This window comes from Coloeus monedula, assembly GCF_965178545.1.
Source record: "Coloeus monedula genome assembly, chromosome: 6".
NCBI lineage: Eukaryota > Metazoa > Chordata > Aves > Passeriformes > Corvidae > Coloeus > Coloeus monedula.
The window spans coordinates 53,213,722-53,502,079 of NC_138786.1; the positions used below are offsets into that span (position 1 = coordinate 53,213,722).

The 288,358-nt window shown below is 39.1% G+C and overlaps 1 protein-coding gene across 2 annotated transcripts; it reads right to left on the minus strand.

Moving 5' to 3' along the window:
• Positions 1 to 19,438: 19,438 nt before the first annotated feature.
• BEGAIN (brain enriched guanylate kinase associated) lies at positions 19,439 to 173,045 on the minus strand. 2 transcript variants are annotated; one of them, XM_082283168.1, is made up of 8 exons: positions 172,287 to 173,045; positions 137,626 to 137,654; positions 97,641 to 97,730; positions 83,972 to 84,133; positions 77,736 to 77,802; positions 33,457 to 33,564; positions 24,739 to 24,822; positions 19,439 to 21,515 (listed from the first exon to the last, which is right to left on the minus strand). In XM_082283168.1, exons 1-8 carry the CDS (start codon positions 173,022 to 173,024, stop codon positions 20,142 to 20,144), a joined length of 2,652 nt encoding a protein of 883 aa, XP_082139294.1. In that variant the 5' UTR covers positions 173,025 to 173,045; the 3' UTR covers positions 19,439 to 20,141. The 2 variants fall into 2 exon arrangements, with proteins under 2 accessions (XP_082139294.1, XP_082139295.1); XM_082283169.1 differs by lacking the exons at positions 97,641 to 97,730; positions 172,287 to 173,045 and adding an exon at positions 82,342 to 82,398 and having other exon boundaries at positions 137,626 to 138,016.
• Positions 173,046 to 288,358: the final 115,313 nt, after the last annotated feature.

Below are 288,358 nucleotides of genomic sequence, written 5' to 3' on the forward strand. Positions count from 1 at the left end.
TATGCACTTCTCCATATTTCTTGTTGTCACTTGGGCACAGAAGACTATCATCATGCTCTTTAGTGCAGGGGAGGTTCTTTGGCACTCAGACAGGAGCTGGGTTATTCTTCACTAAATATAAAGTTCATTAGGCCATTACTGTGTATTTACAGATACAAAGATTGTTTGTAAGTGTATTTTAAATTTGTACTCCCTGTACTTGTATTGCTTGATTCTAGAAAATATTTTATATGCATATGTGTGTATATGTATGAAAAATAATATGTCTATGCATCACATAAACCATATGTATTCCTAATCTTGACTCTATATAAACATGTCTTACCTTGTAGTGAGTGCTGTAAGGTTGTCTTGTCTTTCATCTGGTGAGTCTGTAAAGGCGTTTTAACATACACAGGATAATAGTGCTGAGTAAATTGTCTCTGTTGTGGGTTCCAGAAACCATTTTTCCTCTGTAGCATCTTTTTATTCTTCTGATTTTTCTTACTGGCGCAAACACAAGGGGTTTCTATCCATTTTTCACATGCTCAGTAAAAAAAACTTTCTGAGAGAAAAATTTTCAGAACACCCTTGTGAACAGCAGATTTTAATTAATTAATGAGCAAAATGAGCTCCCTTGGTTTGTTGTTTATGTTCCTTATTGCTTGTAGTAAGAAACAAGCCTATACCAAGACTCTGGATCCAGTCGCATTGTATGAAGTCTGGACCAAGGTACTGTGCCTGCATGATTTTAATCAGCAGCAATGACAGGTTTTAACCTAGGGCATTAAATTTAAGTGAGCCTTGCAATATAGCAAAAGCATCTTTTTTCTTTGTTTCCCTTAATTTCCCTAATTTCTTGCTTCCTTGTTCAGCCATGAGTTGTTCAGCAGTAGCCTGAGTTTTACACTTCTCTTGACTGTGCCTCTAGTATACAAGGAAGATGCACCTTTAAACAGAAACTGGTTCAGTGGTTTTGAGTTACTCCTAATTCAAGCTGTGGACTCCTCATAAAAGTCAGAATGAGGTCAGGTGGAAGTGAAGTAGCCCTTGCTTGTTGGTTGGCAGGCTGGATCCTAACTGCACAGTGTTTTTCGTGGGGGTGGCTCTGTGTTCTTCCCTCCTGGTGTTTTAATTCAAAATGTACTGTTACCATGTTAAAACTTTAGGCAGCCAGGTGTGTCTTATATGAAGGATGGGCAGTACTGTAATTGTTCCTGTTACAACGTGGTATCTCTGTCGGAGATTATCTGTTACTTTGTTAAGTACTGCCTTGAGAAAGGCCTCTGAAATAAATGTGAGCTTGTGGTAGAAATGCCTTCTTGGATGAGGCCTCAGCTTATGTGAGCACTTCTGTCTATCTGAATGAGCTCTCAGCACACTCAGCCTCAGTAAGAGCACATCTGGACAGAGGGAAGGTCCTGAGAGAGCAGTCTTTGAGAATCACTGTAGAGAAAAGTAACTGCATTTTGTAAGATTACCCATGTTGTTGCTTAAGTTTAACTCATGTGCTGAGGCATGGTTCTGGTGACTTAGCATCTATCCCTCCTGAAATTATCTCGCAGGTATAAATAGACTATTTGAGGGGTGGAGAGGAAGGGAAAAGCTTAAATTTGATTAAAGGTAGTAGAGAAAATAAAAGAAACCTGAAACTGTATAATCTTAAAGAATATTAAAGTTAGAATTGCATTTGTGTCAGATTTCCAAGATGTCTGGAGTTTAATTAGTTAGAAGATCCAGTCAAAGGTTTTATAATGCAATGAAATTATTTTCAGAGCATTATGTTGTTAAAATACCTTTCTAATATAAAACTGATTAAGACACAGACTGAAATTTAGTCATTGAAAGTATTTTAGAAGAGTGATGTCAATTAAGTTTTCATTATGATTCAAACACAAATTCTTCCTTGTTATCTTATGTAATGAACTGTAATCAAAAAATATCCACATTATTTCATCACTCTGCAATTACCAAATACTGTTTGGGCTGCAAACAAGGATTATTATGGTCAGATGAAGCTTTTAGAATGTAATGAATTGTTGGTTAATTAATTTTATTCATAAAATTGTAATCTATAAATTTTTGCATCTTGCTTTAGGAGAAATTCTTTTAGCTTTATATAGAGCTCTCTAGGGCATCATATGTTGGAGCCAAGGCAGAGTTTTCCAGCATTTTGAAGTGGTCTAGACTGTGTAGATAAACAAGCCAGATTAATTTTAATCTATTTTGTACTGTACCAGAAAGTAATAATGCCAGTCTCTACTACTTTATTATTTGCTACTGGAGCATTAGTAATTTGGGGTGTCAGAGGATGCAAGCTATTCAGCTGTCTTTATCTCAAAAACCTGCTAATTAGCAGACAGTTATTAGAATCATTGTGTTCACTCGGCTGAAATACTGTTGGTGAGTCACTATATTTCAGCTATTGCTTCATCATGAAAATAAGGTATGGCATTACAATGGGATTACTCTTTCTGTAGGTGACAGGCAAATGTAAAGATACAATACTATGGCAGAACAGAACAAAACAGGAAGATCAAAAAATTATGGGATCTCAAATTTCCCATCATCCTTACATAAGAGTTTAGCCTGCATTCGACTGAAAATATTTGCTCTGCTTTCTTCAGCAAGCCTTGATCTTGGTCTCTTAAACCCAGCTCTTCCTAGTCACTGCTCACATCCTCACCATTTAATTTTCATTTGTTCTGTCCTTGTTTCAGCACCTTGTCTTCTGCACTTAAAGGTATAGCAGTCTATGTGCTTACACTACATTCATCTTCTCTTTTTCTTTTTTACTGTGCTCTGACTTGAGACTTTCAGGCTTTCATTCCAGCTGTCATTAGAAAGGCAGGCAGAAATCTCAGAGCACTTTGCACTCCATTCTTGCCTGTTTTCCAGTTTTAATGAGGCTTATTACTTTTGGAGAGTCTCCCGTTTTCTTAGCCTCTCCTCTGTCTGCTTCTCTTTCTACCTTTGATTACTGCTTTGCTGTCTTGCAGATCCTTTCATATCAGCTCCTACAAGGTTTACCTTGTCAGGAGTGCACTTTTGTGGAGAAAAAATAAAGAAACCTCACCCACGAACGCTCAGAGTCATTGCAACTTACAGTGCTTTAGCTCACAGAGTGCGAAAACTGCGTTGCCCTCAAATGAATTTAAATGAGGAGATGTGCTCTAGGACCATATTTAATATGTCCCAGCTGGTGGGAGTAGATTGGGAATAGTTCAGAGTACCCCTACTCCCTCAAATGCTTGTAGGTTAGATACTGTGATTTCAGAAGTGAGACAAACTGCACATTTACTCCTGTTGGGCCATACTACTTGCAAACATGAATGTAGCCTCAGGAGTTTCAAAGAGCCTTTGGTGTTTTTCCCTTTCTTTGATAAATTTCTCACTGCTCTCTTCATGACTCACCTCTCTGTGCAGAGTGGTCATAGTCTGATGTTTTCACACTTCAAAGAATGGAAATGCAGGGAGTTAACGAAGGGAAAAGAAAGTAATTTTAGAGGTGCTTGATCTCCAGTGGCAGTAAGATGAGCTGGCCCCTGTCCCAGAGCTTGATGAATCCTGCCACGTGTGCAGAATGACTCCCAGCTGGGACAGAACAGCCCAGCATAGGATGGGAATGATGGGTCTCTGGAAGGGGGTAGGACTCCCTGTACTGGATTTAGGTGGAGGTTTAATGGAACTCAGCTTATTCATCTCCCTTTCCCAGTCCCTGGGTATCCTACACAAGCTTATTTAGAAGCCAACCAGAAAGCAGCCAGGTACTGCACAGAAATGATAAGGCTTCACCCAAACATAATCCTCACTACATTTTCACGATTTTGCATAAGTGCCTCTTAAAAATCAATCTAGAAACTTCTGTAGGAAGACTTTGGAGAAGGCTGAAGTTCACCAAGGTTGAAAGTGCCTGAAGTTATAGGTCCAGACAGTTTCAGCTAGATCCATTTTTCTCCAATTTCCATCAGCAGGGCAGCAAAACTCAGGTATCATTCTGAGGAAGATTTCTACTGAGAAATTGTTTGAAGTGTGTCCTTAGAAGAGCAACTTATGTAACAAATTGTGCTTAAGTGTACCTTGTCTGGTCCAAACCTGCTTAGATTGCGAAAGCAATTTCCTTATGTTCAGATTGTTACCAGTTGTTCATCAGCAAGTAGCAAAGAATTGCCTCAGAATATCAATTAGGTATATCTTCACCATGAACTATGTTATTTTTCATGTTTTATTGCATAACCACCTCCTTTGTTGGCTTGCAACCCTTGACTTACAAGAGTTATAAGTAAATTCCAGAGCTCTTCCACCTCATGGTTCATAGGAAATTATTTGAGTATGAGGTAAAGAATGTCATAACTTACATGTATGTTATAATTTATATATATATTATAAAGCAAATGAACTATTTTGGTTCATTCCCTTTCCTTGCTTTTTAAATCCTTGCTAAGGCAAGTTCTTGCTTTTAAAAAGAATTTCTTATAAAACAAGATAGAAGATGTATTAACCCCAGCCAGTCTGGATAGTTAGTTTGCACATCTTTGCTATTTCTTTTAATGTGTGCAGCTACTTGAAATGCAGACATCAGTTCAAATCACGTACTGCTTTTAGTACAAAAAAGAAGATACTTATTATGCTATTAATTTGAAACATGCAATCTGTGAACTATGAACTGTAGGCATGTCACGGACTAATTTTTCTTTGTTGCAACATCAAACAGGTAATGTTTTGGCCAGATACATAACCTCAGGATCTGGGCAAAAGCCGTGAAATGAAATTGTAATCATATCCAAAACCTCATCTTTACTCTTCTCAAATATCAAACATGAGAGATTTTAAAAAATAAAAAAATTCCTGGGAGATTATAATACTGGTGAGGGATAGAGACATGGATTTCCTTCTACAAGTACAAAGGAAGTAACCTCTCTGTTCAGTTCACTGGTTCTAATCTCAAACGCTTTTCACTTTGGGCTCTTCCCTAATTTTTAATGTCTCAAAAATGAAATGGCTGTTGGTGAGTACTCAGGTGAACCACACCCCAGTGTATAAAGATTCCCGAGTCCTTGCATACTCTTTGTAAGGATGTGTGATATTCCCAGATCTGAATATATACAGAAATTCCAATTATTTTTTTAATCAGGGGGCATTTGCTTATCAAAGATCATAAACCAAAGCCTAATAGCAAGCCCCCCACATCCCATAGTCCAAGACTCAGTTCCGCAGTACTTTTATGTAGCACTTGCATGCAGCTCGTGTGACTTTCTTTCCTGGACTGGGAGGAAGGCTGAAAGCTTTGTACCAGTAGGAGCTTAGGAGGAAAAGGGAGAATGTGCTTGGATAATGAGTGTCAATTTCAGGTGAAAAAATATGTAAGAGAAGGGAAGCAAAGAAAGGTGAGATGAGAGCAGGGAGGAATGGATGCTGCTGATCACGGAGCTTGAGGAGATGTGAAGGGTTTAGCACCACTCACAGAGGTGTACAGAGCACAGCTGTGTCAGGGAAAGAAACCTGGCCCTAAAAGTGAGGGAAAATATGAGACATGAATAAAAGCAGCAGGAGGATCTAGTTCTGGGAAGATGTGGTGATTTCGTGAGCAGTATTTGCTGTGAAGGAGCAGTTGTGCCCTTGGCCATGAGGGTGGCTGTTCACACGGGCTGGGGCTGTGCCAGCTGAAGTTGGTGAAGCTGGGAAAGGTCCTGCCAGCTGAGCACTGCTCTGGGCAGCAACCTGGCTGGGCTGTGGAGTGACCTGAGCCTCCATGCATCAAAGCCTCCAGTTACCATCTAGGGGTAACTTCATGGTCCTTTTCAGATGGGCAAACCTTGCTGCACTGTGATCTTGCCAGAGCTGTGAAGCTGCAAGGTGGGACTGGGACAGCCTCTAGCTGATAAACTTGCCTTTCGGCTGTGTAACTTGCTGAGGCTGCATTGCCATGCTAGCCACAGCCAAGAGCTTTTCTTTGGCCTGTATGGCACCTATTTATGAAAACCAACATAAATTTGCTGTAATTTGTGGCTGTGCTTGCAGGCCAACTTCTCAGCACTTTAGTGTTCAATTAGTAACTCTGGCACTGCTGTAGCAGTCTGGTCACGGCTGCTTCAGCGACAGGTGAATTGCAAAATTCACCCGAGAAGCTGTGTACTTCCTTGGATAATTGGCATTTTGAGAGTTTTACAGAGAAGGCAGTGGAGACAACATGTCATTATTAAAATAAAGACAATGCTTTGGGGACTCCAGAATCTGATATAATTTACATTTGGACCTCTGGTCTCTACTTCAGAAGTGCAATTTTGAATAATCTTTTTATTAATGATGTATACAATGTTTTCCTTGTTTTTCAACATACTAGCTGAACTACCACATTAATTATGCATCTTTGGGGATTTTTGTTATTTGGTGCAGTTTGAATGCCCTTCAGAGAGAGGGAGGTTTGCAAGTCTGACAAGGTTTCTCTGAGGGAATAAGAATTTTCTCCTCTTACTTTTCCAATTACTTATAATAAGTTGAATGCTGTTTTTGGTACAATTGAACTAAATCCATTGGAGTAACAGAGAATGTGTCCTTTTTTTACAAAAGAAAAACGTTGCATGGACTTGGGCTTAAATTCTTGCATTTTGGCCAATACTTACGAGTCTTTCATACAAAATCCTGCGTTCAAATTTGGATGTGCTCATAGAAATGAGTCGGGAGAAGCTTAGTTTAGATATCAGGAAAAGGTTTTTCATCCAGAGGGTGGTCGAGCACTGGAACAGACTCCCTAGGGAAGCGGTCACAGCCCCGAGCCTGACAAAGTTCAAGGAGTGTCTGGAAAATGCTCTCAGGCACATGGTGTGACTCTTGTGTCCTGCCGGGAGCTGGACTTGACGATCATGATGGGTCCCTTCCAACTCAGACTATTCTGTGACTCAGTGATTCTATGAAATACTTGACATGTGAAGTGGCCCCTGGACTTGATGTTCCACGAAATGAAAACTCCTCCTTCCCTGGTTCAATGTGTCTGTTTGGTGGGTCTGGGCCTTGGCACTACAGAGATTGGTTTGCTCTTCACGTTATGTTGCTGCAGGAACACGTAACAGGGAGCCCTGAGCCTCCTTTCCTCCCCCTATTCTCTACCCTCCCGTTTTCCATATATTTTAAAGGATGCCTAAGCATTCCCTTGGGTACTGCAGTCCTAAAATATGAGGATAATGACCTTTTCATTGTGTTTTAAATTGCCTTTTACTTAGGTGTCTGTCAAGGGAGTAATTTCAGAGAAATTGTATTCATAATCTGCACTGAGATCTGATGGTACCACTTCAATTTGAGGTAGGAAGCCTAGCTGTACTTAGCTTTTCACCAAACTCCTCTGGTTTAATAAACTCACGTCTAGTTTTGCATTAATTATTCCTGAACCTGAGGTCTTCTTGAAAGGTGGCAAGTGCATGAGTGAATACAAAATAGTTTCATGAGAGTGTCAGAGGAAAATTTTGGCAGTAGTTTGAGTAAATTATAGAAAAAATATCAATGGACTCTTCAGAGATTTTCTAGAGGAATATTTTTCTTCATAACATAAGGGCTCATAATTTGCTTCTGAAATTAATAGCTCTGTTTTTATTTTTAGCATTCATAATTAGACATCAATTTGCTCTCTGAATCCTTACATTTCAAATTCTACAATCATTCCCTTTTGAGTGTGTACTACTCTGAATGTCTGGGAGAAAAATTCATGGCAAGTATATTTGAAGTGTTATGACATTATCTGGGAGATTTATTTTTATGTTCACACAGGACACAGTCCCGTCCATGAAGTCACTGTAAGTGTGCAGGAATTCCAATAAAGGCTTCCACAGAAAATCGTGTTGCAGGTCTAACCCTCGCAACATCCTATGCTCACCTCTTCTTTCTGCTTTTAAATATAACTTTTGCAACACATCTCAAGAATTGCTTTAAATTGCTTCATGTTTCCTTGGGGTTTTTTTCCCCTCTGCTGCTTCTATTATTTCTGTGTTTGTCATTCCTCAATTGCTCCTCAGGACATCTTTGAATGCCTGTGATGCACCTTTCCCTTCATGGGCACAACTACATAGAAACCTGAAGCTGGGAGACTTTCATCCATCAGTTTTTTCTGGCCTGTAGAGAACACGCTGAAGTGTGGTGGATGTATTTGTGGCTGGAATGCTGTTAAGTACATATTGACACAACAGAGGCACCACTGATCCCTCTGTTTGGAATGCCATCTCCCATCAGAGAAATAACATGAGGCTACTTTGTGAACAAGGCATACATGTAACACATTATTTTGTGTTCATATAGGTGTGGTGCCTAGTTTTCCAGAAAATAGCCTGTCATCCAGGCAGCTTTTTAGGAACATTTTCTAGTGTTATGTGCAACCAGTAAGATGATAAAGCTTGGTTTCTCTTTAATACCTCTATTAACTACTGGTGCATCTAGGATGCAGATGGTAGGCTTGAACCTCTTCTGCTTTATCCCTGTAAAACACTGCAAAGGTAAAATAATGTATTATTTTATTGGATTGATTTTAGAATAAGAGGTCCTGAAGTCTTGCCACAGAACTCCACAGGAGAAGCCATTAGGGTGAGAAAAGCATAATGCATTTGCCTCTTGTCTCTGTAGCTTCCCAGAGGGTTGGGGTTCATTTCAGGTCCCATGTGCTGGAAGGCTGTGTGGCAGAGCAGTGTCCTCTCAACAGCAGAGCCAGCTCTGTCTGAGAATGTGTTGTGCCTGGACAGCCCTCACAGGGCTCTTCACCATTGTGCAGAGGGAAGGGGGAACCAGAAGAGGCTGGAAGGCCTTTTCCTAGTCTTAAAATCAAAAGTCAAACATAGTTAGAAGGGAAAAAGGGATTTTACCTTGGTATTTATTTTAAGGATCCTTAGGTGCACTATGTCCAGGTGGAATGCACCTCAATGCACACCCCCACAAAAGATCTGGTATAACATTATAGGTCTTACTAATTAGCATATCTATCAAAGATTCCCCAGTGAGAGGCTTGAATGAGCCCCCCCCCTCCCCAAGGAACCTTCCCCTGGATGGTTCTATCTTAGTTTACAGAATGTGTTTTGGAGAGGATCTTGGGGTCTAGGGCACACTGATCCCTAAGTACAAAACTTTTAAAATGTTTAGTCTCTCAGCTTGACAAACAAGTCCAAGAATGTAGGCAAAAAGCACTAAGAATACAGAAGTTGTAAAAAGGTACAACAGGGGTGTAAAAGAAAAGGCAAAATTCATCATGGCATCAGAAGGTGAAGGTTGAGTGCTCAGCCCTCCTCTGCATCATCAAGCAGCTGAAATACCCTTGTGATGGCTACAGGAGAGACCCTCCATTGGGCTAGCCACAGGTGTTTGTAATTTGAAAGTCTCTCTGCTGCATTTGCATGGTGTTTCTCAAGCTTACTTTGGAAATTGTTCTTACAAGGTTTTGGAGAATCATATCAAGGCTTGGGTTGGAAGGGACCTTAAAGCCCATCCAGTTCCAACCCCCTACCATGTGCAGGGACACCTTCCACTAGACCAGGTTGCTCAAGGCCCCATCCAGCCTGGTCTTGAACGCTTCCAGGGATGGAGCATCCACAGCTTCTCTGGGCAACCTGTGCCAGTGCCTCACCACCCTCACAGTAAAGAATTTCTTCCTAACATCTAATCGAAATTTCTTTTCTTTTAGTTTAAAACCCTTGTTCCTTCTTGTCCTATCACTGTGTAAAGAGTTGTTCTCCCTCTCTTTTATAAGACCCCTGTAAGTACTGGAGAGTCACACAGATCTCCACGGAGCCTTCTCTCCTCCAATCTGAACAACTCCTGCTTTCTCAACCTTTCCTCAGGGGCTCCAGCCCTTGGATACTGGTCATGGCTGTCCTCTGGGTCCAATTCAACAGGTCCGTGTCTTTCTTCTGCTGAAACCAGGACATCATCACCACTAGTTGTGTAGTCTACGTGGTCCCAAGGCACAGGCACACGGTGAGGTGTTTATTTACACACCTTTAACCAAGAAGCATCTAAGCCTGTGACAAAACTGTCCCTCTGCAGAAATGCTGGGAAGCAGAAACAAAGGGTACCATTTGGAGAAGGAAAGCAAGCTGCTATCCACTTTTGCATTGCAGTAGTGTTTTCAGGAAGTGTTTTGAACACTTTAGTGCAATAAATAAAGGAAATTGAGCTAATAGGTTGCCTTGAACCTCTGTTGTGAAAAGAAAAATAGTAAGCAGATCTCATATTGCAGGAGGCTGAACACATCAGATTTCAGCCTAACATAATGACATCTCTGCTGTGGGCTGCAACCATCTGAGGCAGTAGTACTTCCTGCAAGGAAAGCAACATCCAGGGGAACCAGTTCCTCATCTTTTAAGGAATTACACTGCTTAACAGACACATTTGTTTCCCACTGTAATGTTATTGTACAGTTTTCTGTACTGATTATTTTCTCTCTTTAAATTAGGCTTTTATTTGTGTTAGCAATCTGAATTTAATGTCTGTTGTGTGGCTGGGGTAAGAAGTGTATACCTTGTTTTATAGTGCAGCCTATTCACTTTTCAAGTTTCAGACCAAATGCCAAATGCTCTTGTTGCAGGATTGAAACTCATCTAAATTATTAATAAAATAATTTCAGTGGAAATGAAATTGTCACAATGTAATTATATAATAATATATGTATATAAGTATAGGAAATAATACATATACCTTTGCAAGCTATATGGTGGAAAATATCTTCCTCCTATTAAAGTTATGGGCACACATGCAAAGATAAGTGACTGGCCCAGCAAAAATCTCTGCTATTTTTCTAGGCAAACAATCCCAACATAACAGTCCAATGGAAAATCATTTGTTAAATAGAACTCAGGTCGCTCTAGCTGCTGGGAGGCTTATGCTGACAAGGATCAAGATCAGTAGTTTATCTACAGTTTGTATTCTAATTTGTATAAATTCCTGAATAATTTTAATGTGATTCAAATGTGTAAGGCAATTAAATGTGACGTTCCACAGCCAGAGAGCACAGTCTGTGCATCTTCAGTGGGTTTAAAACAAGCCCTAAAGCCTTTATGAGACTTGGTGTGTGGGAAGTCTCTAGAATGGCTAGAGGCATGAATTGAATGTACTGTAAATAAACTGTGGCATGAAAACTTTCACTAGTGCCCAGAGAGGACAGAAAATGCTGATGAATGTCGAAATGATAACATTTGAATGCAGTGGGTAGCTCCTGCCTGACACACGTAGGGCTGGAGCAGAGAAAAATTGATTGATTCAGCCAGCACAATGAGGGAGAAGCCTGACTCTGACACCACCATTAAATAGGAAAAATTTTGACAGGCAAGTCAAGCTATGCCATATGTTTTTTTCATCATTGTTATACGCTTCTGAGGAGCTGCTGCCCTGGTGCCTGCTCTGCAGATGTGGTTCTGCAACATCAGGGGGCACCATGATTTTCTCAGGTCTGCCCTGTGAGCCTGCAGGAAAACAGAATCCTCTCTTGATTTCCTGTCTCTATTTCTTGGACAACAGGCAGCAGACTCAGCAATAATAGTGGCAAAGACATCTGTAGTCTGGATCCTGAGGGTCGAGGGTCTGGGAGGTTCCCAGGCTTGGTTGCTGTTTCTCCCGTATTTTCTGATGGATCTCACTTCATTCTGTTGTCTGTTTTGTGTCACTGTGCAGTCCTAGGCTAGGATTGTGTACCCCAAGATATGAAATGGAGACATGCCTCTCTCTTGTGTTCTTGCCTTACATTTTACCTCCTCCCACTCTCACCAAGTATTCACAGCTGTCCAGTCCCTTTCACTATTCATGCCACAGATTTCAAAACCTGCCTGGACAGCCCATGGAATCTCCATCACTGATGTAATGAGGAAATGTTGCTGTGTGGATACAGCTATTACTACAGCATCTGTAGAGCAACTGAGAGCCTTAAAGGCATCATCTGAGACTTGTGCTGGTTCAAATGTGATCAAAATCTGACTGTCACCAGCCTCTGAAAGAGTAGCTGAGAGACTGCTAGTTGCTGTCTGCCAGCCATGTTACAGTCATGAGGCTTCTCCCAGGCTCTTGCCAGCTGTGCAGCTTCTGCAGAGAGTGAGTGTGCTCTCCAATGAAGTGGAAAGCCCTTTTTTAGATGGGGGGGTACTTCCTTATCACCTCTTTAGCAGCCGCACCAGTCCAGTCCAATGCGCTCTCTGAGCAGTCTTGCTTCTCTGAAGTCTTCCCTGCTTTGTTTGTTTGGGTTATTTTTCTCCAGGAAGAGCTATTTCTTTCAACAGCTGTGTGAAACTTTATCCACTCAGCAGAATATCTAGAGCAATTCCTAAGTATCAATGTCCAGCTAGTGTGGATGGCACTAATGGAAGAATGTAGGTGTGGCCAGGATGGTGCCTTTTTTTGAATAGATTTTTTTTTGTGTGTGGATTGATAAATAGCTTTGGCTTGTGAGTATAAAGATAAACTGCAGAGTGTTGAGAAATATGATACATGCAGTGTTAGTGCCTGTGGAAAAATGAGGTGGAGCCCAGCTGTTCTGTAGTAGTTTCCAAATACTGTATGCTGAGGCTTCTGCTCTTTCAGTTTAAGAAGCTTTGCAAGGAGAAAGGCCTAGCAAGGGAAAGGGAGAGCCCAGGGTAATGGACTTTGTTCAAATACTGGTAGTTCAAATAGTCCCCTTCATTTCTCTGTATGAGGCATGCATAGGTGTGAGGTGTTGAAGCCCAGGGACTGACCTGTGAATAGGAAATGCTAGATTTCACATTAAAAGGGAAAAAAATACTAAGGATAAGAAACCATAGTATTTGGTAATGGCAGGCAGGTAATGGAATATGCATGGCATATGCAATTATAATCAAGAGACTATTATGTCAAGTACTGTATAATCAAGTAATGAGAGACAATCCATCCTTCATAAGCTTAAAGGATAAAAAGATAGAAGAATTACCCTAACTTTTTATAAGGATAAAATACAAACATTGGACAAATTACCTATTTGGTAGGGCTTGGGACTTGTGTGTGCATTTTCATGAGTTGAAAGTTAGGGTGTTTGAGTCGGAGCAACACTTTCTCTCTAAACAAAGCAGAAATCTAAAGCTCAAAACAAACTAGTCTTAGAAGTCAGAGACAAGTAGAGTTACGATCTGAAGCAAGAAATCAAGTTTAATTGGTGTCATCTGGAGTGCCAAAAAGTGCATTTCATCTTCATCATCAATAGAGAATGAAAGAAAAGTAAAAGGCAGTCCAAACCTATTTTAAATAAAATACTTGTTCAGGGTCTTTGCAAAGTGTGACTTCACTGGATGTCTTGTGTTCCCACACCTTGGCTTTCTGGGGTCTGAAATCTCAGTACTGAGCTGTTTACTGGCATTCTTTTCAATTAGACCATTTCTCCTTGAGTAGCAAATGTTATTCTGTTAAACTGATTTAGTTTCAGGATTGTTTTTCCCTACTGACACAAGTCAGGTCTTTATAGGCAGGACTGACAGCTCTAGCAAAAAACCCCATATCACTGCAGCTTGCAAAACAAGATTTTTTTTTTTTTCCTTTAAAAAGAGGTGGGGGAAAAAGCCAAAATAAGATTGAAAGAAAATGGTATGTGTTTCTGAAAATCTTTTCCTGGGACTTTTCATAATGCTCCCTAAAAATCAGTGGAATACAGTAAATGTTGTGACTGGAATGTTTTACTGCATTTTGTGCTGACAGAGCAATCATCCTTGCTCTGCCTCCATTCCCTTATCTACCCTTGCAGCTTGTCAGGAAAATCCAAGTTGGTTCAAAACAGAAAGATGCAAGTTCTCAGCTCAGTTACATATTTTCTCTGGCATTCTATGTATTCTCTGGGCAAAATAGGGAAAAAAACCCAGTTTTATTGTAGACAAGCATGACTGTCTTAGAAATAATTTGGCCTTTTAACAGTTTGGATGCACAGATTAATTTCTGAATTTTCTTTTTTCCAGTGTCAGGTCTTTCCTTCCTCACCTTCAGGCTATTGTGGACTCTGTAAGCACAGGTAAGTGGGGATGAATCAGAAAATGATGATTCAGTTCCTGTGCTGAGGCTGAGCTTGAGAACTTGAGCTTTCGTTCTTTATCTGTTTCTTAAGTTATAACATAGGCAAAAGGCCAAGAGCCTTAAAATCTGCTAACACTAAAATAGATAACTCCTTACTATCTCTCTGGGATTAGACATGTCATCTTAGTGTAACTCCCAGGGCTTTGGGGATAAGAGCATTTCCCTCATTTGTGGAGGATAAAGATCGTGAAGTGCTGAAGGCCCATTGAAATAAATTGTCAAATTTGAGTCAAGTGAACATAAGCCTGGATTTATCTCCCTGACAAAAATAATCCCACCAGATTCGACACTAGTAATTTATCAGTTAGAAGTGCTGTTGCTGTTGTCCCCATTTCCTCAGGTCGGTGGCACAGTGGTTTCTTGAGGTGAGGGGTTCTATGCTGTCTGGACTTTCAGTGTAGGTCTTCCTCCTCATGTCACCCTATGCAACTGGTCTCCAGACCAAGAGGAATTCTACTGTAACAATAAAAGCACTACTTTAACAAAAAACCTCTTGAGTGGGACCCCACTGAAATTTATAACCCTTATGTGCTGACAATGCTTTTATTCCTTGTGATCTGTTTTGCAGTGTCACATGTGAAGACCTGGAATGGGAAAGGACTCTGGCTGACATTGACATTACAAATTTAATGATTCTGGGACTTGCTGCTGTTTCTCTTCTAAATCATAGCGCTGTCATAGCTCATCTGGGTGTAGTAAATACTGCTGAGGCTCTGCAGCTCGTGCATGTCTGCTCTGACTCATAAATTGCAAAGGAAAAATTGAGACGGGTGAATATATTTAAATATTTATTCATTAGAGCTGACTTCAAAGATTAGAATTTTTCTGAATTATTCTGGTTAGAGTATTAGTGTATATATATCATGATGGGTGTGTTGTTGAGAAGGCATTTAACTCCCATCAAGGATATTTTCCAACAGTTGCATCTTGTATCCATGCATCTTGTTTTGGCCCTTGCAGATGAAGATGTTCTCCCTACTCTGGGATAGAGTAACATTCTGCAGGGATGACCCTTGCCTCAGCAAGCAGGGGTGGGAGGGGCTTTACCACTCCCCACAGGTGTGGGATATGGGGCTGACAGCATCCTTAAGGAGCTCCCATCTGGCAGAAAGCAAAGTGCCCTTTGCAGCACTGGGGCTGCAGGAGCCTGGGGAAGAGAGACCTCAGGGGCTCTTGGAACAACAGCCTTCCAAAACTTTGCTGCACTGGACATTAAGCTGCTGTCTAAGGTCTTGTGGGGTACGAAAGCAGCAAAACCTTTCATTGCATGAATGAATTTTTTTTCATTGCATGAATTCAAATTATTATTTTTAACTGCAGCTGAACAAACCCTCTCAGTTACTAAAATACAGCAAAAAGAAAATACCGAAGAGAAAATAATGTGAGAGGAGCTGGAATGAATGACAGTCTGGTAAAGAATGACTGAATAGCCAGAGTTGTTTTATAACAATGAAGTTTGTTTTCAAAGACATGGAGGGAAGATTGGGAAAACAATGAAAAGCTTCTGGTAGTGTTGATACAAGACCATGTAGACAACATGTCATGACTTAATGCATACAGATCAGCATGTACAGTCATTAGAAGCCACTCCAATCTGTGTGGTCCTCTCCTTTCCTTGAACTGCACTTTTGTATAGGGGGTTTGAACAGCTCATTGTTCATATTAAAATGTTATGGTATTCAGCATTAGAAAGGTGAGGAGGGTGTTCCTTAAAGAGAATAAGAAGCAGTTAGTGTCCTGAGAGGAGTGTCTTCCAAGAAAAAATTGGAGAGGACTACATTTACATAATTTAAGCAATATTTAAGGAGACATATAGTAATGGTCTGTAAAGATTACAAGGTTGCAAACATGAATGGGGGGATAAGAATTTTATATGAAAATCCAAAGGATGCCAATTAGTACTTTAAAATTAAACAAGGGGAAATTACTCTAAGTAGCTGCATAATCATGCTATGTGATAGATTATAAAGTGAAAATTCTTTTAAATTAAAAGTGCTGGAAGGGGAAAGGTTCAGTTTGATTAATTTTCTAGTTTGGGTGAAGAAGTTAGAAACTGTTGAGTTGAAAATGACCTATGTTATGGCTTGCCATGGTTTAAACTTAAAAATTTTAGACTTCTAAAAAGCTTAACGAAAGGGACCTGCATTATTCATAATTATTGAGATTATGTACCTTTTTTAAAGCTTAATTTGGAGTGAGAAAACATCTCAAAAATGCATCTACTTTCCATTTCATAATAGCTTTGGTCTGTTATTCCTGGTGCATTGTACCCCATATCCCTAGTAGTATTTTGGTAGTCTTGTCTGCTTTGATATGTGATTCAATATGCCTCACTCTGATTTCTTTCAGCGCCTTTTGTTTTCCCCCGATCAGTGTTCTGTGTCATCTACATTCTGCTTTCGGTTTTCATTCATTAAAATGACATTTTTCATCTTCTGCTTCACTGCACTGTTGGGGACTTGCCACTTCTTTTACTCACTCTTTCTGTTCTTACTTACAGCAAATGAAATAATTAATCAAATCAAATTTCCTGCCATAGTTACCTACAAACCCTGCATACAGAATTTGATGTCGTTTTTGTGTCAGCATGCAGACACCTCGGCATTCTAATAATGCTTAAGAGAAAATTGGACATTTATGTCCTTGGGAAAAGGTATTTCATAGCAAATTCTCAGCCACTGGAGTGGAGGGGTCTGTGGCACTTTGGCTGAAGATCTGTTGCTTTGCATTTCTGGAGACTCTTGTCATTAAATGAACATAAGAGTAAAGTTTATCAAATCACCTCTACTTGAATGACAAAGGGAAGCCAGCTGTTCTCTGTCAGAAAAGTCCTAGAGAAGGTAAGTGCTCTGAGAAACGTGGTGCCAGACATATCTATTACCCCTTTCATCTGGGTTAAAACTTATTCTCTGCCTTTGTCTCTTTTTAACAAGTTTCAATCTCTTAAAATCTCGGTGACTTTAAGTCTGTACAAACAGACTGATGGCACAACAGAGTTCTGTAGGCTGCTTTAAATATCTCCAATGACATACTCTAAAACTCATCATGATTTTTTTGGGTTACTTTCTCCTCGTGTGAAAACTGAAGGCAAGCAAAAAATTAAGACATTAGTACAAATAAAAATTTATTGTGAAAACACCTATCATCATTCTGGCCTTATGCCTCAGATCTCTCTCTGTGGATGTCTCAATAAATCTAAACTGAATGTGACAAAATTAACCCCAAAATTCCGGGACTAAATCCTTTATTATAATCTTTCAAAGTTATTTTTGTTTGGAAAAATTAAACCAAACCATGGTATACCTGTAAATCTGAGAAAATGTTGATGAATTATTAAAAGTGTTTCTCATGCTCATAGGAAATTAGCAAACATATTGTCAGTTTTTCTAATTAAGGAGAAATTTAAATCAACACATTAAAGCTAATAAATTTTATAGTCATTTTGATTGATTCAGTTGAAATACAGGGTAATATATTGTTCTGTAACAGAATTCATTACAGAAAAATGTTACAAGGTTATAGGCTATTTTACAAAAACACCCAGTACTAATTGACTGAAAAGGCTGGTTTTAATCTATGTATTAGCTCACATAAACTGAGAAAAAGAGTCAAGTGAAGCATAGAAGCAGACTTTGAAACTGCAATAGTATGAAAGAATATAATAGAACAGGATATTAAATAATCAGAGATACAGTATCTAGCAGAAATGTAATTCTGTGTAATTGCCAAAATAGCACTTTAAGTCAAATAATGAACAATATTATAAAAGGATTATTCTGACACTGTGTTCCAGTTCATAAATGAGAAAATTTACTGTTCTGTAGCTTACATATTTTCTTAGGTGAGATAACAGTTAATTTTCACTTCTCCCATACAAATCCTTGTATTCATTGACCAGAGAAATGAATGCCTTGCCTTAGGAATTGTCTAAATTTTACATACCTGGATGAGTCAACAGTGAGGATTTTTTTTATATCTGTTTTCTATCTTGGTGTTTCGAAGGGGAAATAACAGCTCTTCTGGATCTCCAAGTCAATTTACTGCAGGTCACATCCTGCCATAAGAAGCCCTTGGCCTTTGGAAAGCTCGTTGTATGTATTTATTGTCTACTTCATGGAATTATTTGCAGCTTGCCCTACCTCTCACACTCACTGTGAGCAAGTTTGGGAATGTAAAACCACAAGGTCTGTGACAGCTTTTGTACTGAAATGAGCACCACTTTGGAGCTATCTCACGCCTTACCTGCGTGATATTATTTGCTACTGTTGTTCTCCATGGTGCTGCAATAGACCCTGGAGGAACTGCAGGGACTTGATGCCTGATCAGACAGCACAGCAAGTACTTGCACACATCAATAATGGTCAAATTTTTATATTATCCATGAAGAAAATGGAGAGCAATGGAAGATATTCATACCAAATGCATTGAATCTGTGGCCTCATGATTGAAGGTGCTTATGTGGGAAATGAACAGTTCTGTAGTCCTGGTTCATAGTTAGTTGCCAGGTAACTGCTTTCAGAGAATCAGCAGAAAAAGTATATTTTCTTAATAGCTACTGAATAGATCATTATTTTAGCTTTACAAGGAGCTAGTTTATATTTCCACAGTGATCTCACTGATTACTACCACATATTGCACTAAGCAAGGGCTTCCCCCATACATGAGCTGTCGAGATTCAGTATTTTAAGTATAGGATATATGAACATGACATAAAGTAATTATTAAATATTTATTGCTGTGTTCTACCTCTTACCAAGCAGGAATACTGAAGCCAGGAAGAAAATCCACAGGATTTCATCTCTCTACTTTTTGTTTTTCTCCTCCTCTCCTTTTGCTCTCTTCCTTTTCCTCCTGTCCCAGTTGTACACTCCATTATAGTGAAATGGTGAGAAACAGAAAAGTCAGTGGAGGAAATGCCAAAAGTACCGGTAAAAATACATCTTCTCAGACTCAGGGGTAAAGGCTACAGACAGCCAGACTTTCCTTAGGCTTTAGAAAAATCACTGTTAGAAATACCAAGTACATATGAAGAAAGGGCAACTGTGGAATGTATCAGCCCTAAAGACATAAAAGATTGTGTCAAGTAAGTAAGTAATAGAGGAGGAACTTACATCACTGGTTTTTGAGTAATTTTCCAGAAAATACAGAACCCTCTAGTGAACTCAAGACTGTGGATAAACATTTCTTTCCTTTCTTACTTTCAACAGGCTGATGAGAAGTCACCCTCCCACACCCAGAGGCCATGCGCTGTGAACCAGATTTCTCTGGAACTTACAAAGAAAGAGACACTCCTTTAGAAAGCAATCCAGTTCACGAGCTTTAGTCAACTTTTGCTGGACTGATGCCCCTCAGAGCAATTCTGTGTTCTATTGAATTAAGGGAAAAACAACCCCAAAATATATCCACTGGTGTCTTTTATTAAGTTATGCAAAATACAGTATTAATTATGACACTGCATGCATTTTAGACAATATAAATGCAAGCCTACAGAAAATGTGACAAAGAAACCCTCAATTACTTTTGAGGTAGTATACAAGGAAAAATAGGAAAGCAGAAACACAGTGGATTAAAAGAACAAAATATTAGTATCACTTTGTGCATACATTAGTCACTCATAAATACATTTGTATGAAATAACTTAAGATACAATTCCATTCTTGTTAAAAAATATACTTCTTCAAATTCACTATTCTTGTTTTGATTTCACATGACATTTTATGGTATTTTATCAGGTGGGTTTATTTTTTTTTTGTCACCGCCATCATGATTTTACCCTTTTCCTCCAAGAATTTAGGCACAGATGGCCTCATGCACAAAAATAAATAAGAAACCTGCTCGAAGGGAAAAGAATTCTGCTCAAATAGCTTAGGATAGTCTAATAAATACATTTTTGTTTATAAAAATATTTCAGGTTTATAAAAGAGGGGAGGGGATGGTCTCCCATGTGGAAAGGATGTCAAGTGAAAAGTGCTGTATAACGTTTTTGAAGAGATTTTGTTTTAAACATATAGTACCATTATGAATATATATTTTATAATAATCCTGTTTCTTAGAACCTTATTGTTCACTAGAAGTATCAAATGCTCTTTCCTTCCTGTTGCTTGCTGTCTTATTGCCAGCTGGGGAGATGCCTAGTTCAGAAGGGTTCCATATAACTGTGCTTTTGTAAGGCTGTCCTTCCGACTCAGACCAGTGCTCCCAGTCCGCTGAAACTGCTGCTGTTTGCTGTGAATACCCGAATGACTTCCTTGATCCATGGAAGACTGGTGGATTTCTGAAGCCTCCACTGAACTCTGATTGAGGGACTCTGCTGAGCTGTTGGGGCTCACATCCACGTATTCTCTTTTCAATACTGGGCTATTTTCGATGTTTTTGCTACTGCATAACTGGACAGTGATCCTTTCGTTTTTTTGGTCTCTTGATTCCTTTGTTTTGTAAGTGGGCAACTTTTCCTGTTTACAGCTTGTGCTGATGTCAATGTTCAGGCCACTGTCTGTTCTCAGGAAGCAAGAATCCACAAGTCTGCTTTGGCAGATGTCATCTCCCTCTGAGCAGCTGTCTGCTTTGTAACTAGCATAGATGGGGCTTGTTCGACTGTCCCCCTTCTTGATGGGGCTGCTGTAGTACTGCTCTGAGAAACTGCAGGGTGACAGCCTGCCAGTGTTCCTGTAGGAGTACGCTCCAATGTCCTCCACACTCAGCTGCCTCCATCGCCCTGGCAAGTCTTCTTCTGAAAGGTGGGTGCTCCTGCACTCGTTCCTCATTTTCTGGTTTGCTAAAGCCTGCTGTGGTGTTATGGCTGAGAAATGAAAAGGTTCATTTGCATATGGAGGCAGAGTCCTGGTAAAAGTGGGTGAGTTCTCGTTGTCGTCAGCGAGCTCCATGTGCTGTGCGGGTTTGGGCTTGGCAAACCTGGGGCTCCCCTGATGCTCGTAACCCGCGGGTGACTTCCTCTCAAACAGTTCATCTCGGTTGCTCATGTAGATCGCTTGCTGGGAGGCTGTCAGAGTGTTGGCTTGGGCATTCTCCTTCTCCTCAGATGTGACGCTGAAGCTGGAGTAGGAGCTGGAGGTTGGCAGAGAGGTAATGTACTCTGGGAAGGCTTCGTGGGAGAAGCTGGAATGGAAACCGTCTTCTTCGACAGTGCTGTCCGTGGAGTTTTGGGACCGCAGGAAGCCCACGTCTTTCACCTGCGTGTCTGCACTTGGCCGCCTCTCCCTCCTCCTCTCCTCGGGGCAGTAAAGGGCTGTGTCACTGCAGTAGATGTCGGACTTGTACTGGGGTCTTTGTCCGACTTTTCCAGCGGAGTCCTGAAAATTGAGATCCCTTGTAGATGGGCTTGACAAGTGTGAGGACAAGCTGTTGGGGTCTGGTTTTTCCAGTACTTTGGCAATGACGCAAGTGGGAATGGTGTCAGTGTAAGAAGTGTGGCACAAGGGGACAGAAAGGCTGCAGCCGTGTTTTTCCAGGTGGATGCTGACTCTTTCCTGAAAGTCGGTTGGCAACTGCAACATAAAGAGATGGCAAGGAGAAAGGAGAAAAGGGCACACGTTAATAGAGCTGTCAGATGAGTGCTGCTTATGACATTACATAGCTCACTATGCGTGGTTCTTTTGCTAATGTGATGGCCACAATCTTTGTGCCTTTCTGGAAATAAATATAATCAAATGACCTTTGTTTGTTTACTTAATATTTGTACATCTTCATCTGCTTTCCCTCATGGATAGCATGTGAAACTGAAATGTTTCCTTCCAAATTAATTCAGGTTGGGTAGGAATGATCATAGAATCGCTCACGTCAGGAAAGGCCTCTACGCTCATTGAGTCCAGCCGTTAACCCAGCACTTCCAGGTTTACTTTACTGATGTAAATAAAGTATGTAGTAAACAACAATCTTAAAAAGGCAGGTAGGGAATTACAGCCTACAGCAACACTTTCCAGACTGTGTGCTTGGGTGTGATTTACAGTTGGAGTGTGGGTGTGCAGAGGTCTCTCCGGGGGTGAGGAAGGAGGAGGAAGAGATCAGATCTATTCTGTTCTTCTTTTGCCTTTCCTTGAGCTCATCTTGCCTGCAACCCCATGCCAAACTGGCTCCTGCCCTCCAGCATCACATTTGATAAACAGTGCTCTTTGAAGATGCAGTAAAGCTGGCTGACACTTATAGAAGTGGTACTGGCTGCTGTGACAGGATTATACCTGTGCTGGGAAGAAGCAAATCAAGCTGGCTTCCTTGCCCCTTCGGTCAGACGCTGCTTGTCAAATCAACCATCCACATAAGCCTCAACATGTCCTTCCATGCTGACAGAAATAAGCACTAAGACCTGAACTCACATTGTGATTCCTGTGACAGAGTTAATCAACAAGTCTCTTATGCATCAGAAATCATATATGGTTTTTTTAGAAAGTCAGGATCAGGGCTGTGGATGGTGGTTTCACCTGCAATTCTGTCATGTGGACCACAGGAGAGAGAACGATGACACTCCTTGGATGCCTACTCAGGTATCACCAAACATGCTTTCCTGTCAAATTTTATCTGCCTTGCTCACTTCAGATCTCTATCAATGATCTGACAGCAATATGAGAGAGGTTGCTTCTCGGTATTTCTTGCTGGAAATCAGAAGAATTCATGTTTGAAATAAGTTTTGAGTTTGTGATTGTGATAGCTCCTTTAATGTCTGTGTTGATTTATGCCACTTGGGAATTTATCCCTTCAGTGCTTGGCTCAACTCTGATTTACTCAGCACTTTCTTTTTATAACTAGAAATCAAATTCCTCTTCACAAAATCATCAGTGGTTAACCTTATGACCTTAGCAATCTCACTTCCTCCTTAAATTTGTTCCTCTAGAGGAGAGAACACTACAAATAACTGTAATTGTCCCCCTCCTCTTTATTTTTGGCAATTTAAGGTGCCTGCACCTTGTCATGGTCTCACATTGTATAAGATATGGATCTCCTCTTTTAGCTTCATTGGGAAATTTTTAAAGCTAGTTTAATCCTCAAACCTCAGTGTGTTGAAAATAAGGCATGTAGTGAAATGGCACTCTTGTTATTTGTAGTAGTATGAGTGTTTTTTCAATCAACAGACCTTCCAGGATATTTTGGATTAATCATTATGTTGCTAATTAACTCATATGTCTTCCATTGGAAATAAATGACATTGCCAGTCTGCTGGCAGACAGCAACATTAGTCATAGTAAGTACAGATGCAACAAAGATTGAATAAACAGGTTGTAAAATAGGCCTGGTGTAAATTGCCATAGAAATGAAGAAAAAAAAAATACAGTTAACTGAATGTGAAAATGCTGTATGGGGCAGCTCTTATTTCAGTATCCTGTAGCACCACTGTTTGATCTATTTTATGTACGTTATTAGTATTATGAAATGTGTTAAAAAGAACATTGTTTTCTGGGCATTGCACTGGAAACTGGAATTACTAAAATGATACTGCTGTCACATTACTATATTGTACTAGAGTTTAGGTTTCTGGGTAACATACAATAGTTTATCAGGCAATATTTGCATTTGTAAGGAATTTATTGGCTGTGACAGCACATTCACACTTGCTAAATTAATAAATACTTGGACTTATGAGTGGAGACTGCCTATTGAACGGAGTATATGACAGTCTGGGAAATTGTGGGGAGAGCTCACATCTGTGATACTTCTCTGTAAATGAACAACTAAGTGCTTTTAAAGTCCTAATTGTAACAGGTAGGGTGCTTTCAAGTGTGAGTAATGTAATGATAATTCCTGGATACAATTTGCTAAGCGAAGTCAGTTAACAGGAAAAAATAACAGGACCAAGATAATGGTTAATTTGGAAATTCTGTCTCTGTTCAGAAAATCATTGCCTGTTTGACAGAAGAATCTTGCTCCATCTTTATTTAACAGGGTTGTTTAGTGCTCTGAAACCATCTACTGACTTATAAACGGTTTGTACATTCCAAATTTAATTTTGCAATATTCCACTGCAGAATTGCCTGAGAGGCTATTTGGGGGAATGTTGACCTGATGGGATTGATGAAGGAAAAGCTATTCTCTGTAAACTTCACTGAAGCAATACATGTGAGGAAGGTGCTATTGCTTTGTGAAGGGCCTGGATCCCTAAAGACTGTCTTGTTCACTAAAATAATATTTACCTCCCCTTTAAGGAGCCTATCTCTCAAGCCTCGTTTCCTTGGAAGCGAGGATTATTAATTAAAGTTTACACCTTGGAAATCAATCATTCGGTGCTCTGGTTTCTTTACAAAAAGATATTTGTTCTGTCAGTCCATTTTAAAATTAAGGTTTGGAAACTAGCTGGACTGGAAAATAGCTTCAGGAGGAAAATTGATTATATCAGGATCTCTGACGCCTGTAGCTTGTCGTTTCCCTGCTCTCACCCCACTGCTCCTGCCCAGCATTTTGCATTCTAGAGTTCACAGCACTTCAGTGTTGCTAAAACCTTTGTTTTACAGGCAATCAGTGCAGGCCCATTCTACAGGATAGGAGAGGTTTTGGGGAAGAGAGTACCTTTAAGTTCCACCATGGGCTGTGATTTTGTCAGCAGCTCCCTTGACTGCACAGAACACCAGCAGGTGCACAAGGCCTCCTGCAGCTTAAAGGAAGGTGTGTGCAGGAATAAAAGCCTTAAGGGCAAAAAAAAAGCTGGAATTTATACGTGCAAAATAACCTGCTTTCCATACAATATTTATATCCTTGAATGTTCAAGAGGCTTGGTCACGTTACCTCTGAAAGTTTATGTGCCCTGTCGTAGTTCTTGCTGCACTGGAGCAGCTGAGCAGCTAAATTGCAGTCCTTCCTGTAGAGCTCCTGGAAAAAACAAAAAATAGCCTCTTTAAAGTTTGCAAAGTGCTTATGGATTTCAGCCTTTTCCCCATGCCTGACCAATCTTTTGAAAATTCACTTTGGGGAGATTTGGAGCATACTTTAACTTCTAAACAAAGATGCTTGTTTCTTGCACATCCCAGAGATATTTCCCCCTTTGCTCTGGGAAGGCTGATAAAATTACTAAGAACAAACTTTTGAAACCTGTTACAACAGAACAGTAATCTGCATTTCAGAAGATGGATACTTGTTGGGTGGAGTCGCGGGAGACAAGCACTCAAGGCATGATGTTCAGCAAGTCTCGATTTATTTTTCAAAACTACACTTACTTATAGTACCTTTAATTAGCTCATACATATTGCAAAAGTTGAGCTCCTCATTGGTGGGAGCTATTCCGTGGGATCTGCAAACACGGTGGTCTTATCTTTCTCTTCCATATGGTTTCTGTCTTCTTTCTTATCTGAATGCACATTCTGTTATCTATGCAACTTCTTGCTCAAGGACTCAGTGTCTGCATCTTTTCTAAGCCTCCTGTGTTATCATGACCTTTGCTCTTTAGCCATTCTTCAGAAAGACTCTCAACACTTCCCCTGTTTTCTTTTTGCATGATCATAGTCATATTGACTGGCTTCGAAATTAAATTTTTTACACATGACAATATACAGCTAAGCATAAGTAAACCAAGCAAAACAATTATTAGCAACAGCATTAAGGATTTAATCACACTTTTCATCCATCCTTCTAAGCCCATCCACTCTGTAAGTCCTTCTAATCCGAAAAATCCGGAGTCTTTTTTTATTTTTTGGGAGTGTTCAATCAAATTCTTAATTTCGGCGTGGATGGACTTAGAATGATCCTCAAGATCCATACAGCACATTCCTTCAAAGTCTTCACAGCCATGGCCGTGGGCTAAGAGTAGAAAATCTATAGCTGCTCTATTCTGAAGCAGGGCGTGTTGGACTGAACTCAGATCTTCTGCAAGTTCAGACAACACTCGGCTGGTACCGTTTGCCTGTTTAACTACCCAACATGCCAGTTTTTCTAAGTGACGATGGGCTCGTGCCGCAGCTGCACCAGGAACAAAAAGGGAGGTAAAAAGCACTTCTGATTTGCTCCATAGCGTGAGGTCATCCTGACATTCAGGTGTTATAGTTTCTGTTAAAGACCTCTGCCATTGTGTTCGGTGTGTAGCATTAGGATGGTGCTGTGGAAGTGCAAGACTCAGTTGGCCAAAGGTACAGGGCCCACCTACAGGCCTGGATGGAATACCTGACCAGGCACGATTCCCACAAATTAGGAAAAACCCTCTGGGTAACTTTCGAGGGAAAAACGTTCCAGGGGCTGCAAGAGATCGATTTCTCACGGTAATGTTGCACCATTCTAAATCCCACTGTGAAGCATTGCCAATAGGATAAATCAAGGTGGGGTTGGATTCATTCAGTCGACAGCCATTAAGGCTGCCCTCTTGGCATAAATTACGTGAACTATTAATATAAATACAGGCTGTAGCGTTAAGAGAATCAACTAGTTCTATCTCTTGTGGCTCAGGGCCCACCGGGAGTTTATCATCCCAGCTATCATACTCTTGTAGGCCAGCGGTAATATTCATTGTGGATTTTAATGGTCTAATAATTTTGAACTGGTTCTGGGTCTCGATTACGAAGTTACGCCATGTATTATCTGTTAGTGGTACTCCAACTAAGCATGTCAAAAATGGGGTACTGGGTGTGGCTAAGGAGGCACAGAATGTTGTGGTGTTCAATTCACGTGCCAAGGAGACCCAGATATTATCTCTAGGGTCAAACACTTTAGGAGGATAGGAAAGGGGGTGACCCATTACTGAGCTTGCGATTAGCAGCACGATGCTTAAACCGCCGGCAAACATGATCCCACTTTCTAGGGTCAACTTGCCACTGAATGGGGACCCTGATATTTGGTTGGCACGAGGATTGCAAAATTACAGAGTAGCTATCGGCTAAGATCTTTTTTGCTAAATGCTGTACTGACCACGCTAATTCTCTTAGCCGCAGATCTTCAAGATTTTCAACTAATTGCAAACTGTCAATGATATTTTTGCCTGTGAGTTGTACTAATGCTCCTTGAGCCGTCTCACGGTGCCAGTGAAAACTGCAAGACTGACACCAAAACCCTTCTGATAGATGTTGCTGGTGGACCCACCACTGTAAATTACAGCCTCCGCAAAGCAATCTTACCCACGCCTTATGATTGTTACAATTACATGCAAAGCAAGCAGATTGGCAAAAGCGCAAAAAGTGTCTCTGCAAGTGTGGGAGGAGATAACCCTCTATCTCCTGTTCAGAGTCCACAAGGAAGGTAATGCAAAACCGCTGCTCAACTTCCTGCAGGATCTGTGAGATCTTCCTCTGTACCCTTCTTTTCTTCCTCTGTTGTGGGTTGCTCATCAGTGACAACAGGCTTAGTCCATTTGGCCGGAACCCATAGGGGACCTGTCGGAGTGGACACACATAAGTAACCTCTTCCCCAGTACAAGGTTTTTACAGGATCTTGCCAAGGTCCCGTCTTGGGGTCTTTGTAGCGCACCCAAGGCATGGGCGTCGGGGGTTGAGGATAGGTTCCAAGGTGATGGACTCTGCCTGATGCAGCAGGAGACAACGCTTCCGTGGGTGGGAGGTGAGATCAATAGTGAGTAAGGTCAGAGATCCAGTAGAGCCAGGACTTGGCTGACACCTAGGTGCATCACAAACAGGCGGAATGCTTGAAGCCAGATGTGGTAATGGTACTAGTTGTGCTAACTTTTGTCCTGCCGGGATCTTAACGGGAGGATAATCGGTATGTGCTAAAATAAAAATTTCTTTAGCGGAGTCAGCATCAACAAGACCAGTCTCTACTAGGAGTCCCATTGTAATTGCAGATGAACGACCTACAATAAGTTCTCCCATAGCTTGGCCATTAATATACACAGGTCCGATGACACCAGTGGGAATGCGATGGATTTCTGATGTTAGCAACTCGGTATCTACTGAGGCTGCCAGGTCCAGGCCGAGACTTCCGCTTGTCGCTGGGCGGGGACAGGTAGAGGTGCTGGAGCGGTTACTTGTGTCGTCGCGCGGCCGCTGTTCGCACTGGGTCGCTAAATTCTTGCGGCTGTACATTCGCGACGAATATGACTGGGTGTCCCACAGCGATAACACTTCATGCGGCCACCTGGAGCTGGGCGGGGACGTGCTGCTGCCGCTTGGAGAGGAGCAAGGGCTGCCATAACCTGATTTTGAGAGCTAATAGCCTGTTCTTTAAGCCCTTCACCTAATTTTGCTAAGGCTTGTGCTAAGAACAGCTGAGAGCCAGTGGGCATGGTAGCAGCCTTTTCTAGGAGCTGCTGGACAGTCCAATCCCCTGGGGTGGAAGTAATGAGGGCACGGGTGGCTTGATTGCCATTTTGTAAAAGGCATTGCTTAAGTAACGGGTCATGCATATGCTCTTGAACCCCAGCTTTTGAGATGGCTTCCATAACTTTGTCAACAAAAGAGCCTAAAGATTCCTCTCTGCCTTGCTTAATGTTCATATACATAGGGATCCCACCCGGGGCTCGGACTTTATCCATAGCTTTCTTAGCAACTGCTATAGCTTCCCGCAATTTAGCAGGGCCTAGTGCAGCCTGAGCCTCAACCCTCATATGTTGACCCTGTCCTAGTAGTTCATCTACAGTGATATCTGCTAACGGATCTCCCTGGGGTCTAGCGAGATCTGCACTAACAGCTGCCTCCTCCCTCCAGCGAGCCTCAAAAAGCAGTCGCTGATGCGGGGTATACATGAGCTTAGTAATGCCTTTAATGTCAGCAGGAAGAAGGGTAAAAGCGTTACAAATATAATCAAGCATCTGTTTAACTGGTTCACTGGTGACACCGTAATTCCCCACCGTTGCTCGTAGCTGAGCTAACAGCTTCCAGTCGAGGTTAGTAACTTGCGCAATATTGCTTCCCTGTGGATTAGGAACAAACAGAACAGGGAAAGCCAAGCTTTCCTGGGCAGCCGCTAGCATCTCTGCATCGCCTTTATGCAAACCGTCACGAGCGAGAGCTGCCCACAGCTCTCTATGACCCTTGGCCATGGCCTCCGCGAGGTCAGAATCTGCCCCAGGGACAGGCTCATGGCTTAGGAAAGGGTTTTGCGAACGAGAGCGATCCGGAGGAACAGACGGCTGCGGCGGCGGCGGCTGCTGCGGCTGCCGCGGCTGCTGCGAGGGGGACGGGGGCGGGGACTGCAGGGGAGGATCAGGGGGCGCAGAGGGTGAGTGTGAAGCCGGGCCGGAGGCAAATGCCTCAGGCGGAACCTCGACTGTAGCAAAGGTGGGGGGGTTAGGGGCAGCGGAGTAAAGGGAAGCAGCAGAATCATAATTACGGTTTTTATCATGGACTGCCTTAATTTTTTTCTGCTGCCCTTTACTCTGCTTGTACCATTAAAAGTTCATTATAAACAACTCTCCATAGTTTAGCTATCTTTTTAGTTGGCTTATCGTCATCTAAGACAAGATCCCAAAGTTTGTCACTATACGCGCGCCACTGACTTAATTCATGAATGGAGTGGGGGTCAGCGAAAAAACCGTAAGAGCGCGCATGCGTTAAAAGAGCGGGGAGGTCTTTATCAAGATCAATCCCTTTAAAATTACGCTTAAGCAAAAAAGCCTTGAAAAGTTCCTGTGCTGCTTGCCTTTCCATACTTACGTCGGTACCGTTGCTAGCCCCTCCAGGCTTCGGCAGCACGTATCGGCGAGCCCGCCTGTGCGGTCGCTCGGGCGCGGAGGAAATCGTTGCAGTATACGAGACCTCTTTCGCCGTCCGTCTAGCTGCGGGACCCGACCCCAACGCAACTCCCCCATCGCATAAGGCTAGGGCAACTTCTCCTGTTCGGGTGCCAGATGTTGGGTGGAGTCGCGGGAGACAAGCACTCAAGGCATGATGTTCAGCAAGTCTCGATTTATTTTTCAAAACTACACTTACTTATAGTACCTTTAATTAGCTCATACATATTGCAAAAGTTGAGCTCCTCATTGGTGGGAGCTATTCCGTGGGATCTGCAAACACGGTGGTCTTATCTTTCTCTTCCATATGGTTTCTGTCTTCTTTCTTATCTGAATGCACATTCTGTTATCTATGCAACTTCTTGCTCAAGGACTCAGTGTCTGCATCTTTTCTAAGCCTCCTGTGTTATCATGACCTTTGCTCTTTAGCCATTCTTCAGAAAGACTCTCAACAGATACTTACCATTAAGAACAGAATTTTATACTGTTAACATGCATGGTACTGTGAAGGTTAAAAACCATGATCTTTTAAGCAAAAAAGAAAATTTTTACTGATTATTATCCAGACTAGCATTAAAATACTGCTTTAGAAAGTGCTAAAATAATCTTATGAGATTGTGGAGAAATTCACTGCAGAAATATACAATGTGTCTTTTTTTAAAAAGGGAGACTCTCTCCTTTTGATTTTTCTTGCTTGTTCCTGGCCCCTTTAATGTCTTGCAGAATGCAGCTATAGAAATATATTAAATCTCACTGCAAATATTTGATGCTGCAGAGCAGAATATTTTCACTGAGCAAGAAGTTACCATGAGAATTCCACACAGGAAAGGAGAGAATTTAAGCAAGCTTCTTATACTATCTTCATAGTGAATGGCTCCCACAGCCTATTTAATGGGAAAATTCGGCACACAGATTTGCCCTTCACCTAAATTTAATTTAGCACACATGACTGCATAACTGTATCCTTCAACCAGTATCTCTGGGTCCCTGAAGGTAAGAGTTGTATGTTGTTTTTCCTTTTCCTTATCTAGTTGCCCTAGCCACAGCTGGCTACAGAAGCTGACTTTATAGGTGGGCAGAAACAAAATATACAAAGCATAAAAGTGCTATTGGCACTGGCATGTGTTAATCTGTAAAAATTAGTATATGTTTATAGACAAATGTTGTAGAATATTGATATGATTTTGATTTTCTCTGGTGTTAATAATTTTATTGCATGCCGATTTTTATAGCTCCATTTATTCTCTTAAAAACTGATAGAGAAATTTTCTGAGAAAAAGAAAATTTCCTCTCTTTTAAAATACCATTTTAAGGTATTTTGTAATAACATACAGCAAGATGTTCTTGTAAGTCTATGAGGGATGGGGATAATTTTCCTATGAACATTAGTTCATATATCTTCATATTCAACGACCTTTAGATAATTTTATTTTGTGATTTTTTTCTGTGTCTTTGTGAGATTTTATACATGCCACTTCTGCCTCAAATGTATTGGGGAGGCATACTCATTTATGTGGGTCTTAAATTTCATATCAGGACACACTATTTTCATCTGTGAAAATGTAAGAACCCAAGAATTCAATTTAGAAGTAAAATCTGTTGCACGTGCATGTGATTCTGACATGTTGCATGCACATTAAACCCATAATATATTGCTGCACAGAGTATAGCACAGACAGGTACCCTGAGTCCCATATGGCATTTCCAGGCACACAAAAATGATATCTCTCCAGAATCTAATCCTTTCTTCTAAAGCTGTGTGCCTCTCTTTCTGCGCAGCGGTTGTCATGGAGAGTACAAAAAGCATTTCTGACACTTTATTTTTAGCAGCTTTAAAAATTACTACAGAAAAATTACATGTGAGCTACATGTGCCACATGCACTTTGTTCTCAACCTTCTGGGCCGAGCCATGTGACTGGACTGACTTTCTCTCCTTTAATATCTGCCTAAATGGAAACCAACCATATCTGTGGCAACTAGAACAATAACTGGCAACTAATGCCAGAAGTGTTTCCCACAGTTTGAAATACGTTTTTGTATCAAAAGCATCATTTTACATTTCTGTCAGAAGAGTGAGAGGAAATAGATTTGAAGGAAGAGATCTTGCCAATACAAAAACTTTCTCCCCATGTAGGATTCTTCAGTTTATCGCTTCTCTACTTAGGTATAATACTAGTGGTTTGCTTCATAGTCCTTTATTTTAAAATTTGGAATGTAACCTTTACTTTTATCGGTAATACTACACAAAATCACAGGTTATCCTGAGTTGGAAGGGACTCACAAGGATCATCAATGGCCCTGCACAGGACAATCCCCAAGACCAAGATATCAAGAGTCACACCATGTGCCTGTGAGCATTGTTCAGATGCTTCTTGAACTCTGTCAGGCTCGGGGCTGTGACCACTTCCTGGGGAGCCTGTTCCAGTGCCCAACCACCCTCTGGGGAATGAACCTTCTCCTGATATCCGACCTAAACCTCCCCTGACTCAATTTCATGCAATTTTCTTGAATCCTGCAAGGGCAGAACTTTGTCTGTGACCCAACTTCAAGTCCGATGCAGTGGTACTGTTATTTGAGGTCTCTGGACCATATTCTAATGCTCAGAGTACCACTATGATTATTGAAAACACTTCAAATGTGGGTTCAAACCTGACTCCGTGAAGGAGTGTAAATGCATGCACACTTAAAGGGAGAGTTCTGCAATTTTTTTCCACCTGTATTTTAAAGCAGAAATAACTCCACTGATTTCAGCTGAATTAGTCTGGAGGTATGCCTGTGCTTCCAAAACCTGAATGTAGCCCATTACATTTACCACACTCCATTACTTACAGCTGGTAGAGTTGTGAAGTAACTGTTCTTCCAACTCAACTTCTATAAAAGTAAGGGGTCAGATTGGGAACTTTTTGTTTCTGTTGGAAAGCTGTTAATTGCACAGACAGAGTTCACATCAGCAGGCATTTTAATGGGATCAAATGCTCCCAGCTATGATTAGGAGTTCATGTGAAATTCGGGAAGATTGAATATAAGATGCTGAAAAATAAGTACTAACAGAAACATGTCCTCTGTAGATTAATTTTTTATTAAGTGTGGAAGGAATGGCACAATAATGAACTAAATGCCTGCGATATTCCTCTCTTTGCTGTCTTTGTAGGTTTGTCTCAGGAAGAATTTAATGAGCTTGTTGCCAGCTGCAGTACTCATGCCATTTTGCAGCAGTGTTTAATGAGATGCAGGGTGACAATCACCAGAGATGTTCCCTGTTTTGTCCCACACAGAGACAGGTAAATTGTTACACATGAACAACTGCTGGAGAAAGGCCGTCTCCTGCTCCCTGCAGGAGTGATCTGAGTGACCAGGCTGGGCCAATCCTACCTTCTGCTAGCAGAGCTCCCTTGTGCTGGGCCTTTTGGTGAGCAAAGACTGAAAGAACAAAGAATTGCAGGAAATGTTGGTGTCTACATTGTGCCTAAAATCCTTCTGATGAGTCCTCACTCCACACGTGACCCTGCAAAAGCTCTGACCATGTGCTTGCACCAGTTTGCTGTACTGATGGCAAAATCAATGTGGGAATATTGCCATCTCTTAGAATATTTTTTCATCAGTTTCAGGCTAGACATAAAGAAAAAAATATCAATGAAAAGTCTCACCTCATAGGATAAGGAGAGCCAGATTTACGAAATGATGGGAACAAACATACATAAATTTTACCTGTTGAGGTGACAAGTTATATTTTATACAAACATAAAAAATTATTCTATAATTTCATGGGAAGTGCAAGACCTAATTTTTTTCTGAATATAATATCAAAAATAATACAGTTGCACATTTAAATACTTACATTGTCTTCTGACAACTTATCTATCGTCACCTTGGCTTCTATTAAGTGATTATTGAGTGCAATTATTTCATGGCTCAAAGCCCGTTTTTCCTCTTCATAGTGCTGACCCTGTGTAGACAATGGAGTAGTCAGTGTTTTTTCTACTGTAAAAATATTTCAGATAAAGGCCCACAGACTGATGTCATTCTCAAATCCAGAGAAAAGCACAACAGACCAATATTTCTTTTTTCTTTCTCCTCCACCCCCCCTATTGGTTTTCTCCATTATTTTGCTATTTGTACTCAGCAGATGAGGCAAAGTCCTTTAGAAATATGGAGGTCAGATTGAGCTGCCATTAGGAACCTTCACAAAAGACTTTAAGTTAGCCAGTGCAAAAACGTTGTATTGAGCCTCAATCAATACATCCCTTCTTAGTCACAGGACAGGGTTTCTAACACGGAAGGGACTGGAGCTGCTCTTTTGCTACAAGAATGTTCCACTTATGCTATTATTTCCCATTCTCATAAGGAAGGAAGAACAATATTTAAAAAGAAAAGCAGTTGTGTTTGAGCCAATATCATTTTGGCTGTTGACTGTTCTGGCTGATTTAAAAGCTCTGATTAAGGCTGTTCATTTCTCAAGGTGAATGTTTACCTGATTGCAGTGTTAACACTCATTAGCAGAACACAACCCACTGTGGCATATCAGGAAAACAGTCTGATTCAAGTTTCTTTCTCCCCCTAATTTAAACTTGTTACCAGTGTGCTGTAACTCTTTATTATAAATGCAAAGAAATCAGCGGAAAGAATGAAATGTCACTGGCCCTTCCCATATTTTGTCTCATTTTGATATGCAGTGTTTATTTTATTGCCTCTTATATCAAAAATCATTGTGTGCCAGTCATTTATAACCCTGCCTCCAGCCTTACATTGGCATTAAAAAGTATGGAACCTTCTGAATGCCCTGAGATCAAGGCATCTTCTGTGCACTCAGAGCTGCAACAAGAAGGTTGAAAATTATCTTGAGGGTCTTTTAGAAAGTTACGATGCCATAAGAGCAGAAAGTAGGGTGAACCCTAATGTACATCTGTTTTGTTCAGTGAACTCAATCCAAAATTCATAATTCATAAATCTCAGTGGGGCTGAGCAGCAGGACAAGAGGCAACAGGTGGAAACTGGAACATGGGAAGTTCATGTGAATATGAGGAAGGAATTCTGTACTGTGAGGGTGGCCGAGCACTGCAGCAGGGTGCCCATAGAAGCTGAGGAGTCTCCTTCCCTGGAGATACTGAAAATCTCCCTGAACACAATTCTGGGTAAAGTGCTTCAGAGGACCCTATCTGAGGAGGGAGATTGGACTAGATGACCTCCAGTGGTCCCTTCCAACCTCAACCATTCTGTGATTCTGTGAATGTCACTTCCCATTCTAAACTAGTTGTGAAGGACTGAGATTTCCCAAATGCCATATTGCCAGGGTCACAAAAAATCTTCTATCAACACATACTTGACATCGCCAGCTAATTGACAGCAATGGGAGTTGGGTGTTTTGAAGTCCCAACGAATATCAAGGTTAATTATCCAGCTGCAAAGCACTGGCCTGTATTAAAGAAGGGTGATTAAATTGGAAGCGGCAGCTCTCCTCCTAAGCTGCTATTTAAAGAAAAACACCTTCTCGAATGGTCTAAACAAACCCACAGCTTGCTTTAAACTGTGCAGATATGATTGAAATGTCTCTGTGAAGGTCTGGACTGGCCTATTTTAATGTCAGTTTTTCTATGGACTGTCTATTCCCTGCTATTGCCAGCCCTCTGTCCTGACAGCTCAGCTCTGTCTGGAGGCTGGTTCAGGCTTGATACCTCTCCCCTCCTTGTTCCCATTGATCAGGCACTCCTGCCTCGGGACTAACTCAAGAAAGGCCAAAGTGCAGCTTTGAGAGCTTGCAAGGCTCCAACCTTACTGATTTTAACCAGACACAGGGATGTTTTTTTAATTAGGCAGATCGACATGGTTTTATATGAGACCCTTAACTCTCATTGATTTTATAGTGAACTAAACAACTAGGCACTTTGTAAACCTCCTGGCCATCTGTGCACCTCTAAAAATCTGTCTCCTTTGAGACTGTGACTGAAGATTACATTTCCAGAGGTATTTAGCTGTGTAATGGGGTAGAAAAGGGACTACCTAAGTACCCACAAAAAAAGTGTCCCCTCAATTTTCTAAGTAATTTCATGCTTTTGAAGGATCCATGTCCACAGACTTAATCTTCCAAATAACCATTCATATGGAAGATTTTATCAGTCCTTTTATGACAAGTTGTCATGCCAGGACAGCTGATTTGTAGAACTCTGCTGCTCTAAATCTCTCTGATCTGTTACTGTTGCTCTTGCCTAGCCAAATTGAACTTCAGTCATTCTATTTTGCAGTTCAGGAGAGAATATCTGATCAAGGATTTACAGTTTTCAGGAGAGAAACTAATAAAAGGGCAGCAGATTCAGGCATTGGAAGCACTACTTTCCACTGCATTTGAGTAAGGCTGAATCTTGCTGAATTATGGTTTCACTTTATTTCATTTATGATAACATTTGGATGATGTTTCCCAGACTTTGTACCTGCTCAAGAGTGACTTTAAAAGATATTCTGTATTTTTTGAACTGTAAAACACGCCTCAATTCAAATTTATAGTATACAGGTTAGCAGGTAGACACCAAAGTAATAAACATCTCGGTAGTGCTGCAGAAGAGTAAGAAGGAAAGGCCAGTCCCAGTCTTCTCCACCATTATTATTTCACATCTTTCTCTTGAAATCAGTGTTGTTGACATGAGCAAGGAGTCTGTTTCAATGCAGCAAAATGAGGTAGCCTAAGGGCGGGCAGGACACTGAAATCCTTTGGCGTGTTGGCCACACACTGTGTGTCCATCCCTGGAAGTTCAGAGCTTCAGACAGACACTATTGTGGTGCAGTGGTGGCAACAAGAGGACAAAGGCTTAATCCTGACACCAGCTGTGGGAGTATAGCACAGCTGGAAGAGACAGTGTGGTAGTGCTGGATCACTGCATTAGAAGGATTGTTGGTCACAGGGGACTGCAACTTTGAGCTCTCTAGTTGCAGTCAAACAATCATATATTCAGCATCAAATTGTCAGAGAGGTATGAAAGGAGGATGGGAATAATAATATCAATGCTGTGATCACGAGTTACAAATATAAGTGTTTATTTTACTTGTAACCTCTTTTGGCAGATCCCTCTATTTTTGGTGGCTTATAGAAGGTTGGTCCTCCTACTCTTCCATAAGGCTGGTGACCCCCTCCTCCCTCCTTTTGGCACTGCTTTCTGCTCTGCAGGTGCTAATACCCTGTCTCTCAAAACCCAGTAGTGAATTAAATCAATGGTGTTATTGATATGCCAATAGCTTGCAGCTGGGCTGAGGGCTCCTGAAGTCCACTCCAAAATGCCAGAGCTATAGACGGCAGCGGGCTGAGCGCCTGGTGGGTCCTTGTCCAGAAATCTTTGTTGAGTCAGCTCTGCGCATCTTCTGCCTCCCTCATCCCTTGCCACAGAGTCAGCACACAAGAATACAGCTCTGTAGTGTCTGACTAACACAAGAGAACTACAATCATGTGCCCACATCTGAGTCAGATCAAATTGGTACTGCTGGGTGACTCCAGCAATCACAGCACCGATGTTGAGGGCACCTTGCTCCTATCCTGGATTTAGCATGAGCTCAGTGCTTCCTCATCAGATCTGAGGAAGGAATTGCATATCTGTTCTTCACAAAGGAACCAAATGATATAATAAAATATACATTCTCTGTCTGGAACCTTGGGGCTATTTTTATAATTTATATCTATCATGGTGAAAACATCGCTCAGATATTTACAAATCCATAAAAGTATAAGTTGATGCTTTCAGAAGTGTTTGGTGCCATCGTGTCCCTACATTTGAAATCTGTGATGTAAGTGGGGTGAAAAGCATTTTGGCAGGTTGATTCAGCATGAAATAATTAATAGATAAGTGCATTTTTAAAAGTAACAAAAGCTGGATGAAAAGATCTGCTTATCTTGCATATTAGTGGATCCACAAAGGTTCCTACTCTAGTCCTCCAGCAGAAATGGGCAGGCTAAAAGTTCTCTCTCTCTCTCTCTCGTAATGTTTCAGTCTCCCTTCATTGCTTTCCAGCAGCTGGAGGGTGTCCTACCATAGAGCAGTGTCAGCCTATTAGTCAAGGCTTGGCTGGTTCCCGTCGTCTCTGCTGTCCTGTGGGAGCTCTGATGTGTACAGACCTTTGGAAAGCAGCCTCAAATTTTCAAACGGGAAGTACTGGTCTGTGGAAATGTCAGACTTTTCAAACATGGCAAAGTAAATCTGTTCTTGATGTTCCTGTAAGGAACATTTCTGTGGATGCAATTTCGATGCTACAGTGACAATAATGTAATGGTAGTACTGACCAGCAAGGTATTAGTGGCCAGCAGTATTCCTTTGGAAATACTTCTTAATAAGTAATGCTCAAATGACTAACAGAAAGAGAGAGGGAGAGACTTTTTCTGTTACAAATACCACCAGAATGATACTGGTATCCCATCCTGAACGCCTTGCCGGAGGTGTACTACAATGTTTTTGGATGAGGAATACAGGCAGAACTTTGTTCCCTTTTTTCTTTATTTCTCTTCTTGTCCAGGAGGAACATAACACTGACAGGAGAAATTCCCCAAATTTGTGGGCCAGTGTAACACTGTTAACTCAGTACTTTTCTCCTAGAACAGTAGTCACAATCTTTCACTGCTTATGCTTTAAGGTATCTGCTAAGAAAATGCAGGGGGTTTACTGTTCCATGGATTGTAGTCAGCAAACAAGTGCTGCGGTGATATAGTTTCTAACCAAAGTCTATGTATTTTATGGTGATATTTTATAACCTCATTGAAATCATGAAGGACAAAACTGAGCAGTTGATGATGACAAACTGGGAGGAGTGGTTGGTACAGCAGAGTGTGGTGCTGCACTCCCCAGAGACCACATAGGCTGGAGAAATGGGCTGAGAGGAACTTCATGGATTTCAAGAAGGATAGGTGCAAGATCCTGCACCTGGGGAGGAACAACCCCTTGCACCAATGTATGCTTGGGGCCACCCAGCACACATTGAAGCTTTTCAGAAAAGGATCAGGAGGTCCTGCTGGGATCCAAGTTGAACACAAGCCACCAGTGTGTCTCCTCTCTGCAAAGAAGGCCAAAGGTAACCCTGGGCTGCATTAGGCAAAGTGCTGCCAGCACGATTCTTCCCTTCAGCACTGCTGTGGCCACACCCAGAGTACTGTGTCCTGTTCAGGCTCAGTACAGGTGGATATGGACATGCTGGAGAGAGTCTAAGAAACGGCCAGGAAGATGATTAAGGGATCGGAGCATCTCTGTTCTGAGGAAAGACTGAGAGAGCAGGGACTGTTTAGCCTGGAGAAAATACAGCTTGAGCGGGATCTCATCAAATGTGGAAAAATATCTGAAGGGAGGGTGCAAAGAGGACAGATCCAGGCTCCCTTCAGAGGTGCCCAGTGACAGGACAAGAAGCAACAGGCACAATACCAGTGGTACAACACATGAAACTCAAGCAGTGCCATCTGAACATAGAAAACTCTTCAACTGTTGAGGGTGACTGAGCACTGAAAAAGGTTGCCCAGCAATACTGTGCAGTTTCCATCCCTGAAGATATTAAAAAACTGCCTGGACATGGTCCTTGATGACCTGCTTGTAGGTGCTTGATCAGGGAGTTTGAAGAAGATAATGCCGAGATGTCCCTTCCAACCTCAACCATGCTGTCCTCTTGTGAGTACTGTAGCAATGTATGGCTGCCACATCTCACTGGACTGCTGTGATAAGTGGCGTTGTTTTGATATGACAATTTAAATTTCTGTTATTAGCAAATCCCGATATTTGCATATAAGCAAATGTTTTTATTGTTATGCAGAGATGATTTAATATATAATTAAGACATCTTTAGGTCCTAATAAAATCGAGAACAAGGATGCATGGAATATGGTACAAGTTCACTTATGTTTTTCCCTGGTATTCCATCAAGACTGCAAACAGACTCCCTATTTGACTTGGTGCATGAGAATGTACGCCTTCTGGAGTCAGTGATGCCACATCTAGTTATTACTGATAATTACAGCAATCATGGAGGATGTGAGTGTGTTATCTGTCACAAAGAAAGGGCCCCCAGATGCCCTGTGCATTCTCAGTGATAGTTCAATGACAGCACTTCAGTGATGAGTGAGGATGAATTTGTTTTATAGCATCTGTCAGTACATATCTTGTGTCCTGGTGAGCAATTAATAAAAACAGCCATTCTTTGTGAAATTGAAGATTGGGAGATTATGCAATGGTCTCTCCCACCAGGTGTGGATACTTCTCGCTGTTGCAGAGGGTACTACTGTGGATTAGCTCAAGCTAATGTGCACTTTTCTTCTCATCCAAGTGTGTCATGGTCTCAGCTGAGCAAGGCACAGTGTTCACAATAAGGGACATCTTAGATTGCAAGCAGAGTCTTAAATAGAAACATATGTGATGGTGGGCATGGCTAGGCCAGGGTTATAGCCAACAAGGTAAAGAAAACAAGAATGAGAAATGTGGTGGAAATAAAACCTTTTTTCCACCTGTAACTCTGAAAGTTAACAGCTGCTCTATTTGCAGATCATATGCATAATTTGTTTTATCAATTGGCTCATAAAGAAGCAAAGGATAGATTTGCAGGAATTACTGGATATTCTCTGCAGTAATCCCTGATTTTAAGCATGTTAACTTCTGCTCTGCAGATCTTCATGTTTTCATGACAGATGACTTGTTTGTCTTTGTGGGTGTTTATGGATGCTCTGTGTGAGTTTACCTGCCAGTGAAGAGCAGTGGATATCCCCTACTCACACTCACTTGCACCCACAGGCAGAAACTGTAATAAAAACAGTGAACTGACAAGATCAGAAGAGCAAATAATAATGAAAGACTTTTCAATGAATAATGAAACTGTATCAACTGATACCAGTTCACAACATGATCCTTGGGGTGCAGGATTTGGGGCTGATCATTGGGGCATGAAAGCAACATTTAATACACATTAAATTTTTAGTTTCACTTCTGTGCATAACAATCTTATTTTGGTTTAAGAGCAAAATGAGTATCCAAAGGAGATGTTCACTTACAGATTCACTGAACCCACAAGTCTATTTAAGAATGTGCATCTTTACAAGCAAAAGAGGAAAAGAGCCAAATGTTTAGCAGATTTATGAGGTAATTCTTTATCAAGTTACAAACAAAACTGCAGGAATGTGTAGGGATGTATGCAGAGGCTGTGGCAGCATCCTGATTGCACTTCATCATCTACCACTGTCTCATCTTTGTTTCCCATTGCAGTAATCCCCAGGACACCCATCCTTGTCTCAATACTTCTTCAAAATGCTAATAGAGCCTGGCTTTCAGGAGTGCTCCTACTTTATGGTAAGGAGCAATGACTAATTCATTATATTTATCCTACGGAATATTAGATGTTTATTTAAAGTGATTTTATGTTGCCAAGCTGCCAAGGTTGCAGGCAAGGCTGCATTCTTCAGAGACAAACGTATGGCACTAAGGATTTGAAAATACCCATTTTTCTGGGCAGGTCAGAGTAAATATGTTGTTGATGTGTCTTTTGCCTAAGGCTTTACCTACTGCAAAAATCTAAGTCATGTTGGAGTTCTTCCACATAAAGAAGATAGTGGCAAGAACATTATTCCAATGTGACAGGACTTTCTTATGATGAACACATGGGATAAAAGGAAGTGACAGATGTATGACCCTTGGGTTGGCTCAGGAAGAGACTGGATTTTCTGTCCTTGCCCATAGCTTAATTATTTTCTTTTATTTTTATCTTTTCACTCCTCCTAGGAGCTCAGGAAAATAATTTAAAATAATTACATGGTCATAGTGAAATGAAAGGAGTGGAGTCTTCCGCTGAGCTAGTGGTAAGGAGCAAAACATCTTGCAAAAAGAAAAAGAAATTGTGTGAATGGGTAGAAAAGGAGACGTTCCACTGCTGCAGGCCACATAAGGTAGGCTCACCAGCCTTGTAGCTTGAAGCTGTCACTCTAAGGACTGATTGCCTGACACTCAAACTTTCCAGCCACAAAGGCTCCTCTGTGGAAATGGAGAAATTACTGGAGACTGGATATTGCTTAAATTAACTACTTAGATAGTCTAGAAAGAGGAGGTAGCATTAATTTCTCTGAGTAAAGAAGTAAAATGGTCTAGGAAGAAAAATGTGGCATTCTGAACTTTGGAATATTAAATTCATTCATATACATTGCAGATTACTTCAATATGCAAGTGAATTCTAATTAGACCTGACTACCTAAACAAGGACAATTTCCCAACCAAATAAAAAAAGTAAAGGCTAGATTATTTACAGTACTTTACCCTTTAATAATTTGTTCAGCTCTAGGAATTTTGAAATTCACATTTCCTGTCACCTTTTGACCCTTTCTTTTAATAATTAGTTGTGCAGAAGAAAACTTAAAGTCTCTTCTTTCCCCCCTGTGACTAAAAGAATGGTTTATCTAAATGGTCTCTCGGGAGCTAAAGTACTTCCCTCTCACAAAAGTTTCTCTTATATATCACAGTCCTGTGGCAAGGCTGACTTTTCATCTCTGGGTTCAGCCTTGCACGAGTGCACAGAAGCCGTTCTTGCACTGAAAACCTGTGATGAGCAGGATTTGTGCCCAAGCCCTGCTTGGTGGACCCTGAACAGCCCAGAGCCAGCCCAGCAGCTCTGGCCTGCCCACAGAGCTTGTCACAATGGCAAATCTGCTATTAGGATTATTGCTGCATTATTGTTTTACCTTAGGCTTCTGTCTCCTCACTTTTCCACATCTTGGGCTCTTCCTCTTGTGGAATTTGATTTTCTAAACATGTCCATGTCCAATGTGTGCATGTCTCTATATTCTGCTCCCCTGATCTCTCATATCTGTTTAATATACATTGAAACATCAGCTGGGGTATTGATTGGGAAGATTTGGTGAGCTGGCTGAAAAATTGTAAGTGTAGTACAGGGAATAAACATAATTTACTTGTGTCTTTTCTGTGTGAATTAGCCTCTCCATTTTTTATTAAAATATATCTCTGATATTTACTTTGTAAAACCTCATGTTGGGTAAAGATATTTAAGGTTTGGTGTTTAACCCACACCCCAATCAGCACCAGATCCTTGAGAACATTTTGAGAAAATCCGTATAAGCTCTTTTCAAGGCAAAGCAGCGGAAATTCATTAAAACAAAATACTCTGTTCAAATATCCAGCCCCTCATACCCTGCTAAATAGTGTCTTTTTGGTAGCATCCCAATTCAAACTGCCATAACCAAGTATAATGACTACATTAAATAACAACTGCCAAAAAAAAAAAAAAAAAAAAAAAGTATAAAAAAGGAAAGAGCCATTATGCAAATTGCTTGAAAAAGGACAGAATTTTGCTTCCAACCCTGCTAGTAGGTTACTCAAGTCTTTGTCTTCTAATGTAGTTTGGGGGGGTTGTTGTTGTAGTTCTTTTTCATATGAATTTACTTGTGACTCTTTGGAATTGCTGAGGAACCCTGCAGGGAGGGACAGGTGGGACTGTGCTGGAGAGCTGGAGTGGTGTTTGCTGCTGGTTGTGGTCACGGGAGGCTTTGCTGGATAGAGCCACATTTGATCCCCACAATAAGGACACTGTTTCTGCTCCCCAGTGCTTGAGGAGTAAACTCTCCTGGCATAAGGAAAAGCTGCAATGGTTTGCTTGGTGTAACCGACTGAGTTTTACTGTAAGGGAAGTGCAACACTTCCTTGCCATTTGACTGCTGGGATCAAATCCAAGGAAAATTAAAGATGGATGTATTTTTATGGACAAGCAGATAGGGAACTCACTGCTGTGTGTTTCTTGTGTTGCTATTCAGGATGGTCATTTTAGCTGATGCCTCCAAAGTTTGTGTAGATGGAAGAGACTCTACCTTTTGATCAAGAGAAATGTCACAACCTTTGTCCCATGTCATAAGATCAACTGTCTTGAATCAGCACTGCTCTCCTCTGTGCCATTTCAGAGCTTTGCTGTAACTTCGTTTGCCTCCTTAACTATCCTGAGTTATACTGTAACTCCACAATCCTTTTTTTTTCAGTCGTGAATTTGGTTTAAAGGCCCTTTGCTGCCCCACAACAGTTCATGACCCCATCAGCTGTGCTGGCACAACTCTGTGGCCATCCTGAAAGCCAGGCTGATCAAAAATAACCCTTCAAAACTGAAAAGCCCTTTTTTTGGGAAAGAGATATTTTTTAACCATTTTTGCCATTAAGGAAAGTGTTCATGGATTCAATAGCCTCAGTATTTCTCCATGGCATTCAGAAAATCTGGCTCACAGTTTAAATATTTTCCAATGCTACCCCAAGATGCAGTTTTCTTTTGCCCTGGAGCCTGGCAAAAATTTGAACACTGTGATTTCTTAATTCCATTTATTATAGCTATTCATATACTTCCTAATAATGTTAAGTCTCTAAGGTATTATTTTCACTGCAGCTTAGAAATATTAATATCCTCTTGAGAAGAGGCTAAAGCAAACCCTCCCTTATTTATATGTCAGGGGTGTCATTGTCCACTTTTAAGCCAGCCACCTTCCTGCCTTCCTTCAATCAGCATAGAGATTTCTTCAAAGCATGAAATTCCTCATTGTATGGTGATTTATTTTTGGAGAAGTAGCTCTCCAATGGTGCCTGCTTCTCTCCACTGACTGATAATGAAGCTGAGTAAAAACACTTCAAACATACACATGCTAAATAGACATCTAGCATGTAGATATCTAAAAGTAGGTAAAACGAAGCTTACTTTGAGTAACTAGCTCAATGACTCATAAATGATGTTTGGCAGAGGCAAGGACTGAATCCATATCTCCCAAGACATAAATCTTGTAATTCATGGGAAGCTTGCTTTTCTGGGTCTGTAAGTGTCCCCAGGGAAGAGCAGCATGAAGAGATTTTGCAACTAATGTGAATCTAGCTGAGACAGATTTTCAGTAAGTTGATTGTAATGACCTGTTCGATGGGAAAACCTCAAGAAATGAAGAATATGCTATTTCCCTGGATACCAGGAGCTCAGTGCCTCTGAATGTGCAAACAGCTTTCCCCCTTTGAACAGGTGTGGATCCTGAGTGTAGCTCTTGTTTTGCCTGGTTATAAACCGTCTGATATTTAGCATTTTCTCTCTGTGAAGACATTTGTATGAGTAAGTTGTCTTTCTTCTCTGCACTAAACTTGTGAGCTGCCTGAGTCTCTTGCTGAGGCAGCTTCTTCACTTTTCAGTCTTTCCAATTCTCAGGCAACTTGAATGATTTTACAAACCCTCTAAAATATTTTCAATATCAGAAAACTTGAGCCACTGTCTTCAAACTGGATTTTCTTTTGTCTGAAACTGTGGCAAAATTGTCATTCTGCTCTATTCACTTTTCTCATGGTTATACAAATACTGCTTTTGTCATTTTTGTCATGACTTGATGCTGGGGGCTCATGTGGGGTTGTTCAACCAGTCTGACTTTCGGAGTCAGTTATGTCTCCTGAGTCCCTCCTTTCCAGAGCATAACCCATTCCGCTTACTTCTTCCTTCCCATTTGTTGCAATAGGGTCTGCAAAGGACACTCATAGATTTTATGCTTTTAAATCTCTGTGGAAAAACATATTTTGACTGAATGGGAACATCTTATGAAAGGCACTGGTCATTTGAATTAATTTGCTTATCAACTTTTAACAACATTGCTAATCCTTTTTATCTCATTTTATCAGCAACAATTTTGTGTTTACTTCTGGGACACTGTTGAAGACATTGGTTTGTGCTGAGACCTGTACCAATCACTGAGCTGTCCTGATCCAGCCCTCTGAACAGACTCTTTTAAATGGAAATACCACAGTACCTGGTATTTTTGAAGTGACTTTTACTGCAGCCCTTCTGCTAACTGCTTTTGATACTGTATCATGTTTATTTACTAATCACAATCATATGAAGTGGTACTTTTCAAGTCTTACTATCCAGATATATCTACTCAATTGCCTTTGCAAAAGAAATTGTGGTTTATGTAATTTTTCATAAAAATGTGTTGGTTTCCATTATTTATACTCTTCTGATTTAATTTTCCAGTAGCTGAACAACATAAAAAATGACTTTGTGTTTTGCACAACCTCTATTTGCCCCGTGCTATCCTTGACCTCTCAGATGTTGGTACAGCTGGTTCAGAATTATCTCTACATTCAGAGTCTTATTTAAAATGAATAACAGCTTAACACATTAGAATGTATTTCTAATTTAGCTTGGAGTAGGAAGCTGGGAATCTGTTCAGCTGGTTCTTTTAGGAACCTTAGGTGGAAATTTATGTAGGCTCCTGTTTTTTATAAGAAGGATTTTGCAAGTGTTTGCTAAGACACATTGCTCAACATTGTCTGTAGTTTCCATTGAATTTGGATGTTGGGTTGCAATCAGTAGTTAAAAAAACTGCTTGGCCTTAAAGCAAAGAGTGGCACAAGAACTCTACCTGCTGCTAAGGGGAGCCAAGTGAAGAGGTAAAGGTGCTCATCTGTTTTCTGGCTCATGTGGCAAGGCAAGGACTGGGAAGTGCTGCAAAATGGCCCAGTTAGGTCAGAATGAGACATTTCTTTGCAAAGCTGGTGCAAAAAGCACATTAATGATATTGTGTAGTCAGGAGGGAGCTACTGGACATTTGGAGTACACAGAGCTATAGGGACAACATGGGGGAACTTTGCCCAGCGCCATGTCCCTGAGGTTTGAGGTACCCCAACTGCAGAAGATTTAGTAAATCCCTGGGCGCTACACAGAGAAATTTTGGAAATTTCTTCTGGAAAACATCAGAGATTAACACTGTCCATAATAAACTTTCTACTCTAACTTTGGCACCCTTCATTTCTTTTTTAAATGTGGTGTCTGTCAACAGCCATTGATTTGAAAGTTATTTACTGCTTAATAACGAATTCATTTAGTTTCAGAGGCAGCTCTCTGGAAACAGAAAAAAGCAAAACTCAAACCCCAAAACCAAATGAAAAAAATCCCAAAACTTCTTGGTAAGCACACAATACTAAAATTAATAATTTGGATTTATTTTCCACTTCTTTAAGGGATGGTCCTTCAATCATGGGCACTGAAGTCATTTGACAGCTGTTTCCTTCCTGCCAAGGGAATACCAAAAGCCCTGGGAGCCTGGTAGGTAAACTGTTCTCTACCATTAAGAGAATGAGATTTAGATACCATAACCAAGCCCTCTCTCACTGTGAAGAGTAAAACTTTACTGGTTTATGGAAAACGTGAGCGTTGGGCAGGATGTTAGGCCCCTGAACCTGCCAGAAGAGGAAGGAAAAAGAACAGACTCACACTTGAGAACAGACTGATTAATCCTTAGGGCTTTGATCCTAGGAAGAAACTTTAGAGAGACTTTTTAATCATAGTTGAGGATGAAATGAGAAATATTTGACAGAGAATAGACGCCAGAAAACTGAAGGTTAGAAGCCAGACCCAAATGCACCACTCTACAAAAGTCCATATCCTCTTGTCCTGTTGATTGCCTTCTGGTTCCTTCCATCTCACTGTTCAAAAGTATTTCTAGGAATATAGTTTTAAATTCAGTGAAACTTTAAATCTAATTAGTCTGATTTTTGTACCCAGCCTTTGGTTTACGACTTTTTTTTTTATGACTTGATTTACTGGCTTTTGTTTTCCTTGTATTTCCACATTGTTCTGTTTGAATTTATCCTCCACACAATGTAGTACATTGCAGGTGCTTGTTGTCTTCAGAATTGACATCTAATTTACTAGTCCTTTTTTAATGCTTCCTGTCACAACATCTTATGCTTGAGGAGTGCAGAGATAATTTGTTTTTCAGCTACTGAGGTTTATTTATTGAGAGAAATGTGCTAATGTGGATGGACACTGAAGAGCTGTGTTGATTCTCATTAGTGATAAGAAATTTCTGTCAAGGCTTTAGAAAAAATCTCTGATTGCTAAAAGGGTTCTTTTATCCCAATTTTTACTTCTAGCTTTGAGTCTTAACAAACATCCTTTCTGTTCTGCCACTCCAAAATAAGAGACTGAATACTGTCCCCATCCATGAGTATATTTTGGGTGAGTGAGAGGCCAAATTTCAGGCAACTTGACAGCTAGAAAATAATGTTGAATGTCTCTGCACTAGTCTCAAATTTCATCAGAAGTCATAAGAGTTGTTCTAAGAGATAACGAGATCCAGTGCATTCTGAATAAAAACTTTAAAAAATCTTCTGTAACTTGCTGTGGTAAGGAAAATTCCTGGTGTCCTCCAGAATCTAGCTCCAGTAAATGCATAAAGTCATCAGCAAAACTACTGTTTGGCTCTGTCTCAGTTTATATTTTACCATTGTAGAAAAATATAACTTAATATAGATATTTTAAATTTCCTGAGGTATAATTTAATCCACATAGATAGGAGGGAAAAAATGCTTTCATTGAAGGCAATGGTAGAACTATACTATTTAAACCTCATCACAGCCTGTGCTAAATGCTTTTGGTGATAAAACTAGGCACTATTGGAAGGTACAGAAACACTTCCTACTGCTCTGGCATGGTTTCAGAATCCATATTTTCCAGCAGATTAGATACAGAAGGCTGATTCTAAGCAATGTCTTAATTGCTATTTGATAGTTAACAAAGATGCAGCTTAAGAGCTGGCAGGAGATGCCATGGCAGATTTTAGGGTTCTCTAGATATGTCTGTGAAAAACCAGGCATGCATAAATAATTTAGCCAACTAAGTCAAAACAACTTGTTTTTTGAATAGTTTTTCTATACCAGCAAGAAGACCACTGTGATCACTCATCTGATCCATCTAGCTAGATGAAATTCTAGAAATCTAGAATTTCAGTCAGCAATTCCTGAGATTAAAGAGTACAAATTTTGTTTTCTATTGGTAAATAAGCGCCAGAAGAACCTGCAGAAAGCTGGCTGGCACTTCATGAGGTAATTGTTGCCTATCTGGAGAAGGCTGAGTCTGACACATCCTCTGCATGTCCTGGCTCAGTAAGAACCACCCAGGAGGCATCTCAGTGCTCCACGTGGCTGAAGGTCATTACCAGAGCAGCTTGTCTAGTCCTTGGGCTTGGCATCTTGTGAAATCTTTGAGCTGTGGCAGTCTGCCTTGAATGGATATATGAATCTGTCCAGTCTTCCCTGGGAAGTCCTGGTCAGGGTTTGCCCTGTGCCAGCCTCAGAGAGAAGAAAGGCTGCCCTTGAATGGGACTTAGGTCATTGTCATAAGGGTGGATGGGAGTGTGAGGGCTACAGGAGAAATGAAAATGAAAAATGCAAGTCAAAGAGTGAGATCTTTAAACTGTACAACATATCAGTTCTCAGTGTTTGTCACTGTCAGGAGACCATGGGCTTGTTAGAAGCTTAGAATTGAAAACCTTAATGTATTCTTTACAGAAACAAAAGCTCCTGAATTATGCAGCAACCTCAAATGTTCCTACTACAGGTGACTCAGCTTCTAGATGCATTATTTAAAGAGGCTTATGATATCAGTCTGCAGCTATGGAACTGCAATTTATACCTCCCTTTTTCACTGGTGTGTCTTTACAAATCCTAATTCTCATTGCAATCATTGAAAACGGTCATACTAAGAGAATTCTGCAGTTTACACTCATCTTCATCCACCTTTGCAGCTGCCTCCAGCAGTGTTTTAAATATACAGTGGAACTGATGGTGACTCCTTTCTGATTTTGGAGAATGAAGGCTGTAATAATATTTGCATTTCTAGTCTATGAAAAGACATTTCAAGAACACCTAAACTCTGCTAAGAGATTGCCTGGAAGATGTGGACCAGCATCAGAACAGCAGTTTAAGATGCTCAAGCATTCTGTGAATAGGAAGGAACCCCGTACCTTGTCTCAGGTCAGGGTTTTAATGATTATGTGATGCAGGTGAAGGAAATAAAGCTTAAGTTATGGTTTATCTTCAAGCTTCAATCAGTAAACCACTGAACAGAAGCTACACATCTCATATCACTTGAACAACTTCTACACCTCTGGAAGATCACAGAAATGCATGGAAGGGGCCTCAAAGATCATCTAGTACTGATGTGCATTTCTTTTGTTGTTGTTGTAGTGTTGCTTAAAAAAAGTGGCCTGAACATTTTAAAATATTAAGGGATTATCTCTAGGCTCCTTTAACATTATTAATCAGTTACTATAGGATTTTCTTCAAATTAACACTATAAAAGCTCTGATCTGAACTTCAAAATACAATGGACAAATCTGTTTTAAGATAGAATTTGCTTTCCAGGCTTAAAACTGAAAAGCATTGCCCTGTGCTCATAACATGAATGAGATGCACCACATTTCTTTCAAGAGTGGATTACAAATCAACAATCTCATTGGGATGTATTACAGTGCCAGAACAGAGTCGATGAGAGAACCATTTTATCATACCACTTGTTTTGAGGATGAACAGAAATTTCCAAATTAAAGAATCAAGTGTGTGCATGAGAGTGTATGTGAATAAAATCCCTCCAGCCTGAACCTTTTTATAACACTGATGTTAATTTCTCTCCCCTCTTGAATTTCATTTTTAAAGGCACTTTTCATGGCAGTCCTGAAAGTGGGCAAAAATATGACTGGCTACTTCTATAGTGATTGCAGATGATGCCATCTCCTGACTACTCAGAAGAAGTGCTGGATAGGAGTCAAAACTGAGAAGTGAGTCAGAATAGAAAATGAGTTCATTTTTCATGCAACAAAACACCTTGATGATACTTACTACCAGGCCCCACTCTCAAAGTTACTCTAAGTTACTCTGTATATTAACCTGAGCAGGATCCTGAAAGCCATATAGTTGCTCTGGTATTTCTAACTACGGAAAACCAATGGTTAACAAGCACTGAATATATTTGGAAAATGAATGGTATGAGAGTGCAGAGGAGCTAATTAATGCTCCTACCTTTCCAAATGCCTGTTGAGATCAGGACAAGTAAAATGTATTTTGCCCTTTAAGGAAAGATTGAAAACAATGTCAATTATGACAGTAATATGGGAGAACAAAGGCAGGTGCCATATGGTGTTATGGCATACACAAAGATGATCACTAACTAAAATGAATAGAAATTTACTGATGGGATGTTACTGCATTCCCTAGTATTGTAGTAGTGCTTGGGAGTTTTATTCATGAATCAGGACCCCAGTAAAGAGAAAAATGCTATGCAGAGAAGAAAAATTAAGAGATCCCAGTGTCAGTGGGGATCAGCCTAAGCATACCTGAGCCAAATCCCATGTTCTAGTAGAAAGGGGCCTGGTTTTGTTTGTTAGGAGAGCCCTTTGGGCTTTGTGCTTCTACATCTGCATTATTCTCTTGAATTCTTCAAAACATGACTCTTGCAGAGGATTCTTTGGCCTCATCAGCTGCTGGAAAATCTGTCAGGTTTCTGATATGTCAGCTAATATATACACATTTTGTATGAACAAGGCTCAAGAGTGATAGGTGGGGAGTGCTGCCTTGCATAGGAGATCTGTGCTGTCTCAGAGATGCTGGTGCTTATCTAAAAGTGTGGTTACATGGTGGTTCTCAAAAGAGGAAAAATTACTTTTTGTGCTCTATTTTAGGCGCTATTTATTTCTTTGCATATAGTAATTCTGTATCAAAACCAAGTCTGTTGGTAACTCTTGGCATCTCCTCTTAGCCTTCCTATTTGCTTTGCTTTGCTCTCTCTCCCCCCACTACCTCCTCTTTCTGAACAACCAGTATCTGTCACTTTTGCCCTAGCCAGACTCAGCCTGCAGCCAGCTGGCTTTCAGCTGACTCCCTGACTTGTGTGAAATATTCTGTGAATTCCTCTAGCTTAGATTATTTTTGTTGTAAGCCCTCAGCACGCCTTTATTTTCACTTCTGCCACAGAACATGGTCCCTGAAAGAGAACATGACATGAAAGAAAAGCCATCATCTGCTGCCGAGTCAACACTCTCAAGTGTGTGAATCCAAGGACAGAAGCCCTATGACTAGAGAGCACTTCCCAAAATTTGGCCTTTGTCTCCATGAGGCAAGAAGGTCTTTGGAAGTCTGTCACTACACATATAAAGTCATTGAATACAGAGCAATGGTCAGAAAATGCTCAGCTCCAAAAGAGAAATGGGGGAGCACAAAGGTGCATTGGACTAGAGAGGACCCCATGAGTTAATGCCTCCCACTCCTTGCTGTTGCAGGAGCTGGCCTGGAAATCCTGATCCTAAATGGATCACACTTTGGCACCAATGTGACTAAGCAGTAGAACTGATCCTAATAAAAGTTGTTCTAGTCCTCTGGGGATTTGCAACCTTTTTCCAATAGTCAGGCTAAATTTATTAAAGGGTAATGAGTATCCATTTGTTTTTGCAGCAGAAGTGTCTTTTAGTTTAAATAGCTTTTAGCCTCTGCTAAGTTTACAGAAACTTAGACTGCTCAGTTTATAGAAACCAACCTTTATTCGCTTAGGCCACACAAGCCAGCATATTTTAATCTCATTTAAGAAGATAAATTCTTCATTTCCTTGATTATTGTAGTTTTGTTACAGACTAAATTAATCTTCCTTGCATCTGGATGCCCGAGACTGCATATTGTATTCCAGATGGCCTCATCATGCTCTTGTTCTCTAAAAATGCCTCACAAGGGACATCTGAAACCAAATTATTTTTCCAGCTATGATTGAATAATCAAGCCAGAATTTTATTGCTTTCTGGCACCTCCAGTGGGCAATCCCCAATTTCTAACATATTTTTTTCATTAGTTCGAGGGCACAGTTTTGTCTGGCCTGTGGGTGGGCACTTATCTGAGCAAACTGGGGAAGCAAAGTGCCTTTGCTCCTCAGTAAAACAGCTGTGGTCAGTGGAGTGACAGAGCCAGTTTCCCCAACAAATTGATTCATGTTCTGTCTGGTGCTGGAAGTGCTAATCTATCCCTATTGACCACAGAAGAAACATGGGAATTCCATGTTCCTAAATTTGGTTCCTAAACTTGGGTAGGTGGGCTGAATCTGGCCTATGTGCAGTACACACACACGCACACACACACACACACACACCCCTTGCAGTGTGCACTGCAAAATTTCATCCTGTTCCCATAAGCCAGGGGCATCCATTCTCTCCTGTGCTTCCCAGTTCCCACCACTGCAGCACAATTGATGGAAATGATGTAGGACTGATTGTAGGAAGGCCTTATTATATTCGCTTTCTCTGATAATAAAACTCAGTTCCCTAGAAGGACAATGGTTCAGCTGCCTTTTCACTTAGCATGATTATATCTTGCTTCCAAGTGGTAATGTTCTATTTTGTATCTTCTGTATGACTGTCTGATTCATTTCTTTTTGGGCTATGCTGAACATCAATTTCTTCACTCCTCTTTAAACAACTTCTTTTATTCTCATGCTACTATTTACACAGACAAAGTTTATTTTGCTACATGTTTTAGTTTCCCTTGTGTAGTCTAGCATACCTTGAGTTCTGGCAATTTTAAGTTTATTTGTATGATTTATGACATACAAGTTTCTCCTTCCAAGCCTCTCAGATACTCTGTTGCAAGGAAGTTTCTCATTCAGTGAACCTCAGAAATGTTCTAGCACTTTTTCCTTCTAACTTGCAGTGCATAATCCTGTATCCTTGATTTCAAAGGCTCTCAGACCTTTTTCACATTCCAGATTCTTGAATTCTTTAGTCCAGATAAACAGCCATTTTAATTCCCCTGAATTCTATCAGTCCAGATAAATATTCCTCTTTGATATCCACTGTAAAGTCCAAAGTCAGATCTGCACATACTAATCTGTTTACTCACTCTGTTTCTGAGGTACCTCTCAAAAGACAAAAGAGTGTTTTTCTATACATTATTTCCTTAATGGCAACCATTTGAGTGTTTCCACAAGCTAGTACTCGTTGAGATTCTCAAACTACCTTTCCTCGGGGTGGATCATATCCCTCTTACAATTGCATGGACCTTCCCTGTGCCATTGTAAGCAACTTCCTTTAACTGCACTCTGTGCTCTCTGTGGAAAGCATCTTTGATAGAAATTCTGATAAAAATTAGTAGCAAATAAGGAAGAAAAGAAATGAACTTGGATTCTGCTACATTTCTAACTGTGGCTGTAACTGTTCCCATCACAATCAGTGAATTAGTTTCAGTCTACCCAGTACCACACATTTCTATTTACTGGCTTTTAGTTACTTCTTCTATTTTATTGGGAGTATTGCAGAAAAAATATCTTATACTATGAGAACTTTTCTTTCAGGCCATTCACATCACTGTGAGATGAACAATTTCTCAGTTCTTCTTCAAAGTTTATAAATACAACTCAGACAAAGTTATATCTCTTGTGTTTGTGGGGAAAGAATGAAATAAAAGATAGGTATTTTTTACCCACAACTCAGTCATCTAACTGTGTGACTTGCACCCAGATTGAAGTAATTGCACTGTAACAAGTAATCATGTAACAGCAAATGGACTTAGAAAATTTAGGCATTCACTTTTTACGTTTACAGTGCTATCCACAGCAAGTGATTATCCCAGCTCTTTTTTTTTTCTTACAATTTCTTACACACTCCTTAGGCATATGTGTTGGTCCTAATAGACCAGAGACTGAGGGGAGGATCTTTAAAACTCAAGATTTGCGCTAAAAATGATCCTGCATGGTTAAGACTTGGAACAGACTTGTGCCTCCTGGTGACATAGAGCAGATATATATGCTCATTTAAAATAAACCATGGGCTATGGACTTTGGTTGACAGCTCATTTGGTTGGCAGTTTAATTTCTCTGGTGTGTGTTCTCTTGCGTGCTCTTTGTCTCTCTCTCCTCCTCTTCTCCCTCGTTCCCCTCCTCCTCTCCACTGAATTTAAAGGTAGGACCTTGGAGGTCTGTATTTGATCATTCAGTGAAACTTCAGTGAGATGCGATTTCCTTCTCAGTTTGTGTCTTGGGGTGTTTGGCTGGAGGTAATTTTATCTCCTTGAACCATGTTAAAGCAGGTTTGGGATTTCAGCTATGCTTGTAGGAACTAATTAATAGGTCATAAACACATCACTGGAAGCAAATGTTTACCCTTAATTTTGAAAATAAGGTAAATTTGGAGATTTTTTCATTCTCACAGGAGAAAAATAGTCTGCTAAAACACCACTTCTATGTACCTTTTAATTAGGTTATTTAATCAAGATGCTTTTGATTTGAACATTATTGTTTTGTATTGCAGTCCAGAGGGACTGATCAGCCTGAGATTCAACTTCCCATGGATACCCAGCAACACTTGGCTGCAAAATAGGATGGTCTTGTAAACTACCTGGAAAAGTCTCCTAAGGGCTGTCTCAGAACAGGGGCATTAATCTTGAATTTTTATTTCAGCTCAATTTCAATTATTTAACTCTTTGCTCACTGGAAAAGAAAACAAACCTTTGCTGCTATTCTATGCAGGCATCTATGTATTTCAAGCACACAGGAATTTATGTAGAATACAAGCTGGTGATTTAAATTGGGTTGTGGGAATAGCGCTGGGAAAGGCTGAATAAATAAAATGGAACTAGTTCATTCATCATTTAATAGCATTTAGCTTGGCTCATAAAGAGAGTGGCAGCTTCTATTGCTCATACAAGCACTTATGCCACTATTAAAGAATGATGCCTCAGCTACTTCTGCTCCAAACTGCAGAGTATGACAAACCCCAGTGGACTGAATTCTATTTAATACTTAGCACCTAAATGCTAACTAATAAGGCAAAGTGGAAGGGTAGTGCTTAGAAACAGCAACTGAAATATTTAAAACCTGATTTTAAGCAGAAGAATAATACTTAAGACAAAACTTTTGGCTCAGCATGTTAAATTGTTAGGTATTTCCAGATTAAAATCAGTTGACTATTATAAATTCATTTTGCATTAAAACAAGAAGATGTAATAGGACTAAAACTTCATTGAAACATGGCTTCTGCTCTAAAAACTTGGGTGATATCACTTAGTCACTGTGGAGAAATCTTGCTAGATACTCTCCTAAGTTTTCCTAAATTTGTCACTGACCAATCTCTGCATCCAAGGTTTCAAAGAATATCCTGTCAGCACTGACAAATCATTTAGGCTCCCACAGATTCAGGACTTCTGCTGCAAAAAGGAAAGATGAGTGAGAGATGAGCTCCCTGTCTTTGGTCAACAGTGCCTTTTCAGAAGTGTTCTCTCCAGAGAACTGCAGTGTAGACAGCTCCTGCATGTTTCTCCTTTGTGAAATAGGATCCCAGGGTTGCTGATGTGTCCTGTAGTCTATTTTTGCTCTGAATCACCGTTGTACCTCATGGGAACTGTTGTTCATTCAGGGCAGATGGTGCAGAGAAGTCATCCAGACAAGGACCCAAATGGCAAATCCCTCAGACACTTCGGTGCTGTTTCCAACAAGAATGTTCAGGTGAGTCTGCAGTTACAAACTGAACACCTCTCAACTACTTTCTAGATGAAAAGCTGAAGTTTGCCCTTTATAATCTGCCACTTTTTGAGAAAAAAATTCAACATCATCACTTTGGAGATCAAGCATCAGACTGGGTAATTTTTCACTGAAAAGTAGTTTAACCAAAGCCTTTCTACCAGTCTTATAAAAAGCCTTCTAGGCTTTTATTCTCTGTTGCCACTAAGTTAAAGTTACCCACTCCTGCAGAGATCAAGGTGTTCCTAAATCATATGCAAACTCTGATGAATCTTTACTGATACCTTTATTTATGTGTTTCCCCCTCGTGAGTATCTGGGGATAGCTCCTAATTGGTTGCTGAGCCCCTCAGTATAAATGGAGTTGCAATTTGCTAATGGGCTATGTAGAAAAGGCTGGGTCAGGAAAAGCTGTGGGAGGTGAATATAAAAATTTCTTAGCAATGTATCTAACCAGAAGTGAATTAAATACAAGCTGTTTATCTCTCACATTTGTTGCGTTTTCATGGTTCATCCTTCTGGCCTAAAGCTTATTTTTCCAAGTTATAGTAACGAAACCAATAAAAGGTCTAAACAAGAAAAGAACTGTATTACTCAAGGCAGGGGTACATCTACCCAGCTATCTGGTTGAGAGCAGAGGTGCCCAGAGTAGTGTACAAGAACAGACCAAGCACAGAGTCATAATTTCCCAGGTATCCCCAGCCTCTGTCAATTTTCAGTTCAAGTGCTTCCTTACTTATAGGTGATACTATAAAAAAGTAGTAATTTCTTATCACTTTCATAATCCAGAGGTGATTTTAATATTCATAGTACCTGTGGCAGAGAGATCTTTACCTAGGTGCTATGTGGATAAATGCCTCCCCTGTTTTGTTTTAAATCTATCACTTGCCCCTGCCATTTGATGGTCTTTGGTTCTTTTATTAGTTATAATGAGAAATAATTTCAGTTCACTTGTTCCTTGCTTTTCTAGGCATTTAATATATCTTTCCTGAGATCCTTCTCTCTCTGCCATTCCTTCAGCACGCGGGAGAGTCCTGTCTGTGTATTTGCATGGAACACGCTCCACAGTGTTCTCATGCTGTTGCTCTTCACTATGTTTTTTTCTATTTTATATGTTTTTTGAGATGGAGAACCTAAGTGGCATACAATCATCAGCTTATGGATGCACCACTGACTTTTACTAAGGGGGCTTAATGAGAAAGATGGGGACAGACAATTTAGGAGTGCCTGATGCCATAGGACAAGGGGTGATGGTTTTAAACTAAAGAGGGTAGATTCAGACTAGATATAAGGAAGAAATTTTTTACTATGACTGTGGTGAAACACTGTCACAGGTTGCACAGAGAGGTGGTGGATGCCCCCGTCCCTGGAATCAACCCTTCAGTCAAGGTCAGGTTGGATGGAGCCCTGAACAACCTGATCTGGTTGCAGATGTCCCAGTTCATTGCAGGGGGCTTGGTCTAGATGACTTTTAAAGGTCCCTTTCAACCCAAGCTATTCTGGAGTTCTATGATAGCAGACAGAATAGTTTTAAGGTGGTATTTTATTAGAATTATCTATTATAACTCAAACCCATGAGTGGTAATGGTGAGTTATGAATCTCTCAAGGCATGTGTGAGGTTAGTACTGGGTTTCTCACATGCCGTCAGTCTCTGCTTGGAAACCTTGTGTGGATTGTTGCCATCACCTTTTAGCCCCATGGCCCTGACTATCTCACTGCTGTCATTGCACTGATCTATTAATTTCTACAAGTCATATCTAAATCCACCCAGACCTGAGATCAAATCTCATTTTCCTTCATTGACAAAATAGACCACTTACACATTTCATTTCCAACCTTTCAACATCTCTTAACAAGAGAAAAATACAATTTATAACCAGCATTACCTATAATACCATAATTTAAATGTAACCACTCATGTCTCCTGTACCTTTTCTACATGGAACATTGTTTTCAGGTATAGCGATTTTATAACAGTAACAACTTCAATGCCTTTGTTCCGGTTACCAGTGAGCACTAAAAGTGACATCAGACATTTCTGGCGCGGACAATTAGAGATAACAAGTGTGAAGATATGGATCTGGAGTCAGCCAGTTTGCTGAGATGTATAATTGTGTCATGTCTGTCCATGTGTCATGTCTGTGTCATGCTGTGTCTACGCCCTTCTTTTATATTTTGGAGGAGTTTTGTCTTTAGCCATTGAAGACATTGCTCCTGGATCCAGCAGTCTGCTTGATATCCTGTTCTCGTTGAGTACATGCACTGCCAACTTAAGGGTTTAATTTCCCTCTTTTGCGTAGTGTTTGGTTGTAGAAGAAGGAGGAATAATTGGGTGCAATAATGGTCTGTTCATGCCTGCAAAGTAAAATGAACACATTCATGGGCTCAATTCCTTCTGCTGTTGCTGCAGACTGTTTTGCTCAGGCTGATTTGCAGTGGAAGCTTATCTCTAGGTTCTGGCTGTGAGAGGAAAAGTAAATAAGCCCAGGCAATTAGTGTAATGTTCATGCAGGTGCAAAGAGCCTGCATAAAACGCTATTTACTCTTGCCTTCAAACCCCTTTAATCATCACTGTGGAGCTTAAGTTGTACACGAGGCTTTTGTGTGGTGTATTTCCCAGACAGAGTATTTGAGTCCTTCTATTTCACTATAGAAATCCTCAGCCCTAGAGACATACCTGGTACCAAAATAACTCTGAACATCTCCTCAGTCCTTGATGGAATGAGCCAATTTAGTAATGAGTGGACAAGCTGTAGAGTCTCCAAGATCATTTGAAAGTTTATAGTACTGCTTAGTGGCATTGTAAAAAATAATTTTGATCCATGTAATTCTACAAACAATAAATAAGTGTGGCCCACATAAAGTGATAGGAATCGAAGGCTACTGAAAAACATCCACACCACCTTGGTAATTATCTGTACAGCTAATGAAATGTAAACCTCTGTGGAAATCAATATACCACTGGGATTGTCTTTTCTGTAATTTAATATTTCTTATAAATTTTTTTCCTGAGTAATGGAATTTCCTTTTGTTTGCTTGCTCTAATAGTACTTTAAAATTGAGCAGTTAAAACATTGTTGAGAGGATTTCCCAAAACAGCTTTATTCATGTTCCTGAAATTCACAATAACTGCTTATTTCTTTCTCATGTGGTGCATCCTAAAAGTGAGTGATTTATCTATTAGGTTTACATTAGTGGTGGCCTGGAGGGATAATTTCAGGCAAAAATTCTATAATATTTTCTGCAGCAAAGCTCTTCCTTTAAGGACAAAAAATCACAAGGCTATTGAACTGATGCTTATATTCTCTGGTAAACTACAACAACAAAAAAAGGGCAATTTTAGCCCATTTATTAAGAAAAGCTTTAGGTATAAGCAAATAGTTGAACAGTGTGAACACTGTGTACTTTATTTTTGGATGAAGGATTTGTAAAATTGACTGAGTCATAGATTTTAGGGTTCAAAGACAATGTTTAATCAGCTAATGTAATCTCATCTATAAATTAGTTCATTGAATTCCAGTCTTGCACTAAGACCAAAACATGTGTTGGCTTAGGAACATCTATAATACATGCCAGTTTATGTTCTTGTGCTTCTTTTTCTTTTTTTTTTTTCTTTTTTTTTTTTTTCTCCTAAAACAGGATGTATCTCAGGCACAGAACTTAAAGATAGCTGAAAATTTTGGGCACTTATCATCATCCCTAGTCAGTCATCAAACTTTGACTCCATCTGCTACCACATGTCTCATTAGTGTACATGTTTTCCTCTTGGTGTTGTCTCCTCCTGGGCTGACAGAATAACACATTTTTTTCTCCCAGACAGGGTATTTACAGAGAGGACAGAGAAAAATACTGTTAAAAGGGAGCTGGGGAAATAAGAGAGAAGAGCCCTCATCAAGTCAGTCTTCCATTCCCCCCTCTCCCTTTGGGAATTTAAGGCCAGCCTCATATCCGAGTGTCAAAACTGGCCCAGACATCTCATCGAGGTGGGTCATATTGGGATTTTGAAGGAGTTGTTGATGATGGAGTAGAAACAGGCAAGAAGGTGTTCCAGGAGGATCTACACAAGAGTCTCAGGCTTCTACCCTCTTACTCCCATTCCTTTGGAGTACAGGACTTAATCTCTCCTCACTGCCATGTAGTTGACAATCCATTCCATTTCCTACAAGAGCCCCCTTGGTCTCCCTCCTTCCTTTCCAAATTCCTGGGAGTGCATAAGGAAGAGGGAGGAGGTGAAGGCCAGGGACTCCTAAGAGGAAAAGAACAAAAAGGTCAGGGAGGGGAGGAGAAAGGAAGCTGTGGAGGGTGCTGGTGTGTAATGCTTCCTGATCCTGATACAACAGGTAGTAGCAAGGACTTCTTGAGAAGTGTATTGACTACTGTCCCACGTCCTCCATGGGCCACACCATAAATACATGCCCTGCACAGCATCTTCTGTTTCCCATGTTTGCACCCTGAGCCAGATACTGAGCCAGAAACCTTCAAATCTTTTCTAGACTGCAAGACTTCAGGTTTTGGTAATTTTGCTCTCAGTGGTATTATTTACCAGGAATGATGACTGAACCCTATGAAAATGGTAATTTTGATGATTTTTTGTTATGCCATGCAGTCATTTGTTTCCAATTACTTTTCATCTACCATTCCAAGTCTATCCAATTCCAAACATGCACTAATCTGTATTGTTCCAAATCTCCCCCCTGGTGCATTCTGTCCTTTTTCATGGGGAAGTGATACATCATGTGCCTGAAATCCACGTATATCTCAGATATGTTTCTGGTGTATAGCTGAATGTAACCAGATCCAAGTATAAGGAACACAAGCAAGAGCACCTCACTGGTAGCTGGCTCTGCATTCAGGCCATGAGTAATATTTGAATCACTGTATAATTGCTTGAAAGAGATGCAGAAGTCAGCTACTACAGAAAATGGAGGATAGTAACTACTGGTCTTCTTGGTAGTGTTTGTAGTTCTATACTCAATGTGTTTTCCCAGTTATGAGTTCATGTTAACTTGACAAGTGAAATGTAAGATTTACTTGCCCTTTATTTTGGCTTTTGTACAAATATATTCAAATTATCCTCTTTTATTGGTAGTGCAAATGTAAGGTGTGTTTTCAAATATCATAAAGAAATTAATCTTTTAGACACCTGATTGCTAAATCTTTTGAATTATTTGATTTGTACATTTGTTTCTAAAAAAATATTAAAAGAAATAAGGGAAGATGTAGTTGGAAAACAAATAGAAGAGTTGTGGGGCTGGCAAATGAAACTGTCCTTTTCCATCTTGGACATTTTTCATTCTTCATTATGGCAAAACAGATGTCTGAGTTTCAGCCCAAAAACTTGATGATTTCTGACAGTATACAGCCAATCACTCATGAGTAATCACTATTATGCTCAAGAAAAGGGTGGGGGTTTTGTCTATAACACGTTTGACAGAGGCTTAATACAGCACTGTTGAGTTGAAAAGCACAAAGTAAGTTGGAATTTTCTTTGTGAGTATACAGCAGCTGGAGAGATCTGTTCTGGGAAGGGAATTTGGTGGACATGGGGAAAGGTGGAAGATGCACAGGAGAAATCTGGACTCCATGCAGGTGATAGGACAACCACACATGGGAACTGGAGAGAAAGGCTGGGGTTCTTCAGATCTAGTTAAGCAGCTGGCAATTCAACACCCATGCTTTGAAATAACAGGAAGTGCTTTGCAAACTAGCCTCTCCAGAGGATAGATCCCTTATATGGAATGCATTTTTAGCCCTTTTTGTAGGAAAATTGCTGGTGATGTCACACAAGACAGCAGAAGTCTTAGGCTGGATTTAGGTGAAGTAAGGCTAAAACCCTCATGAAGTGCAAATTAATTGGAATGAGTTTAATTGGGACCACCAGTTTATTGGGATAGCTCCTGGGGAACTGATTTAGTCTAATGAGAATGGACAGCAGTATCTACTGATTAACTGAGAGAGAGTTAGCATGTGTTGAGCTTAATGGGAAGGGCTCTGGCAAGTTTCAAAGCGTGTTCAAGGTTTTTCCTAGCTCAGAAGGATAAGGTCTGGTTTTAGTTAGTCAGAAGAGATTTTATTTAGGAATGAATCCTATTCACACTGTTTTGCATACAAATTCTTCCTTCCACCAGCAGATTACCCAATTGTGATACAATAAGGGAAACATATATTTTTGAAAAGTCAGACCATCTGTCTTCCTGCAGTAAATATAATTAGAGATAGATATAAGGTACCTTAGCAGGGAAAGGACAAGCAATTCTGATGTCAATGGGCATAACAGGCAAGACAGGATTGACAGATGCTTGTGATATTTTAACAGCTATGTTCCTAGACTTTCTTCTCTGCTGTATCCATTGGGTGCTAAAAAGTTATTCCTGCTCTGATCACTTCAGGAAGTTATTATATGCTTAAATTTATAGAATTATTGAAACCACAGCTAGATCATGTATAAAATTTTGCCTTCGAAGTTCCTTTCAGTGCCATGTCCAAGATACATCTCCTGTCCTTGCTTGTACTGACTTTTCGTATCTTTTCCCTTTAAAACACTCTGATTGTCTAAAATTCTTGGCATCCCAATTTAATATAATTCAGAATTTTATATGCAGTGAATGATGTCATAAACTACACCTTAATATCTACTGATGTTGCCCTTTGGTTATCCTTAATTGCTTGTATAAATTCACTTAGGTTAAGAGTTTTACTTTGAGTTAAAAACTCTCTCCTGGTAGCAAAATGTCCTGCTGAGAAGGTTTTGATTTAAGCTCTCCCTCTGTTTAACTTGGCTCATGCTTAAATATTTGTACTGTTGAATTTTAATTCTTTGTACTGTTCCCAGGGATCCAGGCAAGAAAAGTTTGAGTGCAACAATAATATGAATGATTGATACAGCCTCTATCCAAGTTGCCAACTTGCTAATCTCAACATTTGCAATGTTAATGTTTTCTACAAAATTGTCAGTTATCTCATCTATTATGGTACTAAATAATCCTGGCTGCCAGAGCCAAGCTGTGCAGAAGTCAGCTACACAGTTATTAAATACTTTAAAGTAGAAGATATGAAAAAAGAGCCTTTCCCCTTCCTTCTGGCACCTTTCATTTGTTGCAGGTGTTCGATTGCATTTCAGGAGTTCTAGGAGAAAAACCATGTAAACAGGTTACTCTCCAAGGTCCCGTTTGACTGTAAAGACAGCAGTTTATACCACAATTCTGCTTCTTTTTCATTTCTACTGTCAATTCCTGCTACTTCCTTCCACTTCACAATCCAGTGCACTCTTCCAAGTGTGAGACCAGACCACCCACTGACCTGTGGTCATAGAGAAGTCATTCCTATTTTTTTTCTAGCTATCATTTTCCAGACACCAGGCTGCTTCCATTAAGACTGTCAATCATTTGAAGACTCCTTGGATTCAACCCCTCTATCTGGACTCAGAGCTTTTTCTTCCCTGTCAGTGAAATCCTGTGCTCTCCTCAGCCCACTGTAAGAATGATTTCTTTGCTTTTGTATCCACACTGTCCTCTGTAGGTCAAAAACTGGTCCTGTCTGTAACTAGGCACCTACTGAGGCCATTTTTATTGTGCAGCTCATGCTCTACTTTCGGCTTTCTTGCTCACAGGTGACTCTGTGTGTTACCAGGACAAACCAACAGCATAAATTTCTAATCTAGGGGGAATGTGAAAATACATCGTTTCCTACTCCATAAGAAGTGGCGTAACTTCACAAGGATTTTCAGGCTTTTTCAGCCTATACAAATGAAGTATATGCTGCAAAAGAAAAAAAAAAAGATAAAAGCAGCAACCCCCTGTAGTGAGCCATCCAACCTACTATTTCCTTCAACATCTTTATGCTGATAAAAGCATTTCATACTCCAGAAGGAGAAATGTGGGGTAGAGCTTGTGATTTGAATAGAAAGTAGGGACCTCATTAAAAGGAAGAATTAATCTGATTACTGAGTGATTTTCAACATGAAATAGTTGCATCTGAAAGCTGACTTATATGTCTATATCCATCCCCCAGAATTTTGCTATTGAATCCCATAGAATATATTTAAAAAAACCTATTGAATTTATAATACAGAACCTACATTGACACAATTAAACCTGATCATGTCACTCTTCTTCTTCAGGAAAATTGCTTGAAACTCACTTGATGGCACAGTAGGTAGTCAATCATTTAGAAGACATTGTCAAGAATCTTGGTCTTTTAACTGTGTTAGCAAATTTTGACATCATGAGCAAGAGCTTCCCATCCTGCAGTATCAGGGATCTCTGCAGGATTGCTTAGGGCATCTGTTGTTGATGCAGGAGGAGGTAATAGAGTCTGAGTAGGACGGGAAAAGATGTTTGGACACACTGCAAACTCATCACATACCACAGGATATAGCAGCTCCCTTCAAAACCCTAGCTTTTTGTAGCAAAATCTGCTACAAAGCTGAGCTGGCTTTACTGTATTTTGTAGGAGAATTGCAAGTCAAGATGGGAGAAAGTGGAGAGGCTCAGAAAATTTTTAAGAGTACCTTTGTAGAAATGACCTTCCTCTGAGACATTCTGCAACAGTTGAGACCTTAGGAGAGGATAATCAAAGCCCTTAGAGCTCATCAGATTTTGATTTAAAAACCCACAGGCTTTAGGATATTGGGACACACTTCTGTGGGTGTGTAAAACCTTTGTTCACTTCAGGTTAAATCTGATCTCTACTTCTTAATGAATCAAAGCTTTTTACTGTTGGAACTACAGGAACAGCTAAACCAGGAGTGAGCAAAATATAACTTTGTACCCTGCTAAATAAAATATGTTTAGGGATGCTGCTGGTACTGTAATCTATAAAAGACAATGTTGTCTCACCCCAGTGTGTAACCCAGCACTTACTGACATTAAACTTGGAGAATCATACCTGGAGTATGACTATATTGTTTAGATAATCTATGTAAAAAGAAAACTCTCTTCATAAATGCCCTAGCACTGGCTAGCTATCTGCTAATGCTGCAGTGCTTAATAGAGCACAGTAAATATGAAAGCTGTATTTAGAAAAGGAAGTATCTTCACACCCTTCGGAAAAGCTCTGCATACTCAAGTAATGATTCTTGACATGCCGTTGTGTGGCTGCTCTTCCCAGGTTGATGCCCTGTTTACAAGAAAATAAGATTTCATAGTATAACTTTTTAATGTCTTGGACTATCTGCTCTAGTTAAATTTTTGAAATCTTTGGTGTTTTGGGTTTTTTTTTGTTTTGTTTTGTTTTGTTTTTCTCTTTTTTTTTAAGGATTCTTTTAAGTATATTTCTACTGTAGGACAAAAAGAAGAAACACAGATATCCAGGGGGAACATAGGGATTCATAGGGAATTATGGAGTATCACCACATCTCAGGAGCTGGGTATTCATCTCCCATAACTTTAATTCATCTAACCATCTACAAGAAAGACACTGGATAAAACTGCTTGTCTAGTATCTAGTCAGTGGAAGAGATGTGCCCAAAGGTTGTTTCTGCCTATGTGCTTAGACACCTGTTTGAAGGTGGCAGTCACACAGTAGAGGTGTTTCTGCCTCTCATTGGAATAGAGCAGAGCCTGGGCACTAGCTGAGTCCTTATACCTTAACTAATAAGCTAGAAGTAGGAGACATGAAACACAAGTTTTGTCCTAAGTTCTGATTACTGCTTCCTTGTATTAATTTTCCCAAACCCAAAAACCTCATTGACTTCAGTTCCATTAGAGAGCAAACTCCATTAGAGTGCACACTCCTCCATGACTTGTAGGTAAAATATCAAAGTTATTGTTTAAATTCCTTCTAGTTATATGAACCTCATCATTATACCTACCTTGTATCTTACAGGTTATTTTCCGGTATATTTTTCCTTCCTTTACCTATTCTCAATGTTTCAGACCTTACAGCTGGTATTGACTGTTATCAGTTTTTCTTTCTACTTGCTACTTTTACAGCTTCCATTTTACACAGCAATTGTTTCCTTCTTCTTGTAAAGTTTTTTAATCATAGGTTTCTAGTCTTTTATTCCTAGATGTGAGATTTGATTTTAGCAAAACAATGTGAACAGTGATAAGTGTTTAAAATCTTTTCTCCCAGATGGCTTGGCTCAAAATAATTTGAAAGAGTCACTCCTTTGCATTGAAAACAGATATCATTGCTTTGGACTTTATTCTATGTACCAATATCAAATGTAACAAATTCATGATCTCTTTCCCTTAAGCTACAACTCATTTTAGTTCAAAGATGAGTCCCTGCATTTATCATAATGAAGGCAAGGAGAGATTCCTTCATGTTTAATGCAGAATTTTCATAATCAGAAAATTGTTTCTGTAATTTTTTTAACCAGGGGTAAGGAGCTCTGTAGTGGCTGTAAGAGACCATCAGCATAGGTCATTAAAGCTAAAGATGACAGATTTTTTCCTCCTCGCTGTTACAAACAGCTCTTTATAGAGATTCTGCACTACTCATCACAGGGTTATTATGGTCTGTGGCAGGCAGAGACCAGCATATGATCTACCTCTGCTATCTATTAATAATTGAGGAATATTCAGGACTACTATTTTAGAGTTGCCAGGCACAATAGAGAGTGCTGTTCCCAAGCTCTGCAATCCACTTAGCCTATCCCAAACAAGCTAAGTTAACCATTTTAGTTGCACAAGTCTTTCCCATGAGCTGAAGTCATTTTCCAGCACCAATACATATACATTGCTTCTAAATCTCCTAGTTTATTACTAGATTCTTAGTTCTGGCATGCAGACAGCTAAAGAGACTCTTTTCATACATCTTGGTGGCTGTGGGTTGATTGGTTTTATTGTGATTGGTTTTGTCCTTGACACCTTGATTGTATGGCAAAATCCTTCATCTTCTACCCCTTTTTTGTTATCTAGGTTGATACCTGGCTGGTACAGCTCGCCAGTTGCACAGGCAGGACTTTCCTAACTGCTTTAGATGAATACAGCTAAACCTAGCATCTTCTTTTCCTCACAGCAGATGGCTGAGGATTCCACAGAACCCAAATTCTGCACCTAAAGCCACATTACTTGCTATCAGCTCTCTTCCTGCTTTCTATTCTGTTTTCCATGTAGTATAAGAAGGCTCTTTGACCAGAACTTGTACGAATGGCTCCTGTCTTTCAGCAGTCTACTGGAAGTCTGTTAAAGACAATAAAGCAAGCTGGCATTAGCACCTGGGGGGGAATAATCATTCCAATTCCTCATTCTAATCTCTGAGCCTTTAGAACTGGTTAAATCGGCTTAAGGGAGAGCAAGTGTAGTTAAAATGTTGAAAGAAGCAGGCAGATTCATGCTTCTTTAGAGCTCTCTTCCTAAAGGGCTTCTGGCCTTATTTCTTCCTCCTCATGGAATATATTCTCACTCTTAATATTTATCTCTGGCTATTTAGCCAAAAGAAAAATTCCTGGAAGCTGAGCAATAGAAAGCTGAGCAAGACCATGTAGTGAGGGTTTATGAAAAATCTCATTGCAGCAGATAAAGCCAATTACATGTGTCATCAAGGAGTAAAATAAGTCTTGCTCTAATGAAATTTCTTCCCTTGATGTTATATTTATGGAGCTCTTGCGTCAATGTATCTGGGAACATTGAGATGAAGATACATTAAAATAACAGCATAAAAATTCTCACAGGAGCAGAGCAGGTACTGGGGAATCATCCAGTGGGGAGATAATTCTCCAGTCACCCTGAGAAGGGGAGACAGCTGCTTTCCCTGGTGTCGCACGGGACTGTCAGCATCTCTCCTGCCTACAGACTGCTTCCCTCCTCAGTGTGCTCTAGGAAGAAATATCTAACTGGAAAAAAAGAAACGAGTAAATAAGCAGAGACATTTAGACTGAGGAGCAAAAGTTTTGTGTTCTCCAGCCTCTGGCAGGGTCTCTCCTGGTTGCAGGGTTCTCAGGACTCCAGCCAAGGAGAGAGGGGAGCCACTGTCCCTGGTGTGTCTCCGGAGGAAAGTTTTTCTTGCTCATCTTCCTCCTCATGTCAACCCCATAAAGTCACATGGCTTGGGCTTTACATGTCAGAAACCTTAGTGCAGCAGGTTGGCACAACCATATTTTGAATTCTTTACATTTTCTTACTAGGCTTACTTGGAGATCTAACAAAACTGACTTCCCCATTGAGACAACCTTCACTAGCATCTTGAGTTGGGTATTGAATGGTTGCACCCTATTAGAAGAAACTAAATATATCTTAATAGAATAGATTCAATAATTGGTAACTTAAACTCTAATTTGCTTTCCTGGCGTCATGTATAAAAATCATAGTTTTACTTTACTAGGCATGTTTTGTCTATTTATTCACTGAAATCTTTGATATCTCCCTGTATCCACATTAGAAATTTGAAAAAAAAAATAGCTAAAATATTTAAACAGGAAAGTACCAGGAGTTTTGATAGAAACCTTATATGTTCAGCTAATTTGAGACAAAAACATGCTAATGTTGTACCATGTTCACTTCAATTAGCCTTTTCATACAAAAAACCTAGATTGTGGGACAAAACAGAATACTTTGCTACTTTAACATCACCCAATAGTGGAACAAATTTCATTGTAATTACTACAGCTGCTGTACAAAGATCCATTCAGTAAATTATGCTTTAAAAAATGCATTGAGAGACTTGGGCTAATTTTATTAGAGGGTTTAATTCAGATTCTCTGTCTAGTAGTTGGGCAACTGTGAAAGAACTATTTATTATTTTAAAGCTTATACTGCTGACTGATGCATGCTAATACATTTTAGATTTAATAATCACATCTTCCTTAATTGAATTGTATTTTCTCAGACAGAGCACATAATTAAATTAAGTCTTTTCTAATCCTTCTCATGCCAGATTATTCTATGGTACATTGGGGAAGAATAGTCAAAAGTGTGAATTTAGTTAATTTAAGCCTATTGGAAAAATCTGTAGTCATGTGGAAGTTTGATATATCAATCATTTCCCAAAATAAAGAGATTTATTCTTCCATACAAATGTTCTGCAATAATTACAAAGTGTATAGAGGCAACAAGCCTTAAAATACAACTAGGAAGGAACCAGTTTTAAGAAAATACAGCAAATTTCTACAGCAGGTAGTGAAATCCTTGTACCACATTACCAGCAAGTCACTTTAGACAATTGCTCTCAAATGCTGTTATGGAGAATGAAGATATAAGAGGGAAGACACAGAAAACAAAGCCAAGATGTGCCTAAAAAATCGAAGAAGAGAGGAATGAGAAAATGTTTTACTGGACACAATGTGCTTGTGTATACTTGTCAGCTCTTTCTAAGATGCAGGTCCAGAGCCTAGGAAGGGTTCTCCAAGACTAAAGGGTAAAAAACCTGGTTTCAATGCAGGGGAAAAATAATTTAGAGTTGGGGATGGATTTCAAGACATGCCAAGGGAAAGACAAAGCAATAAAAGTATTTTTCAGGGAAGAAATTTATCTGTCAGCTGAAATTTTTATAATCTACTTTGCCCCTTCACTGAAAGAGTTGTAAGAGGAGGAGAATAGAGTTTAGGCATACAGAGGTTTACTTATTGAATGCCTTTTTCTGATTGCTGTGGACCTTTTGATAGAATAAAACTACAGCAATATAATTCATAGTGTGGTCTTCAAGCTTGGCATTTTCTTCTTTTTATGATAGATCACAGGAACTGAATAAATGGATGTGCTATCAATGTATCTTCTGTGCCCATAACACTTTAGATGATCTATCCTGCAAAGTAGTGATATGGAAATAAGCAGCATCTTTTTCTCTGATAAATGAGGTGTTGTCTCAAGTCTGAATTACTGACCTGATCTAATCTGTCCATTTGTCCAAAATTATAGAATTTATCCTTTTTAGTAAACAGCACTTGTTTCTGACTAAATATGACTTGCAGCAGAATCTGATTTTTCTTCTTGATTTCCCAATACTATAATTTTGTTAAAGATAACATCATGGGGCTGTAGTGTTTTGTCTGAGGATTCTGATATGCTCTCTGGCATTTCACTTGAAGAATGATTTGCTCTTAATGTCATATTCAACGTGGTATTAGCAAAGGTCTTACAAAGATTTGTTTCCTTGACTACCCCATGTTACAGGCTTGAAAGGTAATTCCATAGCAGTAAAAGGGAAAAAAACTTTGACACTGGTGTATAATTAATAACGTATCACAGAAAGAAATCTGTTTAGCAAAGTGCTGTCAGGGTTCTGCTTGTGAAGTAAAAGCATGCTTTTCTTTCTGTGCAAGTGATTTGTAAAAGAAATGCGGGATGATTACTTTTCTTCCTGGTACAACAAGTGCTAGTGTTGATCTTTAATGTTTCTTTATGGGGGCAAGCCTGCCTCGACTGAGCAGGGTGTGTCACTTCACACAGCTCCTCAGCGCTGACAACTGCAGGAGTTTTGCTCCTAATTTGAAATAATGCCAAACTACATGGCATACACGTTGTAAAAGGACATTGCAATAAAATCCGTTTACACCTGCACCTCCTGCTAAAGGTCTTTTTGTCACAGTGTCATCTTGAAACTCCTGAGGTTTCAGTTCAGTGCATGTCCCGTGTCTAACATGAGCTCAGGATAAAGGCACTTGTCACTTCTTATTCAGCTTTTTTGGAATGGAAATCCAAGCAGCGAATTTAAATAATAAACAGGGATCCTTTACCTAAATTCAATGAATGCAAACAAACCTGGCCCTAGGCTGGGGAAGGGTCCTGCCATTTCTGGCCTGGGTTCTGCTTAGATGTGCTCTTTGATATAAAATATGGATGAACAGGGTATCTCTACACAGGCTGATTGCTCCTCTAAGCAGGAATTAGCTGGCTTCTCATCTTTTTCAAGTGTTCAGGACTTTGCTCCAGGCACTAGATATCTTTTGTGGCAAGAAGTTTTTTCCCAGTTTAGAACTGTTTTATTTTGCTGACTTAGGCCCTGTTCTTTGGGAAACCAGCAGTGCTGAGGATCTGTTGTTTATAAAGGAACGTAATCAGTTCATTATCTAACCCCACTGACAGCAGGATAAACTTGTTGGAAGCCAGAGGGTAGTTTTACTTGCCATCAACTTCCTTGGTCTCCTACGGCATTGCAATTATGCTTGAAAAAGATGTCTTTCCTATCAGTTCATTAGAAGCCTTTCTAAGATAGCTAGTCAGCTTCACAGCCTGTGCTCTTTCTTCTGGCACTATAGATGAAGTTGAAAAAATGTACTTATAGTCTTTCCTTGTACCTATCATCTCCCACATTTCACATCAGTGGTATGCCTTGCCAGGGTAGAGTCCTTCCTGATACGAAAATGCTAAATAAATTATAGCTGGAGGGAATAGATATGGTGTTGACTGATGCTAATTCCCTGAAGTCAATGTAATAGTGTCTTCTGAGGCTGTGTTAGTGACAGGAGGTTGAAAGAATAAATGTTTCTTTCTGGAGGAAAAAAGAAAAAGAATGAAGTACAGGATTAAATATTACACCTCTAGTGAGCAAGGAGGATTCTGCTGGAGATACATGCCACTTGTGATAATAAAGAAAAGGTCTTACAATGTTGATCATCCTTCATACCTTTAGTACTGTTCTGTGAGCACAAAGTATGCAGCCAGAAAATGTACTAATTCATCTTTCTCCATCCCTCTCTTGATTTTCAATTCACAAAAGTCATTGTCTTGATTAATTCTGTATTCTCTCCTGTACTGAATAAGTGAAATGGTTTTGGATTGTGCAGATGCAATACTATTTCCAAAAAGTACTTTTCTTTATTTAGGAAAAAATTAATAGATTATGAAACAGATGATCCATAATGACCTGTACTAAATACTCTAAGTACTGTATACTAACTGAGTACCAGTACTCTGCTTGTATTTCTTTCTTTCTTTCTTTCTTTCTTTCTTTCTTTCTTTCTTTCTTTCTTTCTTTCTTTCTTTCTTTCTTTCTTTCTTTCTTTCTTTCTTTCTTTCTTTCTTTCTTTCTTTCTTTCTTTCTTTCTTTCTTTCTTTCTTTCTTTCTTTCTTTCTTTCTTTCTTTCTTTCTTTCTTTCTTTCTTTCTTTCTTTCTTTCTTTCTTTCTTTCTTTCTTTCTTTCTTTCTTTCTTTCTTTCTTTCTTTCTTTCTTTCTTTCTTTCTTTCTTTCTTTCTTTCTTTCTTTCTTTCTTTCTTTCTTTTCCTTCCTTCCTTCCTTCCTTCCTTCCTTCCTTCCTTCCTTCCTTCCTTCCTTCCTTCCTTCCTTCCTTCCTTCCTTCCTTCCTTCCTTCCTTCCTTCCTCCCTTTCCTTTCTTTCTGATAAACCCTGTCTTTGCCATTTTCAATTTATTTTGAAATGGGAGATAAGCAGCTGGAATTGTAATTTGAATCTGGGGAAACCTAGGAAGTCCTCTGATGTTTTCTATAGGCAGTTAATTCAGGTAGAGAAGACCTAGAAGTTATTGGGAAATTTGCTCCTTGCTTCTTGATGACCTTGGCCAAGGTATGTCACTCTTCTATGGTTCGTTTTTTGCATTCACAGGTGACACCAGCTTTTGTGAAGGACTTTGAGATGTGAAATGCCTGCTACAGAACACCTTTTCAGGCTTATTCTTGTTCTTGCTTTCTCTGTCATTGTGGTGAATTGGGAGACAATTACAAAGGACCGAGGCACTTACAAGAAATACACAGGTCAAAAATACCCACATCCCACACATATTTCTGGTTTTTTCAGCTATTTTGAAAGCAATGGCTTTTTCTGTTCTCAGCTGTTCAATATGGTGTCCCTAGGGATTTTGCTAAGAGACAGAGACCAAACCATGGAGATCAGGATGAAGAAAATGATTGAAAACCTCAGGTATCAGAAATGCATATCAGTGGCCAAGAGATAAGACATATTAAGAAGGAGTTTTGTCATCATGCAACAGAGACAGTGTTGGAAGTGAGAAGGGTTCATTGTCACTTTACACCTTCCTTAGGCTTCTCACACCTGTGGAAGATGTCCTACTGAGAGGGAGAGACAGAGCAGAACAGTCTCATGCCTTTTGGAAAAATGGAAAGTAGTTTCCAGAACAGTCTCTCATGAGAGCAATTCATGTAGAGCAATCAGGGAGTGGCTGGGCTGCCTTAGGTGTCTCTTGGGAATAGGACTGGGCAACCATCACCAATCACATAACAATGGGGCAACAATGGGAAGTGAATCTCTGTTCAGAGAGAGTGAAAGGACTGAGAATGTCTGAAAGCCTGTGTGCTCATGCTCATGTTCCCGAATTATCCAGGAGAATTCATTTATTTGACTGCAAAACTCATGAACCTACTCAGTCTGAGCTTGTGTAGTTGCTGCAGGTGTTAGTGTGTGTAGGTCCTACTGTTTACTTGGCAATATTTTTAACCTGGAATATGATTGTGAAGAGTTAGGGAGAAATGGACATCTTTAGCACAAAGTGTCTGTAAGCATAAAACCATCCAGCCTTAAGTCCTCCTAGAAATGCATTTTTCAACTGCTATTTTTATAAATTACTTGTTTCTGTGGCATTTACGGTCATTTCCTTCCTTAGAAATGTTATTTTGCAGTTGTTTAGTCCACAAAGCACAAACCTTCTCTGGCTTCTGCCTTAACTAACCAACCAGTAAAAATTTCTCTTGAAATTCACAGCTGTCTTCACTGAATGTGAGTAAATGAGCCTGTCAGGTTGAGCTGACTCCAAACTTTCTTGTCTTTGGGATGCAAATCCTTTTAAGTATATTTAGGTCATCTCTATTTGATTTTCATGGGACATGGGGGAGGAGAAGAAACTTCTTCTTCCATAAAGGAAAGAAAATGAAAAAGATGGGCTTTAAATCACTCTATTCAAAGTCACTATCAAAGTCATGATGTTCCATTCAAGAACCTGAGGATGCTGGGCTTCTGTTTTCCTTATGTTTGTGTGAGAAAAAGGATTTCTCTCCATTGTTTTAATCTTTCACCTATGATTTAAACCATATTGGGGTTGTGACTGGTAGGTATCATAGGAGACTCAGGTGCAATCTAGTCACTGGTTCAAATTGCAAAGCCAAACTGCTGGTACTTAGATGTTTTTAATGTCTGACTGAAATTGTTCATCAAATTCCTCACTACTTTCCATATTCTTTACCTTCCTGGCCTGGATACCCAGCAATCTGCTTCTTTTAAAATAACATTTCCCTGACACAAGTTCTCAGAGCACCACTTAAAATTGCCCAGCTCATATTTAATTCCTGTTTGGATTTCCCCAGCTGGAGATACTTAAGTATATATTATGACCAGCAAACTGGAAAACCCCAGATATTCAAGAGCTGGATAAATAACTCTTAATAACGTAGAATATAAAGTATTTGCTGTACATCTTAGTCCTCCTCCAGCTCATAGGCAGAGGCAGAAACAGGATAAAAATCAGTGCAGTGCTCAGAAAGTGCAGCATTTCAGGCATGATCATCCTTAACACAAACCCCTCTTTACTGCTGGTTTATATAATAATTTCTTCCAACTTCATGGCAGAGTCGCACTCCCAGTCTGCCTTAATGTGAATGAAAAATCAGGCTGTGATGTGTAATATTGCAAAAGTTCTATGGTAATATTAGCTGCAAACTTTGTACATTTTTATTGAAAAAATGTAAGAGTTTTCATCTTGACGGATGATAAAATGTATGATGCACTTTGTGCAGAAGGCCGGTGCTGGCTTTGCAGAGGTGGGAACCAGAGCTGATACCATCCAGCAGTCTGTTCAAACTGTGTAAAAATGACATCTTTTGAGGTGTTTCTGGATAATAAGGTCTCCTGAGCTCTTTGCAGCTGGATTTCTGTGATCATGTTTTCAAGAACATTCAAAATGCAGATGGGGGAGGAGAAATGGGTGTAATTTTCATTAGCAGTTGGGTTTATTAAGCAGCTATTATTAGGCTTTAGTTCTTCCCAAAAGAGGATACCATTAAAAATCTGGCTTAAGGCATTAAAGGTAAATCTACAGAACTAACTGCAGCCAAAAGCCTTAAAACTTCAAAAGCTTTTTAAAATACGTTGCTTAATTCCAGACAGGATCATATGGAGAATACAACAGGATTGAGATCATATAAAGGATTTCTTACCATGTGGTTGGGGTGACTTGCATAATCTACTTGTAATTGCTGTTTGTGAGCAGCAGGACCATGGCAGAGCATGCTCCAGAAAATCAAACAAGTGTAAAGGTAAGTGAAGATAACTGATGACAACTGGAACTAAATATTATAAAAAGTTGTTTGATTAAACAGTGCTTTGATGGAATTGCAGTGCAAAATGTGAGGACTCTGCCTAGTCTTTTCACACATCTTAATGGAGAAAAGAGTTATAAAGATTAATTATTTAGGAAGACAGCCTGTATATTCCACCAGTGCTTACAAAACCAAAGAAACCTTCTCCAGCTGAAGACACTTACTGTGGTAAGAACAATAGTTTTATAAGGAGTGACAGCAGAGCTTTAACTCTGTGCCACATTCCTCTACTGTTCCATGTGTTGTCTTGCCCAGTTTATTACAGCAAGCTCTCCCCTGATTTCAGGATTGCATTTTTTAGCTCTTAGCCAAATCAGACACCATGGTTTATATTTTATATTTATACTTCCACTTCTGATGTGACAGAGGTTTCAGCTGGATACCATTTGCTGTGATCAGAAGTGTGCTTTCAAATATTTTTAAATATTTTATAGATTATCACCCAAAAGGAAGCAGAGCCTAGAAGAAAAGTAACTGCTACATCAACTTCTTTTCTGTGACTCCTGATGAATTAATGATTATTCTTTTGCATCTCTTATACCAATAGCAGGCATGAAAGGCTTTAACATTCAGGATACCAAGAAATGTTAGAAGAGGGAGCCACAATGAACTCCTAGATAAGTTGTGATGAGAAGGACCAGCCACTGGGAGAGGGGGAACTGTGGGTCACCTGTTAGGGCAGGGAGCAACTCATCTCCTGGGAGCATCCCATGTTGTCTACAAGGGGAGCAAGGGACTACTGCCTGGGTGTCTTTCTTCTCCTACTTGTTGAATTTGAACCCACTAAATAGTCAAAACCTGTGTAAGTGTGAGTGTATATATACATGTGTGTGTACAAAGGGATGGGGTAGGGGAGAGAAGGAGGAAGTAAACACATGGTTTATATATTTGGGTTTGTATAAGGGTAGAGAAATCAGAAGTGCTTGATTTTAGAATGACAAACTAAACAAAACAAAACAGTACACACAGCTGTTCCTCCTAAGCAGGAAAGGGAGAGAAAGGTATCCAAGAGCCCACCATAGCTGTTGAATAACCAGACCAGCTGTTCAATTCAACTGTCTCTGAAGTATTGAGGGCTTTTGGAGCACCCTGAAAATCAAAAGGTTTGACTTATCTAAATCAGATATGGTACTTTCTTCTTCATGTTTTTCCTTTTAATAGAGTTTCTAGTTCACATTTGTTTTGTTTCTTCAGTTTCACTATTTCAGAAAGTGAAGCAGTCTAGAGTTAAGTGGTGTGCAGAGCCTGACTGATCTTCTCCAAGCCTCTAAAGCTATCTTCAGTGACTGTCATATTAGTGGGATAAAGAAAGGCACGGTGCTCCAAGGGACTGGTTTTACATCTTTCTGTGCTGTGCTCTGAAATAATTTCTCAAGGATTTAACTGGATGCTGAAACAGCAGTTTAAAAATTCTTTGCTTTGATCTGAAATACCTGATAAAAACACATGGATTTTCTGGAGTCCCTTCTGTGTTTCTAATATTATTATTTCATTTACCAGCCCAAATGACTCTACTTTATTTATCTTTTGTGGCACATAGGTAATAAATGTTGGGCTACAGATGAAGTGATTTGGGCAAAATCCTCAAGTGGTTTGGACAAAAAGAAAAAGCGACAAAAGAAGAGTGGGTAAAAAAAGCAATAACCCGAGGCCAAACATTATTTACGCTTTTACAGTGTTTAAACATTTATTTATGAACAAATGTCAGCTACAACCCAGCTGTAACTTTGCTCTGTTGTTAGCCAGTTGCAAAAGCTCGGTCCCCTATTCATTGTTAGCTATTGAAATAGGATTCTGAGATAAGAACCATGGCATTTTCAAAAATTTGTTTATTAGTAAAGGCTGGTGCCTGTCCTGTATGTTACTATAGTCCGTACTCTCTCAAAATCCACAATAAATCATTCCCCCCATTTCAAGCTGCTCATCCATGCAATTGATACCTAAGATCTTTGGAAATTCAAAACTGTCTTTCTTTCCTCTCTAAACATTATCTTCACATTCCTTTGTAATTTTACTCCTACCAGTGAGCACAATGTCCCAGCAGCATTAGCAACAAGCCAGGGCACCAATGGCATTGCCATTTCTTTTTGACATCTTCAAGCTATTTTGAATCAGTGGTGCTGTGTCTTGCAATGTGGAGCCCACAAAGGCTGCAGTGTTTTCCTCTCTTGGTTATTAATTGGCCCATGACAGTGACATTGACATTGTGGTGGCAGACACATGCAGATTGTAAATTAATATGCTGAGATTGATAGTTACAAAAGAATTTAATTCAGACCATCCAAGCTCTATTAAATCACTTAAAAAAAAGGCTGAGTAGAAGCATGTAAGAAACATGAGAAAACCTTGGATTACCTTATTTAAATTTGATACTTAATGAAAACATAAATATTTAAAACCCATAAAGTTATTAACTAAATTTACCAGAATTATTTTAAAGGTACAATTTACTCAGCTAGATCATCAGTCAAGGCAATCTCTATTTAAATTGATGGAGTTATGTCATTGTACACAGCTTGAGCTCTTCACATGATATCTTTTCTAAGCGTCACTGCTTTTAGAGCTTGACCTTTTTTTTTGACAGCTACATACATGTTTTTCCAATGACTTAAGAACCATAAAACCACATTTAATATATATATTTTTTAAAAAAGCACTTATGATAACTTACCATTCTGTAAAGCTTATCCTCCAGATCCTGATTAATTCTTTGTAAGGCTAGGTAATTGTTTTGTATCCTAAAACAAAGATGATATCATGTAACTGAATGCATTGCTTTTCATGTTGTTTTTTACCTGTATTTTCACATCAGTACAAAACCTTGGCTTGCACTACTTGAATTCTATTTGCTTATCACTCCTGTTACCAGTCAGTGGTTGCCTTTGAAATTCAATTACCATCTGCTTCCTAAGCAAACTTCTTTGTCATATTTGCTTACTATATTTAGCAGCAAATTCCAGCAGGAAGTGAAGATATGTTGGTTGTTCTGCACTTGTGTGCAGACACACATTACAGCCTAGGAACTCGCACAAGGTAATTATAGTTTTACATCAGGCTCAAGAATAGTATGTCAGAGAGGAAGCTTGAGCTGTAGGCTTAGGCAGCACAAAAATAAAAGATTTATTGTGAAATTGCAGCAGAATCCTGATGACTGTAGCAACATGTGGGCATCAACATGTGACTTAGAAGAGAATATTTCTTCTTTCAACAGGAGTTCAAGGAGTTGCTTATTTTTTCAGGAAGTATATTTAGATACCTTAGCTGGGAAAAGATGGGTATTTATTTTTATCAGTACTTAGGGACTGAATGAACTCTCAAAATGAGGCTTCCCTGCTTATTCCAGAGCAACACACCAAAGAAAAGTTTCAGCCTGCATATCTTTAGGTTACTTAGATGGTAACCTTGGTATGGTAGTGAACAAGCCCGTGGGAAAATATTTTCCCACAGGCTGTGGGAAAAACATTGGCATTTTGGTAGTAGCTTTCTCTTCACAGAACCTAAGGAGGATAGCTCCTTGTTCATTACTACCCATCACCTCAGCAAGATGTATAACAAATGTAAAGCAAATATTAGAAACTCAGGGTTGAAAATTTTGTCTGAACAAATCTATATGTCTGTACTGATCAATAGGTCAAAGTATTTTCAGCAGTGAGGAGATTTTAGGTAATGTGCAAGTGTTTTCACTGTAAGAGTGAACTCAGATGTAATACACATTTATACAGCAGAACGCACTTCCTTTCAGAAGTCTGGATCCGGGTGTAGTTTCTGTGGTTATCAGGATGGGACTGGGATTAAAGAAGTCTCTTTGGTTTGTCATTTGGTTAGGAGTGGCTGTTGAAATTGGAATGAAGATCTGTTTTCCAAACATGCCACCCCTTCCTGGCAACGTGATGCTTCTCCCAGATTCTGTTGCCATGGAGATTTTCTTTCCAGTTAAATGATCAGAATTCTCCATCCAGGGCAGGCCAGTGGCTTGCAGTGCCCCTCTTGAGGGATGCAGAGCTCTGGCTGGGCCTCCCAGCAGTGAAATAACATCTGCTGCACGGACCTGAGAGGGGACGTCTGTGCCAAGGACATCTGCTCTGTGGATATAAATAATAACATCCCCATGGGTGAACCTCCTCGGGGTACCAAGGGTCAGCCCAGAATCATCAGCCATTTCCAATATGCATTGCAAGCCTGGGGGAAGTCTCAATGTTGCCTACATTTTACAGAGCTGCTGAGCAGAGACTTCCTTCCTGTGAGGAGGGTCTGTGGTAAACAGTGTTTGCTGAGGTGGTGACCCAAATGGGCTGAAAACCTCTGAGACTTGTACTGTGAGACTTGGTCAATACTCACCAATTCTCATAGTGCCATTATGCTTGTGTCCAGGTGACTTAAAGGATTGACTCAAGTTTACAATTCTCTGCATTGTCCATGCTCCTCACAGCATTTACCACTAAGCCTCTCTATAGACATTGACTTGTGCAGCTCTAGGTTTACTTGGGATTTTTCCAGCCATTTAGCTGACAACACAACGAAGACAAATCTCAGGGTACTCTGTACCCAGCTTTTTGTGGCACAGGAGAAAGCAGAGATGATCTTGATACAAGGAGGATTAAAATGGCTTTGCCTGCAGTTAGCACAAATATTTTTTTTTGCTGGTAAGGATGCATGCCATGGTGCAGGAAGAAAGGATTTTGGGAAATAAAATAGTGCCTTTTGGCTGAGCCCTAAAGTGCCCTGGCATCTTCTTTGTTGTGGTCTACATTTTTTGTCTAGTAAAGCAAAATAGAACAGATTAAACTTGCTTGGCACCCAGGAAGTTTGTGGTTCAAGTGGAGGTGGTGTAAAAACTGATTTAAACAGTTAGCACCTGCAATGCCCTGAAAGTTTGCATGTGTTCAAAAGCACTTGCATAACTTCCTGAAAGTAAAGGGAAGAAGAAATTTCCTTCAGGGCTTTTCTAGGTGTCCCTGTACCACAGGCTGTTCTGCAGTGGTTACTGATGTGGACAGCTCAAGGGAGACCCTGAAGGTTCCTTGTCCATAACATTGAGACCATGAATAAAACCAGCAGTGATTACTGCTTGGATAGACTCACTTATGGTAACAATGGGTTTGTTCCTCAGCTTCTGTTGTCACTTTTTCTCTTGATAAGAATGACCGAAAGGTTAACTATTATTAATTGTTTTTCAATGACAATACTTCCATGCCATAGATGGTGTTAGAAGGTTTTTCAAGTTTTTCACAATCTCCTTCTCTCTTTATAACTTCTTTTGCCTTTGCCCATCAAACTTTTGCCTGTTGTATGTTTAGGAGAAAGTAGACCACAAACTCTAGTTCTCTAGCACATTCATTTTGCACTGAGAAAATGACCACCTCCCAGTACAGTCAAATACAATCTAAAAAAAAAATCCACAGAAAGTAGGAAGCTGAGCTTCAAAAAGTGTTTCTATTGAGAACAGTATGCAAAGGTAGTCAAAATAAGCACAAACACATACACACATACACAAGCACATACACATGCACATATAGGCATAAACCCCAAATTGGAAATTCACTGTGCCAAAAGAAGTGTCAGCAAATGTAGGTGGCAAGGAGAGAAATGGACCCAGAAGTACATGGAAGAAAGTGTTAAAGGGATAAAAGAGGAACAGAGTCAGATCAGTCTTCGGGTAAAACTGTAAGATAAAGGGAAGGGGAAATAAAGAGTAGGGGAAGTTCAAATTTGAAAATGATCAGATGACCAAATGGTAACTTAATATTGTTTGCAGAAAAAAATACACCCAGATAGCCTGAACATTGTGAAGTATGAAATATTTTAACCTTGTAAATCTGGCTTCTTTGAAAAGAAAATGAAGGGTAGGCTTCAGTATCCTGCAAAACTGCTATAAGGATATAAGTCATGTGGCTTGATAACCTATTATCATTTGTTGATGTATTTTTGTCTTGTTCATGTCATTAGGAGATGCTCATGTAACTTCAGGTGCACATACATGCATCCATTAAACAAATATTTTGATTCTTGAACAAATTGGGGCCTAATTAAAAATATTCTGACCATATTGAATGTATCAGGTGTCTGTGCTCCAACACACCAGACAACACACTCCTCCCTAAGACTGCAGATCACTGAAGAGGAAGTCTGCAAAAAGCCTCTATTTCTCTGCTTCCACTCAATCTCAAGCCCTCTTAAGGCCATGAAATAAATCTAAAGTAAAACTTAGTCTTGGGCTGACTTTCTTTAAAGAAGAGAATTTCTCCTAGAGTGCAGTTAGCTTTGAAAAGTGACTCTCGAAAGAGTAGCTTCTTCAAAAAACTTTTCTCTCTCTGTTATCACAAGTTATACCAACATCCTTATGAAAACAATAGTTTTTCCTCCAGGATTCCTGTTCAGAACACCCCTTCAGTCTGTGAAATGCCTTGCTTTTGGTGAAACAATTATCTGTGTGGGCTAATCTCAGTCCTAAATATAGCCTTGTACGGGTTTACTTCTCATGTCTTAAAATAACTTTCTGTTAAAGGATAGGATGGTGACCTCGCCAAGTTGTTACTCAGGGTAGAGCCTCAAGGAAAAAACCCAGTGTGGACTTTGGAGTCCAGAAGTGGTTCCAAGCTTGGTTTTTGACGTTTTTTTAGATTTCAACTTATAAAAGCTATGCTGACCATGTCAGATAAGAGACCACTCTGAGGTATATGAAAACCCCTATCTCTTCAGTCACTTTTCAAAGCTGAACATATCCTTTACAGTCATTATTTTCAAATCTAGTCAGCACTGTTCTCCCACTGAGAAAAAAGAAAGAAGCCATCTCTAAATGTTTGTAGAGAGTTTGAAAACTTGACCCTTGAGACGCAAAAATGACTTCTTCTCTTGGGTAAAAATAGGGAGGCCTAGCAACAACACAGGCAATTCTGCGTAAATTAAGACAAATACTTTCAGAAAGGATTAGAAAAGGTATTAATTCAGCCTCTTGGAAAAAAATTTACACTTTACAGAAACAGAAATTTAATAACAGAAATGTTCTCCAGTGTACAAGTGGGATCTTGCTACACAGGGCCTATTTATTTATGAGGGGTTGAATTTCTCTCCCTGTGCAGTGAATAAAGGAAGAGGCACATAATTGAAACTAATTATACTTTGTTTTCCTCACATTGATTTTCCTCTGTGACATGTTGCTGACATGCTTTTGGATGACAGGTTTTTTTCAGACATTACCCTTCTCCAGGTTGACAAATCTAGATGTTCAACTTGCAGGATGCCTTGCTATTCTCAATAGAAACATTTTTAAAGCTCACCTCGTAAAACATTTTTGGCTTCCATTATGATATGTCTTCAGGGGAGTAATCACCTGCCTGAAACATAATTTTTAATATAAGTTTTCTTTGTAATATGGTACAATGTTCCATTAGAATATTGGAAAGTCAGTTCTGCTAATGTAATGTTCTAGTATGAGTTCTAGACTTGGCTGTGAGACCCTGGCCTGAGTTTCAAAGGGTGCTTGACTTGTTAATGCCCAGTGAAATTGATGAGAGGCTTTCTACTGACTAGGAAGCCCCTCTGTTTTAACAAGAGTGGGATGGTCAGCCCCTCTGCTGCTTTATGGCAGCTGCACAAATTCATGCTTCAAGAGAAAAGAGTACCAGTGTTCCCTGTCCTGGAATGTATTGAAGCGAAACTACATCAAGAATGAAGTTACTTTCAGTGACTCTGCTCTAAGTGAAAAGATAGGAAAAATATTGTTGACAAGAAAACTATATAGAGAACCTCCAGACTGCTCTTGATAGATGTGTGTAGATTTCAAAATCACCACAACACCTGCATATTTTAGTTTCGTTTTGAGAAACATCCCCAGTTAGAGAAGCATTTAAGTTATAAGACCACACTAGAATGTTTCCTAAATTGAGATCTTACAGACTCATTCTGTTTGAAATTTGCATAAAATGGTTTGGTTGACTCTGTTTATCAGTGGTTTTTGACATTGTTTTGGTTTGGCTTTTGCCTTCTGCAAGGAATGAAAAATATTTCCTTAGGTATTGCCCTGGAATGATTTATTCTGAATTTAGTTTTGAGTCATCCAATGAATTAACCAAATAGTTCCATTAAGATATCAGTTTAGGAAAGTCTCACAAGACATGCATTAGTGGATAATTCTAGTTTCAGAAGTTTTGAAAACAAATGAAAAAATGGATATTAAGAATCAATGATAAATTTTAGGCTAAGTCCACAGACCATTTTCATCAGTGCCATTAATGTCAGGACTGCTTGCTTAACATAATCTATCATTAGCACTACCTAGGTCCCTGGTTTGCAACAGCAAGGTACCACAGCTACACAGTTTTAAATAATAGCTTTTCACCGTCATCCCATTCTGCTTGAGGCTAAAAAGGAAATTATTTGCTATACCATAATGCAAAATGCCTTAATATTATTTGAATTGAACATAGTCTCAGCTTTGAGTGATGGAGACCCAAATTCTATTCTCTTGTATCAATGCAAAGAAGTCTAAACAAAGAAAATGAGCAAAGTCATTTAAAAAAGATGTATCTGTATATCTAGAGTATAAATAATATATATATATGTAGTGTGTTTTTAACCTTTGTATGTGTAATGCCATGCAGCACTACCCCACATGTGTGTTTATACACAAATAATGCCATATATGCACATATATAGGTGTATTTCTATTAACATATTTGCTTTTGGTACAGAGACATTTTACATATCACAGATAAATAACTGCATGTGGCATGTAATATATACTCAGGTAAATGAAATCTATATATTAAATATGAAACACGATGTGTAATCAATAAATAATAAATTACACGTTTGTGACTATATTTGTTTTTACTTAACATATGTCTTTAATACAGTCACTTTTAAAATTCTAATAATTCTGTTTATTTCAAAAAGTTCATTACTAACCTTCTCAGTTTTTCAGTTACTTTTTCAAGTTCCTCCTGAGCACGTCTCAATTCTATTTCAAGATACTGACGTGTAGAATCAAACTCCGTTTCAAGCATTTCCAGCTTATGGGTAGTGTACGATAGGCGCTTTCGTAATTCCCCCTTCTGTTCTTGCAAAGTACTAGAAAAACAAAGACCACAGCTGTAGAATTTAGCTGCTCCCAAAAAGCTTTTCATGATCCACCCTTTGACTAGTTCCCTAGAGTATAGCTTGGCCTCAAGCCAGAAAAGTGTGCTTAATAATCTGTTTACTGCACTTTGAAAATCTTCTGATTCAGACAGCTGACTATCTTCCATCTGTCCTTTCTGGTGCATTTATTGCTACTATCTCATTATCCAGAATGGACTATGTTGTGAAAAAATCTTCATTAAAATACAAAACACGGTCTAGTGTTTGGTTTCACATAGGACCTTCCATTTAGATTTATCTTGCCATACTATGACTGAAGTAGCAGGTCTCTATAGAGCAGCAACTCTAAATAAACCACCAAAAATATTTCCTTACCTAAAATCCAAATTAAAATTCTCTGGAGGAAGAAACTTTTGTCTTGTTTGATTCCATTTCCACTGCCACAGAGATGCTAGAGATCTTATTGTTCAGCATCTCGTTTGGAGAATGGTAATCAATTAATAATATCACAATTGTAAGGTTGTAGATCTTTCCCTTTTTCCCCCACTTATTTGGGAGCCAAGACTTTCCAGACCCAGGTGTAACCCCTAATTTTTCACAGTTTTTTTCACTAAAGAACTTATTGTAAAGCATCTTCACTTATGGTCTTAAACAAAACAAAGCAGGAGACTCAGGTGACCCACTCTGCATGCGCCTCTATTCTTATCTGCACAATGGAGACTTTTGTATCCTTGTCTATTTAGTTTGTAAGCTCCTCAGTCTTCTCACATTTTTGCCAGTTGAACAGCAGGATGGGATTCCTGCCAGAGCTGGATCTCTGGAGATGAATGTAACTTGGTTCAGATACAGCAACCTCAGTATGGACCTGATCACTTGGCTCCAGGTGGGACCCCTGAGGCACTATGGAACTGGGATCTGCCATCACCTAGACACAAAGTGCTACCACGGGATGCATTGTGAATTGTTTTGGGTTTTTTTAATCCTATGGTAAAAATAGTTCTTCATAAATGAATGGCAAATCTTGATTCCCTTTGATGTCAAGTGAGTACCGCCATCAGCTGCAGTAGAATAATATTTTGGGTCTTTAATTAGACAAGAGAGTTGGGAACAACATGTCGATCTTCAAGGAACACTTATCTGAGCTGTCTACAGCGTGACTGGCTTCTCCTCTTCAAGATATGATAGGAGCTCAGTAAGTTAATGCAAAAGCCTTACAATTGCTGCTTGCTTGATCCATGCAGCTTTGAGCTAGGAAACAGCCTCAGGTTTTGTCAACAGTGCTCTATTTCAATTGCATGTATGGCGTGGTTACAGTTATACTTAGATTACCACTTGTAGTTATATTCTCTTAAAATAATATATTCTAATTCAGATATTTAATGCAGCTCCACTTAATATAACCATTTAATTTTTATATTTCACTCGGTGAATTAAACTCTGAAGTTATCTAGGGAACTGAGAACCCATGCTGCTCATTTCGACATGTCCTCATTGATGATGTTACCACATCATACCGCCTTTCACTTGCTCTGCTTCTGGCCTGTTCTTGCTACTCATCTGCTTATCTTGGGAAAGAAGAGTGGTCAGTTTTCCTTCCTGTAGCATGGCAACTTGGATTTTCTTCTGTGAAGTGGCAGTTACAGTGTCAAAATTGTTTAGAGTGAAAAGAGATATGATCTCAAGTTTTCTGCTGCTCCAAAAATCTAATCACTAGGATTTGCATGAAAAGTAGACAGTAGGTCCTCCAGCTATGATTTTGAATAAAAATGCCCAGGCTGAGGCTGCTGGGCAAGTGCAGTTAATGCAAGATAAGCCAGATTAAGGAAGGCTAGAGCATCCTGCTTCACTGGGAAGTTTTGGACACAGGGAGCATAACCTTTGGGAGGAAGAGGAGCTATTGGGGTACAAATATAATGGTAATGCCAGGAGTGTTTAAGTTAATAACAGCTGGAGGCTGCTTAATAAAAGAAGAAAACGGGGAAAGTTAATCACCTCCAATAACTTTGTTTTCTGCTTCCTCATGTAGGTACTTCTTGCTTTGGGTCTCAGTTGTGAGAAGAATAAGCAGGAGCAAAACTCCTGACTCCTCAAATGAAGTTGCTTCTGCATAGACCTGTGTGCCTAGACATGTCTATGTGTGGAAACTTGGGGTTAAAAATCTGAGCTCTGTGTAAAGCTTGATCCTGAGGTGGAAGGCAGTGCTGGTCTGAGATGCTGAAATGTGTTTTTAGATTCAGATCTCGACAGTTTTGTAGGTTTTGGCAGGCTGAAGCTTGTACTAGAAGCATAAACTTCCAGCTCACTTTTTCCCTTCTAGTTCACTTTGAAGTATTTGTATTCTTGAATTCTTTGCTTTCAGAATGAGATTATTCAATCCATTAAAATAAAGACTATTCTAATGAGCTTTACTGAAAGTCTACACACATGGACTCTTCCATGTGATGTTTTGGGTAGTAAACCATAGCTGTAACTTTGTTCAAAAAAAGAAAAACTCCACTGATTAAGGCAAAACTCAGGCAGCTTCAAAGATCAAAGTTATTCCCAACCAGCAAACCATAATTCTGAAAAAGTTTTATTCATTTCCACCCAAGCTGGAAAGATGGGGTGACATTTTTAAACTCTCCCAACCCTAGGAGAACCCCTCCTCACTGTGTACTTTGATTCACCTGATACATGTTAAAACAGCTAATTGTTTTCAAGAGGATTTATAATTTTTAGATAGGAAATAATCCCTGATTTATGATGGGATTATTTAAAATACAATAGTAGATGCATAACAGTGAGTCCTTACTAAAACACAAGTTATTAGATGGAAAGGCAAAACTTTTAGAAGGAAAGAAATTATGTTCTGACAAGAATATGCTGAATGGCAAAATCTTACAGTCACTTTTATGGAAGAAGAAAAAAGAAAGAGAGAGAGAAAAGACCACAGCTGGGAAAGTGTTAAATCATCTGCTTTAATATCTGTCTTGAGTCAAGCAAGTCTGGAAAGACAGCTAACTTTAAGCAATGGCACAATGAAACTTACGCTCATGAATGGCACAATTGGGAAATTTTCCCAAATCTTAGACTGCAACCATTGAAAGGGTACTGATAGCTCTAACACTGAGAGCAGATTTCCCAGGATTCCCAAGATGGCTTTTATTTCTGCATGATTTGAGCCTTATCTAGATACATTATTGGTTGGAGGTAAACCCTGTTGTTTTCTCTTGATATTGGTTCTATATGAACAAGCATCTAAAAAGCAAAGGCAAAGCGAGTGACACAGCAGAAAGAAGAAGAGGATGCAATATATCAAATTCTGCATCTCTAATAACAGGATCAGAGCCTCAATTTTTGTTTTGTGCTAATCTAAGGTATTTAATGAGATTTTTGTTTGTTTGTTTTGTTGTTTGGGTTTTTTTTTTTTTCATATCTCAAGAAACAGATGTTCTTTTTCTGAAAACCTTCCCCTAACCATTATCTTCCCATGTCATCACATAATGACATGCTTGGATTCTCATTCCTTATGCTTTGCTGTGTTTTTTGTTCTACTAATCTGAGGCTTTCATGAGGAGGGATAAATTTTGCTCTTTATCACTGTAAATTTGATAGTGGTAATTTAACTAGAGTTGAAAAGAGGGAAAAGATAAAAAGTCAAAATATGGAGTCACAAAGTCAACCATTTAGCATGTTCCCTTTTCTACAAACCAACCAATTCCATAAATTAGCTGAATTTTTTTTCTGCTCATCACATACCAGTTAATTAGAATAGTTCATTGCACAGGTTTTTTTAATGCTGGTAAATCACTGTATTTTGATTTATAATTTATGTTCTATGGGTGTTGATCCTCATGGTTCTTTAGTTTTATATATACGTAAAACTAAGAAAATAAATACATGGGGAAAAGTACAGCCTGGAGAAATGAGAGGACTTATTTGCAAATAAAATTCTGATAGTGTTATGTTTTAGCAATCTGATAATGCTATGTCTTAGAAAATACAGATCCTATGGTCTTCCTAAAATTCTGACAGCTTCAAGGAGTATGGAATTACAGGGCAGGCTCAAAAATCCTATAGATTATTCCACCTTTAGCATAAGTGGTTGTCTATTTCTTTTAATGATCTCTAATGTACTGCTCCTGTGACAATCAGTGGTTTGCAAGTCATTACCCACTTTGCTTCATTAAAATATTTCTCTAACAACAAGGACAGTGAATACAATATTAAATATTTAGACTGGTGAAAGAAAACCTCTCAAGGGAAGCTACTTTAAAGGTTATTAAAAATTGGTCTTTAAACATTCCAAAGTAGTATTTTCACTGATTAGCTCTGTTTATATGCATAAAAAGTAAAAAATAGATGAAACATGTATTTGCACAGAAATTTGTGCCCACAAACATTATCTCAGCCTGCAGCTGTTGGTCAGGGTTAATCTGTAGTGCTGGCTGGAGAAGCTCCAGGTGAACACATTCCCACTGGATTTCAGACAAAGCTGAGATGCCACAAGATAAGGGCCTATTCTGGGGAAGGTGTGCTGGAAAACAAGCAGGTTTTCATTGTACCTGTCTGATCTTCTGCCAGCTCATCTGCCTGGCAGATGGGCTTATGACAAAGGAGTGCTGGCATGCAAAGCTGGGGATGTTCAGCAGCCTGGAGGCTAGAGGATTTCTAGGGCCTTCTACCCTCAGGTGGCCAACAAAAAGGGTAGGTTCAGGTGCTCCCTGAGCCTTTACTCCATGAGAGTTGATGTCTATGGGTCTGCCCCATCAGTGGAGTATTCCAGCAACTCCATATCTCCACCTCACTGGTCAAACTGCTTCAGCAGCACTTTCATGTCTGCCTGCCACCCCAGGGCTCTGGTTTTAGATGATTCTGCAATGTTGTCTAAAGCCAGAGCAAAACCATTTTTTTTGAACCAGGGAAATTCTCCCTGAAAGGACTGATTACATTCCTTCACACTGCTCCTGAAGTGAGTGGAAAAAAAAAAGATTAATGGTATTAGGAAGAAAATTAGCAGTGAAAGGAATGCAAAACAAAGGCAAGATAGATGCCCATGCCAAATATACTGAAAAATACCCATATCAAAGGTTCTTATATAGTGAACATTTTAATGTAGCTGTGAAATCCTAAGTACGACTAATAGCATTTTGGGGGAAGAAGCCTGTCTCAAAAGAAAGAACGTGTAAGAAGGAACTAATCTGGACTGGGGTTCGGTTCTCTGAGTTTTGAACCTGGCTGTATCACTCAAGAGAGTTAAGGCAAGACTGAGCTTGCTTACTGCTGGTCAGCTCTGGCTCCTGTTCTTAGTCAAGAGCAGGCACTATCAGGATGAAATTAATCTGACCTATTTTGCAAGCCTACTTTTAGATGAGTTGACGCAAATCTGGAAGTACCCATTTCCGTTAATTACAAAGGGAATCTAGACAAGTATCTCAGATGTAGACAATCACATCTCATCAGATAACTCCCCCTCTTCCTGACTCAGTTCTGTGTGTATGAGATGAGGTAATAGTATTGCCTTTCTTGTTTGCTTAGATGGCGTGGGGGTCCACAAAAATGAACCACTAAATGCTTTTAAAATGTTTATCAGATCTGCTTCATGTCTGCGATGTGTCACATTCTAAAATAAAACTTCATAGGATCAGGAATTTGGGAGTGCTGAGGAAAAGTTTAAAAATATATTCTGAACAGAATTAAAAAAAAAAAAGTTTTCTTCTTTTGCCCTGTGGGGTTTTATCTAGGGAAAGGTCAATAACAGTCAACCCTGTAGGTTGCTTTCTGTGAAAGAGTGTAAAGATCAGGAGAGGGTCTCCGGGAAAGGCCAAGGGAGAACATGTGCACCCAGTCATGGCAACCCAGCTTTAACCACTGATGACAGACATGGCAGGCAGCCATAGGGGCTGGGGCAGCTTTGTGCCCTTGCTTTCCTGGAAGCACTTTCCCAACACTGTAAGTCTGCTGTGGATCTCTGCAACAGATGGGTTCTTTAGCTCAAGGAATGCAGCCATCCACACCCCTGGTTTTGTTTCTGATTTTTGGATCACAGAGATGAAGATCATCAGCCAGGCAAGAGGCAAGACTCTGGGAGACACCTTCCTGACCTGTAGCTCACACCCCACGGAGCAGAAGTTGGGGACAGAAATCTCTGGGGATGTTCACAGCTGGCAGAGATGCCAGCAAGTCCTCAGTGCTTCTGTGCTACTACTCAGTGGAGCTGGACTGCATTGCCAACTTGATCTTGAGACTACCAAGGAATTTTGGCTCCAGCAGCTCTTGATGATCCACTTCTGGTGGTCTGGATTACATGAGACATTTTATTCCACTCTGGAATGGGTCTGGAGGCTGCCCAAGGTGGACATGTTGCAAGAAAGACACCCAAACCCCATCTTAGAAAGCATAGCTTTGAGATGACAGTTGTGACATTGAATCTGACCCCTCAACATTTTTTCCAAGCTGTAGTTGTTGAGAAATGAGGTCCAACACAAGTGCTTTCTAGATTAATGAAAGATTTTTAATGAATCCAATTTAATTGGGTTTCTATGTTAATCAAGTTTTGATTATGTGTTACGTGCTCAGGGTCACTGTTTCAAAAGGTTAATGCCAAATTTTCCTTGTCTGCAGTTTTTGTGTCTAACCTTGCTCTTGCTTTATCTGATTAGGAGGGGGATGGGATAAAAATACAAAGTCAAGATCCAGAGCCTGAGAATCCAACTACAGACTTGAAATTAAAATTTTATTGGGGAGAAGGATTACATGCTGCAGCTCAGACCCAGAATCAAGTCCACAAATCCCAATTCCCTTGCACTCTTTATTCAGCAGCTTCATTTGTACTTAAAGAAATTTGCTTCGGCAAATTTGTATCCATGTTCTACAATATTCATTCTCCTATAAATTCAGGCTCACACAGAGTTTGTTCAGTTTACCTATTTTTTATTTCAAATTTTTACCAAGGTCTGTCAGGACTTTTTTTTCCATTACAGCACATCCACCAAATTTCTCCATTACTTTTGAAGAAGTTTGTTAAATATTTGAAACTTTGGAGTATGAACAGTTTGCCTGTCAAATTGTATGCAGATCTCTCTTTCCTGTAGATATATATATACAAACATATTTAGACAGATAGCTTTTGGAGGAGTTTATTGCAAGTATTAAACCATTTGAATTTTCTTTGAAGTACTTCTTTTCAAAATAAACAACTTGAAGCTGGGTTTGGATTATGAGAAGGAAGGCCTATATATATGTTTCAGAACAAATGTGTGGGTGATCCAAATCTGGAGCTCAGATAGTTTCCAAATGACTGATGGACCCGTAACACAAGTAACAGAGTCCTTTTCTTAGGTTCCAGGCATTCTGGCAGAATTTAAACCAGAGAAGAGGGATCCTTTATCAGAAAAATTAGAGAGTCATTTGGAAGGGAGGTGGGGAAAAGAAAGAGATGTTTAGCAGCTGGAATGCCAAGTGCTGTGGGATAGATCCTTAGCATGAAAGTCTGCTTGAGGCACCTGTAGATTTGATATAGCTACTTTAAAACAGATATATCACTGGATTTTGAAAGGTAGCTTTTCTTTACTTTGGATGTGAGTACCTCAGTCTTTCATAATTCACACAATTAAAAATTCAGACCTGACAAGATATATCATATGGTAAATGTGTCTGAACTGTACTAGACTTGTTCATAAGAGGTAGAAAAGAGGTTTTTTTCTCTTAAAAATAAAACTGAATTATGTTTTGGTTATAATGACCTGGCAGTCTTTCATTGCAGAAGGGTGACTTCTATAACGAATATCAGAAGCCCACAGACACATCTATCCAACAAGAGCATTCAGTATTAACAATAATATGAGGTGATTAAGATATGAAAATTCAGTTACGTGTTGACATGCAAAAAACCCTTAAAGGACCATCTGTCAGCACTGAGTTGTCTTAAATGAATGCCATTATTTTCAGTGAAATGTGACATGGTTTTTAAAATAAGTTCATAATAAAGACATACAGGTTTTCCTTTATTTAAAGGTGCTATCCATAACCTAAGGCTCTGAATGGATTGAATATAAATACCATGAATAAAATTACAGCTTTCAAAAATAGACACTAGAGGTGTTTTGATTACTTTAAATGAAGTTTCTTCAGCAGACAATTTTGATTCCTCCAGTGTACTGAAAAATACAAAAGGGCAAATGAAAATGAACTGTGAGAATCCAGACCTGTGACCAGGGAGTGTGTTATTGTGCAGAGCACTAAGCAAGGCTACAGAGCAGCTCATGGAGAAGGAAGGACGTGGACTTACAAACCAGGATGTGCACTGTCACTGGGAGCCCCAGCCCGGTGCTTGGTGCAGGGCTGAGCAGAGACTGAAGGGCTGAGCCAGCTCTCTGAGGATTGATTTAATACTTCTGCTAACTTGATTTGGAACTGGAATCTTCCAAATGTGTTTCTGTCTCCTATTAATGAGATGACTATTTTTGCTTATGCGACCCTTCTGAGGTGAAATACATGAGTATGTGAGAAATGAATGCAGTGCACAGTGAAACAGCAGGAGTCTTGTGCCCAAATTCAAAGGTGACTAAAGCAGAGGGAAACATTGGAAGCAGCAGAAGTTGTTACTGCAATCTCTGCCTTCTTCCAAGCTGCCTCCTAGTGCCTCTTTTAGGCTCTCCTTAAAGTGGCAACTAATTGTTTTCAGTTCTGGCAGGTAGACTCTTGGTGGGTTAAATGCAAACCTTTAGGCTCAGTAAGTGATCCTACAGAAGTTTGAATAAGCACTGTTCCTGTTCAATTTGTTTCTCTTTATTGCTAGAAAATGAAGGGATGGAGAGCTGAAAAATATGGTTCCAAAAGAAGAAAACCAGCCTATGATTCCAGGAAGAACACATGCTTTCTGGCTCATTCTCTAGAGGTAGGAAGCACGTTTAATTTTTTTTCCATTATGAAGGACTCTGTTCGTGTTCATGCCCTACTTCATTTTATCTGCATTGTCTAAATGCTGCCAAGTGCTTGGAACATATCTGAAATGAATCAGCTGGTGAAACTGTGAGAGAAGGGAGGTAACTTCTGGCATGACAAACTTCAGACAGCATTCATCCAAGAGAGCAGAGTCATAATGACCCTGACCCTTCCTAGGGATTAAGGGATTTTCGCTGCTTGCTGCCCAGACTCTGCTCTTCACATGACTCTGGAAGAAGATTCACCTCTGTAAAAGACACTATTTCCTGGCTTCCCAGAGGCTGATAAGTTTTCATAAAATATTTGACTAGCAGAAATGGTGAGTTACAGTGTAAAGTTGCAGGGTTCGAAAGGATAGCAAAACCAGCAGCAAAGACTGCAACAAATATGTCTTGATGTAACACAGGCCATGGGGGGGGAGTGCCTCAGACAGAAACTTATTTGAAGTTGTTGGACAGTTGTTGTCTGCTTTTTAATGTCTGTCAGAATCCTACCGGTCTGCACTGCATCTCGCTAGGGAATCCAGACTATTGAGACGTGATAAGAAAGGGGAAAAAAATAGTAAGGTATTGAAAAATTGAGGAAGCAAAATTAGAAGCAGACTTCAATATGTGATTAGAAAGCTAAAGAGAGCTCTCCAGGTGATTAAACAGGCTGCCTTGAGTCGCAGTAGCTCTCCTTACAGCTTTGAGTGGCCAGCTCCTAGATTGCTTTGGTTTGTAGTCACGGATAAGCACTCCCTCTGGAAATTACTGAAAGCAGCCTGCCACATCAGCTCACAAGCTTATAAAGTTATATTTTAATTGTGTTATTAAACCTTTCTCACTTTTGTTTTTGTCTGTTTATTTCCCTGATTCATCTGGATCAAGCTGTGCTGGAACAGAAGTGTGGTTCCTCCTGAATTGTGCAGTTTATTTGTAATAGGAATGTAATGAGAATGGGTGAAGCCCACTTCCCAGAAGCAATCTGAAATTGATCTTATTCTTTCTATTAAAGGACTGAGGTTGGAAGTGTGGTAGGGGAATACTAGAGAAATGTGCTTTAGCAGTAGGGATAGAATTTTGTTCCTGTTTTATTTGGTATAAAACATCCAGACATAGGTTAACGGACAGAGGTTATAATCTCTGTTCTCACCTTAACTATTTCATTCCTTTCTATTTTCTTCCTTTCCCAATCCTTTTCTCTTTCCTCTGATTTGAAATTCATCTTTGTGTGGCTCAAGGGACTCATTTAGGTGGGTTGGCTTAACACTTTCCATCAGAAAGTTTATGCTAAACTGCTGAAAAAATTAAATATGCTCTTTTGGCTCTAGAACCAGTCAGACAGAATTACTATGGGACTGCTGGTAGGGGAGGAACTGCAGATGCTATTGTTTTTCTTCCATTACAAGCACTATATATTACATTATTTGAGGAAATTACTGAATTTTCCTTTTAACTATATCCATTACAGTTGCATCCTGATCCTCTTTTGTGACAGAAGTCATACAAGACAGAAGCTCCTGTTGTATCTCTAACTTGAATCCATAGGTGCTTGCCTTTAAAAAAGTGCCCATATTACTCCTAAAGAGCACAGGAGGTAATGCTGCTCTTTCTTGACCCTTCAGACACCTTCAGTGGTCATCAGTGCAATCAGTTCCACTGCAGTCTCTGTTCTTTAGCATTTGTTTCCCCTCACACACAGCTGTATGATATTGCTTAAGTGACATGCCAGAGAGGAGAGCTCCGGGCACTTTTGGGAAGGTTTTCTGGCAGTAGAGTAGATCACTGGTTTGTTAACACAAGCAAACAATTAAATAAATTAATAATTTGATTTAATAATTTGATTAAGTAATACTCCTAAGCCTGGACACACCCAAATTCTCAGCTGTGCACATGTAATTCAGATTCTGAGGTAAACTATTACTACACATAGACTCATGTATAAGCTGTTGAACAGGAACAATGAGAGCTACTGGCTCGTACCTGAATGAACTTATTTTGCCTGAATATTTCAAGATATTTTTAGTTTTCCTACAATAACAAACGATCCTCAGCTCTTTGATCAACTTGATATTACAGCAAAAGAAAGGAAGGAAAAAAAGAGAAAGGAGTTGCCATCTGTCATCTGTGGCTAATTATTTCAAGCCCTACCTTGTTTTATACACTGCAGCACACTATTTTGGGACTTGTTAACTGAGAAGTCTTCTACTCTGCAAGAGTATAAATGAGTTCACCTCTAGCAAGTTCCCCACTGCTCAGCATGTTGTGCCATCATCTCACACAGCCTTCCTCCCAGCTGAATGTCATAATTTATTAGTTCAGTATTTTATCCTGCTCCCCTGGCTGCACTGGCTTTTCAGTGTAAGATTCTGTTTTGTCACCTCTTTTGTGGCTGTATGGGAAAGGAGAGGGAACAGGACTGCATTCCTCCAGATGCTTGTTGCCAGTCCCGCACCTTGACACTGGCTTTTGGGTAATTTTTGGAGTGAGCCAGCAAATGAAGGAGCTCTCTGCAAATGTGGAGGAACCAAATCAGGCAGCAGGTGTTCATCTGAAAAGTTGCTCACGCTACTCATGTGAAAAGCAGTGCACAATGTGCTCCTTCAGACGAGACCCAGGAGCGCTCTGATTCCACCTCCCCTGTGGACGTAGCACCCCAGAGAACTGTACAGAGTGAGGAAGCAGATTCATTACTCCAGACTTTCCCAAAAATTCCTCTTGTGCCTTGAGATGTGGATTACATAAACACAGGCCATATATTTTGGGGTTTTTTTGGCATCTTATAACTAAACTACTTCCGCATTCTGGACGAATCAAAACTTAGGTTTTTACTTTAACTCTCTTGCTGATACTGTTACTGCTTTCTCATTAGATTTTAAAGGTTAAGGTGCATCAGGCTGGATAAAATAGAACCTATCCTCATTTTGCCATACTCACTATCTTTCATTTTACCAAACAAATGTTTGGGGTTTTTTATTAGTTCCTTCAGCGAGGTGGTATTTTTCAAAATAACTTGAAAGCAAGTTTCCAGATATATTTTTACAGCCTAGATAGGTTGAAACAGTGTGATCAAGATCAGAGTTAATCAACAGGAAAGAAACAAGCTGGCTTTCAGGAAATACAAAAATTCCTCTAAAAATTTAGATCCTTGAGAGCTTTCCAAAAAGCAGGCAGGAAAATGAAAATTATCTTTCAATGGCTGTTTATTTTATTTTTTTTTTATGAAATGGCTAAATAGCCTGAGCTAAAATCCTGGATTTGTGCATTTTAAGTTGTAGTATACATGGCGATAAACTGTGGTATTGTCCTCTACAAGAGCAATCTTTTTTTTTATTTTGTAAATAACAACTACAAGTAGACAGTGGTGGTAGGAAAAAAAGATATTTTTTTAGTGAGCTCTACAAAAAGATGACGAAGTATCACCCCAAGACTCAGAACTTCCATGTGGACATCCATTTAAAAACAGAATGCAAGACCAAACTCAGTGATTACACTGTGGATGTATGAATTTGTTCTGATTTTAAAGGATTTCCAAATATCTAACCAAGTTGGAAGTTTCACTTCACTGATCATCTCTTGATTTTAGCAAGAACAAGCAGTAGAGAAAAGCTATTTTTGCATCAAGCTCCAGGTAAGAGTAGAATGTATCTGCAGAATCCCAGGGGATTGAAAAGCAGGAATTCAAACCACTTTTCCAAGATTGCTAAGTTTTTTACTCCACACAGTGTAGACCATGGGAAAAATTACCAAAAAGAATCTCACTTATGTCTTCCTTACACTAGCAGCACACTTAAGATGAAAATTCTCACGCATTATTCAGAGAAAATCAATATACTGCAAGAACCAATCTGAAGCTCAGTCTGTCTTTATTTTTTAACCTAATTACTTTCTTAGTTTGAAATATATTACAATATTTCATATGTCACTGTAAGGATAGGATTAGTGAATGACATTTCTTCTACATACCTGCCACTTGGAATAAAGTCAAGCAAAAAAGAACAAACAGTGCATTCAGGAGAAAAGTAGAAGAGAATTTAAGAAAAATATGGAAAACTGAGTCATTACTTAAACTTATACTACATGCTGCATAGAAATATAAACCAGGATCAGTCATAACTCCCCCATCCTTTCAGTATTCTGTACCTATAGCATTGAAAAAATCCTTAGTTCAGGAGACCCAAAATTAATGTAAACCTGATAAAGGAAAGAGAATATATATACATACCAGCAATTAAGGAAGGGGGTGAACTGCCCAAATAACTGTGGTATCAACAGTGAAATGCAATGTGCCTGTATTGTAAAACTACTTCATCAGAAAAGGGATTAATTGGTAGTAGGCAGCTGTGGATTTTGCAGCTTCTAAAACAACTTTCAGTTTTTATGCATGTTACTAACAATTATTACAGGCTTGGCTGAGGCAAGCATCTAGAGTAGTATAACAAACAGATCTGCTGTTACTCCCCTAGTCCAGAAAACACAGTGGCACTGAACAATGAGAGACCACAGACTGACACGAAGAAATGAAACATTTTTAAGGACATCAGAAAGTTAGAAAGAAAGCATAACTTCACAAAACATCACTTATTAGTTACCTGTCCCAGAGAGTAGGTGAAGATTTTGCGAGCCTGCCCTGGAGAATTCTAGGTTGCCATAGGCATGTTGGCACCCAGGAATTTCGTACCCTGTAGCATGAATAGAGGATAAACCATGGCTAGGTGTGGCTCATAAGACATACGAGTGATAACCTAGCTAGATTTGCTGCATATTAGAAGGCTATGGCATAATTTGGTACTAATTATTATTCAGGATATCTTACTTTAAAGCAGTATTAAAACTACAAAACAGAGTGATGCTACAGCACACACATTTAGAAATTTTCTTGTGTGACTGTTGTAGGTCAGAAAAAGCATTTACAATTGACCTTGTGACAGCTCTAAATGGGTGCTACTCCATTTATTTTACTGGAGAAGCATTTGGTCTTCAGGTTTGTGAATCAAGCCCTTATATTTTTGCATTGTAAAAACATCAGCTTAAACAAATTTATGCTTCATTGAAAGAGGGTCATCAAAATGCCTTCTGAGCACCATAGTGAGAACATGTTTAACAGTGTTAATTGAATCTGGGCTGAGGTTCAAGTCCCACATATCAGGTTCTGTGCTCATCTACCAGCAGCAGAACAGTAGCTGCAAAATGTTTGCTGGTAAAGAAAAGCACAAAGAGAAGCAATCTAAACTAGCAATAGAAACTATGAATAACACACAGCAAAAGCAGATCCTGAGCCCAGTAGAAGGACGAGGCAGGCAAATTAGCAATGAGAACTGTTGCCCAACATTAGCATCAAGCAATGCTGGTAAGATTCAAAACAGTCTGTGCAGTCCTTAGTCAAGCAAATCCTCACTGAAGTCAAAGGTGTTTTTTCCTGAGTAAGCTCTAAGCAAGGACTACAATATTTGGCCATGCAGAATACCTCATACAGTATTTCTTTATTCCTTTGCAATATCAGAAGTGCAACATAACATGCCTGGAAGGACAAACTCAATAAAAAAATCAGTTTTTCCTCACCCAAGCATATCCATATTCATGAACCAGAATTTTTGCATAAACTTTCCCTCTGGTCAGTGATCACTACACATGCAGAAAATCCTACCCATCAATTACCAGTGGGTACTGCAAAGTAGGGATCTTCTGGACCATGAACATACCTTTACATACATGACATATTCCAGGAGTGCTACAGAGAGCAGCAGAGAATCTCAGTGTCTGTGGGAAAGGATAACCCTGCTGAGGCTCTTGCCACAGCTCTGAGTCTGCCCTGGGTTTGGCTTCATGTCAAGGACTACTGGCAGTAAGATGATGGTCTTTGAGACACTGAGGAAAAGCCACAAGCGAATTTCAGTCTGTTACTTTAGTCATACTGAGTTGTACCTAAGGAAAGAGCATTTAAGCATCTTTTAACTTCTTCCATACTGGACTTGGATTAAGCGTGTGAAGACACCCAGGGAAGACATAAAAATGTGAGGGCCCAAGTATTAAGTGCTGCCATTGCATGAATTCACAGCAATATCAACTTTGAAATCAAACTGAGGGTGAGAATAAATCTATGTTGTCTGACACCTCAGTACTGTTTGTTCTCCAGTGAACTGTCAGTGTTACTTTGGATTATGTATCTTGCACAGCTTTTTTGATGTTCTCAAAGTGCAAATGTCATAATCAATAGGTAAGTACATATTTAATACACACAGTTCTGTGGCACTTCACTATGCCTTTTCATTCTCAGCTATGGATATTAGGAAACAGTCAGTTGTAGGAACACAGTTTTGGAAATGGTCTTTACCTGGCTCTCCATTTAGTATTTGCATACTTTTACATACAAAATTGTAAAGTGCTCCTAAAAATCATCTGAGAAACCTTAATATTGAAAAAATACCCAACCAAACAAAACAGGGAATCTAGCCACAGGTTTTTCCAGAATGAGCAGAGGTTTTTCAAGCCAGTACATTTTGCATATTTCTCTGCACTTCATTGAGAAACCCTCTATAAGAGTGTTCTGATGAAATAACAAAACTTGAAAATCCTGAGATGGCTTAAATGAAAACATTAGTATTTTCAAGCCTGCAAAATTAATTAAATTTGGGCTCTTGGTGCAAAGAAGCCATTTGAGCAAGGAGAAATCTCTGCTGCCTTCAGATCCAGAGCAAGTTCTCATCCATATAGTCTTAATCTAATCTATTACTGATATATAACATCTATACTGATATGTAATCTAACCTTTTACTGATATATAGCAAATGGCTTTGCCATAGGTAATCTTGACAAAATATTTTAAGGCTGTGACGTTCTGAGATGTTTTGACAGAGATGGGAGCGATGTAAATTCCACTTTAGCTGTTTGTTCAGTGTTTTTCCTGACATTGTTTTTGTAGTAAGTCCCATGTAATTGCTCCATAAATGAGCTAATGCAGAGAAAAGCTCTCTGCTCAAAATGTAGTGGATCTTTCAAAAGCTCCCCAAAGGGATTTAATAACATCCTGTCTCATATAATCAGTGTCAGTTGTAGTCAGTCTAATCCTATTCTCATATGCAAGGTTGAAAAATAATTAGTAATGGTAAGATTTATTTGCCTGATATTAAACCACAAAAATTAATTTGTCAGCCTCTACAGTTTACATGGGATATTGTTTTAGCACTGGCAAAAAAAGAAATCAGCAAAACAGACAAACATTTTTGTCTAAAACAACTGCAAATTTTAAAGGAGACAAAATGGGAAAATCTCCAGTTTTGTTACTGTGTTGCTTCCCTTCTGAAACAACATTTATAAGAAATTTGTAAGTATTTCAAATAAGGAACCAGCCTATTCAAAAAAAATTGTATAGTCACTCCAGACAATTAGTAGTTTACTAAAGGAAAAATGCCAGTCCCAAAAATCTGATTATGAAGTTTTTCAGATTATCAAATATTAAAACTACTTTTTATTATGCCAAGGCATGATAAAGCAACTAATTTTCCTCTTCTTTCTCCAGATCTCCCCTTATGCTTAACTGATGTGATTGAGATTGACTCCAGTGTCAAGTGAGGTTGGAATTTGGACACAGTGTTGTAATAGTCTGTGTTTCCTTGTCTTGTCCTAGAACATGCAGTATGTTACTTCGAATACTGTCTGTGGCTCATCTGGCAATAATCACAGAGGATACTTACAGATCTATAGCAAATTTGGAAAAAAAAAGGTGTGGGTATCTCAGTGAAACGTGATCAACACTGTCTAGAGAAGAACAGCTAACAATTCATCAGTTTTGGTGCCAGAAGGTCATTGATCCACTGTGCCTAGAATAGACATATACAGACTGCTATGCCTATTTAAGAAACAATTTGATAAGAAAAGTAAATGCAATGCCCTGTATACTACCCTCTCCATATTCTGTAGGTGGTGAATAAAATTTTTTTCAGTTCTTTCTGAAGCTGCAGCTTGAAGACGAGTGTGAGAATCTGTGAGAGAAGCCATTCCTCAGGAACCAAGGTCAGTGCAGAAGGAGTGTCAGGAGGTGCTCCAGGAGCTGGAGCATGGGCAGCCCATGGTGAGAGAACTGTGCCCCTACTGTCTCCCATGGGAAGGGCTCCACACTGGAGTAGGGAGCGTGAAGAGTCGTCACACTGAGGAGGAAGGAGTGGCAGAGAGAAAGGATGAACTGACCACAGCCCTCATTAGTGTCCTCCTGTGACACTTGAGGGGAGGAGATAGATGAGAGTGAAGGAGGGGGGGGTGGTGGGAAGGTGTTTTTAGATTTTATTTTCTCATCATTTTTCTCTTATTTTATTGGTGATAAACTAATTTCCCCATGTGGGATCTGTTTGGCTTGTGATAGCAACTGGTGTGTGATCTGTCAGCACATGAGCCTTTTATAATATTTTCTCTCCCCTCCCTGTCCAGTCGAGAAGGGAAGTGACAGGGCAGCTTTGCTGGGCACCTGGTGTCCAGTCAGGGTCAAACCACAGTAGGAGAATTCACATGTCTATTTTGCAAATGTCAAATGCAAATCTGAAAGATTTTTGTGTAATAATGTGTTTTTCAGAAGTTGGAGGATTTTGTGGTTGCTCTACTCGTGAGTAGAAGACTTAGTGAGTAGATTTAAGCAGTCTTCAAGAAAAAGTCTCCCCTAATATCACACCTGTTAAAGGGAGAAGGATTTTCTGTAAAGCAGCAAGGAATGTATCCCCGTCTACATTTTAGCTTAAAGTCAGTGATTTTTAAGACATGAAGGGGATTTGAAAGTCACCTTTAAACTGGGTTGTGCTATTATGATTTCTGTGCTTGCCCAATTTAGCCCTATTTTACACTGCTACAAGGAACTTAAGCACAAGAACTGCTATTTTTGCTTCTATTAACACCATAAAGCTATTTTGAGGGCATGCTTTTATAAATACTAATAACCTGAGATGAAACATTGACAGAGCAAGCTGGGAGAACCACAGGGACACCTTGGAACATACTGTCACGACTCTACCTCTACATCCCGTCCTCATTGAGAAGGCACGTGGCACTGATGCTGATTTAGCATCACAGACTTGCAAGATGCTGTCAGCTGTGCTTTCCTTCTACCTACTTTCCTACCAGTCACGCCAGTGTAGGTAACTGGCTGTCATCTCCATGGAACAAAGGCTGGAGCTAATAAAAATGTCAAACAATCCATTTTCTGTGAGGGGGTGGTAGTTCTATTCCTGGAGTTACCAGAACTATCCATGACCACAGCATTAAATAGTGTAAAACTGCTGCAGGGACTGCAACAATATATGTTAATGAACATTTTAAGTATAACTCCCTAGTTGGAAAGCAGGGTCCTATGGAACCAGGCATCCCACCAGCTGGGGTAATCTGCTGGGTCTGGACCAAGAGCTCTGCAGTGCAGACACAGATGCTAACAGAGTGTGTGAGACTATAAGGAGGCTGGGAATGTCCGTGAAGCAGAAAAGGGAGGAAGATGAGGACACCTGTAATCAGTGAAGTTAATACCTCTTTTGTGACAGTATAGGAATACAGAGATGTTGCTCAGTTTAACGCATTGCAGGAGAGGGTGTTTCCCTGAAAAAGGCCTGCTTGCTTCCCTACCTCTCAGTAACTTTCTGACCAGTCACAACTCCCACTTTTTCCTCATCCTATTTCTTGTCGGTTTTTTGCCTCACTCTTCTAACAAGCTCCTGCTATGGCTTCTCTTCATCTACAGCTTTGTCCATTGGTTTAATCCCCAAATTAGATGTTTCTTGTATGGCCACTGGGTCCTCTTGGTCCATCACCTGCTGCACCTGGTGAGAGACCACATCCATGTGCCTTCTTAGGAAGCCAGACACTACAAAAACTTCACCTGCCATAAAGAGTTAGGGAGGAAGTCTTAGTCTTGAAACTCTAGGATCAAGAACACTTGACTGAGATTGAACCTGTGTGAGATCTAGTTTAGAAACTAATACTTTTGAAGTCCACAACTTCACAAGTTTGTAAAAATCATAGAAATATAGAACGATTTTGGTTGGAAGAGACCTTAAAGATCCTCTAGTTTAAACTCCCTTGCCATGGTCTGGGACACCTTCCACTAGACAAGGCTGCTCAAAGGCCCATCCAGTCTGGCCTGAGCAATTCCAGGGATATGCCATCCATAACTTCTTTGGACAACCTGAGCCTCACCATCCTCACAGCAAAGAATTCATTCTTAATATTTAATCTAAATTTATTCTTTTCCACTTTAAAGCCATTCTTCCTTGTCCTATCACTACATGCCCCTCTCAAATGTTCCTCTCCTGTAAGCCCACTCTAGGTACTGGAAGTCCCCCAGGTCCTTCTCCTCAGGGCTGTTCTCAATCCATTCTCTGCCCAGCCTGTACTTGTGCTTGGGATTACCCTCACCCATATGCAGGACCTTGCTCTTGGCCTTGTTATAGTTCACAAGGTTTGCTTGGGCCCACCTCCCACCTCTGAAGCCTGTCCAGGCTCCTCTGGATGACATCCCTTCCCTCAAATGTGCCAACTCCACCACACAGCTCAGCGTTGTCAGCAAATTGCTGAGGGTGCACTGAATCCCACTGTCCATGTTGATGGCAAAGATGTCAAACAGTATCTTTATTCCTCACAGAGGCATTTAAGCTGGCCTTCTGTTAAAGCCAAACTACTGGCCAGAGGGTCTGGAATTCCTTTGTGCTGCTTTTCAGGTGACCTCCTACTGACATGTGATCCCTCTTCAGGCTCTGTTAAAGGCACTGACATCAAACTGGTGCAGCTGGGATGGATTGAGATTCCTGTCCCTTCACAACATCAGTTTAAAGCCCTTTTCACAAACTTTCCAAGCCTATGCTAACTATAACACAAATTCTTGACACTCTGGAAAGCTCCTTGGAATATTTTAGGTCCCAGATGCAAAGCAGGTTGGTTGAGGTGTTCCTAATGAAAAAAAGTAATTGCTATGAGTAAACACGCTTTTTTTTTCTTAGTTATATTTTCTGAAATAGCTGAGGCATTTTAACACAAAAATGTGGCATACAACATTCCAATTGATACAGTCAAAATTTTGCAAAGTGTTAAGAAATCTGTCAGTGGAAAATTTTGGGTAGTCTCAGTGATGAGTAATGCTGCTGGGTCACCACATCTCCCTTACCTACCTATTTATCCACCTATATTTATCAAACCATGTGTGTGGCCTTTTATGAAGTAAACATGTAAGAATATGCATACACATATGTGTATGTATATGTATGTACATACTTTAAATCCACTCTTTTCAGGAAATATATGAGGAAAATAGTACACAAAGCCTTTAAAATGCCATTCTTATGCTATAAATACACAAATGAATAATTATCACTCTATTAGGCGGGGTGAGCAGTTGTGGTAGAATTGGAGTTATTTGCAGTGTTTGATTTTGTTTGTTGAACCCTTCAAATAGTTGTGTCGCCAAAATACAAATTACATTTCATTCAGACACAAAGCAGTCAGTTCAATAGAGGTGTATGAACAAAATATAGGGATTTATGACTAATGAATTAATGAACTCTGTTCTCAAAATGCTAAGATGCCTTACTCTCTGTATGATAACATAAGCTAATCAGTTTTCCATAAATTTCTGATATTTAAAAACAGATTTAAGCTCTCAAAAGTACCTGTGGAAACAGATCACATTTTTCCAAACTTTTGCTTTATTGCGTTAATGGGGTACTCCAATATTGGCTTTAAGCTAGTGGGTTATTGCAACAAAATCCAAGATTTTGAAGCTTTGCATGCTTGGTGATCACTTTTCTTGGTATCACTGTGGCATTATATTTTGGCTATATGACTTCAAATTTTGTCAGTCTTTAAATGCTTGAAATATACTAACAGATCTGAAATTTAATAGCTGGCTGAGTACAATTTTACTGATTATTAGATTTGCAGGAGAAAAAGAGAAACAGGTGCAGAAACACTCCCTCCTGCAACTGCAGAAAAATATGATAGGAATTAGTCATTCAGTATCTGCATGGAAATAATCATAAATTGTTAATAATATTTCATTTTGAGTCTCCTGCTAGAGAAGCTGATCATCTGCATATTGTGAAAAACATCAGCTAGCTTTACTGTCCTACAATTTATAAACTATTGCTTTAAAATAAAAACAGTCACTCTTTTAAGGGTTAGAGATCATCTTTGCAATATAATTCAATGACAGCTGATAGTTTGTATGCTGCTTAAACACATTTTATTATTATTTCCAGTGGGAAGCAATATCCATAAATGCCTTGTGTAGGTGCCAAAACACACCTGTTGTTTGTGGACATTTCCCATTGGGACTATACCTGCTAGTGTGTTTTGTATGTGTCCTGAAGGGTCAGTATTAGCAGTGGCTCTCCAGTGCTGCCAATGATAATACACAACAGCTTCTCTGAGGCATTTATTTTTATGATGAGTTTTTGCATAATGGCAGGAAACAGTTTTCATGAGGAATGATTTTCCACATGCAGGAAAATAAATATCAGATTGACCTAAGGGCTGCTCTTTCCTTCATTTCCATTGGGTGCTTTTCTTCATCTAGCTGAATAAGAGTTGTTTTTAATGTAATTAGACCATCACGAATCATTCCCCCCCTACTTTTCCTCTACCATAAATGCTTTGTTCCAGTGTCCCAGCAGCAGATCTGTATTTTTTTCATCCTTTTTTTATGGTTTTACTTCAGGCAATCTTTACAACACTACAGCTGCCATGTCTGAGTACACTTAAAGTTTGTTTCAATGTGGAGAACATTATGGGGTAGCTGTCAGTAAGCATCAGGTTGAGAAGACTTCTCTGTCTACACATTAATTTTTATCAATCTTAAGGAGTCAAATTTGGAAAGATATTTTGGTATCCTAGTTTGGAATATTAAGGTACTTAAGGTATCAGCTGCATAAATTAGTAATATATTAAAGTCTACCTTCTAAATCCTCTATTGCCAGTGTAATTTTCCCTTTCAACAGTCTTCCTTGGAGCCTCTAAGTTTGGGAGCTTTAGATAATCACTGAGTCATTTTGTCATCTAGGAATGCACTATGTAAGAGGTCTTCTCTAAATATATGGATGTATTTACTGCATACATCAACTGTGCTTGTATTTATATTTCATACCTTTTCCAAAATCTGCTGTGATGATTTTAAGCAGGGGGATGTGAATGTGTGAATAAAATCATACTGAATATAGAGTAGGACTATCTTTACTGAGAATAGCAGCTCTTTTGTGCAAAGACTGGTCTGTGCTTTCAGAGTTCCAGCAATCCATGCCTGGTGCCTCCAGAGAATCTAATAATTACAAGGCATTCCTTTAAAATTACACACGTTTTACATAGTAAGTCGAATAAGGCTAACAATTAAGACTGAAACATATTCCTTTAGCCATAAAGAGGTATCCTAAATTATATCTGGTGGTTCAGTAACTTTCATTTAGTCACTGAATGCAGTGCTAAAAAGGCTTTTAGGCTAAAGATCTGTTTTCTAAGCAGCTCCAGGAAACTATGGTGTGAAGTGTTTCAGCAAGAGAAGGAATGTTGGCATACTGGACAAAGGGCAGTGATGTCTCTGGGAACATTATGCAGAATCTCAGCCACCCTTTTTCAAGAGAGGGATTCAGTCTGGAAGAGATGCACAGAAAAGGGTTTCTCTGAGGCAACTTAGGAAACCAACTCAAAGTAAAGTTTGTCTAGATAAGTCAAAAAAAAACCAAAAAACCAACCAAAACGGAGTGGGGATGTGGCTGATATTGTAAATGTAACAGGGAAGGGCAAAATTTATTTCCTCTAAAGAAAAGTGATGGTTTAAGAAGAAACTGATAATGATTACATTTTCTACTGGAATTTAGAACATTTCTAATGACAGAATATGATTCTGAAACAGCCTTTCAATAAGAGTAGCAGATAGAGAACCACTTGGAAGACGGAGCATCTGGATACCTGTAATCCAGTTCTGTACCTGTAAATGGAGCTCACTTTCCCTAAATGTCCAGGTTCCTAAATGTCTTTTTTCATAAACTGATTTTTCACAAAAAGGTTATTGTTGATAGATATTTTCTAACAATGGATCTCAGCCCTTCAATATATCACTCCCTTCAGTAATTGGTACTTGTGGGAGAAAGATCTAGGCACCATATCAGTACTGCCAATGACTGGAGTCAGAAATGGAAGAAACATCATTGAAAAAACAGTCTTACCTTTCAGAACCTGATGCAGTTAATAAATTTGTCATTTGATCTCTGTTAGCAATGCATTTATAAGTTCAACACTTTAATGTGTTTACAATACGAATGCTCTGCTACAGAGCAGCTGAATTTACAATTCAGAATTCTATGATTACAGAGATAATATCTAGAGAAACATTCCCAGGAGATGCTTCCAGGCAGCTTAAAATCAATAGACATGATGGGTATTTTACATCTGTTCAGATTTTGCTTCTGGTTTGGCTATTACAGCCCTTATCTTTTACCCCTGAAGAGCATGGGTTCTTCCACTGTGGATAGATTTCTGCGTTCCTTTTGCTGAGAAAATTAAGCAGTGAGTGATCTGCTTCAGAAATCTGCTCACTGGAGAATTGGTAAATATGCATGTAAACAACTGCCCTAGAGTATAATCTGAGCTATTTTTATGTTACAGTTTGGTAGGCTAGAAGAAGGAATTAATTAAAACAAGAGAGAATAGACTTCAGAAATTGTTTTTCTGTCTCCTCAGAAACCCAGTCAAGGTTTCCTCCTCTGCTTGCCACCACAGATTTAGATTATTTTTGTTAAATTCTGATTTTATTGACTAATTAATTCAGCACTGACTGTACCACTGGTGAAATGATTCAATGAAATTGCCTGGGCTAGCCAGGATGACGTTTATCCCTTGTATACCTGTGCAAGTTGTCTCAGTCCATCTCGCACTCTGTGGTGCTATTTGAATTGATTCTTCCTAGTTTTACATGCCTTCCATTATACAGGACAGATTTTCTGATGTCTTAGGGTACGCTACACTCATTTTGCAGGCACTTCTCTATGCCAGGCACTGTTACATTGGACTCCTGGGTATGTCAAATAAACAATATGGCTCCCAATATAGAGACAATCAGCTCCCTTTTCTGTTGCTTGACTTGCTCTCCTACCCTTTTCCTTCTTCTCCATTTAAAGTATGAGTTTATCGAGGGAGAGGAAATCTCTTAGGCCTGTGGAAGAACAACACGCAGTATAATGAATCCTTATCTCAGAATGGGACCTCAAGATTCTGGTGGGGTCACTTGAGTGGAGGATCTTTTGAGAAAACAAGAAAAAGACTAAAAAAAAGCATGTGAGGGATGGCAGACTTAAGATGTATTAAAAACATCCCAATACTCTCAGATTTGTTCAGGGCTGTATTTCAGAATAGCTAATGGGAAGATTTCAAAATTATTTCATTATCCTGCATACCAATTTAAACCAGACAAATGTCAATGAAACAACAGAATCCAGAAAAATGCAGGAAACAGAGCTGAATCAGAGGCAAAGAAAATGCAGAATTTCACTACCCTGTGGATGACTGCTGTCAAGGAAGGTGGCAGGGCTGTGGAGAAGTAGGCGTGGTGCTCCTGCTTGTGCCAGAACAAAGGGCCATGACCACTGCTTCTTCCAAGAAGGATGAGCAAGAGTTTTTAGTCTACTCAGAGCATCCTTTCCTTTGGCAGTAGCAGTGGCAGGTCTCTGGCAGAGGCAAAGCAGGCAGCTGCCCCAGCAACTGCATACTTTGTCTATGTTTAAAGCTGGCTATCCAAATCCCATTCCATTTATTTCAGGGCTTGAAACATGTACTATACCTGGCACAAGGCCCATCCTATGCTTTGAAAGTGCTTTGGGGGAAAAAAGCATGTCTCAAAACAAAACTGCCAGGTGTGAACAATCAGAGCACAGTTAAATCTATTATGAATTGAATGAATTATCTCCTTAAAAAAAAAAAAATGCTAGCTGTTGTGGAACATGTCTCATTTAGCAATTAAAAGATGTATATGTTCAGGTGAGTCTTATTACTGCTTGGCTAACTCATGTCATGTGTTTCTTCAAACTTTCTCTTGCCAGAATAGGCTGTGTGGCAGAAAACAGACTCAGTTTTCATCCAGATGTACAGCAGTGAGTCACGGGCATGAGACTGCTTTATTCAGTGTAGACAATGTCTAACTAGGCTAACAGCTAACTAATGGATACTGTTAAAACTACAGAAACAGAAATGCAGAATGTGTAATGGTGAGAATCTGAGTGCATGGAATACTCCTCTCAAAGGGAGGGCATCGAGCGCTAAGGGTGGGGACGGCTCAGAAGCAATACTTGGCTGAATTGCATGTCCTGTTTTCAAGGCATGAGTAGAGAAAAATTACTCTCTCTAACCAGTCTCACAGCCATGCAGAATTTGGGATTCTGGAGTGCCCTGGGAGGTTGTGCAGACACTGATCTGCCTGAGGACAAGTGGCCAGGCCCCCCGGCACTACTGCAATTCCTCAGCAAGGCAAGAGGTACAGGTCCATGGTGGAGCTTGACCCATTCATGGTGCTTCAAATCCCCCTAGCCCACAGGGATGGGCAGTACAGAGTTAGCATGGAGATCAGCAGCTGTTATCTCTTATTCTAAAAGCCCAGTGGTAGTGGTATATATCCCACACTTTCAGAGATTTGAGCAGGGAGCAAGTTTATTTTATATCAAATTGAAGACCTCAGTCTTGTTTCTACTTTTTCTCAGGATATACTCTTGCTAGGTGGCTATCAGCACAGATTTCCACGCCCTCCACTGAGACTTGGCACTGGATAACCAGGAATACAAAGTCATGAAGCCAGTAAGAAAGAAAGCAAGCAAAAAAATAAAACAAAAATAAAAATCTATATCTCTCCTTTCCCTAGCTGTAGTGTATTTCTGTCTTCAGGTGTTTAAGGACTCAGGGTTCCTTTTTCAGGAGGTCTGAAAGTCCCCTCTGGACCCAGGGATCAGTTCTAGAAGCAGTGCCATGCCTGTATTTTGTGCCCAGAATATGATATGGCTCAGACAGCAGAAAGAGCAAGCGTGTGTACGTTAGGTGCAGTACACTAATGGTAACCAGGCTGTGCAAGCAATTTAAATTTTAGCACATCCCTTTGGACTTGGCTGCCAGGTGAAACTGATGGGTAATTGGGCCTGAGGTTTGCAACAGTGTTAGCTTGTTATGGTACAAACGTGGAAACCAGGAGGTCTGATCTGGGAGCTGGTCCCCTCAAACAAGAAAACCCAACACACACATGAAGCCAGGAAAGCAGAATTTCCAGTCTGGTAGGGGGGCCAAGACACAGAGAAATCTAGTTCATACTTGTGCAATCCTTACTGGTCATAGCAATTAGAGTCAAATTACCAGCTCAGTTAAAGTGTAACATTCTAATACCTCCCTAAAGGATACTGAAACTCTGGGCCACTCCTCAAGGAGTTGGAAGATTATCATGTGGCCCACACAGCCAAATGTTTCAGGGCCGCAGATGTTAAGAGAGACTGTAAATAGCAGATTGTACTTGCTTCAATCTCATGTAATTTTGGAGTCTGTAACTCCCCCCTGGTCCCTGCTAAAAGGTATCATCATCTCCTTTGCCAGAAATGTGCTACTGCTTAGTAGCTGAGTAATGGGGCTTGTCTCTGCAAAATAACAGCTTTAGGATCCTGCCAGCTCCAGACCAGAGCTGCAGCCTCTTGGCTCCTACAAGTGTAGAAGTTATTGCATTAAAGCAGGGTAGATTAAGGGATTGTCTCTTGCTCGACTTCAGAATTGGGGAAAGCATCAAGCCTGATAAACAGACACCAGAGCTGAGCTAATGCAAATGCCAGGAGTTGGGTAGAACTTGATGATGAGCTAAGCAGTCCTCCCCAGCCCCCATCTGCTGGGTAGTATTTGCAGAAGCTGGTGACTACTTAATAATGTTATAGTCTGCAAGGGACCTCTGGGAATGTGAGATGAGAGAGGAAGTGTTTGTGGGAGAAAGAAGCACTAAATAAAGATAGCTCATGTGAGAATACAGCAAATCCTCAATTATCAAGATAGTTTATTTGGAACAGTTTGTGTTTCCTTTTTGATCTGACATGTTCTCCTTGCTTTATAGAAAGAGAATTTTGGGAGCTGAAGGGCTACCTCCCCTCAGCTTCACTGGTCTTGCTTGTACATTGCTCATTCCTAACATCCCTTTGATTTCCTCTGCGTAATGAGAACTGAGTATAAACTTAAGAGGTTTAACTTTCTCAGGTCCTTATATTGCATTTATGCAGGACAAGATCACAGAAAGGACTGGAATTTCTGTACTGCCTCAGCAGTAGCTATTCTGCAGGAAGGCTGACAACCTTGACCATCAGCAGAGCCTGGTCTAACTCACTTCTAACCCCTGCACTGTTGCAACTAGTGAACATCTGAGCTCTTGGTGTTGGAATTCAGAAATTTTTTACAATGTATTTTTTCCTATTCCTTTGCCTCTGAGCATAGATAAACAGTGTGTTTTATTACTTATTTCAGCATCTGCTAGCCACTTTCTCTCAATCTATTGTCTTTTGGAAAGAAACTGCACTCCTCCATTGCTACTGGAAGGCTTAGGCTTGATCCTGGCAGCTGCATTACACTTTTAGATAAGCAATCTTTTTGAATACTTACAGGAATATCCACTTATAGCTTGTTGTAACAGAATCTTTTTTTCTCAATCTCTTTCTCCTTTGCAAAGTGTATTTTGGCATTATCCCTGAACTTCCTACTGGCAACTACCTCTTTGCTGAGAAGTGACATCCTTTCACGGTCTAATGCCCAGTATCTTGTTCCTGTCTTGTTTACATGTAAGCTACTTTTAACAGCTCCAGACATCTTGGCAGGAGGGCCAAAGCACACTCACTAGCTGTATTTCTTGGCCTTTTTCTGATAAGACTTAGACTTGTTCTGTTCTCTATGGACCCTCAGATGAGTATGGAAGGGGAATTCAAGGTCCTGCTCTTTTTCTTCCTTGCTGTGTTCCAGCGCAGCAGGAATGGCAGTGCCTGCACTCTGGGGAATGCAGACAAGCAACTGTTTGGACAGTAATAGGGTGGAAGGGTATGGGGCCAGCAGTGTCCCATGTCTGCATTACTGGCTGACATCTGGGAGAGCTCTGTAGGAGTCTAGCAATAAAACTCCACAATTTCTCTTTCACGGGCTTTGTCTTAAAGGCACATTTTGATACCTTAGGATTAGTTTTTGCTCTGGTGTATTTAATATTGAAGAGCCAATGGGAATTTGGGGTTGAGTTTCTGCTTTGATTTAATGTGAATTCTCTGGCCAAACCTGTGGCCAAAGTTAACCTTTAATAGTCATATCTCATGATATGACAGGATTTTTATGCTCTTAGATGATTGCTTACTAATGGATGGTGTATTTATAACCTGGCAGAGCCATGATCTGCTACCTTCTGACTCCTGAAGGCTAATCCAGGCAAATGATCAGCTCTATCACCTCATTAATCAGACCTGAGTTAGCAAAAAACCCTCACATATTAGAAAGTTCTGACAGTTGGTCACTTTTGATTGTTTTTCACTCTCAACGTATTTCAGAACCACTGCAGCCAATCATTTGTCTTGGACAATTAGACCAAGGTAAGGCTATAGAAATGGGAAACCGAGGAAGAAAACGAAAAAATTTAAGGTTAGCTAGTGATGTGTTCAGCTAGCTGTGCACATTTCTGGTTTATAACACGAGTTATAAAGAGTTAGTACCTGGAGTATCAGTAGTAAATGTGGGAATAGGTCACCAAAACACATGTGAGTTCTGTGCACCCTGTAGACAGTTGTGTTACCATTTTAACCTTTGCTAGATACTTCATTAAGTGTTATGGAAAATAAAATAAACAAATAATTTCCGTCTGTAAGGGTTTCACATCCCGTTGTGAAAAGGGCTTTCATTTCAGTCAAGCCTTGCTTTCTGATTAACTCCCATGGGCAGTGTAAAAGTATTAATAGATTTTTCTATCTTCACCTTACTGATGTTCAATCACAAGTTTTTTCCAACTCTGCACTTTTTTAGTGGACAGTAATTTGTGGAAAACATTCTTAGCAAGTTGATGTCAATCTTATTACAATTAATGATACATTCCATTTCCATTTCCCACTTTGAAATGAAGTTGAATGATGGCAGTACAAGTCAGGAAAAAGGATTTAAAATAAGCTGAGGTCTCTCTAGATTTCTATGAATACAGGGTTCATTATATTATGGTAGGCAGCAATTTTGTACGTATCCCAACACTTTTCTGTTCATTTTGACCAAACAAGGTAAATGAGTAAAAAAGTGAAAAAGTAGATGCAAAGCAAATGCAGTTGTCTGGATTTATTGAGCCCAGTTGATGTTGCTGAAATTATTTTTTCTTATTTTTATAGTCATTCATTTTGTTCAGACCTGCTAGCTTATGTCAAACACAACATAAATGAATAAAGAAACAAACCTTTCTTATTCATAAATGAATAAAGAAATAAGCCTTATGTGTCAATGAAAACTATGTACTCTAAAATCAATGTGTCTACTGCGGCTCAGAATAATAGAGAACAATTCCCTTTTATGTACATATTGAATTTAACTATCAATAAGAAATAGAGCAGTTTTTACTTAAAATGGACAGTCCCACTAATTTAGAAGATGGGAAAACATGGGTAACCTCAGGAAAGACAAATAAGGAGCTGGCAGGTCAACCACCCTGAGATTTGGGGAGGTAGAATACAGTCCAAATGTTCTTCTTGGGGCATGGTCCCGGCAGCACACATGGCAAGCAAATTCACAGACTGTGACGGTGGCAATAGGCCATGTGAGTGGTTTTCTTGGAAGCTTTGACTTGCAGGTTACCTGGTACAGATGGGCTATGGGGAATGACTCCAAGGAAAGGAAACTCGCTCCTGGCATTGCCTTCCTATAGCATTTCCTGGGGACTGTCTGAAAAGTTCTTGAGAGATACCATTAGGATTCCAAAAGGCTGCAGAAGAAGGTGCCTGAGAGAACTCCTGAGCAAGCTGTTGGCAGCCTGTGCTGCTCCAGATGAACTGGCATGGGGAAAGGTCAGAGTAACCCTCATTTGGAGACCCCGGACTGAAGCAGAAAGGTTAAGGGATGGGAGACAGGATACAGACAGAGAAACAGAGTACACACTCCTTTCTCCAACAATTTGCTAGGTACTCGTGCCCCCTTGGACATCACAGCTGAGGTGTTTATTGCCTGGGGCAGTTGTATCCTCACCCTTCATTTGCAGCCTGGGGAAGGAGCAGTGAGTGAGCTCTGTCAGTTGCTCCATCCCTCCTAAAGCAGAGACCTCTACCCCTGATGAGCCTGACACAGTCAGTAAAACCCAAGGTCACCTGCAGAGAAACTTCTGAATGAACCTTCAACTCAAAGGACTGACATCATTGAACCCTCAGTAACTTGTACCAGGAAAGCTTTTGGCTAGTGGTATTTCATAGTCTTTAAGGAGTGTGTTATGAATTCAGGTTTTTCTGCTCATTCCATTTATTTATTGTGACTGGGAGTACTGAGAAAAATCTGAGATAGAGATATTTTAAGTATCTGCAGATTTGGAACAATAACTCTACAGTGAAGCATCACTGGTGTGAAATACTCCAGTGTGCTAATTTAGATGTAAAGCTGTGTTAGAACTTGGGTGCTTAAGGTTAGGGTGATGTGCAGAACTTTGGGTAAAATCTGTAGATTTGATACTTAAGTATTGGTGGCAGACCAAAAATACTTCTCTTGGGGTACATGCCAGACATGAAGGTTTTAATTAAGTAATGTACTTTGGACCTTTTATTTTTCCACTTTATGTGCTTTTTTTACTCTACTGGGAAACTATACTTGTGTCACACTGTTGGCGAGGAAACCTCTGCATTTAACAAGATTGATGCAGTGTTGCTGGTTCTCTCCTGTGGCCCTGAAGCACTTTGGGTGTTTGCAAATGCCAAATGAGCCGCATGAAACATTTTCAGATATGTGCTGTAGTGAACAGGCTGCAAACACCATCTTTGGGCCAAATTAGCACTGCTGTGTCAGCCAGTGACTGAGTACTTTGTTGCTATTAAAAACAAATGCAGTATAGTGTGTTTACCTATTTTTCAACCATAGGAGAATCCTGTGTTCACTGAGGGAAGGATTATGGCCGCTTCTCTATAATAATTTATAGAAGAAATACAAATTTCTGCTATGAGAAGGATATGCCTCATTCTTGTACTTTACAAATGAGATACACTGTCACAGAAAATATTTGCAGAATGCAAGAGGGGTGCTTAATTTTTCCAATCTTGACCATCTTTGACCTTTCAGAACCAAAGCAAGGAAGGCAAATATTTGGACCCTAAATTATGAGTGCCTTCTGACCTGCTGTTTTACAGAAATGAGGCACAGCAACGAAAGTGTAAAGGATACTTCGTAGTGAATTACTTAGGTACTGCTGTAAATGCTAAAGGTAAATGGCTTATTGCCTTCATCTCCCTTTTTCTTATTGTACAGGAGTAAAGAATTATCGTGCTTGAAGGGAAATCAGATCTGTTTTTTATGGAGCAGTGTGTATAGACTGTAGGCTATACATTTTATCTCCCTCTGGGCTAGATTATCTGCCCTCCAAAGCTGTTGGGCCACTGCACTTTATATGCCTGTTTCTCTTCCTTCAGCTTCTTACCTAATCAAATCTCACAGACAATCTGAACAGCAAACAAGGCACAAAGAAACAGTTAAAGAAGATACCACAAATTTTACAGGAATACAAGATTGAAATAAGTACTTTGGGCCACAGGGATGTGCTCCCTATTGTGTTCTATATTCCATTTAATCAACTGATCAGGATTTTTCTTAAAATTAATTTAGTTTTAGTCTCTAGCCCCATTTTTATGGTTACAAATAGTCTTTCAACTGCAAGACTAAATGTATTCCTGCTCAGTTTGGGCTCATTTGTTTTTATACCTGTGGTGCCTTGTAGCTTATATACCTCTCTGCTCACTGTAACTTTTGTCTACTTGTAAAGAACAAGATGGGGGTGGGGGGGAGAGGAGGTACTCAGAAAAATTGCTTGTGAATAACTGAGTCTTAAGAAGGAATCTCCTTGTAATTGAGATATTCAGTGAATTAGAAGATTGACCTTTTCTTCTCCTTTGTCCTCTGTTGGCTTAAGTCAGTTGCATCTACTTATTTGTGAGATTTGGCTCCAAAGAAAAGAAATTGCATAAATCCAACTGAGGGAAACATAAGGACAACCTGCAAGAGCACCCTAATACCTCAGGGGTCAGGTTAGAGGGGACTGAGGAGGTCAGGACAAGGCTGGGCAGAAGAGCCTGACCAAGAGATATTTGAGGTGAAGAACAATTTTGCTCCATTCCTGTCTCAAGGATTGATCTCTTCTACTTGAATTCTTGATGCTTTTGCTCTTGTCACCAAAGCAGTTTCATAATTTCAGTACAGACCGGATAGTTATTTTAGTAGTTTTTTAAACAGGACTTGCTGATAGGTACTGTTGGCACCCTGCTCCCTGTGTTCTCCAAAACAATGGTGTGTTTGTTTACTGTTCCCAACTTCAGAGCACCTTTCTGACCACAATAACAATGCAATGAGGTTTTTAATACCTCATTTCTCCCAGTAAAGATGAAAGCACTGAGCCAGAGACATGCAGGCTCAAAGTCCAGTGTCAGAGCTAAGATTTTCCTGAGCCTGAACTCTCTGTGCAATGGTGGTGTGCCCCTTGCCCCAGCTGCCCACAGTTTTGCCATGCTGTGCAGGCAAGGCCTAGGGAGGTAGCTGTCAAATTAAAAAGGTTTCAGCAGAAATAATTTCTCTGAAACAGTAGCATATTTCCTGCATAAATGTCTGCATGCTCCCCAAGAACAGAAGGATCCATCCCTTGACTTAAGCTCAAGTGGTTCCAAGGAAGAAGCCTGCTCTTCCTTGTAGCAGAAACATATGTATTGTAAATGTCAAATCACTGCAATATTTGTATTTTGATGCTGTTTGTAGCACAGGCTACAACTATTTTTCATTCAAATAATACATCTTGGCTGGGAAGCTGATAAGGAGTCTCTGAGATTTAGTTATCTTTTTTTTTCTACCTTGCAGATACTTTCTCTGCAACTTAATCCCTTCCAGTCCTAAGCAAAAGCTTTGATCTTCTCATTTATTCTCATGAGCTGCACAAAACAATCTCAAATAGATTTTGGTGTTGTGACCTTTGCTCGTGTTAAGTTCTCTGCCTTTGCTGGTCAAGTGAAGGCCTCCAGGGCAGTGAGGGCTGTACTTCTTTGCTCTGGGTCACACAACTCTCCTTCACAAAACTCAGTCACACAAATGTCTTTCCTATTTGTGCCATTGATTTTTTTTCATGGTTGCTCTCTGATGTTCATTAAGTTTTGTTTTTAGTAGCCCACTTGGTCCTCTGGCAGGTATTTTTATAGTGCTAAAGCCAAGTAACCTTCTTTCCTCTTGTGGGCTGAGCCCAGTAATGAGATGTTCACAGACTGAAAATATACAATTTTGCATGTTGGGGAAACAGCATTTTTGTGAGGTCAAAAAGTGGAAAAGAATCTTCATTAAACAAAATTCAAACTGGGGACCAACATCCTCCAAATCAGCCTGAAATATGCTGGCTGGGCTCATGGGATCTTGAACAGGGATTTGTAAGGCTTCCTGAATGAATATGGGTTACTGTAAGATCTTTTTAGGAGGAGTTTAAAGCCTCTGGCTTTCCAAAGAGGTGCTTCTTATAAACTGAAATTCATATGAAAACCTTACAGTGAGAAGAGGGTAAGAAGGCACAGTGATGGACAGGCTGATTACATTGTACTGGAAGACCTATTGATCGGGGAGTGCATCCAGTTCAGCATGTTTAATCATTTTCCACTTTGCACAGGCTGCTTTATTGCCCTGAGTTGGCACAGTTCTTGCCTGTACATCAGGGTGATGGAATACAAGCAAAGGGTTCTGAGTGATTCTTGAACTTGAAGAAACAACATGTACTACAAATAATAATCTGTTCTGTACTGGGTAGGTGTGTACAGCTTAGTAGTGCTGGTTTTGTTTCTTTGTTTGTTTGGTTTTAATTGTTATTTCATTTTTCAGTAGCAGACACTTAAACACTGTGCCTGAAACCACACTGTTCACTTCCTTTTATAAACATGACTGTCATCTTTTTACTAGTGGTAATGGCAGTGCCTCAGCAGCACTAGCAGAGATGATTGGAAAAGGTGTCTGTGTTAGTATGATAAATGCCACTGTTCAATTTCAAACAGAAAACAATTTTACACAACAGCGTGTCACACATCAATTAGTTTTCTTCCTTGCTCCAAGCTATAGCTAATCTATATGTTTGCAGCACACCGATTACTCCACCATTTAGACATTTTCAGATTTGGTGTTTAGAAGTGTTTGGTGTTTATTTAACTAATTGGGGAGAATAAAGGCTATGCAGTTTCATAAATAAAAGAACGAAAATGAATAGAAGAGTAACCATTTTATTCTGAAGTCCTAGATGACCTAAGTTAAAATGGAGTTCTACACAAATATTAATTATGCTCTGTGCTTCCTGCTGAGTAACTGTGTTCAAGAAAAATGCCTACAAGTCAGTGCAAGCTGTCATTTCAGCAAGTATGTAGTGGTTTGTAATGGGCTGAAATGTGCACCCTGATGTTTTATACAAGTGACTTCCACAACTCTGTTCCATTTAAGCCCTGAGAAAAGTCTTCTGTATGTTCACAGGAAATGTGGGCCCTGGCTTCCCTGGCCCTTAGGAAACAGCTGTGATGCTTTATTTGCAGATGGGAAATCATTTTCCCCTGGGCAGTGGCTCTCAAAGGTTTTGTTTTTTCCTTCTCCCATGTAAGTGCACACCATATTCCATGCATGAACATAAGGACATGAAGAAATCTACCACTGGTATGTGCAGACATGGAGCTGTTCACCCAGCTGACCGTGGCTACAAGCACAAGTATGATATTTACACAGGAGAAGTGAGTTTTTGTGTATGTTTGTGTCTGCCTACCTCTGTCCACAGCTTAAAATTCCCAAAGGAAAATAAGGAACTTGTCCCAGTCATTTTGTCATTTCTGTATAAAACACTTTTTCTGGTAAATGCTTTTCTTTAAATGGAGTTCCAGACCCATATAATTATAACTGATGGAGCTCAATGTTTATCAGAAATTATTCTGCTAGATGGCATCTGTCACAGGGATGAAAAAGTAAATACTTCTGTCCTTAAATTGAACTACATAAAAGAAAAAACATATTGAAATTAAATATGTCTGCAGTAGATGGAGATGTCCTTTAAACTCCCATTCCCTCCAATGGGAATTCCAGCATATAAAACACCTAGACTGGGAGTCTGTAGAATCATAGAAAAAATTAGGTTGGAGTGTGCTTCTAAAGGTCATGTGGTCAAACCTCTTGTTCAAAGCAGATTCAGTCAGACCAGGATGCTTAGGTCCTTGCCCAGACAAATTCTGAATATCTTCAAGGATGGAAATTTCATAATCTCTCTAAGCATTCTATATTACCCTTCCTCTCTCCTATTGTCTGTTCTCAGGCCATTGCTAAAACCAGACTTAAATCGGACCAAAATGCACACCAAGAAAAATATCCCATTTAGAGAAAACAAAAACCAGTGGTGCCACAAAATTTTCATCTGTTAGGAAAATCATTAGTGAAAACTAGTGAGGGGAGGAGAGGATTTTATAGCAAAGCATTGGATCTGTTAGAATTTCACACTGTCAGGGATGCCTTGCAATTTCTAGTGGAAAATTTTAATGGAGTAATTCTTCCTTAGCCTTTCATGTAGACATAGAATCTCAGAAAAGTTTCATTGGGAAGGGACATTTAAAGGTCATCTAGTCCAACCAACCCCCCTGCAATGGGCAGGAACATCTTCAACTAGTTTGTTCAGAACCCTGCCCAACCTGACCTTGAATATTTCCAGGGATGGGATATCTACCACCTCTCTGGGCAACCTCTGCCAATGTTTCACCAATCTCCTTGTAAAAAAGATATTAAAAAAATTCCTTTAAGGAACAATTTAATTTTTTTTAGCCTAAATATACCCTCTTTTAGATTAAACCACTTCTCCTTGTCTCCTCACAACAAGTCTTACTAAACAGTGTGTTCCCTTCTTTCTTATAAGCCCCCTTTAGCTACTGGAAGGCTGCAATAATGTCTCCCTGGAGCCTTCTCTTTTACAGGTTGAGCAATCCCAGCTCTCTCAGCCTTTTCCTTGTCAAGAGGACATGCTTAGCCTATGACTAATTTAGCAGATTCAGCCTTCCAGAAGAGTTTATCTGGTGTTTAGCTTGCTTCTTGTTTTCTCCACAGACATTATTAATAGTTTTTTCCTGGCTTGTAGCTCTTTTTTCCTACTGGAGGGAGGGGGGCAACTCTCTTATCATGTGACCTCGGTGCAGTTGGCCCTCCCATTGCATGGCAGAGGTGATTGCTGGGATCTGACTATGCAGACAATGGTGGCACTGCTGGAATGGGAATCAGAAAAAAAATCACTGTATGCTTGTCCTCTCAGTGTCTTTAACAGCTGCTGCAGAGTGAAAGGTTGGACATCCTTACTTTTTCCATTAATGCAAAATTTCTTCACTGAACTCAATATAACTACACAAGAGTAAAGAGGAGGCATATCTGTAGCATGCAGTAGACAATCCAGTTTAGTTCTTGTGCTTTAGTACCATCACTAGTGTACTGCAGGAATGGTCAGAAGACAATTATTCTTCCACCTGTGTTTTATAGGTCTTCCCAGTGCAGCTGCAGGGTTTATTCATTCTCATTCCAGTCTTGTCTCCTTCAATATCCTTTTAATTTGTTGCACGACACCTACTCTGCTAGAGCAAAATGCCACAAGCAGGCAAGATGCTCACTTCTGAGGAAAAGCAGCCTGATCTGCAAGTCACTTTTCTCAACCCCATACAGATTTTTTTAAATTTTTTTGGTTTTACTCAGTTGGAAAGGTAAAGCTTACTTCTAGTATTACAGAGTATAAGCAGCTCTGCTTAACATTAATTTAAGGGAGAACTTTTTAAAGTGAATTTTAGAAAGACTCAGCAGCTGGAAGTGGATGTGTCTATAAGCACATGGACATATGTACAATGTACCCAAGCCTGACACTTGAATAGATGCAGTGCTGGTACGGTTTTCCTCTTGGAAGCCATAAGAAGCTGGGGGTTGTCTGTCTGGGAACCACAGATAAAGGAGGAAGGAAGGTGAATCCTTAGCTGAAACCTGCAGCCACGGAAAGGGGACCTGGAGAACAGGATTCCTACTGCAGAACCCCAGGACCAGGTGGTCTCCTGTGCTGCTTGATGGCTTTGGGCTTGGAACTGTCACACATAGGCTTTTGGGGCTCTTAGACACTGAGCTAGGGGTGCTGCAGTTGCTGAGCTTATTCATGTAAGTGCCGAATGTTTTGTTTCAAATTACATGCTGAAAATGTCCATTTGTTCCCGTTTGAATATACTCCATTCAAACTTGCCAAGATTTATGTTCTAAAATGGGAACTGATGTCCCATTCTTTACAATCACTGTATTAGCACTCAAATAGTCTTGCTACCCAGCTGGAGAGTCCTTTGAACAATCAGAGCACCTAAATATGGGAGATCCATATCAAGAATGCAGTTTATAATGCAGAACTTAGAGTCCAAACAGTACTTCTGAGAATGGGAGCAAAAGATGCAAGGGTCAGAAAAAATAAAATGCACTGTTTCTTTCCAAGTCAAAGCAAAGAGTAAAACTTCAAATGTGAAGAACTATACAGAAACTACTGCAATGCCTTTTATATCTAATGAAGACTGAAGTAACTCATGAGCTTTTAATGACATAGAATCAAATAGCAAATATTAACTCTTATGCAATGAGTCATTTGCAGATCTGAATCGTCCTCTGGTGTCCTACTAATCAATAAACTCTCTTGTCCTACCGGCACCTGGTATATTTGAATTAGATAACCACTTGATGGAGGTGCCTCATAGCTTTCTATGTCCTTACTTCATGTTGTCCTTTTACTCTCGAAAAGAGCTCTCCACCATTCCCATTTTACAGATGAAAACTGAGGCCTGAATATATTAAAGGTGAGATCCATACAGCCTTTGTAATCTTAAATCCCCTCTGAGGTATTTGCAGTATCTCTTTGCATTTTTTTTTTCATTTTTGAGAAACAAAGTATTTTTCCTAAACTTGTCTGCTTCAACAATTTCCCTGCAAAGATGCTTCCAGCTTGGGTACAAAGTTCCCTCTTACTAAACAACCTCTTGATTTCTTTAACTGTTGCCTTTCAGACCTGTAAGGAGTGTGTGTGGGGTCTCCCACGGCATCTCCAGGTTTCTGCCAACATCCAGTTCTGCTTTCCTGCCTCTCCTGCCTGGGTGCAGGATGCATTGCCCTCAGTGGCGGGGCAGCAAAAATGCCTCGGTTTTCCCACATGGCAGAATACTGTCTTTGCTTTGTTACATCCCTCTAAATGCCTACTTTAGTGGTTCCTGCAAAAAGAAAAGGATCTGAAAGTCTCTTTGATTGATATCTCAATCCATCTTTTCATTTCTCCTGGTGCCTGTTTCACCTAGATTCCATCACTGATAATTTGCTTTTAAATGTAATGGATAAGCTTCCAAACCATCCATCTCCTCTTTTAACCACAACCTCTTTCAGTGCATTAATGACTGAAAAGTTACATTTTCATTTAAAGTGAATTTGCAAAGCAACCTTTAGATAATAGGCAGTTCTAATATTCTGACATTGCTGAAGCTATTAGAAGAATAAATCAAAAGAAAATTCTCCTACTGCCTGCACAAAATGGGGGGAGGGACAGAGCACAGGCCTCAATATTGTGATACTACACAACAGCAATTACCATAAACTGAAAAGGGCATGGAAATGGTAGCTAGAATTGGGCTTATCTCCCTGAAAGGTGTCAGGAAGGGTCGGGGGGAAACTCCACTATTGAAAGTGAAGTTATGGTAATTGCCTTCATTTCACACTGGTTTTTATTACTTATTGGATGACCTTTTTTAGTGCACAGAAAAACATCGAATAAATCATTCTGAAGATTACCTGTAGAAGCCGCAGTAACTATTTTGATCTGAATGCAGCTGAGTCTGCTCACACTGATGGTGGATTTAGCTCTTAAATATCCTGCAAGTAGTACTTTTCTTGCAAGAATATATGCAATGATACTTATCCAGTACCCCTAAGTGATGTTAGGAGCCTGTAACTGCAATGAGTAGCACTGATTTTGTGGGGATTATTTGTAATTGGGGTCAAGTTAACAAGTCTTTGTATCTGGATCCTTCTTCACAAGGGTTCTCTGCTGTGGTGAGGAAATGAGAAGAAAAACAGTCACAAATGAATTTTTGAAATAATTTGTGAGACAGGTAAGAATTATGCAGTTCTACGAGCATTTTGATTTGGCTGAAGGATGTTCCTCTTTGGAACTTGTCCCTGCTTCTTGGCAGATTGAAACTACTCATTTCAGAAATGGTTATTCTCCTCCTGGAGCACGAGCTTTGTTCTCTTGTTCTATGTTCTCTGACCTCTGTCTTATTATAAAAAAAAACTGCATGGGGTCTCTTGGCTTTGACAGAAGCCCCTCAAAGAACTTGGAGAAGTCACTTAGCTGTTCTCAGCCTCACCTTTAAGAAGGCAGCAGTACTTGCAGGAGCTACAGAGGGTTCCTGAGTCAGGGCTGATATCTAGAAGTGCAAAAGTTCCTTTGTTGGTCAAACAAACCTACACAGTGAAAGCAATGATTTCAGATTTCTCTCTCTTGCTGCTGAGCTTCTGCTCTTTGTTCAGGGAAGCGTAGGCAAAAAGGCATGGTTTTTATTTCCTTTACATTACAACTCCAATGCAACATTTACAATGTGAATGCTTTGCATGCTGGTTTAGAGTTGTTTTTTTCTTTTTTTTTTTAATGTGACTCATGTTCAAGTACTCTAATGATCACTCACATCATTCTTATTATGCAGGTAAACAATGTTTCTACCTTTACAGGGCCAATAATACTCTACAGCTGATGAGAACTATTAGTAATTTGACCTTCCTGTCTGATTTGTACTTATGCATCTAACAATAAATAATCACATGTGAAAGAGTCAATAGAGAAATAATGCAACACACTACTTTTAGTACCCTAATTCAGCAAAATAAACCATGAGAAGTATTTCAGTAATTTACTATAGTAAGTGCTCTCAGCAGCTTCTGTATTTCAGCTGTTTGGTGCTCCAGCATGAAGAAAATTATCTTTGTAATTAGTTATATTGTTATTTAATAGTCCCCAGACAATATTCTATTTTTTTCAAGGAATAGGCCTCTCCTTCTCAGTCTTCCTTCCCCATTACAAATAAATGTTTATCTATGAATCTTTCCCCTTGCCAAATCACCTTTTTTTTTTTTTTCTGTTTACTACTTTCTCCAAAAAGTTCCCAGTTATTGCAAAAGAGCTTCTGCTTAGCAGCTGCATTGATGGAGCTGCAGGAGACTTCCTCTTCTTGCATCTCTCTGAGAAAACCACAGGAATCACTCTTGAGCTGGCAAGGGAGCACAGCTGAGGGGGACCAGTGGTTGGCAGCACTGCAAATAGAGACTGCAGAACTGTCCTATGAAACCTGGGTTTCTCCTCACCTGGGCTTCAAGGGAAATAGGAAAAGTGAAAAGGCTAATGAAACAGACTGGCAGTAAAGCCGAAGAGTAAACCTCAGTTTCTGAAGTTATATGCAAAATAATCTTTGTTAAAGTTTCATGTTCTTAGGTGTGGAGTTTTCAGCTGTTTCTGGAGTAATATGGTGAAAAACAACAGTCTGAGGGCCGAAACCAGGATGAGAAAGAAGAAACTACTTCCTGGAAGTACTCAAGCTTAGTTGATTTAAATAAGACACTAATGTTTTAAAAACTGCTGGGGTGGGAAATATCAAGAGCTAATGTTCTGCAGACCTAACTGAATATCTGGGGAGGGAAAGGGTGAAGCTGTTGGTGGAGCAGGAGGAGAATCCCTCCAGAAGGCAAATGGGTGGGAAACACATGAGAAAAACACACAAGTCTAGGGAGAGGTGGGAAGAAAGGCTGGAGTCTTCTGCATTTGAATGTAGGTGGTTATGACCTCAATAAAAAAGACACTTCCCCCAGTGTCACCCTCACTCTCAAAGTGATTTTTATTCCTCCTTTTCCAGAGGAACAGACTGTCATCACTCTTTTTTTCTCACATCACTCCCTCTGTGGTACTATTTCTTACAGCCTTAGCAGGAAGCATCTTGTTTGCATACACCTCTTATAATAAACAACATAGCTTCTAGTTTATTTAATGCCTCCAGATTTTGTGCTTTCTTAGTACTGGCCTTGTTGCAGTTATCCTTTCAAAGTACTGCCATTCAAAGAAACCAAGGTTTTGTCTCTAACTTTTTGTCTGTGGAGATGTTTTGGGTTTTTTTAAAATTTACTTAGTGACTCAAGCTCCACAAAGTACCATTCTTGCTTCTCACCAGCTGGTGGTCCATATGCCGCTGCATCTCTGCTCTTGTAAATACACATTTGAAGTCATGCTCATAGATCAGACTTTTGGTGGTTAATATGGCAATATGTTAAAATGTCAAGCAATGCAGAATGAGTGAGTCAGGGGAAAAAAACCAGAAGCAGTATTCTGCACATTTATAAAATTTTCCTTCTAAAGGACTCCCAGTGGTCTGCAGACATCAGGGGACTTCTGCTAGTCTGACGGGGTCAGCACAGGGCTGGGATTTGGGATCTGCAGCATCTTGATAGAAGCATCTGTGAGAGGCAGTGGCTCCCAGCTTCTCAATATTGTCTACCAACATGTTTAAACTAAATTAGGAACAAAAAATACGGTCTGACACATTGCCTGTGAAAGATTGCCAGCTTCTAACTGCAACTCTTCATTACTCTGGAAAGAATGGTGAGTGTTCTGTGGGGAGATGGTAATTTGTGACTTAGTGCTCAAAAAATGAAAAGGAAGAAAAAAAAAGAAGAGAATCCTTTCAACTTTGACAGTGCTTCAGGGAGCATCTTAATGACCATGCCTGCAACCTGTGTCTGCAGAGCAGGACCATCAGAGGTTTCAGATCTTTGGACCTCAGTCCATATTTTCAACTCAGTCATGGCAGCACCTTCACCACCTGCATTTCAGGCAGATGTACAATCTCTGACCTCTCGTACTTCCTCTTTTCATTGCATAATTGCCCTTAAATTTGGCAATGACTCTGCAAGCCAATGCCCTAATTTCCAGTGCTGAAGAAAGTAGCCAGGGTAAGAATAGAAAATGCAGTTAAGAGCTTTCTACAAAAGAGCTGCCACTAGTAAAGGGATAAGGGTTTTTGTTCATTCTTCTGATTTTCTGTTAATAACAACACCTTCTGTCATTGTGAAAGTTGTAGTTAACCCGTCTCCAATTCAGTGGCTCACAACAAAAGTATAAGGAAACAATTTGTGCCACAAATCCATGCTGTTATGCATGTATGCTGTATGCCAACTATGGGTGCATGAATGCAGACTCATATCTGGAAACACTCCGGATATGACTGACAGTATCATGTGAGTGCTTTGTTGTTTTTATGAAAGTAAAAAAGTATAAATAACATTGCCTTTTAGAGAAAAGAATATGTTGTTTTCTTTAGTGTCTAATTAAGTTAATCTCTCTGAAAAACTGTAGTGAACTCTTTTCAGCTTCTGTGTGGTCTGTGCAAACCAATATATGATGTAACTAATCTATGCATAATGAGGTAGATAACACTCATAAAGGAGTTGCAGTTCTGGGAAAAAACTGGAGTCCTCCAAGGATGAAGTAATGGATTCATTCAGTTACTTAGAATTCAGCATGCAACCATATCTATGCCTATTTATATCTTAAGATGTTTCCCAATATTGTGCCTATAGAGATGATGAATAAGGAGATGGGATGGTCTGCAAATCCAGGCTGGCAATTTAATCAGAACTGTCTGCTCTCCCTGCCATGATAATTAGTAGTTCAGTGCTATAGGAACCTTGAGATGAAAATCCTAGTAGACTTTGTTTTTACTGTGCAGTAGGATTTGGAGTTCTCTTTGGGGGATGGAGATGAGAATGCAAAGTAACTGCAAAGCCACAGTAGAGAAGTCCAGTCCACACTGTGTTACTGAAAAGCATTCATTAAAATTTTACTGTGAAAACTGTAACTCAAACCTTCTGTGTTCATTGAGTCCAAGTAAAATGATGCTTTTTTGCTACACATTCTTAGGTTACAATAAAGTGTGTTTTCCAAAGTGGACCATGGGAGAGTTGTCACTGCACTAAAAAAAGAATGCTTTTACATGAAAATAAATGTTCTTAAAAGCAAAGTATATTGAGCCAAACTGTCTAGATTAACATTGTTTTTCTCAAACAGCTCCAAGTCACTGTGTGCTGGAATTAATGGGACATCTCTCTTGGAGAATTTTTCTTTTACATTTATATAATATTCAGTTCTAGTTTGTAGAGAAAATCCTCCAGAAGCTCACAGCATGTGAAACTTGTCAGTTCTAGTAACTGAATCTGCTGAGGCTTTATCAATTTAAAAAGCATAACACAGTTAAGCATAACAGCAAAGCAAGTTGATGTCTACAGTTGCTGCAAAACTCTGCATCAGCAGCTTTGTCAAGGTGGAGAAAAAAATGTTCTTGTTTTCAGAAGTTGCCATTATCTAGAACTTTTTGCATCATATTCATCAGACAAGACAGCTTTAGTCCTCTGAACTGACATTTGTTAGCAGAGTACCTGTTTAGTGCTATAATTTAATGTATTTTTAATTTCTCAGCAAAAAAAATCATGACTTTTAGGTTGTGATTTCTCTTGTAGATTGAGAAGGAGGGAAGTGGGGCAGGGAGGGAAGTATTTTGCTTTGTTACTAAACAGTATAGGTCAGCTAAATTCGGCCCAAAGAAACTCACACCAGTCTCCTCTACCTATGACTCATTTCTTCCCTCTCCTGCTCATATGGTCTGTTGCCAGAGCTACCCCTTCAGTTATACAAAGGCCTAATTAACCTTCTTCAAGGAAAAGCCAAGACTCTTGAATTTGGTCCTTCCTTCACATGGAACTGCAGGACTGCTGTGTATCTCCTAGAGGCTTCCTGCTCTTGGTCCCTTCAGGACCTTAATAAAGAACATTTGATGTAAAGACAAGACACTGTCAGCATCTTGTGAAGAAATAAAACAGGGCCAAAGAAACATGAAAACCTGCTGCAGGGGACTCCACTGCTGGGAATGTCATTTTAGCAAGGGGACTGCAGCACTTACCACAGCAGTTCCAGCTGCAGAGCAAGGGTACTGCTTTGCCTTCCACAAGCAAGAGAACAGAAAATTCCATCTTCCACGTTACCTTCATCAGCCCTGTTTACCTGGGCACCTCTGCAAGCTTGTCAGATATCTAGGGGTTCCAGAGCAAAGACTGGCATTAACTGGGCTATTCTAGACTACGTTTCGAAGTGTGGGCTGAAAATCTACCTGGAAACCTGCCCCTCATGCCCATCACACTTGGTGGCATTGGTACAGTAAGGACAGGGATTAGCCAGGAAATGTTTTTCTTTTCCAAAAGGCTTGTGAAGGCTCAGGACTGAAGTGGAAGTCCTGAGGTTCAGCCCTGTCAGGGACACGCTGCTGATGTGGGTTGAGACAGCAGGTGTTTCCTTCACCGCGTGGCTCTGCCCAGCCCTGTGTTTGCAGGGCTGCAAGGAGATGTCAAAGTGGAATTTGAGGGCCAGCTGCTGTGAAGATTTAGACAAAAATAACCCAGGGCAGTCATGCACCCCTTTTAGCAACAGCCTGTCTGTCAATTCAGCACTTGAAAGGAGTAGGACAGAGGAGCATTTGGGCTTGTGTAAAAACCTCCTGGCCAGTTTTATGACCAGAACAACCAAATTTTTCTGTGTGTTGAGCTTTGTCTGTGCTGTTGCTTTCCAAGTAATTACTTAAATATTATTGCTGCTCTGTCTTTCATCACTCTACTTGCATTGCTTTGGGCTAGTTTGCTGTGTTTCACATTTTTACCCAGTCTTCAGAGTATTTGACTCAATCTTTCCTTCTTTATTTGTTGGTCTTTTATCAATCTTAATCAGAATGCAAATACAAATAAAAGCATCATTGTTATTCATAAGCTGAGAGTCAAAAAGAAACATACAGTTTATTTTGAATTTGAACAGACTGTTTCAATGCTATAAATTGATTGTATGTAGTCTCAAAAAATCTCTATTTCTGTATAGAAAGCAGCACTTGCCTCATCATTAAGGATGAGTTTCTGTCCATGAATGTACATTGTTACTAGTTTCACACTTAATTGTTAAGAATATCGGGCAGAGCTGGAAAATATTTATTTTTCAGCAACTCATGGATCTGCTTTAAATCTTGGAATGTACTTGGTACACCTTTATCTACTTGGAAATTAACTTCTTGGAAATACTTCTTCCTTGTTACAGGACAGAGATAGGATTCATAACATGAGGAAATCATATCTCAAAAGGGCAAGTGACCCAGCAGGTACAAACTTAGTTAAATATGCACATGCAAAGTCATGTGCCACACATTTAGTGCCACTTAAATGTAATTTCAAACACCTACATCTGTGGAACTTCTTAGCAGTAAGACCAATTATACAGATATATAGGCAAGTTCTTTACTTATGTGTAGACTACTCTGTACAGGTGAAGCATTGAATACTGTGTTAATTTGTGCAGTACCTTGGTTAAGCCAACATCCCTGAGTTAAATAGCAGCAGAAAGATTTAACACTTTTTAAACTAGAAAAGAGGAGTGCTGATTGCTTTTCTCTTCAAATTGCCTGCTGCAAGAATGAGCTCCTGGGTGATGTCAAGGGAAAAGATTAAGTAGCCATTCATTGTCGAGAATTCCAGTATAGTTCTTGGAATGCCTTAAAAATAGAGCAGTTTCTTAAATTGGTCGTTTTGTCTGAATGGTAGTTACAGCTAACAGAAATATACAATGAGCTCATTTGCTTGACCTGATTTCTATGGAAGCTTCAGAGTTAAGGCCCTTTTCTCTGACATGGTATCGAACAAAAGAGAGCAGTCTGGAGCTGCTGAGTCATGAGAGTTTCTTGTGAACGTGAGGGTCTTTGTAGAACAGCAGAGACTCCCTGAAGAGCTCAGTGGTTTCCAAAAGAGTTTGAAGCTCCTCTTTTCTTCTAGGACCCTCCTACCTCTTTCTCCTCCTTGGGAAAAATCAAGGCAAGGTGGTAAAGATTTGCATTTTGCTCTGAAGAGCTGAAATGGCATTTGTGTAGTCATGATGTCCTAGTAAGTCAGTCAACCACTGCTTTGCCAACAACATTGTGCTCAATGCTGTTTGCCCTCCTAGATGCAAGTCTGCTGCATGAGTTGTGTGCGTACGATCGTTGAACGCAACTTCTCAGTTACGGCTTTGCTGACACGGTGACAGTTGGGCAAGTTCAGGATGAAAATTTGATTTTTCAATGATTTTCAGAGCTTAACAAATGCATATAGGAAGAAACTCATGCTGTAAGGAACAATATAACTGCATGTGACGTGGAGCCCTCACTTTTATCCCAGTTCAAATATTACAAACCAAGAAATGAGCTGTGACTCTGCACTGTTCAGTGAGGGGGATCTTGTTTCTCCTGGAAGAGTTGAATGACAACAGTTGTGCAGTTCACATGAGCAGTAGGATGGTCACACACATGGGAGAAATCCTTCAAGGAGAATCCTACAGGCTATTATGATCCTGCTGTTCTGCTGGAGGGCTCTGTATACAACCCTCGCATTCATGAATTCCAAAAAGCATGATTACACCTCACTATCTACTGCCCATTTTTCATCACATTGTGCTTCATGCTAAGCTGGCTTTAGGTCATCACTAAAACATTAGGACAATTCAGTCTTTTCAATTTTTTAATGTGAAAAGCTTAATAGTTTTGATATACTTCAGATGCTTTTGAATTTTAAAGAATGCTGAATCAAATGTGGTGATACAGTTTTTATTTGAATGTATTCTAAAGTCACTTGTGTAAATCAAGAACTGATTGGTAAATTAAATTGCCTAAGCCATGCCAGCAGCAGCAGAGCTGGAAATTGCAAAAAGCTTGCAATAAAGTGTTGCAGACAAGTTACTTCCTTTCTTTCAGCAGTCTGTGAGCTGTAGCAGCAGCAAGCATTCAAAATCTACTTGATTTCACCACAGAGCACACTCAAGTGCAGTTCACAAACTGTACTGTCCTTGAACTATCTGGGGTTCATAGCATGAAACCTCTTATATTCTTCAGCTTATAAGATTGTTTTGTTACTGCTGCAGTGGCTGCCGCTGTTTGCTTTGCAAGTTGCTGCTTTCAGTGTTCAACACATACCCTCCAGTAGCTGCAGTCAAAGTGCTTACATAAACTGAAGCCTATTAGCAATAAGGGGGATGCATCCAATTTTTCCCACCTTTGAATTTCTTATAATCGTGGATAATTGTGTTTTTGGAGCTCGAAGGGGGAGAACCCAACAACAAAAAAGAAACTGTTCTGTAAGTTCTGCTCCCTATGGTACAAAGTTCTGAACTAATAACAAGCGCTATACAAAATGGTGTTTCCTTTCTTTTTCCTTAAATATTTGTCCAAAATGCCTCCTTTTGTTTATTTTTCTTTTCTGAGAAGCTCGTGGCATTGCTCAGTGATGCATTTTGCCTTGCAAGAGAGGGGTAGGCAGAACATTATTTGTAAGCTAGACATCACTTAGGTCCAGCCTCTTCCCCATGACTCACTGCAGCTCCTGGGTGATGGCATGGCTCATCTACTCCTACCTACTTCCTTGGTCTCTTCAGATGTTTGTTCATCTCCCACTTGTCCCTGCAGGCCACCTTACACAGCTATACCTGGTTTCATTCAACTTGAATCTGTTCTGCCCTCTGTTTCTGTCATGTTTCTTGTTTGGTGGATGTTTTTGCTTCTCTCAGTATCTATCTGGAACTGAAGGATACTATAACACAACACTTGTTACATCAGCTGACTGGGGATGGTTCCCTTCATACTGACATCACTGCCTTTTAGATCATTCAAGCAGCAGATGAAGCTCAGGGCACAGGATTGTTGGACAGCATAGCAGCAACATTCCTTCCTCAGCTGAGGTAGTGCAGGTTTGACTGACTAGCACAGGGAATAGCAATAGTGGAAATTGGGTGTGATAAGCTGCACAAGCATACTGCGCCTCTGACAGCACTAACAAAATTCTCAGAGGTACTGGAATAGGTAGATCAGCATGGCTCTGTGCCTCAACCAATCCCAGTTCCAGGGATATGGTTCCCCTGGGGACTGTGAATGTATCTGTATGTGTCCATTGCTCCCATTGCTATGTTTGACAACCACCAAACTCAAAGCTGAGTGTAGTCTCGGGGGGGAGAGAGAGATGTGCTTTAGCTGCAGTCACACCTTGGATGGCAGCATGAACAAACCAGATGTGCTGAAAACAGCACTGCAGGGCTGTCCCTGCTGCTGGGACTGCCTGACAGATAAAAACAGCTTGCAAAACAGAGGAAAAATGAAAACCTGTTTGAATATATGTTAGGCAGCTTTTTTATCCTTTTCCTTCTCTTCTCCATCTTTCAAAATGGACCCAAAATTCACCCAGCTTGCTGACTTTTTCACCATTGCCTCTACTCTTACCCCAAACTCTTGGCCCTTTCATGCTAGCATTTCCCTATGCTCTGTTTCTTCCGAGCTTGCCCTGTTCCATCTCTTTGCCTGTGTCCACAGCTGGGGTTTCACATCCCAGCATCAGCTAGAGCCTGAAGACACTGCTGAGCAGATGGTGGAGCTGCTTCTTGCACAGCCCTGCTGCTGTCCTGTGGCATTTTGCTTCTGTACAAGGCAGTGGCTCCCAGCATATCAGCTGTGGATGTGAAGGCCAGACCTAGGGTAAAGTAAACCATGTTTGTTGGTTAACTTTCTGGGAAAAAAAATCCTCCCCTTGTGTTCAAGTATATGGTAAAATTAATGTGGGTACAGGCTGAGTGAGTAATAAGGAAAAGGTGGGGAGGGCAGGAAATTGCAGTGTGCTCATTAGCATATGAAGAGGACTATACTTATACCAAGTGCAAGCAAGGCAGCATGATCAGGTGGGCATTTAGAAAGGTATTTACATTTCCAGCAAAGGATAGCAGAGGCTTTTCCCTACAACTGCATGTGTCTCTGATGTTCCTTTTGAGGAAACCCATATTCCTTCCTTACCACAGATGAACTCAAACATGCTTGAGAAAAGTCCAAGTCTAAAAATTCAAGAGACTTGGATCAAGCTGCTGACTTACTACCAGCTGTGTGTGCAAAACAAACCACTTTGCTTTCATATGTTCTGAAACAAGGACTCAAGAGAAATGAAGATGTTACCTCGCAGGTTCTTTGAGACACGGGTCATTTTCATCATTTTCATCAGAGATCCCTGGGTAATTAGTAAAGTTCCCCTACTTATGCTACCAAAAGAAAGTAATCCTCAGTTGAGGAATACCATGATTATATTGTAAAGTGGAAACTCAGCCTCCTTAGAGGCACTGTGAGCCTGGCAGTTGGCGATGGTGATGATGTGTCCTGTTTCGTGTACTTTTAGATATATAGTTCAGCCTGTTGTGGATCTTGAAAGCTTAGAACTAAGAATATTGATTTATAGAGTTTCTGAATATTGATTTATAGAGTTTCTGAATTGTCACTGAAATTTTAGGAGTGTATTAAAAAAAAAAAAGAAAAAGCTTTTACTGAACAATATCTGTCTCTTCGAGTGACATTTCCTGTAGAGTGAGATACACCTCAGTGTAAGGAACCCTGAGAATCTGATCAGTATTTTTGTATAAAGTATATCTAGAGTTCTCTTCTGTCAAACCTTACATCTTATGCACTAGAAACTTTGAATATTACAGCCTGTATTTCAAGCTGGATGAAATGGAAGCAGAGAAAACCTGCCAGGAGTCTGTACTGGAGTTGCAGTGGAACTGGTCTTTCATTTCACATCTAACCATTCCATGGGTTCAATCTGATTTAAAGGAGTCGTTTCCAGTGTACTGGCAGTTTTGTGTGCCAGCCCCCACAGATCTACAAGGCCTCCAGCTTGGAAGGCTTGTGCTTCTCTTGCATATATGCAGCAAAGATTGCACACTGCTGAGTCAAAATAAGGTAGCATAGGTATATTTGAAACTCACTTCAATTAACTAAGATTTTCAATCCTTGTTTATAGACATGAAAAAGAACCAGATCCAAAAAACAGTATTTAAAAGGTTGGAGTCAGAAGTAATTAATGCTCAAAGTGACTCTATAACCATACACAGCCAACCTACATAAGTGCAGATCCTCAAGAGGTTTGTGTTTAGTAGTTAGCCTTACTTCTGCCTAATATATTGGCACCTTGAGATGTAATAAACACTGTACTGCTAAGAATCATTCACAGTGACAAGACTTCATTGCAAAAACTGATTCTTTTGAGTCCGAGTTTTAGCATGAAATTGCATGTTTCCACTTCTAGAGGAAGGTGTCCCTGTGCCAGGCTAAATACTGACAACCTCCCACCTCTGCTTCCTGCTGCTCCTTCCACATATAAATCTGTCACAGCAGAGCCCCTGCTTGTGACATTGCAGGTCAAAGCAGCTCCTTGGTCTGCAAAGGGAATTATTGCTGCATTACGTGAGACGAATCACATTGCTCTGGACAGATCCTCAGTGAAGGAATGTACCAATAAGATGTGTATTAATTTGCTGGACTACTACTTGTGCTGCTTGGCTCAATGAATTTTATGGCTGAATAAAGCATGGACCATCAGTGGATCAATTTTTCAGGCTCCTGCATTCACCCCTCTTTCTGAATGGGCCTGGCTACCCCAGTCCTTGGGGATGCTCCAGATGAATCCCCATTCTCCTGGGCTGGAGAACGTGCAAAGCTCATCCAAAGACTTACAGAGCTGCCTTCTTAAAATGTTTGGCCCTTCGAGCTCCCAAGGTCTGTCACCTGTTCTCCTTACTTAAAAGACTTTGTTCTCTGAAGAGCACTATGGAACGCAAACCTCTATTTCTCTAACCCTGAGGGTTTTCAACCTGGCTTCACTGTCCTGTGGTTATGCACCTTTCTCCTCTTGTCCTGTTTGTCTAACAAGATTTGTTTCCTTTATGCTGATTACAGAACCCCTTTCTCTCCCTCTGTTGCAGGAGCCTTGTACCCTCCGTGCACCCCAGCTCCACAGCTGGTGTGGGCTCACCCTCTATTCCTTGGGCCAACACTGTCCCAGGTGCTGTGGAATTGCATATCATCAGCTAGTAACAAAAAACAGTGGCAAAGGAGCTGGGCAGAGGAGATAGGGCAGAACACAATGAAGTATCATGTGGGAATGGCTTTTCCACATTACACTGGTTTCTACATATAACAAAAAATACCTCTTTCCTCCCAGCCTGGCATTTTCCTGTTGTTTCTTTCTTTCTTCTCCTAGCTTCAGGTTAGCTTTCTTCATGACCTCTCTGAATCCACTGTGGTTAAAATACAGGGTAATTTGTTTTTTACCTGGGTACCAGACTTCTGTAAGTTTAGAAAGATCTAATTCTCTCCAGGCTGTGACTTTACCAGCTATTTAAGATAACGACTCCAGATAGTTTCCTTAAACTGCTGAAAATTCTGTCAGCTTGCATCCTAGAGAATGACTGTCGACAGGGAGGCTGGAAAAGTTTGTGATGAAGCAGTGCAGCTTCTGCACTGGGTCCTGCTGGAGTGCCCCTAGCCTGGCTCGCTGCTCTACTTGGGAGCACACGAAACTCTGGAACTAGCCTTGCACCTGCTGGGGTGATGGGGACAAACATCTGCCAAAATCAGCTTTTGCACATGAGAATTTTTAACAGAAAATTTCTTTAGCAAACTCCTGAGAGAGCCTGGCCCTCTCTTTGTGGAGTTAATAGCGAAGCTCCTACATCATTCAGTGGGGCAGGGTGGGTTTTCCATCTATGTAGCACTCAGAGAGTAGGGAGGTAAAGTCTGGCAAGTCTGACAGCTGCAAAATTGTGGTGTTTGGAAAATGGAACTTTACAAATGCTTATTCTCATCATAGAAAATTCTTTCTTTTTTCAATACATTCTGCTTGTTCTCCTGGGCTCTGCAGCCCATTATTGCAAAAGAGGCAAGACTAAAAGCAGAGGCCAAAGTATGCTCAGGAAAGTAGTACAAGAATTATATTGCATTTGTGCACTCATGCTTATCAAGCAAACATGTAAATATATATTTGCTTGCATCTTCTAAGAGAGTAATTCATGACAGGAGCATGCATTACACCATAAGTGATTGTTTGGAATTTTTATTAGACACCAGTCCACATATCAAGGCACTTTCTCAGGCATTACTCAGGAAAAACTCAAGCTTTAACATTATAATGCTTATATACATTGCTAATCCATAGTACATTGCACAGTGTTTTCCTTTCAGCACAAAAGTTACAATACTTCTGTTGTCATGAGGCTCTACGAAAGTGTGTAAGTTAAGTGCTTTAAAAATGTATTCTTAGTAACTTTTGGACATGCATCTTCAGGTCCACTGTAAGAGACTCAACCTCCTTTGCATCAAAAGAAAAACAGGATTCTGTTTCCAGCCCAGAATTCATTAAACACTTGATCAAATTTCTGTTGTTTTGCATTTGCCATTCCTTCCCGAGTTATTTCTAGAATTTCAGAACTTTTCTGCATTTCTGATAACTCAGGATAGCCATTCCAAACTGAAGGAATCTAAAAAGTTGCTCTTGGACAACAGTTGTCACTAACTGGAGTTACCAGGTTCAGAGAAGGAATTTAGGCTTGTCCAATAAAACCAAGTAAGATCATAGCCAGTGTATTTGGTTATGAAAAGAAGTTCCATAAAGTATTTAAAGGGTAGTAAAAGGTTCACCTCTTGCCTATCACTTTGATAATGTGTTAGTAGACAAAATTTTACTAATTTTTAATTAATTTATTAAAAAGGGCTAGAATGCTTTCTTCTTTCTTTTTCTCTCTCAACAACATACACAAAAGCAATATCCCCCAAAGCAGACTTGCACTAGGACATGAGACGGAAAACTTATGTTATAAAACCCATCTCCTTCTGCTTAAAGCAGAGAGATGTACTGAGAAACTGGTACAATATGACAACATTTTAAACACAGAAGAGACAGGATTTATCTGGCTGGTATACAATATAAAACAAAAATCGAACACCAATGTTATAGTGCTGTATTGAAACAATCCACATTAATTAGATGCTTTGAAGTCAAGCCTATGTTTTCTTCAGCTTTTTCATGAATTATTGATCCACTTTCCACATTAAATGGAATGGCAGGCTCTTGCAGTAAATGGACAAGTGGCTACAACATTTATATAATCAAATATGCGCTGCATCTGGCAATAAAATGTTTGTGTGTAAAACATGCTTTCTGAATTGACGACCCTGCAAAATAGATTTACTAGAACAACCACATTCCTTTTCTTTTGTCTCTAAAGCACAGATTGCCTTGCATCATCATGCAATCCAGTGTTCTACTCTTATGGCATTAAGCGAAATATTTTCCAAGAGCCTGTAACGAGCATTGTGCAACAGAACATTTCTTCTCTATAATGAGATGTAAATAAACTGTCTCACTTACCTTATTTTCTCCATTTCTGCCGCAGAGGCCTACAAGAAATCAAATAATAGGAGCAAGTGAATGAAAGAAAACATTCACTCTGCAGATTTATGCATAGTTAAGGCTTTCCGAATGCTTCTCGACAAGTGGCTACAAAGCGCCGGCGAGCGAGCCCCACATCTGCATTAGCCGAAAATAACGCTGCCAGCTGAAGTGGGGAATAAAGCCGAGCGCAGTGGGAGCCCGGTATACCCACGAGCCATGGGCACCAGAATGACTCAGTTGTAGCGCTGAGGCAGAAAATGGGGAGGGGAAAAAAAGAAAGAAAGGAAAAAAAAAAAAAAAAAAGAAAAAAGCAAGCAGCAGCAAGTAACAGGTTACTGAGCCTCCTGGGTTTCCGAGGGAAAGTTGAATTGCAGTGCTACCCTCTGTGCGGTGGGCATGGCAGCGGGCTGGGCTGGCGGGGATTGACAGTGACTTCATCACACGTGAATTTGGAGCTCAATTCATCATCTTTCACAGAGCCCGACAGATGGAAGGACACGAGCTTGCCTCCTTCGTGGGAGTTTCGAGTAATCAAATTACTTTCCTCAAGTAATACACTATCTTGACAATTAGCATCTCAATACATGGAGGCGTCTCGTTAACCCTTTCGCTGCTGCTGCCCCGCCGGAAGCTCCCCGCCCCAGTGCCTGCCCCGGCCCCTGCCCCGCCGCGCCGGGCTCCCGTTAACCCTTCGCCCGCGGCTCGGCTCTCCCACGGAGACAGAGGCTCTCCTTGCATCCTCACAGACCTGGCACAGCAGTGGGTGGTCATTTCATTATTCTGCCTGGGCTTTTTTTACCGTATAGATGCTGTAAATCCCTACTTATCTATAGCATGGAGACTCTAATTTCCCCGGCATTACTTATATCAAAAGCATACTCTTGTTAACCCTTTGGTTTCTTTTTCATAATTATCTCGCACAGATCCTTAATAGCTGCTCTCATTTCATTTCAGCAAGCACTGGGACAGAATCTCATCAATTCTCCCGGTCCCGCTTTATTGTAACTAAGGAATGAGCACTCAGAGCAATCCTGCCATCTCTAGAGCCAGAATCTCTTATTTATAGTGAAAGCACTGGCCATTAATCATGAGCACTTTAAACCTTATTGATTAATGGCTAACAATCATATTTGAGTATGAAATAAATTAAAGATTAAAAATAGAGAAATGTAAATTTAATCAGTTGACCAGCAGGAAATTTGTCAAACTGCTTAATAACACATCCCAAATGACAAATTGTTGGTTCTTCACTGGGTCACTTGTCTTCCGTTTTTCTCATTTACTTTTGATTTGCCCATTAGATAAGTTGTCAGTCAGGCTGGTGTTTGCACAGTAATTTCTGATGACAAACATTAAGGATTTTAGGCATCCACCATAACTTGGCAGGCAGGAAGCCAGCTGCAGGAAAAACCCTACTCAGTTTCTCAGTAACATACGTAATGTTTACATGGTCCTTGCAATGTCTGTTGGAACCACAAGGTTGCCTGGACCTCGAGTTTCAAAATGTAACCTAAAGACCCATAATTTCTTTCCCTAATTTGTGTCTATCCATTGAATCATGCTGTCATATGCAGGAAATAGATTCAACATTGCTGATTAGAAAATGTACCACAGGGGCTTTCTCCCTGGGCATTAGAAGCTGCTGGCAGACCCATGGGCTTGGCAGTTTGGCTCTCCAGACATGAACTCTCCAACACTGCCCTGATCATGATGTTCCTTTAATTCTGGGGAGACAACATAGTTTCTCTCCAGGGTTACTTACTATTTCCTTGCCTTGAACTCTGGGAGCCACCATGAAGGCAGAGTACTTAGAATATCTGATTTTAGAGCTTCTGTTGTGGCAATATCTGCAGACGTAAAGGGAAGCTACCTGGCCTTGTTTTTGCCTGGTACTTTGAATAATGCTGCACTCTTGGTGTCACTGTGGGGGTTGCTTTGTGTGATTAAATCAAAGTATTGAGAAGAGGAGCTGCAGACTGATGTTTTGGTGATACTCATCTGTGAATGCAGGTGAGTCATTGGCCGCCAATCCTGACAGGAAATTAGTAGGGGGAAGAAAAGTACAGAAAATGCCTAACACCAATTCAAACAAGAAAACTAAACCAAGCTTCAATTACCTTTTTTTTTTCCTAGTAGGGCTGGGTTTTTTACCTCCTCACAGTAAAAGCTCTTTGTTTCATGTAATATTGCCAATTTTCCTTTGAACTGTTGAGGATGTTCTCCTCTGCCTTTCCCTGGCAGGATGTGCAGTAAAGAGACAGCTCCTCTCTGATGTGGAAGCTGTGGGTTCAGATCAATCCTCCTCGAGGAGGATGCTCTGCCCCAGGTCAGGGGCCTCTCTGGGCTGCAGCACTGCAATTCTCTATTATGTCTTTTGATGGGGATCCACTTCCAGTAAATAAATAAGAGCACAGGACAGGACTAGAGCCTGTGTGTTCTCCAGCAGATTGCCCTAGCTTTCAGCATAGGGAGTCAAATGAGTGTATAGAAACTAGAAATGGTGGAAACAAAGACAGGAGCATCTGTAGAAATATAGCTTTCATCCCAAGCAGTTTATTTTCTCAGATAGTTGTGTCCCTTAGAAAGGTCCTTTTTATCCTCTTTTTTTGGTTTTTTTTTTTCTTCTTCTTCTATTTCTTCCTCCTCTCCCTTTTTATTTTTTTTAAATTTTTTTTTCTTTTATCCCCCCAAAAAGCCTTAGCAACTCACAACTATTTTAAAAGTCGGTGGTTTTCTGAAACAGCTCTGTTATCACAAGGTGACATTTTTACTAAGGCAAAATTGCTGTTCCTAGCCGGATCCCTGCCATTGATTTAGCCTGTAGAAGTTTAGAGGTTGCATCATCCTCCCACTGCTCTCCATGAAGGCTCCTATTTGAAATATCTTACTGAATTGAGTTAAAAATATATTTTAAACAGCTCTGAATTGGCCACTTTAAGGACAAATCTTGTCCTTAAAGTCTTGTGGGACCTATTTCAAGCAGATAGACTGAAGTAAAAGTTGGTATAAGAATGTCCTTAATGGCAAGTCATCCATAAATTGTTGCTTGCTAGTGTGTTGATTCATTTCAAGTGATTCTGGATGCCTAAACTGAGCAGTGATTGAAGATGTGTGTTTAAATTAAGATCAGTAATTACCTTTAATTACAAAAATATCAGATGTTATTTATTTACATGGGGTTTTTTTTAAACAATATCAATGCTGTATGACTAAAGAATTTATTTAATTGGCCTAAAAATAACAACTTTTTCTTTTAATAAAAAGTTTGGTCTTAGTAATTCAATAGCCTACGTTTCCATACACAGTCTCTTTATTTAAAATACTGAGACAGGTTTGAAGATTTTGATTTTTACAGAAATTCTTGGTGTGGCAACTCTGCCTAGAAGCACTTTTGGGCAATGCCTAATAATATTGGTAGAAACCTGATTTTTTTTCAAGTATTTGAAGGAAGCAAGTGTGATACACTGAACAACTGCCAAGACTCTCCTTTTTTGGAAATGTTAAACATTTAAAGGTCCATTTTGGACCAGATATTAAAAAAGGAAATCAGTTATATATATATATATATATATATATATATATATATATACTTAATATAATCCCCCACCCCTCACTTATTCTAGATTGCAAGTTGATATTTGATATTCTTTGAAAACGAAGTCATTTATTGGCTTGAATGAAAGCATGGATGCTGTTAATGGAAACCCCAGGAAATTTTACTGTGCTTTTTTCCCTCTTTACAATATGGTTATTGCCTTTTTGACAGCGTGACAACTTCTGGGTTGTTTTCAGGTTAGCAGAGTGAATAAAGGATACTGTGATCCCCTAATTTTTTATCTTTCCATGTTTCATTAATGAGTCAAACAACCTCGAGACAATGGCAGAATATTCTTAGTCATTGACATACATAAAACTTAGTATAGTGATCCAATTCTTTGGGGTTTTTATATAGTCAGTGTCCATAGTATTGATTAGTGAACCTAAACATTTTTTTAATGAAAAAGTCATGCTGATGGTCTATCTACCACTATTCAGTTCACAGTGTGTTTATATTTTATTTCCTTTATGACCACTTTTTGAGGGATAAGCAATCATAAGATTTCAGATCTTTCAGATGTCTAATGAAATTTCCTTCCCCTATGATCTTGAGGTTAATTTTCATCCTTCTGCATCTTCCCAATGTGCATGTGAAAAAGAAGGAGTACCCTGAAGGCGAATTTTTTATTTCACTTGTTATCTTTTGTTTTCTTGGAAAGAGCTGTTTCATTTCAGAGGGAGAGACAGGACCCAGACTGGCTCAGTGCTCACCAAGTCTTCCCACTGTGTTCAGTCACTTTGGAGCGGCATGTTGGCTTGTTGCTACCAAATGTAGAAGAAAAGAAAGTGTAGCAGGAAGTTACTGCCACTAATTTATTCTGACTGTTTACTCAGACTTGTTTATTTTTGTGTAAGTTACTTTTATTTCTTTGTTGAGGAAACCTGTAAATGAGAGCTCTTTCGCAACTAAAGTTTTCTGGACTTCTGGCACATTTGTAAACTGCCACTTGTTTTCAAACCAACTACATTACTTCAACATCCTTTTGTGCTCGCTGTTGTACTAAAGTTTTATTGATAGAAACCACTGTGGTCTTTTTCCTTTCTTTTCGCACAGAGTACAAGAGTTAAAGATTTGATTTAATAAAAATTAGAGACTATGTAATTGAATAGGATCAATCTTTAATTAGACCTTAATCAATTTTTAGAGATTTGTTTTATCAGCTTTAAAGTACCACTCAGGAAATGCCTGAAGAAAGACTAAAGTTTAATCTATAGAAACTTTAAAAAAGCTGGAGGAAATGTTCTTTTGAATTTGATTGTATCAAACGTATCTGACAGATGTTTACAAAAGAAGAATCATCTTTCTGTAAAACTCTTGCCAGAAATTTCATGGAGATACATAGAAAATTGGGTCCATGTCTCCACAGTTACCTATGTAGTAGATATTTGGCTCAGAAAGCATGTTCTCCAGCCATACCTCCACACCACGGGCCATGAAATACTTCCACTATGCTCAGACCATCTGAAGATAGTTCAGATATGAAAGGTGAAGAGGTTTAACACTGAGGGAAGAAGGCAGAAGCTGCCAGGACTAACAGCCTTTATCCTTTCCATACTAATGAACTTGTTGGGGCCACTGAAGATTTTCTCTTGGGAAAAGGAACATCACACATATTAAAAAGAATGGGAGGGTTCCATTAAGCTGTGGAGGGTTTGCATGTTGGACATGAGGAAAAGCATTTGTCAACCAGTTTAGGTGTAAACAACCACAAGTAAGTCACAGGAAATCTCTTAACTCCCCCAAGAGTAGCATTGCACTTTCCCAGCATTCCCTCCCTCTCTGGGACAAGTTGCCGATGTTTCTTAGGGTGACAGAAGAAATCCTCCACAGCAAAATTAAGTTACAAATGAAAACTCAGATATTTGGGACTAACTGCATACAGCAAAGATATGGCATAAATGGACCCAACTCAGTAAACAAAAACACAAATTGTCTTTTTAATTCTTAGAGCAGATGACTAAGTTCAATGCCCAGAATTTTTACACTGCACCAGAACACCTGTACTCTGTCATGCAATGTCCATAAGGCTGTTGGGACCCATCTTGAAACAGTTAGATTTATTTTTTCTCTGTTTTTCTGAACACTACTAAACTGATTGAAATCGGAGGGTGATTTTAACCATGTTAAATTTTGTATGACCAATTCTCTCTTTGATCTTGTACCAATTTTATGTTTAAAGCTTATTACTCCCACCCTGTTTTTACATTCCCATACACATTTATGAAGAGAAGTTTTATCTGAGAGGGAAAACAAGATGTGCTTCTCTGACTGCTCTCAGAAGATTGTACTCCTTTTCATCTGTCATTTCAGTATTCCTTCTCTGGATTTGCTCCAAATTACCTTAAATCTGATTTGAAAATGGGTGATCAGAATAAACATCATGCACAAAGCACCTTGGCAGTACCTTGTATGGTAAATGTATGCTTCAGTGACTCTAAAGAAAATATATCTGCAGTGCATCTTAGGCTTGTCTCAGATTTCTCGTGGTTCTCTCTCACTGGAGGCTCACACCTGTTTCACAGTCTAACAACACACCTGGATCTCTGTTTCTCTGCTGCTGCCAAATGAGCTACACAACATAAAGTCTTTGTGCGGATATGTTGTGTTAAAGTTCATCAGTTTCCATTAGTCTGCTTATAAATAAACTAGTTCTTATATGAGCTTCCTAACTGTTGTCAATATGTCAAAATGCCTGTATTATTTAGGCAAACAGTTTATTGGCTCAAAGTCACTAACAAGTATTAGCAAAAAAATGTTTCCAAACCTTCTTTGAAAGTTCCAATCATCCCTTTCCAACCTGACAGACTTCAATTTTAACATTTACATAGGGTTTTTGTTCAGATTAATAATCTTGAATTACTCTCCATTTTATGTTTTAGAGGGTAATTCTCAACTGAACACTTTATGAACTACTTTGTGCAAATCTAGATAGATCACGACTTGTTCCCTGAGTATGAAATTGTTTCTCTTAACAAAAAGTTACTTTTGCAAGAACTGTCATGATTTATGCCACTTTTCCTCATCCTTGATTGCTCAGCTTGCTTGACCATGAAGCCTTTGCTTCGCTTCATGTTACATTTTCTCTTTACCACTTAGGATATATTTGTACCACTGCACACAGAGAAAAGCTTTTCTTCTGAGCTCGCCTATTCATGTGTCAACTGAGCAAGATTTTGGGCTGGGGATTACTGCAGGATTCCTGACACCAGCAGAGTGAATAGTCTTAGTTTGAATCTGCCTTAATTATGATAGTTTCTGTTAAACCTTCCTCATCCTTACTCAGATATTCTCCAATTATTCCCTGTTCTCTATCATTCATACTGAAAGATGAGGCAGAGAATCTCTTTTATAACTGGACAACATCTAAGTTATCCTGAACTTCTGTCTGACTTTCAATATACACTAGGTCTTCGTTTTATTTTTTTTTTGTTTTTCTGTCTGTGTGTTTGAAGACCTTTTCAGCACTAGTGTTTTAAAAATCATTAGCAAGGTCTGACATCACTTAATTTTTGGCTGAAACAGACTGGGGAATAATCATAACAGAAAGAAGATAAAAAGAAATAATGGGATTTTTTCTCAAAACAGACATTTAAATTCTTCATGACACATCCTGCATGTGTGAACATGTATCAAATAGCAACAAAGTAAATTGAAACTGTAACCTACAGGCTTTTTTTTTGCATGGTTGGGAAAACATAGCATTCTCAAGCTGTTTTATTTGCTAATATTTTAGAATCTTTGTTTTGCTTCCTTAGTTTCTTTTTTCACTCTGTAAAGTCTCAAAGCCACATTCCCAACAGGGGCAAATTAGCAGAGCTCCAGTGAAGTGAAGTCTTGCTGATTTATATCACTAGAGGTTCTGCTTTTAAATGGCTGTTTCAATGAGTCAAGCTGATTTCTGTCATACCCATTACCCCCAAGTACCATGAATGCTGTAGTTTCTCTCAGAAAAGGGTCCCAAAAGAACCTACACCTCTTCTCCATGTCACTGGGCAAACCATCCAGTGAAACCTGAACAACGATCATTGAAAACAGGGGGCTTCCTGCCTTGAAATGATAGTTCAGACTCCATTTGAATTGTTCAGTATATTTTTGCTCAATCAGATTGCTTGAACCTGTGCATGCAACTATTGTGATTAAATGCTTGGTTTTTATGAAAATAGTCCTTGTAGTCAGCAGCAGAGATGAGGATCCATAGTGCTAGGAGCTGTACAAACTTTTCAAGTGAAAAGGAAAACTGTTCCCAGATGACCTGACCAACTAAAATAGGGACAGATATGTACAGTATTTTTTTTCCTTTATGGTGCAGAGATATAGCAGCATGTGTGACAATGGATTGATGAACTATTTTCTTTAGAGCTGTTCAGCATCCTATGATGCCATAACATCACAAAAGGTTAAAATAGTGAGGTGAAGCCACACTGCTTGCCCAGTCAACCCTCTGTACATTTCAGTTCCATCCAGTGAGACCCCACCAGTGACAGTGTAACTAAATACTTTAAGTGAGACTTAGATGCAATCTAGTGGACTAAATGGACTCTATGTCTCCTAAACTACTAATAACACTACCAACTGGACATTGCCAGTACACATATGCGGCTGCCTCTAATACAGACATTGGTAACTGCAATTACAGACACAATATTAAAGCATTTAGCTACAGCAATTGTCATTTAAAAAGCTCCTGTTTGTCAATAGATAATATAAAGTGGTATCTGAGATAGTGAGGAGTAACTGCAATATCCTGGAGCACTGACTCCTGACTGGTTAGGTATGGATTTGTACTGAGTGGGACCAAAGCCTGGGTTGTCATGACCCAGGATGGCATATGAATTCTAACATAGCTGCTCCCAGGAATTTCTGTGCTTGCAGCTTTGTATCTCTACATATGTCCCTACATAATGAGGATGTTTTGCTCATGAATGTTGAAGATGGGAAGTGGGAGAGAGAGATGAGAGGGGGAGCAGAACTGCAAAATTCATACATCCTACACTTCGAGAACTCTGTTTGTTACAAAACATGTATTTTATGCTCTAACTGCTTCTATACCTATCTAGGTGATAAAAGTAATCACATGAGGCCCTGTTAAATAAAACTTCACCTCTAATTCTTGTTGTGGTCCCTAGTTTTGTGCCCTGTGTTTAGAACCACCCCTAAAGGAAAGGTTCAGAGGAAGGCAACCAGAATCCTAGGACAGCCAAACAACATCCTAGCAAAACCAAGACTGCAATGGATGAAGATATTTGTTTTCAAACAGGGTGAAGATTGCTGTAAAGAGAATGAAAATCTACCATTTTTCATGTTCAGTGTAGATTGAATAGGAAATAATGGATTCAATGTGAAGACAAAAAATGTAGAGAAAGTGTTAGAGGGATTATTTTAATCACAGAGGTAGTTACATACTGAGGGGATTTCCCATAATAGCATGTTCCATAAAGATTGGAAGGATTTACATACAACTTTCCTTGCCTGGGGCAGGAGGACAGACCTTTAATGGTCTTCATGACTCTTCTGAGTCCACGAACAAAGGACAATATAAATCAGTGTAAATATTTCTTAAAACAAACAGAATTTTCTCTCTGCTTTACTGCCTTCAGCATGAATCAGTTCCCAAGGCACCACTGCTTCCCTGGGACCCATACACTGGGTCCTTGAAAAGGTGTCCTAAAAGTAGGACATTTGTGTTCATGACATTTGTCTCTTGTGAACTTGTCTATGGACAGGGAAGAGTAAACTAAACAAGATGCACCAATACACCCAGTCAATATCACAGACATTTCCTTCAAAAGAAAGGCAAACTTCAAAGCTTTCACTTCTCCTGTCACAGCACTGGTGGAAAACAGTATCTGCTAATTGATTTGCCTTATTTTTCATCCTGCTTCCAACCAACGGGCGTGGGGCTTCAAAGTCATATCAGTGGTGCTGCATCTATTTCTGGAACAATGGTATTTCCAGGGAATAAAAAGCCATGGCCTGTGATAGATCATTTGGATTTTTGCCTGAAATTGTTTAAGAGAACTTTACTTAAGCAATAAAAGAATGAGGCCAGAGAATAATGCTGAGGAGATCTTTGATCTTCCTCCTTCAAACCAGTCTCTTCACCAAAGGCATAGGATCTTCCCAAAAGATTAAAAAAATCTCCCCAAACCCAGAGCAGACTAGAAGGGAATTAGGATGTTACTTGAATGAAAAGAACTTGTTCTAGTCACCACTTTTACTCATGTGCCAGGAAAGTATAAATACGGGGAAGCAAAGAGGAGATCATATTCCTAGAAGTGCTGTTGGTCGATGCTGCTTTTCTTTTTATGCCACTGTAAAACTTGACTTGTACATTTGTTCTCTCAGTTGCCTTAGGGTACCTGCAAATTATGCATCTGGAAAACAGGTCTGTCTCAGTCCTCTGTTAAATTATAGTGTCTGCTGTCCACATGGAGGTCAAGAGATAATGAGGCATCACCATATATTTTTAATATATTATATGTAGACGTATTTATATGGAAAACTCACTTAGAGCTTTAAACTGTGAATATTAATTACCATCAAATTAATCTGCTAGGTAAGATAGGGTTTAGAGAAGTACTAAAGAAAGCTAAAGTTCCTTAAGGGAGTTCCAAGGCCAAGCAGTGATGTGAAGAGGCAGAAGAGACTTGAACTTTGCTCTCCCCAAGTCTTTAACTAATTTGCTAACTACTTAATCTGTCTCTTCACTGCTTTTTAGGCAGGGTATGAAAGTAAGTGAAGCTCCTCTTGCCTGCTCCTCTCTGCACTCTTACATGAGAGCCAGCCAGGCTCTCACTCCGGTATTGTCTAGGAAATATTTCCTAAGCTGTAGTGATTTTTGTTTCTGCAAAGCCACAATATTACTGGTGTGTGTCAGCATTGCTGAGTCCACTGGTGTAATTGTAATAATTTTAAGTATAATATAAGGTGACTTCTATGCTGGACTTGGATGGTGTCTTTAATTGCTACAGGGTCATCAGAGGTCTTTTTATTTTCACTGCACTGTGCATTAGCATTTTTCTCAGGGGTTCTTTTCTGGGAGTTTAAAGAAGTCTGTTCTTACTCCTACACAAAACGTGGAGTTGCTAGGCTTTACTGTGGAGATATTAAGTCAGACTCTGGAGATTCCTTTGTTGAAAGGGAAGCTGTATTGTTAAAATTACATCTGGCTTTTGCACGTGTCACATTTCATGGGAGCATTGAGCCTGTATTATGTAGTGGCTTTGCCTGCAGTCTTTCTTCACACAGTGCTATTTTTAGATTTTCATACTGTTGGAATTCAATAGTCTAGTTGTCAAGGCAAGCACGAGAAGATAGTTGAGGTTGAATTTGTCAATGATTCAGCCATGTTCGTTGCTACTATTACTATATAATCTTACCATAGTGGGGGACAAATACCACATTTAGGACATGTAATTGCATGGAACTGTCAGGTTTTAGATTGAAGTTATAAAGTGCTTAAATGTAATTACAATCCAGGTTTGAATCATTACAGAGTAGAAGATTATCAGAAGACTCTGGGGGAAGCTATAATTTTTCTGAAAGAAATGGCAGTCAACCATACTGTGACTTCAGCTGGCATTTTACCCTTTTTCCTCTCTCCTGCCCCTTTTTACCCTACAGGCACTTTCTTTCATATACCCTTACAGATGCATGAAGGAGAAAAGAGTTTGGCCATGGTGTTAGATGAGGACAGTGAAGGATCAGGTCAGAACATTATTCTGTCCTGATGCATGATAAGAAATGAAGGCATTTGCAGTTAAATAGAATCAGGATCAAAATCCATAAAAAGGCTGGCTCCAGTCACCTACAGATTGGGGTTTAATATTGTGATGTTACACTGAATAACTTAAAAGCTATGGATGAAAAAATAGACATTATTCTTCATAGGTGAATAACTTTGTAACATATACCTATTTAAACTGTACTAAAGGCAGTGATCCAGTGGAGCATAAAACCGATACAGAGCTCTGATCACAAGTGTTATTTCATTGAAAATAGCATGCTCTTGTGCTTAGCAGAGCTCCTGGGTCATAAAGAATACAGAATTTTAAAGATTACCAAATTATAGACCTCAGTGATTTCTGAGATCCTTACTATTCCCTCTCCGTCACTGAAAAAAACCACTCTGATTTAGCAGATATGGGATATTTCCTTTAATTTAGTTAAAATTAGGAGATGGAGTCAATGTTGCAAAAAGTCCACTGTGGCACTCCTACCTCTAAGTGCACATATTCTGGGATGTCTAGGTGCCAGGGAGACCAATGCACTTCTGTTGCTGTAGCTGTAACCTGGGAGCTCCCAGAGGCACAGGTGGTAAAGGGGGCAGTTTGAGGTTGCTCAGGGTGCAGATGGTCTGCCTGTAAGGCAATGGAAATGGTAGGGCTGGGGATGGCCAAACTCTCACCCTGAACTGACTTAAATGAGCTCAGCTCTTTCTGTGGTGGGAAAAACTTGTCAGCACGCTGAAAACAAGTTTCTAGATATCAGATACCCAAGGTACTCTGGATTAAAAAGGATTTAATGGTGCCGTATTATAGATACAAGATAAAATACCTACTTGGAGAAATCCAAGGACTCCTGAATTTTCCTGTTGTACAAACTTTAGTTTAAATCAAAATTTTTAAACACTAAACCATAACTTCAGTTGTTTGAGTGCCGTCTGGCAGAAAAACCTGATTATTGCCAGTTTGCTCTTCACAGTGTGGAAGATTTGCAGGATGAAACAGCAGTCTCCTAGCAACCACAGATCCTCTAAGAATCTTCTCTTTGATAGTTCTTAAAATATGTTAATGCCACTAGATATTGCAAAACAAAACATTGGGATCCACACCTAATGAAAGGAGAAATTTTGACTTATATCTTCAGTCCAGAATAACAGTGCACTAGTCAGCAACTGTAGCACAGTTCTGACAGTGACTCAACCCAGTTTGAGTTGCTAACCATTTTTGTTGTGTTTAATTAGATCTGCATTACTAAATCCCAGTAGTGCAAATGCTTATACTCATAATTGTGTATATGAGTAGTCCCAGTGAACTTCATGTGACTATTTATGTGTTTAATTACTTGCTGGACTGAAGATTTACAGTCTGAATTTTAGTGGGCAATATTTTAAAGACCTGATCTCTCTTCCCCTGGTTATCTACAGGCATGTTATTAGGAGATAATTCTCTGACAATTTTTCATACACAGGCTGAGAAACAGAGAATTTAAATCTTGAAAGCAAAGTTCAAAGCTCACATTCTTATGGGAGATATTGATTCAGCAATTATCTTGTCCTCAGAGCACCTACAGAGTGCCTCACCCCTCCAAAGTGCAGCAAACCTTTCTGGGTGAAGCCCTGAGAGTGGGAGAGAAATAAAAAAAGGAGAAAGCATGTTAATCAATTCAAATGCCTACTACGAGGGACAGCTGCAGTGGTGTGCCAGCAGTTATCAAAAGGGATACACAGATGTAAGCCAGCGCAGGATGCAAGACTCTGCATTTAATGTAGAATCCCAAAGGATTTATTCATGCTGCTGCATTGCTATTTTTAATGAATGGAGCAGGAAGGACCATAGTGCCAGGCAAAACTTATTGTAAGGGGCTGAAATTCCTATTTCTGAAAAATAAGGAGGAGAGTTCACAAATGCTTTTTGTCCCCCCTCAACTATGCCTTTCTGAAGAGACAGAAGAATTGAACAAAGAACAAACTGTATGAAATAACTTCTCAGGAATCTTGGAATTAGCAAAAATGCATCTTCCCATATGGAGCTGAGCTGTAAAGAGCACATGCATTCTAAGTCTCTGTAGGGCAGTTGATAGACAAAGTGTAGCATTTCTCATCCATTTCTACTGACTATTGTTTAAGTGCCACAGAATCTCATTAGTTTTGTCTTTATTATGTTCGTTATAGAGGCTTCGCAGAGAGGAAAAAGGCTTCCCCTTATCCATTTCTCTTACAGCCAAAGGACAACTGACCATTTGTGGTCACAATATCTGCTTGGCTTATTTTAGAGTGAAAAAAGGGTTGATAGAACAGAAGTGAAGCGTATGAGAGGCAGTGTCTGTCTCCTCCAGAGCAGCCCCGCCTGAGCTCGAGTGCACGAAAGGAACTTTCCTTCTATTTAAAGCATTTCTATTTGTAGCATATTGAAAAGAGCTGCTGCTAATTTCTATGCATGTAATCAGTAAGCAAAGCTACAGCAGAGTGGAGGGGGATTCTCCAGGTAATGAAAATCTCTGTAACTGAGATCTATGGCCTTCTTTTGGGTAATTTTAAACAGGTATTTCTAGATCTTCTAGATTTCTTAAACTGCTAAGAAATATTGCAGATATCAGATTGTGTCCTTGTATGGAGCTCTGACATTCAGAATCTTTTTAGAAGTTATTGCAAATGCAAGGAAATCTCTTTCTGTGAGTTCTCTGGTGTGTGCTGTCTAGAGATACAGCCACTCAGATGATTACTGCAATGGTCCAAAAGGAAAGTTTTTTACAATATTTATCTATTTGTAAGTGAGATTATAAGTGAAAAACCAAGATTGTAAACAGGCCTAAAATCTTTCCCTCTTTTTATCCTACCCCTTAGCTAGCAAAAACCAGTGATGGAATTTCCTGACTGTAAAGACGTATCTTTTTTCTCTATTCAACAAAACTATGTTTCTTTATGCCTGTATCATTATTTAGCACAATAGTACATCTTGTCCCTACATTAGGGAAGTTTGTTTTCTTGTTATAAGGCAGACACATTATGCAAACTGTCCTCTTTTGTGACCCCATATGATTTCTGAGACACAGACCATATGTGAAGCAGTGCTGTTGACCAAGGTCAGTCACCTATTTACATCCCAGGTGGCTGCTGTTGAGACTAGAAAAAGGGACTGAAACATAAGGAGAGCCTATCAAAAGGCTATAGAGAGAAGAAGAATGGAGAGGTATCAAATAATGACAACCTACGCCTGCAAAGTTGTCATGTTGCACTAAATAAATTTGTAAGAGAAGTATTATTGCATTAAAAATGTGTCTTCCAGTGCTTTGCTAGGCTAATGGTTTTCTGATGAATATCTGAAAAAGAGGTGGGGAACAGAGGCTCTGGCTTTTTCCAAACTCCGGAGACATTACAGAACTGTTCTCTTTCTCAAGAGGTCAACAGAAAGCCAACCAATTCTAAGTGCTTGTAGAAGAAATGCTTTTAATATGGGCCAGGGAAGGTTCTCCCTTACCAAGTGGCAACGGAAGAGCAACTGAGCAGGGCCACATCAAAGTGACTTCAGCCAGAGTGTCTCTGTTAATTATTTCAAAAATTCTTCTGGATAGATACAAATGGAAAGAGCGTGGGAGTCAAGGATTTTGCTCTGCTGGCACCAGAATTGCTGTTTTGAGGGTAGGTTTTCTTTAGCTGTTATTATTTCAAAGGAGCTGGGCATCTTTTGAACTGTGTTATGCCCATCACTGCTATAGGAGAATGGCAGGTTTGGGCACCAGAAAGACAAATGCATAGGGATGAACAAGAGCTGTCACTTGCAAAGACTCATGGATATTGCACAGGCTTGGATAAACTAACATCTAAATGGGACCCTAATAAATTAATGAACAATGCTTTATGAATAGTGTCACCACATGCTGGCTTTCCAGTCAAGGTTGAATGAAGACATAGTGACATCGTTTAAGAAGTCAACTATTTTAGTTGGGAGATTGTGATTCAAGCAGTAAAGAAACCTCGTTAGAAACCTTGATTCAATTCCTTCATCTACTTCACATTTCCTTTCCAGTAAGTTTCTTGACCTCTACTATTGCCAAGATAAATAACTGCACTCATATGTGGAGGTTTAGGGTCTAAATCTCCATCCATCCTACAGTTTACACTTTACAAGCACTACAAATATCATTGCTTCTTCCTGTATATTTATGTCACAATCATACAGTGACAATTGCAAACATAATTTTATTTTAGTTAGGAAAGCTGAATTATTACTGCACTGATTTCATAAAAAAGATAAGGATAATACAAGTAATAAAGATTCAACTAGTTAAGCTCTATAAACTGAAATATATTTTGTATCTGAAATATATTTTGCATTTAAATTAAATTTTTGTATCAAAGAGGGAAGATGTTGCTGTGGTTCAAGACTTCATCTAGTTTCACAAATCTTGCTTTTCAGCTCATTCGTTGAGTGACAATGGGACTACTTGGGAGATAGATTTGTGTCTTAGTGTCTCTATATTGATACCTGTAAAACAAAGGTTGCAAACAAAGCTTCACAATATCACAAATAGGGAGAGGGAAGAAAAGAACCAATGACCATGAAATCTTCGGAGGCAAAAGGAGATGGACTCTAAGAAAACCCACAGGTGGTGTTGTATCTGTAAAACACTTATTCCTGACTATGGAAAGGAAATGGGGCATTAAAGTAGGTCTAAATTAAACTGCAGGCACATTTATGTTGGTAGTGGTCTTTGGCATGACCATACCTTTGTGATTATGAAGCGGTGAAATAACAGCCTTTGTACAGAAATAAACAAAGGGAGGCTATGCATCTGCCAAATGCTTTGTCATGAAGTAGAAGGAATTTTAGCACTGAAAATCTGCTTGAGACATTAATCAGGGATAGGTAGATCGATAAAGAGTAAAGCATATAAGCAACTACAAGATATGTAGGGGCAAATAGCTTTCTAGGTGGCCAAAATAGAAAAAGTCACAGGGAGAACTTCAGGGTAGAGGATGATCATCTCATACAGTTGTAAATTTCTTCTCTGAACAGTGAAAACATGAGAAACTCAAGTAAGAGAACCACAGAAAGGTTTGTCACCAGTGTGGCAGAATACAGAATCCATTGAGCCAAAATAATTACATGAAGCATAAAATGAAGGGGAGTGAGATAATTAACTAAAATAAGGAAGGGTTAAAAAGAACATATCTAGAAAATCTAGGAGCAAATGAAAAATATAAGGCTTAGCAGACAAACCTTTGGTATACAATATTATGACATTTTTGCAATCAACATACCAAGAGACTTTTCACAAACACTGTAGGAAAACGTCAGAGCCCACCAGAGAAAGCCGTTCTTATGATGTTCTTCTACAACTGGGAAAGGATCTAAATTTACAGACTGAAATTCTGGCTCTATTGATCTCTTGTGTGATTTTTGCTATTTGATTCAGCTGTTTCCAGAATTTCATCCAATAGGCATATTCTTCTAGGATAGAGAATTCGCTTTAACTTCCAGTTTGGTAATAGTATTATCAGTGAGAAGACGACACCACTCTTCTCTCTCTTAAACCAAAGAGAATAGCAAGGATTTGCCTGTAAGCCTGTACTTCAGACATCACTAGGAAAGGGCTGTTGGGATCATCTCTTTAAGGCTGCAGTGAGGCCAGTCTAGTAGCCTGGCTATTACTACATAGCCAAATGAACCCTCTGGAAGAAATATTTCATGCTGCCACGTCATTATTTCAAAAAGAAAAGCTGCTTTTTTTTTCTCTTTAGAGCAATAACTGACACACATGAAATGAGGTAGTCAAGTTTTATAGGGAGGATTCATATATTTTATTACACCAGTTGGTATATTTCTGAATAGCAGAAAAGCCATGACATTCTTGAAACTTTATTTGGGAGAAACAAAGGTTTAAACACGAACAGTCTTTGTTGGTTTTGCTTTCTTTCCCCAGCTATATCACTTAGCCCAATCTAATTTCTCTTGTTCTTCAAACATTGCCTGCTTATATCCTTATATTATGAAAGCTAGAATAATTCTGCAAAAATATGTGGCATGTGTGTATCCTTCCATATTTTGCTACCACTGTATACAGTTGTATTCAGCTCGATAATGACCTAAACGCTCCCCTCCTTCCCAATTTTCCACATCAGTGATCTCCAGAGATGCATTTTGGAATTCTGTGCTCTTGGCATTGTAGCATCTAAACTAAAAGTCTTATCCCTAATGTTTCACAAGAAAATGGATGAAGTGACATAGTGAGTGATTGGGGAAGAACTCATAAGTAGGAACTAACTTTCTAATTCCTGCCAGGTAGAATTTGGATTATGCCTTGCTGCCTGGGGATTTCTGTACCTTCAGACAAATGTCTAACTTCACTCTGATTCCCATTGATCTTTTTAGACCTTCAGATTGTTTTGTGACAATGAGCTCTACATGCAACTTACTCTATCTAAAAATCACTTTTTATCAGTTTTGATCTTATTGCCTTTCTTTGTCATTTAAGTCTTTCATTCTTGCATTATGAAAGTAGAAAGTGGAGCACCTGACAATCATTTTTCTACCCATGGTTTTGTATATTTTTCTTCTAAACATAATGTGTTCTTTTTGCTGTCTTTTCCTAAAGGAGTCTTTTAACTTTTAGTTCATCTTTCCTAAAAGCTTTCTCTTTCTGATTGTTGGCGAGGTGAAGATCAGAACTCTTTTCTATACTCTAGACCAGATTTATATGGTCAGAAAAATTACATTTTTCTTTGCCTGCGTTGTGTTTTGACTACAGCAGTGCTCAGCAGATCTTACTACTGGGTTTTCCATACAGGTTTTTTGGTTCTGTTCCTGTCTTTTCCCCCCACAATAAATTTAGACTTGTCATCAAGCACACTTGGATTTGTCAGTATTGAACTTTTCCTTCTCTCGTGCTCTATCTTCATCCAGTTCTGTTAGTTCTCCTTGAAATTATCTACTGATTCTTCTGAATAAGTTTGTGCATCTTTAAGGCTTTTTCCTTCACTTTTCATCTACTTTTCCTACATTTTTGCTAAAGTATGACCCAGTGGTCCCCATGTTAACCTATTATTAGCCTTTAACTTTTATTAACCTTTTTGAACATTTAGCTTTAAAATTTCTTTTTCTTAGTTTGTTTTGAATGGCAACAAAATTTTACTTCCTTCTCACTCCTTTCTGACTTCATTTAACTGATAAAAGCACGTATTCCATACACACCTCCATGGGACCTACCAAATGTAGTATATCTTCTTGAATGACTTGGAGAACAGTAACTTTAAGAAGCCTCTGAGACGGGAGCATTGAGGAATTACACATCAGTCAGCCTTGCCTCTGGTCTGGAATAGCCACAGAGCATATACTTGAACCCATTTCCACACACACGAGTTTCTTCTGTCACAGTATAATTGTGTTTTTCTACAATGACAGCCTGGAATTTTTGTCAGTCTTTCTAACACTGATGTTGCTTTACTCTGTGCATAGAGGTGAATATACCTTAACATTCCACCCATTTAAGTTTTTAAATCTAAGGTTATGTTAGCTTCTTTTCAGCTGAACAGAACTCCTTGATCCTCAGCAGACTCTGATTTATTGTCTCCTAGTCTAAAAAGTATGATCTTACCTTCCTACATCTGGATGTATAATTTTATCATTGACCATTTAAATGTTCTTTCAGTAGGTTAGAAGTGAGATCACTCTGTCCTGATATCATTATTTATCGCACTATGAATGTTTGCATTAACCATGAATTAATCATAAAAGGTTTTCCTTGCAATCACCAACGAAAAGGATTAATACTCTTAGACCTGATTTCTCAGATCCTTGTAAGGTGAATTTCTTTGAAACAACTCTCTAAAGAGTAGTTAGTCTGTTCTGTAGTCACTGCAAAAGTGTTTTATTGCCATAGTATAGCTCCATACATTTTTCAAAAGAAAGCATCATGGCATATTAAATCAAATATCTGTAAAAGACTGGTGCAGCTGCTCTTTCAAATTTATCAGTCCTTCGGGGAACTTTGGCCAGAGTGTAAAGCTGACATTGTCTATAGGGATGGAAACATCACAGTACTTCTTATCAGAGTGATGACATTTTATAGAACTTCGAAAAAAACCCAGTTTAATTATTTCCTTCCAGCCTGCTGTGATTATGCAAGACTCAAACTGAGAAATGAGCTGTTACAATTATTTAGCACCATAAGCTGAGACTCAGGCTCTGTGAGGACTATGCAATGCCTCCTTTTGGGGGCGTCCTTCGGTCCTTGCTGTTAAGACTGGGGACTTGACTGAAGCACACTGTGCTTCCTTCTGCAATGGGCAGCTGGGTTTTCCTTCCCATTAAAAGAGTGACAGGACAGCAGTAGGAGAAGGAATACAATCCAAAGTCTCAAATGATGTAGAATCAGGATTACTGGGCACTGGAATGCTGCAAGCTTACTTGGCTGCCAGGCTGACCAGCTCAGTGATGATATTCCATGTAAACTATCACTATTTTCATCCTGGAAATCAATCCTAAAGACACTCCTTCTCACCTCCAATCAGTACCTCTCACATACATCTCATCCAGTTTGGAACACAACCCAAAGAGTGAGGATGAGTGGTGACTCCAAGCACGGGTGAGAATTTTCTGCCTGTGTTTGTTTCATTGCCTGACACATCAGGGAGCATTTTCAAGATTAGGTTCTCAAGCCCTACTGCTTTGCCTTTGACTTCACATCTCAGTAATGAGTAGTTCCACAGTGGCCATAATGTGTCATACATTGATAATAACAGCACATGTATCATTAGACTTCCTACTTACAGTATTTGTCATAACCCTTAAATAATATTTTTCCACAAATAAATAAAACCCAGGGCTAGATAATTCCAGGCTTTTATGTCAGAAGAGCACAAAAAGCTATAGTTCTTTCAGCACTTGGGGTTTTTTTTCCCTGAGTTCTCTTTTAATATTTTGAGAGTTAAAACATTAATATAAAACAGTAGCATGGCTGTCAGTTAACTTTTAATGTGTTTTAGTGGAGAGAGGTAGAAATGCATCACTGAATAAAAAGAAGTTATTTGAAGTATTTTAGGCCTAAGATGAACGCACAACACCCCATTGCACCTGTGGTACATAAAAAAATGCAGAACTATTAAAGAGAAGAAGAGATATGAAAAAGGTCTGCTAGATAGGGTATTTTGGGAAATACAGATGACAGTTGGAAAAGACTTTAATGGTGCACCTATCATCTGTGAAGGCAATGGATGACAATGGAAAGCAAGATAATAAAAAGGTAGATTTATTTCTCACAGTAACAAGTTCTGCTCCACTTCTACTGAAGTTAATAGTTTACAGTTAATCCAGACACGGTAATTTAACTGCAAAACTGCATTACAGGGGTTTGAGTGCTGTACTTGACATAGAAATGTAAGATATTTTTAACTCTGAGCTATAAGAGGAAAGTGCAAATATAGAAAGTCTGCAACTGAACTAAGTCTGAACCACAACAGCTTTGCAGGCTGCAAATCCTGCCAGTTCTGGCTGGCAGAAAAGGCACTGAATGCTGGAAGACTCAGGACCAGCCCGAGACAAGACAGTTAAATTTGCCATGACATGCTGCATTCTACGTAGATCAAAGTTTTCAGGGGTTGACAGTGCATTGAAATTATAGATGGACCTAACTTCATTCATTACTAGGAATAGGTTGCCCAGGGAGGTTGGGGAGTTACCATCCCTCGAGGTGTTCTAGAGGTATGTGGGTGTGGTACTGGGTGATGTGGTTTACTGGTTTAGGGGCTACAGGGGCAGTGACGGGTTAATGGTTGCTCTGGATGATCTTAAAGGTCTCTTCCGACTTTGATGATTCCATGGTTTTATTATTCTATTTTATTTTTGTTACAACTAGCTCAATTGGAATTACATAAATACAAAGAATAATTTCTTCAAGAAGAGAAATTTAGATGGCACACAGAGGGGTTAATATGTCCATAGATTTAGATGCCCTTAAAAAGACCAAGGAAGACAGCATAGCAGATGTATTTTTGCACATTCAACACCTTTCTTGGAAAATCCTGTTATACTTGATGCCCAAGGAATTTCCCTAGAAAACACATTAGTGTCATTACTAAGGCTCACAGAGATTATGCCCTAATCTGGAAGAAAAATAATGAGGTAATGTGAAAATAGGGTGTAAGTAACTTTGGGAATAAACAGTCTTACTGGTCTGGAGCTAAAAACAATCAACTACAATACAGAAATTTTCCTTTCAACAAATGGAAGTCATTAAGAAGCTCATAATTCCCTAGTTACCCTAGAGGGACATATCCATGTTTTTGTAAAATTCTGTTATGACTAGGAGGTTCGTAAGATATACTAAGCATGAAAAAATAAAAAGGTATTAGTGACACAATTCAGTATCAATCTACCAGCTCTGATAAAAAAAGGAGGGTGTACATACAGGTAATTCTTTTGGTGAATGTGTGTCTAATTTAGTTGACCTGGGAATGACATATGCAAAACTACCCGCCAAAAAAGGACTGCTCACTTTAAACAATTTCAGGAAACTGAGGAATGAAACAAACACATGTTCATGTCTTGAAGTATTAGGGCAGTAAGCACGAGACTCAGTCGTCCCTCAGTGCCACAAGAGGGACTCAAGCAGTGCTATACCTTTACCTTGCTGGCCAGACTGCACATGATGTTCATAGACTATCCTGAGTTGGAAGGGACTCATCAGGGTCATTGAATCCAACTCCTGGTCCTGCACAGGACACCCCAAAGTTCACATCATGTGCCTGAAAGCATTACCCAAACACTCCTTGAGCTCTGATGGGCTTGGTGCTGTGATCACTTTCATGGTGACCCTCTTTCAATTCTTAGTTATTTTCTTTCAGATATAAAGATTATATGATATTCTAACACTCACCATAATTTAATTATCTATTTAATTATCTATTCCAGGAAAAGATCCTATGTTTTCAGTTGCAGGCTACATCTTAAAAGTTTTTAATAAAAACCGAAGCATGGCATAAACACTTCAGAATAGCAACAGAAACACTCCTAAATATCATAGTATCATAGTAAATATGATAAGTACTACAGGGGGATAGGACAAATTTCCAGTATACATTAGAATAAGGATTCCTCATTTTTCTAAGAATGTTTTTGAAACACATCCATTTTATGAGAGGATCTTGAAACACTAAACAAACTGATTAAGCGTTATTTTTATTTTGCAGCTGGAGAAACTGAGGAACTGCCAAATTCGACCCTTACCCAAAGTTACACAATAAACCAGTGGACGCAACTGTGAGAAAAGCCAGTCTTATTTCCTATAAATATGTATCTAAATTTACCTACATTTTGCCACAATGTTTATTTGGAAAATAATTGTTTTTACAAGAAGTAACAATCAGCACTGGAGCAGCTGTGGTGTTAACAATTGTTCCACAGAAAGTAAGGATTGAAAAGACACTTGTTAGCCAGTTCTTCCTGAAAAACCACAGCAGTGCACATTCACCTTCATAAAATTCCATTACAGCTTAGAGGACACATACTAATATTTATTATAGCTATTAGGCTTCATAATTTTGAGAAATGTAAAAATCAAACTATTGATCTGTGGCACTAAAATAACTGAGTTACTAGAAGAGCTACCTCTTGTTTTTCTTCTGATGATAGAAGTTCATTAAGAGTGGAAAATACTTAATCCCTGGTTGTCATGATGTTTAGCTAATTATTGTGTTATTAAATAGTGACTCAGCCAGAAGGGTTCATTTGTTTCTTCCTTTTCAACTGGAAGAGCTTGAAAGCTTATGCAATGGGAAAGTAAAAGCTGAAACTTTCTTCTCAGCATCCCACTCTTTGTTACTCACATTTCCCAACATGGGCGAGAGATGTATTTCCTTCAAGGAAGGAAGGAACATTTAAGATGCGAATGAATACAAGAAAAGCAGGAAACCAAACACAGCTGTCAATACACAATTTATAGAGTTGCAACACTGCTGGGGTAATATCAGTCAGAGAAGCAATCACCTGTAAAAGGAATTCCTGCAGACCTGAGCTCAGAAATGAGCCATTAGCTATGTTAGTACCATTTGTTCTGAAGGCCTGGTCGTTGAAGGACAAAGCCTCTTTCATTCCTAGGTTGCTTCCTGCAATGTTAGTTTCTACACTCCAAAATGATTATGAGCAAGATACAAAAAAGCTGCCAGTAGCTTGTGAGTGGAACAGTCTTACTTCTTTCTGCCCTTGCCTATTTCCAACATAAATAAACAGATAAATAATAATTTGCCAACAACTTCCCTCCTGCTGTAGGGAAATGTTCCATGTTTGGTTGGAATAATTAACAGGCTTTTTGTTATTTTCTACCACCATATGCTGCTTTTCTGCTCTGTATTTGCAACTCCTCAGACCAGCTCCCAGTTTTGCAGCGCTGGGAGTTGAATGGCAGATTGGTTGTGGAAGGTGTGTAGAGAAGGGGGAAGGGGGGAAAGCGGGGTCTTATGCATTTACACCTTAACACTGGAAGGAGAACTTGGGGCTGCAAAGGTCTGCTTTTCTAGTTATCAATGAAGTAAAAAGCCATTTACTTTTAACTGGGGACTGAGAGGCCCAACAAAAGAGCCAAACTAATTTTGTTTAAATTATTTATTGTGTTCTAATTCTCATGACTGATTCTGTTTTAATTGTATTTTTAATTAACTGCATTGATTGCGATGGACTGTACACTTCCCTCATGTAACTGCTGACTGGTTTAGCTTCCATTTTGCTTTACTACATCAAAAAAGGAAGCAAGAGAAGACACGTTTATCCAGAGAAAATGAAGGGTCTTTTCTGCATTTTACTGGTGAATATGGGCACTTATGAAGCTAATTTTAGGAGGCTTTTGTTGGCAATTTGTTACTCTATGTAAATTTGTTAGCAATTTGTTACTCCATAAGTAACTCTGGTTTTGCATGGGTTGCAATATGGTGGTTCTGTTTCTTCCTTATGATAACTTGGCAATATTTTATCTTCTACTGCTGCTCAGGGATCAGCTCAGGGAGTGGCAGGAAGCCAGTGCCTGGTACAGCACTGCCTCCATCTCTGCTCTGCTGGAATCCCATTGTGGGGCTGGGGACTCCCCTGGGGTCTGTCAGGTCAGCCGGGGGCACCAGGGGCAGCCCCAGCCCTGCATCCAGGGCACCCTCCTGTGTGATGAAGTTCTGCTTATGCCCCTGACTGCTCACTATTTCTGCTCCTCTGAGTCCTGCCGACTTACCAGCACTCCTGGTTTTCCCCTTGCAAGACTATGAATCAGCTCTGAGTCTCCAGAAATAGGACGTGTCTGGTGCTTTCTGTGCGCTCGCAGCACCGTGCAGCATCGCAAGCAGATAGAAGGTCTGACTGGCTGCTGGAGAAATAAGTGGTTGTGAACCAGATTTTGAGTCCTCAATAGCTGCTCATTTTAGCCGTGTTCACAAAGCGGGTTTTTGTCACTACAGTTATCCAGGGAATAGCTGTTCTTTGCGGGAAATGTCTCTTCATTTTTAAGAGAACAATTGTAGCTGTGTGAACAGGCCTGGTATTTATTCCTCATTCTCTTTTGTTTAAAATGCTCTCTCTATGCAAGCAGCGAACAGGGGGCTGAGACTGCCATATCCCTGACCATTCTTGCCCAACTGTCATCAAATATTAATGCAACCAGCTCATAAGCTCGACAGATACAGATGTGATTTGAATAATGTTAGTTTATCTTTGCAGGTATTGAATTTACTGTCAGAAATTGAGAGCTGTTGGCCCACAGCGTCATAACAGAAGGCCCTGCAGACTACAGTCTAGGAGCTAGTTGTTCAGCAATGGGAGCTCCAACATTGTTGTATCCAGCTCCCTTGGATTTTTTCAACATTAAGTTCTGAACAAGGTTTGGAACTCCCTTTTGGTAGTGAAAAAGGAAAGGGAGTTGGATGTAGACAGTGCTGATTTGAGGCATGGAGACAACAGTGGGATCTTTAAACAATTTCTGTCCATTCTAGGTACTGAGTAAGTGTGACACAGAATAAAAGCACTTACTTGAAGGCTTTTCAACTTAGAGTGATTTTCAACACAGGAACGGTTTCTTTAAACTTGCTAAGTACCTGCTTACTTTTGCGAAATTAGCATTTTTGAAATTCCAAAAGCATCCTCTCAAGAGTATTACACAGGGGCATAGAGACACTACTGTAGTGTCCAGCTCAGATAAAGGAGAAGAATTGCATGTTTTATTGGCTCTCTGTAGTTAGAAAGAAATGGTATCTCAAAACAAATGTATCTGCTTGCTAATAGCAAATAGTTTTGGTACCCCTGAGACCCTGGTCACAACTAAGTATTATGAATTACCCTCTCAATAAGGTTTTCCAATCAGTTTTGCCTCTACCTTTTAGTATATCCCCCCTTATCTTACCAGCTTAATTTTGAGAATATCACGGAGACTGTTTTAAAGCCAAGATTTACAGCATCTACTGCTTCTTCCTTATCCACAAGATGTGTTTTTCTGTCACCTAAACCTCCTGGCACTGAAGAGTTTCTGAGAAGGTCAAATCTAAGCTGCTTTGCAAAGAGGAAGTCGTTGAAACAAATGCCTGAGCTAGTCTGTGAAAATACCTTTTTTTTTGAGTTTTATGAAAAAATATGTATTTTATAAACATAAAATAGGTTCCTAAATGATGTCCTGCTTCTTCTTATCTGATCTGAGGTAAAAAACAACAGTTCCTGATGTTATGAGACGTGAGTCATGCTGTTGGGGCAGGTAGGCTTAATTTCTGAGACGTACATTTAGTATAAAACCTTTCAAACCATCCCATAATTCATGAAAATTTCTGTTCTTTAAATTTATTTGGCTCAAAGTTTTAATGCTACAGTTTCTGATGGGAGAATAAAACCAACCTGTAGGACCACCAAGCCTACATAAAAAACAGAGTAATGCAAATGCAGCTTTGGCAGAGCAATGTAATACTGATTCCCTCTTTTCTGTCCCCAAAATGCTTGCTGTGGTGGGTTCATATTAATAAGTAAACTTTTATTTTACTCCAGTTGGATGTTAGAAAACAAAGGGAATTTGGGAGCAAAGTTACATCTATGTTTCTATTAATTGCATGTAGTACATCACTGAGCAGAATTTTAAAAGAGATGAAAACCTTAGAATAAGTGGGGAAAAATATCAGTCCCTCACAACTGAAAAATAAATCAGAGCAACCTCTGGCTCTGGGCAGTGCCTTGCACTTGAATTTTTTCTCAGTAGAGTTCAGAGATTTTCACTATGTGGACCAGGTTAAATAGTTACATTAAGTATTGCATATGGCTGTGTGAGAGGGTCACTGCATACCGAGGTCTTTGCTTTTCTGATGTACTACAGCCATGCTATGGCAGGGCAAGACCCACATTTTGTAAACATGACAAACATAGGCTGCTGGCTGAGTGAAGAAATGAAAAATGAGCTGAAGCACCTTTAAAATCTTTGTCATAAATAACACTTGTAGACCAAACCTGGACTAGAAAAGAGAAATCTATTAGTCTTTTCTACCTCTTGCTCTTTCACCTTCCCTTGCCTGGCTCGCAGTTTTCAGACATCTCTGCTGATGGTAATTGTTCTAAGCCTATTGTAACCTCCATTACTCTGAAAGCACCATTTCTTTTCAAAGGCATCCAAAGATAGAGTACAATTGAGGAGTTTTTTTCAAACTCAAAGGAAGGGGAACTCAAAGGAAGCGGAAAAGTCATGTTAACAAAAATCACTGGGAAAGGAACACTAAATATTTCTGACAGCCAGTTTTGCTTTCCTGTGGCACGTGCCAAAAGATACTGAAATCAATGTGAACTGCATGTGCTCTGGATTTTTCTCTGTCTGAGTAGCTGCCCCTCTGAAGGCAAATAGTAGATTTGGCTGGAAAATTATTTTGGTTTTGAGTTGGAGCTCTGAATCCTGTGCAAAAACTCACCATTATAATATTGGGTTTTTTTCCTTTTACAAATATCTCCCTCCTGACTCACTCGCTGCTCTCCTTCTCTAAAAAAGGAAGGGTAGGAGGGCAGAAAAGGAAGGAAAACTGAATTAAAAACCCTAGCTTCAAAAATTCATTCTTTATCGTGAAATACTTAATTTCATTGGAAATACATTCTTGTTATTGGGAAACAGCTCAGACTGTCTATTTTAGCCTGTCTTGAATAAATAGCTTACTCTTTTGAGTACTGCCTTATAGATGTCTATGCTCTGTGAAGAAGATTTTGATCTAATTTGTATTTGATGAGCTGGGAAGCTGTAAATGACCATATGCGTCATCTTGGGAACATTGTAGCTTTATGCAGTGTTCGACGAGACGAAGGATCCATTAGTGACCCAACGGAGGTGTTTTAGAGCAGGCAAGGAGAACTCTCTAAACACCATCTGCTCCTACTGTTGCTTGTAAAACGATGTCACATCTGCTGCTCTAAAAACATTATGCTGATCTCTCCTACAGCACACGGCTGCTGCCCTCCTCTTAGCACTGGAAAAAGGAGTCAATGTCACAGTACTGGGACAAGAGGCATTAACTGCAGATGAAATTGCACGTGGCCTGCTTGGCTTTCCATGTCTTGTGACCAAACCATAAATGTCACCAAAAAAAAAAAATTAAGGAGGGGATTCAGCACTCTACATTTAACTGGTGAAGCTGGGTAAATACTTCAACTGTAAGTCTTTGATGAGCTGCATCTTGCCCCAGCTTTTCTGCTGCTGGTACAACTAATACCGCTGTATGTATCAAGCTTACCACGGCTAAGTCCTCTCAGAGATTGAGAAGATATTTGAGATAGCTTGATTGGTGGAAAATGAGATTTTTCTTTGATTTCAAATGGAATGAGCTCAGAAAGTACTACCATTTCCTTTGGCCATCAGATTTTATAGCTTAGAGTACTTGGCTGCCTAACACCTATGAGGTGTTATAAAGCCAATTTACCTACCCTGGAAGCTCCAAGTATACACAGTGGAGTACATTTGCAATACTGCTCATTACTACTATACCCAGAGTGATTCTTTCATAAGAGTGGTGTACAGGAAAACAGTGTTGGTGTCAGAGGAAAGAGGTTATAATGATGCAATAGAAATCCTTGGAAGTACCAAGGAACTGCAGCCCCAGATGATTAAAGATTTATTACTTGGCTTTCCACACCCAAATGCAATTGTTATGACCTGAGATTCTTATACAGTACTGCTAGACACAGAGACCGTTTTCAGGAATCTGCAGATGAAGGAAAAATAACAGAGTGAAGTTGTTATGGTGCATGTTGCTTGCAGTTCAGCGTCTATGCTCACTTCACATGATAATGAGTTTAAACTAGTAAATCTTAAAATTGTTGTATTTGCCTGATATCTCTGAATGGTGAAAAGAAGTGAACACCATCTTCTGTCAATCAAGTTTAAGGTAAGGAATTAAACCATCTATTTTAATACCTATTTTGAGAAAAAAAAAATTTAGGCTACTGACAACCTGATGGTCTCCTCCAATTTGGATAGAAGAGGGGAACAAACTTCTATGCAGTGTCATGTGGAATATCATGGCAAGAAAGAGGCCAGGATATCAGGAAAGGTGGCCATGTGGCATTTTCCATTGCTGTATGAGACTCATAAAAAGCCCTAATGGTATGCTGTGTTATCTGGATATCCTGCTCAAGAACTGAAGCACCTGATGTACTTCACTTTCTTACTTTCCTCTGGTAACCTAGAGATACCACAGCTTTATTATATCAGCTACTGAGGGTAGTTCTACATTGACCTTCCTGTCTGCAGAGCAAGAGCAGGAACAGACCAGAAAATAGGACACTGGAAGACTTTTCAGGCCTGTGTTTGGTTGCTGGCTTCATCACTGACCCAGGGAAAGCATCTCACTACCCTTTCCTTCTGGTGTCACCTCTTACTATTTCTCTTTTAGCATATTGCATGCATGAGTCAGTGAAACAATATATACTTTCCATTATAATGTATTTGAACCCAAATCTTACTTGTAAACATCACTGTACTGTAAATAGAAATGAAAGATTTGGTATTCATCCAAGAACAAAGCAAATGCCTATTTTTACATCGTGGTGGCAGGCTGGAAGGGCTAAAAGAGGACTGAAAACCTTCTTGTATAAAAGAGCTTTGACCTAAAGCAACAAAAATCTTGTCTGCTCTTTCAGCAAGATTCTGTAAGTACTCAGGTGCCCTAGAAACTGAGAACCTAGAAACTGCCCTAGAAACTTCCATTTAGAAATGGGAGATTGGTTGCATCTTCTACTGCTGTGGAATTCTACCACAGCCTTTGCACAACAATCTTCCTCTACACTTACCAATTTCACAGATTTCACAGAATATTCTGAGTTGGAAGAGAACCACAAGGATCTTTGAGTTCAGCTCTTAAGAGAATGGCCCATATAGGGATCAAACCCCTTAATGCCTGTGAAGTTCAGGTGTGTGATGCTGTAATTTCTAAAGATGCTTGTGGACCTTCAGAGAGACATCCCCACACTCAGGCATTTGTCTTGCAAGAGAACCTGTAATGAGCAGCAGGAATCCTCATGGATAACAAATAGTAAAAGAGCAGAAATTGATAACATTTTCCTTGTTTGTGTTAATGTCTGTGACACTGTACTTCAGTGGCTACCACAGGGTTCCTTAAGAATTAAACAGCCTACCTGGATTAGAGATATACATGAATCTTTGAATCTTCTCATTATCCTAGATAAATGTCTACTCTGGTTGTTCTTCTTCTTTACAGTAGCTATTGTAATAATGTTTTCTTGTTAGAGGAATGAAAAGGGGTGTTATTCTAGTTTGTGCTTCATTCATCTGCATTTTATAAGGATGCAAGCCTTTGTAACAGGCAATTGTTCCCTTCTCTCTTAAGGGTTATAGAAATTAAATCCTTTAGGGAATACATTGCCTGAAATCAGAGTAAGAGAATCTTTTGTTTTCAAATAGTTTTGCCAAGGCTATGGGAGGGAATTGAATTGCTTATATGGGGTCAAAGTTTGGCCCTTGAGACTAAAACACACAGACTTCAAGCTCAGCAAAGTGAAATGCAAGGTCCTGGATCACAGCAATCCCAGGCAGAGCAACAAGCTGGGCAGAGAACTGATTGAGAGCAGCCTTGCAGAGAAAGACTTGGGGGTGATGGTTGATGAAAAACTCAGTATGAGCTGCCAAAGTGTACTCACAGCCCAGAAAAAAAACCATGTCCTGGGTTGCATCCAAAGGAGTGTGGGCAGCATGTTAAGGGAGGGGATTCTGCTGCTCTATTCTGCCCTTGTAAAACCCCACCTGGAGTGCTGCATCCAGCTCTGGTGTGCCCATCAGAAGAACATGGAACTGTTGGAGCAAGCCCAGAGAAGATGAAAAAAGGCCTGGAGCACCTTACTCTACAAAGACAGGCTGAGGAAGTTGGGACTGTTCAGCCTGGAGAAGAGAAGGTTGCATGGAGAGTTCACAGCAACCTTACAGTAATTGAAGGGACTACAAGAAAGCTGGAGAGGGACTTGTGAACTGCAGTGATAGGACAAGGAATACAGGGTACAAACTAAAAGAGAGGAAATTTAGGTTAGATATTAGGAAGAACTTCTGCACTGTGAGGATGGTGAGGCACTGGAACAGGTTGCCCAGGTGGGTTGTCGATGCCCCAACCCTGGCAGTGTTCAAGGCCAGGTTGGGTAAGGTCTTGAGCAATGTGCTTTAGTGAAAGGTGTCCCTGCCCATGGCAGGGGACATTGGAACGAGATGGCCTTTAAGGTCCCTCCCACTCCTTAACATTCCCAGCTCAGCTGGTCAGAGCCTGGTGCTAATAACGCCAAGGTTGCAGGTTTGATCCCTGTGTGGGCCTTCGTTTAAGAGTGGGATTTGATAATCCTTGTGGGTCCCTTCAAACTCAGAATATTCTGTGATCCAAATATATAGGGGTGTCTAGGGAATGATTATGAGGATTATGAGGAATCTAAGTTCCTGTGGAGCATGGCAAAGTTTCTGCCTCTCACCACCTGCCTTATTCAGTCATAGTTTACAGTATCTGAAGTCTTAACTTCCAAAGTGTAGAAGTGACACTATCCCAACCCTAGCTTGTTTTTTAAGACAGCCTTTGCAGCTTAGTAAGTCATTTGTATTGATGAGGCTTGCCCATACTTATTTTGTGTGATAATGACATGGTCTTAGGTGAGAAATGCACAATTCCTTAGGATACGTATACATATAGTTGCAATGGTGAGGTCAAAATTTTTTCTAAGACCTCTTGCACACAGAAATAGTTTAATGTAAGATGGAAAGATTTTTGAAGCTCTTTGAAGAAAGAAATTGACTTCCTGTGATCAAGAAGAGTCAATGTCTAATGTTGTGTTATATGGTTCCTGGTTTAGGTAAAAGTAGGTATGTAAAGATGAGACCTAGCTGGTCTCATGATGAGACCTCATTCATGTATTACTAAAGTTAACTGAAATGTAATTTTCAGGTTGATTCAAATCCTAAGGTGCTGCAGACTTACTCAGGTCTGAAGTCAGTCTGAAGATCCTGTATGATCATTCAAGAATTAAATTTTTACCTGTATTTTCTTCCTGGAACAGTAGTAGTGGTGTATAAAACTTTTTTGAAGGTGTTGGTTACTTGGAACAAATGTATTTGAGATAAAATATATATTAAAAGACACAGGCTAATCTCCTTTCATACGTGGCTTTCTTTGAAACATACCCTGGGTCTAATAAAAAAAGTATGTATTGTTTGGATCCCTCCACATTTCTCTCTGTATTGATCTGTCCTTTGACAGACTCTGACAAGCATGTCTTTCCAGTTCTTAGAAACCTTCCATTGTGTACAACCCTTTTCAGATATTTCCTGCATTTTTCAGCCCACTGAACTGGTCATATCATTTCAGCCTGGAAGTATGACACAGTCTCGAGCTGCACACCCTCTGCTACATTGGTGTGGATTCAGAGGTTTGCTTTCATTTAGTTATAGCATTTGTCTTTCCTGCTTGTTTGTCCAGTGACTTCAAATTTAGATCAATACACAGAAAAGAAAAATTATTTCATCCTGCCGGCCAGGTTACTAAAATATTTAGACCACATAGTCATTGTATTTTGGAATTGTTTTCTACCTATCCCAATTCCCTTTAACTTCAGTCAAGAAATAAAGCAACCTTTTTTTGATTCTGCTTGCTGTCCAGAAATTCCTCTGCATAAATCTACAGTGACGGTTGTTTTTTTTGTGAGATTTCATTTCAGCAGCAGCTGAACCAATAAATAGTTGCTGCAGAAATTGAACATTTTGACCAGTTCTCAGAAGTCTAAAAGTTGAAAATCACTTTAGTGGGTCTGGATCCAATCAACTGTTGTACAGAGGTAGTTGTGGACACCTCAGGGGTCTTCAGAAAACATAATAGACAGGAGGCAATGTCACAGCATTCATCTTCTGAGTCACATTTTTTTTATGAGGTGGGGCTTTTTTAACCTGAAACTTTCAGGCATGTTCTTTCATGCTCTTTAGGATGTGTGTTATTATACCTCTGCTATCCAGTTTTTATATTTAAGCCAATGTAATCTTATAATTTCTTTCTCTCAAAGGTTATCTTCTGCACACGAATAATAACTTGGCAACTAAAACATGAAACAGTTTTAGGCAATGTTCTATATGTGTATTCAAATGAACATTGCATAAACAAGAACTTTTAAAATATCTTTACAATAATGACACCTGAGACTGTATAGTTATCCTTCTGCTTCTTGCTAGGCATGCTTCAGGTGAGGACTGGCACTAAATAAATTGCATTGAAGTCAAAGCTTCTGCATCTGTGAATGCAAAGACATGAATCTGTAGATGTGGCTGAACATGTTTTGCTCTTGTATTTTGCCCTGCCACTCCTTTCTTTTCTCATGCTGAGCTCTGCAGTCTGAGGCATTTTGTTGAGGTAGAATGTTGGGTAACTATTGTGTTTAACTTAAATGACTAGGCTTAGAGCAGACTGATGCTTAAACTAGAGTAGACTGATGCCTACACTGTCTGTGTGGAATTAGAGAGCGCTCAGCAGTGTTTAGTCTGTGAGTACTCGATCGGTTGGAAGTTTCAATCTGTACGTATAATCAAGTCCACTGGAAAAGATGCTCTGACAGATGCTTAATTAAAATTTGAAAAAAACATATCCTGCCATGGGCTCAGACTGGAGCCTCCTCACCCCTTTGCAGGACAGCTCTCATTGTGGAGCTGTGACACAACATAGTGTGGAAATTCTCTCTGTTTCATTACCTTTCACCTCTTCTCCCTCCAGAAATCTTTGACGGGTCACAATTAAAACATCCAAGGACATAAAATCCTAAGCTCGGGTTGCTGAAGCTTGAATGAAATTCTTAAGACTGGGATGTTCTCCTATTTGCTGCAGTCCTCTGTGAAATGAAATAACTTTTTGTTTCTTTGTTTTTAAACTTGAATAGAATTTTTAAAGAATAATGCAGTGGTAATAGCTCCCAGTTTAGCAACGTCTGTGTACATGTGTATAGTCTTAAGCAATAGTTTCTGGACCTTTATTGTTCTAGTGGAATTGCAAATACTACTCTGGAGAGATACTAAAATAATGTATGAGTTCAAGGTTTGGCAGTTCAGGATTTCAGACCATGCCATGCTAGCAAGCAACAATTTCCCTTTGCCCTCTTTCATAAGCATAAATACCTCTTCCTCAACAAAACCAAGAATCTCATATGAAAAGATTAAACACATAAATTTTTTTTTTACCAGACCATAGAAGAAAGCTTCAGCCCTTTTTAGGTTTTTTTTTTTTTTTTTTAGTTGCTAAGGTTTTGTGGCTGCTTGGGGGCTTTTAGCACATCAACAAAGAAATTATCAATTCATATGTATTAATTCCAGACACACAAACATTAGCAACACTTTCAGGATGTCAGAGCTCTGAGTAGTACTTAAACACACTAACTGAGCATTCTTGTTTAGTGTAGAGATACCTGAGCAAGTTCTAAACTAGTGAGCTTAAATACCCGAGTGGTCCATCACAGTGCTCTCTTCACCCTTTTCTGAAAGTGCCTTGTTCATATCAAGGTGACCTGGTTATACACATGGTTCACTGCAGTGCAGGAATAACTTTCTTGTTTGATATTGTAAAGCCATCTTCTACGACACCAAACTAAAAGGACTAGGGAATTGTATTCTGTTTTTCCTTCCTCCCATACCTTCTACAGCTGGTTTCTTGAGCTATTAAAAATAAACATTCCACATTTCTTCTCACCCTGGAAGAAAGTTTTTTCACATGGTAAGAGCCCACCCAGGAAGACAGAAACACTTTTCAAATAGTCACACTAACGCGTAAGTACTTGTGATATACCACCTAAAGAACATATTTGAGAGAGCTCACCATGCTTGTGCTTCTAGGAAGAGACGCAGATTTTGTGGCTGGCATTCCTTTGTTTTGAGAAATCATAATTTCTACTGGCAAGCCAGATCTTGTTCTGCATGAGACACCATTATCAAACGACCTGAAAGAGGGACTTGTATCCAGGGACAACGATTTCTCTAATTTGTGTGCTCCAGCCACGATGTCGTCACTTCTCAGAGTCTCTAAGTGTACTTCTTCATGGGTCTTCCCATCTAGAATGTTTTCTTTCCAGTTTTCAGGAGACTTTCTCTTAATATGAAAATCATCTAAGCTTCTCACACTGGATGGAAAGGTATTTTTCAGTTTAGCAGCTCGGTATGCCCTCAGGCTCATGGGATCAAGCACTCTGAAAGTAACTTCATTAATAAATTGAGAGAATTTGAGTTTAGCTTCTATTTTTTCTTCCACAACAGACAATGAACTTGATGATCCTTGACTCACCAAGCTCAAATCAGATGTAGAGGAACTGCTTTTCTTGTGAGCCTTCTTCTGCCTCTGGAGCTTTTGGCTTGCATTTCCCACTTCTGCTGGATATAGAGAAGAGTGTTCCAGTCCGTGAGTTTTTTCACCCCCTTTCTGACAGTGCTTTGATCGATGGGGTTGATAGCCTTCATCCTTATTTTTGCTTTTAACAAAGCTTTTAGCTTCTGACCTTGGTCTACCTGGTAACTCAAAGCTGTCCTCACTGGAGCTGCAGCGTTTTGAGTAACTGTTCATTGTCAAATCTCCAGAGAGGTTCCTCTCTGCATCAGTTCGTACTTCTGGTGCGCATGCAGTGGTGCACGCACCGCATGCTCTTCCTTCATTCACCCTGCCACCCCCCTCTTGCTTGGCTGATCTTCCAGGCACAGCACCCTCTGGCTTAACTAGGGAAATGGAACCTTTCCATTTACTTTAGTGTCTGTATGTCAAATACTGTCAGTGAAAGAGGGATTCCCATAAATCCTTGTCTAACTTATAAGACAAAAGGTATGTCTTCAAAGGGCATTAACAATGCACCCACCACATTTGTCCCATATGCACCTCAAATTATGCATATATTTCATAATTACATCACAAGCAAACTCTCATAATTTAATTAACCGTACTAATGAACAGAATCTATAGGACATGCAAATTTTCCAGGGTATTGAGTGCTCAGTGGACAAGCATGGGCTTTCATTGACCCAGAGCAACATATGATATATTCCTGTTTGTTGAACTGGAAACCAAACTACCATGATGTAGATCAATTCTCACTAAGTAAAGTCTGGGGTGGCTCTGTTTCAGGGCTTTTTAAAATCCAATAGTAGAGAAGGTCATGCTATATTGTCCTAATGCTACTAGTGTTTGCTGTTCTATTAAAAAAGTTAGTGACAAATCTGCTAGATCCAGAAAAGCAAACAAAACGTGATTCTCACTTCCTACCTGCTTGTTTTTGTCATAATTTTAATTCTAAAATAATTTTAAAAGGTTAGGTTCCAAAGCAAGGTGCAATATTTCAAAATTGTCAATGAGATTGGAGTAGTAAAGAAAAGTTCTTTCAGTACCTTGTATGTGAAGTTCTCATTATTTACTGTCTTTATAGACAGGCAAGTCTGAACTCTGAAGTGAAGAATTTCTATTTTTGGTTTGTACATGCAGGAACCTAAAGACTAGTTTAAGTGAGATTAAAGACTATAGTCTGACTTTATAAACAGCGTGGATATTTGTAGTGCCCCAATGATGTGTTGCCACAGGAAATGACCAGAGAAAAGACTGATAAATTTGAAAGGCTGGAGTTTTTTTGATTTTTTCATCTCCTTACTTTAGCATAAGGGTAAAACCAAGTGATTTTCCCCTTTTTGTGTGGTGAGATTCAGACTCTGCTAACATCACTGTAAAATGCAGCAAGCAGAGAAAGAGACTGACAAAGAGAAAACTGAGTGACCTCCCTTAAAGATAAGAGCACATTTTAAAATATAATGCATAGCTGACAGGTCAACAGCGTCTTGAGCTGAAATGTATTTCCATGTGCTTTTGAAGCAGACATTTAGGTCCCTCATTATAAGGCACTTTACTTACTGCCTAGAATTTATTGTCTCCACGTTGGTAATTCCAACACTCATTTAAATCATAGTTCATAAAAGCTGCTGAAGTGTTGCAAATCTCTCAAATTAACATAGTAAGTACATTAATTTCGCAAATAACAGGGGGACATGAAGATCCTTTTAACACATCAGAAATCAATTGCTTTTACTGGAATTACTTTTTGAAATGCTTCCATATTTTCTATGGGACTGTGCCATTCCATTGCATCCTACAAACATTATCCTGATCACAGAGATAATGGGGATTAAAATGCATAAATCTGGTTCACACTGTCTTGTTTTAGATTAATTTATGCCTCTCTCACTTGAATGTGAATGCTAGCAGTTTAAAGGGCTGGCAAATGCTTTCAATTGTCAACACAAAGATTTTCATGACATTTTCAATGCAGTCAGGGAACAATACAGCACTACTCTCTTCTTGTAAAGCCAGAATTTAGGGATTTTTCAGCATGTCCAATACAGACTTCTACAAACTTAATGTTATTCTTGAAGCACACAGGATTCTGAATTGCATAGAGTCTATGCTAATCTATCCTAGGTCTTTTGCCTTCCAGATCCATTAGAGCTTGGCAATGGGTGAGTTCTGCAGTTTTAATGGACTTCATTAATAACGCCTGTTTCAGAAATAGAGCAAGCCTCATTGTTGATCCAGAACCTGTAATGACTTGTACATATTTGGAGAAGAGCTTTTTTATTCATGAGAGATTGGGCTCCTTCGTACATGAATAAAGCTATGTTAACTACAAGCATAAATTCAGCTATCCATTGCATGTGTGCAAATTTTAAGGTATGAATTTAAAAATCTGTGGTACAGTCAATAAAAATGGACCATATAATTCTCTTTTATTGTCAGGAAAGAGCTCTTTTGTTCAGAAAGATGTTATTTGCACAGCAGTCAAATATATATATATAGATATATGGTCATAGGTGACTTAGGTAAGGTACATAACACTTGTGGGTGTCATACAGCTTATAATGCTGTTTCTCTTTCTTCAGATGATTTCTGCCTAATGACACTAGACATATGACACAGACACATCTGATTATTAAGAAAAAAATATAATCCACAGCTGCAAAATGAAAAATAATTCTTCTTACTTAAATGATACAGATCTTTTAACATCAATCAGTGCGAATCTTGGTCAGAACAGATGTTATCAAAGTTTTGTAGTAACAGTAACTATCAGTGTTCTCTTAAGTAAGTTTGCCAAAATATTCTCTAGAGACTACCTGAATTGCAGAAATTATTTCCATTATGTGTACAAATAGAGAAGCTGAATATTACAACAAAATATGATTAAAAATCTGAATGTTTGATATCTTGAACTTTATTTATAATTATTTAATGGTCATTATTTGTTTTCCATATGTTAAGCGACTTATTTTTTGAAGTGTTCAAGTTATTTTACCTTATGTATTTAAATCTCTTTGAAGACATTGCTGATATAGGGAATTTCCTGTTCCAATGCAAGCAGGTGTGTCTGTGGATGGCAATACTTTGCTGCAGTAGTCTGAGTTGTACTCTTGAAATAAATACCTTCAGAGAGCTAAAATTCTTCTGTTCTTTATTACTACAATATGCCTCAGTTAGGTGGATGCTTGCCAGATTTCTAGGTTCTTCTGAACCAGTCATATTAACATTAAAATAATCTTAAGAGAAAAAGTTATGCATTAATTTTGCCCTGCTTTAGAAATGGTGGGCACCATTGCTGGAATAAAACAGTATGTCTGTGCAAATCAACTGAAAACTGTCTGCCCTAAGTAACAGACTTCACTACAAATAAGATTTCCTATATCAGCAGCTCTGCCATTATCTAGTTCATTCACCTTTGATCAATACCTGCACTTTGGTCTGTAGCTGCCATTAACTGGCCTTTAAATTAGGAAAGGACTATATTGTATTCTTTCAATTAGGAAAGGACTGTATTTTTCTATGTACTTCTATGATACCCAATCTTGCATAAGGACACATCCCCAGATACCATCAGGGCTCGTTCATAAGTGAACCCTTTCTAGGGACTCGAGTGGATACAGTTTGTGATTTTGTGTGTTGCAATGGCTAAGTTTTTCTACCCTGTTTTAGTGTTAATATAAGAACATAAACAGAGTGACACTGATCCTTTCCTGATAAACTTCTGAACCTGGAACATTTATAACAGCATGATATTTAAGATCATAGCTTAAATGGGACTTTCATAATGACTTAGTATTGCATTTGACAAGATTGAAACATTCAGGAATTTGTCTAGTAAACTTGTTACTTAGGAAAACACATCAAGATTTTTCTAAATTTAGGCTTATTTATATTCTGCATGTCATTTTAGAAAGACATTATTAGAAACCTCCATGTATAAACATGGAGCATAACAGAGTTACCTGCAAATATGACTTGATGTAATGGAATATTTCTACATACCATTGGCTTATGATTTTAATTTAAAAGCTGAATTTTGTGGGAATTAAAAAAAACCAAACATCCCACCCTCCCTTTTAAATAACATCCCTGGTTTTTAATCTTCAGGAGATGTTTGCTAATTGTACTAAAAGCAAGTACAAGCTTTCTTGTATTTCCTGCAGGATGTTGTTATGACAACTAGAAGTTTCTTTGTGTAGAGCTCTGGAAGATATGATCATTTTTGGATCAAGGCAGAAAATATTCAACAGTTTTAGTACTAAGTTTTTCTGTATCCAAGAGTATGTCTCTTGATGCATGAACAAGAATATCTTCAGCAGATTATCTACATTAAAAAACCCAAAAATGTATAAAGGTTTTTTACATTTTGAGATTCATAAAAAACTTTTAAGTTATTATTTAAAAAAAGTAAATCTGATTTTTAAACAATATTGAGGTTTATTTTAATTCCAATTAAGACTGGTTCTAGAGCCTTTTACAGTCAGTGAATAAACTCCAAGATTATGGATGAATAATAACACTGTTGTCTGTGCTGTTCTTGTTGAAGCAAAGAACAAGTTTTACATTGTAATTGTGTGTATTTCCTGTATTTTTGTTCCTAGTTCTCACTCATCCTTTCAGCTATTCAGAAATATTGCCTAAGCAGCAGGGCCAAACTTACTATTATTTGTAGGAATAGCATTCAGTTCAAAGCTCTCAGTTTGCCCTACAGATATGTACATCCCTCAGCAGATACTCCACTCTTAAAATAGCTATATCCCAACTCTCCCAGTGCCCATTCTTGCTCAGATGTATTCTTCCCTCCTGCCTTTAATGAAAATTTTATCTTATCCAGTCCTCTTCACAATTAATGCAGTTAATTTTGAAGTGTTTTATGAGACCTTTCAGTTTTACACTTCAGTTTATCCCTTTAAATAATACAGATGTTCCTCTCTGGGTTTTTCTAGCAGATGGTTTCTTTTTCTTTTTTTTTTCTGTATTGGTTGTCAAATACAAATTTGCTTTTAATGTAAGGTTGCCTAGACCAGTTTCATCAGCAGGACAGTGTTTCCTTAAATTCTTCTCAGCATTGTTCTGTTTTGTTCTTCTCCAGAAATTCTACCACATTTTCTAATTAATGGGAACAATATCTCTTTCTAGGATGCTAGGCCTCACACAGGAAAAATTCATTTTCACTAAATATTACTTTCACCATTTCTGTTTCCTTTTGGAACAAACAATTTGTAATGAAGTGGAGATGCAGTCAGTGTTGTATGTGTTGGTTTTACCTCACTAGGTTCTGCCTGAAAGTGCTTCAGCCTTAAGGAGAATTTAAGCAGGCATTTGCTCTAAGTCTGTAAGATCTAGCTGTCTTCAGGACCAGTAGAATGAAAATTCAGTTATTTTAATGTATGACTGCTAATGTGAACAAGTTAAAATGGGTTTTTCCTTTTTCTATCAGTTGTCAGTAGATTTGTAACACGTTACGACAAACAGAAAATTGGACCAGTACTGCCACCATTAAATCAGTCTGGATTCTTAAGAAATGGTAGGTTTTGTTGGCATGAAAAGGAGGTGAAAAGGTACTGTGGTGTCTTAAAGAACAGAGACTAATGTTTCTATGCAGGAATCTGCATGGTGGACAGTGTTTGCATTCAGCCTTGAATCTAAATCAAAATATATAATGGATCTAAATTGCCCTAAATTCTCATTAATCAACCTCTCCACCATGAGGAGTAAAACATTTATCTGTTTTACAACTACAGGATGACTAAACTAAAGGCAACAAATTGCTGTGTCATCTTTCTTGTCAACATCCATAAGTCTGATTCATTTAATTTATAGCTGTATACTAGACAGAGCTGTGATAGGCCTGTAAGAAGTGCTGAGCATTAGAGAAGAGATTTTTTTTTGGTATAAATCCTGCACCACCCTGAAAAAAGAGCCACTGTTCTCTGGCAAATGCTACAGCTGCAGTAAAATTAGAGACAGACACCCAATTAAAATGCAAGCTATATTTACAGCTTTAAAAATAAATGAAAAATTAAAGAGAAAAATGTAAGCACAAAATGTTTTAATACACCTTTTTTTTTTTTTTTTTTTTTAATTCCAGTACAACAGCATATTGGACACAGGCTCTTAATGTCCCCAATATCATCCTGTCAGAGCACCTTCCATTACAGTGCAAGCAGCCAAATCAGTATCAATTGTGAGCTGTTGGCTGTAATGTTGTCTGCTCCTTAGCAGTAGAAAATGGCACTGTGGACACATGTTACTGCACATAGCTTTAAAGTTTTTCAAAGATATATACAAGGCACTTGTGGCACTAGCTAATGACGTTTGGCTACCCTTAATTACCAACGGAATTTTGTCTCCCATGAAGAGAAATTTTACTCTTGCTGAGAAAAGCCAGAGAAATGAAGCTGCGGACTGCAATTTTTTTCTAAGTGTTTTAAGTGGTCTTTTATTTATCCACAGTCCAGACAATGGACTGCTTGGAAGAGAGGAATACAAAATTATATGAGGCTGATCTACTGTGTAAGGAACAGATTACTAGTCTAGTTAGGCCAAGCTTCAGAGTATAAACACTATAGTTTTTCCTTCATGTTGGAACTTCTTAGCACTAAAAACTTGTAATATCACCTGTCTGAGAAATTTTTGTTCCCGTCTAAGAGAGATAGAGCTTCCTAGCTAACAGAAGTTAACAGGATCTGTGAATAACAATTTATCAGGTTTGCGTTTAAGTGACCAACCGCGGCTGCGTACCTTGACTGTGAATGGGTCCTCAAAATGCTCTCTATCCTCTGCCAACATCATCTTTTTCTTGCTCAGTTTCTGCTTTAGCCAGCTGCTCCATGAGCTCTTCTTCACACGCTGTACCGTTTTTGTGGCCGTGCTGTAGGATGGGTAGAGCTGTAGGTCATCTGCATTACACTAGCATTTGATTCTGTGTCTCCAGTTCACTTTGTAGTTGCTTGGTGAAAAGACAGTAAAATAATTGATCCTGCTGAGAATACACAGATGAGGAGTCTTAGTTTCTTCCACTGCTCCTTGAAAATGTGTATTTTTAGGAAAGCGTCAAATCCTTTGAGTCTAGTCCTTAAAACTGTCCTTCTTTGAGGTAGTCTGGCAGTGTCATGTGGCTTTCCAAATTAGGTATACCATTTTCCTCATTTTCCTCTCTCTTTTCTCTCTTCTTTTTTCCCAATAATAATCATAATCATAATAATTATTATAATCAACATCATCATCATTTTTATTATCATCATTATCATCATTAAGAAGAAGGGGAAAAAGCATGAGAAAATTTAAGACAGTAGAGAGGAAAAATGAGTGGAAGAATGGAATTAGTTTCTCATGCAAAATCAGGCTTAGGATAAAAATACACTGCCTTTTTCTTCAGGTGGACTGAAAATATTTCCCACTCATTCAATATGTTATATTTTAAAATAAATGATATTTTATATACCAGTTTATTTTACTTTAATCCATTCCTAAATTTATGCTGGATGCCACAATCTGCAAGGCCTTGCTATCTCTGAAGCTGTATAATGTCTCTTTCTGATCCCATACCACATTAGTGGTGAACTAAGGCTACCCAAAGTCCTTCCCATTGATGCTTCAAGGAGTATTGAAGAGATCTTTCAGTACAGCAGTGTTTTTCTTGTAATCTTTTTTTTATATCTGCAGGAATATGCAATTCTTCTAATTAAATGTTAAACATAGAGGAGAGTTTAAGACTGGAAGGTAAGTCTAAATGCATAAACCACATAAGGAAAAAGATGCTGCTGTGATATTCTCTATCTCTTCTTTTTTTTTCCCCCTGTCCAGTGAGCTTATTTAAATTAGTGAAATATGTGTTTGACCAAGTTGTTCCAGAGCATAATACAAACATTCACAGTTCTTTGTAGTGGGTAATCCTACACCCCCCATAGGGACTTTGACTTCATAAGAGCAATAGACCTGTACTAGGTTTGTGGCATTTCATTAGGATCATTCTTTTGCAGGATTAGGAAATCACAAAGTATAAGGAAGGAATAAGCCTTTTTACCTGGGCAACGCTGTCCCCTCTATCACAAAGTCACCATTTCCCCTTAAAGACACCCCAAAGGCAGTTCTCTACCTCTTCCTCACCCTCCCAGTCTGTCTCAGAAATAGTTACTGAGGATTGCCTCCTCTAGTAAAGAGTAACAGCTGTGGAAACAGTCTAAGCTTGTTAGTGGCATTTCTGCTCACTGATGTCTCCTTTAGTCTTGTAGAGATGGTACCATAAATTTCACTATTTACTGGTCTTGTTATTACTATGCTGTGTTTTCTTGAGATTTGGGGAAGGCTTGTGGAATGTCAGACTAAACCTCTCCATTATTGGCTTCTAATTTATTAGGCTCTTCAGAGCCAGCCCTTGGGAAGCCTAATGTTGCTTGCAAAAGGAAGGATATATTATTGTTCATCATACCTGGAACACAGTAATTTTTTTATCTCTGTTTCCATTCTTTATCTCTGTGTATACATAATCTGCCAAAAACTTTTTATTTCTATTACACAGTAAAAAAGGAAATGGTTTTTCCAGTTCCATGCTTCAGTATGTCCTGAAAAAGTTTACTTATAAAAAACTTGCCTGCATATAAATGAGTTGGGCTGGAAGTATGTTTTAAAATTTGTTGTTCTGAGTAATTTGAAAATAACTGGGAGAAATAAATGGTAATTTCTTGACTGCTGTTACCATGGGTTATTGGGGGATGGATAACTTGAGCAGGAAGGAAGTATTTGTGTAGTTTTCTGTGGAAGTTAACTAAACAGTGTGAATTTTTTGCAGCATAATTTTCCCTACATAAAAATCTATGATAAATAATAATACTTGGAGGTATAGGATATGCTTGTGCTAAATGTTTCCAGAAGATTAGTTCTGGTGCTGTAATGTCTCTGTTGCATCTCCAATATATTTCTGCTGAATGCTGCAAACCTGCAGGTTTACAATCAGAGTTGCATGTTACAGGAATTGGTGATAAGCAGCTATGACTAAATAAGAAAATAAAAGGTCTGTTTGTACTTGGATATGTGTGTGTTTGCATACCAAATGTAACAGTAGCCCTGTGCATTGCCTGTCCCTAACTCCTTTCTATTACAACAGTTGCAATTTAAACATGAAGCAAAATACTGTTATTTATTTTCCTTCCACGACCATAGTCCCACCTCATTCATTATATTAAAGAGACATGTCCATCAGAGCTGTTTAAATACTCTTGCAGAAAGCATGCTACAGTATGTCCTGTTTGTTTGGGCAAATGTTATGCATTTATGTTGTTTTTCATACAAACAATTATTTCATCTATACTCTGTTTGGTTTAGCAACGTTTGACTAATACTTTGTGTAATTAGACAAAGTCATGCACCACATATATTTTCCTTCATCTTTTAATACAAACCTAAGCTAGGTTTAATGTGTACATACTAGCTTTATTAATATTAATGCCACTGCCTGAATTTTTCCTTTCTTGAAGATATAAATTATTTTGATAATTTCATTCTTAATGGCCAGTAACATATTCAGAATAAATATTCCAGTTTTGATGAGATCAAATAGACATGTTCCATGATGTGCATTATGCAAATAAAAGATACATAACTCATTAAAAAACCCCTATCATGACAGTCAATTATAAATCATTTCATTAGCTTTCCAGCACTGCAGCTTTAGGAAGCTTCATCCATATAATTTGCTGTTTTGTACCTTAATGTATTAACTATTTCATTTTAAAGACAGTAATGTCTGCCAAATGAAACAACAGAGCATGTTAATTCATGCACCAGGCACCCAGTCGTCATATTGCAGCACCACTAATTCAGTGCTGAAGACTTCTTTCCTACCTGTTATAAATTTTAAATAAAAAAAATAGAAACATGCAGTTAAGAGAAAGCAATACTTACTTGAGAAGGATTCTGCAAGCTCTGTTGTGCTAGTTCACAGACTGAAATGATGGAGCCAGATTTAGAAGTAGCTTATTAGGTGCATGCTGCTTCAACAGTTACAGCTTTTCTTTTTTTTTAACTGAAAGACGGAATCGTTTTCTTTTAATGAAGCCAGCACAGAATGATATGCTGCCCATGTTGCTATGAGAGACTAAACTTGCAGAGCAAAGTCTGGCAATTTCAAAATAACTTACCAGGGGTCAATCACTATCAACCTGCCACTGCTTTCCTGTGTAGTTGTAAAGTTTGACAGCATCAAGCAAGATCATGGCATGTCACAAACGCAGGAAATTACTAGTCAGTCGTGTACACTTGAGATTGAAAGTGATTGAAGAAGTATTGTTTGTGAATATAGGTATAAACCCATGTTAAGCCAAAATCTTTCAATTTGGAACACCCACTGAATTCTCTTAAAAGGGAACAAGGCTCTGATTACAGTCAATCTGCAGTACTTGCCACTCTCCTGGTTTTGGATGCTATGTCTACAGCTCTAGCACTAAGAAAAGAGCATAGGAACTGGCCCAAAGGGATCACACAAATGTGAAAAACTATGTATTTTTTATTGCCTTTGATATTTTAGGAGAAAGACTATTAAGTATCACATATTTTTGTGTGTACACAAACCAATGCAACTATAAAGACATGTAATTATGGTTATAAAATCATCCATATGTATCTATGTATTTACCATATAAAACCACACCCAGTTTTGGAGTTTCATTGATGTCAAACCATTGCAATTATAAAGACATGTTATTATGGTTATAAAATTATCCACATATATCTGTATATCTAATACATAGGACCACTCACAGTTTCTAAGTTTTAGTGATAGCACCATTTAAAGTATTTGAATGCTTTTGATAGAATTCTGTCTGTGGAAAGACCAACAAAAATGTGCCTATCATGGTACAATAGTCTATTACATCTGCAGTATTGCACTGCATATATAAATTTAGCCCTGCATTTTGAAACTTTCTATTTTGTCTTCTGCCCAAGAATGCTTTAGGATATAGAGAGATCTCTGATCTATTTGTTAGTTGGAAATTCCTCTCAGTAGTCAGGTTTTGGCTGATTTGGTTTGCCCAAAAGACTGGATCTTTCATCTCTGGTGTGGAGACAGAGGTGAACTGTGCTATCAGCCACACTCTGCATCATTACCTTGCCAGCCTGAGATGGGGAGATGGCCAATGTTTAGCCATACTGCATGCCTTGACTTGAAAAACACCAAAAGTGTCAAGGTATGGGGAAGGATAACTGGCTACATTAAATTATTGAAGTGTTGCTTTTGAGTTCCTACCTGCATCCCAGCTAGAGTGGGCATGCTCGAATCTCCTCCTTACAGTTGCTACTTATCAGTACTTATCTCTCAGGAGATTTGGGTTTATTGCTCCTACTATGTTTTGATGACTGTGCAATGTGCAAGAACCTGGCTGTTCAAGGAGGCAGATCTTCACAACATCCCAGCAGCAAACTTGACAGTAGCACCTTCCTCTCACCAGAAAAAAACAGGCCTTGTTTCTCAAAAGGCAACAATTAATGCCTGTGGACTGACACTGATTTCAAAACTCAAAATAAGGTTCTAGAATCTATCACACATTGCTTCTAACAGCTGCAAGGTGCAGTTGCAGAGAAGAAGTTTGTAGCTCATGACTCCTTGTGTCTTCAGTAGTAGAGCGGCTCCTGTAACCACAGCATCTTGTAACTGCATCCCTACTTGTGTTCCCACTTGTTTTAACCAATGGTGACATGGAAGATGTTTAGCCAAACATCTCTCTTTATTAGCTTTTTATTCAGTTTGGTTTTGTGGTGTTTGGGGGGAGAGGGGGATGCTTGTTTGGTGTAGTTTGTTGGTTTGGTTTTTGGTTTTTTCCAGAGCAGCGAGGCCATTGCAAAATTCTGTAACAGTTTTTCTATGATAAGGTCTTTTGACTAACAAATTCCTCCCCTCAAGATCCAGTATATCTTAGAAGCAGCCTGGTGAGTTTGAGCCAAATGCAAATGTGCAGTGATTATGTGTCAGGGCCTTCATGTATGAGGAAGGGAGAAAGACCATTTCATTTTTTTTGAGAAATGTAACTTTTTTCCCAGTGAGATGACATGAGAGAAAAGAAAACATGACTTCATTTGCAGATTTTGCTTTAGCCGTTGCCATACATACAACTGGGAGGTTAGAGAGACAAAATATTTGTCTCTATGTGCATATTTCTTTTGTCTACAGATCTTGCAGGTTGAAAAATGTTTTTCCAGATGTTAGTGGTCAATTCCAAATTAGCCTAATGGAATTCCAGTTCCAGTCACCAAACAAAAGTTAGTCAAGGCAGAAGAATTCCTCATTGAACAAAATGTCTGTCATGAGCTACAAGTAACTCCTTCTTTTCCTACCTCCTTTTCAATTTCTCTATCTTCATGGCTTGCTCTTCCTTTTGCACTCTCTGGTGTGCTGTACCAAACAAATCCCCTTTCACTTCCTGCCCCTCTTTGAGCAGAGCTTTCTCCTGGAACAATAAACCTACTGTGAAGTCCTGTACAGGACACATGAAACTTCTCAGAATGAAGGGCTGGCACAACCACCAAACTTGGAGAAAGATACAGGATTCATGATCACTAGTGTGGCTGAGAAAACAGTAAGATGATTGATTCTAAGTATAGCTTGCAGAACACTGCTATTTAACCACACATTCTTTCTCTTTCTGAACGTTTTTTTTTTAATCCACCTTCTTCTTTTCTCAGTAAAATTATTGCTAACAATAACTTCAGCAGCAGAAGGAAAAGAAAGTACAGTCAAGGCTCAAATTTGAATTTCAGCAGTAATGTGACCAAAATCTTTGGCCTTGCCCTTTTATGGGATTTGAACTGAATATTTTAAAATTCATTCAACGTGAAGGGTACGTCTCAGAATGGTGAAAGAAAGAATACAATGAAGCAGATATTTGTAAATTCAGTGCTCCAACAGGTAAAAGCAAAAGTCTAGGATAAGATTGATCCCATTGCTGAGTTGGTCATTGATTGTATAATTTTCAATTTTCAGAGCTGATGGGTATTGGATTATGGTTGAGATTAAGGTTACAGGGGGACCTTGGTGAGTTAAAATTTCTGTTTGTTCTTCATACTCCCAAATAAAGAAGGTTGTTCAAAGCAAGGCTCTAAAACAATAGTTGTATTAAGTAGTGGGATGAAACATGACTCTAAAGCAATCAATATTTCATCAGGCATTCAAGCAACAAAAATTATTTTGGAAGTAGTCAGTCAACTTCTTCATACCAAGAAGTGACATTATGTCTAAATCACAAGTAGCCTTTCCTGCCTATAATGCCTTATAGTACTGCATACTATTTCATTTCCATTCATTTTTGCTAGAGATTAAGAAAGACCAATTAGAAAAATTGTACAATGGCAGCTCTAAGAAGCAGCTTTTCTCTTAGTTTGTTGGTAACTTTATGTGGACCATATTTTTATTGCACCAAACAGAACAAGGATTAAATCCTCCAGTACATTACAGTTCAATTTGAATGAATAACAGGCATTGCCATAGAAATACTGCCAGGAAACTTCAAGTATTTTCTAAGAGTCTATGAAGAATGCATCTATAATGAACTTGGGTAAAACATAATAAAAGAATCACAACACTTAAACAATAAGAGGAGCTTCGGAAAGTTTAGTGTCTCTTAGTGTCACCTTCTTTCAGCATCATGTTTCAAATCCTTGTTATAAATACCCTCATCACCTCAAATCCAGATATAAAATAACAAGAGGTTAGTAGCCGGAAAACTGCCCAGTGCAAAATAAAACGTAACACTTAAATAAAGACAGTAGGTTTCTCTGAAACAAATTGCTATGGAGTGTGATAAATTCTTTAGAATTTGGAAATTTTACTAAATTTCAAAGAATCACAGAATGGATTGGGGTAGAAAGGATCTTAAAGATCATCTATTTCCAGCTCTCCTGCCAGGGACTTCTTCCACCAGACCAGCTTGCTCAGAGCTCCATTCAACCTGGCCTTGAACACTTCCACAGCTTCTTTGGGCAACCTATGCCAGTCTCCCAGCACCCTCACTGTAAAGAATTTCCTCCCAATATCTAATTTAAACCTGCCCTGTACATTTATATGTGTGTATATGCACACCTACATAAATGTACATACATGTGCACATATTTTGAATAGCAAAGTAATTAATACTTTCATGGGAAAAAAGTCATGAACACAGTAAAATGGAATGGCCACTTGTGTTAGAATACAGTGTTTCCTTAAAGTGACAAACCAGTACAGAGAATTCATCATCTTTACTTGGTCTTGCTTATCCTCCCTTCATGGAATGATGTAAGCAGGGAGTTTGGAGAAAGAAGCTTACTCAGGCCTTTTGTATGGGGAGTGTTTTCTAATGCTAAGACACAAAATAACAGAAGGGGCTTGGGAATGGGCTTCAGAATCCTTCCCTAATAGTCCAACAACAGTTGTGCAAAATTTCACAGCCCCCAGAACTTAACAGGGAGAGGGAGAGAAAGGGGGTATTGATGTCCCTTTGCTAACTCAAAACCTACAGAGGAACACCATCAAGGATGCAGCCAGGGCCGGCGGCTCCCAGAGACACCTCTGAGCTCTTGCCTGCCAGAGCCTCGCGTTTGCCTTGTCCAGACTTGGGGGAACCTCATATGTGGTGGGTGAGTGCAGTGACTCACTAAAAACAGAAGTCCTAGGAAGGATTTGTCCTGCAAATGCTTTATATTGGTGCAGCAGGACTTTTGGATAAACATAAATTCATCCCTTAAAACTGACAATCTTGATATTTGCTGGGTTTGACCTCAGTCTACAAATAACCTCAGCTGCTTTGAAATTCCATTCAGAAGAAAAAATAAAAATGCCCAGTTCGTATCCTGGAGACCTAAGTTGTTCCTTAGCTGGGGGGTTGTTCTGTCTTTCAAAGTCCTCTGGGATTGTTCAGCAAAATAAGTGTCTCTCATCTGGCTGCAGCACTCATCACTGTCAAGTGTAATCGAATATGGGGAGAGGAGAGAGGAGATAACCTTGAGAGAGGGGGTGTGCTGCAAAGTCAGGCAATAGAAAGCAAGTTCCCTTTCATGTGTGCACTAATGTTTCCCCCCTTCCATGTTTATAATTCTGCACACATAGCCTTCTATCTGCACATCAGTCACGCTCAACTCTAAGCAGCCTGGCTACTGCACACCTACGCACAGATTCCCACAGTCTTCATTCATTTCAGATTTGTGTCAGCATCTAAACACCTCTATGGAAACCACAGCATACACAGAAAATTAATCTTGTTAATGAGAGCGTTGGTGAAGAGTCCACCCTTTTCCTCGGAGGTGGTCATTCTGGACACTTGTAGGTTAGATTTTGTGTTCCAGTAAACCTTGTCTCTTTTATTATTAAAAAATAAAAGGTAAAAAAAAAGGCAATACAAATGTCATATATAATGACTTTTGAGGAATACAAACTTTACTTTTGTCAAAAGAAGCATATAAGAATTTGATGGTGTCAAGCTGAGAACATTATTAAAAGCAGGAAATATAATATAACCCTGTTAAAGGTATTGACTCCAATATAGCTTGAAGCAAATTGGACTTCACCTTGGGTCAGCACTGCTAAGAACATGACCTGTTACAGTCTCTGACTTTAAATTTCAAGTGTATTTTGTTAACTTCATAGATAAAGCTACTAAACTAGAATGCTTTTAGATTTTATAAAGTATTTTTTATCTCATTCTTTTTGTCTGTTGCTCTGAGTCTCTATAGATTTTCAACAGGATAGTATTCTTTGTACCATCTGTAACCATCATTTTTCTGATATGTTGCCAATGTTGCTTTTCTAGTTATTCTCCTATAATTGCCTTAAGAAGATGTAGGAAAGGCAAAACAGAAAAATCATACTCCAGATGTCAAAATGATTTGTGAAAATGCATATGTCTGTTAAGCTCTATTTAGACAGCTTTTTGCTAAGTATATTTGCTCACTTAATTTGACTCACTTGAAAATGAATCTTTTCACACCCTTCAAGGTAGGAAAGGGGCAACTATGGCCCTGTATCATGCTAGCTAACGTGAGAAAACAGGTTTCCAAACCATAAACATGTCGTGTTTCTAGAAAAGAGAAAAGCTGCTTCTTAGAGCTGCCATTGTACAATTTTTCTAATTGGTCTTTCTTAATCTCTAGCAAAAATGAATGGAAATGAAATAGTATGCAGTACTATAAGGCATTATAGGCAGGAAAGGCTACTTGTGATTTAGACATAATGTCACTTCTTGGTATGAAGAAGTTGATTGACTACTTCCAAAATAATTTTTGTTGCTTGAATGCCTGATGAAATATTGATTGCTTTAGAGTCATGTTTCATCCCACTACTTAATACGACTATTGTTTTAGAGCCTTGCTTTGAACAACCTTCTTTATTTGGGAGTATGAAGAACAAACAGAAATTTTAACTCACCAAGGTCCCCCTGTAACCTTAACCTCAACCATAATCCAATACCCATCAGCTCTGAAAATTGAAAATTATGTTTCAAGGTGGGTGTCATTAACATACTGCTAATAGGATATAACATGCCATTCTACTATGGAGCATGGCAGTTGCAGGGTGGTAAGAGTCTGGGCTATTTTCTTTGCCAAGATGTAGTGCCTCTCTTCCAGGGAGTGATGCATTGTTTCTGCCAACAAAGAACACCATAATTCCTCACTGGCTAAATGCCAACAGTACAGGATCAGCATTCTTAAGGTAATTCTTAGAGGGAAAAGAAATTTTCAACTGTTTATGCCACCTGTCATGTAAATCAGCCCACTTTTAAAATTTTCAGTCTTGTAAAATGTATTATAGTTTAAATATCCAACAATTTATTTAGATTTCAGATCATGGAGTCATGTGATTCCTGGATTTAATTTATGAGAAGAGGAAGTTGTGCTTTAGCAAAAATACCTGCTAATGTTGTAACTACAAAGATACAGAAGTAGGAAACTCCAAGACAAAGATAAAAAAATTATTTTAAAATAATTAATTAATTTTTATTGTGCCAGATTAAAAAACAAGTTTTCATTAGCTGGAAATGACAGTTTGTTCACATTGCAATTTGTACTTTAAAGATCTTTCAGGACATGATGCAAACAGCATAGCCCCTCAGAAAACATGATCCAACTCCAAATAGACTTAATGTGTTGGAAAGTGCTGATCTAGACTAAAACAAATCGCTCTTGGACCTATTTGATTCTACTGAGGAAAAATTATAGCATCTGCTGCAGTAATGATTAAACTCAAAAATGCAATTTCTAGGTGATCCTCTGTAGGGGCATAGATACTAGAGGTACATTTAATAGGCTTTTTAATAAGTTTCTGGTGATGAGCAGGTTCAAAATTTCATCATCCAAATTGTTATGTTTGGATTAATTTTCAATTTTTAATCACCCCAAAAATTCAAGGCGTTTCAGACACTTAGCCTGAGTTTGTCATTGAACTGACAGATTCCCATTTAACTGACAGATGCCCCATTCAGGATTGTTACATAAGAAGACTTCTGGATAGCCCTGATGCCTTATTAGAAATCTGCCCATAGTGCTGGGTTTCAGTGTTCCATATGGATTTTGGCAAAGTTGTGCTTCACACAATAGTCTGTATTTCATGTTTTAACTCTTGAAGAATTACTCATTCACTCCTCTGGTCCTCCATGAATTTCTCTTCAGAAACATATTGTTTAAAGAGGCTTTCTTCTGCTAAAATATCTTTTAATTCTGGCAGCTTACTCCATCAGATCACCTCTTCTGTGCTGTCAAGAGGGTTATAATGAGGTAGATTGCATTAAATGATATAGAATAGAAATTCACAATCAGTGTGGCAAAACTATTCAGGTAGTCATGAATAGTGATTGCAGGGGTAGATAGTGGACCAACAAAACAGAGATTGTCATTATTGCATTATCTGTATTTTTTGCTGTATGTGATGTTTTCTCTTACCTTCCCCCTTGCAAATCATAGGGATTTTATTTGAGTATTCATGTTTATTTTGCTCAATAGACTTGTGAATCAAAGTGTTTCTTACAGGAGAAAGTTTGTTTATGGAGGAAGTTGGATTTGTACTTTGATACAGTATATTGCTCCAGGATTTTGAGAGCTAATAACCTCTGCCCACATTCCTACTAGGAAAACTAAAATGAATCGTCTGTAGTTATTGTCACAAAGTTGGATAAAATTTTATTTTACATGGAATTTGTGGGATGTGCACCTTTGGGGCCCTTTATTCCTGCAGAATATTTTGTGATTTTTGAGCTTTAAAAAGACAAAAGGAGAAAGCTGAGGAATAGAATCATGCCAACAAAGTTCAGAGCAGCCACTTCTGAGCTCCCAGGAAAGGCCAACCATGTTACATGACATATAAAAATCTTGTGGCACATGGTAAATAAGAGGACTAGCACTGTGTCAAATCCTTGAATGAGCAGAAATGGCTGGCTGTTGCAAATGAACTACCTTCAAAAGCATGAAACTTGCCTTAAGTAACACAGTAGACCACAGTCTAAGAGGGGCAATCTAGCAGGTAGAAGGAATTGCTTAGAGAGATTATCATATGAGGGATACAAGTTTGTTTGAAAGAAAGCAGGAAGGGTGGATTCAAAAAGCTATTGAATTAAGAAAATGGATAAATTCTCATCCAGTCTAGCATACTTACCATATAGAAATGCGGATGTTTTCAGGAAATTTTGATGAAGATGTTTTGCTGATCTGAATGCAAATTTGAGTATTTCAGACATTTTTCTGATATTAGAAGACGATAATTTTCAGAAGCACTCAGTGCTACTGCCATTTGAAATTCAATCAAATCCCTGATGTTTCAGAGTGATAGTACCCAAGCCTCCAGCACTGTAATTTTTTTGAGACCCACTAATACACAGAACAAGATGACTGTTGTCTCCTGATTGTGTTTGCTGACCTGAGGCATCAATGGTTTTCTCAGGGCACAGTAGCACTCCTTGGTTTAACAATGTCTTCGGTCTTTGCCTTTTCAGCCTCAGAGGAAGGGTTGCTTACCAGCAAGCTCCTGGGCCACAGGGACCATCCCAGATCCCTGTGGGTGCATATCTGACTCAGCCAGTAGTTTTCTGATAAAATCCGTTACATCATTTTCCAGATGTCAACAATGTTGCTGGTTTGATAGGTGTTCAGAGAGGAGAAAGAAGCAAAAAGTTGCTGAATGCCTGAAGCCTGGTAGATCTGAGTTATGCTCTGTAAGACCCTGAGTGACACAGTCAGCTCTAGCAGATCGATCCTATTCAAAGACACAGCCCCCACAGGAAAATGTTTGCAAAATTGTATGTCCTACCTGAATGGAACATATATCTCACATAAAATCATGTACCACATCAAATTAGGCTGCTTCAGAGGAAGGCAAAGTACCTTCCTTCCTGTAGCAATTTTCTCCAGTTGAAGATATTTGGACCCTATATTCTAGTAACCAATCATGCTAATAATTTTACAATAAAATACAGGGGATGCATATGAGGTTATTTATCAAGTCAATTGCTGAAAAAGAGGAGGTGAAATTTTTTCCCAAATGCTCCGTAATATTTGCTGTGATTGGATTGTGGTAATAATGTATTTACAGTTACTTGTCTAATGCAGGATAAATAAATGCAGAACAAGCAAAGTCAGAAGTTTACAAGAATACAGGATCTCTAGTTAATTCATTTTTATGTAGATGAAAGTACAGACAGAAATACACTAGCTGTAAAAGCTAAAGTACTATTTATCAGATCAATGGACTGGACTTAACGCATATAATAGATGATGTCAAGAAGATGGGTTCCTGTTTTTCTCGGACCAAAAATTGTTTAGACTAGACATACTGACAAACTGCAGGTGCAGAAATTTCATTTTCTGTTCTTAAGGCCTTGTCTTTAATTTCAGGCTAAGAAGGAGATTACTTTTGTCTGCTGTTTAGCTAGAATTTCTTATGCAGTACTGTTCTTAGCAGCAGTTCCCGTAGACTTTCCTGAGGTTCCTACATTAAATGATGGATGAAATTACCTCTGGGTAAAAGGAATATTAAAGTTTATAATATGGCATGGATTCTCATTAATTGCTTTCATGTCATCACTGTGCTCAGCGTGGTGTAAATATGCACCTTGTTTCAAAGAAAGACGAGGAGTAACTTTATCTGTGAGTAACTTTATCTGCTTCCATGAGTTAGCAGCTGGCTGTGCATCATGCCTTTTGAAATTTATGCCTGTTCCACTGCTCTGCCTAAGATGGTTTACCCAATATCTTCCCGCAATGTACCTCCACCTCTGTGCTCATCACGCCTCTTTATGAGGCAAAGTGCTCTGTTCCTCAGTGTTCTGTTCCTCAGGGAGCACTTTTGAGGCCAAGCTTTTTCTCTCCCCTGTTAGACATGGTTTAATCACTGCATTTTTGCTACTAATACCTCTATTTTGAAATACCCAATTCACTGAACTAATTGCAGAGATATTTTTCCAGCTCAGAGTAAAAGTGCATTATACAATATTCTTAGCATAAAATAGCTTACAACCCTCTTATGTAGCCAAAGCAGATCATTCTTTTGAAATTTCTTCAGGACCACTGCAGCTCAACAGCTTTTGGGTCCAAGTTCCACTGAAGTGATTAACACAACTAGTCTTGGGATCAGGTCTGCTGCCTCTATTTCAACTTTATCTTTATACCAATAAATTAACATCTCTAGCACTGAGGCTGACTGTCACAAAATAACTTTGTCCATACTCTTGATCTCTCTCAGTCTTAAAAATAGAAAATTATTTGTAGATTATAGCTTGGAATGTTTATTTGTCCTTATTGATTCTTAGACTGTGCCCAGGATTTAGGCAAGAGCTAAATATCTTCAGTCAAAGCTGTGTCAGGCTATAATGTCATTGTAATGGTTTAGATAATTGTGTTTCATTGCCTAGGAATGTTTCTTCATACTGTTCACTAACCTGGGTCTAGTCTACCAGGACAGTTACATTTCTCATCACCATTTATCAAAAAGCTGCAGGAGCTCTATTCTGTCACATTTCTGTTTCTTCACCAATTTTCAGCTATTTAAATTCAGTTAAGATAACAGCCTTGCTATTACTGCTCTTTTTTTTTTTCAAAGAAATACGCTTTTGCACCTGTTTCCATTATGTCTGCACCTTGAATAATCCAGTGACCTCTTCATCCACTCAAGAGTCACAATCACACTGTGTTTTGGGGCTGTTTCCATTTTATTTTTACCTCCCTGGTTTCACTTAACTTCAATGCAATATAATGGTTCAACTCTCTTTTTTTTTTCCTGCATTCAATGCAGAAAGTATTCCTTAGTAGCTGCTTCATCAATTCTATGCTGCTGATTTTCCAGAAATAACATCAGTTTCATTTTTTGAGATTTCTATTCCTCTTTCCCCCACCTCCCCACCTGTATTTTTACACTTATCTGTTCTGCTCATTGCTTAGAACAAGTACAGTCTAAAATCAGTTTGTTCTTTTATTCCTTAGTGCATGGATTTGGAATTCTAACTTTAGATATCTAAGCTTGAATATTGTATCACCACATATAAGTACAGTCCGTGCCTAGGAATAGGCTTGCACTAGGATTCACAACTTTGTACTTACTGGTTATAAGTAAATTCCACGAAACCTTGTATGAATACTTTATTAAAAAAAAATGCCATGAAGTTTATCAAGTATTTTTTAATGAAAAGTTCAGGAATGTTTTCTCGACTTTTTGAATGGAAAATGTATTATTTTATGTACAATGTAGTTTAAGAGTTAAGGAGCTCTAGAATGTATGCTGTGAGCTACACTGTACTCCAAAGCAGTAACCTTGCAAATCCTTACATGGCCCCTAAAAAATGCCTTTTCTTGCACAGCAACTTATGAAGATTAAGGACCAAATTTGGTGTTCAGTGTGTATTTACAGTTATTGCATTGGTCATTCAAGAATTTTGGGCATCTCAAAAACATGGCATCAACTATGCTAATTAAAACTGGTTTCAGCTGGAAATCTGCATTCATTACAAGCTTTTGGCACCACTGAACATTGTATTTTGAGTTCTTCTCAGTTTCTCATTTTCACTTCAAAAATATGGTTTTGAGGATTGAAATGGAAAGAATGTTTGCTGGAGAAGCTTCTGCTTTTGAAAGGCGAAGGAAGAAGTGGTGAAGAATTGAGCAGCCAATGTTGGAAGGGACCTCAAGGGTTTACCTGGTCCAACCTCCCATGGCAAGGGGAGTCTAGATGAGATTATCTAGAGCCCTGTCCAATTACATCTTGAAAACCTCCAGTATCACTGTGCCTGAAGCAATTTTGCATAACTAACCTGAAAATTTTATTTTTAAAAATGCAGTGCATATTGCTCCAAGTTTTCTCTATTTAACAATTTAGTATTACAGGCTTTTTAAAGTGGAAAATGAACTTTTATTCGTAACAAAAAAATAAAATTTTTATTAGTCTTTGATAACATTGTTAAAAAATACATAATCTGTTTAAAGCTTGCACTCTAAAAAAAATTCATTCAACCAATGAGTATAAGCAAAAATACAGTCAAATACTCTGAGTGCATTAGACAAAGCAGAATGAAACACAATTCATTATACTTGAGGTATAGAACCAGTGACTTATTTTTAATTAAAGAAAGAGAGGACCTAATTGTATTCGTACCTGATAAAATGAACAGAAAGGGTAAAGCAAGGGGAAGGGAACAATGGAATTCTGCTTATTGTGCTTCTAAGGCTGCCTTTGTTTAGATCTGATACACTGGTATTTCCTGTTCTGCCTTCCTTCTAAAAGATCAAAGTCCTGTAAGGGGTATATCCCTATGGGTTTCAAGAAGTTGGTAGAGAAGGGGAAATTATAGAGCTTGCCTGCATCCACTACATAGACATGTGAGAGGGCAGCTTCACCTATTGTGGAAACTCCTGTTTGTTTCAATCTTTTTTACTGCTAGTCATCAATAAACCAGGGTGCAGAGGGAAGTTGAGAAGATATAGAATATTTTTAATATTCAGATCCTGACATCAAAATAGGGGGTTTGATCTTGGACCACTATTAGAACAATAGTTCAAATCAATTATTATAGTTAGTTTGTGCATTATACTGAAACTGAATGAGAGGAACCAAGGTACTGGCAACAAGTCAAAGTTGAATGTACCTGTTTGTTATTTGATAAAATGAATGAATGGTTTCCAGCACAGCTTCTGATCTTTTAAGAAAGGTCACTCACTCACTGCAAGGGAAATTGTCTTTCAATCAAGTCCTCTCCCAGCTTTGGCTTGATTTATGTCTTACTGCAAGTATTATCTAAAAATGAAAAATAACATAATGCCATAAAGATATTATTGGAAAATGGAAAATAACATCACTTTCATTATAGCTGACATGAAGCCACGCTGATCTGTGAATAAAAGTCTTGCAGAGGATCAAAAGCTCACACTGCCTTGTTGCCACCGAAGACAGGTCTCAAGATACCATCTCTCTTTGTGGCTACTTTATTTTCAGTGAACTTGCAGAATGTCTTTTGTGACTCTGGGAAAAATTAAGCCTAAATACAAGCTCAAAGTTGTGAAGATGCTTCTGGCAATATGATAAGCCCCTAAGGGAACTGAAATAGAGAAAAGGTGTTTGCCATGTGGTTAAATGAGAAGCCTTCCAAGGCTTAGAGGCCAGAATGGAGAAGGAAGTGCAGGTGAGATGGAAATAAAGGATTCAATTCTGTAAATTAGGGGTGGCTTTATAGGTAAGGTGGCCTTTTGAATTGGTATGTTTTTTCCACTGCTTAATGTGTGAGCCTGGGAAAGCCAGTCAGTCTTTGGTTATCTGTTTCCAAGTGTGGAATTATCTCACAAGGACAAAACCATGCCAGGTAATAGAAAGCCCAGGAACTACAGAGGAGTTGTAGGACCCCATGGAGCATGAGTCAGAAGAGTTATGACACACTGAGAGCAGAGAACCAGGAAGATGCTGAGAGAGGTTGTTCAGTATGAGAAGAATGAAACCCAAACACATGTATATACTCTGCTACAATGTATACACCACTATATTGCGAAAATGGTATGATGTACCCAAACAGATTATTTTTTAAAATTAGAAAACAGGTGTATCAGGGGCTAAAAATGCGGAACCATGATCTGAAATGGCCATTTTTCAGAGCTGTTTGTTTTATTAATTTCTTTCTTTAAAGAGGTCAGATTGGAAAGAAACATCCCTATCAGTTTGAAGAAAATGCACTGTTTTGAGCAGTTTGCCATCTATTCAGCCTTGTACCTGGGCAGTATGGTACCTGAAAAAAATATATTCTGTAGAAGAGTGCAAATGCATTCTCAGAACAAACTGCATCAGGCAAAACTTCACTACATAGTTGCTAAAACATGATCAGGCTTCATTCCCCAAAGCACCTCTGTCAGTCAGCTGGTGTCATGCAGTGACTCTCAAACACATTGACTGACTAAATTGCATAGTCTAATCACTGTTTGGAGATGTACATTCAGTCACTAATTCTCTATAATACAATTATGAATTTACTGAACATTATTAGTCATAGTTTAAGCCACAGGTTTTGACTGAAATTTCCTACTTGGAACTCAAAGAATTTTTCATTCTAAAATGTGGAATATTTTGATTATTCATTACTATTAAGCTAGGACAAAAAGCCTTACCTGTCAGCTTTCTGTCCGTGTGAACATTATTAATTCTGTTTTACAGACGACACAAAATCTCTGGCTCGTGTTTATAGACTGCCTTGTAATTTGTTGCTGCAAGATTGTATTCAGCAATAAACATGATTATCAATGTCAGGTCTTTCAGCAAGCTGCTGTAAGACAGTTTGAGTGTCCCTGGAACTGCACAATCTTCTCTTTTTTCTCTGAAACACAATGCAGAAAAAAGGTGCAGAATGAAAGGCCTACATGTGGCTTCTTGTATGACAATAAAGTACCAGCAGTAGAGTAAAACTCCTTTTATTTGTGGATTTGGAAGCAAAGAAAGGAGCCTACCATGATTAAAATCACTGTCAAATACACAACTTGTCTTTCTCCCACTATTTATTCAGAAGAAATTTTCAGTGTGTCTGGGGATATGATTGAAACTGATGAGCAAGACTGGCTCTATACTGAAAAACAGATTACTGACACTTTGCTTCAAACATGGATAACTCCTACACCCTATTTGTACAGATGCTGCTAGGGAATCTGACATGGGGCTGATGTTTATGTGGCCACACAAGGAGATAAGAGGACGAACTTGAGTGAATTTGACTTCTGAACTGTAATTCATCAGGAGTAGTGCAGCATTTGAAAATTTTACCTGACTGAATTGCTGCTTTACCAATCAAAAAATACAGAAAAGAGTTCCATGTACATGATATGTACATGCATGAAATGATTGCTTGTCTTTTTACTCGATGTCTTCCTGACTAGCAGGAGTAGAGGAAGCAACTGTGGAGATGGAAGGAAAATATAATTTTCTTTATCTTCTGTCCTTACACTTCAAGGGATTTTCTTATTTACTAGTACAGAAAGAATTTGAGAGCAAGGTCTTGTTTGCTAAGATATTAATTTTAATCATCAGAGTAACCTAAACTGAAATGTTATGTTTGGATTGTATATATTAAATGATAGTATGGGAAGAACTAGTGACAGGTTATTTAGATGGGGACTGGTTTTGCCGGTTCATTTGCAAAATCTTGCCAAGAGTAGCCCAACATGTTCCCTGTTGGCATCTAGATATTGTCAAGCTTTACTTTTACAAGTTAAGTGGATGCACAGGAATATTAGCTTTGACATAAACCCTAAAATCAGAAGATGCAAGTAATACTTTACACAGAATAAAGGTGGATCAAGCTGCTCAGATATCGAATTCAATGTTGAAACTAAGATATTTTCATTTCTGTCTTGTGTGCCACATGTTGTTGACTCAGAGATAAAATGGTAGCTGTGTTCTGTCCTGAGAATAAAAGCTGAGCCTGTACACGGGTGGAATTATTTCTGCTTTGCACAGATTGACACTGGGCAGCATTTGTAGTCTCTCTTCACTATAGTGACTGCTAGAAGTTGAGAGGTTTAGGAAGGAATTTTTCCACTAGAACCTATCCTGGCACTGGAAAAACCTCCTTACAGAAACCACAACAGTGTGTTGAAGAGAGAGATTCTTTCTGTGCTGGGCTTTGTGTCACTGCAGTGAATGGCTTACATTTAATGTTTTCCTTAAAGACTTTTCTTTGACTTAACTGGGCCTTAGTTGTACTGGACAAAGGTTGTGTAGATTTGTGACTTTGGCCTCCAGTTCTTTGGTATGCAATCATTAAATATGCTAAAATCACTTTGTAGGGATAAGTTTCAACCCCTTATTCTTGCCAATAAAATTTCAAAAATACTTTCTGGGAATGTTTCATGTGGTTATATATCTGCATAAACTTCAAGCTTTAATTTCATGGGAAAGGCCTTCCATGGATAAAGCCAACGGCTATAGCCTATAGAAAACTCAGGCTCTTTCCCTCCCCCCCTCCAAAACTCTTCCTTCAAAAATTAGAGAGGGAAAAGGGGATATAAGTAAAAAGGATCATCACTGATCCTGAATTGAACTGGCCTGAATTCCAGTTTTGGTGGGTTTTTTATAAGATTTGGGAGGCCTTTCTGTTTAAAGAGCAAAGAAAGAATTTCAAGTGGGGAAAACCTTGTAATTCTGATAATGTTGATATTCTAGGCTATCTAATTAATGCCTTCTTATGCCTGGGATGAATGGTCAACTTTAAGTTAAGCAAAAAGATCAGGAGATGTTGAAATGCAAACTTTTAGTCCTTCAGTAGGGAGCAGGAAAGGTAGGAGACATTTACACACCACAGGAGCCTTGCAAAGAGACATCTATTCAGAGCTCTGTGCTGAGGGACTGCATTAGTGCTCTGTTTGCTGTGCATGGCTCAGAGCTGCAGCAGCGAGAGCTGGTTGTTGGCTGAAGCGAGGAGGATCCTCTCCTGGGAGCAGGCAGCGCGAAGGCAGAGAGCTCCAGAAGGGCCTGGGCAGCCAGCAGCAAGAAGGCACATCACCACAACAGGGTAGCAGCCTCTGTTAAGCTTTGTTGACAGGCAAGACCTGACAGTACTCAGCCGTGAAGTGGAGTTTACCCAAGACTGAAAGCAAGCAGCTGGCCTTGGCAAGTGTAATTAGCACTGGTTACATTGTAGAGCAGCCTTCCGCCAATAATCTGCTCTGTGGGGCTGTCTCACCTTCCCTTAATAAGATAAATAATTGTGAAGGCAATTGATCCATGTTTGCAAAGGACCAGGTGACCCATTAAACACCAAGTTTAACTTCTTTTCTCTCCTTGAGAGGGACAAAATTTTATTGCATGCCTTTACATCTGAACTTAGGCCCTGTTCTTCTAGTTAAGTCTTGTTATAAGTTACGTCTCTGTCCCATGTTTGTCCCAACCAGGCACCAGTGGCTGTGCAGCTTGCAGGTAGGTTGGTATAGCTACCCATTCAAAACAAGGCCTCTTAGATTTGTTCAAAAGACTTTCAAAATAAAGAGTAAAATAATGCTATTCTATTTAATACACGTGTTTTATTGAAATGCTTTGTTTACAGACACAGATAAGTGAAAAGGGAGGAATAGATTTTTAGGAATGCTAAAAGAGGAAGTGCTCCATCAATCCTTTTCCCTATTAACTGCTGCAGAAATTAGGTTATAAGGCTTGAAGGAACTGAAGGCAAGTCTTTCCTCTTACCTTAGGTGTCCAGAATTCTCTCAGAGAAGTTCCCTAGCAACCAGTTTTTAGAATTTGGTTGCCCTTGATCTTTACTTTTAATGCTGTTCCCAAGTCCTCTAAGCTGAGGATGAATCCCACCTTTTGTGGTATGTAGGCTGATGCTTAGTAGTATCACAGTTCTGAGGTGGATTGGCAGGTCTGCAAAGTTGCAAAGTGTAGTGCTGAGATGTTCTTAAGAAAATGAAAATGAGTCTCTAGCCTAGTGAATTGCACTTTCCCCAGGGGAACAAATGATTTTGGTTTCTGTTGCTGATTACAAAAGCAAGTAAATTTTTTTTTAGAAGTGGAAAAAGACCAGAAAGAAGGATTGCAGACATACCCCCACGTAACTACTTATTTTCATTCTACTTACAGAAATATGGTAGTTAGGACGTGTGGGTTCATTTTCCTGTATCACCAAGGAGAACTGTGTGTCCCATACCCCACCCAAGCTGCAAAGGAAAGGAAAATTGTTCTTCCTTTCTCTAGGGATGCCAGATCTCTTACTAGAAGTAATGTTTTTAATTTAAACTGAATTGGAATATTTCCAGGATAACTGCATCATTAGTTGAGGATGCTGTTTTCCTTAAACAAATACCACAAGTGCCTCAGACTGAAAACAGTGCTATCCCCAGTGTTACCAGCTTGGCCTCAAGAGTGCATGTTTGACAAAAAGATTTCAACTTGTTCATCTAAACAACGGGAGAACTGTACCAGTGAACTGGATAATGAAAGGAGAAGAATGCCTGCTCTTTATCCCTTCCTCAGCAAGGAGATAAGAGGTACAACAGAATGGAAGGTGGAGATGTGACATGTGGATCAGGCTGTAAGGGGAAGCTGCCTTACAGACATTTGTGATGAGCTAACTGTTCCAGCCAGGCACTCTTGGACGTGCAGCCTTCCAGCTGGGTGAGGAGAGGAGCTGACAGCCCTCAGAGTCTGGATTTCACTGTTTGCAGCTGGAGTGTTCCAAGCTGGCTAATCCACTACTGCTTTCCCTTGACTCAGAGCTGGGAGGAGGTATCTGCTACTAAAACCTGACTGGATTGGTAGAATTTTCTTCAAATTTACACACAATTAATTATAAAAATGTATATGTGCAACTTTTCCTTCTGGCTGGCAAAGTAAAAGAGCCGTTGCTCTGAATTCCTGTATTTCCAACAGAGTATCTCTTCAACTACTAAATTAAAACAACATCACTGGTGTATGAATGTTATTCTAATCAGCTATTTAAAGGTTTCTGTTATTCACTGCTTCCCAGTAGAGGGGTCATTAAAACCTTGACACTCTAGTGTTTAATTAACTTATGCTTCCTTTTTCATTTAAGGCCGTGTATTTCAACACCAGCAACAAGTGATAGGTTTGCATTTACACAATATCATTAGAGAATAAATTGCATTATGTACTTTCCTCAGTCCTAATAGTCTGGAATCTTTGAGCTGAATTAACTTGAGTGTAATTGCAGTGCTGTGGCAGAAACATTACAAAACCCAGAAGTTTTATATAGGCATTTATTTTGAAGAAAAATACTGGGCTTTTATATATCATTTTAAGGTAGAAAATTGATGGTGGCAAAATATAGCTTTCAATCTAATGTACTGTAGCCTAAACAGTATCTGCTTAAAAACTGGAATTTTTTGGCTGGAAATCTTTGTGAGCAAAATTGGTTCATTGGCTCTTCTGAGAGTTGATCAAGCTTTCAACTGTTTGTAATGAGAAGATAAGATTAAACTTTGGCTGAATGTTAGATGCTAGTTATTAGACTCAATCTCAGGAAGCAAAACACTCCCAAGAACAATCTTACACTTAAAAAGAATTCTGGTAAACTTGCAAAATATCAACAGCTCTTGAACAGTGGTTTAAAATTTGGTAGCAGCACCTTTTTTTGTCAGAATGTGTGCTTTTCAGTGCCTGAAATACTGCAGAAATTTAGCCAAGGCAGAATCTTAAAGTAATTGAAGTTTGCACATGCTCAAGCGAGATCAGTTTTACTGGCTGATACGTCAAATTATTCCCTCATGATTTAACTGAGGCAGGCTCATGCTACACCAAAAATGTGAACTTGTTCTGCAATAACTGTTCTGGACCAGGATAAGCATGGACACTAAAGCACGGAGCAGGGAAGCTGTCTGCCTTTTTCTCATCTTCTGTAACATCTGTGCCCACATCTGGTGAAACGGGAGGAGGAAGAGTACCTGATGCAAAAGCTGCATTGCAGAGTGGAAAGATGGGGACAAGGATTCTGATGAAAGACAGATGATGAAGAAATTAAGTGAAATGGGAGTTAATTGAAGTCTAAAAGGTTAAAATGAAGAAGCAGATAGGGAGGGGTTATCTAAAGAATTAAGGGCACATATCTAAGGACTGCTAAGAAAGTGTTGTTTACACATGGAGCTAGTGGGCCATGGTATAACTGCTGGTAAAAAAGGCTGATGTAGTGAAGGGAATCTTGAAGAAAGGTTTTTGAATATTTGGTAAATCAAAAGAGGAGATACTGGTATACTAAAGTAAAATTTGCCTGCTTATTCTATCATGTCTCATTTGAGATATCAGAACTTGAATTGTATAGCCCTCTAGGTTCAGCTTTCATTGATTTCAGCCACATCTACAACATTCAAATACATCCATAAATCCAACCCTATGGTGTCCATCTGGATAACAGAAAATGAGGAATGTAGAGGTCCTATGTTCTATGTGTTGTGACACAGGCTTTAATGACATGACTACATATATTTATTTATATCAGAAAGTGTAGTTGTGGAAGTACAGGCAATTTCTGATAATTTCTGCTGGACTTTGGGGGTTTGGTGTTCCTGTAGGCATGTACAAATATGCTTATTCCTTACATCAAAACCTTTTAGTAACCAGTGTGGTTAATTTAATCTGCCTTGCAATATAGCTGCGCTGTGAATATAAATTATTAAGAGGTGATTGTTCCTGAGCTGTTCTTGAATTAACCTTCCCTATTTACTTGGCCACTTTATGATCTCCACTACACCACTGTGCTTCTGCTACATTTGTATAAAAGGACTCTATCCACAGTACATAGCCAACGAAATAAATTCTGGATCTCATGTCACAAGCTGCCTCTTGGAGAAGCCTGCTTTCCTCCATGGCAAATCCACAGAAGGGGCCATTCTTCACAGAAGGGGTCTTCTTCCTTTAAATGCAGAATTTCCTCCTGGCATGATCAGGAATCCTGGGATGAGAGAGCTCAGCTCCCCATAGAGAAGGGACTTGTTTTCCCTCTGTCTGAGCAAAAGTCAGGCATACCTGACGGCCTCTCAGCAGCACAGCAGAGAAGATAAGAGACTTTCTCTAATCAAGCCTTGATGCTAGTGTTTCTATTTTTGAAACAGGCTTATTCCAGTTCTTGATCTTAAATCAAAACAAAGCTGGGGTTCTGTGAAGCTAAATGGATTATATTGTCACAACGTCCTGTTCTAGCAGCATAACTCCTTGAATAGGTTCTCATTATTTGATCCAAGATAATGACATCAGCTTATTTCTCCAGTGTAGCAGTTCTTCATGTCTCTAACTTCAATCTTTAACATTTCCAAAGGGCACTTAAACCATTTGGTTTGCAATAATTTTTTTTATCTAGACTCTTATAGATAACATTTTTATTTTTCCCTGAGAACAGTACAGAATCATAATTCCAGAAGCTAATAATCACTGAAGGCTTTAACCACATTTATCCTTTAGAACATTAGCTATTTCTTTCTCAGTATCTCAGCTTTCTCATTGACACTTCTGGGCCACTTTAAACTGATTTATTTTAACCTGTACCTTTTTCCCAAGCTTTCATTTATCATTTTGAAAATCCTATAATTAAAGTAAATCTGGATTATTTGCCAGTATTTTCTCCAGCATAATCATTTGGATTTGTAAAATTGCATTGAGCAAGTTAAACATTACAATTAGGGCAGTGGAGAAAATGGCTTGGTATGTGTCAGTTCTTCTTCCCTACACTCCCCCCAGAAGAAATGGTGTGACTTTCACAAAACTATACTATGGTCTGAATTATTTGCATTCTTTTTTTTCTAGATATTGAGCAATTTCAATTGATTAAATTAACTGGTTTTTATCTGAGCTTTGTTTCTTTCTGTACTGAATGAATTCAAAATAATTCAGACTAGCTCAGTGTGTTTTTGGCAAAGTGTTAGATTATATTATTTTTCAAAAGAGAGAGAGAAGTTTTTATTTCAACCTCTTCCTTTGCATTTTGAGCTGTATAATTGATTCTAGTGTCTGATTTGGAGTGTCTGAGGTTATTTGGTCTCTTCAGCCTGGAGAAGAGGAGCCTGAGGGGAAACCTCATTGCAGTTACATCTACCTCATATGGGGAAGAGTAGGGGCAGGCATTGATCTCTTCTCTGTGGTGATCAGTGACAGGACCTGAGGGAATGATCTGAAGTGTGTCAGGGGAGGTTTAGGTTGGATACTAGAAGAAGGTTCTTCACCCAGAGGGTGGTTGGGCACTGGAACAGGCTCCCCAGGGGAGTGGTCACAGCACAAAGTCTGAGAGAGTTAAGAAGTGTTTGGACAATGCTCTCAGGCACATGGTGTGACTCTTGTGGATGGCCCTGTGCAGGGCCGGGAGTTGGACTCAATGATCCTTGTGGGTCCCTTCCAACTCAGCTGATTTTGTGATTCTGTGATCAGAGCTTATTTTTGTTGTGGTATTTAATTGCAGTTGCCAGAAAATCAGCCACGTTCCCTGTTTCTTCCTTTTCTGTGTAGTGCCTGAAGGTGAATGGTTTAGAAATCTTCCCATATCCGGACTGAAATTTTTCCCCTACATACTTTTTTTCTCAGAAATTGTTATGCATGATATAAGATAAGAAAGAAATAAGACTTCTTTTATTTTGGGTGGGGTCTTTTTCCAATTCTCTCAATAAACTAACCATAGTTCTTGTGACTTTTATTTTGTTTTTATACGCTAATGACAGGAGCAGTGATACCCACCAGCAAGACACAGCACTTATCTTTGCATTAAACCTTACTGACACAGGAAGAAACCTATATTCTATTGTCAGTAGGGAAGCATCCATAACTTTGTTTCCCACTCTTCTCAGATCAAGTTTGAGGCATTATTTGCATAATTATGTCTTAGGGATGAGTTTGTTTTTGTTGTATGTAACTGTGATGCTCTTGCATGCTGTCTATAGCCTTTACTTACAGACCACTTTCCTGCAACCTTTCCCTGCAGTTTTCTCATGACTGACAGGAATAAGTCCTGATCTTCAAATTACCTTTGCATCATTTTGTCCTATTATACAGGCCTCTTCAGCATCTATATGGTTAAAGATAGCTGTAAATAAAGAGAAACACTCTCTTCCCATCCTTAAAAAATATTTTATCTCTTTGTATCCTTATGAAACTGGCAAATATATCATTATACTGGCTGTTGATATCAGAAAACTGCAACACAAAGTGACATTCTCTAGACTGTACTGAGGAGATGAGAACTGGGCAACAGCATCCACACTCCTGTGCATTTGCCACAAGTAAGATGGATTGTGAAAAGTGAAGTGGGAAAGGTGCTGGGCTTTCACATTACACTTGAACTGAGGTGTAGGGAGTTGATGGAATATGTGGTAAGCTGAAAGGCTCTGACTTTATTCAAACAGTACCCATTGCATCCATGTGACTTAGAATCTTACTGTTAAAAAAGACATTTTAAATACAAATTGAGATGCTCCTTCTACTCTTCCTTCCTCATTTCTTTAGAAGAAAATTCTAAACCTTTCAAGTTCCTCGAAGAGTTCATTGGCAGCGTGCTGCTATGATCTTAAATGTCTCCAAAATCTACACCCTTCTCACACAGGAGGAGTGAGTACAAACTGACTGAAACAGCTACCAGTTGGGCTTTATTTTTAAAACTGAGTGTGATTTCTACCAGATTTAAGGTACAAATGTTCACACACAAATCTGTCTCAGATTAGTAGTGTCTTTAGCATTTCAAAATCTATATACTGTCTTTACAAAATCTTTTGAAGGAAAAGCCTCATTAATCCCCAAAATGGACAAATTGTGTTTGTCTTTTATTAATATTCATGATGTTTTCCAGAAGCAACATGAAAATTTTTTCTTTATGATATTTAAAGGGAATCTTATTATCTCAGGGATGATTCACAAACATTGGAAGTTTTTTCTTTTGCCAAGAAAAGCTAATACGCCTCTGTTGGAATTTTAATCTTCTTACACTGTTTATTGTAATAAATGATGTTGCATCTTGTACATATTTTGCAAAATGATAGAATCACTGAATAGGAAAATTAGCCTCAATTCCTAGCGCTAAATGACATTTAAATGTTTATATCTGTGGGACAATTAAGGACTTTCAAACTAGTACTCCAAGACAAGTTGTGAGGAACTCTGACTTGGTTTTGGTTGTCGAGGAATATGTCTCCACTGCTCTCTTCCCTGCTGCATGTTGTGATGGTACATCCTCTCCCTTTCCCACCTCTCAGGCTGCACTAGGATTTCAGAAATGCTCAGCACCTGGGCTAAGCTCCTCTTGAGCTTATCAGAAACACTGTCTCTTCCCAGGATCATATACTGGCTAAGAACCTCCTGATTTTTTTAATGGAAAGCTTTGGGAATTTATTTTTCTTGCCCAAATTACAACCCAAGTGGAACCATTTTTGCTATCAAACTTTAGAAGAAAGTAACCATCTCAAACTTCAGCCAGGATGGAAGATTGCTATGACCAAAGCCAATTGTCTTGCGACCCTATAAACAAAGGTCCTAAATGAGACCTTTTGAGCTCTCCTGGACTGCAGCAGGCATTGACCACTAGTCTCTCTCTGTGAGGAATGTCTCTTAGAGCTGGTGAATTCGCAAGTTTGATGTACTTGGAAGGCTGATGCTGAACACCAGTGATGGAGCCTGGGCTGATACCCCAACTCCTCAAGGCTCAACCCTTTGTCCATTGAGAAGATGCAAAGGAATTTTCACTGAACGTACTTTGCTGAATTCAAGGGGAATTTTTCACAGGTATACACCTTGTATATGCTCCTTTATGTCTCTGTGTGTGCAAGTGTGGATATGCTATAAAAAATATGCTATGAATGTTGCTCTCTTAGATTCTTAAGTATGTTGGATTTGTAAGTAAGGTAGGGCTGTAACTGAGCCTATTGTATATTCTGTAGAATCTTTTGTTAAATTGTTTATTGACTAAGTGCTGTTAAGTCTAAGTGCTGTTAAAACCTTTAGGCCTAAAACATTGGTGAAGTCCAGGGCTAAGTTTGATAAGGGGCTCCACTCTGAACCTTGTAACTCAACAGGAAGGTCTTCCTTACTTCTTTGTATCATTACCCTTTCCTATTCTTACCCTTTTCCCATCCTCAGCCTCCACATAGATAATTTTAGGCTGATTTTGATTTTAGATTGATTGATTTTAGATTGTAGTCTGATTTCGCTCTGTGTGCCTTAACCACAGCAGTGGAGCGAACCTTGCCAACAAACTTTGTCATGGTTTCACTTTAATATTAAACCTACTTTTGCAAATACCTTTGCCAGTGTCTCATTTGCTGGCCATTGCTGTCATTTCATCTCATTAGACAAAGAAGGATATTGATTAGCGGCAGGAGAGTCTAACCCCTCATGTCAAGTTGAATTTTTATTGTAGTGACAGCTGGAAAGCCTCTGGTTTGAAGAATGCCAGAAAGCAAATCTGTGAGGAAATGCATAGCATTGAAAAAAAAGGGCAGAGTTTTGAGAACACTCTTGCAGCATCCCTTCTTTCTTATAGCAACCAGGGTAAATTTTCACTTGATTGGAGATGTAGCAGAATGACATGAGCAAGGCACCAGCACAAACAACTTGAATTCAGGTTTCATTATCCTGAGCTCCACACATAAGAGAGATACTAAGTATTTATTTGAGGGGGGCCTTTAAAATCTCAGTGGGAATTTTGTCTGAATGAGAGCTAGGGAAAGCTTCAGCAGTGGGTTGGGATATAGGAATGTAAATAAGGAATGTAAATAAGTCCCCAGACTGAGAAGGAAGCCTGTGCCTGTCAGACACTAAAATAACAGTTTCTTGGAGCCAACTGAACCTCTATTTATGACACAAAGATTAATAATGTGAGTGGCAACCAAAGGTGAAGTGATTCAGAAATCTAGTTCTCAATTTTTAGAAATATGGAACAGGCTGTGTTTTATAGCAGCAGATGTAAGAAGGGAGGAGGAAGGGGCAGGGCTGTGAAGGAGCTACAAGATGCTTTTTAGATTGCATGAAAAGCATTTGGCTGTGAACGAAAGAATGGCATTTCAATTCTTTTTCCCCTTGAAGATAATCAGGGATCGGTAGAATTAAAACTCATGAAAGGGCAGTTCATATGGCATGAGGCCAAAAGCAGCTACATGAATGTGTTAAATAAGCATCCTTTGTAGCCCATCTGTGAGGACATACGGACTCTGCAGCTTCCCAGCAATCCTGGCAGGTCCTATGCAGTGTGAAAGGAGGGAATGAGGCAGCAGGAAGATGAAGTGACACTGGTCAGCTGAAGGTCTTGTTACTTTTATCCTAATTTAGGATGGTTACAGCCAGTGTGATGGAGTCAAATTACTAACAAAGATGCACATTATTCAGAGAGACAGAGAGCCTCTTGTGGTGCTCGGAGATCCCCCTGGAATTTGCAGTTGCTTAAGGTATCACTAACCTAAATGTGGTCATGACAAGTCAGGGTTTGTTTTCCATCGTGAGTTTTCCTTTAACCCCTTCCTTTCTCACCTGCAGGAAGGTGATCCTTATCCCACGGGAAACCTTATTAAGGGAATTGCTTTGGGATTGATCCTCATGAGGTGGCAATGGCCATGCTGGATGCCTGAGCATTGCCAAAATTTGATCATGTTGTTTTTGGAAACACGTGCTCTACCATCATTATGACAGATGTGTCCCTTGCTAGACTAAACACAGAGAAATCTTTATAAATATGTTTTAAAGATTTTCAACTTTTCAGTCACAATCTTTAGTTTTTTGTATTCATGTTCACACAGACCCACCTGTTTGCTGGGGTAAAGAATCCTTTCAACAGACATTCAAAACTTCTTACTTTGTGTCTTATTCTGAGAGAAATTAATCAAGTAGTCAGGTAGCACTGGCTCACTCTGCCTAATGGCACCTTGGCACTGGCATTTGAAAATTGGATTTCTAACTCTAATGGAAAGTGCTCATGCAGAATTCACCCTTAAAAAGAAATCTGAGTGCAAGCCAAAACCAGAAGACCCAAACTAAGTCTTCAAGTTTGAAGCTGCAGCTGATAAATACTTTTTCTAAGTCTGTCTATGTGATGGCTCTTAGTAAATTTAAAGAAACTGTACTTTTAATCTCTGAATTGTTGGGTTTTAAGTAAAAGCTTTGTATGAGAACTGTCCCAGAGCAAAATTTGAGAAATTCAGTGTTTTGACAACTTCTAGCACCCTATGGAAATACATCAGTGCATGTCAAATTTGTTTCTCAAAAGTTCCTTGGGTTTGTTTTTTTCAAAAAGCACCAGGGATCTGATCAAATATTCAGTTATCTTCACAGTGCTCAGGGCTGAAAACTCTTAGGTGGGGGCACCGTGTGCAGAAAGTTCGTTTCAGTGGTCAGCACAAATTACAGATTACATCTGGGCTTTTGAAAAAGTCACAGGAAGCCAAAGAAATTGCCAGATGTGCAGCATGTACAAGGTTCTTCAACAACTTTAGGTTCCCTCTACAAGATAAAATCTATAGACAGCAGTCAGAGCCGACCAGTCACAAATTCCCTGTCTACTCATTCAAACAGTTTTTCCTATCTTTCCTCTTTCTGCCAGATGCTTCACGTGTGGATAAGAGTGGGGGAGAGACAAACTCTGAAGGTCATCCAATACAGAGTAGGCTATTCCCAGGCAAGGTTCTAGGCTCCATTCCAGTAAAGCTAGAGCTCCAAAATGGCACAGGTTCAGGTTTCCAGTGCTCAGCACTGAAAGCTGGGGCCAGATGTGACACACTAAGCACCCCCTGGCTTCCAGCTGCAACATTCGTGGCTGCATCTCTCAAAGGCTTTTCTCAAAGGCTTTTTTTTTTTTACTCATTTCTTTTGTTTTTAAAAATAATGCCTATATCCTTAAAGCCCAGGGTTTTTTTTAAAAAAGAGATCTAAAAATACATTTACTTGTCAGATGATCTGAAAATGACCCAAGCAGGCAATACTCATCATCTAAATTGAAGAAAAACATGGCAAGAAGCTTTTGCTATGCAGGAGAAGAGAGGCTGAGTCTGTTTTTCCAGTTAATTGATTATTTGATTAATTTATATTTTAAACACTGAATCATTAGGATTTCTTGGGGGCTTTTTCCCACTCTGCTCATTTTATTGCTTTTTCAAACAACCAAATATATAATTTTTTTTCTCATATGTCAAGCATAAGCTTGCTGTTCTTGCCATTCTTGTTCACTGTATTGCTATGCTGCTGTGAAGCAATCAATTTGAATCATTACAAAGAAACCAACTTGGAAGAACCTGTGAGCTTTTAAAAAAAAATAAATGAGAAATTTAAGTGAATAAGTGCTATACATAGTCTCTTGTCCCAAGGGGCATTCAAAGAGAGAGTGCATAAATTCTACTTAGAAGAAGGTTACTCAGAATCAGATAACATGCAGATTAGGGATTTTAAATGGAAAACTTTACCAAGGGTGCTGCTGTGTAGTTCTGCCAATAAAAGCCCTAAATGGTCGTGGGGAAATTCTGCCTTATTTGTGAATAGAAGTAGCATGGAGAATAGGTGCACAGAAGGGAGAACACAGGTTTTTTTCATTTCCTCAGCCTTTTCCCCTGTTTATTTGCTAAGTCTTTGTTTTATTTTTTCTTCGCAATACATTTTTTACACACAGGCAAAAGTTTTGGGGATGGGGCAAATTCAACCCTTTGTTTTTTCTTTGTCCCAATTTTGCTGATAGGTTTTGAGGGTTGTTTTTTTCCTGTTTGTATGTTTGAAGTTGGTTTGTTTGTTCTGGTTGGTTGGTTTTTTTGGGAGGGGGTTTACTTGTTTCGTTTAGGGATTTTTTTTTGGAGGGTTTTTTGTGACTGTTTTTTGGGGGGAGGGTTGTAAGTAAGAAATCAGGTTTCTGTGTTACAGTTATTCAGAAATCTTGCTAGGCTACTTATGTAGACATCGGAGAGAGATGTTCTTTGAGGGACTAATTCAGAGCCAAATCTTCATCTCCAAGCCCAAAAAGGGCTGAATCCAGCCCACTTTTCTGTCTCTTTTGACCAGAAGATAGAGATTGGCCTCAGTACAGTAAAGTATACATTTCTGAGTATTCACAGACATGGAACTGGTGCTGAGAGCTGGTTGCATTGTACCTGTCATCATTCCGAGGTAATTGCACTATTCGAGAAATAGAGAAATTTCACATAAATTACATGAATACAAGATGAAGAACAGGAAGATTCACCAGTAACCATCCACGGCTGTGGCCATGCAGATGCTGACTGCGTGGGAGTGGGAGTGACAGCCAGTAGTGGCCTGACTACAAGCATCCATCCTCCTTCATTAACTAAGGTCTTTCTGGAGTATGTTCCCTCCATGGAGAATTTAAACCTTTCATGTTATAACAGTGCTCACCTTTGGAAGTTGCTTTCAGCTCTAAGGGTCCAGTGGCAAGTGGAAAGGCAGGTCAGCTGTCTGGGTTTTTCTCTCCCTGCTCTCCATGGATGGCAGGACACACTTTTTCCTCAGTTCACTTCAGGTTTTGCTTCAAGTTTTTCTCCTTGAAACCATGAGAAACAAATATAATTTTTTTTTTTCATTAATGGAAGTTAAGGTATGCAAATTTTCAAAAAGAAAAGACCAAAGCTCTGCGACAACCAGGACACAGATCAATGAAGAAAGTTTGTCAGATCCAATATTTCTTAATGATATCCTAATGATGAGAAACAAAAAGGTGAAATTATAGCTAGTTCTCTGGTACAAAAATGTCAGAGAGAACAGAGACAGAAAGGGTACCTAATAGTAACGAAGAAGAAAGATGCTAGCCTGCTTTTTCACCATGAATAGAGTAAGAACACTTCCTTGGGACACAGACAGATAAAATAAATTTTTTAAAATAATTTTACACAGCAGCTTAAACCATATTCATACTGATTCCACAAACCAGAAAAATTAGTCAGAGATAACACTTTCCCTCGTTTTAAATTCAAATTTAGAGGTTTTTAAATGATTATGAAGTCTGAATATTTTTATGATCAGAAATAGGTAATTTAAAACCCAAAATATGTATTTTGGATTTTTGCAAATGCTGGGTTTTTTTGGTGATGGTTTGTTTGATTTTTTTTTTGTGTCCTGAGGGAGATGTAATCTGTCAATGTGGCTAGATTTGGCATGTCATCTTAATGATGCATCAAGGGACCTATAAGGTGCATTGTACCAAAGATTTACATTTTCTGTGCCTGCTGTGAATTCTCTGCTGTCTGCCCTTTGGGCATGAGATAAACAGCATTTGCTTCAGACAGTTCTCTGTAGCAGGATGCTCGTGTGTTTCCCATAAAGCAAGTGGAAAGTTTCACAATCTTTTACTCTCTCTCTCTCTCTCTCTTATGTTTTAGTTGAAAATTGAGCTTCATATGTTAAGCCTTCTGCCTTCTATAGACCTTAAAATCTTCATGGAGAAAAGGAGAGAAAAATTTATGAGCCCAGACCATGCAGAGAAAGTTTAATTACGAATTTCTTTGTAGAATTGTCTGCAAATCTGTATTCTGGCACTAAAGTTGAAGGAATAGCTTTACAGCTAGGGTACCTCCTAATTAAGTTACCTATTGGGTAGCATTTCAAATATGGCAAAGGTTTGCCATATGGGTCCTTTAAATTTCTTTAAATTTTAGGTGTCTGAGTCCCATAGACTCTAGCATACAATCAAAATGATGAGCTGTTCTATCCCTAATGGCTATATGACAGAAAAATAATGGCCTAGAATTATTTCTACTAGATAAAAATAAGAGATGCACAAGTGCATAATGTGTCCAGGTTTTAATAAGACCAGCCAGTGCTACAGTAAATATAGTGAAAAGCCAGGCAAGAGCATGGCTGCATTGAGATCATGCATGTAACATGGAGATACTAGACAGGAGACTTGCTGAAAGTGTTGTAAAACAGTTTAAAGCAACGTAAATATTTTAGGAAGCCTAAACCAATGGGGAAAAAGGAAAAAAAAGGGAAAAAGATACGAAAAAAAGTGGCAGGTTATTTTGTTTTATTTTGGGGTTTTTTTAGTGAGTTCTTGAAACCTTCTGAATTCAGACAGGTGTGTGAGATTTTGCATGATCAAGGGGTTTTACTGACATGTGAATAAAGTGATTAACTAATTCAGTTTTTTATCATTTTTAAGTTAGGAAGTTTAAAGGCATATATGGCCTAGATAGCACTGTACTCTCCTCTGGAACAAAATCCCCTTCTATTGCTCCATTAAAACTAAAAGGATGTTTAGGTTCAATGGATTTGCTCAAGCAGAGGATCTGACAAGTAATGACTTTCAACCATCGCTCTCGTTGTGACTTTCTGCAACGTTACACAGTTTTTTCCTGTCCTTTAGCAGGGAAAGTTTTGGGGAGGAGTTTGATGGGACCTGAGAGTTTGTGCTTTTTGTTTGTTTCTGAAGGTCAGTCTGTAGCTTGCTGCGAAGGAAGCCCTGGGAGCAGAACCAGGAGCAATGCCAAGGGCAGGAGACTCAGCTGAGCTGCTGTGGGGTCAGCACATTCTGCCCTATTCACTCTCAGGCCAGAGGTGTATAATGTCTGCTGACATATGGGGAGGTTTGTAACTACTCCCAGAGCTGACTGATGAACTCTGCTTTACACTGACATCGTTTCTAGGGCACGTCATCCCTCTGTGCCAGTACAAAGTGCTGTCAACAGCCACCACTTGACAAATGAACAGATCTGCTCCTGTGTGCACAAAGTGCAGGATCAGGTCAAAGAATGGAGACCATCTATTTTTAACTCTCTCCTTACGTGATGTTCAGACTGTGATTCTGTTCCTGAGGCCACAAGCTACCCCTCATAAAAAGTTTCTTGTCTTGTTTTGTCTCAAATTCAAGAGAATAGTAGATCCTCATAAATAATAGCTAATATATTTGTGTGTCTGTGGCAAAGTTTTGGAAAAAAACCCTTAAACAAAATGCTTTAAACAAAAAATTTATTCCCTCTTTCCTAAATTGCCTGAAATGACTAACATCCTTGAAGACTTCTAGCCTTGATGACCAGCTTGACATTGATGGCTCTAACATAAAAGACCTTTTGTGAGGAGATCTTTAGCATTTCTGTGAAACCATTCTGACATTCATCTTCAAAGCCTCAAAATAAAACCTCTATCATGCACATGAGTGGTGTTCTCAGCCTTTAATTGAAGCTGTCTTCTCTTTGGCATTGTTGCAGCTGGTAGCATAAAAGCTAATCTATTAGAAAATTGGTTGTTTGCTGTGGCCACCTCTTTGCAAGGAGAGATTCAGATTTCTGTACTGGTGGCTTGTGTGGATTCTAATTTGTCAAAGTGACTTAGGATTCCTGTAGCTCCACAGCAAAATGAACTTCGATACAGCAGAACTCTGCCCTCCACTTACAGGTGCAATCCTTCCCTTGTGTTTTGCCATGACAGGATGTCTATATTAGGGTACTTAAGTTATATCTATTAGGAATCTATAGCCTCTAATGGGCTGGAAATAGAACTGGAAAAGAAGACAAGCAATAACATTACTCCCCTTTCATAAATATGGCCTCAACCTTTGCCAAGACAAATTAAAAAAAAAAAAAATCCCGGGTTTACTAGGAGTTCTGGATGTTTGCCACTTCTAATCTGACTCAGAAAAGACAGGTATTCAATAATACAATATGTGCTTGATTTTCACTCAAAGATCATTGCAAAAAAACCTGCTATTTGATACCCTTTTCTTCTGGTTGTTTTGGGTTTTTTTTTAACAGCTCACAGTCTGTTAGTCTCCAGACCAAAAGGAAACCTCTATGATGATATAAATCAGACAGTGAGCTTACTGCAGATCAATTGAACATTTAATTTTCTTTTCACCTAAGCTGCAAAATATGTGGTCAGCTCCAATATCTTGGTTTGGAGCTAACAGTGGGTTTTAGTCTATAATCAAGGATAGCAGATCAGTAACTGGTGGGTACTGGTATTGCTCTAAAGAAACTACAGTGAGAACAGTGGATGTTAAAACAAAGCTAACATTTGCACCAATGGTACAAAGGCTAAATAACAGGAAGGAAGATCATCTTAATAATTTCAGTCTTCCAGTGGACTAACAATGGATTTGTGATACCTTCTGCAAAATACATTTATGTGTTTATCCTTTGATTTTCTGCTATCTTTTGATTTTTCTGCTTCACTCTGGTGAGACCTCACCTATAGTACTGCACCCATCTCTGGAGTTCTCAGCATAGGAAAGACATGGAACTGTTGGAGCAGATTCAGAGGAGGGCCACAAAAATGATCAGACGGTTGAAGCACCTCTCCTACGAAGAAAGGCTGAGAGATTTTAGGTTTTTCAGCCTAGAGAGGACTCCAGGGAGACCTTATTGTGGCCTTTTAATACCTAAAGAGGGCTTGTAAGAAAGATGGGAGCCAGCTTTAGTAAGGCTTGTAGTGACAGGACAAGGGGCAATAGTTTTAATCTAAAAGATAGTCGATTTGGACTAGATGTAAGAAATACATTTTTTTTATAATGAGTGTAATGAGATACTGGCACAGATTGCCCAGAGAGATGGTGGGTGCCCCACCCCTGGAAACATGGAGGTCAGGCTGGATGGGACTGTTAGCAACCTGATCAGTTCAAGATAGGACCACAGGATTGCTAATGTTGGAAAAGACCTTTAAGATAAATCAAGTCCAGCTGCCAACCCAGCACTACCACCATGTTCACCATTAAACCATGTCCTCAAGTGCCACTTCAACACTCTTTTTGAACACTTCCAGTGATGGTGACTTCACCACTTCCTTGGGCAGTCTGTTCCAATGCTTAACCACGCTTTCTGTGAAGAAAATTTTCCTAATATACCATCTGAACCTCCTCTGGTGCCACTTGAGGCCTTTTCCTTTTGTCCTGTCACTTGTCATCTGGGAGAAGAGACTGACGCTCACCTTGCCACAACCTCATTTTGGGTAGTTGTGGAGAGCAATAAGGTCTCCCCTGAGCCTCCTTTTCTCCAGGCTAAACACCCCCACATCCCTCAGTTGCTCCTCACAGGACTTTTGCTCCAGACCCTTCACCAGTTCCATTGCCCTTCTCTGGACACTCTCCAGCCCCTCAATGTCCTTCCTGTAGTGAGGGGTCCAGAACAGAACACAGGATTTGAGGTGTGGTCTCACCAGTGCTGAGTACAGGGGGACAATCCCTGCCCTGGTCCTGCTGGCCACACTATTGCTGATCCAGGCCAGGTGCCATTGGCCTTCTTGGCCACCTGGGCACAGCTGGCTCATGTTCAGCTACTATCAACCAGCATCCCCAGGTCCTTTTAGCCACTCTGTCCCCAGCCTGCAGTGCTATAGGGGTTATTGTGGCCAAAGGGCAGGACCCAGAACTTGGCCTTGTTTAACCTCACACCGCTGGCTTCGGCCCATTGATCCAACCTGTCCAGATCCCTCTGCAGAGCCCTCCTGCCATCCAGCAGATCAACACTCCTACTCATTTTAGTGTGTCTGTGACCTCCCCCATGGCAGGTGGGTCACACTGAATGGTCTTTGGACACCCAGATAAAACTACTCTGTGATTCTGTGATTTTGGTAGACATGTTTTGGTAGACACTAGTAAGGCATCCAATGCAAGTTTGGAAACTGAACATTTCATCAATCACACATAATATTAACTTTTGAGTCTCTCAGAACAATTTTTTTTGCAATTGCCTTTTCTGGATTCCTGTGTATCAGCTTGGCTGTGTAGGAAAACACTGACAAGGAGCAGCACACAGAGGGGGAGGCTACCTGGTGTTTTCCCCATGTCAGTGCTTACTGGGGTGTGGAACAGCTTGTCATGCCAGCCCACGTATTGTATTTGCTTGAGCCATACAAATCCTAGGCTAGGATTCTTGTGCTATTACTCTGTTATACTCCGACGCTAACATGAATTTAAGTGAGGTGAGTCTATCTCAATCATAATGTAATGAGAGGAAAATAATTATTTCAACTAAGTGATGCCTTCTTCATAGTTACCCTGCAGAGTACACAAAGTGTAAAGTACCTCTCTCTTAAATTTAATGAATGCTAGTAAGCATAGACCTTTTCTGAAAACCCAAACTCACTAATTGTATTATTCATAAGTCAGGTCCCATAAGTATAAAACAAAACATATTACATCAAGTAAAGTGAATCCCAAATAGAGAAGGGAATTAAAAAAAATGAGTTGCACCTAACTGTGCGTGATCTGTGAAACGTATTTTTAAATTAATTTTTTATTTCCCTTTGTCATTTGTGATCTTGAGTGCATTTGTAACCATCTTGTACCCATTGCTTCTGTTCCACACAACAGGTCAGAGATGCAGACATCAACCTTGCAAAATTTACTTCCAGTCTATCCTCTCTCCCACTTCCCATGCATATTAGTAAAAATCTTTAATTAGGACAATAACACTTTATTGGGAGAAAGCTGTCCAGAGTTTTCATAATCATTCTTCTCTGGTAATGGTGCTTTTGACAGCTTCTGAGCTCCCCTACCCTTCCATTTTTGCACACTGTGGGAAGTAATTGTATCATCTCATCTACTTTTGTGCATGGCCTTGTAGTACACTTAAAGACATGTCCCAGATAGTTGCTACCAAGAGGTGTGATCTTGCTCTCATCCACTTCTTTCTGATGAGATTATCAATACTGTACTTCCTGATGGCATAGGCATCTGATCCTTGAAGATGCACATTAAGAAGGATAAATCAGAAGAAAGGTAATCACTTTTCTTCTTTTTTTTTTTTTGTTTTGTTTAGGGTTGTTTCAGGTCTGGACCTTCAGGAGACTGATGAGACGGTCCCTATGTACAGCAGCCAGACACTAAGTTGGCTTTGCTAAGTCACAAGCAGCACATTCAAGTGCCTGAATGATCTTGTTCCACTCTCAGCACTAAAGTGGAATTTAAAAAAAAGTGCTCTCAAATCCCATTAAACACCTTTAAATATTCAAATGTTTAAATATTTAGATGACCTGAACTGCTTCTAAGAGGTTCCAATTGAGGAACAGTAGTTTGCTAATTCATGTCCCCATTCCTAGTGGCCTGAGCATCTTCTCTGGGTCCATAGTAACATTTTGGTTTGGAGCACTTGCGTGGTTTTAAAGCCCATTTCCTAGCAGTTCCCACTTCCAAATGTTGGTTCAGTTCAGCATGTCTTTACATCCTATGTTAATGATAACTTTTCCTTTAAATAATTCAGTTTTGCTTTCTGAGACCAGTTTGTTGTAAAGAAGTCCATTAATTGCTTGAATGCTATATCAGAGGTAAGTTTGGCCAAGAGATGTAAAATCCATTAGGAGATGTTAAAATGAAGAAAAACTGATCACACTGCAATAAATTCAACCAAGAGACACACAGAATAAAAGGTAGAGGAAAGAATAGCACAAGTCTTTCTATATCCTTTGTATTCATCTTCAAATGACACTATTCCACTTTTAAATTTCAGTTATTACTGAGGTAATGGCATTCAGATTGTCAGTGTAGTATGACAATTACAGTAAAGAAAATATCTCTAAATCTTCAGGAAAGAAATTACTCAGTCTAACATGTACAAAAGCTCCTGACAGCAGAAGGGGAAACGATAGCTTTTATTCAAGTGACCGGCTAAGTGCCATCTACCATATCAACCAATAAAATATTGTCTCAGCAAATTATCTCTTTATAACCCTGCCAGAAACTTGCTGTTATTATCACTAGACCAGATACTTTGATTTTTAATCTTTTTTTTTTTTTTTTTTTGGTGGAAGAGCTGGCATCTCAGTGAATGCAGGGAAGTTTACTAGATTTACAGTGAACATGTCAGATGAAACCCACTCAGAGGCAGATTTACTGGGGAAGAATGGAAAGGATACAAACCCTACCACTAGTTTCTGACTTCTACTCCACTGCCTCAGGGCTTGGAGCTCGTAAGCTCCCACTGCCTACTCTGAATTTTCTTTGAGCTCCCCATATTTGATGCACAGCATGAGGAAGATGGAGAGAGCCTGTAGCACTGTGCAGAATCCTAAACTTCTCCCACATTTCTGCCCCACAGTGCTGCCAGCCCCAGCAGGTAATGACCCAGTGACATGCCCCCATTTTATAAGAAAGCTTTCTTTAAGTGAAGTCCACAATTTGCCTCCTGTAGCGCGGATACAATTTCAGGCAATCAATGCTCTGCTTGAGATACTCCTCCTAATTATAGCAAAAGATCATGTGTTTTTGTTCCCCCTGTAGCTTGTGATGTAATTCATCATATCCTTTCCATGCCTTCACAAAAACTGAGTAATGAATGGAAATGTTGAGTATTGGGTTAGGTTTTTTCATCTCTGACAGGTTACAGGAACTCTGCAGGAAAATCTGTTTCTATTGTTAAAATATTCATCATTAGGGATTCCTTGGGCTTTTCCTCTCATCCTTACTATTACATATCCAAATTAACTTCTTGGCTGATATTGGGTAGACTGTGTAGAAAGAAGAGAGGCAGAATGAAGCTAGGGCAGAATGGAGCATTCAGTATATATTGCTGCATATTCTTCATGTAGAGAACTATCTTCCTGAACAACTTCCTGGATTTCTGAGGGATTTGCCAAAACTGACAACTGTCAAAAAGGCTGCAGTAGTTCTAGTATGAATAAAAAAGTGTTTAGAAATGTGGTCACCTTTAGAATGTGTCTTTGCACAGACTGTTAATTTTAAGATACTCTGGGGATTGATGTGGTAAGGTGGTCCATTAGTGTGTTGAAATTAAGGATGGCTATAGTATTTAGTGATTCCTAGTGTTTCAGTACCATTTATTTTAATGCAGCACAGAATCAAAAGCTTGTCCCAGCATCAGGTAGTGATAGCCTATGTTTCTGTCATTCCTGATAGACTTGTCCCTCTTATTCTCGATGACTCATGGTTGTGGAGATTTCAGAATTTCCCCTGACAATATATTACATGCCTGCACTATACTTACTGATAAAAAGTTCTCCTAATAGCATTCTTGAATATTCCTTGCAGCAATACAGGCCCACTGCTTCTTGTTCTTCCCACCATGGACATCTGACATGCTCTAGACATGTTTGTGTGGGCGTTGGAATAGAAGACAGGATTTCAGACAGAGTTTGGATGGAAGGATTGCATCACATGTGTGGTGAGCTATTTCTATTAATAGAGCCTAATGCAGCATTCTCTTTTCATTGAAACAGCATGGCATTGTTGACTCATGTTTGGTTGATGGCCCACAGCGTCCCTTTGATATGTTTTTTTCCAGAACTTCTTCACAACCAGTTGTTTCCTGGTCTTTATTTGTGCTGTCGATTATTTCAGCCTAAATGTTGCTTACACCCAAAAAAATGACCCACCCTGATTAAGATTCCCCAGCACACAGTGCTGCAGTTTGTCAGATTAGTAATGCAAGTGCATTTCTCCTTGATTCTGCACTCCATTCCTCGGCTTCATATTTATTGCGTGGACAGGTGATATCAGTATGTTGACACTCAATTCTTTGAGAAGGTGGGATATGTTTTGCCACTTATTGAAGGTAAATTTGCAAGCTACAGATCAAGTCAGTTGCATCCATGGAAACATCACTTAAACGTATGAGACTGCAGTTTCTCCTCTAGCCCTCTGATTAGAATGTCGGTGTTCTGCAGACCAAGTCCTTCAATTAAAAAAAAAATCATCGGGAACAGTCATTGTATCCAGAACACTCTGTGGACATAAAGGACACTTGCAGAGTTCCTTAATAGATTCCATCAGCATTTAAAACACATCTGTACTAAACAACATTTTGTTAGTTCACTGTTTAATACCTGGTTTCCAACTCCCAAGTGGTCTGACTTTTCATATCCTTTATTGAGCTCAACTGCCACAACAGCTGGGCTTGGAATCAGAAGTGTTTGGACAACTTAAAGAAGTATTTAGCCAACAAGTATGGCACCTCCTTTGTGACAGGGGATGCAGAGCAATACTGAAATCAGTATTCATTTTTATGAACCAATACAGATGTTGCTCTTAGTTTCTATTCTACTAATTAACAAACCATTATGATTTCATGGGCAGAGGTGTGAGAGAACACCTGACTAGTTGGTCTGAATTTTATTCCCAGTCCAGATACTTATTGGCAACCTTATTCAAGACATTTTGTCTCTGCTTCCCAGTTTTGTAGTTAGGCAATGGTTACTGGCTTCCTATGCAGAAACAACACTTTGATGGCAGCTAGAGGTGGGAATGAAGTCTTCATTACTGTGGTTTTCAGTGAAACAAAAAAATGATTTTTTTTCCCCCCCCCAAAGAGATGACAATTACTTTCAAATTTAACTTTCCAATGCAATATTTCAAATCAGCTTTCTGTCCCCAAAATATTCCTCAGTATTAATAGTTTTACCGAATATTCCCATCACTGAATATATTTAGAAAAGTAAATTCAGAAGGAATTTGATTGATACCTAAAGTAATTAACTTTAAAATGTGAATGACAATGTGTATATTATGTGTAGTATATTCAGCTATGAAACTGGTGACAGAAATTCGTAAGTGTTGTACTTTCAAGTAAAAATTTCTGGAAAAGAATATATCTGAAAACTGTTTTCATGATGCTATTATGCCTTTTCCTCCTTAAGAAGCAACATTTTTTTTTAATATGTCTGACAAATCTGAATAGAATTTGGGGGGTAAAGAAAAGACAATTCTCAGCCGGATGTTAATCCTTCTGCTAAATACCAGATTGTGGCAGATAGTAGCAGTATGAGAAAAGAAAGGTTCAGAAAGCTTCAGAAAAATCCCTAATACAAGAAAATATTTGGTCTCAAGATTAGCTCCATCTATGCTGAAGACCCTTGATTTTTCTTTCTACTGCCACGAAGCCCTGTGGGGGGTCGGCAAATTATTTTAGATTTCAGATTTGCATTTTCATTGCTAAATGTCCTTTTAGCAGGAGCATTTCTAACATTTTTTTTCTAAGTACAATGTTTAAACAGTCTTGCTTGCTATAAGAAGGAGAATGAATTTAAATTTTAATAAGAAAAACCCACAGTGTTCACCAGCATAAAATTAAAGCTCCCCTGTGCTGCCTTTTGTCCTCTGGATTTTTTCAAGGGACTGGTATCACTCTAATATTAATTGCCTTCAGTATTTCTTATGAATGCTATGATTAGGATTTACAGATACAATCTTTTTAATAGACAGTTTGATATAACTCTATTATTTGGTTATGTGTACAGCTTATGTGAGGAAATACTTTCTGCAACAACTACAGGCAGGTGTTTCTGTATATTCAGCTACAAAACCCAACACACTATAGATTATTTTATTACAACATTTGTCTAAATTTGCTACAAGTATGCTTAACTAAGTAAAGATGCTGTTGGGTGTTGGCACAGCATTGTTGTTTTGTCTTTAATTATTGCACAAAATCCAAAAATGACAATTGTGTTAAAATATGCAGCCATAATAAAAGTATGACTTTATTTTTATCATCAGGAAAAAATTGAGCAATTATGATTCCCATTAGCAGGAAATAAAACTTTTTTAGGCCTAATTCTGAAATGTAATGAACAGGAAAAACACTGCTCAAGTTTATTCTTACTGTTGTTATTGCTATTATTTGTAGATCTGTGTGCACAGCTGTGTTACCTTATGAAACACAAAGAAGAAAAGATTGCTTAGCAAAGAAATTACGAGATGTGGCAGAAGAGGCAAAATGAGAAGATATTTCTTCACTTATATAACTCATTATAAATAAGTTAACCAAAAATTAAACATGCTGCACTGGTTAAAAGGGAATATCTAAATCTTGATTTCTAATAGATGCAGGGATAATTTCAAAGGTAATACTACTAGAGACTTCAGGCTTTAGTCTGTCTTTTTTTCTCTGTCACAGAAAAGAATGTCCCCCTTCCTGTGCTACATGAATAAGATCTGAATAAATTCAACCAATGTATTGCTTCTTAGTGATTTCTAGCCTAATTTTCAGTACTGCTTCTTATTGAATTTGCATGACTTGAAAATCCTACTAAAGAAGTACCTGTGTATTTAGGTGTCCAACTACTTCCTGGCTGGCAGGAATACAAAGTTGTACTATTTTATGCATAGTTTTTTCCTTTTTTTTTTTCCTTTGTGTGCTGGAATGCTAAATTAAGCTTAATTGCCCATGGAGGAATTGCATTCATCATGAATAATCAGAACCGTAGAAATGTTTAGATTGAAAAAGCCCCTTAAGATCATTGAGTCCAACCATAATGAGTACCAATGAAAATTCTGATTGAAAAATTATGAAAACATGGATTTGGCTTATAACTTCATTCTTTGCATGTGTCCTTGTGGAGACTCTGGCTCTCTCAAAAAAAGTCACATTCCCCTTTAAACTCCATTAATGCTGCCAAAGTGAACGAGGTAGGGAAAAACTCGTTTATATCTGTGGTCATTCACACTGTTTTCTTCACTCAGAAGGGTTCTGCTTGGAGATCTCTAGAGCTAGGTTATCAAAAGGACTGTAGTCTGCATAGGTGGAGGACTGAGTTGTGACTGTATTTATGAGGCCAAAGGTGGTAATTGTAAACGAGTCTGATGTGTAAGTGAAAGTACAATTTCTGCGCTTACTATGTCATTGCAGTTTAGCAAAGATATGTTTCATCATTGTTGCTGTCTGACATTGATAGGAATATAATGTTTAAATGGCCTAAAATTTGGATTTTAAGCAACAATATTGGGGTTCATAACAGCTAGTCACAATAGTCTTACATTTTTCTGTAAAAGAATTAATTTTTTAATTCATCATTTTGTTTGGTTTTGGTAACTTGTCATTCAAACTCTGAAAACTTCTGGTTTTGGTAGTATGTGGCTAAGAAGGAAACTCTGACATCAGAAGCAGTTGGCAATACTGGTAGACTTTTATTAAAAATGTACACTAGAAATATCTATTTATCAATATTCTCAGTTACTCTAATTAATTAGTAAATCTTACCATAAAAGGGGAGACAGAGAGCTCTGAGCTAAAACTAATCTTGCTTCTTGACTGACCTGCTAGCAAAATATGTTATGCCAGACTGTCTGTGAAACCAGTGGGCATTAATCACTTGCCTAATTCCACCTCTCCTCTTGTTAAAAGGCTATCCAGCACCCTGATACAACTGAGATCAAGTTTCAGCTACATGAAAGGTTGATATTGTTCCCTTTCTAAAATTCTTTCATGTCAGCTGAACAGGTAAGAAGGCGATAAGCTATAAATTCTCATTACAAGACTTTGATTGCCTCTTCGTTAGGACTTCATGATTTTCTGAGACATCAAGGGAAGCAGGTGTCCAGCTGTCCTCAGAAGCTGCAGTGACTAGGACAACTAGCTCCCTTAGGAAGCCCTTGCCTTAGTGTTTGAAATGACTGTGATATCCATATGATCTACAAAGCGTGTAGGCACTTTATATATCTTCTGCAAGCTTCTAAAGAAGTCATACAGCCTTTAAACATATTCCTGAGGCTTGTTTGAATTTAAGGAATGTAAATAAATATAACCTCAAGTTGTCTTTATTTGCACAATGATCTAAGAGATTTCTTTTGGCGGAGAGAAAGCAAGGACTTGTATTTCAAGAGACAGTGGGCACATTTAGAAGCACTTGGCATTTGCACACTTTTACCATGTCTGCAGTACGCTGGCAGCTTTTACTGTGCTGGAAAGGTCACTGGACTGGAACAAGTGGCTGATAAGGACAGAAGAGCTGACTGTGAGCATCCCGCATATTTGACAACGGTGGATTTGGGTGCTCTTGAAAAGGCCGATATTGACTGATGCTTCCAGGATGTGACTTTTACATGGAAGACCACAGTGGTGCCTGGGAAGCTGTCTTCATCCATAATGAAAGAAAAAGTGTATTTTCTACAGGGGTGAAAAAGGTAGTGAAGCCAAACAGAAAAGACTGAATATGTTGTAATACAGAGTGAGAAAGAGAGGGCCTGATATAACTACACCTATTGGAGCTAGGAAAAAAAAATGAAGTTAATGAGCAGTTAATTTTTCAGTTCATCCAATAACTGTACAGAAAGCCTGCCTCTGCCTTGCAATTGCTTACTGTGGCTGCCTGACAGAGATCTGACACATTTCAATCATGTTTCAATTTGTTGCAGAAACAATGATATTTGCCTCTGAAACTTCCAGCACTGTACATGAACAAGTCTCTGTTGTGAAATAGGCTCCCCAAAAAGTCAGTGCTGTGCATGCATGACTGTTCCTGTTTGTGATCAGTAAGGTAGCCATTCAGACTTGCCAGATCAGCTGGCATTTTTTAGGCATCTAATATTTAGTTTAAAGAGCATATAACTTGGGTTAATATTGATGGAATTCTTCTGGTCATTCTGCATCTGGATAAAATGCTTGATCTCATAATCCTTATTTCAATTCTCATTAACTTCATTTAATATGTGTGTTCTCATGAGCTCTTCCTCATCATTTACATCTGTGGTATATGTGCACAGGTTCTGTGTTTCCTCTTCAACATGGCAGCATGTCCTTATTTATCTAAGAAGTAATGTTAAGGGGAAAAAGGAAGACAGCTTTACTTGGCAAACGTGAGATCCTTTCAGATGAAATATTCACAGCAAACCATATAGAGATTTGTTTCCATTTGTTTAGACATCAAAAGTCTCACTGGATTTAAAATGCTTGTAAATTATCTGAGCTTAAGTTAGGAGCTTGCCAGTGCTGTCTGATTTCAGGCTAGTTTCTAAATACTATTTATCCCCAGCCAAGAAATGCAGATATGTAAAAATTCTTGTTTAGAAGGAATAACGCAGTGATTTTTTTTAATATATAATAAGTAGAAAGGTTTATGTTTGGTTTGTGGTTCAAGTGATAGCATGCATCCTCTCTGGTTTTATCCAAACATATTTGCTGGTCTCTAATAAAGGTGGTAATTTGTGTGCTCCTGAGAACACTTGCAAAGAAAGCATATGATTACAGCATTCTGTGGAATGCTCAGAGCTATAAGCCTCTCTTATTTCAAGCAGATTACTCATGGTAGTCTGATACCATGCATAATGGGGTGCTTTGATTCGTACCAGGGGCAAACAATCTTGTAGAGCGGAGATAGATCTGCACTGTACCTCCACCTAGGAGTGGTAAGGCCTGAATGAAGGAGGATTCACATAGCAGAAATGTTTATGTAACAGAGGCACAGGGCAAATAATAGCACTGATATTTTTTACTGACGTCTTAGTGCCAAAATAATAGTGCATAATTGAATTCAACCTTCAGATATTAATGTGCCTCTCAAATGCTTGTGTGTATTACTGGCTGTATATTCAGTGGCTCTTTGGCACTTGCTCACACCTGCCCTTCATGTTTATTTGCAATGGGAGGATTTGTACTTATAAACTGCCCTTTCTGAAAATCCAGCTGTTGGCCCTGGAAAACATGCAAAATGCATTTCAGATGTGCAGCTTAGTTGTTTCAGACTCTGATTTGCAAATAATAATATAAAAATAATGTCGAAGGAAGAAGTGATGCTCAGTGTTGTGGTGTCATAGATCTCCAGTTCAGGCAGAGAAGGGGAGTTCTTGTCTTGGATCCAGGAAAATTGCAAATTCAAATTTATGGCATTTTGGTAAAGGGGCCTTTATTATGCCTTACCCCCTTGCCCCCAGACAATCCTTCTGTTGGTGACCTCAACTTTATCCCTTTCAGAGGCTATTTTCTAGTTTATAAGACACCTGTTGTTTAGTGTACTGACAAGAAGGCAAAACATCTTAATGAAGTTTACTCCCTACTACCCTTGAAGTGGCATTCACAGTATAAACCATTTTTCACAGAAACATGGGACATATTTCTTTGGAAAATCTTCAAGATTTTGCAAAGAAGAACTAAGAAGAGCAACTGTGAGAGGAAGACTTACCTTGCAAGGATGGATTGCAATTGGGAGGAATAGAAAACAGACTCCTAATCCTCAGGTTTAGGGACCCAAGACATCATTAGACCATAATGCATTGATTTTCTTTATAACACTGGTAAACAGCTTTCACTTTGCCTTTTCCTTCTTTGGCAAAGAACTTTTTATATGGAGGAAACATTTGGATTTTTTTATTTTAATGGGGAGAAGTAAATGTAGTTTAAGTCACCCATAATTCTTTCTTCTTGCTATTACTTATGTTTTGCAAACATTTCTTTTATGTAGGTTTGGTAAACTCAGAAGCTGTATTGTGATGGACCTCATTAAAGGTACTTGCACTTCATTCTTCTTTGAGACCCACATTTTCCAGTTTGCCACTTCCATGGCCTTTGTTCATTTTAGCAATACAGTGGAGAGCTTTTTTTTTCTGCCCAGAGAATTCAGTAATGTGGAAAAGCAGCTTGAGAGTCAGGCATATTTTGTAGTTGATTATGTACATCAAAATTTCTTCTAAGAAAATGAAAAAAAAAGACTATTTTCTATTAGAAGATGTTGATTGGCATTAATTATATTCCTGTCCTTTATTAGCTAGATGAATTTTCCATTATTTCAGGCCTGACTGACCGTGGAGTAACTAGCCTAATCCTTGCCAAGCAATCATAAGTATTAAGATTCTCGTCTGTTGTATTTCCTACTTATTCCACAACTTATTTTCTACAGTGGGAATGCTAGTGTCCAGGACTTGCCATGAAGACTTTGCAGCATTCTTGGGTGCAAATTCTCCAGAACTACTTGCTTTAAAAAATAAAAGTTTAAACACTGATGTAGCATAAAACAGCCCTTTTATCAGCTAGTGAACTAAGAAGTGTTCTTGCTGGATATGTTTATCACCTGCTTTTTCCCAAGCATAGATTATAAATATTTTCAAATAGTGTTGTTTTTGCAGTATCACTTAAAATTTTAAGTAATGTGTGTGTTCCAATGCTACCAAATAATGTATCTTAGGAATTTATATAAAAAATTTGGAAGCTATCTTTCCATAAATATTCATAACATTATTTTTCTTGCCAGACGTTGATTTTTCCCTTGTGTCCTTAGATTTTCTCATCAGTTTTCTATATTTCATAAATTCTAATTTATGCTGATATCTATTTCTCCTGTTTCTCCTTCTGTCATTTTCCAACCACGGTAATTGCTGCCTTCATTCATGCACTGATTTATAGCTTTTTAACAGTCTCTAATAAAATTTTTTCATTAAAAAATCCCAATTAACTTTAATATTCCTCCCACTAACTTTCATTAACTTTCTTGAGCCTTGATGAACTGTGTTTGTGTCTGTTTGTGTGTGAGATTATCCTACTTACCTCAATCAACATCAATGAGTTATTAACATTGCTTCCAATTCATCCTTCAACATCGGTCCAGTGTCATCAGGAGTTATCTTGTGAACTGAAATTGCACTTGAGTTAAGAGATGATAGACTGTTCTACAGAGCTGCATATATTTTACTGTTTGGTGGTAGACTGCCTCCCGTGACTGCTTCCACAATTGAAGTCCATGCTAATACAATTTTATTTCTTTCCAGATATATAAAGATGGATTTAAGGACTAGCTTGCCCTGTTTTCAGATTTGATTCAGTAATCATTTATGTATAGAAAAGGTTTATGAGTAACTCAAAACAATTCAGGGGAATTTTAATACAGAATACAGATATCATCCTCTTCATTTCCTCCTTCCCCATGTTATTTTTTATCTGTTCTCTTCTTCTTAGTTTAGCCATAAATGCACAGGATGGAACAGAAAAGTGCTTAGATATTTATGATAGTTTCCTGGTGCTGTTGCCAGCTCGTATTGAGATTTTATCCCTCATGTGCTGGCACAGAAAGTTTTTTATACTCTATTTCTCAAGAAATTAAAGCCAAAAGGTAGAAACAGGAAGCTGAGTTCACCCTCAAATTGCTCAAGAGGGCATCCTCTAAATTTGTATTTTGGCACTCCCCCTTCAAAACAGAAGAGCCATAGGTTTCTCTCTGCAAACAGAGCTAAAGAGGAAATAATGCAAACAAAAGTTGATTTCTGCAAGATAAACATTTAATTTGATATGACACGTGGTGGTGAAGAAGAAAATATAATTAATATCCCACGTCTGTGTGGTCTCCTGCACACCTGAATTCCCTTTCCAGTGTCTTTTGATAATTTAATGGCTCTGAAAATGTCAGTGAGGGGAGTCCATCAATGTCTTCAGAAATGTAACCTCTGCTCTCTATTCTGAGCAAGCTGATGGCACAAACTATACATACTACACCTAGGTTTGTGCAGAAAAAAAAAAGTCTTGTTGAATCCTTTTCGTATTTTTAGTAAGTGCTTTCCAATGAGACTAGTTCCCATCATTTTAACAGCAATGAAACCAAAAGGACCCAGTAAAATTAATATTTGTAAAAATTGATAAATTATACCTTTGCTTATCTCCAAGGAGTCTACCTTCTAGCCTTCCTACCTGGATTATCTGACTCTTCTCGTAGTTTTCAATGAAATAGAGACTTTTCTTTTTTTTTTTTTCTTTAAATATTTTTGGAAATTTGTTCTGGTTTTTGCCTCTGTTTGGTATGTGTAACATGTCATACATCATTGGGCAGATGAATTAATGGGCCTTTGCTGTGAGTTTTATTTTTGTATAATTAGAAAACTTTTATGGCAAAACCAGCTTTCACGATACCTTGTTTCAGAGACAAAGGCTGTTTTTCTGTCAGTACTCACTGGAGGTTGAATTTTCATTTGGCATTTTTCATGACACTTTCTGTATTCATTTTTCTATCACATTTTGAGCCCCTGGGTTTGACTGTTGGTGAGCCACACAAAAATGCAAGTGTGGACTGAAAATTAATTTTGGAATAAAAACATGCTAGTATTATTCAGTTGTGAATAGAATGAGTCCAAATACTGGTGCTGAGAATAGAAAAAAGCATCTAGCATGCTGGGCAAGCAATTCCTGATGGACTCAGAGCATAGAAACACTGAAAATTTTATTAATGCAACTAATTTTTTGGTCTTGATCACAACAGCAACAAATTTGCCCTGGAAATGTAATGCATATGTGTGTACAAAGAGGATGCTGATAGCTTTCATCTTCTTACTTCAAGATTATCAGTCCAACATGCTTCAGTTACAGGGAGAATTTAATTTTGGTGTAATTTGACTAGAACAATGTCTTTTTGCTGTGTCCTATATTGAATGCACAAATACTCATGATCTGAAAACTTCAACTGAGATGAGATCAACATCCTATGCTGTCTAGAAAGAATTAAATAATCCATCATTGCTCTACAGGGACAATTTCCATTTTAAAGTTTTTAATTAAGTTGGTGTCTTCTGCAAACGTCCATGTCAGACTCTCACACCCTTTAGAACTGCAAGAGGAAAGGAAAAATCCAAAGCAGCTGCGGAGTCCCCACACTGCAGCACCTTCCAGCTCTGGAAGGGCCATTGTACCACCTATGTGTGGCCCTCAATCACAGTTTTGTTTATTGGTATATTTAGGGACTATCTGAGGCATAACTCATTCAGTACAGGTCAGTCTGCCTAATGTAAACACCTCCATGACAGGGACAATGACCTCCATCTTCAAGCTTCATAAACGTGTCTCCAGCAGAGTAAGTAAGGAAAAAGCCTTTTCTGGCTCCAGGGAGGGAAGGGGGTCATAAATTTCAACAGGAGATGTAGTTCTGGTTTGCATCACCTTTACTGAGGACCAGTGTACAGTCTTGCTCACTTACTTTCACAAACACCTACTGATTTCTACCTAAAATACAACCTACCAATGAGGTTTCCAGGCTGCTAAGAGGAGGGTGAAAAGACCATTGCTGAGAATAGTCTACCTGTGAAGGCTGACTAATCTTCCCAGCCTTGAAACTAGCTTAGCACTCACACAGAAGTCCAAAAGCCTACCCTATTTCCTGCAAAGCCCCTGGGGTTTGAGGAAGAGATTAACAATTTTCTCTCTGACTTTACTGGCATCATTATGCCAATCTGCTTAGGGTGTATGTTCTGAAGGATACAGAAGCCAGGGCATAGGTTCTCCTTTACAGAACTCGGATGTTTTCTCTCATGTTTCAAATCCAGATCACTTTATTTCTGGGATAGCACAGGGAGAGCAGACGCAGAAAAGCAGTATCTGTGGAGCCATACACACCTGCTTGCCTTTTCCATGAAGATCAGTATGACTGCCAAAGAGAGACATTGAGATCTGAGCGTATTTAATGTGCATTTAAACACCGGAGGAGGCTCAAAACAAGGAAGCAGCATAAATATAGAACAAAGATGTTATATTCTGTAAAGGGGCACCACAAGACAGAATCATGACAGTGGGTTGTGTTCAAATTGATGCATACCAATGATGGCATAAAAGCCAACAGTCACCTCAAAATTAAAACCCATTTCTAGAGGAATAATAGATTTTAAGAAGCCATTGTCTTTTACCTGTGCATTACAGCAGCTAGGCAGAGAAAATGGAAGTGACCACACAATCTTAACTGATATCCAAATCATGTTTGCAAAATGCTATTTGTGGTGTCACAAAATATATGGTCCTCCATCAGGCATTCCTTAGAATGACAGTGAAGGTGTTTGTGTGGGAAGCAATATGTTATTTGTGTTCAGACCTGCCCTGTAGCTGCTGTGAGGGGACTTTCTGCCTTGCCTGCTGAAAGCTGAGACACTCAGAGCCATGCAAGCAGCCCAATTGATTGACACTGAAATTATGGTTTTTCCCAACCATTCTTCAGTGGCCCATCTGCAGCAAGGAATTGTGGAACAGCTTTACAGAGCAGGCACTCAGCAATAATTTCTCCAAATACCCCCTATCAGCTAGTTATTTCTCTTAGTCTGGTTCTAATGTGAAGGGCATGGCTACAGGTCTGGTCTTGAATACAGCAGAGGCAGCTCATCATACTGTCTTTGAGGAGTGTAATTTACTCCTTTGGGGGTCTTTTATGCCTTTTCATGGGCTCAGCTAGGACATTGTCCTCCAGATGCAAAGTACAGTATTTTATTATTTGCTTCTCAGTGCATGAGTAACAGTTTTGTTTGAAAAAAGGAGAGGGGACAGAGGAAAACAGTGGATATAATGATGGCAAACATCTGATAAAGTAGTAGAAATATACAGAGAGAGAAGGTGCTACTACTTAGCTAGCTGTTCTGGAAAACAGGCTAAGGAATAGCTCAAGGCCTAAGCAATTTTCATAACCTGGGTGAGCAGAACAAACATGAGGTGTTATATGCCTCAGAAGACTGTCTCTTGACCTGAAACTACAAACCTGTAATTATGCTGAACTTCTAAAGTAATAGCTAATCTAAGATCTTAATGCTCTAATGTAAAACAGAAAGAATAGATAAAAGTTCTTCTAGGAAAGTATCAGCAGTGAGCTTTAAGGAAGAAAATACCTGAATTCCTGACATTTTAAAAATTTTCTTTCATAAAGTAAAAACTTGTTGCTCTCCAGAGCTGATGAGTATTTTCCTCCTTTCATCTGTCACTTGCAAAGAGATATGAAACATTTATTTTCCCAATCTTCCCAGAATTGGTAATAAATTGTCAGAGCCAACCATTCATATCTGGTGGCTTTTTAAATAAAGGATTAGCCCTTCAATATTTCATTTTTCTCCAGAATTGCTCTATAAGCTTGCAGAGAAGGAGGTAATACATAAAAGACTGTGAGGGAAAAGCTATTTGTCCAATGTCACAGAGATATGGGAAAGAACTTTAAGACATATTTTATTTTCTCTCCCTCCTGCTCTGTGTGTCTATATAGATGTATACAGGTGTTTGGGAGAACTGAGGGAGACAGACTGGTTGTCAGAACTGCCAGCTTTTGTTGAAGTTGTTATTGTGGGCTTTTGCAAGCCAGCAGATTTCTGACAGAATTAAACTCTTGATAGGAAACTATACAGGGGACTATATCTTGCTACTAGTAATATATGCATGCTCTTAGGAAAAAACCTAAGTGCTCAGTAATGCACATGGACCTCCACTGCAGGCCACTTTGGGGGCAAACAGAAGCCCTGTGGGGATTTCAAAGAGCAGTCTCTGCTCTTCTGCAGCTTTCCTCAGCTTGGACACTATTGAGTTCAGTCTGGAAGTACTGAAGGGAACAAAATGATGATATAAGCATGGGGGAGAGGGAAGTGTTTAGCTACTTGCTGGGTCAAACCATGATGATGAACATTTCTGAAAAACAGTATGTTGCTTTTGAAAGGTCACTGGAAAATGTGTCCTTGGGGAAGATTCACAGTTTCTACTTTCCAGCCTGGTGTCTGTCCCCAGGCATGAACAGGAGAAGTGCATGCCACTCCTCCATGCTTTTGTGTTGAAACAGCTCTTTGGGAGCTGCTCTCCTGTTCTCATTTGAATTTCAACCTTTATGGTCAAACCAGAAAGGAAACCTGTGTGTTATTTACTCTACTCTCCCGTGCTATTCTCCAGTGATGAATGAGATGCCATCAGTATATTATACATGGCACAAGAAATGCAACATGACTGAAAACCATTTGCATCTCTGCTAAAGTCTATATCCCACTTCTGTGGGTTTGGAGTGATGAAAAACCTCTCAGGATGTGGACAATGCTGTTTCCAGAAATTCTCGGCTCTGTGTGCAGATCGCATCAAAGAGAGTTCCTGCTTTTTACCATCAAGGATGGAATTCCTTCTGTCATCATGAAATGCAATACTGCAGTGAAGCCATAATTTGGAGTTGTAGGGTCTGAGCATAGAGATGAAGTTAGAAAGAGCAAGGATTATATAAACAATTGGTGCATGAGCTGCTCAGATCTTACTGAGAGAAAATGCCAGATGATACTTTCTTCTTCCAGATGCTGAGTAGGCCTCATTTGCACACCTGCTTAATTCCACAGTAACAAGCATTACACTTGTGTGTACTCAGCAATGAGTCTCTTGGTGGAAGTAAAGACTTTTTGTGGCTTAACTGTAGAGGCAACCAAAGTGTGAATTTGCAGTAAAAAAGGTATAGTTATGGTCTGGTAAGGACTGCCAAATGCCTGCCAGTCCTGTCTGGAAACCACGGCTCCCAGTCCTCTTCACCAAGTCTTTGCATTTTCCTAGCCATTTAATTGAATTTTAGATACCTGGAGACATCTGAAGAAAATCCAGTCAGTGAGCGAGAGAGAAGATTATCATTGCAGGAGCTCACAGAAGATGGGGGCCTAATATAGTTTCTATGGAGATATTAAGATGTGTTGGGCAAAAAGAGATGCATTTCATTATAACCCATGTAGCAATGAGGTTATATTGCAGCAGGCTCTGCAAAAGCTGCCACTCCAGTCTAGTCAAATGAGACCAGAAGTTGATCATGCAGAAAGGGAGAGGAAAAGTGATAGTGAAATATTTACCATGACATGATGAAACCATCAGCAAATCCAGCCTGTTTTTCTGGAACGAGTAACAAGGTGCTGAAAGCTTCTCAGCTGTGTGGTAGGACTTTGGCTCCCGGCAGTGAAATTGCACGATCTCCCTGAAGTGCAGGATAAGAACATGGAAAAAGAGTTTTTTCAGCCTGAGAGGAGGGGACTGCGTTGAGTGAAATTACTGAGGTTCTGCTTATGTCCACTGCTCAGAAGACATGACAGTGACTAAAGGCTGGCCATATCATGAAGTTTATACTAACCACAGAAGCACAGAAGCAATTAGGTTGGAAAAGACCTTCGAGATCATCAAGTCCAGCCTATCATTGTACACCACCTTACCAATCAGACCATGGCACTGAGTGCCACATCCAGTCTTTCCTTAAACACCTCCAGGGACGGTGACTCCAACACCTCCCTGGGCAGCCCATTCCAATGCCTAATCACTCTTTCTGTGAAGTACTTCTTCCTAATGTCCAAACTAAACCTCCCCTGGAGCCGGTTAAGACTGTGTCTTCTTGTCCTTTTTCTGGTTGCCTGGGAGAAGAGACTGACGCTCACCTTTTCCCTCTTTTCAGGGAGCTGTAAAGAGAAATAAGGTCTGCCCTGAGCCTCCCCTTCTCCAGGCTAAACATCCCCACATCTCTCAACCACTGCTCATATGACCTGTGCTCCAGACCCTTCACCAGTTCCATTGCCCTTCTCTGGACACATTCCAGCACCTCAACGTCCTTCCTAAGTTGGGGGGCCCAGAACTGAGCACAGCACTCAAGGCGTGGCCTCACCAGTGCTGAGTACAGGGGGACAATCACTGCCCTGGTCCTGGTGGCCACACTCTTGCTGATCCAGGCCAGGTGCCATTGGCCTTCTTGGCCACCTGGGCTCACACTGGCTCATGTTCAGCTGCTGTCAACCAGCACCCCCAGGTCCTTTTCTGCTGGGGAGATTTCCAGCCACTCTGTCCCCAGCCTGTAGCCACTGCAGGGGTAGTTGTGATCTAAGGGCACTTTGCCTTGTTGACCCTCACACCATTGGCTTCGGCTCATTGACCCAGACTGTCCAGATCCCTCTGCAGAGCCCTCCTGCCATCCAGCAGACCGACATTCCTCCTCAACTCAGTGCCATTTGTAAACCTACTAATGGTAGACTGGATCCCCTCATCCACAACATCAATAAAGATATTAAACAGGACTCGGCCCAACACTGATCTCTGTGGGACACCACTAGTGACCAGCTGGATGCAACACCATTCATCACCTATGCAAAGTAGCAATAGCAAAGGAGCCTTCTCCTCCAGTCTTCCACTATACTTGTGTCTGCAGCAGGACCTGCACATCTGCTTTTCTGTCTGGAGAAGCACACAAAGCATTGATGGATTTCAGACCTCTAACAGCAGTAAGTTAACTTTTATATCCATTCCCCTTTCCTTCCTCTAAGGCAGCATAATGCACCTAGCAGCCAAATGGTCCTGATTTACTGTGAACATTTGAGGTGCAAGAAAGGAAGATGAGAACTGGGCAGTAAGGAATGCATCCGAGTCACAGTACCTCCTGATGTACAATTGCAATTGAAATTGTAACAATTGAGGTGGTAGCAATTGAGACAGCCTCAGCAGGAAAACCTCCACTATTCTGTAGAAGGATACCCTCCATTATTCTATAGCACATCTTTCAAGACTGCTGCTACAATAGCAGTGTTTCTAATGTGTACAAATTATTTCAATAAGAAGTTCAACAGTGCATATTAGAGACCTTCCAGCGTATAATGGAAAAGCCTATGAAGTCTTTCTATTAAAAACTGTACTGTATAAACAGTTTCTCCCTTATTCTTTATCATTAGGGACATTTGCAAGGTACCAGGAATTTTATTGCTCAGAAGAGGTTTGTTCACAAACACCTCACCTAAATTAAGTCGTCTTTCTGTTGCATTTGGTTGCTGTAAAGGTGGTTGCAAGATGGTGTGCTATGGTACCAGGAGACATGAACCAATACCAGGTCACATGTCCCTCAAATTCCTCCCTGAGCTCCAGCATTTCTGGCAGCTGAGCTCAGGCTCTGCTCTCCAGAAAAGACCCTTGGTTTTTCCTGTAAACACATTTACCTTCTACAACACAGACTATACAGTGTTGTCTCATATAGGAGGGGAAGATAGGTATTTCAGTCAGACATTCTTTCTCCAGATCAAACAGAGAAAACGAGGTTTTGTGCAACAGAGGATGTGTATCTATTCTTTTGCTGCTATGATCTGCTGGAAGTGAACACCAGTGAGTTGGGTCCCTCTATACTCTTACAGAAATAGCAGAAAACTTAGAAGATTAAAAAAAAAAAAAATCTGTAACAGCTTTCATAACAATGTAGAGTTTGTGGAAATGGGAATACAATACTTAAATCTCTGGATCCCATAATTTTTTTAAGTTCAAATATAGCAAAAATTACCAGAATTCCTCTGTTCAGTAAGAAAGAAAAGAAAAGCCTTAAATAAGTATTTTTAGGTCCTATCACTCAATAAGATTTGCAATGTGCACTTGCCATGTGATGCAGAACTTTGAAAATCAAGTAACAGGCCTGTGGTGTGTTTCCCATCAAATAAAAAGGAAGTTAAAAAAATTTCTGATTTATCTGAAGTTAAAATTTCATCACACAATCCTGTCTAAAGGAGTTTAAAATGAAGTATGCTGAGGATAATGTTTGCTTGTCTTTGATATAGGTACATCATGCCTGTGGCTGATAGATGTATTTATGAATATGGTCTCAGTAAAAAAAAGATATTTCATAGAAATATGGTTATTCTAAGACTTTAAAAACACCCAAAACTACACAAACAAAAATCATATATGGCTGTACTCTGAAATATCTTGACAAATACAGACACGTACACAAAAAGAGGAGATGCCTTCTCACTTGTCCCAGCGATGAACAAAGAACTCTGTAAACCAACTGACTTAAAATAGTTCCTCTTAAATATTTTTTCCCATTTAAAGAGTGGCTCATATGCCATTTGTTTGGCTCTGCTTTCAAGGGGATTTATGTAGTTCTTTACTTTAGACTGAAATGCAAAGATGTGAAAGGTTTATGTTATTGATTTGGCTGGAAGCTCCCTTTCACAAACATTTTGTTGCTTTTCTCAGCAACATGAGTTATCACTATCCTGTGGAAGGTGTATTGAATCTTAAACTTACCCTATTAGGTGAAACATCATTACTTCCAATGATTAATAGTTATTAATTCTATAATAAATTTTTAATGCTAATGTTGCCTCTACTGCAGGATGAATTTCTTATGCATATATTGGGCTTGAATCAGATAATTTCCTGTAATTTGAGGACTGAAGGAAATATTAATAAGACTTGGGGAGGGTGGGGGGTGGCAAATCCTTCGAACATCTGACTAAGTAAATGGGCATGATAATTTTATAAAAGCTTGATATTTGGCTCAGCAGATTTTTAAAAATATTCCTGCAAGGGAAGTATAAGAGTGATGACAAAAGCTCACAGGTCTGTTGATCTGTTTCCCATCCATTAAAATATTTCTCACGCATCTGAGCATTGCAGCATCCGTGGTACTTGTTTTCTTTCCTGTGCATTCATAGTCAGCATTTTGCTGGCAGCCCTGGAAGCAGATGTTTTACTGTATCATGCAAGCCCACAATGCCTTTGTCAGCCCATCCTAGTTTCCTGGTAGGCTTGTGGATTTGCTGGAGAAAGATGAAGGAATAAAGAGCTCCCCTTGAGCACCTGGTCCTTTTCCAGGCCATGTCTCTGACAGTTACCAACAGCTGATGTTTATAAAAGCACAGGATATAAAACTCTTAAATACTGGGTTTCCTTCAAAATGAATGTCAAAGTCGTTCTGGTGAAGTTGAGGACAGGGATATTCATTAATGCCCCTGTGTTTTAGGAGCCCAAGCAATTGAAGGGGTCATAGAGCTGAGGAGATTTCAAGGGCCAGCACACAGAGTTTGCAGCAAGCATCTATTGCACTCACTGATCTCATTCCTGCATTCCCCAGGGATCCAGACAGGCTCAGCACAGTGTCTGGAGAATCTAACCTAGCTAACAAACTGCAGCAGCTGCCTTTAAATTCCCATGGAGGTACAAGAAAAGCTGTTTTCTCCTTCAGCAGAGATAAAGGCAGGCTTCTTATCCCTCATTCAGAGCACAGCGAAGTTTCCTGACCCGGGTGGGTATGCTCTGCCTCATCCTCATCTGCTCTGCTGAATTTGGCTTCTTGATTGAGAATATGAAAGAACCCAACTGGTGCCATAGCAGAAAAAGACATGAAAACTCACCCCTTTCCTGCCTTGAGTTTCTCTGGAATGACACTACTGACAACTGAATCAAATTTGTGGCTATTGATATGCAGATGTTACAGTCTTTCACTGCATCAGGACAAAGATGACTGCATTTCCATGTTGGTTTTGCACATAAATATGTATATTATTCCAGTGCCCCTGCTTCCACCAAAATGATAGCAACTGATGTTCAAACAGAACGGGCTACATGAGACAAAGCCCACAAATAAATGACGCTCATGAAACAGGCTCTTCCCTTTCCTTGTTTCTGATTTTTCTTTCCCTCTGCTATACACAAAGCTCAGGCCAAACAGGATCCCTCTGGGTCTGTGTGTGGGCGGCCAATCTGGTTTTCTCCCAAGGTGACAGCTGCTCGGTTTTCATTAAGGAATGTGACTGCCCTCACCTGGTGAGAGCAGCGCTTGGAACCGGGCCATCCCTGCGAGCTCCGTGCATGGGAGCGTCTCGGCCACTCACGAGAGCCGAGTGATGCTGCAAAAGGAAGGGTCACACACTGCATGGGAGCACAGCTGCTAGAAGAAGATCTTTCAAATAGCTCCTGCTGCCCGATTAAAACAAAAATGCGATAGGTTTGATATTATTAGATTAAATAAAAAACTGTTCTGCCATTTATTCTATTGTTGCAGATTTGAAAGCATTTAATATCCTTACTTTTAATCCTGTCATAAGTTTCTGTGATAATTCACAAATCAGAGTGAGCTAGGAAGTGGTTCTACCTAGATCTGCTTAGTCTATCATATTGATAAGATATTATTTAGGAAAAAATGCAGTCTCTGGGTATAGTTCAGGTAAGACAATAAATGGTATTTGAAGAGCTTAAGAAAAAGGTTTAAATGTTTATTTTTCATTTTACCTTGCCCAATACTGTTGCTTTATAAGATGTGATTTTCTCAAAAAGCAACTTCAGTGAAGAATTTTTGATCAACTCAAAAGAAAATGCCTTCACTCATATCTGTTTTCGGAGAATTTTGGAAAGGTGGACTTTCCATTTCAAAACAGATTTCATAAATCTTCAGGCCCTCATTGAAACAAAAATTTTGCCTTCCACACCAGGCTAAGTCATGAATCTGGAACAGGAGCAGAGATTGAAAGGGCTAAGTGGGGTGGCAGTTCAATTTTGCACATCCAGGGCATTAATTCTATCAGAGAAAGAATGTACTGTAGTGCAAGATCCAAATTTTGAATTGTCCTTTGGAATGTGTTTGCAGATGAAGAGCTTCCAGGGAAAGCTGAAGTACAGAGACCTTGGGATCAAGCTGATCCATAACATGCAAAAGAGGAGTCGGGTGCCTCAGCTGGATTCAGGAAACTACCTAAGATCATGTTAGTCTATTCACAATTAATAGAATGCTTAAGGAACATGTCTAAAAGTTGATCTTATATATTTATTCAGATGGGAGCATTTTCTGAGTCCAAGTTTTTTCAGATTCATGCCTGTATGCTGGGAGGCAGAGCCTGCCAGTGAGGGACACACACTCTTGTGAATAGTGAGGTTATGAAAACAACCTGAGTTTCTCTCTCCATAAGCATTTCTTGAGACCTCACCCATTAATCTAATAAGTAATGTTGAACAGTCCACATCAAGGTTGTGATGGTTTTGGTTATTTCTACAAAAAGACTATGTGATGCAACAAATGGTCACACGAATTTATCTTCACATCACTAGGAACCAGGATTATTGATCCATCATAGAGAAATTAAACTTGCAGTTATAGTGAATCCATATGTGGTTTGGCAGTCATCCTCAATTCAATTCAGTTTATGTGTACCTTTTTCCTAAATGAAGGAGATTTCAAATGGGAAAATGTCCTTCATCTGCCCCACCATTATCACCACAAGCCTTTTCTAAGGACCATGTTCCTTGATGTTCCCTTGACAACTTGCCTTTCTTTGCCACTCTTTAGGTGTTTCTCATTTAACTACTTGCATATACCCCCTAGGAAAATTTGATGTAGCCCTTCATCGTGCTTCTGAATGTGTATTTTCTGAGCTACTGGTGACAGCTTATGATGTGCTCAGCACAACAGCATTATTATAACAACATTCAGATTCTATAGATAATTCCTGTTAATTGTTAACTATTTCATATCTTTGCCAATCTCAGAAGCAGCAGTGCCCACCCACTAGTTTTAGTAGGAATTACTCAACTCACTGTATCACTGTATGGCTCAATAACCTGATAGAGGTTAAAATAATGTTACTCTGAACAACACATCCCAAGTAAAATAGTGTAATAAATACAACTGGTGAATTTCAGCTAAGCAGCAGTGTCTGTGTTAAAGGATTTTTACACATTACTATCCCAAAATAACACTACTCAAGTAACATCAAACAAGTTCCAGAAAGTTAATCACTGCCCATTTCATAGCCTATCAATGTAACAATTCCTTCTGGGCAGAGAATTTTTTTTTCTGAAGAGCTAAGCCATTGCTGTCCAAAGCTATCACCACCCTCGGGCTTTCCATTCCTTCCAAACCACAAAGCATTAGCCCTAATCCTTAATGTGAATGAGATGAAATTCGGATGCAGAAATTCAGGCTTCTTTTCAGCCCTTAAAGGATTCAGTTACTGTGTACTCCAGTGTGGCTATGAGAACTTTTGTCCTTCTTAACCCAACAGTGATAGAGGTTTGGAAACAGCAGCTGTTCCACAAGAGAGTCAAAACTTCACCACTAGTTTAGAATAGCCAGTTCTTGTGGTTCAACTTCATTTGGGGAAAGGGAATTCACATGGGGGTCATTAGCAATTCTCCTCGTCCCAGGGCATGTGCTCAAGGTAAAATTGTCTTTCCTCTGAAAAAGAAACTGCATTTCTTTGGGCAAGGATCATGAACTTATAATGAGGGCTGCTTATAAAAAGGAATTCATGGTTAAAAGTTTCACTGTGTATTTGGGTCTCTGCTGGAGACACTCAGCCATCTGACCCGACTTGCAAGACCCAGTCAGACTTTGCAGAAACTCATTAGTGCATTGCAGAAACTCAGCAGTGCATTGTATCCACTGGAAAGCAGGGCTTCAGCTTGTCAGAGGTCTTCTCCTGCTTTGAGAGCAGGATTTCACTTTTCCTCTGGGTCATTCTGTTCTGCCAGAGCTCATCAGGAAGATCCAGCATGGGAAAAAAGACTTCACATCTCGTCACAGCAGAAGTGCTAAGTAGGGCTGTGACTCATTTTAGAGGCTCAGTTATGGCTTGTTCTTAAAAGTTCTGGCATGGTCAGGATTTCCATAGCATCTTCTGTTTCTGGAAAGCTTATGTTTATTCTGCCAATCCTTTCGGCCATTCCTAATTCCTTTTCTGACCTGAGTAGTGTCACTCAGGAATGCCATGCAGTTCCCCAAGGCCTCCATGTGGACTTCAGGACTAACATGCAATTGTAAGTCTCAGTTTCTTCAGCCTCTTACACAGACCTATTGAATGTCTTTGACTTCCATCAGTACATCCATAACTACAATCTCAGGTCAAGAAAAGAACATATAAACACTCTCATTGGCCACTTTCACTCCAAACAATGTCATTTTGATTCTTATCAAAGATCATTCAGTTCTGTATAATTTCTAATTAAATTACTAAGATTCTGCAGCATTATTGTCTTGACCACCTAAGACAGGAGGGAAACACTCACCTTTGAGGTTGTCTTCCCTGCCAATCAGTAAAATTATGGTACTGAATTGAATCATGTAAACCACATGATTTTTTTTTTCCAGGGAAAATACATTATATAAGACAAACCCTTCTCTCTTCCCTGAACCTCTTAACATTGGAAATGGGGTAGAAAACAGAAAAAAATTCTTGCCAATTTTTCCACAATGATGTTTGCACTGTGATGGTACCATGAGTTACCAGCATGATAACCTCAACCCTTCAAAGCCATCTCTCCTGTTGGCAGGAATGAGGAGGGAAGGGCCATGGAGAAAAACTCTTTGAGTCATATGTGAGATTGGAGATTACCTAAGTGTGAGCTAAGAAATACAGCAGCACTAGATTGGTGTAAACTACAGAAAATTAGAGGAATTAGTAAGGTCAAGGTAGCTGTAGATATACATGGTTTCCAGAAGGGAACTTAAAGGGCACGTTGTCAGTAAGTGAAGCTAAAGAGTAAAAAGACTTTTAGCTCAGTTAGAAAAAATCCCCCAGCAATCTAAAATGATGGATTTCAATTTGCTCAAGTGACTGTCACATTTAAAAGGTTAATGGAAAGGGTACTTTCTGCAAGTCTGTGTTGGAATGCTGATTGCACCTAGCTGATACACTGGTGCACGTGAAAGCTCTTGAACACCATGTTCACAAATGCCCTGTGAGTGCTTTGGTATTGCTGCAAAGAGAGGAAAAAAAATAGAAGCCTTGTTTCAGAAAAAGCAGGGGTTTTTGCCAGCAAGAAGAAATAATTCCAAATACAGGCTCTTAACCACATTGGGAAGAAAGTCAGAGAACTTCAAGCCTGTGGAAGCCTCACCTGGGTTTTTTGTTGGGCTGGGGTTGGTGTGGAAAAAAGACCCCCTCAGGCATTTCAGGAGCCAGTGAGGCAGCTGAGATAAGATATTGCCTGTGTAAAGTCAGAGAGAAGCTGAACTTAGGAGTGAAACTGGTCCTGTGGTGAAAACAAGGAACTTTTGGTGTTCTCCAAAAAAACCCCAAATACTATTCAGTCGTGTGTGAAAGGAATATTGTGGATTGTAATGTGCTTCTTCTCAGATTTATAAAAAGAAATCGAGCTTTGCAAATAAGTTCCTTAAATAAAGACTTGTTTAGTTTGGGATTTTTTGGTTTTTTTTAAAAAACACCCCATCAGTTCCTGCTCATGAGAGCCACCAGAGAGCTCTGCCTCACTGCTCTCATGCAGGTAGAGAAGAGAGCAGGAGAGAACTGCTTCATTTTATATGAAGTTTAACAGACAGAGCTGCATGTTTGGGAATGATAAACACTTCCCATTTTACTGTGGCTTCTTTCCAGGTGCATCATTCTGGGGGAAGGTAATACCAGTTCTGCCAGCCCATTTCGAGATGTCTGACATGCAGTTGCTTTAGCATTTCTACTGCTTGAGGAAAGAGCACTTTCCACTTTGGCTAAAGGAGAGTTCTCTACTTTCCCAGAGGACTGTAAAAGATTCAATCCCTTTCAGCACAGAAGGCAAAGGAAGTACTCCCCTTGACTTCAGTGAGAGTTGGGTTTAACCCCAAACAAGGGCTGATGAACGAGCTGAATCAGCTGCAAGTGTTCTCTGCTGGTGTGATTGCCATCTTTTATGTACAGCTGAAAAGGAAAAGGGATTGTGCTTTTGTCCTCCTTTCACTACCTTCTGTATGCCTGCTTGAGAAGGCTCAAGAACAGAACATGTTTCACCCCAAATCTTCGTTCTTTGTTTCACTGCCAATCACTGCCACGGAGCACCAGTCACCTCTGTGTCTTTTTCTTCTGCATTGCAGGCCCCTGTGCTGCGGATAACATTAATTACCTGTTCAGAGTGCACTTGCTGTGCATTTGCAGTGTACCCTGCAAATATGTGTTTTGGCTGATAAAGAGTATTAAACAGGTTTTCAGACACATAGCCCATGCCTGTTTTTCAGTAAAACCAACTACATTGTTCATTTATCCAACCTTTTTTATACTAGCCAATAGGATTCTTTATGCTATTTTTCTGAGGGCAAAGGGATTTGTTGTGTAGTCACTTCTCATTCTCATATATCTGATATGAAAAAAAAAAAATCAAAGAAATGACTAAGACATTTAAAAATACAAGTAAAATTTTTGCTAAATATGAAAGAAGCATTTAATAATATATAGACATTGGTGACAAAACAACAACAAAAATTTTTTTGCATAAAATTCACAATGTTCTATAAAATGTCTTTTAAAATAAATTGCTATACCTTGTTGTCCTTTGTCTTTTATTCAACAAAAGAAAGTTGTAGGTGACTTTTAAAAAAAGAGAAGTAAAGAAACTGGCATTTTTTCTGCACAGGTCTAAATGCCCATGCACAATCTGTGTTTTCCAGGCTGGGTTCTGGTGGGAAGAGGTTCCGTCTCCATTCCAGAGCATAATTTAATTTTGTTTCCTGAAACATATATTGTACCGACATCTGAATGGAGATGGAGATCATGAACTAGATTCCATGGTTGTAAGTCCTGATCAAAGTCCCTCAGCAGTTCCAGTGGTCATTTGGACAATGCATTCTCCAAAATTCTTTTGCTTTAGAAAAGTGGCTTGGAAGATTAAGTTCACCTTTAGCTGAAAGACAACAAGTGTTGGTGCAAAACCTGTCACCAGTCTAGAGCTGGCCAGGTAGGGACAATTGCTTTGTCTGCATCAGCCTTTCTGCATGTAGAGAATTATAACTTTTGACAGCTGAGATAGCACTTCTCAAACATACATCCTTTGGGAAATAAAATCAGACGGGAGTTCATTTGAAAAATTCTGCGTTGTCTAACAGTCAGCAAAGAGTGAGATTTTAAATCATCACCAGTCTTTTAGATGTATATGTGTGTACATTCTGATATTTGATTGCCTTTTGACAATCTGCTGAGTTGTTGATCTTCCAGTGTATCCATTTTATAAATTACTGTTACCTCTGAAAAATGTATTTGATCTTGTCTTATATTTAATTTTCTTGTATGAGATAATTATTCACTGTCTTTTAGATGTGTTCCCAGGCACTTGGCAATCTTACGAGTTTCTAACCTGGAGCTGTCCCTCCCTCACTCTGATCGTTCATTGGGAATCAATGGAGTATTTTCCCATTTGCTGGAGGTAAAGACACAGTTAGAGTGCATCTTTATTCTGTGTCACTTAGTCTTCCGTCTGTTTTCCAAATCTCACCAGACATTTGATGACTGTGTTATGTCAATGTAACAACAAATTGTCATAGGGACTCAGCTGGCACTTGCATAAGCAGAGTCATTTGACTCACCTCCCAGCTGTAAGAAGACTTCAAGGCAACACAAGGCAGGCAATAGGAGTAGCAGGTACTGCCCTTTTTTTGTACTAGACCAATGTCAAATCCCTATTAGCTCACTGTAAAATCAATTTAATTATCTGTTAGATGTTTTGGGAGCAAGCTTGTGAGCAGGAATTAAGTACTTTGGGATATGTTTCAATTTTTTTTTCATTTTGAAATCCTAAATTATTAAATTTGTCATTTTTCCTTTCATTTTTCTTATTCTTCCTTTCCTCCTTAATTTTGTGAAATACCTGACAGTAAGGATTGGGGTCTGGGAGAGTGTGCTTTTTCTCTTGTAATCTCATTTTCCAAATCATCATTCCACATTTCTTGTTCAAACACATGTGGGCATCTGCACTGTATTGGTGGCACAACAGTGTGATTTCTGTGAGAATAGTTACCACTATGAGAAAATGTAAAGCACATTCAGAAACCTGTTAGCCATAGTAAAAATTGAAAGTCCAAAATGATGAGATGCTCTTGGTCTGCACTGTGTGGGCGATGATGGATCCCAGCCCAAAAAGTCATCCAGCAGATTAACTCCTCTTGAAAAAATCCCTCCATACTCTAACTCACTGCCTCTTCCCAAAACAACCTGTGACAGACAAAACACTTATTTTCAAAAAAACAATTATGAAAAAAAAAAAAAAAAGTAAAATGACTGATGACCAGTTTCTAACATGAAAAGCATCCTTTTAAATGCAAATTTACTTATAGAATGATAGACTACCAGATTGGAAGGGACCACAGAGGTCATCTGGTCCATCCTTTCTTGGCAAAAGCATGGTCTGGACAGGATGGTTCAGCACCCTGTCCAGCTGAATCTTAGAAGTGTCCAACATTGCTGAATCCATCACTTACTTGGGGATTAATCCAATGATGAATTTTTCTCATAATGAAAAATTTTCCTCTTATGTCCAAGCAGAATCCTCCCCAGGAGTATCTTTTACCCATCACACCTGAGACTTATCCATGTGACTCCTGGTAGAAAGGGAATTTCAATCTTGATTTTAGCCCCTCTTTAAATGCTGGAACATGGTGATAAGGTCTCCCTTAAGCCTTCTTTTCTCAAGGCTGAACAAACTCAGTTCTCTCAGCCTTTCGCCGTATGGCAGCTTCCCCGTTCTTTGATCATCTTTGTGAACCCTCTCTAGACCTTCTCCAGCCTGTCCACATCTTTTTTTTTTTTTGGGGGTATAGCAGGGACCAAAACAGAATGCAGTTTATCTATCTTAGTGGATTCATTAGCTCTGATATTTTCTGTTTGAAAATAAATTGCTTTTAAAATATATTGCTGTAGTTTTCAAACTTTTTAAAATACTGATCCATCAGGCACATTTGAGGAAGAGTACTTATGATCAGGAAAAAAACACAGCAAAGATGGCTGAGGATGATGGCCATAGCTGGCAGCCTGGTCAGGGATGTCTTGGAGCAGGAGAAAAAGAGGTGCCACCATGGATGCAGAAGTACCAAAGTCAGCAGACACTCAAACAGAATAGGATAGAGAACTTGTTCATATCTCTGTATGGCTAAGTGACAATTTTTATGTGGATAGTCTAAGCTGTTGTTGTTCAACTTATATCCTAAACCAGCGTATGTGATTCCATCCAGCATGGCAGCTTCTCTCCCAGGAACATGGGAACGTGGTGTGTAAAAGGACGTAAGTCACTTGTAGATATATCATGTAATTTGGGAAGATTTGAACAGTCACTGCTATTTGTCATATGTTTGCAGATCCCTTGGAAAGGCTGAAGCTTACACTTAAATATTTGGATGTTGATGACCTGGATGATTAAACATGGAAAAACATTAGAATTAATTAGATACTGTATATATCCCCTCATATTGACTGCTGTACTGTCTCCTGCTGGGGTCTCACAGCTTGGCAGTTAATCTATTACTGCAGCAGAGTAGTATTCAAAGAGACCTTTGTTCCGAAGAGACCTCAGAATTAGACCAATTTACACAAATATGTTACATTGCATAGTGATAATGGACCAGATTGAAGTCCTCACTGCTCAGTTTTTCACAGGAGTCATGCAGTCAGTGATGGATTTCATGGCACAGCTCACATGAGTAATTGCTCAGCACTGTGAGTAAGGGATCTGCAATATGTCTTTCTATTATTATTTATCTAATTATAGCCTTTGTTACCTTAATGGACAGATTTACAGTAGAACATAAACACACTCACTTGAAAGTTTTACAGGTACAACACAAAGCAATGACATATGCTTTCTGTGCAGGAAAGTGTAGAACCTAGAAAGAAGTTGTGTGGTAACAAGAGGAAAAGAAGAAAAAAGAAAAAAACAATAGCAAAAGAGAGACATGAGATAAGTTTAATCAAAATCAAACAAACAAATAGTAGGGTAAGGAGGAGGGCATGCATTACATTTCTCTGAATCTTATAATTCATAGCAATATAACTTGGACAGATAATTTAGAATATCTTTATATTACTTGGTGTATCACATCTTATGATTACTAACTTTTGATAAAAATGGCACAAGTGCCATTGGCCTGATCAATGTAATTTTGAAATCTGTTTTACTCCTAGGACTATTCTAGGGCTTGGGTCTTCATGGATGAATGGAAATTGATCCTGGCAAATTTTAAAAATGTTTACTTAGACAGCTCCAAAACTTTCTACATAATTATTTTTGTCTTGTTTTTTTTCATTTGCTGTTAACACAGAAATCAGTGGCAAATTTCAAGAAGGTGTACTAATTATTCTCTGTAGTAAGAACAGTTTTTCCACTTGCCTCAAGCTTTGCTGCCATTCATCTGTTAGGACTGATAGTTCTAAATGATTCTGTATAGTTTAAGTGGCTTAGAAAAAATTTAAGCTGAAAATAATTGTAAGGTTAAAAAAAATACCAAGTTTGTATTCTGTAGAGTAAAAAAAAGTTACTTCTTGTCTGCAAATTACATGAAATTTAGTACAGTGTTTGTTTCATTCTTGCTCTTCTGAAATTCTATCCAAATTGGGTTTGCTTTTAGGACTTTTAAACGTGCAGCCAGATGTCATCTGTTGCTGATTTGAACTGCAGTTTACTGAGCAAAGATCAGGACTGAGAGTCAAGGAGTGTGAAATGAGGACCATGAAATAGCTAAGCCACAAGGCTGCAAAAAAAGATAATTTGAGAAAAGAGTGGAGAAAGGGGAATCAGCAGAGAAAATTGAGTCTTCTAAGCAAGCACGCTTCAATCAAGTGCACGGAAATGAACTGGGAATCATCATTTCTCTGCTGTCACAAATATCTGTGAAAAAACTCGTAAAGTGTCCGCTCCTCTCTAGCGCTGACTCAGACTGAGAATGACAACCTAAGATTGCTATCCATTATTCCATTAGCTGAAATTACTGCAATCTCCTTAGTGGAGCCAAAGGTTCGAAACCTTCTGTCGAGTCACGCCTCTGTCAGTACAGTCCTATGTGATAGCATCTGGGGGCCTGGCTTTTAAAACCCAGGGAGTGAACTGAAAAGATGAACTTGAAATGACTTTGCTGAAGATAAAATGTGCATATGCTCTTGTTAGAAACTTCAGCACAAAATTTTCTTTGAGAATCTTTCTTTTGGCACCTTCTCCACCTACACGAAACTCCAGCAGCAGTGGTATAGGCTGGAAGCAGCCAGCACAATAGACCGTGCTCAGTTTGGGAGCAACTGCTCCATATTTTAATTATGTCTCTGCTGTTCAGTGCAGGAACAGACTTTTTCTGATAGCCAGGTGCTTCTGTTCACTGACTCCCTATCTGTGCTCCAGGACAGATGGATCAGCTGGGTGGAGAGGCTTGCCCCATTCAGAGAGCAGATTGTACTCATTTACTGCATGATGTTCAAACACTTTAGCACCACAATTGATTTCTCATGAATTTATCTTTTTTCTTGTTCAGTTAATGGCCATTGTTGTAGTATCTGTATGCATCACAAGCCATAACTATTTATTTTTACTGACTGTGAAATCAAAAATTGTTGTTTATTTGTGTATCCACAACATGGATTTCCAGAAAATGAACCCACTGATATGCTGAAAGAACAGTTCCCATTGATTACAGAAGCAGTGAGGACTATTCAGCTTTCCTATAGATATATGTTAAATATTCATGAACAGAGACTCACAGCTAGTGCCCACTTTTGAGACTCTCCATGTAAAGGATATTCATTACACCACATTATGTCATAAAGGCAGATACTCCAAAGCAGTATTCCAATCCCATAATCTTGAAAAGACCCTTACTTTGGCTGGAATCACCTGTCTTCCTGATGTCCAACCTAAACATCCTCTCTGGGTGTCAAAACCAAAACCTAAAAACTCCTCTCTGAAAGGGAAAACCCCAATGAGTTCTAAGTGTCAATTTTAGATTGCATTTCTCTAATATACATAATAAATAAACTGGTTTAGGGATTGCCTTAACTAAGCATATTATTGTGCTTTAACACTAATCCCTAACACTGTGCTTCTGGTCCAAATACTGGAGTGCTCCAGTTGCTTCTAAGTTTAATGACAGAGGGAAAAGAGCACATTACATGCAATTGCTGATCATATGATTTCTATATTAATGTTTGAGTCTCCTAAAAAATGAAACTAAGGTGAAGATGCTGGAAAATGCACCATAAATTAAAATTGCAAAATGTCACAGCTTATTTAATCTACATGTTGAAAGGCAGAGTGAGTATTTAATTAGTTCCACATAAGCCGCATTTGTTTAGAGAGAATCTTTAACCTTGCTAAATTATTGAAGGAATTCCATTAACCCTTTGACACAAATGGGGCAGTTGTCATACTTAAAGTTACAATGAAAAGATTTGTACATGTTGGAAGTATTTTCAGACACTTTCTGCAAGTTATACTTAAATAGGCTTTTCTACATTTAGGAAAACTCTAGATTTCTTTGACACACTGCCCCATAACTATGAAAGATTTACTACTCAGAAAGGTTCACTGGACATAGTTATCTTCATGTACTGTTTTGTGCAGGCACTTTAGACAATGCCAGATTTGAAGTGTAGCTGTTCAGACAGCTGAGAAACATGATTCCTGATTACAGTACACATATTTTCAAACTTAAATAGGTTAGCAGTTTTGTTTTGAATAATTTATCAGAAGAGAGATTTTCTCTGCACAAACAAGGTGTTGGAAAGCACATATCACTGCTTCATTATTCAGCCGCATTATTCAGTTCTCCAAGAGTCAAAAACCCCTTGTTCCTGTGCTAGGCAGTACGGCTGTTCTTATCAGCTTTTGTAGTCAGACAGCCCAGGTACTGAACATGGGATCCCCAGCACAGGAAGGACATGGACCTGTTGGAGTGAGGCCAGAAGAGGCCACCAAGATGATCAGAGGGATGGAGCAAGTCTCCCATGGGAAAAGGCTAAAAGAATTGGAATTGTTCAGCTTGGAGAAGAAAAGGCTTTGGGTGACCCAACTGCAGCCTTTCAGTACCTGAAGGGCACCACAAGAAAGATGCAGAAACTTTTTGCAGGGGCACGAAGTGACAGGACAAGGGGAGAATGACTTCAAACTGAAAAAGATTAGGTTTAGATTAGATACAAGGAGGAAATTCTTCATTGTGAGGGTGGTGAGGCACAGGAACAGGTTGCCCAAAGAAGCTGTGGGTGCTCCATCCCTGGAAGTGTTCAGGGCCAGGCTGGATGGGGCTCTGAGCAACCTGGTCTGGTGAAAGTTATCCCTACCTAAGGCAGGGGTTTTGGAACGTGAGGTTCTTTAAGGTCCCTTCCAACTCAAACCATTTTATCATACTATGACTTCTTTGAATTCCCATGTGGAACTTTTGGACAGAGACTGGTTAATTCTTGTGTCTAAGTTTCCTGTCCTTCACTCAGTTTTCCAGTAAGTGATCCACAATTTGGTGGAGGGTTGTTTTTTTTTCAGATAAAAGTTTACATCTGAAGAATTTGTGAAACATATTGACTTCATATCAAAATACAACTGCATTTGTTCTCTCACTGAGGAAAAATTAAATTACAGAACTGATGTTCCAGGAAGTCTACTTTTTGTGTAAATAAAAGTCCTAAACTCTTAGGGTCTGAGTGAATTTCAGAGCTGGATATTCATCCGGGGCAAATTTTGCATTCATTTTCAGTACGTGAAGATTAGGCGCACAAGGTTTTCTTAGACTTAATTAATCATCTGGCTGTGGAGTTTTAATCTATATTTCAAGACGATGCAAACCAAAAAGGCTCATGGTAAAAATGCAAATGTAGCTGCAGACCCTGAAGCACTGCATAATCATGAATCAGGCTAACTTGCAAAGAATCTATAATTCATGTTGTAGATGATCATCATTCATTATGGTTTGCTTTTTTTAAGAGACTTACTGTATACTTCAGGGTTTGTCAGCACTTATATATTATAAACATCATTTATGAGGGCTTGCTAATTATTTCCAGAGGCATCAGATCAAAAAACCTAGCAGCAGACCTCCTTAAAGACAAGTCATGTAGTGGTGGATTACCTGGTACCCAATTGCTAGTGGAAGCATGAAACATTCAAAGCTGAGATGCCTGTGTCTATGCATGCTCTGTGTGCCATTTTCACAAAATCACCTTCTCATTTACGATTGCATAAGCTGAGAGTAATTTCAGTCAAGGCACAGTTAATGCATTTTTGTGAAATTATTCTTTGTACAGTCAAGTAAATTGCTATTGGTTTTTTAATACCTTTACTATTTAAGCAAAATACTTTCTGTTTTTCACAAAGAAAACCTTATGCACAAACTTTGTGTTAAACACGCAAAAGAAGACAGAGGACCAATGTTCAGAGCAAGGTTTGAATTTCTGTTTTAATAGAAAACCCCAACAAAGCCATGAAATCTGAATTCTGCACCTGGTTTTTGGGGTATTCCAAATCTAGGTCAAAGTACTCCGTCTCTAGCCTGATTTAAGTGATTTCAGGAGCATCCTGTTATGCTAAAGCTAATGTCAGGCTTTTGTACATGAAGTTTGTGCATTGGCTTTGCAATCATATGTGGGCAGCACAAGAGGGTTACCTCTGTTCTTACTCTGACTGCATAGGCATAATACTCCTGAAACAATTGCCATTTTTCACTACTGCAAGCACTTAGCACAGCCTCATTGAAATCAAAGAAAGAACCTGTAGTGTGGCACATTCTATTTAAAGAATACACACTGTGACAATATCTGTGATTGATTTCAGTCTGAATCAGGGAAAAAAAGGCCTTTAAAAATAGCAAATAATTCTCAGGGTGAGGAAATTATAATGCTAATAGACTTAATTGGAACAAAGGCTATTAGCTCGAAAGCAATTTGGAAATAGGTGCTCTACCCAGCCACAATAATTAAGGTAATAATGACACATCTGTTCAAAATTAGTTCAAAATGCTTTACCCACACCAAGTAGAATTGATCACTGCTTGTTTTTCTTTTGCAGATGTGCAAGGCCAGAAATAATTACAGGAGCCTGATTCAAAGCTCATGTTTCTCTATTGATCTGATCCCTAATTATTTTCTGTACTTTTGTTTCTTCCCAGTTTACTACCTAAATACAATTGTATTTTAAGTTAAACTAAATATTAGGGCGTAATGACAGCTGATGGTCTTGACACTGACAAGGGTTTTAGTCCAGGGAAGAAAAGGAAGGGATAAAGGCATTAGGATCTTTTGTTAACTGGTGGCACTGGGAGAACAGGTCTGAGAGAGGGGGGAAAGGGTCAGCTTAAACTCAGTCCTTCAAAGAGAGATCTCTAGGCACTGAAGAAGGCCAACACAAGCAAATGGACTGATAAACAGATAGGTGCAGGGTGCCTTCTTCCCATCTGTCCATGCTTGTGTACAGTTCTCCCTATAAAGAAAGTGTCCGACTCTGTTGGACAACTATGCATATTTTTTGTGTAGTTTCAATTAGAGTGATGTATCTGGGGGAATTCTTCCTCCCAGGCAAAAGCTATACCTCTTACCTAAGCATAATTTCAGTGAAATTTTAGTACTACTTCAAATCACCTTTTGTTTTTTGTATTCCCTGTATTCCTGCTTATTCTGGACTTCCCAGTGTGGAGGGATGAAAGTAATATAAAAGCACATGTGTATTTAATATATGTATTTATATGAATATGCATATATATTTAAGATAGTAAATATTGGAAGCAAATTTCATTTAAGTGAAAAAGCTGACTAGACTACCTAAGGACTGGAGAGTAATAATGAAAATAATTGACAGCTTGAAAGATAAACTCTTCTCTATGTATTACTTTCCTATGGATTGCAGGAAAATCATGCTTTCTGACAGAAATCTTGGGGACAAGGTGGGAGGGGGAATTGCCAATGAGCCCCAGTTGTCAGAATTCAGTAATCAGCTGTAATCATGCTCTGACAATTCACCTGGCAAAAGTTATCTTAAGCAGTCTCAGAAATTCCTTTTTACCTTTTGTGCTTTCTTGCTGACAGAGGAATATTTTTGTGCAGTGTCTCTCCTAATTATTGGACACATCTAATGGTAAAATGCAGTTTCCAGAGTCTTATGGCTTCATTAGATGCTACCCACTGGGACTAAAAGTTCTGTGTGTTTTGCACCAACAAAAAAGAGGTCCAACTTGATGGAACCTGCAGCTCTGCCTAATTTTAGGCACTCACCACCAATGCTTGGAAGGTAATGCAAGTCTTACATGGTGTTTCCTAAAGCAAAATGTCTTCTACTAGCAAAGCAGGGTCCTCATCTCTACCTGGCAGAGGAGAGCAGCTGTCAGTTGCTACTGTTGGTCAAATGTATGTCAGTAGCAGAAATAATTTAAACTGTTATCAGATGTAAAATAGTTTCTTATTGGCCATCACAATCATATTTCCCTCATTACAGAGGCTTTTAGTAAGGTATAAACCCTAAAAGCTAGTCCCCACTGACCAGCACTGTAGGGAGCTCTTCACCCTGTGGCAGGGAACTGGCTACTTGCTGCTGAGCACAAGTAAGGACACTATCCAAACCCAGGAAGGATCACCCATTGCCACACAGAGAAACCTGTAAAGCTGCTAAATGAAGATGTTCTGAATCACAAGGAAGTAGTGGCCAGAACTTTCTGGTGAGTTGACCTGTGAGTCAGAGCCAGGTGAAGGGCCACTGGAGTCACAATGTAGCACAGACATAAGGTCTGCTCTGACAAGAGGTATCTTATTGCTGCCAGGAAGAAATCCTAGTCTTGCTTTCTGGCTGCTTTCAGTTCCTGCCTTAGCTCTGTGTGTATCCTGGTGTGCTGGTTTTGGCTGGGGTAGAGTTGATTTTCTTCCCAGTCACTGGCGTGGGGCTGTATTTTGGATTTGTCCCGAACACAGGGTTGGTAATACAGAGATGCCTTTGTTATTACTGAGCAGGGCTTACACAGAGCCAAGGCCTTTTCTCCTTTCTGTACTGCCATGCAGGGAAGTTGGAGGTGCATGGGAGGCTGGGAGGAGACACAGCCAGGACAGGTGACCCCAGGTGACCAAAGGGAAATTCCAGGCCATATGACATCATGTGCAGTGTATAAAGCAGAGGGAAGAAGGAGGAAGAGGGGACATTTGGAGCAATGGTGTTTGTCTTCCCAAGTCACTGTCACATGTGACGGGGCCCTGCTCTCCTGGAGGTGGGTGAGCACCTGCCTGCCCATGGGAAGCAGGGATTAATGCCTTGTTGTGCTTTGCTTTTGCTTTCTCTATTAAACTGTTTTTATCTCAACTCAAAAGTTTTCCTGGTTTTATCCTTCCAATTCTCTCCCCAGTCCTGCTGGTGGGGATTGAGCAAGTGGCTGCCTGGAGCTTAATTTTCAGCTGGGCTTAAACCATGACAACTGGGTATTTCTGTGGCATGGTCTTCTTGTGTTTTCTCTGGCTATTAGATCATGAAGCTTCTTCTCTTTTCTTTTTGCTAAAAGATGCTGTTGGAGCCAGTTAGCCCTTGCTGGGCTGAGCATTTTCTGGAGCAGCAGGAGTGCTTTTCATCTGAAATAAGAATTGTTATCTTTAGCCTGACTGGGACCTCCTCATCATTGTTTGGTGATGGCACAGCTCACCAGTATGAGCATGCCCACACTTAACAAAGACTGGATGGCCTATCTGAAATGAAGCTTTCTTGTACAGCCTGCCCATATGAGAGGAGTGAGTAGGCTTCCACCCCACTCCAGCTTTGCCCAGAGCTGCAGTGTGTAAGCAGATTTGTCTGGGTGCTTTGGCTGCATATTTTGAGTCGAGCGTACATGTAAAAGAAAGTGGTTGTGATGCAGGGTCATGGACATGCATGGGGTAAGGAGGTGCTGCTTTGTGTAAAAAGTGTTGGCTGACATCAGGTTTTTGGGAGGCAGGAGCCCCAGCTGGATATAGAGGTTGTCTGTGTTGGTCTGGAGGTTTCCTGTGGCATTTGGGGTGGGGGAAAAAACCCACAAGTCAGAGTGCTTTAGGGAGTACCCACATAATCCCTGAGTGTGGTCAGGAAAGGTGGTTTTGAGAGTGCCAGGAGAGTTGCAATAATGTGACTGTGGGAACTCCCTAAAATGGGGGAGCTCCCTACAGTGAGCAGTGTAAACACCTGTGAGGGATAAAAATTACTCTGTCAGGAACAGTTTGAATTGTGTAGCCTTGGGGTTTATTTATGGCACATTTTGTACTACAGAAGTTGTACAAACTCAAAGCTTGTTAATTAAATAATGCCCCTCCTATTGACTGAATGAGACTGGTGATTGCAAAGTAATTTTTCTGTAAGATGCCTGAGTAAGGCTATGTCATAAAGCATGTATTTGAACAGCCAAAATGCATTTTTCAGGCCAGCTTTTAGGTTTTGAGTGTCTGACTTAAACTGCTGAATACTTACATAGTATTGATTTTAGCACATAGATTTATGCATTTAGCCTTTTGAATTGAACTGAGATTTTGGTCATCCTGACTGCAAAACACGTTTCCTGGGAATAACTGTCAAAAATAGCTATTCTCAATAATCACTTTTAAGAGTTTTATCAGGAATTTGCTTAGTGCCTTGCTGCAGAGTGACTTAGACTCTTAAGATCTGATCAGAATATTAATTTGGACTTGAATATCAAGGCACAGAAAGGACAATGCATTCAGATTACTTAGGGCTCTTTTTTTTTTTTTTTTTTTTTTTGTATTTCCATAGCTGTAGAATTGTTGGGGGTTTTGTGTGCCAGTTGTAAGAACAGACTCTTGGCTCCTCCATCTGGTTACTAACTTCTATAATGAAGTGGCTTACTAAAGGCTGCTCAAAAGGCAAAATGTACTGTTGGGCAGTTTGTTGTGTGTTTTCTTTAATTTTTTTCTACCCTGAATGTCTTTATACTTGACACAGAGCTGTGTCTAATACATTTCTTGCATTTTCCTAAGGAATATAATTTGAAATAAGGTAATTATCTGACTATATATATCATCTTGACAGTCTGCCCTATCATTCAGGAAATACTCAGGTTTAATTCAAAACCATATCAAGAGGAGATGCACTAATTTTTGAAGACTTAGTAATGAAAGCATTGGGAGAAGCTGACACTGTTTATTATCTTGTGAAGATATTCAAAACCATCTTATATAATCATAAAACAACCCTCCCAAGAGCACTCATGAGAGATTAATATGGATGTTATGGTGCCTCAGGATAATAATATGCATTTTCAGTAACCGTCTTTGGAAGACTTCCTGTTAAAAAGAAAGACAACTTTTTTTTTTTTTTTTTAAACTTCATGTTTAAATAATATGAGAGGCGTGAATACAGACTGGCATAAATAAAGAATGCTCATACTTAGGTCATTACTGTGCAACTTAATGCCCACATGGTTCTGGACCCCCTTAAGAAGAAAGCCTGCAGGCTGTTCTCCAACATCATCCTTTGTCTTTCTCAGTGATTTTTGTAGGTTTATCAAATCTCTTGGGTCTTATTACTCAACATGCAGGTGCAAACATGCAGTAAACATTCCAGCTGCATATACTTAATCATAACTTACAGTGCTAGACAACTGCTTTGCAAAAAAATAAACCAAACTGAAAACACTCCCCCACACCCCTGAAAAAAGAAATGTCTTATAAAATTTTCCAGTTTGTGGAAACAATGTAAAGACTTAAAGGACAGGTATTAATAGTCTGTGCTTAGCCCTCTCATTGTATGAGGCATTGATTTAATAAGCTTCAGTATATAATTAAAACTTGCAAGTTCTGAGGTAGTGGTAAAATCTGCTGCCTGCAAAACTGCAGTAAAAATCATAATTACATTTAAGTAGTTTGGAATGACAGCTTTTCTATCCTAGAAGTAAGATCAGTGAAAAATGTTTCTGTGCTAAAGGTCCTGCTGTAACAGAGTCATAATGGTCTTCCACTGCCCCACAAGTGCTAAAGTAGGACACGGTGATCTAGAAGCTTTGTTAAAAAGCCATTGCTGTCTGAGATATTAGGGGACCTGGCTGACTCCATGAACCCCAAAGTTGGTTGTCTCTGGGCAGCTGGTTTCTTCCTCTCATCCTGACAAGGATGAGAGAAAATGCTGCTCTGGATCCAAACAGAAATGCCCCTGCTACCAAGGCCGAAAGGCCGATGTCTGTCAGCTTTCATCAGGATCAGAGTTCTGACAGCATGGCACAGGAGTGCTACCTGTACCTGACACTAGCACAGATCTTTGTTCCTTTTTATGGAGCCTGAGCTGGCTACTGAACTCATTCCCCACAAAACTGGAGATTAATGTGCAAAGTGTGGTGGCAGAACACATACTGTAACTTATTGACCTGACCTGTCACCTTCTGACATTAAAATATCTTAATAAAATGTTACTCAGTTTTATCTCTAAGAACTCAGGATTTATTAAAAAAAAAAAAAAAAAGAAAGAATTCTATGGCAGGTGATACCTCTCCTATTTTAGGATCACATACTTTATTAATAATTTGTTAACTGTATGGCTGAGGATCTGCTGTTTCATAGAATAAGTTCTAGTGGATTTACTTATACTCTTTGAATTATTTTGTTCTCAAAATTGACTTTCTGGATGCATATAGCTGTAACCTAGACAGTTCAATTTTCAAAGTGTTTTTTAGGAGGTGGAACAAAGCACAAATCAGGCCATTAAAGCAAGGAAGCTCATGAGGAACATAGTTCATGAAAGAGTCATTGGACGGGAAATAAAGACTTTTTCAATGTTTAAGAAAACAAAACTTTTCCACATATGTTTTCCATTTTTCTTTTCTTTTTTTTTTTTTTTTTCCCCTAAGGAGAGAATAGAGCCTGAGCCTGAGCCCAAATACTGAACCTACCATCTCCTTTTACCTCCTACTAGGGAAAATCCTAGGGAAGGATTTTCTCAGATGTTACAGCTGGTTGATCTCTTTCTGGCAGGTCAGGTGCTGTGTGAGGGTGGGATACTCAGTAATGTTGCACACACTGAGAACCTGACAGGGAGTAGGATGCCTGGTGGGTTTTCAGACCCAGCAGCTGTGTGTTGGACACACTTCATGTCCTTTTCTAACAAGCACAACTGCTGTGCTTCTTAAAGTGACTGCGCCAAGAAGTCTTTTAGCATATGCAAGTAGCAACCTTATTTTTATTCATGCTCAAAGCAAGCTCCTGCTAACAGTAATTCTTTTTAATAGTAACTGCTCATGTCCTTCAGGGTTGTGGCAGCCCATGGCCTTAGTTTCTAATTCCTTGGGCATAACTTTTTGAATAGACAGTCATTTACCACTTCAAAGTATCTTTGGATAAACTTTCATAAACCGCCTGTCATCCTCATCTTGTAAGTGCTCTTTCCCCCCTCATTGAGACACTCTACCTCACTTTGTGCTTTCAGTCAATATTTTTTTATTTCTGGACTCTGTTTTCACCTGGAGGAGTTGATTGCAGTCAGTTCTTCATTACTTTTTTTTTTTTTTTTAATGAATATTAATGTTAGTGTACAAAAATCCTATAAGAGAATCTGGCCCATGGCAGATGCCCCATAGTCTTTAAGCAGAATCTCTTTTGAGAAAGGGAAAAGCAATTTATCTCAAAAGTTTTATGTAGGTGTCTGGTCAACAACAGTTTTTGGGAGTGCTTTTTTTTGGCATCTACCTGACATTTCATTCAGCTTGTGCCTTTTTTTCTCTTTTCTTCTCCCCTTTGTTTCCAGAATGCATGCACAGCTCCACCTCCCACTGACTGGCCCCAGCATTTGAGTTCACTGGCCTGATTTGTGCTGTGTGCTATTCCTCATGTTCCACTTAACCATATAAATAAAGAAGTACATAGGGTTGAGGATTTTTTGGTATCAAACACAATATCAACTATGAAAATCATGGAAGAAATATTTACCCCTAGAAAAATGACATATATGAAGAAACAATGTCAAAATACCATAACAGGATTTCTAACACCATTATGTTTTAGACCTAAATAACACAATGAAATGACACATGAAAGAAACACAGAATCCCTACCTCCTCTCCAGCTACAAATCCCTTTCCTCTCAAGTCCAAAAGTTCTTTGAGATTTCTTTACTACTGAGCCTGGGAAAATAACATCCTCTTTAGCACCTCTTCTTCCTTTTTTCCTGCTCATCTTGCCTTTTTGCTTCCTTTGAGAGTAGAATTCAGAGTAATCTCTGTCTTTTTATAACTTTTCCCTGGTGAAGGTGATGTTTTTCCTATTTGTTTTAAAGTTCAGCTGGGAGATTTGATTCGTAATAATCATCCTACCCAAGTTAGTATTGGTAAGCACCTTACTGGAATGGATGATGAACAAGCAGAAAAAAGTTATTTAATTTTAATGCATCTTAATTGAGCTTACAGAAAGATATAGACCTAAAATATTTTACAGTCAAAGTAGAAAACAATTATATAAAGGGATCTGAATATATACAAGCTATATATGACCTGTTGTACTGATACTGACATATTTGATTGCTGAATTGTGAAATTAAGATTAGTGTAATTTTGACTTTAGTTTTCCTGGTTTTTTATTTTCTGTGATTTAAATATTAAAGTACTTAATTTATATTTAATGTTTTAGAGCTACAATTTGATGTTCAAAGTCTTTACATATGTCGTCTCTGTAATATTAATAAATGAACTTACTTTGGAGAATTTTGCATTGTAATCTGAAAATAATTTTGTGAGTTCTTTGTGAAAAATTTATTATTTAGAAATTATATATCCCTGGTGTTTCCATGGAAACACGTTCACCTTATGCTAATTAAATACAAATTATGGGAAACTAAAATATTTTAAAATAGAAGAGTATTAGAAAAAAAATTTTTTTGCAGATTGGAAAATTTTAATGCAGATAAACCTCCAGTCTCTCAAAATAGGTATCAGTCCAGATCCAGAAATGGGTCAGGCTCATCCTGTTTGATGCTGAACATGAATGCATGTTCAATTCCAGAAGCTGGCTGGGTTACCATGAGGGTAAATCAAATATGCTGTTTACTGGCAATGATGTCTCAAAAAGGTTTTTTTTTTCATCTGTGTCTAGGCATCTGGGCTCAGCAAGCACTCTGTCTATGCATGTTTCCTACTTCAAATAATGTGGTTTGGGTTTTTTGCCCCATATGACACAATGTAGATAGTATTTATCCACTGTGATAATTTTATTCTTCCCAGCACTGCGGAGTAGGAGGCAGAAGCTGGTAGGACTATGATCATAATAAAGAGATGTTGGGCTCATTCTCAGTCTTACCAAAGTAATAAAGCTCTGATCCATTTTCTTGCAATGGATGACAAAATTCCTTCTGCCATTTGTGTCCATTGCACCACCTCCTTCGGCATCTCTGGATCTTTTTTGGTCTAGACCCACTGAAGGGTGAGTATGGGGTGGCTCTGAAATGGGATGCCTGCTGGACAGTCAGCGGGGAGCAGAAAAACCAATATCTTTATTCGCTGCAGTGAATGAAGCCTACAATGTCTTCACCTGTGCTTCCAAGCAGAAGCTGCTGCTTGGGGACTGTGCTGTGCATCTGACATTGGGGGACTCTGCACTGAGGGAGGGCAGCTGGGATCCATCTCTTCTGGGCAGAGGCCGCCCCAGGCAGTCCTGGCCAAGGACGTAGTTCTGTCACAAATATTTGCAGCCCAGTGGCCCAGTTGTCCTAAAAAAGCCACAATGTTCTTGGTCCTGATAGAAAGTGGAGGTGATGGAGGGCTGTTGATGGCACTTTTTGGAATTGATGACTGACTTTTGTTGTTTGTTTGGTTGCTTTTTTTTTTATTTATGAGGTCCTCTCTGGGTAGGAGAGAACGAAAAAGTTCAGTTTAAAATTTGTTTTTATTTTGGCAAATCCTTCCTCTTATCACAACAAACCACATTGATCAGAAAATATTAAAGAATGTTGTTTTATTAATCACTTTTGTAGACATGCTGTCTCTGACTCTCAAATTAGAGTAAAAATTTACTCAGAGTTTATTATCCTCGTTTTTGTTTATGTGACTGGTGTTATCAGGCTTGAGCCCTTTGCAGTCACATAGGTAAGAAGCAAATATGATCTGTTGCTTATTTAACTATTGCTGAATTACCCTGTTCTTTTTGGTTACAGAAGGGACAAGGAAATTTGCCCTGACAGTATGCAACAAACTGCCATCAGTAGCCTCAGAAAGTTGCCTTTCTTGACAACAGTATTGAGCCAGAAATTTTCTGCCAATTCAGCCTCCTGCTGCCACCCACAGCCAGCTGTGTTTAGGAGTTTTTCAGCTGACAATAGTCAGAAAGGAGGTGAAGGGCTTTTTTTTGTGTTAGGAACACAAAGTCTGGAGAAAAATCAAAGTGGCAATGGATTCAGAAGACCTATCTAAATTTACAAAAAGTATAAAAACTCACAGACCATTGGTTTACGGTGTCTGGAGGTTTTTTGCAGGTTTAGAGTAGTAGCAGCAGCAGTTGTCTTTCTCCTGATCTTCTCTATCAATGTGCTGTAGTTTGATTGCACAGTATTTAAGCTGAGAGTTCCAATCACTGCAAAACAGAATTTAGTGATTGCTTGGGGTTTTGGATAAAGCAGCTGCTGAAAGCAAAGTGCTCCTGGTGCTGTGTGTTTTCACAGATCTTGCTGGGCCACCAGTGAGGCCTTTCAGTCCCAATCCAGGCTGAAATGGAGCTGTGATGAAGTGCACATTCAAGAACAAGCTGTTGCCCCTGAAGTGCCTTTTGTGGGGATCTAAATAGATGGATTAAATTGAAATGTATGTATGTATATATTTACAACAATGGTACATTACAGCGAATAATTGGTGACACACCATACCCCAAAACAACTTGACGGGCCACAGGGTTGAAGCTAACTTGCGTGTGGATTAGGATCCTTTTTTATTTGTGGAAAAGGGGAAACATTCATCTTCACAACTGCAAAAGTTTTTCTCTCCTCTTTAAATGTTTATTCTGAATCCGTCAGAATTAAAACTTGCATAGATCAGTCTGACCTGACCTCATCTCACAGGGAAGGGAGGGCAGAGCTCCACATGGGCTGCACTGCGGTCTGTTTGTGACAAAACTGTGACATGTCATGGGCAGTTAACTGGTGTCTGCATGGCACAGTCATCTCTTATGAAGCTTTGTGTGACTGAGAAATGCAATGAGAAAATAAAAGCAGAAGGGTACTTCAGCAGCTTGTCCAAGACAGACACATTGTGTCAGAACAGGGTTCAGTAGTTCTCCCAGCTTTCAGCCCAATGGTCTGTTCAGTTTTCCTCCCTGCACCCACTTTGATCCATAAATTGAAGTCTCTCATTTCTGCTCATATAAATGCCACTGTTCTCGTCTCCACTCGTGGGTATGTATGTTCAGCTGGACACAACAAGGTCATAGTGGGAATTTACTCCAAACACTGACTAGATTTGTTTGTGTGTCAAGGATTGGGGGCCAGGGATGGCAAGGAATACCTTGGTAGTGCATGTCAGTTCAATTTTAGCAGGAATGTGTCTCACTTGACCATATTAAACTACTCTGCTTCATCCAATATGATATTCTGCTTTGACCTTTGGCTTGCCCCCATTAGAACTTTAATTGATTGACTGGCTAATTTCAGTCATTTCAACCTGTGGAAAAGAGGAAGGGTTATAAACATCCACTCTTGGCCTGAAAATGGTTAGTGAGATGAGAATGCATGGGCTGTACAATTACCATACTAACTGAGCCACAGCAATGTGCTTGTACAAAGCTGGAACAGCAAAATATTTGATATGGCTGGTTGGTTGACAGATACCTTCCTGCAAAGGCATCATTCACTGATATAGCGAGGTTTGATTTGATGGGTTTTGGATTTGGTGATTTTGGGGTTTTTTGGAATGGTGTTTCTTTGTCTGTTTAGTTTGGGTTTTTTCTTCATATGTATGGTTCTGTTTTGTTTTGGTACTCAGCTTGATCTGTGAGGGATCTCTCAAGGTCACCTGATGCAAACTCCTCCATCAAATGAGATTTTGTATATTCTTTATAGTCAAAAATGTATTCTAAAAATGTATGTATCTGAATGTGTAGAGTATTTGTATATGACTGGGATCTGAATTTGTGATGCTGCCTGGTCTTCATATGTTCACTTTTAATGGATCTGCTATATCAGTGTAATTCACTGTTTCCTCTGTAGGGTACATATGGATGTGTATTGGCTAGTCAGGTTGTCAAGCTTGAAGGTTTTACTCAAGTTGTGCTAGGGCAGGTTTACATTGGATCGTCAGAAAACATTTTCACTGAAATTGTTGTCGAGCATTGGAAGAGGCTGCCCAGGGAGATAAGGGATTGAGTCACCCCCTAGAAGACATGCAGATGTGGCACTCAGGGACATGGTTAAGTGGTGGAATTGGCACTGCTGGGTTAACAGTTGGACTTGATGATCTTAGAGGTATTTTCCAACCTAAATGTTTCAATAATTTTATTATTCTAATAAATGAAAACTGAAGGTGCAAGCAACCTGTTGACCAAAGGGGCATTTGGAAAAGAGGAAGAACTACAAATTTCTGAAGAAAGTCAGTCATGGGCATGGAGAGGGGGACACAACCATGATCCAAGGGCTGAGTTAAGCAGTTGCGCTTTTTGTTGATTATGTGCACCAGTTCCCAATGCTGATGCTTTAGAAGTCTGTATTTCATCTGATCTGTCTCTGTGCTTAAATGTTTGGGGAAAGAGTTACCAATGGCTTTTCATTAGGAGATGAGGCTGGAGGGGAATTTCAGAAGGGTGTCATTAGATTTCAGAGACCCACATTAGTACATCATTCCAACCTCCATGTCCTGGAAATACATTGGGCTATAATGTGGTTTCAGGGGACATGAGAATTAAATAAACATTCACTTACACTTTTTCTGCCCATTAGTGTACACCCTAGTGTTCATGGCATTTGGGGTTATACATTTCCCTCAGCTACAGCTACTCACCTGTCCAAATGAAGAGTTATTGTGACATGAACACAACAGAATTGTGCATGAAAATAAATGAATGTCCCTCAAGCACTAATTTATTTATTGCTGCTACACAGTTTCTAGTCATGTACAGAGCATAAACTAATTTATTCTACCTGCTTTTTTATATCTAGCATTTCATGACAAAGACCACACTTTATTGCCAGCATTGTAATACAAGAATTAATAAATATGCAAAGTGATCTGCTATTGCTCAGAGTCATGAGTAATGAACATCTTGTATATCACACTGTGATGGCTGTTCTTGTTTATCTGTCTTTGGCTGCTGTACTACTGAGATTATTTTCTGTTATCCATGCTTTGTAATTTATATTTTTGCCCTCTTTTAGGAGTTCTTTCTTGCAAGAACTGCTGAGAATGTCTCTCTATCTTAATACGAGTTACAGTACATTAAATCTTCTCATTATTTTAAGATAATTTGTGTAAATGCTTGGTAACAAAGTATGTGGAAAGCAAGTTTTTGGATGGAACAGCATGTTCAAAGCTGGACAGAAATAAAAACCGAATAAAACCTGACAAGAGATGGCTAAAGGTTGACTTGAGAATCATCAAAAATTTTCCCCAACTACTTTTCTAGCTCCTGTCCAGTTGCAATCGGATGAAGAAATGTCTGTTACTTCTTGAGCTGACTCTTACAAAAACTAGTAAATAACAAACACCTCTTCAAAGCACATTTTTGACTGTTCTCCGTGGGAACTTTGATTGATCCTGAAAGCCTGACTTTCAGAGCTGAACGTCTCTTACTAATAAAGATTCTTTTTGTACAGCACAAAGGTATTTTCTCAACATGATTTGAATTTCTTTACCACCCTGCTTGAAAAATTTTTCCAGAATTTATCAGAGGCTGCATAGTGTTCTCAAGTACTTTGTCAGTTTGGTTTTTTTTCTCTTAACTGACAAAATAATGTTTAGAGTGAAGCCTTGAAATCATGCAGACTGTTCAGTCTGTGCAGTCTGCGTTGTCCAGGGACTGACTTCAAACAAGAAATTTTCACTTTCAGTTTAATTTTCATGTGTATAATCTGCTTTTTTGTCTGGATCTTTTTATACTTTCTTACTCCTTTCCCCTACTGCTATGTATCTGAAAGCTGTCTTTGGTGTGATGGTTCTTTAAATGGTTAGTAAATTTGGTAAACAGAAAATCTGTGCATAATTTCTTGGATTTTTACAGCCTCTAAGACACTTTTATTTAGATCTTTTTATTTACTGTGACAATTGTGCAAACTGAAAGATACTGGCTTTGCCGTAAACAACAAAATTGCTCAGGTGTATGTAATACCTTCCTTACCTTAGAAACTGAATTGGGTCAGCAAAATATTATCTCCGACAGGATTCTCTTACGACTCCAGGCTGTCAGAGCTTTTGGGTACAGGGAAATGGATGTCTGGACTCCAGCAGGGGAGGCAGAATTTGGGAGTGACTGGCTGTAAGAAGAGGGAGAACACAAGGTGGTGGCCTGAGGACGCATTCCTGTATTATTTTAAATTTCCTTTTTTTAAATTTTACATAACAGAATTGGATGCCAGGAACAGGAATTTTGCCTGAAGGTCTCAACAGCTTCTTTACTAACCAGGTGATGTTTATCCAGTTTTCATCTGTATGGATAATGTCATCTTTAATAGTCAGGAATTTAAGCCTTATCTCTGAAGGAGGTTTGATGCCAAAATTCCCGGGGGATGGGGAGGGAAGAAGGCAGTGTGAGGACATTTCATGATGAGTGGTGTCCTCAGTTAGAGGGTGCCCAGCCATGGTGGGTGAGCTGTGCTGCTGACAGGAGGTGCCTGCTCAGCCAGAGCTAAAGTAGTTGAGCTTTTCCTCTCTGACACTTTGAGTTACCAGGACCTGCACCAGCAGAACGAGGGGCAGTGGTGCCTCCACAGCCAGGGAGATGGCACAGACAGGCAAACGTGGGCTCACCTCTTCTCAGCTGCTCCCTGCCCCTTCCACACTGAAATATCTGCCACCCCGCCAGAGGCTTTAGGCAGGAAGAGAATTTTTTTGGTATTAGTGGCGAAAAAGCCCCATGTCAGGTGGCCCAAACCTGGAATGTGAAGCCAGAGGCTGTGGTAACTCCATCCTTGGAGAGATTCAAATCTACCTTGATGCAGCCATCAGCAGCCTGATTTAACCTTGATGATGCCTCTGCTTTGAGCAAATGCTGGATCAGAGACCTGCTGGACATCCCTTCCAGCTTATGTTATTTTGTGGCTTTGTGGCTTGGCAATTTCTGACTGCCAGTGGCTGGTCTGTCACTGATTCCCTGCTAAGGCTTTCTTAGGAAAAAGATTTTTGAATCTGCTCCAGTCAGATGTCCAGCCTTTCCTAAGAAAAATGCCAGTATTTGGTCACTTTGCACAGTGCTTCTTTGGTTTGCTTGAGGTTTTTTTTTGTCTATGGAGAATCTGAAATTCCCTTCTCTGGGTGTTTTACTTTTTTTGTCTAGCATACAGGATGTCTACAGTTCTGCTCAAGATATCTGTTGCTGACTGCTAAGTTGAGCCCACTTTGTTCTATTGATCACTTTTCTGGGATAATCCTGCTGAAGGACAGGAAGGACTGCTGACGTTTAGTCTTTCATCACCTGCCATGTGGTGAATGGGGCTATGTGGATCTTTTACACCACATGCCTCTGGTTTGAGACCTTCTGTAAGTAGAAGACAAGTGTCTGTAGGAATACAAAAAGATAAGAGATGGTCCCCAATTTTTCAAATGTCCTGGAAGTTGAAAATAAAATTAGTTGTCTTTTGTTAAAAAGGAATTTCTGAAACAAGATGATAGTAAGTCTTCATTAGAAAGAAAGTAATACATAGAAACTAAAAACCATATGAAAATGTAAATAAAACAGGATCAGCAAAATCATGTGGTGTTTGCCATGAAATATCAGCAGAGTTCAGAGGTGAAGCTGCAGAGTCAGTGAGTGTGGTGTATAACACAGTCTTTAAGTGGTTTCAATGCAAAGGAATAATAAGGAGCAAAAGTGACACCACTTAAAAAAAAAATTCATATAGCATCTAAGGTAGTATATACCAGTAAATTTGCTGTTCATACCAGGCAAATTAGTGTTTGGGGAAATCAACAACAACCAAACCAAACCCAAACAAATAAAAAGCAGAAAAGCCAAAAAACCACCCCCCAGCAAACCAACCAACCAAAAACCCCCCAAACAATCAAACCCTAACAAAAACAAAAGCCCTCCAAAAACCCCGCCCCAGAAAAAATGTGAAAACTTATGGATGTATTGTTAGGCATATAGAGGAAGAACTAGTATGTCAGTTGTGAAAGAAGCCTTGTGTCACAAATCTATTAGTTTGGTGAAGAATCTTACTAAGATTCAGTTGATTTATATTTGCATATTCAATTTTTATGTCTGTATCTATCTTCAAAAAGCATTTGACTGATGTTTCTTATCGAATACCCTCTTAGAACCCAAATTTATCATGGGATAAAGGAGAAAGTCCTTTTCTAGATTAGTAGCAATTTAATGAAGAGAACATTAGTGGAGGGAAGATATCAAAGACACCACACAGGGATCCTGTGCTGTTCTGCATGTCTGTTGGTGTCCTGGGAAAAAGATGAAAAGTGAGGTGGCAAAACCTGCTGACGAGAGAAAATCATTCAGCGTAGTCAAATGGGGATCCAGCTGTGAAAGAGGAGTCTTACACTGGTGACTGGGCAATAAAATAACAGAGGAAATTCAGTGTTGATTAAAGCCATTTGAGCTTTCAGGGAAAAATAACCCTAAATATACATACACAGCAAATATCACTAAATTAGCTCTCACTATTACAGGAAGGAGTCTGGGAGTGATTTCAGCTCGTGCTCAGAAAACATCACCATAGTACTCAATGGTGATCGAAAAAGCAAAGTCTAGGAAAGGAGTAAGGAAGTCAGCAAGAAATATGGTTATGCCACCATTCAAATTCACAGTGCACCTGCATCTTGAACAATATGTGCAACTTTGAAGTTGCTCCCTTTCGGGTTTCAGAGGAAATGAAAAGCAATAAAGAATGACAGCAAGGGTGATGGGGAGCTTCTGCATAAGGAGAGACTAAATAGATTAGAACCTTTTCCCTGAAAAATATGACAGAAGGCAGATATGATATAATGTCATACAGGAGATGGGTAGGAATACTATTCACTGTTTGTCAGAACAGAGTAATAGGAAATAGCAAATAAAACGCTCAAATATCAAGTTTAAAACAAAGTATAATTTTTTTCCACAAAACTCCCACTGCATGTGTACAGGATGCTGTGTATGCCAGTAGCTTAGTTGGGTTCAAAGAGCTGTAAAACATGGCAGTGCAAGGAAAATCCTGGTAGGCTGCTGTAAAGAGTAGACACAGCTGCTGCTTTCCATGTTGGAGAGTATGGAAGGGTGTTTCACTGAACACTGCTACTACCCATTGTCCAGGCAAAGATTGGGAAAGATAACTCCTTATTCTCTGTGAAAATGGGTTCTGGGCTTATTCAGTCTGTTGGGGATCACACATTGCTACTACAAGAAGAACTTTTATATTATCATAGATCCACCACCAAATTGACATTGAGTCAATACAAACTTTGCACTGATTTCAAAGTGTTCTGCACTGGAGCATCAGATGAAGTCTTGCTCTCTTACAGATCTTATCTTACAGATATTGTCAAAACTGATGGGTTTTATGAGGAGCTGGATTTCACATAGGTTCCTAGTATTTCTAAAGAATAAGAGGTGTGTCTCCTTTAAAGTAGCTGAGTGTGAACCATGAGGTTTTATGGGTTGGGGATAATAGATTGTATATTTGAAAGGAAACAGAAATGTGTTCTTCAGAAGCTGAGATCACTGCAGATGCATTTTTCAGGATAGCTGCATTTCTTGCATCCAGTGTCAAGAACATCCTCATTCATTAATGCTCTCTTAAACAACTTAGATCTGGCTGAGCAAAGGTAGAACAGCTGTTCTTGACTCAAATGTCTGTAAATGCATCTTTTTCAGCTGATTTCAAATGGACAACTTCTAAAAGCTGACGGGGAAAAAAATATTATGGGCCAAAAAGAGGTTAGTCTTCATTTAAGGTATGCTTAATATGCTATAATTATAGTTTTACTTATTTAGACTCCGCTCCTCTCCAGGCCTAATTATGGCCATCATGTATGCAGGCAAATAACTGGGACTCCCGGGCTACCATCTCTCGTGCATTAACTGGATGAGATACAGGAGGAGATAGGATTATAGCTATCTTTTCTAAGGCCTGCAGACAGCTTGGACAGTACAGCTGTGCATTCTGCTCCCTGTTGGGTCATGGAGCTGCCCTTGCTGTGCTCCTGTTGGGCGCTGGAAAGATTCAGAGGTAGCTTTGTTTTGTTCTCAGGAGTAGGAAATGTCTTCAAGTCATAATCATGCCTCACACCTAAAGATGGTGAGCCATGTTTTTCTAAGTTGTGAAACTGATCTGTTTGGGAAAATTAACAAATCTCAGTTTGTGATTAAGCATACTTAAAGCCATTTGTCTATAAATAGTTTATCTGGGCTAGAAGCCATCTTCTATTATAGATGTGACAGGAACAGTGCAGGCTAATAACACAAAAGAAAGATAATTTACCAAATTTCATTTGGCTTAAATAATATCTTAAAATATTTTCTTTATAGAGATAAGTGTACATGTTTAGTATAATTACCATCGTTGCAACAAGCTAAACCATTCATTTATACTGTACCAAAATAGATAATGGAACTTCAAGAAAATACAATGCCTGTATTTTTTCTGTGGTGTGTGTAGCTTCTACAGTTCTACCTTCTCTAGATAAATTTGTCATCCAAGTTTGGCAGCTGTAATCAAAGATTTAATCAAAGCTAGAATGCCACATTGAACTGGATCATGAAGACCTAACTTCCACTTATCCCCTATGTAGAAAACCCAAAGACTTTACACACAGAACAGATTAAAAATATTTGTAAAAATGGCTTTGGATGCTTTAGTATTGTTTTCAAATATTTTCGTTCCCCCCTTCCCTTTTCTATTATATAAGAAAACTCAAACCACAGTTATTACAAGGCATACTTCCTAATGTTAGGTAACTGATTAAACAAACAATGTGGATCAAAGGAAATTCAATAATTATGCATCTAAGTCTGCATCTAAGTTTTAAAACTCCCATGTTTTAAAGTGATGAATTATTCACAACTCAAGATGAACTGGGGAGTATTCCAACTTGTGCTTTTGAAGTGTCATCATATTAATCTAGGCCACTTTATGCACATCTATAGTCTTTTCATCTCTGGAGAACTCTGAAAGATGGTGGGTTCATGTCACTAAATTTCTGTTGGCAGAGAGTCAAGAAACAAGTATTTTAAAACTTACAGTTTATTGCTATTGTGATCAATTAATATTCAGGATTCCTAAGGGAGCTGTAAATTGTGTGATCTTTTTTCTTTTTCCATATTTCATGACTTCCATAGTTTTTTCTTCCCCCCTCCAATTATTGTATTTATGCATATTTTTAGATGATTTTTTAATTACTTATCCTTGTCCTCAGATATTAATTTTAACCTTTGCTTTCCTGCCCCCATTCTCCACCATTATCTGTCTAGTCAGGCAGCCCCATTGTAATTCTGTTATTTAGAACATGCATAATTCATCAGCTGGGTCCAAGCTAAAAACTGAACACTTAGAAAAAATAATTGAGAGAAATCACTTCCAGATGCAACTTTTTCAGTCAGTCTCCCTATTTTTGTAAGATAAAAAAAAAAAGTAAGAAAGAAAGAAAGCTTGATTCCAGTGTTCCAGTGCTACAATTTGTGTGTACTTTCAAACTTTGATCATCCTTTTTTTCAAGAATGAGTTATGTTTTCATTCAAAACACTTTCAAGGATACCCTTTATGGTTTTGCTAAACTTGTCTCTTACCAGGCAAGTGCAATAGTAACAATAGCATAATTTCATTTAAATGGGAGTGTCTCATTGTGCCTTTACCACAAGAAAATCCATTAATGACTTGTGGGCTTGCTGAATTTCCAACTGTAAAGAATATGGAACAGGAGGTTGGTATTGATGCACACACTGTTGCTGGGTGAGAAGGGCAAGATGGGAGTTGGGCTGTGTTGTGTATGGGGTGTGACCTACCACTCAAACTGAGATATGATCTAACCCTAGCTCCCAGCTCCTCTGGTCTAAGGAGACTCTGGCTCATTTCAACCCTTTGACAAGCCCCTTCCTTCATGCCATCACAGACTCCTCCTTCCTGCCCTAGAATCAGCTATATCCCAACATTCATCCCAACTTTTTCTTCTTTCTCAGGTCTCCTCTCCCCACAAGGTCAGCCTTCCTCAGATCCTTCTCCTTGGAGCCTTTACCCCTAGCCCATGAATACACTCAGCTAGACATCTTTAACTGGGTTTTCACATATTGACAATACCAATTACTAGATTTACTTTTTTCTTTTTCAAAAGAAGACATATACTAGATAATGGGTACAACCGTGCCAGGTTGGAAAAGAAGGCCACAGGAGGAGTGCTGTAATTGGTGGCCTTCCCATCTGGACCCCTTAATCTATTATGAGATCTGGATTTTTCATCACCAACTTCTCCCTTGCTTCTTTCTGGATGCTGTGTTAGAGCTAAAACCTTCAGAGTTCCTGGATTTTTGCACAAGAATTGCACATACTTTAATGATAGTATCTCATCCATAAACATTGCAGTGTGATGTTATGATATGCTAATGACCTGCCTGCACAAATTGCTGGTGTGACCATTCAAGGAAAATGAAGTACACTGAGCTCAGCAGCTCCTTCCAATATAAGGAAAGGAACCTGCTGTACCAGTCATCTACTTCAAGAGTAAAATAAGAGCGTCAGACCTGCTTGCAGTAAATGAGTAAATGAAACACTTTAAAATTCAGATGCTTCCTGTGTACTTGTAAAAATGAAATGAACCTTTAATAATTCTCAGTCAAAATACTTATTAATGTCTTTTCCTTCAAATTCTTCATAAAAGTTTCATATGTATTTCAATAACAGGATTTAATTTTCTGGCTAACAGAATTCATCTTAATAATTCTGTACAAGAAGAAGTGCTCTTGAGTGAGTCCTCTTGATTGCTCTGAATATTTCTGTACCACCCAGGCAGATTTTTTCCAGATGAAGCATATATCATTTCTTCTTAGGAAGTGGACTAAATTCTGTCTCCACAATGCAGGTCTTACTACTACAAACTGTGGTCTCGGAAGCACGTGAAGTCGCTGAGTGTTCCTTGCAAATCCCTTCCTATGAGTTTGATGAAAAGAACAAAGAAGGATCCCATGAAGGAGAAACACCTCCCTCCTTGTCAAAGGCATAGTCATACAAAATAACTTTAAGGAGAGAGAATAACTACCAGGTGCTAAATGAGTTCAGCAGTGATGCTCCTTGGTACAAAGCATTCATGTTGCCAGGAGACACACAACAGAAAACCAGGCAAAGGCACATATCATCGACTGCCTGAGGTTTGCCAGCTGCTGATAAAGCTGCAAAGATGACTACAAGGCCCTTTGCTTACAGGCCAGGTGTAAGTTAAGTTACCTGGCCATTAAAGACAAACTCACTAGATCTTCTCTGATTGCTTCAATCTTTGTTTGAATTGTATTGTGTTAATTACTTCTACAATAAGCATTTCATTTTTCTGAATATGCCAAGTGTTCTGAGTGCATTGCAAAGAGCTCATAGCTCCAAAGATGATCACAGTAATTTTGACGAGAAGAGGCAAATTTGCTCCTTAAATGCATGAGAATTGAAGCACCTGAACTCTACAGTTTGCCTAGACAGAAAGAAAGGTTCAATTTTATGGTTTGCAAACATGCATGGCACAGGTCAGACAGTGCTGGAACAGTAAAATTTGTGTGGTCTGTGGAAAAGGGAGCACATTGGTGGGTTACACCATCATAACAAAATATTTGCTGGAGTTGTTATGCCAGTTTATGTCAGCTTACTTGGGCAGTCAAGTTAAAAAATTTTGTTTTGTCAAACGTTCCAGTTCCTGTCTATGCAAGTAGAGCTCAGTGTTACCTGGATTTGTAGGTTTGCTACAAATTGGACTCATCTGTATTTCTGTGCCAAATTATCTCATAACACTCAGCTACTTCCTTGTGTGGAATGACTCATTTCATGAATTTAATAGCTTATAACTACATGTATCTTTTGACTACAAGCCAGTCAACAGAATAATCCAAATCTATCCAAAACAATTGAAGGCTAAGAGGTCTAACAATTAGAGATGATCTATGGGTTTCTACATAACAAAGAATAAGGACACAAATCCATTTTACACCTCACAGTCTATCCATCTGAACTTTTGACAGGGACAGATGCTTTTCTTGCTGTACGGAGCTCTTAGAAATGACTTTAAAATATAGTGTATACAGCTGCTAGGGCCTGGGTGGAATAATGGCTCAAAAGACAGCAGCTTTTTGGAATACAAAAGGAAATGTGTCTTTCTCTGAGTGCTGCCTTTCTCTTAGATCGCATGTGTTAAGAAATCTCTGTTTTATGTGAATTATAGATATTTTTAAATCAAATCAGGAGTTTTCCATGGGGGAAAAATAAAGGAGTGGGTTTCAGACCATATACCTTCTCTGCTTCTGCCTGACTCTAAATTAAAATAAATATCTTCATATTCACCTTTACTTAGGACAATATTCTCATTTGAAATCATGCCAGCAATATAAATACAAGCATGCAAACTGGGTATACAATTTTTCTTTACATTTCGACTCATTCCTTTTGCTAATAAAATAGTCATTACTACTGTGCCACATGGAGTGTCAGGTGCATTTTCCTGTCATTAATTTCTTGTCTTTTTGCATATCAAGATATGGTTGAGCAGAACTCAAAAGCCGTTTCAGATTCTGAAATAATATTTTGCGCCCTTATGGATCTTTTCACCTGCAGATAAAGTAATTAAAAAATGTGAATGCTTTCAAGCTCCAAAGCTTCTTCTAAGTGACATCAGTATCAATGTGCTTATATGGAGGCAGAAAATCCAAGACTGTTGAATAACCTTCTGAGGTACAAGAAAATCTGTAGCACAGCTAGGAATAAATATTGGTGATAATTCTTGACTCACCTTGTTTGGGGGGTGTCTAAAACCTTACTTTCATTTTCCTTTTTTTTTTTTTTCCTCCTGTTACCATGTATGAATTATTTCTAGCACAGAATTTATTTGCATTTTCTGACTCCTATTGTACATAATTTGATTACTTTCAGCTGAGTGGATCTGGGCAATTCTTCTGTACTATAGGAGGAAACAACACCTAAACAAATAGTAGAAAAAAGATCTTGGCAAAAGCGAGAGATAAATAACTTCTGTAATAGCAATAGGTTGTATAACTTTTCATTTTTAATAGCAAAACAGAGTTAAGACTGCTATACTGGAAGAGTGGAGATACCTCATCTAAGCAGTTAAGGCTTTTTGTGACACAGATACATGCATGTGTGTGTGTGACAAAATCTGACTGAATAGTACCTTCCCTCATGCTCTTGCCTAGTTCTGGTCATTCCACCTTCTTGGTGTCTGGTGAATATTTTGACCCTTTGATTGTTTGTTTCACTTTATTCCTTATGGATGTGTCTATACATCCATTAGGCATGCCATGAGCATTCCCAAGTACTCAAGCCAACTGCCACAGAATGCCTTACATCTGGGCCAGTAAATTAATCCATCCCATCAAAAAGGAGCAGCTGTGTACTGATTCCCTATTGGAAAGGCCTGTGGTGTATATGAACTCCTCAGCCATTCCCAGGAGAAGCTTTGGAGGCATAAAATGTGCCAAAGGGTGTCTGGGGGTGTTCTAGCAGTTAAACAAATGTTTTAGATGCTCCTGGGACTGCTTGAATTTCCTGGTGTAGACATAACCCATCAAGGAGTGAGGTGAAATGCAAACTGGGCAGCCTGAAGGATAGTTCAGTTTTCCTCAAAATGCACCTCATTGCTTGTTTTTGAACAAGTCATCAAGAAGCATGCAAAGCAGTGTGATGTAGCTTTGGTAGATCTGAGGGGAAAATACGCATGAAGTATGAGAGCGTATGTGCAGCACTGAAAAAATTATAGAACATTCACAGCCTGTTGGTCTTCACAGATTGGGTTTCCCTAAAAATGCCATAATGACTCTTGCTCCTATTGAATTCCCACCAAACTTAAAATATTCACTCGTGAGATTTAATGCAGAATATGGCAGCAAGACCTTTTAGGAAGATAAAATATCCAAAGCCATTTGGCAGACATCACTAATCTGAAATGTCACCATCATGCCATGACTACAAAGAAAGATGAGTTGGGCCATCTGGTAGTTCATTCTGCATTTTAGTTATGATTCTACAAATAATGCAGGTTTTCAAAGGTATGCAGTGCTACACAGCAGGCTATTTTGAATGCAAAGCAATCTATTTCAGGTAGCTGTGAGCTCTGAAATAGGACTGAGAAGAATGAGACTTGTCAGTGAGGCTGTGATCTTCATCTGGCTGTTTGCCACATTGAGTCATGAGATGTGCTGCTGTGAACTCAGAATCAGTCTTATGTGCACAAAATCTATTTTAAATGATCATCAATTAGGAGAGCACTTGGGAAGCTTGTCCTCGAGCAGATGCTAGATGGCCTCAGAAAGTCAGATTAGTCCCTATACACATACAAAGTTATTTAATTGTGTGCTCACAAAGTTTTTCTCCCCCCTCAAAGAAGAACTACTTCCTCATGCTTTACATAGTATGAATGCTGATCCCTTAGGCACCTATTTTATTACTTCCTTTGTGTCCCTGCTTTCTAGTATCTGTAGTTCAAGCCCATTTATGAAGATAAAGAAATTGTTTTCCATATGGAAATCTTCAAAGTTTCTAGTGACTTCTCTTATGGAAATTTTTAATTTCCCTTGAAAGGAATGGAAAGTTGATTAAGAATCTTGATGAAAGTGTCCAGCAGCGAAGGGAAATTAACTCTGCTTCACAGGGAAGTCCAGTGCATGATTGGCCTCCAGTCTGGGCCACCTGCATCCTGAAACACAAGAAACTTGGATGCCCTTATGGAGTCCTTGACCAGGTCTTCCTAGTTTAGCAGCTGAGGTGGCAGACAAGTCATCAGGAAAACAGCAAGTCATGGACCTGTTAGATCTTGAACAAAAATGTACTTTGAATGATTAACACCTTTTTTTTTTTTTTTTTTTTTTTTGAGAGACATCATTTGCTGGAAGTTGTCTGGCCACCTCTAACTGCAAAATACTGCACGAGCAAATTCAAGTGCTTGATATATACAGCTTTGAGGCTCGTCCATTTGGTGAAAGAAAAGACAGATTTGAACAATGTTGCTCACCATCTTGCATCTTTTGCTGTGGATAATGAATATTCATCATGTTGTGTTTCCAGGAACTTTGCTAAAAATAGCACCGTATCCTTGTTTGAAAAAGTGATGAGCATAACTGTGAAGAATGAGTTTGACGCTTTTCCTTCCTCTTCTTCTGTCTGGTTTGTTAACACTTTCTGTCCTAACACTTCTGCTCACCATCAAACTGCCACCTCCTCAGCAGACAGACCAGAGAAGCATGAGGGCACAGACATGTGGAATAGTAAGGCTGGAGGGAGATGAATTTCAGGTCTTGTCCCCTCTGCTCTCATCTTAATGGTGGGACAAGATATATCTGAGGTATCTTTAGCTATTTTCATCTAACCTGTTCATCAGACCTTCAGAAACATTGCTGCTCTGCCAGTGCTTAACGCTATTTATATTTTTCATCACGCATAATTGCCTGAAAATAATTGGTGAACAAATAACTATATCTGTATAATTGCCTTTTAACACTATTTATCCTTATCTCAGTGAGTCCAGGGTTTACAAAATCCTCAGCCCTCTTGTTTCATTGCACTGGATTCTCTCCAGTTTGTCACCTCTTTTGGTAAATCATTGTGTGTGGCTCAGTCTCCCTGGTCAGTGCTGCCCAACAGCAGCTTCCCTCTGGCAATTTACCGTATCTGAAATGGTTCCGCTGTCTCTTCTGCAGTGAGGACTCCAGTGGCCCAGTACTAAACTGGGTTCAGTTTGTCACTTAAATAGAATTCCCCCATCCCAGATCCTCCCTCCTATACTACTCTGCCCAGGTTACATTCTGCAGTTTATATTTGCTATTACAAGGGCAAGGTTTCATTGCTATCATTCTATTTAATTTTGTCCTGTTGTAACTTTCTACCAATTTATCAGCAATTTCCAGTTCTTCTGATTTCTGTTTATTTACTTAGATTTTTATTTTCCAGAGGGATTCTACCAACAGTCCCCAGAGTCTCCTCGAAGCCTACTTTGGGAGCTCATTACCCTTATTATATAATTAGCTCTTTTTTTGAGTTAAGAACTGTGCACTCTACTATTTTTTTCTCCATTGCACTCCAGTTCCATCTTCAGATTCCCATTCAGCTGCTTTTTATTTTTCATGATCAAATATAAAATCAGATAATTGTAATGTTGTCATTTCCTTTGACTTCTGAAACAGAGAGGTGCTCTCAGCATCGTCCAATTCATTGGAGGTGGCCAAAGGGCTTTCTAAGATATGAATGGCCCAAGTTCAAGATTTCCTCTTGTATTTAGCAAAGAAGTGGTTCTGGTTAAGAGTCATTAGACTGCAGTGTCAGTCTCCCAGGCATAATGGATGTCCCACCTAAAGAATCTTAGAGAACAAATCAGTCATTCTAATATGCTCTGAGATACAATCCTGTTGCAACTGGGTTTTGGAGATGAGAGTTTTAGGTCTGTGTGGCTTTCTGGATCTCTTTGAGTTTCACTGAAACAAACACTTCTCATTAAGGATTTCAGTTCCAAAACAATAGTATTGGCCTCTGTGGGAAGGAGGAGCAGGGCAGGGAACCTGAGTCAAAACATTCCTAACCAGAATAATTTTTATTTAAACAGTATAAACCTACCTTCCAGCTACGTGCGTCAAAGGTTGGCTTCCACACAAAGAAGAGGAAGTGAAGTTGTTATAATTTCAGATGCAGTGTTGGAGAGCTCATAAAACAGTTCCAATTATGTAATAAAACAGATATCACCAGACTGTGATGGATTTTTGTCGAGTTTTAAAACTTGAGGTGTCTGATTCTCTTTAAGAATGGTGAGCAGACAGGGCGGATAGGCAGGTGGGAAAAAGAAGGTGCACTCTGAGTTATGCTGCTCCTAAATTCACTCATTTAAATTAATGTGCTTCTCTAACACACTGGGATTAATTTTACACTGAGAAAGAAAATAAGGGTGTGCTCTGCTAGCTTTGGGTACCATTTATTCTGAACCAGAGGTACATTCTTATGATTAATGCAGAGAAGAGATGTGGTAAACAAAGGCTGCATAAAATAAAGTGTTATTTAGGGCTTAGTGAGGCATCTGGCTCTAATTTTAGATAAGCTCCTTCTATTGATGTCTCCATCTCCTCAAACAGCTGTTTTCTCTGCTTCTTTAGGCTTTTGTTTTCAATTGCCGTTTCTTGTGGTTGGCAACAGCTACACTGACACCAGGATACTCCGTGCTTGAACCTTAACATGTGCCTAGAGCATGGCAATATGAAGATTTAGAAGGATGCACATGGCTTCAGAAGACTGCTGCTGAACATCACAGAATTAGAATTTTTCAAGGTATTATGAAAAGAAGTGCCTTTAAAGAAAAATATATGCAGGGCAAAACTCTTGAGTTATGTTTTGCCTTGTTCTAAATTACAAGATCCCATGTAGCAAACATTTCAGATCTCAGTATGTGGCTGATCTGCATGGACTGACATAAAAATACAGAATGTTAGAAGATTACATCTATTGATATAATCATGATTGAAAACAACTTTTTTTGTTATGTCAACTTGTCGTCTGCTCAGTGAAAATAAATTTCACTAGAGAAACAGCATAATTCAAAAATTTATTATTAATATATGTGTCACTTTTATTCAGTTCACTCCTATACAATGTAAAGTTGATTTATAAGCTTTAGTCTCTATTGAATATGAATAAATCAATTACCTTACACATCATTATCTCTAGATTGTGTTTTTATGAGTGATCATATACGCAAAAGTTTGTGTTCGAATACACAGCTCTGAGCTCAGAGAGAAGTGAGCCAGAGCAGCAAGGGAATTCATAATTCAGCCCTATACAGCTACAGGAATTGTGACAACAATTTAGAAGGGCACCAATGCTGTTATAGGTCAATGAAGTTTTGGAGGGGAAAAAAACCAACAAAAAACCTTTCTCCCTTAAAGGTATTGCAAATGGAAACACTTTTTGTTTTCCTGCCTGGCTTTATGAATTTTCAAGACAATAAATTTTCTATAAAAGTGATTTATAGCTTTTATATTATAAATAAAATTCAAGAAGACTCAGGAAAATTTTTTGAAAGATCTAGTCAAGGAGTCATTGCATGAAGGAACTGTCACCACCTCTTAACTGAAACCATGAGAGAATAAAAATTTAAATGCACCCAGTACAGGTTCAAAGCTGCTCTAAAGCATTATTAAATTAAATGTGGGCCCAGTGAAATCAATAGCACAATCACTAACTTCAGCAAAGAGAAAGTATTACCTGTTCAACTTAAACAGTGTATAACTGTGGTAAATCTCTTCCCTTAAAATTCCATCCTGGGTTTTAGCACTCAAAATAGACATCACTGAAAGTTACTTTCAAGCAAATGCTTGGCAGAAAGATATCTTTGCTCCAACAGTCTGCATATTTTTGTAATTATTTTATTATTTTCCCCCCTAGGCTTTCAGATAAAGACTGTGACTGGTTACATCAGTCTGAGAAGAGTTTGCCAACTGATCAATGAAATTTGGAGGTTTTTCTATTACATTATCAAGGATGTTGGTAAGACCTTTGTTATAGATAAAAGAGTGACAATAGAAGCTTCCTTGATGACTGCTGCCAGTTCACATGTCCTGTGGCCTACCATTCACGTTGGCTTACCACTGGTGTCCAAAGGAATTTCTTAACCTTTTCCAAAGTAATCAGGTGGCATTTTCACAGTGTTTCTGTTCATTAGGATAAAAAGCCTCTTTACAACATGCTCCTTTCTTAATCTGCTCTATTGGGGGAACAGCCCCTTCCAGAGGGTTACGTTATCCACAACATAACTTATATGTGGGCAAGTAAAGCATAAAAAAGGCCAGAAACAACTCCTTTGTCAAAGCTAAATTCCCTATCACCCCCCTCAATCTCTAGTCATGCCTCATCTCCAAATTTGTCTCTATGAATCAGCTGGAAAAGATATTTTTTCACAATACCCTCTTAGTAATATCAGTACATCCTACTATTTAACCTTTTTTTCCTTTAGAGTCCTTAAGAGGAATATTGCTTGTCAAAGTATTTAATTTTCACAGCTGGTACTGGGACCCACCATTCACTCTCCCCAGTGAAATAGTCAAGGAATGCTTAATTTTTCACTATTTCCATTGAATTTCTGACTGATACTGTGGACATAATCAGATACATGTGGAAAATGAGAGACTAGATTATATTTAGCCTGTAAATTGAGTACGAGTTCTCCAGATGTTGAGTCCCTTTTTATAGTATCTTAAACACCTGCTTATTTTCACAGCTAGGATTCTGTAATGTCTTACTGGGTGAAATTATATTTCATGGAATTCTCTTGTGTTAAAGAAAGTTATGTTGCTGTGATTCTTTTGCTTCAAATCAAATATTTTCAGAAGCTATTTCAGTTCCTATTGTTATGGTTCCCATTAAAATGCAAAGTGTTAATAATCAGATATTTTTAATAATCAGAATAATCAGATATATATTTTTAAAAGCAATCAGTTCATATATTTCTGAGTATACTGGACTGGCAGGCTTTTAATCTACCCTGGAATCTTACTGTTCAGTTTTGGAGAGTTGATTTTGATGTCAGTCATCCCAGATAGGTGAATAGGTGTTATCATCTCCATAGATAGGGAAGCAAAGACAAATATAGGGTCTGAACTGGCACAGTGCAGAATAATGACAGCTTCCACTGGCTTCAGGAGCTGTTACTGCCCATCAATTTTAAAGATCAAGCTATTTGTCTTGACTGCTAGACAAAGATTCGCTTGCTTTTTAATGTATTTTGTCCTTCTAAAGAGTCCCATGAAAGTTATTAAAGTTATTCTAGGAAATGCTATATTTCTCTACATCAGAAAATTCGTGGTACAAGTTTAACACTTTCATTAATATCAATAAAGCAAATGTGAGCACCAATAAAGCAAATTCTTTAGTAGTAATTAGTACATCATAATCACAATCTCTCTGGCTCAGCAAGGACAAAGCAAATGACAGATTTTAGAGCTCCCATCTTCAGGGATCATCTCTTTAATTTAAATTACTATATCTATGTCCAAAGTCCTATGCTTATTTTTACTATATCAAGTCCTCCTATACCTATTACAAAAACTAGCACAGGCTTCAGACAGCACCTTAAAGATCTATTTCCTTCTATGTCTCCTTTCTTACTCAAAGGTTCAATAGCAAACAATAAATACCTTGCAGTGCAGCAAAGCAGTTAACCAGTTGCTTAAATCCCAGAGCATCTTATGTACTTACACTTGTACTTAAATGCTTTGCTGAAGAGATACAGAGTGGTGATCTGAGGCCAGAACACAATGCCTGGGGTCTCCAAAGTTATTAGTTTCAGCACCAGAATTAGAGCTTGAATTCCCCATTCCCCAGCACGTATGCAGGTCACTACACTGTGCTTTACTTCATATTGAAGTTGATTCTAATAGTAATACTACCATTTCCACTGGGGTAACAAATCAAACAAAAATAATTGGAGGTGGGGGAAACAGTTTCATACTCCGATTTAATGCATCAGCTCTTTTTTCTCCATGAGTAATTTACATTTCATGTGAAAGCAGACAGAGACTAGATTTCACAGATTTTTTTTTTCTTTTTTCTTGGTTTTATTGCTGGGAAAGCGGAAAGAGAGTGTAATTGCTTTTTTTCCCACATACCTGTGATAATGATAATTTTTAATTTAATAAATTAGGATTTTTTCCTACCAGCTAAAAGATTCCTTGTCCTCACAGAACCTGATGACAAGTGGGTGGAAATTCATGTACATCATGAGGTAAAGATCACATAATGAATTACTTGATTCTTGAAGGTTATATCCAGTAAAAATCAAGACATTCTGAATAAGACGCACCTCAAAAGAAAAGGTTATTTCTATCCAGCTGTTGCTGTCTTAGTATGTTAGACTCAGTTCATCTCAATAAAATGCAAAATAAAATAATATTCTGTGTCATTATAGCCACTGGACTTTGAGGAGTGCTTTAGGAATGTTAAAACTCTCCCTGCCAGCATAGCTGCAGAGACTACAATTCAGCTCCATGCCAACACAAGTGTGTGTGCGAGCTCGGGTGGTGAAGGCAGATATCAATTATTCAAGGCTGATGCGTCTGATGAAGGATGCTTAAACATCCATCTTCTCATCACCCAGATGGAATCTGTGTGCTTTCACTGTGATGAAGACAGATTAGGCACCAATTCAGTAAAGCACTTGCAGGTGTGGGTTTGACAGGGCAGGGGGACAAGAAAGAAGAGAAAGGATTTAAAAAAAAATCTGCTGAAGATGAAACAAGGTACCTCATACCACATTCATGAAGAAATGGCTTTTGGATTTTCTATCCAGACTACAGAATTCATGTTAATAGCTAGTTGCCAAAACAGATGCCCTGATTAATGAGAACAGATGGATTTCTCCAGAGGGTCTGCAGATTTAGACAGTACTTTCACTAAATGAAATGCTAATGATCTGGCACCGTGCTTCTCTGTGTGGATTAGACACCAGTAATATTTTATTTGTATTTTGTGGAGTTAGAATGATCCCTTTTAGACCTTTTTTAGATATAAAATTCTAGTATTATGCATCACCTCCAGATCCCTAAGAGCTATAAATAAATGAGGCAAATGCATTTTCAGGATTTTACTGCTTGAAAACTCTTTTGGTAGATTATATACTTCTTACAGGTTGTTCTCAAGATTTAGAGGAATATCTGAGTTTTGTATTTTTAATTGCAGTTTCCCAAGGCAAATGAACCACTTGATTCATTCTTGTAAGAAAATGAGATTACATGAAATTTTTTGCTGTTATATTCAGCACAGGTTTCTTTCCTTGATAACTACAATTTCCAAATAAAATTAATCTGAAAATTTTGTACCAAAGACTTTTTTTGTGGAACTGGTCAATTTTGTTTCCCAAATCTGCCATTACTTAATATTTCTAGTACTAAAAGAATAAAAAAAAAAGCTTTTTTTTTTTTTTTTTAAGAAAAGGTTAATGAATTCTTCTCTGAAGTAGCTGACTCAAATCCTTCTCTTCTGTCATCTAAAAATCTTCTTTGGTGGAATGAAAGGTTTCATTTTGTTATGTTTTTATTTTTCTGATTTGGCAGTATGGTTATTTCAAGACAAATCCTCTATTTGCACAATTCACACCTGCCTGGCTATATAATTCTGTCATCTTTTCTGTTTCTGGAAAGACTGTGAGGAAGATAATGCAGAACTCAGTTATTTATATGGGGGCTTTAGGACTAATCTATCTTCGCAATAAAGAAAAGATATCTCATTAATCTCAAGAGGATCCCTAGCTGTTACTTCCTTTAAAGAATCTGCATCTACAGCCTAGCAGATATGTAAGCTTCAAACAGCTGATCTTCAGTTTTAAATAGATGTTTTTGCTAAATGTGATTTCCCTTCAGAATCATAAAGTAGCAGTAAACTCCTTTAGGAAAAGTACTCACCAGAGGTGGGTGTAAAAATTAGAGACCAGGACTAGAAAGTTGACAGACGATAAAATAGTATAAAAGAAATAAAGGAGATTGAAATTTATGACCATCATAGTGACTGACTGGGAAATTGGCCACTGACATTTCTCCTAAAATTTTTTTTTTAAGTTCCTGTGATCAGGTACTGAATACTGGCAGAGAGAAAGATGAGTCATTAATATCCAGAAGTGGCAGGAGAATTTGGGCAGCAGGATCTGAGGAGAGATCTTCTACTAGCCTGTATCAGTGCTGTAAACTGTCTCCACAGCTCCAAAGTGCCAGTGCAGCAGGGACACCAGAGAAACTGTTGTGTGGTCTCACATCATAGCCTGGCAAGGTTCACTGTTCTAGTATCACTGTGCCATCAGTGATTTGCCAACCTGTTACTTTCTATGATGTTGTTTTCAGGAGTATAAAATTTGTATCAGACTGTCTAATCCATGGTACTACACTGAGGAAGACAGGGCAGCTTAAAATAAATTTGATGCAGAGTATCTTCAGTTTCCAGTAATTAATTAAAGGAGGATAGGAGTCCACTTGGAGCAGAGATCTGATGATGACTTCCCTTTCAGAACTAATTTTCCATGCCAGCTCTCTTGTCCCTTCTAATCCCAATTCACAGGCTCTCCAGTTTCTGTTCTCCTTTCTTATTCAGAGTACAGTATGCTATCTTGTCCATGAACTGTACAGAAATCTCAGTTACACTGACACCTTTGCATTCACCAACTATATTTGTTCTCTCAAAAATGTATCAGATTTGACAGGTTCTGGATGCTATGAATTCATGATGATTGACATTAATTATATTTCCTGCCTTTAGTTACTTATTAATCACATACATTTCTTATCCAGTTTTCTCCTTCTATGGAGTTGTGTAGGACTTCAGATCTGATGGGAAAAAAACTCAGAATATGGCAATGTGGGATGATGTGATTCCAACTCAGTAAATAGGCAGAAATACTGAAATCCTGCAGCTAAATAAGTAATCTTGCCAAATATCTAGTGGAAACCCTCTGTTCCCTTCCCTCATGGTAAATGTACCAAACAGTCAAAAATTCATCTTCAACTCTTTGTTGGAACTTCCTAGAGTGCATTAATATACAGGATGAAGGTTGGCTTTAAGCCAACTATTGCACTGCAACAAGTTACTAGCTGCACTGCAGCAAGCTTGCCCACCAGAAAAAGGCTCGTAGTCTGAATCCTGTTGTATGTTATTCTCTACATAAATCCATTGAAATTCAAAAGTAAAAATGTGAGACCCATTTTTGTACTGGTGCTGAAGACTGTGTGCAGCTTAAGCCTTGCTAAAAGCAAGTGAGCCCTGTGTGTGACAGTGGGGAATGTAAACCATTTCCTTTATCTGTATCACTCAAAAATAAACTTAGGAAGATATTGTCATAAATGCAGCCACCCATGCTGCTGGCTTTGCTGTCTGCCTCTAAAAGATAACAATAGATGAGCCTTGACCATATGATATTTACGCTGCATTAACTTCCTGATAGATTCCACATATGTTTCAGGCCAGCAGGATGAATATTGCTTATTTTTACTCTCTTTTTCCCTCCCAAAAGGGACTCTGACTGTAGAGCTCAAGCCTCTGTAGTGCTGTAGTCAGACAGCACCATCCCACTGAGACTGCCCAACTCCCCCTCCGTATGAGAGCAGGTTTTCATACAGAGGGAGCTCTCCATAGTGCTCCTGCTAAATGATGGAGTAGCCTTGGGTTCTCTCCCATTTCAAATGCTTTGGGAAGGAATTTCACCCTCCTTGAATTTGAGGAAGCATTTTGTGAGAAACTGGCATCTTATTAAATTTTCTATAAAAGTGCCAAGAGAAAAACATTTAAAAACGGTCAAATGAAATTACCGAAAAGGAAACTCCTGGAAAGGAAAAAGAAGATTAACGTTGTCAGCATTCTGTGGGCTTTGTTTTTTGCTTGGGGTTTTTTTTGGCACTGTTCAGCTCAATCTGTCAAATGGCCACCTTGTAGTAAACAGCTTTTTTGGCAAATTACCATAAGAATGAAAGAAAAACCTTTAAATTCCCACATGAAACTAAAAAGCACTCTACGAGATCTGATTTATTCTAACATAATCAGTGTTGGCTTCCTTTTATGTACAGTTTGCATCAGGTTAAGATAGATAGAGCACTGAAGAAAATCTTAGAGTACATTTTACTCGGGTCTCACTGTATATCAGATTGAGTACAAGCATTACTTCTTTTGTTTTGGGACACACTCCAGCAGCTTCTGTCACTGGTGGAAGGAATGCTGTGGGCTTTGATGTCTACAAACCCAGATCAGGCCTTGAAAGAAATGTAGTGAGAGAGAACCAATTCTTACAGCTAGATAATAATGAAAGCAAAATCATTTTTTAAACATTTCCATGATCATAGTTATGTGACAACTGCAAACCCAATTTTTACAGTTTACAAGAAAAAAACATTTTTCTTTTCATTTTGCAAACTCAGTCTGGGATTAGAGACCCAGATGGATTTTTCCAGCTAATGCATCATCTTGGAAAAAAATTCCAAACATACAGCAGTTACAGCTTGGCTAACAAGTCTGCAAGTGATGCGTAAGGCAGAATTTGAACCTAGCTCTCATTCTCAAAAGTTTAATTGGCTCCCTGGGGCAAACTGTCAAGAAAGGAAACCGATATAACTCTAGATTTGAGGTGGCCTAAAAGCAGTCTCAGATCATAGGAAAAGTAACGCTCGGCTCTCTGAGTTACTTTATTGGTACACTTTCAAGGCAGGATTTTACACAATTTTTGAGTGGGCAAAAATACTTATTTCTTAGCATTCATAGTAGAATTCTGGGAATAACATGCCACTAGTTAAACATTCGCAGGTTCGCCCCCTTCTCATCACTACAGGCACTACAGACAAGTCTTAGATGGATAGGTAAACTTGAAGGAAACATTGGGTTAGAACTCTGTTACTTAAAATAGGCTGATAATTATTTTTGCCAAGCTGCTATTTTCACTCAGCTGGTTTTGGTCTTTCTTTTCTTTTCTCCTCTCCTATGGTTCTTATAGCTTTTCATGTCAGCATTCATCCCTAAAGACTTTGAGTTACTGACAATTCCCC

What these genes read in the sequence shown, in the direction of transcription:
- BEGAIN (XM_082283168.1), bottom strand. Translation starts at nt 173,024, where the DNA reads ATGAACAGTTACTCAAAACGCTGCAGCTCCAGTGAGGACAGCTTTGAG. An exon ending in GCAGAAATGGAGAAAATAAG is followed by an intron (nt 97,731 to 137,625) that starts GTAAGTGAGACA and finishes TTCATGCTACAG; the next exon opens with GGTACGAAATTCCTGGGTGC. An exon ending in GGGCACATAAACTTTCAGAG is followed by an intron (nt 21,516 to 24,738) that starts GTAACGTGACCA and finishes TTTATGTTGCAG; the next exon opens with TTGCCAACCGACTTTCAGGA.